Here is a 264,786-nt window from a genome sequence, read left to right on the forward strand (position 1 = left end):
TGGTGTCCGCCATGTTGGAGATGATGGAGTGGTTCTCTACCTTGATATTAGCCTGGCATATCATTGCATATGGACCACATCCTTGATCTTGATTAGGATAGGATGTATCTGATTATGGTCATTGTCATACACTTGTTTTAAAGTGAGGGTATAAGAACTCCCTCTGGAGCCAGCCTAGTGTTGGCATTTTTGTCCAGAAGACCGTGGACCTTGTCTGTTTGGAAATCTGTATGATCCATCTGGTGACTGATAATAAGGATGTTTGGGCTCAGTAATCTCCAATGTTCCCTTCCATCTCTTACTCCTCCACCAACTCATGATGTTTCCTAAAGGGCTGTGGCTTGGATTGCAGGGAATTAGTTTCCATCAACAAGAAGAATATGTGTCTGAATAGGTTCTCTGCTAGCACCCAGAATATCCTTAAAAGGATTCTCCTTGAAAGCTCTTCTCCAAGCCCACCTCCTACACTCACCACTGAGTCCCATCATAGCTACTTGCTTCTTGAAAATGAGGAGCAGAAAAAGGACAATGATATTGGACTTCATCTTGCCAGGAAAACCTTGGCTAAGAGCTGAATTGAGTTTCTCACATATGCCTTCCTTGACTGTATGTGCCAGGGGTTGGCTGAAGTCACAAAAGGCACTGCCCCTTCTTAGCCTATCAATAAATGCCAACTTCCTCAGTCCTGCTTAGTAGGGGACATAGTCCTCAGGGTCTATACAGGGACACAATATCAGAGGCCTTTGTCTTCCCCTATGAGCTTCAGCAAGTCTTTATTAATACTCATAGGTCATCATGCTAAGCCTTCTGTATTTACAGAAGAAATTCAGCCCAGAGAGAAAAGACTTACTTCAGGTTATAAAAACTAGTCCTTCCATAATGCCATCATTTAAATACTCCGTCAGCAATATAACCCTGTCCATCTCCTTGTTTCAAAATGGGCTTGAGATAACATTTTATTTTACCCGAGAAGGAATAGTCATAGAGGTAGAAAGACACTGAAGACAATGCAACTTTATGGAAGCCAAATAAAGACAATTTCAAGAAGCAAACTCTGTGCACCAATTACGAAACTGGCTATGAGGTTCCTCATGATAAAGATTGACTTGTGGGGGCACCTGGGTGACTCAGCCAGTAAAGTGTCTGCCTTTGGCTCAGGTCATGAGCCCAGAGTCCTGGGATTGAGCCCAGAGACCTGCTCCCTAATTAACGGGGAGCCTCCTTCTCTCTCTCTCCCTCTGCCTCCGCCCATCCCGCCCCCGGCCCTGCTGCTTCTCTCTCTATCCCTCACTCTCTCTTGTGCTCTCTCTCCCTCTTCCAAATAAATAAATAAAATCTAAAAAAAAAAAAGAGACTAACATGTGCCCAAATCTTTACTTTCTTCAGCTGCTGCTATTAACTTTAATTACAGAAGATTAATACATTTGCTGTGTTGAGCAGTCAGTTGGAGAATAGAGAACAGAAGTAGTGCTTTCAAGAAATCTGAATTTGTGGGGTGCCTGGGTGTCTCAGTGGGTTAGAGCCTCTGCCTTCAGCTCAGGTCATGATCCCAGGGTCCTGGGATTGAGCCCTACATCAGACTCTCTGCTCAGCAGGGAGCCTGCATCCTCATCTCTCTCTGCCTACCTCTCTGCCTACTTGTGATCTCTGTCTATCAGATAAATAAATAAAATCTTAAAAAAAAAAGAAATCTGAATTTGCAATGAAGTGGGAGTCTGGGCCATACTTGCTGGCAAGGGGAGTTTCAGAGACATTTTCAAAGGATGGGAGGAACTTAACATGTTTTAATGGTGATGGGAATGAGTGTTGGATAAAGAAGGAAGAGTGGTGATTTCCTTAGTGAGTTATTTTCAATTAATCTACCTAAACAACAAAATTAACTTTTAACAAAAAAAATTTCCTGCATAAATAGTAAAGAGCTATAGCCCAGCAGTCTGTGAAGACTGCTTGCCACCATCAATGAATTTATTAATATATTAACAGAGGACGCAAAGAGAATATTTCCAACTTATCTAGAGAAGTGCATGTTTCTCCAAATGTGAAAAGGTCCTGAATAGTCCAAAGAGCATTCCTTTACTTTGACCCATGAAAACTAGGCTTGTGGGCAGACCATAGGACCTGTGACAATAGTGACCTTGTATGCATTCAGAACACCATGGGGAGTGATTCTGGAGGAAGGGTGGCTTGAAGACTTATTTCTAATCGCTCTATACTGAAATCCTAATCTACCTGTAGGGAATGCCATGTGTAAGATAAAAAGGGAAAGAGTAACAAAGTTTTTATGTAAAGAACATAGATTAAAAATTACAAAGTTGTCAGACATAAGGCATGGGAGCTACATGGTTTCACCAAGCCATTCTGAGCGCCTACCAAGGTCATGTGTGTGCTTCAAGGGTGATAATATCAAAAGCTGAGGGGCAATATTTCCCTTGGGCAGAGACCTGAACAGATTAGGTTGAAATGTTCCTGAACTATAATTGCCTACAGTGCCTACTGTGCTCTAATTATATATGCACTCCTTCCCACCATTTCTTCAACAATACCTCAGACACCACTCTATCCCAAGCTGACTAGTAGAAGGAAAGATCTGACAGCATTAATCCTATTTATGGGTCAAAGAACAAAACCTTTGTCTATCCTGTGTGCAGAAGGTACAGATAAAACTAAGGGGCTGAAGATTTGCAAAAACAACCAGGTAATTGCAAGCCAAAAACAGCACAAGATAATAATACTCATATTAGAATATAAGTCAGTGAGGTTGGGGGGGAACATTTCAAAATTAAAAATGAATGTATTGATAAAAATGAAAGAAGCAATCAGTGCTTTCTTTTTTTTAAGATTTTATTTATTTGACAGAGATCACAAATAGGCAGAGAAGTAGGCAGAGAGAGAGGAGGAAGCAGGCTCCCCGCTGAGCAGAGAGCCCGATGTGGGGCTCGATCCCAGGACACTGGGATCATGACCTGAGCCAAAGGCAGAGGATTTAACACACTAAGCCACCCAGGCACCCCAATTAGTGCTTTCAAAAGCAAAAATTTATGATTGGTGACTAAATCTTTGGTATGATATCTTGATAGGGGAAGGAAGAACTCCTTCTGGAAAAAATCAAGAAAAGGCTTAGAAAATATTAAGATGTGTAAAATTTCATATGAGAATGAGGAAATAATATGCCCAAAGAATAAAAGAGGGGAATTTTAGTGTTTTGCCAATTCAGTGCAAAACACAGAAACATAGAAAATGTAACAGAACACATAGAAAATGTAACAGAATTAATTACCTTATTGCTTTAAGAATAGATAGAAAACACAAACTGTACAAATATCATGAAAGATGTACAGAAAATTATCTCTCTTTTTAAAAAAAATTTTTAATCATTTATTTGACAGAGAGAGAGAGAGCACAAGCGGAGGGAGGGGCAGGCAGAGGGAAAGGGAGAAGCAGGCTTCCCACTTAGCAGAGAGCCCAATGCAGGGCTCAATCCCAGGACCCTGGGATCATGACCTGAGCTGAAGGCACACACTTAACAACTAACCCAACCTGTGCCCCTAACTATCTCTTGCCTTAGCTCCACAAAAGCCTAGGCCCAGACAATTTAATATAGAGAAATAAGATGAGAAAAATCATGGTAGAAATCTCCTGCAGAAACTTCCTTAAGACCATGGAAGAAGAAATGATGGGGAGAAAGTACAAGCTCCACATTAAGTCATACAGGAGCAGGATGGAGGACAGGGATGTTCACTGGGGTACTAATTTGGATCAGCTAGTAGAACAAAGTCCACTCCTCTCTATCACTTGTATTTGGAGTACTGTTCATCTCCAAGAGTTTTATACCCAGCAAAACTACCTATCAAAAGTGAAGAAGAAATTAAGACACTCCCAGAAAAACAAAAACTGAAGGATTTCAACATTACTAGACATGACCTACAAGAAATACTAAATGGAGTCCTTGAGGAGATCTCAAAGAATACCACACAGTAATTCCAAACCATAAAAAGAAATAAAGAATAAAAGTGAAGGTAAATATTTCATCCATGTTCCTTGTTACAGCTGCATAATACTTCACCATGTTCACATATCACCATTAATCCAATCACTCTCCTTCCCATGTGTGGGCACTTAGGTCATTTCTAATATTTAGCTCTTACAAACAATGCTGCAATTGAGACATGAATTTTAATTATACACTTTCACTTATATTATTCTATTGGTCTGGAATTGCTACTGGAAAAGTAGCAATTGCTACTGGAAAGTATAACCTATACTTTCATTCAGGGTTAGGCATGCCAATGTGTCCAGTCTTGCCTTGGCCTACATGCTATGGAAAGAAAAATGATTTGGAATCAGAACAGATAGTCTTCTTTCCCAGCTCTGCTCCTAACTCCTAAACACTTTTCCTATCTGTAAGATGGAGACAGTTTTCTGATACTTTGAACAGGGAGTTCAACTCCAAAGTTGAAATGTAAGTGTAAGGTTGTGGCTCAGGGCATCTGTTACAAGCCTGGGGACAGACACACATGGATGGCTAGAACAGAATCTTCAAGATCCTGGAAAGTGGCTCAAGTGTGTCTAAGCTTATAGTGACATTCATTGCTCTACCCCTGGGGTGTGCAAAGACCCCAAAGAGATGGTATCCAGTTCCTCGTCTCAGCAACAACTGGGTGGTACTAGAGAACTCTGGGTGTCTGGTGGAGGGTGGTGTCAAACAATGACCTATTTTCTGGTTTCTTTACTCACAAGCCACACTGAACACTATCTCCAACACAGCTCCATAGAAGTAGCCCAGAGATGTTGTCCAGGGTAAGAGGCAGTCTGCATCAACAGAGACCTCTGAAGCTCTTCCCCTAAAAACGGAGTTTATTTGGAACAGAGCATGGAAAAACTCAAGCCTATAGGCACTCTTGAAAACAATGCAGATTTTGGTGGTAAACAAGTAAGTACAAGTTGGTAGCTCCATGAGAGTAAAAAGCTGAACTATAAGCCAAATAATTTGCTAATTTACAACTAGTAATTCCCAGAACGATTCATAGAAAAAGACAACTAAGGAGAATACTCCTGGGATAGGAAAAAAAAAATCTCAAAGACTACTCCGCAAAGGTGCTCAAATTATTGGAAAAAAACTGCAAAACAATTTCTGCCACAGGGAATGTTTGGAAAAAAATAGATCAACTGACAATTTCATGGGGCCTACAAGCTGGGTGTGATGCTGACAGCCACAGAGCTTAACAGACAGCCAGGAAAACTGGTGATAATCTTCCTAAAGGAACACACAGGCTGAGACATGGGAAAGGACTTAGGCTTCTTGGAAACCTACAGTATTTGAGTGTTTTTAGTATTTGGAGGGATCTAATGTTCTGTTCTCAACCAGAGAAATTTTACTCTGCTGAGGACCGTGGGCAATTCCTGGAAATGTTTAGTCTGGGAGAGGCCAGGAAGGCTGCCTAACATCCTACAGTGCACAGGGAAGTCCTGACCCCCACAAAAAAGAAGGATTTGACACAAAATGTTTTTAGTGCCAAGACTGAAGAATCCTGGGTTGGGTATGATGGACCAGCACGTGTGTTCAGCAAGGACAGTTAAGAGTTAAGGAAAGGACGTGATTGGGTATTGAGTTCTCTCTGAAAGACACTGCATCAAGCAGATTTTGGTCAACCGTCCTTCTGCATCTTGGTCTTCATGGGACATTGGTTTTTCCAGTGGCTCTCCTGATCACAACACCTCAAGGTCTCCTAACCCATAGATTATAGACTCTCAGCAGGAGAACTTCAGCCCTTGGTTTAATTTTGAAGGTCATTTTTTTTTTAAATCAAGAGTTTGTTTAGTTTTTAGAGCCCATTGAACATGTTCTGTAACGTGCTCAAAATCTTGTCATTGGACTTCCCTATTGCAATTTATTTTTTGAAAACAGATGCCCTGTTTTAAGTAGAAACCTATTTATGAAAGGACAGGACAAGTCCCAATTCAACTGTTAAGTCCATCCACAAAATTGTTTGAAAGTTTTCAGTCTATTTTTTAAAGTTCTTTATCTTTATTATACTTTTGATTCTTTGTGCAATCTACCCTTGAGAGAAGACTTCTGAAATGGCCCTACTGTGTGTTTCCTGCTTTTCTAGTGCTCTCAAGGACATTTTAAGTAATAAATTACTGTATACCATAGATCAAGTAACTTTTTAACAATGAATAACCAGTGAAAAAGCACAGTAAAAGGAAAGATTCCATTCACAAAAACAGACATGCTCTTTCTTATGCTATGAATTTGAGACATTGTGATGAAATAGCCAATAGTTGGGGGTCGATAAATGATTTAAAATTGTTATAAAGATCACCTAGTAAAGTAAGCACTTAAGACTTGCCAGGAAAAAAAACTGATAATAAATTATCATGGGAGACTGAGTTACCTTCTCCCCCACACACATTTCCCCCCACTGCCTCGAGCTAGACACTGTCAGGAATTTTTATTTTATTTTTATTGAGGTATAATTGACATGTAACATTATATTAGTTTCAGGTGCACAACTTAACAATTTGTTATAAATATACACTGTGAAATGATGACCACAGTAAACCCAGTGACACATTTTATTTATTTTTAATTTTTATAAAAACATTTTTATTTAGGGGTGTCTGGATGGCTCAGTGGGTTAATAAATAAAATCTTAAAAAATATTTTTTTTGACAGAGAGAAAGAGATCACAAGTAGGCAGAAAGGCAGGCAGAGGGAGAGGGGGAAACAGGCTCCCTGCTGAGCAGAGAGACCAATGTGGGACTCGATCCCAGGACCAGGAGATCATGACCTGAGTCAAAGGCAGAGGCTTCACCCACTGATCTACTCAGGTGCCCCTAAGTGACACATTTTAATGCAACGAAGATTATCATAAATATATCAACATAATTAGAACATACAAGAATTGGGGGGGAGTACACATACATATCAACGGAGGAAAAGAGAAACTAGTGCTTATGGGAGTTTACAGATGATAAAGGCAGAATTCCACATCACCACAGAAATGTTGGAAAACTCAGTACATGATATCAAAACAGATTGTCAGCAATTCAGGGGGAAATACTAGTTTTCTGTCTCAACCATTAACTCAAAATAAATTTTAAATGATTAAGGATTTAAGCTATGAAAATACTCAGAGAGGGGTGCCTGGGTGGCTCAGTGGGTAAAGCCTCTGCCTTTGGCTCAGGTCATGGTCTCAGGGTCCTGGGATCGAGCCCCATATTGGGCTCTCTGCTCAGCAGGGAACCTGCTTCCCCACCCCACCCCCGCCTGCCTTTCTGCCTACTTGTGATCTCTGTCAAATAAATTAATTAATATAAAAAAATTAAAATATTCAGAGAAAACATATCTTCATTCTCGTATAATACTGACATGGGGATGATCTTCTAGAAGCCACTTGATACAGCTAACCACCTACAAATGAAAAACTTTTGTAAGGCAAAAATCAATCATTCAGTAGGAAAAACAATTAGAAATTGGAAAAATATGAGTAAACACATATGATGGGAATATATATTCTGTAATACATCAAAAGGTTGTTTACAACATAATAAAGAAAACAGATGCCCAAACAGAACAATGAGCACGGACCAGGAATATATGGTCTACAGAGAAAATAATACAAGTGAATAGTTCATCTATGAAAATAAATAAAACCTCACCCATAATTAAAGAAGTAGAAATGAAAGCATAACATGATTCCTTTTTCGCTAAGGTCTGTGAGGCTGGTTTCCCAGCACTGATTTTGGGCAATTCCATCTGCCATTGGCCTCTGTCTCAGGTACTGTGTGAAACGAGTGACTTGGTCTCCTAGGACCTTTCTCGCTTGAGAAAGACTCCAAGCATCTGAGCAAAGGTGTCTGCCTGGGGAGGAGTAAATGGGCAAGAAAAGAGAGAAAGATCATTGGGAGGACACTAAAATGATACGAAATACCTCGTGATAATGGCTGACTTGGCATTTTGTGGAGCTGACTTCTCCTCTTCTACCCAAACCAACATTATCTTTGATTCTAGGCTTTGGCTTGAGTCCTCCCATCAGCATGGAATGCCTGCTCTGAACTTGATTTCTGGTCCAGGTAAAATGAATGATCCACAAGTCTTTTTTGAAAGGCTACCCGTCTTCCAGGGTTAGTGAGTATCCTATGGAAAGAGAAAAAACATAGTACCAGGATAGGTAGTTTCTGGCCCAGCTATGCCCTTGACTCCTAGTGTGAACTTTGATATCTCCCCTAGACTTCAGTTTTCCCATCTGCAGGATGAGGGTGTTTCTCTGCATTAAAGGGGACTTCCAACTCCGCATACCGTGGAAGGTTGTGGCTCAGGGCATCTGTGACAAGCTAAGAAGCATGCGGTGTCTGGGCATGACCCCTGCCATGCTGAGCTCCTCGGGGCAGACACACATGGCTGGCTGGAACAGAAGCTCCTCACAAAGTGAGCCTAGGAAGTGGTCAAAGGATGTGCAAAAATGATCAGGGACCCTGGCTGCCCAGCCCCCGAAGCTCACACAGAGCCTGCAGCTGTGACATCGGGATTTGATCTCAGCCCAAAGCTGCAGCTGGGAGAGACAAGGTAGCCCTTGAGCGGCTCCCGATTAACCACATGCCTTCTGACTGTGCCACGCATCTAGGGCGTGTCCGCCAGCCTCTCTGGGTCATTTCACTGATATCACGCAGCCTCCCACATCATGCTTGCTCCCTCTCCTTGCCACTACGTGCAGAGTGGAGGGTGTCTTTATGAGGCAGGAGGTGGTTTGGAGAATGCCAGCCAAGAGATCTCGGAGGGCCTACTGCTCCGATCCCCTTCTTTTTACATTCGGTTAAACTCCAGGCCAGAAGCCAGGGCCAGACACGGAACGGAGGGAGGGTGCTCCTAGTGGGAACAGAGGTGGCTGAGGCAATGTTCATTTCTCGAGAGCTGAGCATACAGACACCATTCCTATAAGTAGGGAGTCTCCTGTCGGGCTAGGGTTGGCAGTGGGAGGCCGAGCCCAGGTCCCCCACAGATGATGGAAACTCCAGATGCCTGCTCTCCCTGCCTTCTCTGCAGCCACCACGTGAGCACTGGAACCAGCGCAAATGATGCATACGCGGACTGTCATGGGCGCAAGGGCGAGTGATGGCTAGCAGACACAGAGACAGGAAGAATCGAGAATTTATTCCGGCAGCCAACGGAGGCAGCATCTCCCTGCCAGGGAGACGAGTGAAGGTGATGGCCAAGGCCACGGCAATGTAGGCTGACTGCAGGTGACATCAGCTTCCGGGCTATGCTTTATTGTGACTTGGCAGTAAAAGACCTTGGGTGTCTTAAAAGTAAAAGACAGGTGTTATTGAAGAATTCATGTCCCCATAGAAACACTAGACTGCAGACTAGGGAGGACCACGCCTCACGTGGTGTGGAAAAGTTGAGAATGTAAGCTGGAATTAGAACAGGGCAGGAAAGTGATCCCGGCTTATTACAAGTGACCTTGTGAAATAGCTTACTGCGGTGGGAGAAACGGGTAAAGGAGCTGTCTGCTGTTGAGCTCAGTATGAGAAGGCACTTTCCCAGGATGTTCCCCCGGGGGGACTAGGGAGGTGGTCTCGGTTGCAGAGGCTGTTTAACATTTATTCCGTTCCCTTTGCCAGTGTCGCCCTAAAGAGTTTCATGGGGAGGTCACCTGGGTGGCTCAGTGGGTTAAGCCTCTGCCTTCGGCTCAGGTCATGATCTCAGGGTCCTGGGATCGAGTCCCGCATCGGGCTCTCTGCTCAGCGGGGAGCCTGCTTCCCTCTCTCTCTCTCTCTCTGCCTACTTGTGATCTTTCTCTGTCAAATAAATAAATAAAATCTTTAAAAAAAAAAAAAGAGTTTCATGGGGAGTTTGGAACCTTATGGAAATCCACAGAGGAGAGGCTACTTAATGTTTGTTGACTGCCCACGACGTGGAATTCCCGTCTTCTATGTCTGGCACCTCTCTGTTTGAGTCTGATGAGAGACAGAGACGGTGTCCTGCCCTAGAAACTGAACAAACAGGCTCACTTTTCATTCACCCCCAACACTTCGGGCAGCTCAGCAAATCTGATACTCCCCCTGGCACTTTACATCTCCCGGAGTGACTCCATGCAGGGGTATCCGTTCCCAGAGCCACACAGGAGCCTGGTCCACAGCAGCCCCCGAGTCAGGGGTTTGGGTGCCATAGTGTGCAGTCGTCCGCCTTCGCGTCACATAGTGGCGGGGCTGTGCTTCTGGCTGTGGTCACGCTGCCTGGAGGCTCTCTTTCTTACGATACCCCCTGAGCTTGAATTTTCATAATCCCTGGAGCCACATTTTGCAGATTGGGCTCTTAGAGGAGCAGGAGCTGAGACTGTGAGGGGGCCAGTTCTACTGCAGAGGGCCACCAGTTAAAGTACGGACCAGAGAGAAGCAGGACTGGGCAGAGACAGGGAGCCATCACTGTGCTGACCTAAGCATCTCTGCCAGCCCAGCCCGGAGCTCTGGAGCAAGCACTTTCCATTAGAGGAGGCTTCCTTCTGGCAGAAAGCACCGCAGCCTTCCCCTGTCCCTGGCTGGGGGTCCCCAGCTCAGGCATGCTCCTCTGCGCATGCTCCCTGCAGCTTGTTGCCCCGGGAGGGCTCCTTGAAGGGGGTCTGAGCTGCACCTGTCCCAGTCAGATCCTAGTGCCGCCCTTGTGCTGCGGGAAGCGCGTCTCCGCACACACTGGGGAGTACAGCTTCCCTATGTATGAGCTCTCCCTGAGGAGAGGGAGGATGGATGGGAGTAAGTGGGGCAAACTTCAGCACCAGCCTGTGCAGCTGGTGTCAGGCCCGCAGCTGCTGCTCCTCCTCCCAAACGCTCCTTCTGAGAGGCCACCACACCTCACTGGGTTGTGTGTGTGGGGGCGGGTGGGCTGCACCTGTCCTTCGTGGTAGGTCGGAGGGCAGGTTGCCGAGAAACTCTACGCCTTTCCTCTGGGCATCTTCCCTGCTGTCTCCTGGCTCTGCCAGGCCTTCCTCTCTGAGATCCAGGCTAAACTTGGGAAAAATCTTCTCGGATTAGTTTTGCAGATCCCATCCTTAAGAGCCTGCACTGGAATTTTCCTGATGTTTGTCCCCAGCCTGGCTCTGTAAAGCTCAAGTATCATTCCCCACCAGCCTTGAAAATAACAGCCCTGGGGTGCATCAGGAAATGGGGGAGGGTAGTGCCTGGTCCCCTCTGTCCTCCCACTAACAACAACCAGGCACAGCACACCCAACAGCCGCCTCCCTCCCTCCGTCTGCCTCCACACCCTCTGGACAGCAGCCCCAAGGGGTAGGTAAAGAAGTTGCCCTTCCAAGTGGTCTCAGAATGACTGTGTCTCTCCCAATATTGGGTCCCACTGTGGTGCTTCATTTTACTTATTTCTGCTTCCTGTCTTTTTATCTAGGTTAAATAGGTAGAGTTTTGTCTATTCAATAAATATTTTTAAAATAAGGTTTTGATTTATTAGTTACAGCTATTGTTTTCTTAGTCTCAACCTCATAAATTTATTATTTTACCTTTACCTTATTATTTTTTTAGGTGTCCCTTGGTTTAGTCTGTCCTTTTTTTTTTTTTTCCTGGCTTTTGGATGTAAATTTTGATGTACTTATTTTCATTCCTTGGGTTTTTTTGGTGTAAGTATTTCAGGATATGCTCCCTGATCTTCTATATCCTTGTTTTTTGTTGTTCGCATGGACTATCTTTCAATGATAGTGTGTTAAATTCTACTGTTGGCGGGCTGCAATCTACGTCTCCTTGCATATCCTGTAGTTACTTCTTTATTTTTTTTAAATCGAAGTGTGGTTGACAAACAACATCATGTTAGTTTCAGGTGCACAACATAGTGAGTGGGCGGGTCTGTACATTATGTAGCGCTCCCCAGCTTAAGCATGGTCACCACCTGTCAGTGTTACTAAAATGTTACTGACGATATTCCCTATGCTATACTTTTCACCCCCCCCCCCCGTGACTTATTTATTTTATAACTGAAAGTTTGCACGTCTTCATCCCCTTTCCCTGTTTTGCCCATCCGCCACTCCCCTCCCCTCTGGCAACACCAGTTGGTTCTCTGTATTTATGAGTCGGTTTCCATTTTTTGTCCGTTTGTTTTTCTGTAGTTCCTTCTTTGTAAAGGAGAGTGGTGTGTATGTGTTATGTAGTGCTTATACACTTAATTGTAAGTGCATATCTTTACCGTGAATTGTGGTTATTAACATTAAAAGTCCTTCTGATCGAGCCTCACAATTCACTCCCTGCTCAGCAGGGAGCCTGCTTCTCTCTCTCCCACTCCCCCTGCTATGTTCCTGCTCTTGCTCAAGCTCTCTCTCTGTCAAATAAATAAATAAAACCTTAAAAAAAAAAGTGCCCTTCTGACAACTTGAACAACAAAATAAAATGCAACCCATGGTGTAAAATGTCTGTAAGTCCACAATGATATAAATAGTTAAGTGAAAAAACAGCGAGGATAGACAAATCTCCCCTAGAGATTAATTCCAAATAAGGTCTTGAGCCTCCTCCCTCTCAAGGAGTATCTTTTTTAAATTAATTTTTTTATTTTAATTCGATTAATGTATAATGTATTCTTGGTTTCAGAGGCAGAGGTCAGTGATTTATCAGTCTTCTTTTTTTTTTTAAAGATTTTATTTATTTGACAGACAGAGATCACAAGTAGGCAGAGAGGCAGGCAGAGAGAGAGGAGGAAGCAGGTTCCCCGCCAGGCAGAAAGCCTGATGTGGGGCTCAATCCCAGGACCCTGGGATCATGACCTGAGCTGAAGGCAGAGGCTTTAACTCACTGAGCCACCCAGGAGCCCCGATTTATCAGTCTTATATAACAGTCAGTCCTCATTACATCACATGCCCTCTTAATATCCATCACCTAGTTACCCCATCCCTTCACCCCTCCAGCAACCCTCCAGCAACCCTCAATTTGTTTCCTATGCTTAGAAGTCTCTTGGGACATCTGGGTGGCTGAGTTCATTAAGTGGTTGCCTTCGGCTCAGGTCGTGATTCTACGGTCCTGGGATCGAGTCCCACATCTGGCCCGTGGCTCAACAGAGAGCCTGCTTCTCCCTCCCACTCTGCCTGCGGCTCTCCCTGGTTGTACTCTTCCTCTCTGTTAAATGAATAAATAAAATCTTTTAAAAAATAGTTTCTTATGGTTTGATCCCCCCACACACACTGCCTTGTTTTATTTTTTCCTCTCTTCCCGTGTGATGCACTGTTTTGTTTCTTATATTCTGCATATCAATGTCAAGGAGCATCTTAAGCGTGGGATATGCACCATGACTTTCTCCCTGAGAGAATAGTATGGAAAGAGGGAGGAAAAAGGTACTTTTACAGCATAGAAACCTGATGAACCCAACAGCCTAATGATCAGGTTAGTATCACCAGGGATTGGTCAAGTTGCTAGTATGTACCCTTGACATGATGTGATGAGAAGGGCACTCTCCCTCGGTGGTCTTCCTCCAAAAAAACCATAACCCTAGTCTAACCTAATCCTAGCTCCCCGCCCAGCTCCCTGGGGCTTCCAGAAGCACAGACCTACCCAACTGCCTAATCAGTGGCCCTCTAAACTGTCAAGGTCATCAACATGGGGAAGGTCTGAGAAACTGTCCCAGCCAAAAGGAGCCAAAAGACTTCCAAGGGCTAAATGTAGCATGGTATCCTGGGTGGGACTCCGGAAAATAAAAAGAGCATAAGGTGAAATGAAGGAAGTCGGGACCTTAGCATCAATAGATAGATAATGCATCAATATGGCTTCATTAATCATGACACCTGTACCAGAGGATCGTAGGGTGTTTGTTAATACTGGGAGGAACGGTATGCTAAGCCACCGTTCTGGTATTTTCACACTTAATGGACACAACCTCTCTGGGAATGATTTTAGTTCAGTCCCAGCTCTCCATTCCTCTCCTCTTCTTGACAGAGGTATTTCCGGACCTCACTTTGCTCTCGGAAAAGGGCAGAGGCAAGAGTTCAAGAGACACCGCCTTGAAAATCAAGAGTCTTTTCAGTAAAGAAACTTGAAACAGTTTAAAGAAAGTTTTTAGTAAAGAAACTTAAAGTTGAAGTTTTTGCTCTTCCCTGATTTCTGACTATATTGATGTCAAGGGGTTAATGTGGTTTTCTTCTTGTTGTTGTTGAATTCTATAGTTGTGAAAGAATGTACTTGAAGATTTAAGTTGATCCGGACACCCGCTACCCTGCAAGTCTGGTGAATTTCTTCCTCCAGCTTTAGTGAGATACGAACGTCCATTGACAGATGAATGCATGAAGAAAATGTGGTGTAGACGAAGCACTATTATTCAGCCATATAGAAACAGGAGTTCCTGGGTTTTTGACAGCATGGATGGACCTCAAGGGCTTTATGCTAAATGAAACCAGTCAGACAGAGAAAGACAAATCCTATGCGATTTCACGTAAGTGGAATCTAAAAATATCAACTCACAGAAACACAGAGTGAAATAGCGGTGGCGGGGGCTGGGAGGGTGGAAGAAAGGGGCTGGTCAAAGGGCACAAACTCTTGGTCACAAGACCAACACGTTCTGGGGATCTCCCGTGGAGCGTGCTGAGTAAAGCCAACAATGCTGTATAATATCCTTGAAAGTCCCTATCAGAGAAGAGCCTTAATGTTTTCACCATAACAACAAAATGGTAATTATGTGACGTGAAGGATTTGTTAACTACCCTTATGATGATAAACATTTCGCAATATATATGTGAATTGCATGAGCACGTGTACACCGTAAATTACACCCAGTGTCAATTTTATCACAAAGCTGGGGAAAAAAGCAAATTGAAGAAGTAAACGTTGGCATCGTCACCATGTGCCATCTTCCCACTCAGGAGCACAGCATTTATTCAGTAAAGCCTTTTCTAAGCTACCTCGTGAACATTTGCATCGGTTTCTTTTTTTAAGGTTCTGCCTGCCTCTTGTTACGTTGATTAAAAGGAATGGTATGATTTTGTTGATGTTATAAGTAAGATTTTGTTCTATTTTATTTTATTTTTTATTTAACTTTGAGTTAGTTAACATACAGCACAATATTGGTTTCTGGAGTGGGATTCAGTGATTCATCTCTTACATACAACACCCAGGACTCATCACAGCAAGTGCCCTCCTTAATGCCCATCCCCCACCCAGCCCATCCCCCACCCCCCACCCTCCATCAACCCCCAGTTTTTTCTCTGTTGTTAAGAGTCTCTTAGGGTTTGTTTCCGTCTCTCCTTTCTCCCCGCTTCCCATATAGTCATCTGTTTTCTTTCTTAAATTCCACATGTGAGTGAGATCATATGGGATTTGTCTTTCTCTGACTGATAGAAGCGGGATTTAAAAACTTGTATTTGGGTTATTCCTCGTTTTAGTAGAAATTGGATTTATCATGTACTAACTGTGACTGTGGGTGGTTACGGAGCCTCTCATGGCTTCAAGCTTTTGACAAAATTAAAGACATGAGCTGGTACCCACTTGGGAGGGTTCTCATGAGAAATAAATAAGACAGTACATATAACACAGTTAGTATGGGACCTGGAACAGAGAAGTAGTCGGTACGTAAAGTAATCTTACTGCCAGTGGTACATAGTGTGCGTGTCAGGCCAGATGTTTGGGCGTGGCTCTTGCCTACTTTCCAGGATGTCCTGGTACCACGGGTCCAGCGCAGTGCAGACAGTCCCCCAGGGAACAAGAGGGAGCCCTGGCTTGCAGGCTTCTGGAAGGGGCAAAGGACACCCTGTTCTCTCCCCCCGAGGTTCCGCCCCACACATCCGCTCGCAGTGCCAACCCAGCACAAGAAGGAGAGTTGTCTCAGGGCCAGAACGTCAGGGCTAGACTGCACTTCCCGAGTAATTACCTCCAACTCCCTCAAACTGAACAGACAACGGAAGCTCAGAGAGGGCAAGATGTTTGTCTGAGGTCGTGCGACCAGTGGGGAGGCTGGGCTAGGACTAGAACTCAGGTCCCCTGACTCCTCAGCCTGTGCTCTTCAACTCCAGCCCAAATTCTCTTTCTGTGAGAGCTGTCTTGTTCAAGAGCAGTGGGGCAGGTGGGTCAAGAGCAGAGCCATGAGGTCACTCGGGATTGCCTAACACACACCCTCCGAGATCTGCACCATTCGAATCTGCCTGGCCCCACCCTGTGCGTCTCCAGAGGACACTATTCCCCACCCACATTAAAGGATCAAGGACTTGGCGTGTCCTGTCTCCTTGTTCACATCTTAAATATAAAGCCAGGGGCGGGGTATGGCTTAACCCAAAGGAATGGATTGTTAATGGAGGCATCTCAGCAGCAACAGGTGAAATGCTTCCAAAGCGGGGATTTCCCTGCTTCTTTCTATGGCCTCTTGGGAGGCTGTGGCTCCGAGGGGGACATGAAAGGAAAGGCAGGAGGGAGCGACAGACTTAGCCACTAGGGTTGGCTGATCACACCAGGAGGACTGGTGATAACCAGATCAGGACACGGGGTTGACGGGAGAGGAAGGAAACTGCCTGCAGTTGGTGCCACGTTTTTTTCTTATTTCCCTGGTCTTGGGCCAAAGACAAAATTCCCTAGGGAAATGCAGACTCTGGATCTGGGCTCAACTAGTGGATTTTTAGTATTAAGCCCTAGGAATGGACCTCTTGTAACCACCTTCTGCTCTCCTTCACCAGGGAGAGGGAGTCCTAGCTCCCCACCCACCTCTCTGGGGCTTCCAGAAGCACAGATATCATGGGCGCCAGAAGCAAATGGAGCAGAAAGTCGTCTTTTATTGCAAGGTCAACGAGGGAAGCAACCAAGCCCGGACTTGGGCATCCTGGGCAGGAGGCAGAATGCCCAGGGAGGGATAGGCCCGTGGGACAGGGGTCGGACCGGCAGCTCTGGGGACGTCACAGGTGCAGCAAGGACAGGCTCCACCTGGCTGGGAGAGAAGAGAACCGGAGAGGTGACTCGGCAGTTCAAAGCACTCGGAGGCAGTAGGGGACGGGGTCACGTCCAGGTGACAGCCCCCTCTGGACTCAGTCATGGGCTCGGAGACCCTCAGTCTCTCAGTGACCTCCCCACAACCTCTCTCTCACTCAGCTGGGGTCATTCCCTATTGCTCAGCCTTCTCTGTGCCCTCAGGATCCCCTCTTCCTCCCCTGGTTCTCACCTCACTGGGGATCCAAGCAGGCCAGCCCACAGGGGCCCTTACAGCACTTCTTGGCCCCTGGGCACTGGGTGTCTCTCAGACAGCGGTTTGGGGGGTTCAACATGGCGCACTGGATCAGAATGTGGGGGCAGGAGCCAGGCTTAGTGGACACGGGAACTTTGGCTTTGACTGGATCTTGACCTCTAACGGGATCTTGTCCTTTGACCAGAACACGACCTTGCCCTTTAGGAGGAACTGTTGAAAGAACAAATGTCATCACATGTAGACCCCACGTGCCTGCTTCACTATCTGGTCTTTCCCCCGCGGCCAGCCACTGCTCGCTGCAGTGTTTCCTAAACCTCTGCCTGAGGGCAGGGCGGGGTCATCTGGGCAAGCTCGGGTCAGGGCTCTGGGGGGAGGATCTCTAGGATCATGGTTTCCTTGAGTGTCCGTCTCTCCCCTCAACCCTCCATGATAAGCCCTCTCAGGAGGAGAGGCCAGACTGGGGTGACTTGGCAGAGGAAAAGGACACACAGTGCTTTTGAGGGAGGGGGAAGAGCCTGAGACGCCCACCAGGAGACCCAGCTAAGACAGTCTGAAGACTGGATGATCAGTGTCCTTCCTTGTAAACGGGGGGTCTTCACACATGACTTCTGAGGTCTCGTCGGTGTGGAACCTCCTTTTAGAGGCTGATTACCCAGGTGCCTTCAGGGGGCCGACAGGCAGGGGCCAGACCCCACACCCAGGCCCAGCTTCCTGGGGCTCCTCACTTCACTGCACATTCTGCGCAGGTATCCACACTTACGGCCACGACCACGTAGCAACACACCTTCTAGCAACTGTCCCGCTATCTCAGTCCTGGTGTGGAAAGCATTGCTGGTGCTACGGGACCACGTCCTGCTCTCTCCGGATAGAGCGGGAGCAGCCACAGACCACAGCGTGCGAGCTATGGGCATCTGGGTAGCTCAGTCGGTTAACTGACTGCCTTGGACTCAGGCCGTGATCCCGGGGTCCCAGGATCGAGTCCCTCATCAGGCTCCCTGCTCAGTGGGGAGTCTGCTTCTCCCTCGTCCCCTCCCCACTTTCCTGCTCACTCACTCTCTCTCACTCTCTCAAATAAATAAATAAAAAGTTTTTTTTTGTGTTTTTTTTTTAAAGTGAGATCCAGCCCTGCCTGTGGCCTTCCGAGAATGCTCCCTGGCAGGGTCCAACCCAGCCTCCCCCAGGCCACTTGCCTACTCACCTCCACTGACAGCTGCCTGTGCCACCAGGATCCCCAGGAAAAGGAACACTGCCAGGACCAAGAAGCTGTTGGGTCTCATCGGTCTCATGTTGTCTCAGGTGTGTGGCTAAGAGCTGAAGCTGACTTGTTTTATGCAGCCCAGCGTGGCCTTGTGCCAGGGGGGTGGGTCTGTGGTTTGCTATGGGACAAGACCTACAGTTCCTAATTCTACCAGGAAGGATCCACCCCTATCCTGGGAGGCAACTTGGGGCTGTCCCCAAGGATTGTTCACAGAGAAAAACGGCGGACACTGGGTTACATCATCTCTGGTAACCCCAAGAGCTGTCCCACTTTCCCATAGAGAAGCAGGACTGGCTGGTTGGTCCAGCGTTCCTGAGTTCAAAGCCGGGCGTTCTCCCTTAACTCCCTGTTCCCGCAGGCCCACCCAGGCCTGCCCTAACAGTTCACCCCTCCCAGCATCAAGCTGGGCTTCGCTTCCATGGCCCTTGGCCCTGAGGAAAACTCTCAAAGACAAATTTGTCTTGAAAATCTAATGACACATCACTACAAGGGTCATCTCAGAGATGTACCACCTAAGTAATCGGGAAGATGGGATTCTAGATCTTAGATAACAACACTAATTAAAATAATGCTGGGGAAAAGTTCAAGCCTCAAGAGAAAATATTTTGAATTACAGGCTGGTGTATAAGGTTCAAGTCTAAGGAACACTGATAGATTGTCTAGGAGTGCTTATATATGTGGTACAGCTCATTTACTCGGGTGGAGGAAAATGAAGCCATCAGCATGAAATCTAGGATAGCCGTTAACTCTGGAACGGAGGCAAGAAGCATTTTGGATGGGTGAGAAGGACTCGGGTTGGTTTAAGGTTTTGGTTCTTGGTAACTTGCTAGTACTTGGGTTGATTGGTGATTTCCCTTGGGGTGTGTGTGTGTGTGTGTGTGTCTGTGTCTGTGTCTGTGTTTGTGTGCGTATTTCCAAGGCTGCAGGGCAAGTCATTTATGAATGAACTTCACTTTCCAGAAACCCAAACTGCTGCTCTCTTGGGTGGTTTTCAGCCTTTCACTGTTACAAAGTAGCCCCATGTGGCTTTTTGCATTAACTTGTAAGCTAAAGTCCCAGAAGTAAGTTTGCTGTACAAAGATTAAACACATTTGAAATTTTTTTCCAGTTTATTATGGTATGATTGACAAACAAATTATATATATATATATTTATTTAATGTATACAATATGATGTTTTACTATAAATGCACATTATGAAAAGATGGCCACCATCAAGTTAATAAACATACCCATCAACTCATACAGTTACCATCTTTCAAATGCTTTTGAAATGTTTGTACTCTTGTCTTATGTCCCTTGATGGGGGCTATACCATTTTGTATCCACACAAGCAGTGAATGAAAGCATCTGTGTGCATCCAGGCTCTGGTACAGACAGTATCTAATTTGGGGGTTTTTATCAATCTGATAGGTGGGAAGTCATGCCTCGCTGATGTTTTTAGTTAGCATTTCTCTCATTTTTATTTTTGCATATTTTAGAAGCCACTTACATTTTTCTTTTTTCTTTTTTTTAAGATTTTATTTATTTGGCAGAGATCACAAGTAGGCAGAGAAGCAGGCAGAGAGAGAGGAGGAAGCAGGCTTCCTGCTGAGCAGAGAGCCTGATGTGGGGCTCGATCCCAGGACCCTGGGATCATGACCTGAGCCGAAGGCAGAGGCTTTAACCCACGGAGCCACCCAGGTGCCCCTACATTTCTTTTTCTGAAGGCTTCTTTTCCTTTGCCCACTTTTTAATAGATTTATCAACCTTTTTCTTCTTAATTTTTAAGAGCTTTTTATATATTATGGAGAAAGGTCCTTTGTGGTAGGTTTGCAAATAAAAATTTTACGTCATTCTAAGACCTGCTCAGAACAGCTTGGGGTAGCCTCCTTTTCTCATCTTATTGGACATTACCTCCTATTTTTTGGCTACTTTGCACATAGTGAGGGCATGGTTTTAATATGGTTATATTAAAAAATCTGGCTATATTTTATTCAGAAGGCTGCACATCCTATTAATACAGGGTCACTGGAGAGTTGATGGGAAGAGAGAGGTTAAGAAGATAGAGCGAGAAAAAGGCAAATAAGAAGAAACAAAAAAGTATTGTTTCTCCAAAAAGCTTATCATGTCTGGTGTGATCCTGTTACATTTATAAATAAATTGGGAAAATAATGAATATCACTAAATCTCTGCGTACTGAATTCTAGAAATATTCATTAAATCTTACCAACAGAAAAACATGTTAGAGGATAATATATGTGCTTGATAATACTTCAGCAGAAACACATAAAAGTGCTATAAATGCCTTTATTTATGTGGGAGAAAGGAGAAAGGTTTGAAAGAGTACACACTACGCTCTTAACATTGCTTTCATCACAGTGACGGGAATGGGAAAAAAAAAACAGATGAGTGGGTTTTCCTTTACACATACTAGTTTCTAATTTTTTCACTTGTCACAACAAAAGTCACTATTATGATCTGAAATATCAAAGAAAATTATAATCAGTAACTAGAAACCAGAACTCAAGGAATCATGTGAATGAAGAAAACAGTATAATTGACAGTTATACCTAAATAAACAATGAGATATATGTAACCAGTAGTCTCAGTGTTGAGAAGGAATGTTTAAAATAGAAGAGTCATAAACGGGGCGCCTGGTGGCTCAGGTCGTGATCCCTGGGTTCTGGGACCGAGACCTGCATCAGGCTCTGCTCAGCAGGGAGCCTGCTTCCTCCTCTTTCTCTGCCTGACTCTCTGCCTACTTGTGATCTCCGTCTGTCAAATAAATAAATAAAATCTTAAAAAAAAAAAAAGGAGTGTCATAATGTAAAAATGTAATAGTGTGTCAGGAATAACTCAGATGTTGTTGAAAGAAATCACTCTAGGTAGTTCAAGCAGAAAAAGAATCCAGCTATTGTATGAACACGTGTGATTGTAGGAACTCAAGTCCCATCTGCAGTCTGGATGTGGAAGAGTCTGGGACAGGTAGTCCCTGGGTTGCCAGTCGCTGCAGGAAGACGTGTTGGGAGCAAGTGAATCTGCGTTGATGAAGAAACTGCACAGAGCACACGGCCATCTACTCTTTTCACGCCACTGTTCATGCCCCCTGGTCCATCCTCTACGTACACTTGAAACATCAGCAAATATTCACCTCCCAGAAGGGAAGTGCCCACCTGTAGAGAGAAAATAAATAAGAAAATGCACAAGGGAGAAGGAAGAGGTGTATTTAGTAGAGAAGTTATCATCTTGAAATGCTGCAGCAATATCTCTCTGGCCATGGCTCATAGGAAGAGCCCTCTTGTTTCAGAGAAGTACCTAAGAATCAGGACAAGTCCACGTATTGGAGGAACCACCCATTATTGTAGCAACAGAGGAGGGAGCCCTTGAGCTAAGAAAACAAGAAAGCCAGTCTAACTTCCCACCCCTCCTGCTCAGGTAAGATACTCCCTTCAATAGCTGGTCCGTGAAAATCTACGGATTTTAAAATAAGGAAGAAATGCGAAAATCACATAAGCCATGCAAAAATACTATTTTTTTAAAAGCAGAAATTAGTAACGACGCTTAAAAACATCTAAGCAGGATTTTTTCAATCTTCAGTAAAATGTCACCGCAAACCTGAAAAAGAAAAATGGATATTCTAAAATAAATGTCTAAAATCACTGAAGTCAGTTGAAACCATAAGAACCACCATAAAGCAGAAATATAGAAATTCAAAGAAGAAATAGCAAGACAACAGGAAGATGTGAAGTGAAACCTGATAGAGCTCAGGGGAGAAATGGAAGACAAGGACAAAAACATTCCAGAAATAAAGACCAAGTAAGGACAAAAGGAAAGAAAATATGAAAAGCAAAGAACCACAAACTGAAAATGAAAAATAGCTTGAAAATGATTTCAGAGAAAGTCTTCAGTATAAAAAGTCAGTAGAGATGTAAGAGACACGTAAATCAAGTTGCACAAAGAAGAAAACCAAAACACACAAACAAAAGAAGAAAACCAAAGGAGTAAAATTAAAGAATTGTTTAAAACCCTAATCAAGGAAAATATTTCTGAACTAAAAGCAGGCTCCAATCTACATATTGGAAGTTGACAGCACGGTAAACACAAGACACATATGAATAAAATTGGGGGCTGTAAAGATAGACACAGAAGCTTCCAAGAAGTCAACTTCTCTCAAAAAATAAAAACAAAAACAAAATTGGAAGAAAAAATCAGATGGAATGAGAGTCAGAAAACAGCAGAGCAAAACTTAAATTCACTCAAGGAAAGAAAGTACACACTGATGATTTTTTTTTTTTTTTGACACAACTAATTTGTCCTGGAAGTAAAAAGACTACCGGAATCGGGGGTGCCTGGGTGGCTCAGTGGGTTAAGCTTCTGCCTTCAGCTCAGGTCATGATCCCAGGGTCCTAGGATTGAGCCCCGTATCGGGCTCTCTGCTCAGCAAGAAGCCTGCTTCCCCCTCTCTCTCTGCCTGCCTCTCTGCCTACTTGTAATCTCTGTCAAATAAATAAATAAAATCTTAAGAAAAAAAAAAAGACTAGAGGAATCTATTTCTGGACATGCAAGAACTCAACAGTTCTTGTTCCTAAGACCTTTCCTGAGCAGTTTCTAAGGGACAAGATATACCCAACCCAGAAGATCTATGGGAATTACTAAAATGACGACTATTGAGCACTGGGCGTTTTAACTGTGGGGAAAAAAAAGAAAGACAAAGTAGTAGCAAATGGTAGGTAAAGACACCATGCTGTAAAAAAGTAGAAATAGTAAAATTTCCATCAAATAGGAGGATGAAGGGGAAGGAAGTTGGACAAGAGAGTAAGCTCGCTGATTGCTGTGTATATATAATAGTTTCAAGTCAAAGGATATTTAAAACAATAAGCTTCAACAGAACTCAGCACTTTTGTGCATCAAAGGACACTACCAAGATAGTGAGAAGACCACCTGCAGAATGGTAGAAAAAGATTTGCAAGTCAAGTATCTGATAAGGGCCTAGAATCCAGCATATATAAAGGACACAGACAATTCAACTATAACAAGATAAACAACCCAATTTTAAAATGGGCCAAACTCTTGAATAAACTTCTCTCTAAAGAAGATACACAAAAAGGGGCGCCTGGATGGCTCAGTGGGTTAAGCCTCTGCCTTCAGCTCAGGTCATGATCTCAGGGTCCTGGGATCGAGTCCCGCATCGGGCTCTCTGCTCAGCGGGGAGCCTGCTTCCCCCTCTCTCTCTCTCTGCCTGCCTCTCCGCCTACTTGTGATCTCTCTCTCTCTCTATCAAATTAAAAAAAGAAGAAGAAGATATACAAAAAGCCAGTGAGCTTATGAAAAGATACTCAACATCATTAGCCAATGCGAAAACGCAAACCCAAATCAGAAGATACCACCTCAAACGCCTTAGTGTAATTATACAATTTTTTATCTTAATGGAAAAAGACAAGTGTTGGCGAGGAGGTGGAGAAGTTGGAGCCCTTGTACTCCAGGTGAGGATAAAATGGTGCAGCATGAACTGTCCCAGAGGTCTGAGAGGTAACCTTGGACCTGGCCGACCACTGCGGTTCATCTGCTACATGAGAGCGCTCAGTGAGGACCGGCGGAGGTGGCTGTTTCTCTAGCACAGGAACGAACACAGGGAGCTGAGGACACTGAAGTCTTCACGCTAGCCCTTGGACATCTGGAAATCCATCCTCCACATCTGCAGGCAGGTCCCCACCAGGTACACCCACTCTCACCCTGACCTCCTCTCTGCCGGTCCTGCCTCCTCACCAGACACATGCTGAGTCCCACTCTGTGGTCCCCTTCCCTCCTTTCTCTAGGGACTCCCAGTGCCCAGGGAAGCCCCAGAAATAGTAGGAAAGTCATACTGCATTTGCTACAGGGAGGCCCCTGCCCTCCCCTGTTAGAGGCTGAGATTCAATCTCCACGGGCCTCCATCCCCCTGATTACAGAGAAACCTCTTCCGGTGGTCTCTTTTGAGAAATAAATGAGGAGGTGACACCCTGTCCCTGACACCTTAGAGTCATTCAATAGAGTGAGCAGTCCCCGCAGATACCTATATCTTGGGGGCAGGACAGACTTGGGGGGTGAAGGGAGCCTAAAGCAGGGAAGAGGCTTCCTAGACAGACTTGGATATCTACCATCTATGCACCAGTCCCATGCTCTGGTCCATGGAAACTCCAAGGAAGACCAAAGCCCCAGGAGGAGCTGCTTGGAGGTCTGTGGAGAAAACACTGGCCTGGAAATTAGTTCTAGTCTCAGCTTCACCCCCAACTTGCTGGGTGACCTCAGGCAAATAGCTTTCCCTCAGCTCAGGTCATGAGCCTCAGTTTTTGTTTTTTTCTTCATCGAACTTGAGGGGTTTAGATGCAACGTGGGTCTTTATGGGGTCGGAATACATTAACTCCTCCACTAAGAATAATAAAATTAACTCCTCTTGAGAAAAAAATTAATGAGAAAGAAATTATACCTGAGTAAAGTTGACTTCCCACCCCCCCCAAGTTTTACTGAAAAATAGCTGATATACATCACTATGTAAGTTTAAGGTACACAGCATAGTAGTCTGATTCACATCTATTGTGAAATGATCACCACTGTTGGTTTAGTTAATATCCATCTTCTCTGACAGAATAAAGAGAAAAACAATTCTCCTTGTGATGGGGACTCTTAGGATCTACTCTCTTTACAACGTCCTTGTATGTCACACACAGTGTTAACTGTGGTCCTCCTGCTGTCCATTCCACTCCTGGTGCTTATTTATTTGTAACTGGAAGTTTACACCTTTGGACCCCCTTCCTCCAATTCTCCTTCTCCCCACCCCCACCTCTGGGATCCATAAGTCTGATCTCTTTTTCTCTGAGTTTGGTGCGGTTGTTCATTTTTTAGATTTTACACGGAAGTGAATATAAGTGTTCGCATTTCTCTGAAGCTAACTTTTAAAAAAATTTAACTTTGGGGGGTTGGCTTCCTGCTGTGGGTGGCGATGGGAAGCAGAGGTGGAAGGATGGGGTTGGGCAAACAAAGAACCACATGCCTCTCCCTGCCTCTCCCCCCCAACCCCCGCCCCGGGGAGGACACAAGCCTTGGTCCCACTCTTCCCCCTGTTCTCCGGGGACAGAGAAAAAAAAGGTGGGCTGGGCTGAGGAAGAACCTTGACACCAGGGAAGCTTAGAGTCCAAGCCAGGACCAGTGCCTGACCTCCAGGCCTGGCCAAAAAAAAAGTTAGCGTAAGTCGTGACCATGACTCATATTTTTAAATATTTTCTATCTCTGGCTCAGTACCAAACACTGTACATGCACTATCTCATTTTCCCGTTAGCAGCCCCTAGGGGGCGCTTCCTATTTTCCCCATCCTGCAAACACACAGCTTAGACATCAAGAGGTTAAAGGATTCTAGGACTTCTCTGGGTAAAATAAGTTGGATTAACACATATCATTAAACACTACCAAGAACTAGTTAGAAAATAGCAAAAAAAAAAAAATTCCTATCCAACATTATCAAAATCCATAAAACACCTACAAATAAACTCATCTAGAAACGTACAGAAATTTTCAGGGGGGAAAACATTTACAAAACTTTACTACATGACATTAAAAAAAAAAGATCTAGATGCATTCTTTGAAATTTTCCATAACAAAAGAAATTTTTTAAACATACGCTCTTCCCAAAACATGAAGCCTCCATGAGGTAAAGATGTCCATCTTCGCCACCATAATTTATATTATGAACCAAAATCTGGTGGGTTTCTGCAACCCGTAATGAAACAACCCGTAATGAAATCATTGATTTCATTATGGGTTGATAATCATCCATGGTTTCTGAAATCATGAGGTGAATTTTTGACCAGGACCAACCAGACATTTATAGCGTACCTAACTCACCCCACAATCTGTCTGCCGTTCTTAAATTGGGGAGCACATCTTCTCAGTGGAATCTTAGGAGACATCTCCTACAATGCGCTGCTCTATCTTCACCACACTAAAAGGGGTCAGCGAGGCCTGTGTTCCTCCTGAAGTGAAGTGACAGGAAGCATACAGCATCCACCTGAGAATTATTCTTGACAGTCAAACTTGACAGTTGAATCCCATGAAGCCTCTACAGCTAATGTCCATCTCCGGGAAATACAAAGGATAGAGAAGTATGTTGAAAGGTATCACAGGAAAGTGGTGTGGGACACACTACAGAACTCTTCATCTGTTTTGTTCACCAAATAAATAGTGTGAAGAAGGAAGAGAAGAAAGGGAAGGAAGAGGAGGGACAGGATTAGGAGAGGATGTTCTACATTAAAAGAAACAGAAGACACTATAGCCAACGCAATATGAGCACCTTGCTTGCATTCTGACTTAAACAAACAACCATACAAAGTCATTTCTGAGATGATAAGAAAAACGGGATACAAACAGAACGTTAGATGTTAAAAAATTACTGTTAATTTTGTTAGGTATGACAACAGTATCAGGGTTATGTGAGAAAATGTCTATTTCTTTGAGACATATACTGGAGTATTTAAGGGTAAAATGTGAGATGCGCTGGATTTACTTTAAAGGTTTTTTGTTTTTGTTTTTAATGAGAGAGAGAGATAGAATGCTAATATGCGCACATGCACAGAGGAAAAATCCCCGGCATATTCCCAAATGAGCGAAGAGCCCCATGAGGGGTTTGACCCCACAACCTATGAGATCATGACCTGAACTGAAATCACCAGTCAGAGGCTCAACCAACGAGCCATCCAGGCGTCCCTCGCATTGGATTTACTTTAAAATACACCAGCCAGGAAAGGTGTGTGTGGTATTCAGGAAGGAAGTGTCGGAGAATGTTGATTGTTGGGACTTCCGCTTGGGACTTCCACTTATCAGATGACTACGTTCCAGGGAGCAATGTAATGACAACAGCTCTCAATACTTTTTCTATACTTGGAAGTTGCTAAGAGAGTAGAGCTTTTCTTTTTCCTTGCTGAATTCTCCTCACTTTTCCCTCCCCCCCAGTTCTAGTGAGATACAACTGACAAGCAGCACAATAGAAGTTTAAGCTTTATGGCACAATGATTTAACTTACCTAGAACATGAAATGTTGACCACAGTAAGTTTAGTTAACAACATCATCTCATATAAATACAAAAAAAAATAAAATTTAATGTTCACATCATAAAAACCACAGAATTGTAATTGGGTGAAGTAGAGGATGTGTTAACTAATCTTTTCCTGGGAAGCCTTTTGCAACATGTACCGCACATTGTGATGTATCACATCACCCACATTGGGCACCTCAAGCTTACACAGAGCTGTGGGTCCATTACGTCTCACCGAAGCTGGGGGGAAAGTTCATTGTTGAATCTGGGTGATGGGAACACAAGGCTTCATAAAAGTACTTACTGTTCTTTTGTGTAGTTTTGAAAATTTTTATGCTAAAATGTCTAACAAAAAGCAACACATTTGTTCCTGTAACTTTAAAAAAAAGATTATTAGGTTCATCTGGAAGAATGGAATCCTTGTGTCAGGGACAACTGAAGAGGTAGATTAGCAAGGGGTAATGGACACCACCTGTCTTGAAGATGTCTTGAAGAAGCTACAGTTACAAAAGTTGTACTGGCCCAGGAATCACTAGTCGAGGGAAAAGAGCACAAAACCTAGAAATGTCCCTTGTTACATATAAGACTTCCATTTTTTATAAAGTTCTGATTTCCAACCAATGACCAAAGTTTGAATTATTCACTAAATGATACCAAGGCAGCTGCTTAGAAAAAACCGAGAAAAAGGGTATTATAACTTAGAAAAAATGTATTCCCCTATGTCACACACACACAGTGCCAACATAAATGTCAGACGGATTAAAGAATTAACATGGCTTTGGGGGACACCTGGGTGACTCTGTCAGTTAAACATCAGCCTTTGGCTCAGGTCATGATCCCAGGGTCCTGGGATAGAGTCCTGCATCGGGATCCTTGCTCAGCGGAGAGCCTGCTTCTCCCTCTGCCTGCCGCTCCCCGTGTTTGTGCTCGCTCTCTCTCCTTCTGACAAATAAATAAATAAATAAAATCATTAAAAATAATAAAGAAATAAAACTACATACATTCCCATTGGCAAAGATTTTATATACTTTTCTTTTAGCATCCTGTCTTTCTTTAGTGAGTATATCTGTTAGGGATCTTTGGTTGTAAGCAACAACAGAATTTTAGACTATTCTCTTTATAGCATTGCCTTCTCTGTTCAGGATTTGAATGGAGGAGCGGGTTGGGTAAGAGAAGAGTCCAATTACTCAAACCTGAGTCAAGTGCCCTCACCAGTGACTGGAGAAGTGCTTGGTGATTGGCAGCCAACCAGAATCACAGGACTCGGAAGCAATGACTCCACAAAAGGAAGAGATACCCGGCAGACAAAAGCAAGAGACAGCTGGAGGCTGTCATACACTCATTTACTTCCTTTCTGAAATGCAATCTGACAGGATATTCAAAACCTGAAAAGCAATCACTCCTTTTGACTTAGCATTTCTTTTTGTTTATTGGTTTGGGTTTTTATTTGGGTTTATTATTTTTTATTTTTTTATTTTAAATTTCATAAAATTAACATAGAATGTATTATTTGTTTCATTTTTTTTAAAGATTTTTTTTTAAGATTTTTATTTATTTATTTGACAGACAGAGATCATGAGTAGGCAGAGAGGCAGGCAGAGAGAGGGAGGGGGAAGCAGGCTCCTTGCTGAGCAGACAGCCTGATGCGGGGCTTGATCCCAGGACCCTGAGATCATGACCTGAGCTGAAGGCAGAGGCTTTAACCCACTGAGCCACCGAGGCACCCCTTTTTAAAGATTTTTAAAAAGATTTTATTTATTTATTTGACAGACAGAGATCACAAGTAGGCAGAGAGACGGGGAAGCAGGCTCCCTGCTGAGCAGAGAGCCAAATGCAGGGCTTGAACCCAGGACTCTGGGATCATGACCTGAGTCGAAGACAGAGGCTTTAACACACTGAGCCAGCCAGGCACCCCTAAAGATTTTATTTTTATGTAATCTCTCCACCTACATAACGTGATCTAGAGTCACATTGCTCTACAGACTGAGACAGGCATGTGCCCCCTGTTTTCGTTTTTAAACACTGGTTTTTGGTTTTGAGGTTTCTTGTTGCAATATAATTGACATATAACATTATATTGGTTTCCAGTGTACACATAGTAATTTGATATTTATATTTTCCCACCAAAGTAAGTCTGGTTAACATCCATCATCACATATAAACTTTTTTCTTGTGATGAGAAATTTGAAGATCTATTCTCTGAGCTACTTTCAAATACGCAATACACTGTTACTAACTGTAGCCACCATGCTGTCCGTTACAACCCCAGGACTTCTTTATTTTATGACTGGAATTTTGTACCTTTTGACTGACCTAGCATTTCTATTTTGGCAAATTTACCCTAAGAAAATAGAGATATGACCCAAAATGTACATATGAAGATTATTGCCACAGCTTTATTTAAGTGGGGAAAAAAAAAATGGAAACCTGTGTTTCACCATAGACAACTATGTGTTAGCATATCAGTCCTACAAAATACCAGGTAATCATTAAATATCATGATATTAGAGGACACAGGAAAATGTCTACAAAATCGTCTTAATTGAAAAAGCATTTATTCAATATACATGTGTAGTTTGTAATGGGGGGGGATAGCCCCATAAAATTCTCCTTTTATTCCAAAAGAAACATCAGATCATAGAATATAAGGTCTCTGTTTTCCTGAGAGCTTTGAAGATAGCACAAGGGGTTCTAGTTAAACCCAGTGACAAATTTCCTGGCTGTGAGGGTTGTCCTGGAATGGAATAACCTCTTCCTTTCTTAGGGTCAGATGAAGTAAGGTCTGGCTTCCAAGGCCCAGTAACTGATGGGGACCACGGGCAGGCAATGACAGAAGTCCCACCTAACAGAAGTTAGGAATCAACTGTGGGTCCTTGAGCCAGTTCCCTCCCATCTCTGACCTACTGTTCCCCCATCTTTCAAGTGGGAGGGAGGCGAGGATGATCTTGACCTCCCCAAGTCATGGGAAGGTACTATGGTTCTGTGGGGGCCTCTGCCTGGGGCCCCAGAAGACCCTGAGCCGCAGGGCTTCTTCCACCAAATGCAGAAGCCAAATGATTTGCTATCTAAGGTGCTGTCCTTGGTGGTGATGATTTCTTGCTCAGGATCTCCTAGGGCCAGGGAAGGGGTCCCAGAAGCCGCCTACATCTGCTGCGACCAGTCACCTCAGCCAAACAAACAACCGCCCTGAGCCCTGAGCCAGTCCCAGGCAGAGGGCGGTTCTACCAGATGCCGCTGGATGTGATTCACCAGTGGCAGGAAGGTCTCTTTCTCTCCTCTCCACAGAAGCCCAGGAGGAGAGACCAGAGCTGGCCTCACTCACTGCACCTGCCCCAGCCCACATTCTCCAGCAGGGAGCTCTGACCTTAACCCTAATTCCTCCTCGGCATCCAGAACACTGCCACCCCCTTGTTGCCATTCTTGCCTTCTGACTCCTGTCCCCCGCCTATTGCCACCGCTGGGGCGGCAAGACCTGGGAGAGCCAGGACAGTGATCTCCTGCCTCAACAACCTTCATTCTTTATCCAGATGAGAAACACTGAGGCCCGGAGAGGGAGCCGGCTTATTGGAGATCAGAGTCCAAGTCCAGCAGGCAGGACTGGATCCTGGACCCCAACACGCAGCCCCTGCTCCCACCCACCCATCTTCAGCTCTTGCACAAGCATCCTTGCCCTGAGGCTCGTGGACAGGGGGCGGGGCCAGGACGAGGCAAACAAGAACCACACCATCCACCTCATCTCCTTCCTCCCCTGACTCAGCTGCTCTGGCCTCCCTGGAGCTGAAGGGGTCAATTTAGGGTGCCCCGGGCCCCTGGCCTTATTAAGTGCCTGTAGCAGAAACATGAGGGCCTGGAGCCTTCTCCTCCTGGTGGGCCTCCTGGCTTTGGGGAGCCAGCTGCCTGCTGCCTCCGCCAGGAAGAAGGGAGGTGAGTGTGGGTGGCTTCCTCTGCTCCAGGGACCGGGTAGTTCTTACGTCTCTGGGAAGAGTGAAGGTTGGGGGAGGCCGTGCAGTGTGACGTCTGTGTGTGTAGCTGGGGATGCCAGCTTCTGGATGCTTCCAGCAGCTGGTGTTTGTTGGTACATCTCTGTGCTGCCGGCCTGCTCCGTCTGCAGCTGTGAAGGTCTTCCTGCCAAGGTCACGGTCTCGTCTACATATCTGAGTGTGTGTCTGTGCACACGCCTGTCTCTTTGTGTCTCTGGGGGAGCGGGGAGCAAACCTGTCCATACCTGTCCTTCCCTCCTTTTCTCTGTGGATTATTAGGATCCATGGGCCCGCCCGGCAGCGCGATGACCCTGTCTGTCATCTTCTGTTGCTACCGAGGCTCTGCCTGGCCTGGTCTTTGCCCATCTTATTTCCAACTTTCTCAGGTCCTTCCTGGGTCCCAGAGGCCAATCGGTGGCGTGAGGGACTCCCAAACTAGGTAGGGCTGTGGTTTCTGGGATCTTTGGGAGGAAGCTCTACCCTTACCTCTCTTCTCCCAAGCCTCCTCGAGAAGGCTGGGCCTGACCTGTTGACGGGTGGGGAATGTTGGGGTTGTTGGTGAGGCTGGACAGGTGCCTCCCCACCTGGGGAAGGCCTCCGCTTGCTGCTTTTCTGGGACTGGAACGCCATGACCTACATACACCCGTGCATCCCTGGCCCTCCCTTGGGGGAAGATGACAGTAATGGGGACAGCGTCCCTCCTCCACAGTGCTGGGGAGCAGCTCCTGACATCCTCTCTGCTCCCTCTAGCCCAACTTGTGCCTTCCTCCGAGGCTGGGCTCTCTCCCTGGGGCGCGAGCTGGTTGGGGAGCAGAGAGCTCAGGCCCTGGCTGAGGAGGGAAGGATGCTGGTGAGTTCCAGGGCCAGACCCCTGCTGGCTGTGATGCATGTGGCTCCTCACTGAGATGCTGAGAGATTGGGACTATTTTTATCCCCATTTTGCAGCTGAGAAAACTGAGCTACTTGAAATGCCAGTTCTGACTCTCTCTTCCTGTCTGTCTATTCCTCAAGGCTCAGCTCCCGGCCCCTCCTCCCAGGAGCTCTCCTGGCTGCATGACCAGGTCCCCTCCATTCCACCCCAGCCCACAGGGAGATCCTCTTGGACTTCAGGCCACTCCTCGAGGCCTGAGCTCTTCTGGCCAGGGCTACCCCCCTGGACCTCAGAGCCTCCTGGGGTCTCACCAACTCCCAGCCGGGGAGGAGGGGCTTTTCGGAGTAGGGGGCGCCCTCACAGACTAGCTGCCCTTTCTCCAGCAGGGGACACAATTCAGTGTAAGACAACCCGATGGAATGAGTGAAGCGGGTTTTGAGCACTTGCTGTGTGAACAAGGTGTCCCCTGTGCGCGTGGACAGGGGCTGGAAGATGCAAGGTACAGTCATGGCACCGGCTGCAGCTGCTGTTGGAGGCTTTTGAACCTTTTCTCAGATGCTAAAGTGAAGGCCTGGGACCAGCCTCCATCCTCCCCAGGACTCAGTGGTGGCCGGAGCAGAGGGGTAAGAGGCCAGAGGACTCAAAGTCCTAGCTCAGGCCCCTGTGGGTCTGGACAATCACTGCCTTTCCAACCCTTGACTTTCTCCTCTGAGTGGAAGAAGATACTGATTCAAGCCTTCTGTGTGGAATCTGGAAATGGCCCAACATCCTAATAAGAAAAGAGGCTCGATCAGCTCTGGGACACAGCATTCTAGAACTGTCAGAGAACCAAATTCAAAGACCTCAAAGACCAAGTTCGTAAGGATCCCTGACACAAGGCCACGTGCAGCAGGGCAAGCGCACAGTACAAGGTGTGCCCAACAAGAGCCGGCCGTGTGACAGTGCGGCAGCCTGATGACAGCTGACAATGCTGGGAGACCCTTGAAAATCCTTCCTTTCTAACAGTCGCTGAGCTGCTGGTGGTCTGCATCAAAGACCATACCTCCGTCTGATGGGGAGAGAAGCAGGAACGGGATCTATTCTCGTAGCCTCCGGCCCCGGGACAGAAGCAGACAGATAGATGCAGAGTCACAGACTCTGAAAGAAAGAGTGCGGCGTGCTGACCTAATCAGTCTGGGGGACGGGGGTCAGAGAAGGAGGGTCTCCCAAGGATGCCGTGTTCCCACTAGAGGAGAGGGGACCGTGCGGAGCACCCGCAAAAGAAGACCCCTCCAAGAGAAGCCGCTGGGAGAGCAGGAGTCCGGGATGGAAAAGGTGTTGAGGATGAACACAAGGAGGTGGGCAGCCCTGGGCCAGGCACGACCTTGTTGGCCCAGATGCCGGTGTCGAACTTCATTTGTCGCCTTCCTTCATGTCATCTGAGTCTCAAAGCAGCCCTGGGAGGAAGGAGTCCAGCTTCCCATTCCACGGACAGAAAACTGAGGCTTGCCGTCCAAAAAACAAAACCAAAAAATTTGCCAACCATTTGCAATGATGTGGACGGACCTTGAAGATGGAGGCGACAAATCAGGCAGACAAAGATAAATGCTGTTTGATCTCACATTGGAACCAAGAAATCAAAACAAACAAACAAACAAACAAACAAACAAAACCAAGCTTTTAGAGAACAGACTGGTCTTTGCAAAGGGGCATGGGTAGGAGGTAGGGGAGGTGGAGGAAGGGAGTTAAAGGTACAAACTTCCAGTTATAAGAGAAACAAGTCGTGGGGATCTAATGGGCGGCATGGTGACTATAGGTAATTTACTACATTGCATATTTGAAAGTTGCTAAGAGAAAATCTTAAAAGTTCTCATCATAAGAAAAAAGTTTCTAACTCTGCATGGAGACAGACGCTAGCTAGACCTGCTGTGGTGATCATTTCACAATATATATAAATATCAAATCATTTTGTTGTACACCTGAAACTCACAAGTTACATCGATTATACTTATTATACAAATAAAATTATACAACTATACAATAAAATTATACAATTATACTTATTATACAAATAAAAGCAAGTCTACTCCCCTCACCCCCGCAAAAACAAAAAACAAAACAACACAAAAGCTTGCCAAAGGACAGGCAAGAAATAAGGAATAGAGAATTTGGATCTTGTGATTCCCAGCTCAGTGCTTACTACATGATTCGGAGCTGCCTCCAGCTACAAGACTTGGGGGTTCTCTTGCAGAGAAATTTGGGGGCTGCCCACCGGACGATGGACCCTGTCCCCTCTCGGTGCCTGACCACTGCACGGATGATAGCCAGTGTCCCTCAAGGATGAAGTGTTGCTACAAAGCTTGCTTCCGCCAGTGTGTCCCCATGGTCTCCGGTGAGTGTCCTTCTCCGCCCTGCTTGGTGCCCAAGCCCCGGGGCTGGGCACAGGTCGGGGCTTACCAACCCCTGTGTTGCAGTGAAGCGGGGCAACTGCCCCGAGGACCGCCTGCGCTGCCTCAGCCCCATACAGCACCTGTGTAACAAGGACTCAGACTGCAGGGGGTCCAGTCGGTGCTGCCTCGGGGCCTGTGGTCGAGACTGTCGAAACCCCGTCCAAGGTACGTTCCTCTGCACCTGGGCTGGGTTCTCTCCCTCTCGTAGCCCCAGCATTAGATGGTCCTTCCAGGTCAATAAGTCTAATGGGACACTCACCTTCCCAGGAGCCTGGGGCTGCCTACATCAGACCTGGGAAGTGGATGTGGGGGAGGGAAGGGGTCCTGATAGGACCCTTTGGGACCTGGAGGGACTGGTGATCCTCCGTTCTCTTGCTGATCTCACAACGGCTCTGAACTTCATCTGGCCCTTGTGAAGGAGGCTGGGCCACCCTGCTACAGTGCCCCCCACCCCCAGGGCTGGGCTGATGGGGTGGAGGGAGGATCCAAGTTTCTAAAGACCCCAGAGTCCTGCAATGGGGGGCGTAACCCTTTCTTTCTCTCTCCCCAGGCTAATTCTGGTTTTGGACCCTCAGGATGGGGTCTCTAGCAGGAAGAGATGTTGATGGGGGCCTGGGACCCTGCCACCTGGATACCTCTGTCTCTGCTTGCAGCAGTTCCAACCTTCTGATGAGCCCTGATCTGCTGACCCCTCCCTTGCCACCATCCACCCGTGGTTTCTCCTCCTGGGAGTCAAGGTGCACAGATAGACTCCCGTGATGCTGCACCACCCCCCCATCTCTTTGCGTGTTTCTCCACCTAAAATGCCCAACTCAGGGAGGCCCCTCTTTGAGGGGTCCAAACCCCTCCCTGAGGCAGCCCAGCCACTTTGAATGCATGTTCTAGCAGAGTTTTCCAGACATTATCTATTTGCATACCCCTTTCCACTGTTCTTGCCACACCTGCAAAACAGCATCATGATATCCTGTGTACTGCCTACACTACTAGTTATCTAATATCTCTCTCTGAATGGACTCATTTTGGTATAAAAATATGTTTATTTCAAAAGAAAACCTTGACATCATCACTATAAATGGAATAGGCAGGATCACTTGCCACAAATAAAATGTAGTTGTAAAAGCAAATGCAGTGAAAATAGCTAAGGTCCACTAAAGTAAAAGTTGTCAGATGAAACAATATTACATAATGGTATTAAATTCTACCTAGATGCTGCCGCCTACCAACACTGTGAGCCCAAACGCTGCTCTCTGGCTCTGGTAATAAACAAAGATTAGCAAGGGTTAAAGACACGTTAAAGACACACATCTCAAAACTGGGACCTCTTCCGTGGGGTAATCAGAAGGACTGAGAAGACAACTTTCTCAAGAGTCAGCGTTGTAGAATGTCGCATCCAGGTCCGCCCTAAGATCATTTCAAATTGCTCCACATTTGGGGAATGTTGCTTGAACAGCTGGGATGTCATTAGTTATGGGAGAGTCTGTCTCGCATTGGACGATACCTCATTCACCTGGATTTCTCAAGGGTCAGTCTGAGGTCCAGGTGTAAGAAGGCAGGGGAGGGGGTCAATGAGAGAATGACACCCCAAGGGACACTCCTGGACCCAGAGGGCTGGATTCCTGGCTGTCCCAGTCACCCAGGATTCACTCTGGGGAGTGGCGGGAACCAGGCCGATTCCTCCCTGCTTTATCTGCTGGGTTTCCTCTTGTGCCCTGATGGAATCTGGGGTTGGCCCGTCCACCCCCAGGTCGAGTTGGGAATCCTGGGTTTTCTTTCCTTGTTCCTTTGACGTGGTGGTGTGGTCACAGGTGAGTCACCACTCAAGGATTCTGTCTGCCCTGTTGGAAGATGGAGAGAATCCTGTTTCTTCACTGCCATAGTCCTTCTCATGGGGTTCAAGTGGCTGAACTCAAAATCAGCAAATACTGATTATAGGGAAACATGCTGAGGCACAAGAGAGGAGGAGGAGGAGAAGGAGAAGAATAATCTGGGGGTCACTGATGCCCTGTGAGCTTGGATATTTCCTTTTCTTCTGGGCCTCAGTTTCCCCATCTATAAACTCAAGCAGTCGATACAGATAATAGGGTACATTGCACTGTTTGCCCAGAGACGCCTCTTCCCTCCCCACCGCTACCATGGCTTCCCTGGGGGAGAGCACCCATGCCCCACCCAGGGGTTTAGGGCTTCGCTCTGAGACTGATGGGATGTGGGCTCAAGTGACATGCGACAGTCCCAAGGCAAGGCACCAGCCTTCTCGGAGCTTCCGTCCTCTGCCATGAGAAGTACTTGCCCAGAAGCCGCTGGTCTTGGGATGAAGGAAAGCTGAGGCAGGCCTGAAGTTGAGCTGCCAATCCCTTCACCTGCCAGAGCGAAATAAAGGTTTGTGATAGGAAGCCAGTGAGATGGAAGGGTTGGGGAGGGAGGCATTTCTTATAGATTTATAACAGCGAGAGCTTGTTGAATTCAGATAATGATTGTGACTCTTGAGTGAATGCCCATCCCATGCCTCAAGCTCTAAAACATCATTTCATTCTTCCATCCCGTAATCCCGAGGGAGGTGGGCATGCTTATTGCCATTTGACAAGAAGAGCTTTTGAGTTAAGAGACTTGCCCAAGACACCTAGTTAAGAGGTGAAGTAGGGCGCCTGGGTGGCTCAGTGGGTTAAGCCGCTGCCTTCGGCTTAGGTCATGATCTCAGGGTCCTGGGATCGAGTCCCGCATCAGGCTCTCTGCTCAGCAGGGAGCCTGCTTCCCCCTCTCTCTCTGCCTGCCTCTCCATCTACTTGTGATTTCTCTCTGTCAAATAAATAAATAAAATCTTTAAAAAAAAAAAAAAAAAAAAGAGGTGAAGTAGCCAGGATTCAGCCATATCGTATTCCCCCTCAGCTACTAATAAAATCAGCAACAGCTGAAATGAAAGCCCTGACTCCGTGCTGGGTGTCCCTTTCATTACGTCACATACAATCTCATTATGTCCTCATAGCCTCACTGTGTAGGCTTCGTCATTTTCCCCCATTGAACATATGAGGAAACTGAGGCACAACGAGGTCGATTTGGCCAGTACAGCTGGTAAGTAGTGGAGCTGGGATTCAAAGCCCAGCAGCGGGATGCCAAAGCTGACATCCTTACTGACGACACTAATTACATCCCATCTTTGAGAATTCCTTCCAGCTCTAAAGACTCAGTTTGCACATCTGAGACATGGGGATCCCAAAGAGCCAAGAAGGTTAAGTGACCAGTCTCAGTTCCAGGCAGCTGGAACCCAGTGCACGGCCCTGGGGGTTTCTTTCCTAAAAGGAGTCAGGAGGAAAATTAGGGGGGGCCAGGAGAAGGATCCCAGGCCAGCGGGTTAGAATGCAGCTGCTTAGGTGCCCAGGGCTGAACTGAGGCCCTGAGCCCTGAGCTAGGATCCTGGAGCAGCAGGAGGTGACGAGTCACAGGCCAGGGCTTCTCTGGCTATAGGTGGCAGCATCTACATAGTCTCTCCCAGAGTCTCCTGCTCCGTTTCTTTGCCAACTAGCTACCTGCTCCCTCAGGTCTGGGCATTGGGCTTGGCAGTGCCAACTCTGTCCTCAGTCACCAAAGTCCAGTCCCTCCAGCTCCATCTCCACTGCCCTTCTGAAAAGTGTTCTGGGAGGCTGGACATCTGTGTCCAGGATGCTGGCTCTTCAGCCTCCAATCCTGTTTTCCTCCCTCACTCATTCAAAGTTTGCTGAGCACTTAGGAGGGGCTCTAGAGGGTCTCATCACAGAGCTCATGCCCTAGAGGATAAGACAAAGCCCCAGCTACAGAGGTAGACAAGGTCATCCCCCAGAGACTGTGGGATGCCGGGGAAACCTAGCTCAGCCTGGAGACCAGAGATTTCCCGAAGGAGGTGATATTTGAATATTGAATATTGGATATTGAATTTAAGTAGGACTTAGCCAAGCATGACACTGTGAGTCCTCCATTCTCCCCTTCTCCCTTACCCACAGAAATGACCCATTTGGAAACATCCAGCCATCTCCCGCCTTCCCCCAGCCTACTGGGATGCTGGTGACATTCTATATATTGACTTGGGAAGCATTCACATGGACGCACACATTTGTAAAAACGTAATTCATTTGTAACTTAAGATGTACTACAAGAACATTATACTCTAACTTGAAAAAGTAAAAATTAAGTTTAAAAAAAAAAAAGAGTGTTTCCCTTGCAGCTAGAGATGACCATGGGACCCAGGACTGGCCAGTCAGAAGTTTGGGGGAAGTACTGGGAAGGGCTTCCTAGGAAGCCCTTGTAGTCTTACCAGATGAGACAGATCTGTCTTTTGCCCATCATCCATTTGTACTTTGTCCAGAATTCTGGAACATGGATGCTGCAGCTGGAACAGCTATCTGGAGACCTTAAGGATTGTCTTAGGTGGGGTCCATGAAAGCAGATCTTTAGATGAAGATTCATAGGATGGTGATGGTTTGGAAATGTTCCAGGAAGAATGGGTCTGGGAGTAAAGAGATATACCAGAGGGTGGTAGGGGGAGGGGAGGCTAGCAGGGGTGTGACAACAAGCAGGACGGGGAGAGGGGGGGCTCTAGAGACAAAAGCAGGTGACTCTTTAGGGCTGTTCCGTGGAGCACAAGAGTTGGAGCATTAATGTCTCTGTACCCATCAGTCATCAGGTAACAACTCTGGGCAGGAAGACATCGATTCCCAGGCACTTCAGCCTCTCCTTGTGGGCAGGCCGAGTGAGCCGCAGCAGCCTCCAGGACCCTTTGACAAAGAAATATGGATACCAGCTGTCAGGAGGGAAAGCGTGCCAGGAGCCAGTGTGCACAGAGGTGACAAAGGGATCCGAGGAGATATGGACAAAACACGGGCCTTACCTGTTACAGGGATGAGAGCCACACAAGAAGAACAGGGGAGGAAAAGTCAAGGAGCCTGGATCTTCAGAGCCGTTCCTGGGCGGCTGTACCTGGACTGTGGGAAAAATCACCTCCTCTCCAAAGAGGCCACCGTGGGTCACTTTGCGCTCTTGGAACTACAGTGACTCATAACTGAGATGCTGGATAAAGAAAGGAAGAAGAGTTTGTTCCTGGAGAAGAGACAGCATGCTCCTGAAAGGTGGGCGTTGTTCCCATTTTACAGATGAGGGAGGTAAGAATCCAAGGGGAGACATCACTTGGCTCGTGATCCCACAGCCATTCAGTGGTAAAGGCAGGCTGCAAACCCAGTGTATTCATCATCTTTTCCCGGGTACCGAATTACCACTTCTGCAGCGGCTTAAAACAGCACACATTTGTTATTTCATAGATTCTGGCACCACTTAGCTGGGTCCGCAGCTTCAGGGGCTCACAAAGCTGAAATAAAGGTGTGCAGCCAGGGGCTGGAGTTTTAACGGAGTCTTGACAGCAGAAGGATCCACTTTCAAGTTCATATGGTTGTTGGCAGACCTCCAGTTCCATGAGGGCTACGGGATTGGTTTCCTCAGTTTCTAGCTCGTCGTTGGCCAGAAGCTGCCCTCTGGTCATTGCCAGAATGGCACCCTGTTCCATCAAAAACAGCAGGAAGTCAACCTTATGTTACCTAATCCTGGAAGCAACATTCCCTCACCTTTGCCATATTCTGCTCATTAGAGGCAAATAAGGAAATACTTCCCAGGCTTCAGGGGAAGGGATTACACAACGGCATGAATACCAGGAGGGAGACATCACTGGGACACATTCTAGAAGCTGCTTCTCATAGCTAGTCTACTTAATTACAAAAATTTCGGTACTTTTTGCAACATCAAGCTTACGGTTTAGGGTAAAACCTCATGGATTCAAATGGGCGTTTCCAGCCAGGGACTGAAGGAGAACTTTGGGCATAGCCCATTCATGGCACATAATGGGTATGGCTACCCCCTTTAGCCTCAGAGGTCCATAATGTCCCTCTTCCCATTCCTATCACTCATGAATTAATCTAACACTTCATGTACTTCCCACATGATCTGGGGAGGAAACCAGATCCTAGTTGTGATCAGGGGATAAAACCAGATCCCAATTTCCATGTCTTCTGCCCTTGGGAAAGAGGTCTGTTTTTTCTCTTTTTGGAAGCTACTGCTCAACTCCAGGACAGAGGTACCCCCTAAGTTTTGGGGGGCAGTGAAGGCTACTAGAGAGTACTGGACCAGGAAATGGGAGATCTGCTTCTCCGCAGATCTGCTTCAGTTTCTTTGTTGAAAAAACGAGGTAATTAGGCAAGATGATTGCAAACATCCTGCTCTAACTTCTTACTTTGAGGGAGGGACTGAAGTGGAAGAGCCTAGAGGTACGTGGTCCAATATGGCGGCCACTAGCCACATGAGGGCACTAAACATGTGAGATGTGATTAATCCAAATGAGAGTCACTGTACGTGGATATAGGAGCCAGAATTCTAAGATGATTCCCAGAGACCCTATCCTCTCCCTCTCCCCTCATATCATCTCCTCCTCCTGAGTGTAAGTGGAATATGTAAAATGTGTTCTCTGAGGAAAGGGAGACTGTCCTGGGTGGGCCTGTCCTAAGCAGGTGAGTCCTTTAAGAGCAGAGCACTTTCTCTGGCTCGTTGCAGAGGAGGAAGTCAACACTCCAGGTTGCCTGAAAGAAAGCAAACATCCATGTTGTGAACTGCCCATGGGCCACGTGGCAAGGAACTGCAGGCAGCCTGTAGAAGCTGAGAGTGATCCCCAGCAGAAAGCCAGCAGGAAAAGGTGATCTCAGTCTTGCAACAGCAAGGAAATGAATCCCACCAACGATCTGTGAGCTCAGAAGTGAAACTTCAGATGAGAACCACAGCCCTGGCTGACACCTTGACTTTAATGTGTTGAAACTCTGGGTAAAGAATTCAGTCATGGTGTGCTCAGATTTGTGACATATAGGAACTGTGAGGTAATAAATCTATATTGTTTTAAGTTGCTAAGTTTGTGGTAATTTGAATATCCTGGATTTCCCAGACTTAATATAAAATGAAAAATATAAAATACCTCCTTGGTAATGTCTTTATTGATCCCATGTTGAAACAGTATTATTTTAAATATACCAGGTTAAATAAAATATATTATCAAAAAATGAATTTCATCTGTTTCTTTTTATTTATTTTATGTTTTAATGTTATCCAAAAATTTAAAATCATGTATGTGGCTCAAACTCTGTCTAGGGGACAGTTCTGTTCTAGAGGTCTCAAAAAGTCAGCTGTATGACCTTGGGTGAGTCACCTCACCCTGGAAGCCTTGCATTTCTTGTCTTTGAGATTGGAATAATAGCACCTATCCACAAAATACTGGCAGCATAAATGAGATGAGGCTTGTAGGATACTAGCCCCAAGGCAAGGTCTCAATAAATGTCGGTTATTGTTATTATTAATAACAATATCTGTGAAGTGGGAATCCTTGCTTGTATCCAGGTCCTAGTCTCCAGCACCTCTCTCCAGCCTGACACAGAGGAGACACTCAATAAATGCTTGTGGATTATATAACCTTTTTTTAAAATTTTATTTTTAAGTAATCTCTACACCCAACATGGGGCTGGAACTCACAACCCGGAGATTACACGCTCCACCCACTGAGCCAGCCAGGCTCCAGGGATTACGTAACCTTGTCAAAGCTCTTTGGCACAGTTCTCCCTCACCATCCCAACCCACTTGGAAGGCAGAAATCGGGGGGCCCATGGCCGGGCGGGGAGACAGAACTTTGAGGGGAGCAAAATATCTGCTCCAAGCTTCACAGCCCAGGGGACTCTGGGGGAATGAGGCCACCTCCTCCAACTCCCGGATGCAGATTTCCGCCTGCAGTCCTGGGAGACACGAGTTCCAATCCCAAATCCACAAAGCCAAACTAAGTGACCTGCACAGGTGACTGAGCCCCATCTGTCCCTGTCAAGGGACAAGTGACCTGAAGCAGAGTACCTGGCACATTGTAAGGACGCAGTTTTACGGAAGGTATTATTACTGCCGTTGTCGGTTTTTTTCCGTTGTCAGCGATGCTCCGCGACTCTCCGGACAGAACTCCCTCCCTCGCGGGATCCCTTTCCTCTAAATGACCCCACCTCCCCTGGTCCCTGACTGGGGAGGATGTCCTGGCTCTTCGGCCCAGTCTCCAGACACCACCCCCACCCAATCGAGTCAGGAATAGAAATCACCGCCTCCGGCAGCCCGCGGTCTCCCTCCCTCTCTCCCCCGGCAGCGATCGATGTGGCCTCCGCTGCGGGGGACAGAGGAAGACAGGGAAGGACGGGGCGGCGGGGCCTCCGGCAGCAGCGACGCTCCGCGGGGCAGCAGGGGCAGAGACGAGCCCGGCCGCCCAGCGGCCCCCCCCCCCCGGCCTCAGCGGCTTCGCTTTCCTTACAGACGCGCCCGGCCGGTGCGCCCCGGAGGGGCCTCGCAGGTAAGGAACCTCCCTCGGGAGGGGGCGTGGCCCGGGAAGGGGCGGGGGCTGCAGAGTGGGCGGAGGGGGCCGCCGCGTTCCGGTCCCGCGCCCCCTTGGGGAGACCACCCCTCCCACACCCAGGCGGGAGCCCTGTGGGGCGGCCAAGCTCTGGGGTCTGTCCTGTTGGTTCATCGGTTAAATGGGATTAGAAAACCTCCCTGGCAGGGTTGGTCTAGGCATTAACCCTCGTAAAGTGTGTATGGAGCCCGCGAGGGGACCAGCACGTAGTAGGTGCTCCAAGGACGTGTGTGGAGAGATCCCTGAATGGGAAAGCCTAGTTTCCAGCCTAAACTGTGCCCTGGACTAGGTGGGTGACGCTGGGCAGCTCATTTACTCTTTCTCACGGATATTCAGTTTCTTGTTGGGGAAGGTTTGTTGAATTAATTACCCCAATAGAGTAGGAGGGTGAGATCCAGAAAGAGAAAGGGTCCACAGTCATGCCGCTAATGGGTGGTGCAACTGGGTCGGAAGTTTCATCTTTTGACGCCAGGTGCAGTGGAGGAGGTGGGAGCGGAGCTGCATGCCCGTCCATGTCCCAGGTACTCACTGTGCACAGATTCTGTACCAGGAGCAACTGTCCTGCCCATAAACATCTTACCCTAGTTAATCCTCATGCCCTCTCAAGGAGAGTGTGATGTCCCCCAGTTTACAGATGGGGAAACTGAAGCTCAGAATGGGTCCCCTCGGGGGTCAACAGTAAGTGGCAGACTCAGAATTTGAACCCAGCTCTGACCAGAAGAAACTGCAAAGGACTGACATTTATTGAGCACCTACTGTGTTCTAGGGGCTTCACACACACACACTCACAGTAACCTTCCACCCCAAGTGCTGTTCTCCCTGTTCTATAGATAGAAGAGCCAAAGCTCAGAGTGGGAGGAGCCTGGTCTGAGGACACAGAAGTGACAGAGCTGAGGACACGACCCTTACTTATCCTGACCAGCTTAACTCCAAGCCTAGGGTAAGTGAAGGGCACCTCACCTGACTCGCTGCCAGGCACGGGGCCAGCCGCTTGATGTACATCCAATCCCCTGTCCACCCTGGGAAGCAGGCATCACTGACGGGATGGTGCAGATGGGATTACCCAGGATCAGGAAGTGAGTCACTAGCCCTCAGCTCCGCCAGAGCTTGGAGACGTGGGCAGTGGAAGGATCTAACATTTTCTGGTATCAGAAAGGCGGAGCACTTTCCACAAGCTCCTTTAGTCCTCCAGCCTGCCTTGGGGGTAGGTGCTTTTGTCTGCAGTGTGCCTTATGTAGGAAACCAAGACCTGGAGAAAAACACCTTCCTCGAGGCCCTAGGTGCATCAGGGGGTGGAGATAAACCCCGGGTTTGGCTGACTCAGGGCAACAGTGAAACAGATGGAAAATTTACTGAACCCCTTCAGGCCCCATAAACAAAATAGTTGGTTTAATCTTTTAACCACACTTGAAGGTGGCTATATTTATCTGGACTTGACAGAAGTTCAGGGAGGTGACATGACTTGCCTTTGGTCACAGAAGAAAGTCAGTGTTCCATCTGATTGACTCCACGGATGCCTTAAATGGTCTAAGCCCATGGCTCTCAAATTTGACCATGCATCGGAGTCACCCTCCACACTTGTTAAAACACAGACTGCGGAACTCCATCCTGAGTTTCGGATTCACTAAGTCTAGAGCCAGCTGAGAATTTGCATCTTTGACAAATTCCCAGGTGGCGTGATGCTGCCAGTGGAGGGGACACACTTTAAGAATAACGGGTCTCTATTGATGCTCCCAACACCCCCTGGGTGGTCAGCATTACTACCCTCATTTTGCAGAGGAGAAAACTGAGGATCAGAGTGCTGGTGTGTTCAAGAGCCCACAGGAAACCCCTGGCATACGAAAATCCAAGTTTGGGAAAGAGAGAGAATCCTATATGAGCACCGTCCCCTAGGGGGGTGCCGGGATACCCTACCATTCAGTCATTTTCATAATCCCCTCCCCCAAGATAGATCTCAGCATTTTTTCTGTGCAAATGAAATGGGGGTGGGAAGAATCCACGATTTGGCCAAAGACCCTCGGTCGGGCAGTAAGGGGCAGTCAAACCCAAGCCTGAATTTTGAGAGCAGAGGGTACTTGACACCTCCTGTGCGCCTGCCACACACCAGAGCGGTGGAGGGGACAGGGGGTTTAGCCCTGGCCTCGGGGAAGGCAGGCCCGGGCCCCCCACCCCCCGTAGCATCCCTGTCCCGGGGTCCGCAGGCCATGGTGAGCGAGTCCCCAGGGCCCGGCGCCCGCGTGCCCTGGCGGCGGAGCGATGAGGCGCTGCGCGTGAACGTGGGCGGCTTGCGGCGGCGGCTGAGCGCACGGGCACTGGCGCGCTTCCCGGGCACGCGGCTGGGCCGCCTGCAGGCGGCAGCGTCCGAGGAGCAGGCCCGGCGCCTGTGCGACGACTACGACGCGGCGGCGCGCGAGTTCTACTTCGACCGGCACCCGGGCTTCTTCCTGGGCCTGCTGCACTTCTACCGCACCGGCCGCCTGCACGTGCTCGACGAGCTGTGCGTCTTCGCCTTCGGTCAGGAGGCCGACTACTGGGGCCTGGGCGAGAGCGCGCTGGCCGCCTGCTGTCGCGCGCGCTACCTGGAGCGGCGCGTGGCGCGGCCGCGCGACTGGGACGAGGACAGCGACACGCCGAGCAGCGTGGACCCGTGCCCCGACGAGATCTCCGACGTGCAGCGCGAGCTGGCGCGCTACGGGGCCGCGCGCTGCGGCCGCCTGCGCCGCCGCCTGTGGCTCACCATGGAGAACCCCGGCTACTCCCTGCCCAGCAAGCTCTTCAGCTGCGTCTCCATCGGCGTGGTGCTGGCCTCCATCGCCGCCATGTGCATCCACAGCCTGCCCGAGTACCAGGCCCGCGAGGCGGCGGCCGCCGTGGCCGCGGTGGCCGCGGGTCAGGGCCCGGACGGCCTGCGCGACGACCCGGTGCTGCGGCACCTCGAGTACTTCTGCATCGCCTGGTTCAGCTTCGAGGTGTCGTCGCGGCTGCTGCTGGCGCCCAGCACGCGCAACTTCTTCTGCCACCCGCTCAACCTCATTGACATCGTGTCGGTGCTGCCCTTCTATCTCACGCTGCTGGCCGGCGTGGCACTCGGCAACCAGCGCGGCGCGAGCGGCGAGGACCTCGGGGACCTGGGCAAGGTGGTGCAGGTGTTCCGCCTCATGCGCATCTTCCGCGTGCTCAAGCTGGCGCGCCACTCCACCGGGCTGCGCTCGCTGGGCGCCACGCTCAAGGTAGGGCCCTGGAGCTGGAGAGCGGGGCGCGGCTGCGGGGCAGGGGGACCCGAGGGTGACCAAAGGGCAGGTTAGCAGGTGAACTTCGAAGTGTGCGGCGTCCAGGCACACAGTGAACCCAGGCGACACCCTCTGTGCCAGGCACAGGGCTGGACGCCAGGTGTACATTTCCCATCCCTTCTGCCCTTCCCAACAGCTGTTTCCCAGGGGTGAAAACTGAAAGCCAAAGCAGAGCTTTTCTTTTCTTTTTTTAAAAAGGAAAAAAAAAAAAACCCACTAGACAGAGGTCACTTTTGGTCTGTCAAACATCAGATAATACATAGTGCAGAAATTTGCAAAGCAGGATGCTAACTGGCTTCTCTGCTGAGCCTTTCTTCTGGCCTTATCCGGGGGCACAGATATGGTAGGTCACCCTTGACAGGCCAAGTCCAGCAGCAGCCCCAGAACTAACACTGAGTGCTAATTCCGTGCCAGTTTTACATCCACTGTCGGTGACGTTCTCAGGACAACACCTAAGGAAGCTGTGGTTATTTATTTCCTTCCAGGAGCTGAAGAACCTGAAGTCAGAAAGTTGGCTTTCTAAAACCTGGTTGCAATTTACTGAGCACCCTTCTGGTGCCAGGCCCTGCCCTGGGGGGGTGCGTCACTGCTCTGGCCAGCTTAACTTTGAAGGGGTGAACTCAGCCTGGTGTGGGGACAGAGGAAATTTGAACAGTTTGGACAGAGGCCTGGAGAGCAAAAGGATGATCACCGGGAGGGGACACGGAGGAGGGGTGCCCATTGATGAGATTGAAGAGGTGCGTGGGACGGGGTACTGAGGGACCGTGGACTCTTGGTGCAAGATTTTGAACTTTGTCCCAGGGTAATAGGAGGGGGTCCAGCTGGGGCCAGGATTATTGTCACCACATAGCAGATGTGGAAACTGAGGCTCTGGGAGGTGATGGGACTTGTCAGAGATCCCTCAGTAAGTTGCAGAGCCCAGAGAAGAATCCAGCTGTGCCTGACTCCAGTGCCTCCTGCTCCTTCTCCTACAACTCTAGGCAGCCCCTCTAAGGATCTCGAGGAAACCCCTCTCCCCCCTGACTTTGTAAATCCTTTTTCATGCCCTCAGGGCAAGGCAGCCAGGATGCTGGTACAGGCAGGCTGATGTGAGGAGAATTTGGGGGGGCAGTGGGCAGGAACAAGGACTTCCATTAGCCACATCCCTGAACTCAGTATCTCTCCAGGGAAGATCCCTTGGCCCCCGAGCTCTGCCTTGCCTCCAGCCATGCAGGGAGCCAGGGCCCGGTGCCACCAGCTTTTTCTGCAAGGAGGGAGAACAGCATTGATTGAGGTTGCCAGGGTCCAAGACTCAGGTGTCAGACTCCTGGCTACTCAGAATGAGGCCCCTGACCAGCAGCTACTTTCTCAGTACCTGGAAGCTGCTAGAAGTGCAGAATTTCTGGGTCTACCCTCGACCCACTCAACTGAGTCCTGCCTTTTAGACCCCAGCATGATTCCCCCACACATTACAGTTTGGGACTAGGAGACTACAATTCTAGACCAGGGGTCTCAGCCCCAGCACAACAGACATTTGGGGAGAGAGACTCTTGGCTGTGTGTCCAGAGGTGGGGGAGACTGTCCTGTGCATTGTAGAACGTTTGTCAGCACCGCTGGCCTCCTCCCAGTGGACTCTGGCAGCCAAGCTGTCCCAGTTGTGACATTGCCATATTTTGGGGCGCCTGGGTGGCTCAGTTGTTTGAACATCTGTTTTCAGCTCAGGTCATGATCCTGGGGTCCCGGGATCGAGTCCCACATTAGGCTCCTTTCTCCCTCTCCCCTCCCCTGCAATTGTACTCTCTTTCCCGCAAATAAATAAATAAAATCTTTAAAAAAAAAAAAAAAGGTATTGCCATATGTCCCCTGGAGGGCAGATTGCCCTGTTAAAGACCGCTGTGTGGCCTCAGGGGCAGAGCACACGTCTGTGGATATACCCACAGGCAGATGTGTGCAGTGGGTGGTCCAGGGAACATATATCCTGTCCGCTTTCTTGAGAGGCAGAGTGTATTTTTGTACTTGCCAGAAAGGAGGTAGAGCAGCCAAAAGCGCATGAAACCAACCCTTTGCATCTGAGGAATACAGACTGTGGTTCTCCGTTGGTTGTGTTATGGTGTAGAAATCACAAGTTTGTTATTAACTGGCTGGTGCCACCGGTGCCCCCTGCAGTAAAAGAAACCACTGTGGCTTAGCCAGCATCCTGGACAATAGACGTTAGTTCCGTGCTCACTCCCAGGGAGCTGGCCGCCTCCTGTGGTTGAAAGAGCTTAGCTTGGAGTGGAGGGACCTGGGTCTTGGCACCAGCTCTAGTTCGCTCTTTGATTTTGGACCTGTCCCTTCTCCTCTCTGGGCCTCAGTTTCCCCCATATGCTCAATAGCAGGTCTGTGGGCCCACCCACCTCTGACTTGGCTTCCTATACTCTCTTCCAGCACAGCTACCGCGAGGTGGGCATCTTACTGCTATATCTGGCCGTGGGGGTGTCCGTGTTCTCCGGTGTGGCCTACACAGCTGAGAAGGAGGAGGACGTGGGCTTTGACACCATCCCCGCCTGCTGGTGGTGGGGCACGGTGAGCATGACCACCGTGGGCTACGGGGACGTGGTTCCCGTGACGGTGGCTGGCAAGCTGGCGGCCTCAGGCTGCATCCTGGGGGGCATCCTGGTGGTGGCGCTCCCCATCACCATCATCTTCAACAAGTTCTCTCACTTCTACCGCCGCCAGAAGGCTCTGGAGGCCGCCGTGCGCAACAGCGACCCCCGGGAGTTTGAGGACTTGCAGAGCAGTGTCGACGGGGTGTCCGAGTCCGAGGTGTCTCTGGAGACGTCCCGTGAGACCTCCCAGGAGGGAAGGTCTACAGACCTGGAGGCCCAAGCCCCCCGTGGGCCAACAGACTCTCAGGTTTGCTAAAGCCAAGGCTTAGTGTCCCCCGTCCCACACCCTACAGTCAGCTGAGCCAGCAGTGATCCCTCCCTGCTTACGGCATCGTGGCGGCCTCATGGCTCAGGGCTGCTCACCCACCTGAGGAGTGACTCCCAGAAGCCAGCTCCGTTCCTCCCGAAGGCCCGGGCCAGGATCGTGTTGCCCTGGGTTCTTGAGCCTGGAGAACAGCCCAGAGAGCCCCATGCCTGGACCTCGCAGCTCCCCGGGAAGCAGGCATGCGCCCAAGAGAAAGCTGGAAGGCCGCTGACGGTTCCTGAGCACCTACCGCCCGTTGGCTCTAGCCTGCTTGGCCCCGTGTCGGAGAATGACGACACTGACGCCCAGCCAGGTGTCAGGGCTTACCCAGGCGTCCCTGAACTAGTGGAGGAGGAGCCAAGTTCGGACTCCAGGCTCACTGCTCTGCCAAGACTGACGTTCCTCGCACACCATCTTTCCTCTGCCCTCACGGAGTTCGCATGTGCTTCTCCGGGGTCCACGGATCTCCATAGTTGATTCGCCGGGCTGAAACCCTCTGTCCGGGCTAGGGGAAGGACCAGACCGGGGATTCCGGTGGAGGAGTGCTGCCCCTCAGCTCTGGTTCTCTTCCAGGAGCTTCCAACGAGAGTCAGCTCTCAAAGATGAGCGCTGGGAGGAAGGGGGAGGAGCGGCCTCCTTAGCTGGCGGGTAAGGTTTGTCCCGCAGGGGTCCTGCAGCTTCCTCCCGGGCGGGCTTGAGATGCAGACTCTGAGGGAGGGGTCCTGGCCTGTCCCATCCTAGGACGTGATGTGTGAAGAGGACACCCCCCCTGCCCCATCCTCAGACCTTGGCCCATCTGTCCGGTGGTCACAGTCCATGCCCCAGAGGAAAGTGAAAGGCAGTGGCCAGGGAGTCACTGGCTTAAAGCCAGCTCAGCTCTGAAGTGTTGGCGGCAAGGGGCTGCTATGCAGGGACGCCTGTGACCCCCGGGGCACCCCCAGACTGACTTTGGCATCTCTCTTCTTCCAACCGCGCAGGCTCTAGCCCTGCCTTGACTTATCACCCAGGGTAACTCCTGAGACCGCCTCCCCTTTTAGCCAGCTCCAGCCCCCTCATCCCTGCCGGGGGCATCGTATGCTCACCCGTTGAATCCTTGCTACTTGCTGAGAAATTTGGGAGGGAAGGCTTCCCCTAGCCCCGTTCACATCCTGTTCCTAAAACACCCATTTCTGTCCCGTCGTCACCTGGATACGCACGTCTGTGCTGCCCTGCAGAGCTTCAACATGGAAGGCAGTATCTGGTTGAACCCAGGCTCGTGAGGGGAAGGTATTCCCTTCTCACACATCAGCTGGTTCGTATAGCACACTGTGTGCCGGGCCTGGCGAGGAAGGGGAAATGACCAGACAGAGGTCTTGCCCTTGAGAAGGTGTAGACAAGACTGAACAGAAGACTCTCCCGGTTCTTTCAACCCTTCCCTCCTTATTTTATTCATTTATTTATTCAGCAAATATCTTTTGGAAGATTCACAAGCTGGGGCTTCCCCCTGTGGCCTGAAGGAAGACATGTTTGATTTAGCTGAACAGTGTCTCTCTCTATATACTTTTGTTGTTGTTGTTTTAAGATTTTATTTTAAAATCATTTCTACACCCAACCTGGGGCTTGAACTCACAACCCTGAGATCAAGAGTCACATGTTTTACTGACAGAGCCAGGCAGGGGCCCCTTAGTATATTTTTTTAATTCGAATGCCTTTCGGTGAGGCACATTCTCTCCATTCCCCATAGTGTGCCCCCGAGATACACACACACACACACACACACACACAAACCCCACCACCACTTCTCAGATAGTCTTGACACACCTGCCTCTGGTTAACGGACTGCTCGCTAAGTTCACAAGCTGCAGTGGGGAACAAAATACAGATCTTTATATCCGTGAGGCTTACAGATGAGGAAGGGAGGCGGATTTAAATCCAGTGATCCCGGGCGCCTGGGTGGCTCAGTGGGTTAGGCCGCTGCCTTCGGCTCAGGTCATGATCTCAGGGTCCTGGGATCGAGGCCCGCATCGGGCTCTCTGCTCAGCGGGGAGCCTGCTTCCTCCTCTCTCTCTGCCTGCCTCTCTGCCTGCTTGTGATCTCGCTCTGTCAAAGAAATAAATAAAATCTTTTAAATAAATAAATAAATCCAGGGATCCCATGAATACGTAATAGTGAGCTGTACTAGGTGCAGGGAGCCAGAAGCATATCACGTAGCAGAGACCATGAACGGGGGTCAGAGAAGACTTTGTCGAGGGCAGGGCACAAAAGTCTCGAAGACTTTCTCAGAGACTTTCTCAATTTCAGCGGCCATCACACAGGTGAACAGTTAATTAGGCAATAGGGGCCCCGGGAAGCGTTTTCAGGCAGAGGGAATGGCATGTGCAGGCCCTGTGTGCAGAGGAATCTGGGTCTCTCCAGACTGAGCAGAGGCTGGAGCCGAGGGGCCGCTCGGGACTCCCCGTGTACACACCGGCCCTCCCGCACGCTCCCCGTGTAACGTCCAGGCCCTGCTCCGCCCAGGTCGGGGCACAGAGTGGGGATGGCTGCCCCCCATACCACCCTTGCCGAACGGCTGAACAATATATCAAGGAGCCAGATAGCTTCCAGACTTTCTGACCCCACAGACAAGACTCTGAAGCTAGTGGAGGGTGAGCTCAGGTGAGATTCACCTGGTCTGCATCCCTCACCAGGTCATGGGCTGTCCTGGCAGAAAAGCCACCACTCGCTCCCACTCCCAGGTGTGGAAGAAAACCGTTATGCAGCTAAAGAGGCCGGGCCCAGGGACCTGTTTCTGGCTGTTCCAGAGCTGGCTGTCGGGCGGGCTTTCCGGGTGAACGGGGAGGGTGAGGGATACGGAGAGGGACTCCGAATCCGCATTCTCTTGGTCCAGCAGTGGGTCTGGCACAGGTTGGGAGGGAGAGGAATCCAGCTGGAACTAACCGGGTCAAAAGGAGTAATTCATTAGATGACTGAAGTGACGAGCAACAGCTACCTTGAGGGTCTTTGGTTACAAGCAAGAGAAGGGGACTCTGGGACCCCTGGGGGGTGCAGCTCTTGGACGTCCTACTCTTGGTTTCAGCTCAGGTCATGATGTCAGAGTCGTGAGATGGAGCCCTGTGTCGGGCTCTGGGCTCAGTGAAGTCTCCTGAGGTTTCTGTCTCCCTATCCCTCTCCCCCTCCCCCTGCTTGTGCTCTTACTCTTTCTCTCTAAAGTGAATAAATAAATCTTAAAAAAAATTCTTTTAAAAAAGAAACTGTCTTATGGAAAAAGAAAGAATTTCCTGGAAGGTGTATGTGTTTCCCACGGCTGCCATAAGGCAGTGCCTTAAGCCTGGTGGCTTAGAACAGTAGAAATTTCTTCTCTGACTGTTCTGGAGGCCAGAAATCCAAAATCAAAGCGTCAGGAGGGCCACATTCCCTCCGGAGGTTCCAGGGGTGAATCATCTTGCCTCTTCCAGCTTCCGGTGACTGCCAGTGTTCTTGGCTTATGGCCATGTCTCTCCATTCTCTGCCTCGGTCATGATGTCCCCTTGTCTCCTGTGTGCACTGGTCTCCCAGGGCTTTTCTCTCAGAAGGACCCGAGTGATGACATGGAGGGCCCACCCAGCGGATCCAAGCTGATCTCATCTCCAGACCCTTAAAGTAATCACATCTGCAAAAAAGACCCTTTTTCCAAATAAGGTAACATTTACAGGTTCCAGAGATTAGGGTGTGGACATATCTTTGGGACCACCATTGAGCCCACCACAGAACGGTATCAGTGGAGTTCACCCAGTCGAAGAAAAAGCGGACTGAGCCGACCTCAGGACATGTAGGAAGGAGAGGAGCTCTGGTGACCTCTGTGTAGGACTAATGAATCCTTTGCTGGGGACACTGCCAGCTAAATGCTCAGCCTTCCGTCACCTTCCTCCCCTGTGTCATTCTGCTCACGGTTCCCAATCCCAGCGGAGAGCTTGATTTACGTAGCTTGGGGCACGTGCCTCTTCCTCAGTGGAGACGGAGGGCAGGGCCCCTGGATTGACACCTGCAGCAGACCACATGGGAGGGAAGACCGGTAGTGACCCTAAGAGGTCACGTGACATCACCAAAATAAAGGGGAGGGTTGTTAGGCAAACTGGAAGATGTCCCCTGCATTCCTACCCTTGGCTGCCCAACACACTTCACACTCGCTCCTTCAGACGCACAGTTGAGAAAAATGTTTCTAACATCAGGAACCTATCATGTACATGACCCAAAGCATCCTTGGTGCACTCCAGGCCCCGTTAATGTGAATGGATCAGGCCGCTATCTTGTGGAAAAGCACCATTGAAGTCTTGACAGGGCAGGTCTGACAGGCTAAGGTGTTTCTGAGTTGACTAGTAAAGGAAAACTGTTATCCCTTCCAACGAATAGCAAAATGCTTCCAGCGGTTTCTGCTTCTTGGAATGGAACATGAAGCCAATGGATGCCTCTGAACTCCAGGGACTGTACCGAGGGGCGTATTGCCATTTGGAAGTTAGAATTGCTGTTTGATTACAGCAGCCCACTGCCATCCTCCACGACCAGCCGATTTTGCTCCGGCCAAATGGGGAAGCAAACGGTGTTTTGATGGGAGTCCTCGCCCTCCAGGGTCTTTGGCTGTCTCTGCAGGCCCCCCAAAGCTGTGGTATTGCTTTGAATTTTCTGTTTCGGAACAGTCGTTCAGTTGGATCTGTTGGTCTTTTATATTGTGCGTCCGTGGGTCAGGGAGCCAATGTGGGGATCTTTTCCAACTATCACTCAGAGATAGGAATCTAGCTCCTGTGATAGGGACAAAGGCCAAAATACTGGTTTTCACAGGGTTGGTGGACGTATGGTGGGACTCTCAGACCCAAGAAATAGGTATTAGCTCAAAGTTCTTTATCCAGTGCTCCCTGAAAAGTCTGGATGTTTCCCTCTCTTCAGTACCCAGTTAGCATGGTAAATGGCCACGGGGCCTTTTGGAGAAGGCAAGAAAAATGTTTACATTACGCTCGAGTAGTAGCATAGCAGAAACCTTCCCCAAGAACAAGTCATGTATCCTTCATTGGAGGGACTTTTTAGATCAACAAATGAATTCAAGCCTAGGTGTTAGGTGATGATCGATTTTTGTTTTGCTTTGCTTTGCTTTTTTTGCTTTGTTTCTTGTGTTTTACTGGTTATACAATTAAGTCAGAATGGTGGTCAGTTTTACTTTCTCAGGGTCCTACAGCAGAGATCCTACCTCATTCAGAACCTGCCAAATATGATGATGACCATTTTCACTTCATTTCTGAGGCACCTAAATGCCAACACCTGGCCTCCCACACTCTGCGTTCTTCCTTCCCTGGGAGGTCAGGGAACCCTTCACCAAGCCCACCTGATGACTTTCCTCAAAGCAAAGGTGAAGTTTCTGGGTCCAGGGAGGTACACAGAGGGAAGGAGGCACAAAGTAAATCTGATCCAGCATTCCTATCTTCAGAAATCTCTGAATCCCTTTCTCTCTATGATGTCAAGGGATTTGGGGCCTTTAAATTTTCATTTCACACGGGCCAGCATTTGGTCCAAGTTTGCTTTAGCCAACACAGCAATGGTCAGAACCTAGCCAGCTTCCGGAGCCAGCGCTGAGAACGCAGACTTCCCGATCCACACATCAGTATCCAGATAGGTCTGGTCCAACGTTACATTTCCCCTTCCTTCATCAGGCACCGCAAAAATCCTTTCCCACAAATATTCCCCGGATTTTGGCTGGTATCAACGAACGGTTTCTGTAGCTGTGTATGGGTCCAGGATTCTTCCACTCGGTGTTGGAGATCACCCTGGGTTTCTCCCACATCCCCTGTATGGTCGTCCCCCTGCTTAGAAGCCACACAGCACCCTGAACAGTCAGTTACCAGCTTTGGTTTTTGGAGATCTCAGCCCTGCTGCAAGTCGTGAGGTTCCTTCACCGCAGTCACAGACATACTGTACGGTTCATCCTGTGTCTCCCCTGCGACACATGCACGTGCCGATGTTTGGGCTTGTTTTGTTGACTGGCCCTTTACATAACTCTATGCAGTTGAAACAAAACATTCTATCCCACAGCCTGAGCATTCCTCATCTCCTTAAAATTGAACTGTGGCAGAAGCTGCCATTTCTTTGAGAGCCTCATTCTCGGTGGTCAGATGACACCAAGCAATGCGGGGAACAGCCCTCCGCTGCTGCATCCCATGGGCTGCTCTCCAGGGCCTGGGCACAACCGCAACTTCACTGTTTCGCCCCAGGAAAGCCCAATTGTTTTTTTAATACCCCACACTTCCTGGAGGCTGTGGAGTAGAACTCCATTCTGCTTCCAATTTGTCTATGAGTTAGGAGTCTTTGGTTACAAAACAGAGTCCAACTCTGGAAAACTTGAGCAAAAAAATGGCTGCATTGGAGAGATACTAGATCAGGTCAAAGTCAAATTAAACAACCAGGTTTGAGAAAGGAATGAAGGCAACATGGGGATGGAGATGCTCAGAGCCCACAGATCACCTTGTTAGGGGCCCTGCAGCTAAAATGCCTGAGTGACAACACTTCTCTAGCTAAAAATTCCCAGAGAATGGAGTCTAGCTGGACTAGTTTGGGTCATGTGCCCACTCCATTTGGCAAAACCAACAAATATCTCTTATAATACTACCCAGTGGGAGTGGGAGGCGGGCAGCTTGGCTTCGGCAGCAGCAGAAACCAGAAAAGAGACAGACAGACACTGGCTGACTCTGTCACAGGGCAGACAGCATCTCCCAACTCCGTATCTTGTGGCGCCTCTGCCAGAGAACTTCCCAGGTCCAGGCCGAAACACGCGTCGCAGATGCTGACTGGCCCAGTTCCGGATGAGGTACTGGATCACCCCACTGTGACAGAGGGTTGGGTCTATGAGAACATGGCAGCCATCATGTGAACTGACTGATGTGGGCATCGGGAATTTTCTAGACTTCCTGGTAAGTGAGACACGTTCCTCCAATGTAAGATCTTCTCCTTCCCAGCCCCACATTGTAGATCAAAACACGGAGACCCAGGGAGGTCCAAGGTCATACGTGAGTTTCTGTTTAGAGAAGAGCTTTTTAGCTTAAATAAGGGCCAAGTAGAGTGGTGTCATAGCAGAATGGGGGTGGAAGGGAATCTGGTTGCCTCCTGAGGTACTTCTTGAGGCTCCCAAGAGTGAAGATGACCTATCAGCTAATAACCACCCTTCACACGCGTGTGGCGCTCAGTTTATAGCGTGATTTCACGCCCATTATCCCATATACTTCTCACAATAGCAACAATGAAATATAATTATCATTTCTGGACAGCTGAGGACACTGTGGCTCACAGTGGGATGACCAGAAAGTAGCGCATCAGGGATTTGAGCCTCCTGATACGGGACTATGCTCCCCGGGCACCACATCCCACTGTTCCCACTCTGTGTGACAAACTGAACTCCCCAGGCATGGCTTTGAAGTGAGGGTCCTATTATGAATTTCTCCTCATGTTCTGGACACGGCCCTCAGGTGCTGGCTCCTTGGGATGGTCCTCGGTGACTACCGGACCTCCTATTCCAGGCCAGCCAGGACCTGAGCCTGAGCGTGGGAAGAATTCTCCAGGAAGTTTAATAAGTAAGTTGAGAAGCTAACCTCGTAAGGCAGGAGCTTTTGAGATGAAAGGGGCAGTGTCTTCCAGAATCTTTTCTGTTAGAAAAGAAGAGGAGGACAAGGGCGGATGTAGACTGGTGATTAACCTGTCGAAAAGGAGTGGGTTCAGAAGCTTCAGGAAATTCACGAGTTCAAGGGCGGGAACAGCACACGCCTCAACATTGGCCCTGCTACTTACCCAGTGCCCGATCCTGGGTTGGACCTTTGATCTCCAAGAACCATGTCTCAAGGTCGACCTCCATCCTCTGCTCAGGCTGGTATCCAAAGCCCTCCCCCACCCCCATCTTGTCCTACCTTCTTGGATGGGTAAGGAATCCTTCGGTTACAATCGACAGAAACCCAACACAGTGGACCTGGAGTTCAACAGAGGTCACCAGGAGTGACTCTCGAGCCGGGAGTTACTACAATTATTTGAATCGGATGGGAGAACATGAGCAATATGGCGTGGTGTAGAAGAAAGACTATGGACCCTGAGGCAGATGGATTTGTGCTCGAATCCAGCTACTTACAAGCTGCGTGGTCTTGGTTGGGTTTCTTTGCGTCTCTGAGCCCGTTTCTTCACCTGTCTTGTCTTCACTTGTCTTGACAGAACGACACCTATACCTCACAGTGTTGATGCCAAGTTCAAGTGAGGTAATGTATGTGAAAATGCCTGGCACAATAAATGCTAGGAAGGACACTGGAAATGCACAGGAAGGAAACAGAAACCAGCAGAGCTCTGGTTCTCTTTGGGAATGGGAAAGCAACTCTGAGCGGAGGGAGGGAAGTGGTCCGCACGGGTGGAGATCACAAACCTTCACTCTCGTACTTGGGGCCACAGTTGGGGTCTCGGCATGAATGGCGGGGTCAAGAGGTCTGGGTTTGAGCTCAGACTGGACATATCAGACCTTGGTCCTCGGCTGCATTGTCTGTAAGGCCACATGCTGGCTGAGAGTGGGCGCCCCTTACAGGGCGCAGGGTGATGGGGGGTCCCTCTGATGATTCTGTCTCATCAGGAATGGCACTCGAACCCCTCCCCAGCGACCACAAGGCTCCGCAAACTCATCTTCACTTACCCCTCCCTGTCACTGCCACCTGCTGTCTCCTCTGTGCGCTGCATTCCAGGCCCGGAAGCCCTCCTTCTAACAGACCGAACGTCCGTCCTTGCCTCAGGGCCTTTGTTCTTACTGTGCCTCCAGCCTGGGCTGTACACTGTCCTCGTGTTCTGCCTGTCTGGCTCCTTCATGTCATTCAGGTCCCACCTCCAAAGCCATCCCTTCAGAGACCTGCCTGGATCACTATGGAAAGGTGCCTCTGCCTGCGCGTGTGCGCACACACGTGTGTACCTGAACACACACACGCGTTCACACACATGGCACACGTGGACATATTGCTCAGTCTCATTCCTGTTTTATTTTCTTCGTGGCCCTTCATCTGCTTCTGAAATGATCGTTTATTCATTACACGTGACAGACTGGCTATGAGTGTGACATGTGACAGACTCGCCATGTGACACGTGACACAGACTCGCCCTGAGTGTGACACGTGAGACTCGCCGTGTGACATGTGACAGAGTCGTTGTAAGTGTGACATGTGACAGACTCGCCATGTGACACGTGACACAAACTTGCCCTAAGTGTGACACAAGACACAGACTCACTGAGTGTGACACAGGACACACATTCGCTGTGTGACACATGACACAGACTGGCTGTGGGACAGCTACAAATCTAAACGGATCTCAGTGTGTCATCTTGCATCAGTGGCTTGAATGTCACCAGCGCTCCCACGCATGGCTGGCAGCTCTTGGGAAAGCCCCAAAGCGAACCCCGAGTGTCCCTCCATTCCACAGCATTCATTCTTGGAAAACTAAGAGCAAAACCTGTACATAGTACTTTGTGTTCAGATGTAAGTGAGCTCTGGTTTAGCATCGGGGGTTAATAAACAAGCTTTCACCAACGTAACCGTCCCGTGGGATTCGACTGTGGGGCTGAGCAGGGGCAGAGCTGTCCCCGAACGCACCGCAGCACACCAAGCACCCGTGTGCTCAACGCTGAGGGGACCCGGCGATCATGGTCACCAGGAAACAGCCCTGACAAGTCTCCAGAACACTCCCAGCGGGCCGTCCTGCGCACTGTTAGAATCACGATCTCTGGGATGCTTCAGGGTCTGCGCAGAAAGAGGAAACCATCGGAAAGGCTCTGGCATGTGTCCGCCACGCAGGAAGCGCTCAGGCAACGCGCACTGACTTCGTCTCTCCTCCCCTCCGTTGGGCCCCAGGTTCTCAGTCTGAGCAACGGGGAACATCTGTCATCGACGCTGGCCACCGGGGAGTACACTAGGCGACAAAAGCACCAGAGGGGCAGACAGAACCGCGTGGCAGATACGCAAATAGACTATTACATCAAGTACGGAAGAGCGATGTGACTCAAGGGACTCGCACTTAGTTTTCGGGGTCACTCTCTTCCTTGCTGCTCTGGAGCGAACTTTGGGAGAACTCAGGGTCAGGAGAGGGAAGTATTTCTGGACAAGGATCGGCCCTACGAGGGCAGCTTCCCTCGGATCGCGGGGCTGCACCGGGCCCAGGTCCAGGCCACAACGGACCCAGGTGAAGGGAGCCCAGATGGCCCTGCGCCCGGACCCTCACACCAGACCCTCAGCAGAGGCCGCTCGCTCTCACTTCCTGCCCTTTCTTGTCCTGGCCATCTCTGGCTCATTTTTAAGTTCAGGATGTATTACCTCCTCCAGAAAAGCTTTGGGGGAACACCCGGCAGAATTCATTGTCACTTCCCCTCCTGTGTCCACACTTGGTGCACTTCCGTCTACCGTGGCGTCTCCGTGGGCACCCGTGGGTGCTCATGTGCTGGACCAATGCCCGGTCTGGTCTGCAAGAACTGCGCCTGGTTCGTCTTTACATCCCTGCCAACCAGCTCAGGACCTGGCACACAGCAGGCATCCAACAAAAGTCTTCTCCCTACCCTACCCTCTGCGCCCCCAGCTTTGGATTCTGGAATGAACACACCACAGAGGTTCACAAAGGTTCACAACACCATGATCCAGGCTACAGATGGGGATCTCGTTTTTCAAAAGAAGAAAGTCTTGTGTTCCAAAGGACAGTTTATTTAAAACAAAGGTGGCAATGTGTAGGAAGTAGCAAGAACAACAAATTCTAACATAAAAGCACACAGGAAGCACCTCGAATTTAAAAAAAGGGGGGGTGCAGGGAGGAAGCCATCTCTCAGACATACACAAACTGCTGACCTTGATTGATTATTTACATCCAAACTTTATAAAATAGCATTTCAAGTCAGCACTTCAGCCAGTGTTATTAGTTTTCATTACAAAAAGTTAAAGCTACAAACTTCACATTTTTAAGTTGTACATCAGCAATAGCATTTAAGCTTTTTCCAAGTTGGTTCGAGTGCAAGCTGGTGGAAGAGATTTTTTTTTTTTTCCCCAAACACAAAAAAGAACACACAATCTAAACACAGTGAATATAACCCTGATGAAAACACACAGTGTGTAAGGAAGGACGGGGTGGGAGGCTGAGGAGCTGCGATCTTTAGAGGCAACGTGGTATCTGCTGGAGAGGGCACTAGCATCAGAATCAGACCTGCCCTGGAATCCAAGCTCTGCCGTATTTTAGCTGCACGACCTTGAGCAACAGACTTCGCCTCTCTGAGCCTGTTTCCTTCTCTGTGAAAGGAGGACCATAATACCTAGATGTCCCAGAGCTATTAAGTTTGAATAGAGGGCGGTTCAAATTATTTATGGAGTGAGCTTTGGTGTTTTGTATCTTTCAGGGAATTTGTCCATTTTGTTTAAGTTGCTCAATTTATTAGCATAGAGTTGTTCATGACATTGTTCTTAGCCTTTTAATATCTGTAGGAGCTAGAGTGATGTCACTGCTCTCATTTCTGCTATTGGTAAGAGCTACTGAGATTTAATGGTACAATAAGTCTCTGGCATCTGGCAGCTGCTACAGAATTGTTCCCTGGGTCAGAATATACAGTCTCAAGGACTCAAAGCTATAGCTCTTAAATCACTTCAGTGTACTGGTCCTATCTATCCATCTGTCTGTCTGTCCATCTGTCTGTCTAGCCAGCCAGCCAGCCAGCCAAACATCCATCCATCCATCCATCCATCCAGCTGGTGGTTGGGAGGAAGGACAAAGGAAAAAAGAAAAATAGAAATCTGCTTCGGAATTACTGATGAGGAAGCAATCAAAATATCCTTAGAGAATTTGAGATTTTTTAAAAGACACAATTAGGTGTGGGTCATTGTTTCTTAAAAGGAGAGAAGAGGTGAGGGCCACAGGGTTCCCCGGGAGCTCAAGTCGCAGATGCTGAAGCTCAAGGCTCAAGGAGAGCTCTCGGACTTCTCCGGAAGCCAGTGCTCCCGGGAAAGACAACCAGACTCGCCCCTCTGCCTGTCCGTCACCAGGACGCAAATGCACCGTGTCAGGAAATGGACCTGTGCCAAAGAAATGGACTCCTGGCCAGAGGCCCTGTCCAGTGAGACTGGGGAGCGGTGTTCTGTGCTGGGCCCACATGGGCGGGTGCACACAGGTCTGGAACAGAATCAAGTCCGGATCAAGATTCATGACCCAAGAGTATTTACGGGGAAAAAACTGAAACTTTCTTTTACTTGGCTCTAGCTTAGGAAGGAAGAAATGGGCACTTCCCATCCTGTCTGGCCAAGTGCAAAGTCCTTTCTAAAATGGAAGAGGCTGAGGCAGGCCTGCTCGCGAGCACAGCAGATGGTGTGGGGGAATACACGCTCCGTGCCGAGGTTGGTGGGACTCACTTGGCTGTCAGACTTGACAACTAACTCAGCCATTTCCCAACCTAAAACTGCCAGTTGGAGTTCTCTCTTCTGTGCAAGAAAAGGTAGTCACTTCATTTTAAAGACTTGTGATTTTCCTCTTCCCTGTAAATACTGGCCGCACATGGTGATGCCACGAATCCTGATTCTGCCACTCACTAGCCGCACAGACCCAGGGGGGACACATTGCCTTTTTCTCTCTGAACTTACTCCTTCACCTGTGGGGCGGAGATCAAGTACTTAACTTACGGAGTTGTGGTGAGGTTTGGATCGGACATCTATAAAAAGCGCACCGACCCAGCTCAGTGCCGGGCATATACTAAATGGTCAGTGAATGCTAGCTGCCGTCGATCCTTCTAGTAGGATCCTCTGTTCTCTGTAGCTGCCACATAACTGCCTAACTGGCCAAACCCTGCAGACCAACCACGGCCTCTTACATTTTTAAAAACCGGCTTTAATTGCAAAGACCAGGATCTGGCCAGCGGAGAGAGAGGAACATTCCCTGCCATTCCATTGATTCCTAGGTTTGGGAAGCAAAAGCAATTATGGAGTCAATTTACACTATCTTTAGGTGCAGCCCAGTCAGAGCTCCCCACCTGAGGCGAAGAGACATTAAAAAATAAGCAGACATATGCCTTTCTTTGCTGTCTCCTCTTTGCCGTGGGACTACACGCCACGCGGCCTCGAGCCAGTGCTGCAGAGGGATGGCTCAGCGCTGTGTTTTTGTGAAGCCCTCTGATCTGCTCGAGGCCCAGATCACCTGCGTGGTGCAGTCTGCTGTCCGGCAGAGGCTGCAGAGTCACGGACTGGTTGAGCCCGAACCGTCTGGCTTTCCCTGGGGGCCCATCCTAGCCAGTCACCCACTGCTGAGACCAAGTACGAGCAAGTCGCCCTTGGTAGGGTGCCCCGGGACAACTTAACCCAAACTGACACCGGTTTCTCCCCCCGGAAAAGGGAACGCTTGGATCAGTGGCCCAGGAGTGAGGAGCGATGGTCTCGTCCCACCTCTTACTTCAATTTGCTTTGTGATTTGGTCACCCTGTCACTTCCCCTCTCCGAGCCTCAGTCAGGCCAGACGATGCCTGGGGTCCCTTCCAGCCCCAATATTACACGGGCCTGGACAGAGCTCTCCTGGGGAACAGGTCTCAGTCTGATATTCATTATTCTTTCCAGACCCCTCAGCAATAAAATAAAAAGGAAAACAGTCACATATTGGAATGTGATCACAAAAACAATGCCCTCTACCCCTGTCTGTAAGGAATGTGGAGCAAGGTGCCCCGTGCGATCTTCGCATGAACAGTGAGGACTCTGGACACACCTTCCCCTCTGCGGACTGCACACAGCCCCGTGTGTGTGGAAAGGTCCTGGCAGGCCCGTCCCTGCACTGGGTCACGTCTCCTCTTAAGGCACTGGGCAGTATCTGTGCTGTGACTCGAGGCGGTCGGGAGAGTGCAGATGGATGAAAGGCATTGAAGCCACAAGGGGCCGTTTGCAAAGAGGATGCCAGGCTTCTCCTGGGACTCAAGATGTAAACACAGACTCTCAAGGCTGTCCCTCGGACGTGGTCCACAGCTCCAAAAGCCAGAGATGACCCACACAAGGCTGAAACAAGTTCTTTGGGAAGAACTGGCCCAAACCTAAAATTTTTAAATGCAGCCCTGCAGAAGGGTGAGCTTGGGTCCTGGGAGCGGAGTGACCCCGACAGCCTCCCGGCGTCCCCTGCCCTCCTGTCCCACAGTACCATAAGCTTACAGAAAAGAGGCCAACTGTTTAAAACTGTACCTGTACAGAGATGCCGCCACACTCGGTGGGGAATCCAGTTATAATTTATATATATGTGCATATTTATATATTTTTAAAAAGTCTTCCAGAAAGAACAATTGAAAGCTATTGGGAGAAGAAAGTCAAGACAACACGTAACACTTCCCCAGCTATCACATCCTGGAGTCTCTGTTCCTGGGGTTTAAAACTCTGCGTTTAAAAGCGCCGATACAAATCCTTTGAGATACTCTAACTGACCGATTTAAATACACGCGCGAGGCGGCGCGCTGACGGCACACGGCCCTTCCCACGGCGCCTTCCTGAGTTCACGAAGGTGCAGGTGCTGGGGAGGGACGACGGGGCAGGAGCGTTGGCGGACGAGCCAGAGCGGCGAGCGGCCCGAGGTCACCGAAGCTGGGGTGTGGGCAGGCGTGCCGGGCCTCCCTCCCTCAGAAGTTTTGTTGCCGCCGTTTCTTAGCCTCGATGGCATCCAGGATAGGCTGCCTCTTGGACTGGTACTTCTGTCGGATCTCTTCAATCTCTTGCTCCATCATGGGGTCGAGGGCCAGGAGCCTCTTCTGAAGGTCCTCCACTGTCCAACTTTTAAGCTAGAAGAAGTGGAAAGGATGGTCATGACAAAGCCCAGGTCAGCACAGAACGGCCGAGAAGCCCAAGCTGTCTGGGCACCCGGAAGGGAAGGGTCTTCCCAGAGCCTGGGCTGGCGGCGGTTGGAAAGTGACAATTCATTCGCGAATGGTACGCCCCAAGCTCTTTGGACACAATTTATCCCTGGACAAGTTCTAAGCGCTAATTTCTCTGATTTACTCTACCTTGATCAAGAACTTAACCAGTAATATTTTCATCTCTCCTACCCTTTCAGTGAATTACGTTATCAATGCATTGTTAGGGCATTAAAGTAACAGCCATGGTGGCTCAGTAGGTTTGGCCTCTGCCTTCGGCTGAGGTCGTGATCTCAGGATCCCGGGATCGAGTCCTACATTGGGCTCTCTGCTCCGCAGGGAGCCTGCTTCCTCCTCTCTCTCTCTCTCTGCCTGCCTCTCTGCCTACTTGTGATCTCTCTCTGTCAAATAAATAAACAAAATATTTTTAAAAAAAGTAACAGCCTCTTGGTGTACGCAAAATAATGCTTGCCCCTAGTTCTTGTCCTACCCGGGAGACGAGCCTCTGGATGGTGACCGTGTCTCTGTCTGGGTCCCACGCCAGGGAGAGTGGATGCTCACTGAGGATCAGATGCTATCTCCCCCCCCCCCAGTGACTTAGGTATGGCCACACTGGTCATCACTAACACTTTCCAGGTGCTAACCATATACCAGGCACCCCGGAAGTGCTTGTACGCATTACCTACACAAGCATCTCGAGAACGAGACATAAGCCTTGGGTGGGGAGTGGGACGGACAGTTGGAAACCTCTGCGATTAAGTTCCCATCATCCAGGGGGAACAGCAGGACTTGATGCATAAACTAATAATAAGAGCCAGCACTTACACAGTGCTTTCTGTGTGCCGGATACTCTATGCTCTACACACGTCCATTCATTTAATCCTGGCAACAACGCTATGATTTGCATATATTATTATCCCTGTGTTACAGAGGAACAAGGAAGAGGGCGGGGAAGTAACCTGCCCAGTGTCTCCTGGCTAGAAAGTGGCAGGATCACTGTTTAGACCCAGGCGGTGAGGCTCCAGAGTTCTTGCCCCTAACTGGAATCACAGACGAGCAGACGCGCAAAGCCCAGGTTTGAGAACCGACTCAATCTGTAATGAAAACACGGCTCTGTCTCTTGCAAGCGCTAGGAGACTCCGGCAAGTCACCCGTCTCTTCAGGCTGTCCTCCCCTATGGAAGTGCGACAACCCTGCCTCTCGGGGCTCATCATGAGAATTAAATGAGATCGTGGCCGTCGAGATGCTGGCACATGCCTGCTGCAGCGTGTGCTGAAAGACGGCTGCGCATGTCACAAGCCTCTCTCTTTACAGAGCCCAGGGGTGTGCTTGTGTTCACCCGGTGACTGCTGCTGTGGGGCGAGGGGTTTCGCCGCCGTGTATGGAGTGTCACTGAGTCCGAGCAAGGCCCGTCCTGGCTGGCAGGGGTGGGAATGAAAGCCGCCCTTGTCCACAGCAGGTGGTGATTAACTCTGTGAGCTTAAACCAGTCTAATAGGTGCAGTGTTCCAAGAACTCAAAGGCCCACTCACATCTTTGGAGAGACATTTATGGAGTCACTGTGTCCCCCGGCCCCTTCCTGAGGCCTCAGCAGGGAAGTGGTGTGGGAAGGGGGTGAAGGAGCCTCTGTCTGCCCTTCCTCTCCAGGGCGGAGTGCGACCGAGGGGGAAGGGCTACTGTGGCCTCCCCAGGAATGGTTTAGTGCCCGTCGCCGCAGGAATTTGCCTTGGCCTGCTTCGGGGAGGTGGTCTGAGAAGCAAGAAAAGCCCAACAGTTCAAGACGAAAGGCTCTTTGTGATGTGGGAATGCAGAGCCGAGGGGGTGGGATGCTGGAAAGCTGCACCCGTAAAACCACATCTCCTTTCCAGCCTGTGCTTCAGACCAGCTGGAGGGTGTTCTGGGCTGGGAACTCTCCAAAGAGCAATGCTCGCCTCATTTTTAGCATTTTCAGTTCCTCCTCCAAAAAGAAATTGCCCCAAACCTAACACCGAGTGTTACTGGGAGTTGAGGTATTAATCTTTAAGATCCCAGATGGTATGTCTCTAGTGGCTGTGCGACCCTGGATGAGTGACTTCACCTCTGAGCCTCGTGTCCTCCTCTGGAGAAGAGACCCCCGCTCCGCCATTCTCGGCTCTCACGAGGACCAGGTGGGGTAACGGGTGTGATGTTTTCAGCGCAGAACTTCATGGGGTATGCATTTCGCAGACAGTAAGCATTCCATAAGCCGGACTCACCACCACAGTTACTAATACCTGCTACTGCTGCTGTCATTACTACTGCTGTTATTATTAATATTTTGAAAAGTCTCTAATGAATTTCCCATAAACATACTGTTCTGATCCAAGCCAGAATCACACAAGTAAAAAAGAAAATATTCTACTCTATTTTGGGCTAACAATGTGTAAGGGTCGGCATTTTCCTACAACATCTGGTAACTTATTTATAGTTTAACAAAATATTTTTCATCCGCATACCCGTCAAATATGCACTGAACACCTACCATGGGCCAGGTGCTGCCTAAGGCACCCAGGATAAGAGAACCAAAAACCAAATATCACTGCCCTTGTGAAGCTTGCATTTTAGGAGGCGAGAAAGACACCGGAGAATGAACTCGGTAAATCAGAAGGTTACTCTTACAGGAGAGGGTTCCGGGGAAAGGAAAGAAAACCCCAGTGAAGGGAGGGGAGCTGGGAATTGGGAGGCCCGCTCTTCACCTTCCATCAGGATGAAGCGTCACTGCAAGATGAAGACATCAAGGTCAGGGGAGCGGCCCTGGCTCTCGGGCTTGTTCTGCAGCTTCAAACAAGCCCCCCCTGCCCGCCAGGCCTCCGCGCCCATCCCCACCCCCACCTCCGGCTGCCACCCTTAGCAGGATGCCAAGATGACCTCAGGTCTTCTGAGACTCAGTGTTTCTCTCTGTAGGAGCCATGGATCGTGAGCATCGGAATCACCAGTTAAAGGTTAGAAGTCACGAGCGACTCACTCACACTCACTCTTCGGGAGGGGAGGATTCTGCTTGCTAAAGAAGCTACTCGAGTGTTTCTTGTAATTCCTCAAGTCTGATGACCATCATTCTACAACCTCCTTAGTTTCCTCACAGCAAAACTCTCATAAAGTAACTGCTGCCTGTCTCCGGTCGGCTTCTAGGTGTCCAATTTCTCTGCAGCATTTCCGCCCTTGATCTAATCTGGAGGCAACGACCAGCACCCTTGCTGTACCTCCGCCACCTTCAAACTACTTTACTTGCTCTAAGGCTCTGGGCTTATGTTACACCTGGCCCATTAGGACACAGCCAGCCAGTCACCGCTAATGTGTCGGTCACACTCCAGATATGGATTTTTCTGTAAACAAGCTCAGAGAACTGTTCCGTGGCGCCAAAAGTAGCATCTCACCTTCCTGGTCCTTGGGAGCATAAATATATTTCAACTGGATACCTTGCAGTGGAGCACCTGGGGGGCTCCGGTTCTGCGAGCCAGCTTTCTGAAGGAGCAAATGTGCAGGGAGCTTGAGCTGCTTAGAGTGGCAGCAGGAAGTACCACCTTTCAGGACCTTATCTGCCCCCGGGCATTTACACATCCTCTCTGTACTGCGACTCCCACACAGTACGGCACCACAGCAGCATTCTCCTCTGCACGCCAGGCTCATGCATCCAGGGGCAGACCCTACTGCACACGGGGGCCCTGGATCAGCTCACGGAAATCCGGCACCTTAATCCGTTCCCTCACCCCCAAACCAGTTCTCACATCCGGTCTGCCCCATCTCAGGAGTGGTACCGCCATTCCACCAGGTGCCCAGAATCATCCCTGATTCTTCCTTCCCCTCACCACCCCTGCCCCCATCTCTAAAACATGGACATAACTCGAATCCAACCCTTCAATCCAGGCTGCCAGCATCTCACAGCAACAAGCATAATTAAAAATACAGAAACGAACCAGATCACATCCCACTATGTTTCCTGTGCACTTAGAATAAAATCCAATAATGCAGCAGGGCTACGGAGGCCCTCCATCTCTGGTCCCACTGACCCCACGAACTTCATCACCTGCCACTCTCCCCTTTGCTCAGGACCCTGTAGCCACCCTTTACTTCAAATCCTCAAACAAACCACTCTTTCTAGCTTTAGTGGCTACACAGTGACTGATCCTTGCCTGGATGGTTCGTCCCCAGTTCTTCCTTATCCTTTAGGCCTTAGCTCACAGGGCAGCTCCTCAGAGAATCTGAGCAAGCCCTCCCTGAGCATCTTCTCTAGAAAGGTCGCCTCCCCTCCATGCCTTGTTCTCTCAGCCCCTAGTCTACTTCCTTCAAAATGATCACGGCACCTTATAATCAATCATTTTGACTTTTCTTTTACTTGCTGTGTCTCTTACTAGGACGAAAGTTCTACGAGGGCAGTGACTTTGTCTTGTTCATTACACTATGTGTTAAACTGGTTGAGGGAAAGAATAAACCGCCCTTTGTTCCCAGCCAGATAATAATGGAAGCCACGGAAACCAAGAAGCAAGCTTCCCGAGCACCACCGCGTGCAACAGGGCTCCGGGTGAGATGCAGAGGGGACCCAGGAAGTGAGTCCTGCCCTCAGAGAGTTTCTATTCCTCTCAACATTCTCCTGAAATCAAAGGAAGTCTCTGCTCCCTCGATTCCCATTTCTGTGTTTGATACTGACTGGTAAGGAGCAGGTCTCCGACCCCTGCTTAGTCACCCCTCCCAGGCACGTCCCCTTTGATTTTTTGTTGCAATGAAAGAGAACTACTACTCTGGAAAGAACGAGATGATCAAAAGAAGACGACGTGATCCTTCTGGACAAGACAAAGGCCAAGTCCAGAGCTACAGCCTCCTTAAAGAAGGTGCGCTGTGCCGAAGAGAATGGACCAAGCACGGCGATTTTCTGTGCTCTTCCTAAGAGAGGTCACAGAAGGGAGGAGAAACTAAAATAAGCCTCTTAACCATGGTTATTTAGAATCCGCTGGCCACTCAGACGCTAATCAACACATCAGTCTGGAGTAAACGGACACGGACAGGCCCAGAATCTGGACGCACTCACCACTGTCTCACGAACACCTCGACTCCGCTCACCATCACCCTGCACCCCATCTGCTGTCTGAGCACGCAAAGGCAACGGTGCACGTGCAGGCGAGTGTAGGCGAGTGTCCTCTTCGAGGCTGTGCTCTCTGAACACGCGCTGCATCCTCAGGTGGGTGCTAGCTTAGTCTGAACCCCAGCCTCACCCTGTTGCGCTGGATACGACACTGTCCTACTACCGGATTCTACACTTAGACACGGGGCCAAACGTTCATTACCTGAGCGTACGCATGCACTCGGCACTGAGCTAAGCAGGTGTCTGCACAGATTAACCCACCTGATATTCCTCCTTTTACAAATGAGGTCAACGAGGATAAGAGTAGGCAAGCAATCTGCCCAAAGTTGATACAGCAAAGAACTGGAAAAACCGTAAGCACGACCCCCAAGGGTTTCTGGAAATAGGCCCATGTTAGTGAAACACACAGGAAGACCAGAAGAATTACAAATTTGGCTGACATTAAATACATCAGATGGCCCTTGATTTCAAAAGTGCCACCACTAGTGATGATGGGTGACTTCAGGCAAGTCGCCTGACTTCTCTGGGATCAGGTTTTCTCAACCATAAAATGGGAATAACACTGTCTCCCTCACTACCTTTCCTCAAGTAAAACTATGCAAGGGCCAACTAGGTGCCAGGCACCGCTGCTGAGGGGCGGTAACCCCATCCAAGGCTGCCGGACAGCATTCAGATTGAATCAGCCAACCTTCCCGGCAGCTCCACGGGGCCAGGAACGCAGCAGGGCAACACGAATGTGAAAGGCGGCATGTGCCGGGGAAGCAGTGAAGTTTCAGGGTAAGACTGCTGGCTCTGGGTCATGTGGGCCCGGGGCCCATGGGAGCTCTGCCCTTGGGAGCTACCACATTTAAGTCCCTTTTTGGAAAACGGGGAAAATGCGTAAGTAATATAGGGGCACCTGGGTGGCTCAGTCGTTAAGCGTCAGCTTTGGGCTCAGGTCTTGATCCCAGGTTCCTGGGACTGAGCCCTGCATTGGGCTCCCTGTTCAACAGGAAGTGTGCTTCTCCCTCTCCCACTCCCCCTGCTCGTGTTCCCCCCTCACTGTGTTTCTCTCTGTCAAATAAATAAAATCTTTAAAAAATAAATAAATAAACCCTTTTTGGGAAAATGTGCAAGTAATATAAACAGTAGCTCTGTTGCTCTAAGAACTGACCTGATAAGCTCACAATATGGTGCAGGACACATACAGAGGGGCCTCTAGTGAGCTTTGTGGGAGACACCCCAAATCCGATGCATCTGACTTGTTTCCTCCAGGCCAGACCACAGCAAAATCCTCAGATTCCCAGCATTATGGATTCCCAGTGTTATAAATACATGGATACATGAATAGAGAAGGTTGATGGAAACTGCTTTCTTCTCAAATAGCCTTAGCAACTCGAAACTCGGAATTACACTGTGTCAAACAGCCTAGAGAACAGCCGAGATCTGGCTTAAGCACGCGATAACTCACGGGAATCAGAGTGGCAGCCTGTCTTGCACGAGCAGAGTTAAGCTGAACTTAAACACATTAAAATGTAGAGCAGAGCTTCATCCCGCCCCAGCAACAAGGCTCATCATGAACAAATGGGTCTGGCCTGTATCTGGGTACAGGGTTCAAAGTTCTGTTCCTTTGCCGCTGGAAACTCACCTCAGAAGCCTACTATACAAACAGAGTCATGCACTATCCCCAGAAAACCACCTGAGAGACTTGTCAAAGTGTTTAAGGACAAGCTTCAATTCTGCACACACTACCCTTGCGTACTTATAATTCTGCATCCAGTATCACAACTGGATTTCTCAGACACATCATCCCTTCTGGACAGGTGAGTCAGGCTGTGCCCTGTCACAGGTGATGGTTTTACGGTGGCCCAGAACGAAGAAAGCACACACGCCTCTGGAATCTGGCAAGATGACAAGGAAGCTTGATAGTTGAAGGATGCCACCAACATGCCATCCCGTACCTTCGACGCCAGCCACTAGAGGCTCAGCAAAGGTGCAAGAGAAGACAGACCAGGGTCAGTCAGAAGCATCCAGGGCACTGATTTGGCTCCATCAGAAATACTTCTTCTTGGGGCGCCTGGGTGGCTTAGTGGGTTAAGCCTCTGCCTTTGGCTCAGGTCATGATCTCAGGGTCCTGGGATGGAGCCCCGCATCACGCTCTCCACTCAGTGGGGAGACTGCTTCCCCCCCGCCGCCCCGCCTCTCTGCCTACTTGTGGTCTCTGTCTGTCAAATAAATAAATAAAATCTTAAAAAAAGAAAGAAAGAAAGAAATACTTCTCCTTTCTTGATGTGAACCTGTCTCCACCCAGGAGTGGATCCTAGACTGTGGAGAAGTGACTCGAATCAGATTCTCAGGGGCTGCAGTCATCTCCCAGCGGATGAGTGAGAAGGTAGTCAAGCAAGCAAGCGGACAGCCACGTAAAGCTGTGTGGGCGAGGTCGGTATAAGGCCGTTCGATTTCAACACATCCTGCTGCTTAAATGAATCCTGTGAGAAGTTTAACGGGAAATTTCCTTTGATTCAAATTATGGTCATGCCGAATTACGCTTCTACCAGCCCCTCGTAAAATCTTCCTGACGCAAAACCTAGTACCAATGATTACGTCAATCCCACTTTGAGCTTATGAGGACTTCAAATCAATCCATGGACCTGTTCTCGGAATTCCAACCAAAGAAAACAGGGCTGCAGATATTAACCAAGAAGACTGGAATGAAACACAGTCCGTAAGCCGGGGTAAGACAATGAAATTTGGCTCAAGGCAGGCTCCTGATGGAATGACACAAGCTCTGACGTGGGCCACGAGACTGGCTTCCAACAGCCTGAAGGCTGCACCCAGGGAGCCCCCCGCCCAGAGGCGCAGCGCCCACCACACGTGTGTCTGCGTACGATGGATGCCATCTGATAAATGGCACACACAAAAGCCCAAAAAGCAAAGTGCTTTTTTTAATGATGGGGTTTCAGTATAATATAAAGTTTATTTCTTGCCTATTGTTAGTTTTTGGTGATTTATCAAAAATAATCCCTTGATTTACATGACAAAATTAATTTCTGAAGTAGGGCTTTTACAAAATGCCTAGAATTTACTCCAACTCTGCTCAGGCACGAACTTTCACAACTCACTCTGAAAATCATAATGCTCCTGATTTTGTTGTTTTGTTTTTGTTCTGTGAGTTTTATAACAGCCTTTGGTCAAAGGTAAAGAAGTTTTGACCAGAATCAGATTTTTTTCCCTACCATCATGCCTCTGGCTTTCCACAGCAAGAACCCATAAGGAACTTTCACACCCCAAATACTGAAGTATAATGGATCTTAAGAGGCACCACAGGGCTGCTACCTGGCATTGCATCTTTAGTGACAAAGACGTAGGGAGTACCTGCTCGCTGTCAGACACCCCTGCCAGGCCTGGCTGGGGCAGGGGGCGGGTAGGCGGAGGTGGGGGGGGGAGTACAGCTGTGGATGGCGCAGAAAGTATACAGCAGGATCCTGTACACTACACGGAGAGCTAAACGAGGCAGGTTAAGTCACGAAACAAGCTAAGCCACGGTGTCCCATGACTCACGACTGTGATCGGAGCCACCCTGAGTTGAGTGCTACCGGCTCAGCACTTCGCGTGCATTACTGCGCATCATCCGCAGAACGGTCCATGAACTGAGTGGGAGTATATCCCTCTTGAGAGAGGCGGAAACTGAGGCTTAGAGAAATACGGGAATTTGTTCCTGGTCCCAAAGCCAGTAAGTGTAAGTGCTGGGGTTAGGCTATGAGCCCCAGCATGTCCGACTGCAAAGCGTGAGCCACCCTCGTGTGGAGGAAGCGAGCGCTACAGGAACAGAGGGAAGGAAGAAACCTTGTGGTCATCTCTGGGAAGATCTTGCCCTTTTTTAATATATATTTACAGTATATTAAAAGAAGGAGCACTCACTCTAATTTAGAACAAAGTCTGAATTGTAGAATTTTTTCTGAATGACCTGCAAATCTTGTTATTCCAAATATCTAGTGCACCTGAGATACTGGAGACTAATAAAATGAGTACACGAGAGGACTTAGGGGTTCATCTGTCAGTATTACTACTGGCTACTCAAAATCCCTTCAAGCGCCGTATTTTTTCACACCTCCGGGCATCTGCTGAATATAATCCTGTCCTCAGTTTAGGGAATGCCTGTTCAACCTTCCGGTCCAGCACACACTCTAATTCTTCCCTCTCGCGAATTACCTTTTCCTTTCCCTAAAGTGGGAGCTATTTAAGAGCAAGAACTACCTCTAATATCTTTTCAGAGAGTCAGGCCAGCACAAAAGAGTTCTCAATAAATATTTAATAAAGAAACATATCCCTAATCTTTATTTGAAAATGATACTTTTTTTCCAGTTCCCTCAAGAAGCTTTGGAAATACGTAATCAATCAATAAACCTAAGAGTATTATATATGCTTGTTAAATAAGATGACGTCAATCACTCCAAACTGACCCATGCACGCCAAAACCAAAAGGAACAGCATATCCAGTGTTATGACTGCAATAAATCTACAAGGAAAAATGGACATAAAAATGAACTCTACTCTTAGTTGCCTATGATAGCTCTTTAAGAAAAATTCTTTTGGGGGCGCCTGGGTGGCTCAGTGGGTTAGGCCGCTGCCTTCGGCTCAGGTCGTGATCTCAGGGTTCTGGGATCGAGCCCCGCATCGGGCTTTCCGCTCAGCAGGGAGCCTGCTTCCTCCTCTCTCTGCCTGCCTCTCTGCCTGCTTGTCATCTCTCTCTGTCAAATAAATAAATAAAATCTTTAAAAAAAAAAATTCTTTTAAGAGCAGCTCTATGTTGGTGTATAAATTTCACACTGAAGGAAGCAAAATTGTGGGAGGAAAGCTTTCAGTAAGTTAAGTGAACACCTAATCTAGAATAATGGAAACTGTGTAAAGAAGGCGGAGTACAAGAGTAGAGCAGAGTGCGGTGCTCCTGCCACCAGAAAGCCCTGAAAGGAGACATCCAACCCATCATTACTCTTGTGATATTAATCTTTCAAAAGATATGAAAACCTAAAACACAAACTGCGCCAAGTTGCTGTTTTAATGTAGCTTAATAATTCAGGAAAAGAGCTAGCTAAGAATCCCGGCAAGCTGGGCCCCTGTATGCTTTCATGGGCTGGAAATTTCCAAGATAACAAACAGGCCAGGCCTCTTTCTCTCATCTTGCCAAATGAAAGAAGCCCAAAGAATCCCAAGCAAAATGAAAGCTAAAATACAAATTGATCTCACTTCATTTAATAAAGGCAGTCTTGAAAGGTAGCTCAGACTAAAGAAGGTCCAATTTAAATACACCTAAAGAATCAAATGTTTACAGAAAACGAGTCGAGAATGCAGCAAAGCTCTCTGAGTAAGCTATTTTGCAGGCCTGAATTTTTACAATTTGGACTTTCTGATGTGGGAAAACTTGTAAAGGAACAGTGCTTAATTTCTGGAAAGTACATAAAACCTCTGCGAGCCCTACTGCTGGGTATTCCCACGTAATGAAGTGTCAGAGATTTACAACCTAAATACCCACAAAGAAATAGTCTCTCAATATCCTTCGGGGTGGAAAAAAGAATTCTGTAAGAAAAGCAGACTAGTTCTACCTGCAAAGCATGTCCCAGTCCTTCTGTAATGACCATCGAGTCTTGGGAAACTGAGCCCCCTGCAGTGTCAGAAACATAAGGTCAGAGCTGTGGGGGTGTGTGTGGGGGGAGGGGGGTACACGTAAGACTTCCAATTATGCAAAAACACATAACTGCTAAATAGGAATTTTTATCATTTTTTCTTTTATTTTTCTGATTTAAGACTATCTACAAAAGATGGCTTTATTCCTTATGCTATAAAAGCATTAGTATGTGTATGTTCTTGGTATTCTGAGACGGCCTTTTATTCTTTTCAACAAGTGTTTAGTTGGGTATGGATAATCAAATGTGCTTTAATTTATGCCATGATAATATTTTTCACATGTGTGAAAATTCACAAACCAGAAAAAATTCTTTGTAAAGACCACGTGTCCTAGTTTTTTGTTTCAGAAAGGATGAGCACCAAATTCCTAGTATTAGCTCATCTAAACTGAGAGTTAAAAACACTTAGCTTTAAAAACAACAACAACAACAACAAAACAACACTTAGCTTTTCTGGTATGAAACTTTCTTCGAAATTTGTATCCTGAATGTTTTCTATAAGGAGCAAGCAGCATGAAGAAAGAAACTGCCTCCACCCTGAGGTCTGACAGAACAGTCAAGTCTCTCCTGACCAGGAACGGTGGGGACAGGGACGGCAGCAGGACGTGTGTGGCAATAGATCAGGATGAATGTGAGATTTGCATGTGTCTACAAACCTATTCTTCGTAAGTTCTGATTTTCATAAATCCCTGTCCCCTCATGAAGTGTCTGTGGACAGCACGAGCTCGCGGGTAGTACCGCTTTTGATCTGAGGGCATTTCTCGGAGAAAGAACAGAGAGAGGTCATCGGTCCCCAATTTACTGCCTCTCGGCTCTGAATGCACTTTCTCTATGATAAATGCTCTGAGGTGAACGATGGCACTTGAGGCACTTCTTTGAAGTATGTGTGACATTCGGTTTTCTCAGCAGAGAGGCTGGAGGGACCGTGCAGGGAGGCAGAGGCTCTCTTGAGTCTCGGGCACAGGGGCTGGTAGTATGGATGTGAGGACGGCTGGTGAAGTGTGGCCCAGTGACAGCCCAGAACCTAGTTTCTCTGAGACTTGAAGCCTTGGCTTGGCCATAACCTTTCAGCAGCCATGTTGACATGGACACCAGAGCCCCAGCTTGGCTCCCAGGCTCTAAAGGCCTCTTGCCCCCCACCAGCACCCAGACCTCATTTGCTCACCCATGTTACTGGCTCCAGATCCGCTCCTCCTCACCTGACCTGCAGAGGGAAGTCTATGGCTGGCCCAGAACTCCCGGGCCTGCTCTGGTCTAACCTCTCTGTTATGCCATGGGCTGAAGTCAGCTTTCTCTACAGAACCCGGAATCTCTGGTAGTTCATCCTCCTTTAGGCATGCTCCCTCAGCCCGAGGGAAGCACACAGTTTCCCTAGATCTTACAGTTACCCTTTTATCGTAGGCAGTAATTTCCTGTATTAAACTGCCCTTGTTTAACTCACTTTGTGGTTTCTGTCTCCCGACTGGCCCCAGACTGCTACAGGGAGGAAGGGCAGAAGTGAGTACACATGAGCACATGCTTGCCCACTAATGGAAAAACTTCCAAAATGCCAAACCCCAAATAAAAATTTAAATGTAAAAAATGCCCAGACAACCTCAAATCCAGAATAGTCTGGTGTATTTACAGCCTGAGCGCAGAATTAAAATGCTCTGACTGGCTCCCCCTGAAAACTGCATTACTGGTGCACAGAAAGACACAGTGTGGTACAGCTACACAATGACGACCCGCTGCAATCAGAGGGCACCAGTCCATATACAGCAACAACACGGACGGACCTCACAACAACATGCTCAATGGCAGGGCCGAACACAAAAGGTGATATTCTGTATGATTCCAGTCACATGGCGTCATAGGAAAGGAGACTGCTGGGACAAAAACCGAGGCTTGGGGAACTTTTCAAGGTGACAGAAATGTTCTAGATCTTCATTATGTTGATGTTTTTACAACTGTATCCATCTGTTAAAACTCATCTAACTGTACACTTGAAAAGGAGCAAATTCTATGGTATGTAAGTGAAACCTCAATAAACCTGCCTTTACTAAACAAAAAACTATACATCAAAAACTGTGGAAGGTATTTAAAGTAATACCTAAAGGGGATTTTATAGGCTTATATGCAGATATTAGAAGAGAGAGATGACGGACAATTGACAAACTTAATTGTCCAACTAAAGAAGAAAAAACACCCAGAATAAACCCACAGAAAGCAGATAAAGGTAAGAACATAAATTCATGAATTCTAAAGCCAATGCGCAACGGCAAGGATCGATAAAACCAAAAGGTGGTTATTTCAAATGACTAACAACAACAACAACAAAAAAGAAAACCTCTGATGAGTCTGATTTCTAAAAATGAAGAAGAAACAAATACTGGGAAGGAAAAGCAAGTTGGAATTACAGATACTGCAAATTTTAACTTCCAAAACTTTATGCCAAAAAATTTTAAAACTTATGAAATGAAGATTTCTAGGAGGAAAAAAACAGCAACTAGATTTATCTGGAATAAAACCATAAGGACCATCGGCTAAGAAATCTGGACTGCGGGGACAGAGTAGGAGAAGCCGGACTGCTCACCACGTACATGGAAATGGAAGAGCCACCGAAGATGAAACAGTCTTTACAAACAGACCCAACAGTGCCATTCCTGCACCAAGGTGCTTTCCTATGTGCAGGACAAACACGCTCATTCCCAGAACTTGCAGTTCTGGCCACAAGGCAACCACAGAGATACTTCCCAAGACTTCTCCTAGGAAAGAAGGGGAGCCCTCCAGGGGCCAGAGAGACTGTTTGTATGCCTACCTCCCTTCCTCAGAATGCTAACACTGCTCTTCCCAGTGAGCCAAGAGAGCATCAGGGAAGATAGGGCAGGGCGGGGCATAGGTGGGGAGCAGCAGCAGCAGCAGCAGCAGCAGCAACAGAAGCAGCAGCAGCAGCCCCAATGGCGCCACCTGGTGGACAGTGCGGGATTTAGGACCTTGTTGCATAATGACAACGGTAACAATAACGCAACAGTAATTCAAGTTAGCATTTGAAAACATATTTACTAACTGTTATTAGCTGGTCATTACATTAATCACTCTTTCCATATTACAATCTCATTTGATCGTAACTAAGTCTACAGCTATAATTATTAACCCGTTCTATAGATGGGGAATTTGACGCTTGCAGAATTCCATAATTTGACATTACAGTCAGCAAGGGGCAGAGACCGAAACTGAATCTGGTTCTGTCGGACCCTAGTCTGTACTCTTAATGGAGCATCACCCAATATCTGCTATTGGGCAGGTCCTTTTCCCATCAAAGTCTGGATTAGAGAGAGAACAAAGCACACAGCTATCATCAAAGCAACACTGAATACAGAGAACACCCAAGATTCCCTCACTGGCCTTGGAAATAATGAGTCAGCATAAGACTGGCAAGTCAAGTCACCATAATACTAAGTGGTTAAAAGCAAGAGACTTTCTTACTTTCTCTACCTGTAAGAAGGACCAGCCAAGATAATCCCAACTGTCAGTCTCTGTGAGAAACAATCAAAATAAACACACAGGTAGAGGTTCCCTGGGGACAAATCTTGGGCAAAATAAAAAAAAAAAAACCAGAGTATCTTCAGGCAGAGCTTTGGAGCAGTCATCTGGACTACATCCCAATTGTGGAACCCCCACCCCCGTCAGAAATGACCGGACCTGGTCAAGAAAAGGCCGGACAGTGCCTCTTGTTGGCAGGAGCTGTCACACGTGCCCTGGAAGGACCTGCTTGCCTCAGATAACCCATCATTCTCAACTAAGGCTGCATCAGAACAGCTTTTTGAGAGACGATGGCTTGGAGGCATAGACCGCCTGTCACCTTGCTTCTAGTGAAGCCACAGGGAAGCGAGCTCAGGGTTGAAGGTGCCAGGAGACTATGTGTGGATCTTAGGATCCATTTCTGATCTCCCGCCACCAAGCTACTTCCATCTCAAGTCTTTCTTTTCACTGTTCATACTACCACTACCAAAACTCGCAAAAAGCCGCACTCTGGCTCACCATGGGTTGAGATAAAAATTGTCCTATATTTTAACAGCTGAAAAGAAATGGTCATGAAGGACGAGCTTTAAAAGAAGCAAGCTGCCAAGAGGTCACAGATCAAGCAGCCTCAGAGCCAAACAAAGGAAATGAAAAACAGTGTCAAGGTCACACTGGCTGATAACTGTTGAAGCAGCCTCCTGGGGTCACAAAACCAATATTTAGGTCTTGTGCTCAGTGCCATTTCAATAACCGAGTTTAAAACTAAGCTCAAATCAGCCAGCGCGAGTCACTAGCAGAACCAAGCTGCTGTGACTTGAGACAAAGATGACATTCATTTGCCATGTGCTTTCTCAGAAAGCGTATCTAAACAGCAGGTTTCCCTGGCAATGCTGGATGCATACTTCTTTCTCAGACTGCTGTTCTTGGCTGGTTTTCTGAAAGTAGAAAGTACAAGATCTCATTATATTCCCAAGTACAAATGAATTCAGCCTTAACATACTTTAAACCCAGCTTTACAAGAAAAATGAGAAATTTGAAACAAAAATAGTATACCTTGTCAAGAACGATTTAGGATAGTCTTCTTACTAGAAACTGCTCAGTATGATTACCCAGTAAAGATCCATTAACATGCAACTGGTGTTTATCCTGGCTAGCTCCAGGATAGCCACACGGTAATGTAGAGACAGAGGCCACAATACTAACCATGGTCTCCATTCATCTTTTCTCCTGCACATGAGTATTGAAAGAAACTCACCAAAAAAAAAAAAAAAAAAGATTAAAAAGCAAACAAATATGGAAATACTCCAGAACAGAAAGGCAAGAGTCTGAGGGCACAAGGTCTCATGTTTCAAATGCTGCCTGAACTCACACAGCCAATAGACAAAACAACAGAAGCAAACACAAAGCCCCAACTCCTAAACCTGTCACTGACAGCAAGAACCCGAGGCTTCACAAGGTAGAATGGCCTAAATGCAACCTAATTCTAACCAAAAAAGTTGCAAATACCAAATGCCGAATAAACATAGAATGATTTACTCAACAGAATAATACACTGTAAGGGAATATCATGTAATCATCAAAAGTGATGATTTCAGGGGCACCTGGGTGGCTCAGTGGGTTAAAGCCTCTGCCTCCGGCTCAGGTCATGATCTCAGGGTCCTGGGATCGAGCCCGTTGTTGGGCTCTCTGCTCAGCAGGGAGCCTGCTTCCCCCTCTCTCTCTGCCTGCCTCTCTGCCTACTTGTGATCTCTGTCTGTCAAATTAAAAAGAAAAAATCTTTGGGGAAAAAAACGTGATGATTTCATAAATGTTTTAATGATGAGAGAAAAAATAGTTAAGAGAAAAAAAAACAAGATACCATATTACACACAGAGAATGAGCTCAGCTACGAAAAACAACATGCAAGTATAAAAGCCCGGGAGCAGTGAGGTTAAAATGTAAACTGATCCTTGCCAGGCATTGTGGAACCACAGGAGAAACTGTCTTCCCTAAGCCTTTCTTCAATTTCTAAACTCTCTGTAATAGGCATGTATTCTTTTTACACTACGAGGGGGGAGAAAAAGAGCATTGTAACATCTCAGGAGGACAGAGCAACACTCGAACAGATGACAAAAAGTAACATTTATTGAGTGCTTCCTGTGGGCCTGGTACCGTCCTAAATGCTTTGTACGCATTACCTCACATGATATTCACAACAGTCCCACAACAGAGACAGGTGTGACTTTTATCCATTTTTGAAGGTACGGAAATTGAGTTAGCCGAGGGACATAACAGGTGCAAAGATGGGATATGAAGCCTGAATGACTGACTCTGGTGGTTTCAATCACTTATGTATACCGCCTGTCAACCACAGTCACAGCCTCTGCCTCCCCGCCTGCAATCTGAACCTAAAACCAAGCATTGACGATAAAATCTTCTCTAAAAGAAATTACAGAGGCACCTGGGTGGCTCAGTCATTAAGTGTCTGCCTTCGGCACAGGTCATGATCCCAGAGTCCTGGGATCAAGCCCTGCATTGGGCTCTCTGCTCAGCGGGAAGCCTGCTTCTCCCTCTGCCACTCTCCCTGCTTGTGTTCCCTCTCTCACTATGTCTCTCTCTGTCAAATAAATAAATAAAGTACTTAAAAAATAAAAAATAATAAAAAATAAAGAAATTTTAAAAAGAGAAATTACAATAATTTAGGAGAATATGACTACAAAAGAGGAATCTGGTCAGTTACTCAGATACTCAAGTAAATTCTTAAACTACTGAAAGCACCTCTAATGAAAGCCATGAAGAAAATCTATGTGACAGAGCGACCCATCACTGTAGGGAAAAATACACCAGCACAACAAGTCCAACCTACAGCTAAAGCCCACAGTACAAGAGAGAGCTAGGGCTAACTGTCAAAGAAAGACTTCTGATATCTAGTCATCAAACTGCCAAGGAGAGGAAAAAAAAAAGCATCTGAAAGACACAATTAGTAGGACTTGAATAAACAGGATCTGAATTTGCCCTTCCCTCCAAAAACCTCCTCAGCAATAAGCAGCATTGATCAGTGGAGGCTAGAGAATAGAAACTTACGAGAAAAATAAGCATTGTATACTTGATGCCAAATTATATAACCACAACCAGCTCAGGAGGACCCCTGACTCTTTCCTCAGTCCAACACTGGAGGCCTTGTGGGTAGGAATAATCAATTTTGCTTGGCAAAAAAACAACAGGACACAGAAGTACTCTGGATCAAATTCTGTAGAATCAGCCTATTTCGGATGCATTAAAGTGAATGCCAAAACCAATATGGTGTTCTGTTCACAGCTCCTTCCTAGAGGTTTTCACAGCAGAAAAATACTGAAACTCAGAATTTTAAAGGGAAAATGTCTATCTACAAAAACAAACACTTTTAGATGGAAGCCATTAAGATTTAGTAATTCCAAATTCACCATGTATATTAAAAATGGTTGGTTGTTGGGAAAACTGGCTAGCGGATTAGAAAAATATGCAGGTGGATTGCTACCCTACGCTTGCAAACAATAAATAGGGAAAAAGAAAAAAAGTACACATTCTAAAACAAAGTAAGGGTTACCATTTTAATAAGCCAGGGATGGATGTGAGGAACTTCTAAACACGGCATAAAATTCCAGAAGCCACAAAGGAAAAGCTGCTAAATCAAAACACACCAAATTTTACATAAATGTATATATACATGTAATATACACACACACAGTGGAATATTACTTAGGCATGAAAAAACTGAAATCTCGCCATTTCCAGCCACATGGATGGAGTCAGACTATACTATGTTAAGAAAATAAGTCAGAGAAAGAAAAATACCATATGCTTTCACTCCTATGTGTAATTTAAGAAAGAAAATAAATGAACATGAAAAAAAAGAAAAGGGAGAAGCAAGCCAAGAAACAGACTCTTAACTATAGGGAACAAACTGAGGGTTACTGCAAGGAAGGTGGCAGGTGGGGGAGGGGGAAATAGGTGACAGGAATTAAAGAGGGTCCCTGTCCTGACCACTAGCTGCTGTATGGAAGTGATGAATCCCTAAATTTCTATACCTGAAACTAATACTACACTGTATATTAACTGGAATTTAAATAAAAATCTGGAGAAAGAAAAAAAAAAACAAGGAAAGTGTCTTTATATATAGGCCCATAACCTATATATAAGGCCCATAACCTCACTTTGAAATTAATAAGGAAAACAAGAAGGCCATTAGTAATCACATAAATAACACAAACTGGCACTTCAGGCACCAAAAACAACAGGGAAATCTAACAATATGTATCATAATTTCAAATTTATAGAGTTTGGCCCAAGCATTCTACTTGCAGGAATTAATTATACGGCCGTGCATATCATGGGAAGATGTTTACTAAAGCAATGTTTGATATTAATTTTAGCTGGAGGCCATCTAACTGTCCATGATTTGGAGATAAGTTAAATCGGAGGTCACAAAAGCAAATGTTTTCAAGGAATGGCAGAGGTGATACAAAGAAGCTCGGCAGGCCAGGTATGAAACAGCAAACAGGAAGTGGTATGTTCTGTGGCAAACCAGAGCGCTCCAGCCTGTGTCACTAATTCCAACGGTAAACACATCTGCGCAGGGCCACACTGGCTCTCCCTCGCCCGGGCCCCCCCACCTGGCCGGGGCTGGCTGTGGAACCATGGTCAGGGGTGAGCACGGCTGCCCAGGGCTGCTTTGAGGGCAGCCGGGGAGGCTCCCCTTCCTGGGAAGGCACCTACGGCACCAGAGCAGCTCGGAGAGGTCACGGAGACCATCGTGCCCATCAGAAACCTGACAAGGCCTCTGCTGTCACATTGAGCTTTCCTCGGGGTGACGAGCCACCCAGCCTTGTCCAACAGGCCCAGGCCCAGAGCACAGAGAAGGGAAGGGGAAGGAAATAAGGGGACGGGGAGGAGGGGGCAGCAGTCAGGGAGTAAAGACGAGGCCTTCTGTGAGGTCTTTGTCTTCCACGGGAACAAAACGGAGATGGAAGGAGAGGTGGTGAGCGCACAGGCCGGCACACGTGCAGCACGTTCCTTCTTATGTAAGGTACGTAAATCCCACCCCGGGATCTCTCACAGGAGGAACGAGCCCTGCTTCCGAAAATGCTCGCACGAAGTGTGGGGTTCAGGGGACCACTGTCAGACACTGCTTCACCAATAAGCCTCGGAGCAGCGGCTGCCTTCATCAGCCACGCTGGCACAGGGCACAGTCGCCACGGACAGAGTGACAGGCGGCATATGGGATTTTATCACCAGATCTGGACTCAGGCCAGGAACCGGTTTAAACAGATCCCAGAATGGCCGTACTTTATCATGACAGCCGCACTTCACAAGTGGAAAAGCACCTCGAGGATCTGCAATGGTACATCTCTTCACGGTGTGTGAGGATGACTTTGTGCTTGGTCCTGCCAGATCTGGGAACGAGAGCCCCCGGGAGAGGACGGCCGATTCCCTGACTTCATCTGAAACACCACTCCCTGAAGATTCTCCAAAAGAGACACATCAAATGGAGAAGAGATGAGCAGTTGCCAAAAGTCAGGAAAGGCACGGTGGACGGTGTGACTATCAAAGCCGGCGGCAATGCACCTTGTGGTGAGGGAAGTGTTCCTTATCCAGATGCGTTAATGTCAACATCCTGGCTGTGGCAGTGCACTAACTGCACAAGACATCACCGGCACGGGAACGGCAGTGTACAAAGGACCTGGACGTGCTATCTCTTGTAACTGCAGGGGAACCTGCAATTATCTCACAATGTAAAAAGTAACACAAAGAAGGAACATAAATAAGATTTTTAAAAAGGCACATCCATGCCTGAAGGCTACAAAATCCTAGAATAGTATTTAATATGTAATAGGATTTTCCTAAATAAAGAGCAAATGGAAGGGACTGGTGGATCGGTGAAGGGGAGGAGGTTGCCCCCCTCCAACAGCTGGCCACCTTCTGTGCCTGCATCTGGGCAGTGCAAACAGCAGTCCCAGCTGTGAGCTCCCCGCTGTGGCTCTCTGTGTCTCTCTGTGCGTCTCTCTTTTTCTCCGATCCTCTCTCCTTCTCTCTTACACACACACACACACACACACACACTCTCGAGCTATTTCACGTTAACAAGGGCACCATCAGGATTGAAACTGTTTTGAAAAAGACCATCAGTGTGGGAACTTTCCAGGCCTTACAGCTTCCAGGCAGGCACAGAAGGGAAGCAATCTGATGAGAGAACACACAAAAGGGTCTATCTGAATCAGTGCGTTTGATATTTAAACCCTGAGACTAGGAAAGTCACAACAGAATTAGGCTCATTTGAGGTACGAAATAAACACGACAAGGCGGACAACACTGAACCAGGAAGTGGGAGCCGCTACACCGGGGCCCTCAACAACAATCCATGAAGTAAATTGGGGGTGCGGCCCCCACCTCTCTGTTTCAGGCAGCTCACGTCATTGCCTTCAGCTCTGCCGCTGGTGGCTCATCTCTCCCACCTGAGCATTACACATGTAAGTCAGATTTACTGAATGCCTGCTGTGTGGCAGGTACTCTGCTGAGCACTTTAAAAGCATTTTTTCTTTTTTCTTTTTTCTTTTTTTTAAGATTTTATGTATTTGACAGACAGAGATCACAAGTAGGCAGAGAGGCAGTCAGAGAGAGGAGGAGGAAGCAGGCTCCCCGCTGAGCAGAGAGCCCGATGTGAGGCTCAATCCCAGGACCCTGGGATCATGACCTGAGCTGAAGGCAGAGGCTTTAACCCACTGAGCCACCCAGGCGCCCCTAAAAGCATTTTCTAATTTAATCTTCCCAATAACCCAGACATAAATATGATGAGTATCTTCCTTCTAGTTTAAGTGACTTGCCTAGAGTTACGTAGCTCACGAACAGCGCGGCCGGACCTGAATCCAGGTCTATTGGCTCTCGGTCAGTGTGTCACACTGCCGTCTCTGCCCCCTTCGGTCCCCAGGGCACCCCGGGCACCTCCCTCCCTGCATATGCTGAGCATCTTTTATATGCTTGACACAGGCTTTCTCTTTCAGGCTCAAATAACCCCCACAACAGGTGTGCATTATCTCCATTTTAAAGATTAACCAAGACTGAGAGAGTTTGAGGGCCCTTGAAGACTTTCAATCTCACCTTTATTTAGCAGACGAAGAAACAAGAGCCCCAGAAAGAGTAGGTGGCTCGCTTAAGGACACAAGGCTAGTTACTGTCAGAGCCGAGATCTGATTCTCAATGCATGGCTCCCTTTAACCACATCGAAGTTGTTGCTCTGAGAAGAACCAACATATAAATAATAGAATAGAATAGGACTGCCAGGCCCTTTGCTAAATGCCTTTCATGCTTTATCCAACTCTGATCTAGGGGATTCCCAACACTGCAGCTCCTACCAATGTTTTCTACCAACATTTAACCGAAGAAGTGGAAAAAATTGAAATTGCCCATCAATCCAATTTATAAGCTAATTAACATGTTCTCATACACATAGATGAATGGCTATTGCCAAAAAAAAAGAAAGAAAGGAAAAAAAGAAAAGATTTGGAAAGCTTTTTAAATAACACACATGGTTTCAAACAACATAATCAAAGAACACGTTGAGAGCACCTGTGTGCATGGCTAGTGCTGGGCACGTGAGAGAAAGAAAATACGGAGCCTCTGAGTTAGACAAAGCTTACCACCCGTGCATGCACAACACTGCTCACGTAAGTTGCGTTGTGCTGAGAGAAACAACGGTCTTGTCGTCAGAAAATCTGGATTTAAGAAACCTAACGCCATCACTCATTCACCTAGAGTCTCTGAGTCTCACTGTCCAATGTGAGGGACTAACATCAACTGCGCGAGGATTCTGTGGGAGACAAAGGGGGGAAACATTCACAGGGACCGACCACACACAGCACGCCTTCAGTAACTGCTACTTTCATCATCTTCTCCTCAAATTCTACAACCTTAGGAGAGCAAGTGTCCCTGCCAGTAAAATTTAAAGTATGACAAGACAAAGGCAAAACAGGAGATATTAGTCAAAGGGCACAAAGCTTCACGTAGACAAGAGGACAAGAGATCTACTGGACCACATCGTGCCGGTACCGTACACCGAAACACTTGCCAAGAAGGTAGATCTTACGTTAAGTATTCCTGACACAACAGCAATAATAATGATAAAGAGGCAGGAGGAAAAGACGAGATGATAAGCAACCAACATGAAGAGGACTAAATGTCCGAGATGTACCACTAAGGTAAGAAGAGTAAATTTACAGAAAAGCTAATATTGAATAGATGACAGAGTCTAAGAGAGAAGAAAGTGGGGACGGACAGGCACACAGGGACAGAGATATGAGCCTCGGAGAGAGGATCGAATGTTTGCCGGGGCCAGCACGACTCCTCCACAAAAGACATCTTTGTTTTCGCAAAGGTGAAAAAGAGGTTATATTTGGTCAAACTGAAAGTGTTCTGAAAATCATAATGCCTTTTTGGTTAGCATGACATTTCCTGAACAACAGCATAGTGACTGTTACAAAGTAGTTACAAAGTAAATAGTGATAGCAGAAGAAGGTAAAAATGAAATCGTTCCAATGAGGAAAAATATTTACATAAATAATGAAATGCAAAGTCTGTCAATCTATAGCATGTTCTGAATAAGCATGAAAAAAAAAAACCCATCTGAGTCGATTGTAAATAGTCCTCTAATATCACAAAATTTCCAGTAATACAAACTAAAGCTGAAACCATTCTTCCTCGTGACTACAGTCCCCAACACACTATCTGAAAGATGATTCCTTTACAGCTTTGTAACTTTAACTGAGTACCTAGTATGTACTTCGAGGTCATAGTCTGTCTTGTTTTGTTTTGTTCCCATGTAAGGAAAGCACCCAGGGATTAACAGAGACAGGAAGAAAACTGGGGATTGGGGTTCTCTGCCTCACTCTGGCATTAAGTAGGAAAGCTGCCTTTTACTATCTCTGGACTTCAGATCCTCAAAGGATAAAAAGCAGAAGAAAACTCACCTTGCCTCCTTCACAGGAACACTATAAGCATCACCAAACTAAGGAGGAAAGTATGTATGTACTACCCTTAACTATATAAATAATAACTATATAAATGCTATCCTGACCCAATGTGGTGATAACATTACTGATGTTATGATAACATTAGCAAACAAAAGCAAACCATTAGTCTGGGCTTACCTACTCCTTTGGCCTTCTCCTATGTTTGAATTATTTGTCACTGTTCAAAGATATCTATCATCTATCTATGTATCTATATTTTACTAAAGCAAACTAAAAAGTGGAATACTAATAAAATAATAATATAATGTGAATTATATTGAAACAAAACAAACATATGAACAGTCTTACAATTCTCTGCTAGAATTCTACCACAGTCCTAAAGATAAACTAGGTTCAAATGACTCCAAACTACATTTCATTTGATCCTTCCCCTAGCTCCGTGGGAAAAACAGGACAGGTGGTTTTAAGCTTTTCCAGACCACCAATCTGAAAACTCAACAGAAGAGTTTTCACGGTACCAGCGGAGGTCAGAGTCATCCACCCATCTTCTGGAATGAGTGAACATCCACTCGACTCACTTCACACAATGTCCAACTTTCAGGATGAGCTAGTTTTATCACACACAGGGCGCAGCACCTCTCGGGGCCGTGAGGAAGTGCCGCACTCAGGAAGTTGGAGGGTGACCACTAGTGGCAGCAAACGTGTGCTGCAACAGAAACTGTGAGCGGCAAGATTGGGAAGTCACCACCAGTGTGTTAACAATTTATGAAATGAGGGGTGGGTGCAAAGAAAAACTTTGGGGACTAGAGAGGTAAGGGAAAGCCAGTAAGCTCTGGGAAGCTCTGAAACCGCTAGCCCTGACCACTGTGGGCGATCCATTTCCAACAGGTCAGAGTTAGGGCAGCCTTCCAACCATCTCTTTGGGAGCCCGCTTTCTCTGGGAATGTATTTCTGATTTTAAATGGAAGTCAGTTTGATTCTTCTATATATAACTGTCCAGTTTTCCCAGAACCATTTATTGAAGAGACTGTCTTTTTTCTACTGGATATTCTTTCCTGCTTTGTCTAAGATTATTTGACCACAGAGTTAGCTATTTATAGAAGAATGAAATTCAACCATTCTCTTATACCATACACAAAGATAAACTTGGAATGGATAACAGACATCAATGTGAGGCAGGAATCTATCAAAATCCTAGAGCAGAACATAGGCAGTAACCTCTTCGACATCGGCCACAGCAGCTTCTTTAAAGACATGTCTCCAAAGGCAAAGGAAACAAAAGCGAAAATGAACTTTTGGGACTTTATCAAGATCAAAATCTTCTGCATAGCAAAGGAAACAGTCAACAAAACAAAGAGGCAACCCACGGAATGAGAGAAGATATTCGCCAATGACAGTACAGACAAAGGGCTGATATCCAAGATCTATAAAGAACTCCTCAAACTCAACACTCAAAAAACAGATAATCACGTCAAAAAATGGGCAGAAGACATGAACAGACACTTCTCCAATGAAGACATACAAATGGATAACAGACACATGAAAAAATGTTCATCATCATTCACCATCAGGGAGATTCAAATCAAAACCACATTGAGGATGCCTGGGTGGCTTAGTGGGTTAAGCCTCTGCCTTCGGCTCAGGTCATGGTCTCAGGGTCCTGGGATTGAGCCCTGGGAAAAATCTCTGCCCAGGAGGGAGCCTGCTTCTCCCTCTCCCTCTGCCTGCCTCTCTGTCTACTTGTGATCTCTCTCTGTCAAATACATAAATAAAATCTTAAAAAAAAAAAAAACACACACATTGAGATACCACCTTACACCAGTTAGAATGGCCAAAATTAAGACAGTAATTGGTGGAAATGCAAGTTGGCACAGCCACTTTGGAAAACAGTGTGGAGATTCCTTAAGAAATCAAAAATAGAGCTTCCCTATGACCCTGCAATTGCACTACTGGGTAATTACCCCAAAGACAGAGATGTAGTGAAAGTAGTGAAAAGAAGGGCCATCTGTACCCCTTTATAGCAGTAATGGCCATAGCTGCCACACTGTGGAAATAACCAAGATGCCCTTCAACGGACGAATGGATAAAGAAGATATGGTCCATATATACTATGGAGTATTATGCCTCCATCAGAAAGGATGAATACCCAACTTTTGTAGCAACATGGACGGGATTGGAAGAGATTATGCTGAGTGAAGTCAGTCAAGCAGAGAGAGTCAATTATCATATGGTTTCACTTAATTGTGGAGCATAAGGAATAACATGGAGGACATTGGGAGAAGGAAAGGAAAAGTAAGTTGGGGGATATCGGAGCGGGAGATGAACCATGAGAGACTGTGGACTCTGAGAAACAAACTGAGGGTTTTGCGGGGTGGTGAATGGGTGAGCCTGGTGGTAGCTATTGTGGAGGGCACGGACTGCATTGAACACCGGGTGTGATGCATAAACAATGAATCTCGGAATGCGGAAAAACTAAAATAAAATTTTAAAAATATAAATAAATACATGGAAGTCGGTGTCAAATCACGAGGGAAAGGGGTTTCCTACAGTTTACTCCAAGGGCAATGTTTGAGGAAAGGCGGGGGAGGGGAGGAAAGGAGGAGGAAGTTCATGTCCATCACATGCTTTATGTTGAAGGCACTTTATATGCACTCCCACACTTAATTCTCCGCACATACCAAATCCATCCAACAGGGGCTAGCAATACCTCCATGTGGCAGACAAGGAAACTGAGGCACAGAGGAAAAGAAACTAGCCCACAATGATACCCAGTAAAGTGCTGCCATCAAACTGGAACTGTAAAGGTCGACCATGGAGATGTTATGTACCAGCCATACTGCCTCAGCCAAAACAGAGGTCACTTAGGTACAGGTACAAATGGACCCAATGCAACCCTGTGAGACCTTCCGAACAAGTGTGAATTATAATATTTTCTGGTCTAAAAACTAGGATGTACAGAATGACCAAAACACCCAATGAGCTGTGTCTTTCTCAGTATCATGTCAATAAATTACCACCCGCCGTTCCTCCTGTCTGAATACTCTTCTCCACACCTATTGTTCCCACATTGTCACCTCAAAATCTCAGTCACAACAGCTCTGAATGCCAATAGTAAGACGAGAAAGGAAAAGAAACGAAACACACCTCCCATTCAGAGTTAGTGCTACTGGGGGTAAACGTCATCAAAGACAAAAGATGCTGGATTCTGTTCTGTTTCATTTGAGTGGCGGAGCATTGGGATTTTTAAGTAAATGTGCTCATGTCGGGAGAGGGACTGATATAAGGAATATATCTCAGGTAATGAAAAAATTCCACATCATGGTTTTTCCTCTAAAGGCATGAGGCTGTATGAGCAAATACTGCTTTCAGAATTCTAAAAGAGATCCTTTTTCAGATGAGGGTGAGAAAACTGGCATAAATCTCCTTGTCTCAACACTGCATGTCCCAGGAATACTGATTACTGAAGCGTCAAGAGCCCATGTCAGAACAAAATGGGAGATGAAGCTGAGAAGGAAGACTGGGAAAGTATCTCTGAAGCTCAAAGAAGAAGAGTGAACAAAGATGCATTTGGTGAATGAGATCACAATTTCAAAGTCATAGATGTGGAGTCAGCAGTAAGAAAAATAATTTACAATCCCCTTGGCTAAGAACTTCAAGCTCTTGCCTTCTAGACTCATAACTAATTTACATTAAAAATACATTATAATACATTAAAATACACTAAAAATACACTTAAAAAGTCTTTGAAACCTTCTAACTGATGAAGAATAAATAATACTAAACTTTTTCTTTTCTAACTTCAAATTTTTAGCAAAATTAAAGGAACTAAACCAAACCTAGCTTTGATTGTAAAGAGATTGATACTTAAGAAATTTCAGGTTCCGATTACAGTGATTAGGAAATCCAGTCCTCCAGGAACCTCTTCACTTGTTAATACCAACCCAGGAACATTCTGATACCTCCAGCGTCTAATAATATTTGCCAGGAGACTGATTACTCACCTTCCATTATACAGGGGTTATATATATATTAGAGCCTAATTAGTTTATATAAACAGCCCCAGACTGTGGCAGAGAGACACCTCTGAAGAAATCTGCTTGTTACTAATAAAACAGAAAAAAAACAAAAACATTAAGTACAAAAAAAGAAGCTATAAATAGGCTCAAAGTATGTGACTTGCTTCTTAAAAATTGAAAGGCTAAAGCATGACCTTACAAAAGTGACATCTATTAGAATAAGTTTAATTCTCTGCTTATGAATAGGTTTATGAAGTGATCAACTTTAAAATTCCTGCAAACAACTTAAATGTCTATTGACAGAGAGGTCTGGCTGATTGTTCACCCATACAACAGAATTATAAGCATCAGAAAAAAAGGAATGAGAACTATCTCTATACAATGCTATGGAGTAATTTCTAAGTTATATAGTTAACTGAAATCCGGTAGGTGAAAGTATGTAAACTGCTTATCTAAGAATGGGAGTAAATATACATTTATTTGTAAATATATATAATCAAAATGTAACAACAAAAAAGGGAGGAAATAGTAGAAGGTTTAGGGATGGAAGCTAAGTGCAAGTAAGTCTGTTTTGTAGATATACCGTTGGAACTGAATAGTTTATATAATTACAAACTGAAGTAATAAAAAGTAATATTTAAAAATAGAAAACAAAACAACAAATCTATCTGCCTATTGTGTCTGTAGCATAAGGCATAGACAGAAATTATTGCCAGTGACTTTAACATATAGTGATTTGACAGCATCTCAGCTGGGATATGGCCCAAGGGCAAAGAGAACTGCAATAAAAAAGTTAAATTGTTTTCAGTGATTATTGTTGGTGGAACTGTTGGTATTGTGATTCTGGGGACAGCTTGTGTATTGTGGGACATAAAGCAGATGAACAGTTATGCTCTTGCTGCTGGGAAGTGAGATGTTTAGCATGAGGGAATGAGTTACAGATGTAGGATCAGTGTGGTCATAAGTGCAAGCCCTGTGGTATGGAACTTGTACTAGAAATAGCATAAGAACTCATGAGTTTGTAATAAACATACTTTCTGGTTTTATCCACTGAAAAGGCCTAGAAAAAAATGACCTAACTGCAATGAGCACACCTTGTACCCAGACTCTGGTCTCTAAATACCATTTCCCACTAAAAGGAAACATAAAGTTCCCTCGAAAAATGGCTGCTTCCAAGAACTTAAAAAAAAAAAAAAAAAAAGAAAAAGGGTAGAATGGTGGTTGCTAGGGGCTGCGGGGGAGGGGAAAAGGAAAAATGTTGGTCAAAGGGTGCAAAGCTTCCAATAATAAGATGAGTAAGTTCTGGTGATCTGATTGATGTATGACATGGTGACTATAATTAACAATACTGTTTCACACACTTGAAAGCTGTTAAGGGAATAGATCTTAAAGCTTATCAACACACACAGAAACAAAGGTAATGACATGCAGGGATAAGAGTATTAACTAAACTGATTGTGGTAATCATTTCACAATATATACATATGTGTATCAAATCACCATGCTGTACATCTTCAATTTAACATATGTTCTCTGCTCATAATGTCTCGATAAAACTTAAAAACTGTGGCTATGAGCTTCATCATACTAGAAAGAAAGGAAGCCATGAGAAAAACTACGGGGGTACAGACATCATTAAACTGGATTTTTTTTTTTTTTTAAAAGAACAGACTCCTGGGATCACATCAAGATGGAAGAATTTAAACATAAAAAAATAATAGCTTCAAGGATTGAAACACAACAAATATTTTAAATTCATTTTCTTTTTCCTATATAAATTATAGCTGAGATTACATAATTAATGATGCACTTCACTACAGAAATATTTCAGTTGGCAAATGGCAAAGGAATGATCAAATGTCACCACTTTGCAACCACAGATGAAATAATGCATCCAGGCAATGGCCCTCCGAGGCTGATACAAGAGAAAAACAGAGATGAGCATATACCCAGGTATATTCTGAACCTCCTGATGGAAGTACACGTGCCATCCATGAACTATCCTTGCCAAAAGGAACTGAGTTTAGTCTGAGCAACGTTCTAGATCCGCAGTTCTCTGAGAGTAGACTGCAGACCCCGGGAAGCCCTGCGCACCCTCTTAAGGAACTATGAGATCCAACTATTTTCCTATGATTATTGATTGAGATATTATTTGCCTTTTCTACTGTGTTGGCATTTGCACTGACGATACAAAGGCAACATGGAGTAAAACTGCCAGTCGCTCTATAGGAATCAAGTGGGACCAAAGGGCCCTAGCAGCTGCAGCTATTACGTTCTTCAGGACCACAGGCTCCAGCTGAAAAACCAACCACCAACCAACCAATCAAAAAACAATCCCCTGAAGAATGTCCTTGGTGAAGGAGTAAAAAGTATCAATTTTATTTAAGTCCAACCTTTGAGTATATGTATGTCTTTTTAATATTATCCGTGATAAAATGGGAAGTTTGCGCTGGACTCTGATGGTCATCTTGAAGCAAAGTGCTAGTACAAATAAGTCATGGTCTAAATCAGCTGCTTTCCTCATGGAACCATGTTTACTTGAAAGAATGACAAATCGGTTTTTCGGACTTGGGTGCCTGGAAGCCATTTTCTCAACAATGAGCAAAGCGAGGACTGTTATCAGGAGAAACACCAGAGAGTGTTTGTTGCCAATGATAAAATTCAAACTTTTAGACACTGAGGTTTTATCCTGTCAATGGAGGCTGGGAAATTTAAGGATGTGCACTAGTCTTTTAAAACGCTTTTCAAAGCAAATGGACAATAAATTCAAAAAGTATTTGGGGAGTCCTTTTGTTCTATAAAATGGCAAATAAAGTTTGAAGTTCCCAGAAAACATCAAGATCCATTCATTTAAACAGGAGTAAATAAAGCATCTTTGGTACCATACTGATCACGATATTTTTTTTTCTTTTTTTTTTCTTTTTTGAAGATTTTCATTCATTTATTTGACAGACAGAGATCACAAGGCAGAGAGGCAAGCAGAGAGAGGAGGAAGCTCAGGCTCCCTGCTGAGCAGACAGTCCCACTCGGGGCTCGATCCCAGAACCCTGAGATAATGACCTGAGCCCAAGGCAGAGGCTTAACCTGCTGAGCCACCCAGGCGCCCCTGATCACGATTTTAAACCACAAATATAGGGGCGCCTGGGTGGCTCAGTGGGTTAAGCCGCTGCCTTCGGCTCAGGTCATGATCTCAGGGTCCTGGGATCGAGTCCCGCATCGGGCTCTCTGCTCAGCAGGGAGCCTGCTTCCTCCTCTCTCTCTGTCTGCCTCTCTGCCTACTTGTAATCTCTCTCTGTCAAATAAATAAATTTAAAAAAAAAAAAACCATAAATATAGTAATAGTAATTCCCACCTCCCACCAAATCTCTAATTTCTAAAGTGTATGACCAAAAGCAAAAAGTACAACTTCGTAAACAATGAGCGATCAACTACGTCCTGACAGCTTCATAAAGCTTCTTTATAAAAACCCACAGAAATCTCTATTCCACAATCATATTTGGAGCTCTGATCTAGGAAAGAAGGGTTAAGATGAAGTCTCATGAAATCATAAGCTGTTGTCACCCTCCCAGGGAAACCTCAGGGCTAAAATTCATCCTCCCCTCCCACAAAGAGCCATGCGAATGGCTTTAACTACCCGGGGAATCCAGACAATCAATCTTGTTCACATTCTGTTACTTTTATCATACTAATTTTGAATTGACAGTTCAATGGTTTTATATTCTGATGGGCCCATTATCACACAACTTCAGAGAGGTATAAAGCTTAGCTCTTTGGGCTGCATTAGGAATCTATTTTTAATTTCTCTGAAACACTCAGAAAAAATCTAAAAGAATACTAAATACTTCCCAAAAGAGAAGGGTACAGTGGGCATGATTTACTTCATTGAAGAGCTGGCCTTCAGTCCACACCTCTCTGCACACACACACACACCCTCTGGGCCTGAAATACAATCTCTTTGTACTTCCTGGTATCCCACATTCCTCAAGGCCTCCACACACACACTGCCCAGTCTAAGGCCCTCTCCCTCCTCTAGCTCAGGAATTCCTATTGTCTTTCAAAAACACACTTCAAATGAGACTTCCTGATGCTTTCCTTCCCTGGGGTTCCTGCTGGGGTTCTTGCTCCCTCTTCTGGGCTCCTACAGCAATTTTTATACGCACTTTATTAAGAGAATTGACAATAGCCTAGAGAAGGTGGTTAAGAGGATGGGCTTCGGGTGCCTGGGTGGCTCAGTGGGTTAAGCCGCTGCCTTCGGCTCAGGTCATGATCTCAGGGTCCTGGGATCGAGGCCCGCATCGGGCTCTCTGCTCAGCAGGAAGCCTGCTTCTCTCTCTCTGCCTGCCTCTCCATCTACTTGTGATTTCTCTCTGTCAAATAAATAAATAAAATCTTTAAAAAAAAAAGAGGATGGGCTTCAACAGACGAATAGATAAAGAAGATGTGGTCCATCTACACAGTGGAATATTACTCAGCCATCAGAAAGAATGATACCCAACTTTTACACCAACATGGATGGGACTGGAGGAGATGATGCTGAGTGAAATAAGTCAAGGAGAGAAAGTCAATTATCATATGGTTTCACTTATTTGTGGAACATAAGGAATAGCATGGAGGACATTAGGAGAAAGAAGGGAAAATGAAGGCAAGAGGGAATCGGAGGGGGAGATGAACCATGAGACACCGTGGACTCTGAGAAATAAACTGAGGGTTTTAGCAGGTAGGGGGATGGGGGGACGGGTGAGCCTGGTGGTGGTTATTAAGGAGGGCATGCACTGCATGGAGCACTGGGTGTTACACGCAAACAATGAATCATGGAACACTACATCAAAAACTAATGATATACTGTTCGGTGACTAACATAATTTTTTAAAAAAGGAAGACCCAATTGTGCCACTTCCTATCTGTGCAACTGTAGTCCATTATCTTCTCCCTTTGAGCCCCAGTTTGCTTATCTGTAAAATGGCAACAATATTACCTGCCTTCTGGGATGGTTGTAAGGACTGAGCTAATACATATAAAGGACTTAGTCCAATGCCTGCTATTGGTATCATAAATTCTCAATAAATGTAAACTGTTATTAGCAAAATGTATCAAAGTTAGTCAATTATCTGTCTTTTCTGCCATACTACCAACTCTCTCAGGGTAGTTACTATTTGTTGAATTAATTCAGAGACTAGGTCAGTGTTTAATTAAAAATAGTGTGCTAACTTTAAGCCAGGCAACTGCTGGGTGTTAGGAATACAAAGATGAGTTAAGTCAAGTCCTGGCTGTCAAGGATCTTGCAATCTTGCCTGTTGACACAAGGTATACATGAGGACTTCAATGAATGGACTGAGCTCCTGGGGGCCAGCTGCTGTCAATTCTGTTTACAGATGAGTCATAAGAAATCTGGAAATAACTTCATTTGAATAAACAGGAAACTTACTCTTAAAGCTAATATACTCCAAGAGCTAATAATCAATTATACTTGCAAAGTTATTAAGATTGAAAAGTACTAATCATCTAGCTCTGCAGAAGCTCTAGCTGACTCTACTTAGACGAAAACCAAGAAAATCTATGTAGAACTTTTAACACATCTCATTGTGCTTTTTAAAAATTTTTAAGCAAGTAATATATTCTCACTGTATCAAGTTAAAACTGAAGTTCTCCTCAAAGGTAATGACTCATCAAATAATTTCATATGCTGTGTTGTATCTCTGCAGTTGCATGTGTACATATATACAGAAATATGTAGTGTGTTTTGTGGTTATTAAAAAATTTACAGAAATGATATCAGAGTTTGCATTACTTTGCATTTTATTACTACACAGGTTCCAATATATACTCAAGTATGTTTCTTGACTGTTCTCTATACCACTATACCACTAATCTGTGTTCTATTCTTGTGCCAATTATCTGTGTATTAAGTGTTGTGGTATTGTACACTTTGACATCTGGTGGTGTATGTCCAACCTCACTGTTTTTGTTCAAAAACACCTTGGATACTTTGTATTTCCATATAGGAAGTAACAGTGGCACAATGTTTTGATATCTATTTGTATCTAGGTTTTCAAGCATAGAAGCATAGAGATGTCAAATCAAATAATAATATTCTCTTACGGCTCAAACATTCCTCTATCTTTAGTAATACTCCCTCCCCTTTGCTCTTCAGTTTTTTTGGAACTTCTTTTCAACTTGATCGACTCTGCCAAAAGTCAGGTTCCTTTACAAGAAGCAATGTTTAGTTTTACTCATCAACTTTGTTGTTTGTTTTCTAATTCACTGAATTGTGTTTATCTTTATCCTACTGTGTCTCATCTACAATCCTTCTTGCATTCTAAAAAGAAAATACATTTAAGGCTATAACTCTTCCTCTGAGTACCACTGTTGCTGCATCCCCTAAGTTTAATTTACAGAAATCTGAATTCTGTGGGGTACTTGTAATTCATTTCTAAATAGTTTACAATTTCTATTTTATCTTGTGAACAAATACTTGGAGATATACTCTTACACTTCCAAGTGGAACAAAGTGGTTTTAGCCACTTTATTATTAATTTCTACTTCTCTTGTGTGACAGTCAGTGAATGTGGCCGGTGTGATTTCTGTATGAGACTTCTTTCTGAGCATTCTAAAACATAGTCAGATTTTGCAAATATTCCATATATGTTTTAAAGGTGTCATGGATACTTGAAAACTGTTTCTATTTTCTGTTTTATCAATCTTGTTAATTGTGGTAACTTTCTTTTTAAATCTAACTGGAATGTCCATTTTTGAGAGAACACTAAGCCTTCATCTATGACTGCCGTTTTCTCTTTACTGCTTTTATTTCTTGCAGTTTGGGAGAAGTCCACATGCTTACAGAAGTTCATGACTTAGGTCTTCCAGTCAAGTACCCCTTCCAGCAACATAAAATGTATCTTTCCCCATGTAATAGTCCTTTGTTTTGGATTCAATTTTATTGGATATTAATATTGTTTCACCTACTTCCTTTTAGGGAGGATTTTTCCCAGTGCGCATTTCTCCCATCTTCTATTTTAAACTTTTCAGTGATATTTTATTTTAGTTATATCTCTTATAAACAAGATTTAGCTGGATTTTGACTATAATTTTGGTATCAGGGTGATTTTTTAAAAAAGATTTTTATTTATTTGAGAGAGAGAGAGCGCACACACGAGGAGAGAGAAGGAGAAGCAGGTTCCTTGCTTGAAGCCTGATGTGGGGCTCCATGCCAAGACCCCAGGATCATGACCTGAGCTGAAGGCCGACGATCAACCGACTGAACCACCCAGGCATCCCTCAAGGGGATTTTAATTTGCTCACAGCTACTGTGATCACTGAAGTGTTTACATTAGGGCTGCTGTCCTCAGGGTCACTCTGCTCCAGCCACACCCACCACATCCTGCTTGGGGGCCTTTGTACTTGCTGCCCCTCTTCATTCAAGTCTTAACTGAATGTCTCCTCATGCTGAAAGGCATACTATCTCATGTCATCTCTTTACTGTGGCTCTTTTTTTCTTTATATAGCATTATTACCTGGGCACACAGACTACCTGACCTAAAGTCTTTCCCTCACCTCTGCCCATCCCCACCCCCCACCCCACACCCCATAAGCTCATGGGCAGGGCAGCCTCATCTCTCCCATTCAACACCCCCACCCCACCCCCCACTAACTATCCCCCCAACTCTCCCCCATCCTGGCACTCTACCACCTTAGATTGAAAGGTGTATTGAAAGACTGAAACTGTATTTCTGGAGGATTCATGAGCCAAACTGGATTTAAGTTTACAGCCCTTTGTGGCTTTAAGAATGACAAAGTGGGTTTGAAGTGGCGGGGGGGTGGGAGGTTGGGGTACCAGGTGGTGGGTATTATAGAGGGCACGGCTTGCATGGAGCACTGGGTATGGTGAAAAAATAATGAATAATGTTTTTCTGAAAATAAATAAATTGGGAAAAAAAAAAAAAGAATGACAAAGTGGGAGGCTCTGAACTCTCCTAGATTCACTATGTGCCATCTGTTTATAGACTATCAGATATCAACTTTAGTGAATATTGCATTTTCACGCATTTATACTTTTATCACAATACATATTAAACGTTAAAGGAAACCTTTTGCTTTTCCAACATGGCAAATAAAGTAATTCAATTTCAGAAATGCAGAAGTACTCAATTTCAGATGAAAATATGAAGGTTTTTGTCAGTATTGAATTCTACCATTCCTGACGAAATTACTTCGTATTTGCCATTTTGGGCAAAAAGTTCATTTCAAAATAGCAACTGCCTTCACAGGAAGAAAATCTTTTTCATAATTAAAATCTGTTAAATGTATTACATTTCATAACTAAATACTGCTGAATGCCTATTGGGAAATCAGAGAGTCTCTAAGAGATTCCTGGGGGAGATGTGTTGGCCAATCTTATACACAACCTTCTACAAACTAGGTGAAATTATTTAGAATACTTTCTTCATTCAACAGTTTGGCTCTTTCTTTGCCAAATGTCACTTACTAAAGGACATTTTCCTTATTTTATTTTTCTTTGATGCCTTCAAGAGGAGTACAGAAGACGCAAAGGGAGAGTAAAAAGGAAACTAAAAAACCATTCAATGCTATTAAACATGAATACGTCCTTATCTCTGAATTTCAATAATTCCTACTAGGAAAGAAAGACGAAACTTATATAAAAATATGCTACACTCTAAAAACCACTTAGACCAGAATTTAGCAAGGTAGAATCACATATAAGGTAGGTTAGAACACACAGATTACTCAGTGCTGACCTCAGAGACTCTGATGCAGTTGAGTCTGGGGTGGGCCTGAGAGTCTGCATTTCTAACAAGTTTCCAGGTGATGCTGACACTGCTGGTCTGGGGATGACACTTTAAGAAACTGTCTGCAGGGGTGCCTGGGTGGCTCAGTGGGTTAAAGCCTCTGCCTTCAGCTCAGGTCATGACCCCAGGGTCCTGGCATGGAGTTCCACATTGGGCCTTCTGCTCGGCAGGGAGTCTGCTTCTCCCTCTCCCTCTGACCCCCCCACCCCATTTGGGCATGCTCAAGCATGCTCTCTCTCTCTCTCCCCCAGTCTCAAATAAATAAATAAAATCTTAGAATAAAATAATTTTCACTTGATCTTTGGTATTTTTTGTAATAGCAGCTCAGGTACACCCCACCTAAACTTTCTTTCACTGCTTAGTTTGCGATTCTCTTAAAAGAAAAATTATAAATTAATTCTGTTGAAATTTTGACAGTAAAAACAGAATAAAATTTTATATGGGAGGATGGGGTTGGTTCAGGCCCAATGTGGATATATACATAGCCAGAGGGTTTACAGCAAGAATCCCAGTGTCAGGGGAGGTGAACCATGAGAGACTATGGACTCTGAAAAACAATCTGAGGGGTTTGAAGTGGCGGGGGGGGGGGAGGTTGGGGTACCAGGTGGTGGGTATTATAGAGGGCACGGCTTGCATGGAGCACTGGGTGTGGTGAAAAAATAATGAATACTGTTTTTCTGAAAATAAGTAAATTGGGAAAAAAAAAAGAATGAAAAAAAAAATAATACAAGGAAACTTGGAAACTTAAAAAAAAAAAAAAAAAAGAATCCCAGTGTCAAATGCCCCTAAATGCCGGACAGGCCAGTTAATACAAAAGAAGCAGGCCAGACATCGAGAAGAACCGGCCCTAAGGAGGGCAGCTCCTGCCCGGCAACAGACAACGATCCTCTGACCACACAGGTTTATTATGGGCAGGTCTTCCAAGTTTGCAAAATGAGCCAGAGAGCCAACATTTTATTTAAAAGCTCTCAATTTTTATATACAGGAAGCTACTGAGGGATTTGGGAGCACTGTACAGAGCACACAAGAAGGCCTGTGGGCTGGATGCTGCCAGTTTGTAAGCGCTGGTGCACAGGGTGCCCTCAGGACCTCCTCCCACACCGGCCAGGTGTCACCCAGGCTGGGCAATGTGCTCACCCACTCTTGGTGCTCAGGGCCACTCCCTCCAGCAGTCACCTCCTTCCAGAATGGGAAGCATGCTGTGCTCTCGAAAGACTCACGAAAGCCCTCTGCACAAGCACCTTGCAAATAAGTTCTCTGCCAGTGATCCTAGTCAGGAAAACTACAGCAGAGAGAAGTGATTCTTCAAACATGGGACTACGGATCTGAAAGCAATGATTAGAATGGCTGGACTTTCAGGATCTCTAACTACTATAATATTAAAAGAGAGAGAGAGGGAAAGGAAACTAGGAATACAGATTTGAGGATTCTGAGGCTTTCTGTCACAATGATGGTACGATGGTATCTGCTTTCCAGAAGTTCTTTCATCTTTGCCTAGAGACTCACTAAACTGAGTAAGTAAGTCCTTACAAATATGCTGAAGACAACTATGTGGGCAACAGAGAACAGCAAAAATGATTCAGATTTCACGACTCGACTAATAACGGAATGAACAAGGAGTTGACAGTAACAGGTGATGCTGAGCAAGTAAATGAAGGCACACGTGGTAAAGCAAATGAAGCTGGGCTCTGCCGTGGCTTCCGTGACCATCAGTGTCCCAGCCTCCGGTGACTTATTCCGGTCCTCAACCGCTCTCCATCGCTAGCAGTATCAGCTGTGGCATTCCTGCTGCTGGACGACACTAGACATTATGTTGCGGAAGGAGGATGTCATGACCTTGAGGCCAGGGAGTAGGAGAACAGAAAGCCAGGCCTAGAAAGGCCTCCCAGAATCTGGTGATGATGCCCAATCTGAGTTCTTTTATAAACAACAGAACCATGACAGAACTTGAGAGTATAGAAGTTAAAAATCCCTAAAGAGAAGATTCTTTTCCAAAAATATTCAGAAAAGGAATGCAGACTCCTTAGCTTACTTTTCCCCCCCATTTCTTATTGCCTCTACTCATTAAATCTCTGTGAACACTAACAAGAGGCTGTGGTTGAGGGAGAATGTTCCATTGCAGAGAAAGGAAAAACACATCCAGTTTTTCATAAGAAACTGTGGAACAACTTAATATTCATCCTCGGGCAAAATTCAGAGTAATCCTCTCAGAGACCCTAAAATTAGGAAAATGATTACCAGAACAGCCAAGACGCTACAAACCAGCATGAACTGCCCTCCGGTCTAACTCTTGAACAGAAAGTCACAATCCCAAATAAATGATGAAAGATGGTGTGTACACACTCGGTGAGTATTTCTTTGACCAATAACAATTCCAATCTCGACAAAAAGAAAAATGGCAAGTGAATAAAGGATTTTTAAAGCAAAGAAGATGCCACCCCTCAGGAGCCCCAGAAGTGCTCAAGTGTGCGTCAAAATGTCGTCTCAAACTCATGAGGCCCTCAGGCCAGGGCTGCTGCCAGCATGGCCAGGGGCCTGCACTGCACTAGAAGATGCTCTGACCCTTTCGGTGAAGTGACAGAAGTGGGTGTGCGATGCGGCAATAACCGTCCCCAGCAGACAGCACCGTCCACTTCCAGCACTACTTACAAACTCATAGTCTCCATCCTGTGGCACCTTCCAGTCAGAGGAGTTCCTCAGGGGACCAGGTACACTCTGGCCGAAGCTGTTGATCTGATTTTCCTTTTCTTTTTGTTCGAAGTATTCAAGGAAAGATGGTCTGGCAGGCTGCATGGTCTCATCCCTTCCTGAAAACCAAGAGTAGAAGGTGAAAAATGGTATCGTTATTTCAGAGAAGTTTAATAAATATGTCTGTCTCCAGATGGGCTTTAGCCTCTGTGTCAGTGGCTTTTTGTTGGGTAAGCATGTCTATGAGAATCTAGTGAAAACCGCAGGGAAATGCACAAATGCTCACTCCAAATGCTTCTTGTGGAATTTCAGAGGATTTATGGGCCCCTAAAATGCAAATGCCCCTTTTTTTCTGGGTGGAGAGATTTGGGTGATGTAACAACTCTGAGTAAGCTGCAAATAGTACTTTGTGGGTCTCCTAGAGCAAAAAAAAAAAAAAGTTCCTATGATATTTAGACTGCAAACAGAGAAGCGAGCAAAGATATGGACTTCTCATCTAGAGACACAACATTTTCCATAGCTAACAGAGTAGGGAAGGGGAATAATACAGTAGGGTGACTTCCCTTGGATATTCTCATGATCCAATTGGACTAATATTTGCATAAAAAAGCAAATATAAGTAAATCATACTGCATCCACTCCAGAAAATATTATGTAACTTTTAAAACCCTATTTACAAATGACTTACAATAAGGCTAGAAGTTGAAGATAGGATACAGTATTATATACAGAGTATAATCTCAACTCTAAAAAATCATATATATAGGAAAAAAAAGAGTGGAGGAAAATATACCAAAATGTTAACAGGATTTGTCTCTCACAGTGGATCTCAAGATCTCACGGGGAGATCTTGTAGGCTGGGGTGGTCAGGGAAGACTGGTAAAGGGTGCTTAGGTGGGGCTCCAAACCTCCCTGAGGAAAGGATCAGCAGTTATTAGCAGCGGCTGGAAAACGGAGCAGAATACAGCAGTTACTGGTTGGTAACTGGTGGCGAAAAGAATAATTTTACCCGGGCGCCTGGGTGGCTTAGTGGATTAAGCCGCTGCCTTCGGCTCAGGTCATGATCTCAGGGTCCTGGGATCGAGTCCCGCATCGGGCTCTCTGCTCCGCAGGGAGCCTGCTTCCTCCTCTCTCTCTCTCTCTGCCTGCCTCTCTGCCTACTTGTGATCTCTCTCTGTCAAATAAATAAATAAAATTTAAAAAAAAAAAAGAAGAAGAATTTTACCTGGCACACCTTAACAGCCTAGCTAGCTGAATGTACCTACTTCACAGAAGTTCTGCTTCTGATTAGTACTCTAATATTAGAAAATATGGAAGTTTTTTCCAGGGCTTTCCATGAACATGTGGGTTTATACTGCCCTCTTCCCCAGTAACCAGGAAAAAAGACCAAAAAGGTGCAGAGCTCTAAGAAGTGGATGGGGAGGGGTCTAGGAGATAAAAGCCAGCATGTGCTTCTCTCCAGACATCCTTGCTCTGTGCACTCTTATCTCCTGACGTCTGCCCGGTCCAGCTTCAAGCCGGCATCCTGACTGCCTCTCAGACATTTGTCATCTCACTTCGACCGCTGCCAAGTTCAAGAGCAGCCAATCCCAGACTTGCCCACTTTCAAATGCTGCAAGAAGCCTACTTCACTGTTGCCTCCTCACTTATTAGTGATGAAACACCGTGTTTACTAAGACCAGTCAATGAATACGACTAAATGTGTGTTGTTTTGTTTGTTCTAGGTCCAATAATATTAAGTGCTTTTTCAGGCTCTTTAATTTTTTATTTTTTAAAAGATTTTACTTATTTATTTGACAGATCACAAGTAGGCAGAGAGGCAGGCAGAGAGAGAGGAGGAAGCAGGCTCCCTGCTGAGCAGAGAGCCCGATGTGGGACTCAATCCCAGGACCCTGGAATCATGACCTGAGCTGAAAGCAGAGGCTTTAACCCACTGAGTCACCCAGGTGCTCATGCTCATTTGTTTTTAAGTTAAATTTAAGGTATTATTTCATAATCTAATTCTGAAGGAACCACACCAAAATAAAACTTGTCCAAGTGAAGGTGTTTTGGATTTACTGTCCAGTCCTTTTGTTCAGTCCGCTCCTCTGGGCCCAGCACCAACCCTGCAGCAAGCCGACACACAGGCCTGCACATACAGCGAGAGAACCTAGCGAGCCTCCTGCATGCACACAACGGCAGTAGTGTGCCAACTTCCCCCTGCAGACAGCAAACAATGCTCTGTTGGATGGAATCTCCCACTAGACAGGCCAACCGGCCAAATGGAACAGAAAGTCCTGAAACAAAACAGAGAGCCCAAACGGCTTTCCAAAGAGCTAGTTTGTTAGAAAAAGACTGAATTAGGTCCACACCTCGCACCCTAAATCAGGAAAACTCCACATGGGTAAAGGCTCTGATTTTAAGAACAGGATCCATAAACACTGCAAGAAAACTTGTGTGGATGCACTTGAAACTGGGTGTGGTTTCTGACGATGACAGAAACCCAGATGCAATGAAAAATGGATAAATAAAAACCTTTTGTGTGAAGAAAACACCATACATTTTTAAAAATGAGTAAGTACAACACAAGCCAAGACAAAAGACAACTGGCAAACTGGATGAAAATATTTGCAACAAGTACCATATTTTTTTTTTAAAGAATCTTCTTTAAAAAAATTTGAGAGTTCTTGGTATTAGGCAGGTAAGTTCCTACACACACACACACAATTCCTAAAAATCTACCAAAAGAAGACCAAACAAGGTAGAAAAGTGGGCTTTTGAACAAAGTTGACTTTTTAACAAAGCAAGGGTTAGGGCACCAACCCCCATGCAGTTGAAAATCATGTATACCTTCTGATTCCCCCAAAACTTAACTACTATTAGTCTACTGTTGACTGAAGCCTTACTGATAACATCAACAGTCGATGAACTTACATTTTGGGTGTTTTAAGTGTTACATACTGTATTTTTATAATAAAGGAAGCTAAAGAAAAAGTTATTAAGAAAATCACAAGGAAGGAAAAGGAAGGGAAGGAAAGGAAAAGGAAAGAAGGAAAGGAAGGAAAAGAAAATACATTTACAGTACTATATTGTATTTATAAAAAAAAAACAAAACTGCATAAGTGGACCCATAGAGTTCAAACTCTGTTCAAACTCTTGTTGTTCAACTGTATATATACAAAGTAATCCAATTAGTCCTTACACATGAAACAAAATGCTTAGGGTCACACACAGTAAGAGAAACTCAAATCAAAACTATTTAGAGATGAGATTTCTTACACTTCAAAAGGACATTGAAAAGCCTGACAATAGCTGACCTGCTGGGAAGGCAGTGGGGACACAGGCACACTCATCCGCTGCAGAACTGGCATGCAAAATAGTACAGGCTCTACAAAGGGGATCTGGCAATAGCTGAACATCAAAGTATGAAACAGGGGAACATACAAAGAATCTGGGTGTACTGTATTTGAACTGCACGTATGAACACGAGTTCATAATTTAAAAAAAAATTCCAAGCATCTTTCATTAAGAAGCCTTAAAACAATAACACCCCATTATCAATGAGCACACCTGGTGCTCAGATCTTGGTTTGCAAATACCATCTCCCACTCAAAGGAACTAAGGCCTCTTATGGAAAACAGCTGACTCCTGGTCTAGGGCAGGAAAAGTACCAAGTGGGCCTGGAACATCTTTTGTGCCATAAAAAGCAAACAGTTACTCAAAAACTAACGGGTACATACCAACAGGAAACAGGAGCCACCTTGAGGGGCTCCCACTGGTAAGTTCTGGGACACTTTCAGCACCAGAAAGATCTCACTGACAAGGAATCTAAGAGCTCAGAGTAATAATCGAACAGTGAAGAGGTTTGGGAGAGAAAGGTGTTGTCTAAGAGATTATACCACTTGACAACTGTATTATCAGAATAAAATATCCTCTTTTTAAAGAAATACACACAGATTATCTCCTTTCTTAGAAAATACAGACTGTTTGAGAGTAAGCTGTCTATACCACACACTAACCCCTCATTACTTCTGTCATTTCATATCTGTTTACCCCTTCATCATTATATATGCAAAGAAATGACTGAATTGAGTTCATCAATAAAAATGGCAACTCTGGATAGAAATAATAGGTAATTTAAAATATGTTCTCCTGTGGAATTGTTACAAAACCCACAAAGGCATTATTTTCTTAAAGCAGCGTATCCAACAGTAAAAACTATATAACTGTTACTCTATATTTCTAGGATTCTTCATTTGTTCCTTTCAGTTGCAATACAGGTGATTCTTAGAAATTCAGGTCTCTAAATCAGGGATGAAACATTAAAGATAACCTTTCTGTGCTCTAATTCTAAACCGTATCATAAAAATCAAAGGAATGTTTGTTAAGTCAGAGTATTTTGTTAAGTATTGTTAAGTATTGTTAAGTACTTGTCTAATTTCTATCACTGTTTAAATGAGAAAACAAAATACTTGCTTTCTTTGTATTTCAGTTTTTTCTCTTATTTGATGAAGACAGCCCTTCCCAGGTCAGTTGAAACTTTCTAGTATTTTTGACGGTAAATCACCAACTATTATTTGTCACTTTCAACAACTAAAGGGTCAGAAATAAAAACTTATCTAAAACATCTTTGCTTTCACCTTTTGATACTGATAACCAGGGACTTGATTATACTCAATATTTACTAGAGACCAAAGTTCCAAAAACTAGACAGGATTTTGCAATAAACAAGTTCTGATCTAATCACACATTCAGACATGAGCTGGAAGTAAAATTCACATGTAAATTCACAAAATGTAATTATAGTCAAATAATTAAGCTCACATGTATCAGATTACAAAAAAGCTAAAGTTGATTTTGGAGACAGCACTAAAAAATCCCTATCCTGGGGTTCAAAGATCTAGATTTTGGTCTCACTGTAAGATCTGGGAAAACCACAGGTTCCAAGTTACAAAAAAGAGGTCACTGGACCATTACTTCTTATGTCCCTTTGCAGCTCTGAAAATGTCATAATTCTAGGAGTTGGCAAGTAGCTCATGAAAATATATTTATGCTCAGTTACCAATAACCACTGAAAAACAGTTCTTATCTCCAGAGGGATCATTACACTTGATAACCTCTATCTAAAATGTCCCCAGGAGCACCTGGGTGGCTCAGTCAGGTAAGCATCTGACTTGAGTTTCAGCTCAGGTCATGATCTTAGGGTCCTGGGTTCAAGTCCCATATCAAGCCCCACGTTAGGCTTCCATGCTCAGCACAGAGTCTGCCTGTCCCTCTTTCTCTGCTCCTCCTCTCGCTCACACATGCTCTCTCTCAGGTAAGTAAATAAAACCATTAATAAATAAAATATGCCACAACTGAGATGTGTATGGGCATAAACCAAAGACATGACCAAACCAAAAAGTTAGGACTTAACAAAATACTTGTGACAAGACTGTCTCTGACTCTGAGTTTTGTTGTTGTTGTTAATGGCTTATTCTGGAGGGAGGGAAGGAGCAGGGAAGCCTTTCTTAAAACAGATGGAAGAAGTAACCACATTTTTCTTGGCCCAAATTGTAATAAAGGTATCACCTAGAGATGCTGGTCATAAAAATGTTTTCTATAACTAAAGCCGAAGACATGAATGAATCAACCAGTAAGGGAAGCCAACTCAACTGGCAAGAATCAGCATGCATTCTTAAAAAAAAAAAAAAAAAAGGTGTATTTGTGATTCCTGTATCTAGTCATTCCAGAAATTAACTGCCTGCACCACAATATTCTTTACGTGTTAGAGAGCTTCTCAGATTAAGTTTATATGGCGCAGTCCGAGCTCCTGCTGTGACCGACATCTTCTCGCTAACACTGTAACTGAGTTACAGCACCTGTTCTCACTCTTGAGTTTATAGACTGAAAAGAATTTTCAATAACAATATCTGCATTACTGTAATAATGAATATTTTAGATAGGATGTTTGCAAAAAATGACCATGATCGTTTCTGCCCAGTATCCTCACCTGTTGCCCTTCCACATGGACTGTGGGTCTGGCCATGTGACACACTTTGGCCATTGAAACAACAGCAAAACCTTGTAAACAGGGACTTGAGAAGTGCTTCCCCATCCTACTACCACATAAAAAAAATGAGTGAGCCTGCTGGATGGCAAAATACCATGTGGTGTGAGGCCTCAGTCAACAGACGATCTTAGGTCTTCATGTGTCAGCCAGCCCCGGCCGCCATCACAGCAGCTGGCACTAAGCTCACACACAGTCACACGGGCTAAGGAAGGCAGCTGCGTTCCTCACTAGAGCACCAGTGCTGCAAAGAAAGACCACTAGGTTTGAAATGGTTTGTTACACAGTAAAAACTAACTGAGATGCTGTCTCTCTCTCTGTCCCTCACACATACACATACACATACACACAGCTCCGTATCTACAAAAGGAGTTCTAGTCTTTGAGAACACGAGTTCAAAGTCAACTAAGGTTTACTGAATACTTTCTAAGTTCCATGCTTTTGATGAGGTACTTTTGCATGATATTCCCATCCAAACTTCATGAACACCATGTAAATGAAGGAGGGAGGGAGGAGGACCTGCCCTTATTAGGCACACAAGTATTAGACAATGTACCATTTCACTTAGTCCTCAAATCTTTAGAGGTATGTATTATTACTTCCACCTTACAGATGAGAAATCTGCCTACGATTATGCAGCTAGTTACCAACAAGGACAGGACGTGAACCCTGATCATCAGATTTTAAGACTCGGGAGCTGCATCTCATACTGCAAATTCTCCAAAATCAACATGAAAACTCTCTGACATGTCAGAACTGCCACTAAATTGAGTGTAGAAAGAGTGGGGGAATGGAATTTTCCCAGGAACCTTATCTTTGAACTTTTCTTTTAGCACTGCTGAGCTAGATGATCAAGTGTGCTGGACAACAGCCTGTCCGTACTGAAAAGCCTAAGAGAATCAGTCCAAGCTGATTAAAGGCAACACTGTCCCTGGGGCTTCGACTGGCTGGTGGGCTTTTTGTTTCAAAGTGAGCTGGGGTACTTTTTCAGATGTATCCCAGGAAAAGAAGACTTTCAGCTGAAAGATAATTCCAGAAACCTGAAGCCCAGGGGAGAATGGACTGAGGAGAAAAGTCAAACTTCCCAAACAGCCATCTCTTGCTCTGATTCTTTTATCTAACGCAGGAAATGCATGAATTCCTGTACTATGAATGACCCGTTTTTCTTTGCAAGCAGCATTCGGCAAGCTCAATGGACAATCTGTCTAAGCTCACAGACCGGGGGTGAAGTCATAAGCAAATGTATGCCATATTCACTTTTCTCTGAAAAATGCTATATAAAAACAGAAGGACCCAACCACCCAATGTCCATCAGCTGAAGAATAGATAAATAAAATGCGGTATAGACACACAATGGAGTATTATTCCACAATGAAAAGGAATGAAGTACTCACACACAGTCACACGGGCTACAAAACGGATGAACCCTAAAAGTATTATGCTAAGTGCAAAGAGCCAGTCACAAAACACCGTATATTCTATGTTCAGAATAGGCAAATCTGTAAAGACAAAAAGCAGGTTAGGACAGAAAGCAGGAGATGGCAAGTCACTGCTAATGCGTATGGAGTTTCTTCTGGTGGTGACCAGAATTCTCAAAAATTAGAGTGTCAGCAAAATAGGGTATTATCCATACAGTGGAATTATTCAGCCACTACATGGACAAACCTTGAAAACATTAAGTGGAAGAAGCCAAACACAAAGGCCACATTCTGTATGATTTGAGAACAGGCAAATCCACAGAGACAGAAAGCAGATGAATGGTCGCCTGGAGAGAGGGACACGGGGGTAACAAGAAGTGACTGCTACCAGGACTATGGGTTTCCTGGGGGTGTGAAGAAAATGTCTGGAATTTGACAGTGGCTATGGCTGCACAACCTTGCTAATATACTAAAACTCCTCAGAACTGTATTACTTTAAAATGGAGAATTTTATGACAGGTGAATTACAGCTCACCTTTTTGTGAATTATATCTCAATTAAAAATACATTTATAAAAATCAGATTGCGGTGATGGTTGCACAACTCTGTAAACATACTAAAATGCATTGAATTGTATACTTTTTAAAAAATTTTTTTATTCTTTTATAAACATATAATGTATTATTAGCCCCAGGGGCGAACTATATACTTTAAATGGGTCAATTTTACACGGTATGTGAGTTATAGATCAGTAATTCAATTTTTTTAAAAAAGAGGAAGGACCCCTTTCCTCTACAATCCACTTTGGTTTCTGGATTCACATATGCTATGGCACAATGCCAGGGTAGTCATAACTGGGAAAGAGCTTGACCAAAGACTGAAGCCCGTCTTTTCCTTTGGAGTGACCATCTGCTGGATGTTCAACTTCATGCCCTTTCATGTTTACACTCATTTTTATAAGACTGTCACTAAGTAAACCATAATGGTCACTACTCTGTCCTTAATGGCCACAATGATAACCCTTTTCTACCTTAGTTTTGTTTGAAATTAGAACAGTAGGCAAAGCCTGCATTTTCTTCTGTTTCATCTATGAGCATCTGCAAGAAAAAACTCAAGTAATCCCTCAAATGTCTCCTTCTGGCCTGGAATATTGTGCCTTATCAGAGGGTTGTCTGTCTTGATTTTTAATCTAACCTTTATTAGACTTTGTTTTTTGTGTGGTTTTTGTTTTTGTTTTTGTTACTGGGCACCTAAGTGCTTTCTGCATAGTAACTCATTTCATTACACAAGTGACTATCCAAGTTTCTATGTCTGGTCATAAATATTCCTTTGAATGTTCTTTGAAACCACTAAGAACTGCTGGAATCGTAAGTTATAGGATTCCCTGGAGGCCAACTAGAATAACTCTTCCAGTTAACCAATTTTGACAATTGCCTCTATGTAAATCAACGGGATTTCTGGGCTGTGGCACTCACTTCTTTAAGTCTGGTGAGCTGCCACGTATCGATTCAAAGTGATCTAAATCCAAATTTGAAAGGGTTACTAACTAGAGCAATTGAGGCAGCCTATCTAAAAAGATACAGAAGGTTGACAAGTGAAAATGAAAAGGGAAGACCAATTAGGAAATGTACTGCAAACATTTCCTAATTGGTCTTCCCTTTTCCGGCCTTTTCGAACTCCACATCATCCCACTGACTCTCCTAAAAAACCACTTTGTTTTATCACCTTTCTGATCAAAATGTCTTTATATTACCCTATGACCAAGAGAATCAAGTTCAAACTTAGTGTGGCATTCAAGGTCCTTCCATAGCCGGTCAAAACCCACTTCAGCCAAATTGAATATTTAATATATATGTTTATGTTCCTGACTTTGCACCTGCTAAAACCTCCCCCAGCCTTTCTGCACATCTAGGTCCTTGCTTTCCTTCTCACAAAACCTTTAATACTTGTCTGTACCACTTACCCAGCATTTAGCCTACAATTATATTACCTCCATATACAAAGATCCTATATTTCCCAACTAAGTTATCATCATCAAATACTACTATGTAAAGCATCCAGAGTAATATCGCAGACATATAAGGAATTACAATGACTAGTTACAGTTTAACAGACACTCCATAAATACTAGATCATGATAATGACAAATATCATCTTCCCCTTTAAACCTATTTTAACCTATTTTAAACCCCTTTAAACCTAACGCCTGGTCAGCAGTAAATGCCTCGTTTGGTTTTTGTACACTATCCAGTAATGACGCAAGTGATTACCTAATAAATACTTTTTGTTTGGCATTAGATATTTATTGTTAACAAATACAGATTCCAACTTGCTACTTTTCACAGCATAAACACTTGAGAATCATTTTTCTATGTAGAGCCATTTAAGTTGAACAAAATGCATCTCCAGGGGCGCCTGGGTGGCTCAGTGGGTTAAAGCCTCTGTCTTCGGCTCAGGTCATAATCCCAGGGTCCTGGGATGGAGCCCCACATCGGGCTCTCTGCTCAGCAGGGAGCCCGCTTCCCCCTCTCTCTCTGCCTGCCTCTCTGCCTATTTGTGATCTCTGTCTGTCAAATAAATAAATAAAATCTTTAAAAATAAAAAATGGATCTCCATTCCTTTGCTGAACAAGAACAGGCAGGTCAGAACAGCTTAGAGCACCAGAGAAATATATTCCCTTAACCAGTCACAACTGATTTGTCTGCCTCTTAGGCATAAGAGCCAAAGCATATCTTTTAGGACTCATTTTCCCTTGTTCTTCATTACTTTCATGCTACTGCTCTCTGGCTTGGAAAATACATTTCCCCCACGGCTATTCTTGGCTCTCCTTTCACCAATTTAACTATAATGTAGCACCTTATCTTCCCAAAAATATAGGCCTTGAGCCCTTCGCCCAAGTCACACTGAGATTTGCTACTTTCATATCCTAATATGTGGTCTGGCAGGGTGTTTTGAATGAATTTTCAGGCACCACGTGTCTGTGCTTTTTTGGCTCATCCCAAAAGAATCAAGAATGTTAATGGTTTCCAAAGATAAAATTGAGCCCCAGCATCTGGACACAATTAGGAAAACTGCACAAACAATTAGGATTTAGTCTCCACTCTGGCAAGATAACCTTGAACTATTTGTGCAATTGTGAGAAAAGTCTAAGGGCCAAGACCCCACTCTTCTCCTGTAAATCCCACCCAGCAGAAAGCCGCTGATAAATGCACGGTGAACTGCAGCGATTATCTTTCAGGGAGAGAAAAAAAATCCAGGCAGTAAGAATGCCACAGTATTAAGATAACAGTTTGAAACTTAACAAAGGAAGGCTCAGGTGGATCCAAAGTCTAGCCTTCTTTAAAATCTGACATCTTGTATTTTGAGCTACTTAACAGATTCTCAAAACACCTATATCTTATTGCCAAGAAATGTGAAACACACGCACACACACAAACACCCACTTACTTGCTCTCATCGCAGCACATTTCTAAACCATTACTGAAACTGACAGGTAACCGTCCTTTAGTTCGACCATTTTCTTTTTCTTTTCTTTTTTTTTAAGATTTGATTTATTTATTTGCCAGAGAGAAAGAGGGAGAGAGAGGGTTTGTACAAGCAGGGGGAGCGGCAGGCAGAGGGAGAAGCAGGCTCCCCACTGAGCAAGTAGCCTGATGTGGGACTTGATCCCAGGGCCCCATGATCATCCCCAAGCTGAAGGCAGACACTTTAACCAACTGAGCCACCCACGCATACCAGTTCAACCACTTTCATGCAAGTTGCACAGGCAAAGAGGCAGCACTTACAAAACACAATTAGAATGAAGTATGAAAACATAAAAATACATAAGAACATAACTAGGAAGAGAAAACGAATTAGGATGAGAAACGCACCTTTGGTTGAAGGAACATGTAGGCCCAATTAAAAAGCCACTGCCATTCATTAAAATACTCATGAACTTATATTACTTACCATTTTCAAGCATTTACGGGCTCAGTATTTTATATACGTTAATTCATATCATCTTAACAGCACTACAAAGTAGGAACTTTTACGGCCCATTTTTTCAGGCAAGGAAACTGAGGCTCAAAGAAAAGGAAGTAACTTGCCAAGGCAGAACAAAGTTGTTTATAAGATTCTGAGCAAGTTTCTTTCTTTCTTTTTTTTTTTTTAAGATTTTATTTATTTATTTGACAGAGATAGAGCAAGACACAGAGAGAGAGGGAACAAAAGCAGGAGGAGTGGCAAAGGGAGAAGCAGGCTTCCCACTGAACAGGGATCCCAATACAGGGCTCAATCCCAGGAACCTGGAATCATGACTTGAGCCGAAGGCGGACGCTTAATGACTGAGCCACCCAGGAGCCCCAAGATTCTGAGCAAGTTTCAGAGCAAAGATTCTGACTCCAAAAATCAATGTTCTTCCCATGATACCTTTTACTTTTTCCTACCCTTATTAAGAGATACATTTCTAACAAAATGAACTATTTTACGTTTTAGCTTTGACATGTGTAACTATACCAATGCATGTGAAACTCTCAGACACTGCTGTGAGTGGCACAGACACTTAATTTTCTCCGGCGACAGTTTTAAACATCCTGAAGAGATCAGAAATTGGGATACTAAGGCTACTGTGGTAAAAGAAGGGTTAAAATACCTGCAGTACTTATGTCCTATTTACCATCCCTGCAAAATGCTATCACTGGAGTCAGGGAAAATGAGACCGAGAACACACAAGGGACCCAGCGTTTTAACGATCCCCTCCAAACAACTGCAGGTGTCAAGAAAATGGGCTTTGAGTCAAGAATTTCCATCTTCTGCAGCACTGAAAGTAGTATCTGATGGATGGTGTTGAAATAAAATCATTTCAACAGGAGCCTGGGCTTTGGTTTTGACATGAGGAAACTTATGGCTACAATAGGGGCCTTCATGAGACTTAGGAATTTCTGGAGAACTACAAATACACAGTGTTTTCACCACGTAATACTATCACAGGAATTTGCCCAAACTGCGCTCCTGAGTTGTCCTAACGTAAGTATGCCACTCGCTTTAATATTCTATTTCCAAGAGATTAATTTGGCCATTGCTCTAGAATAAAAATTGGAAATTTCTCAATGGTGTGCAAGTTTTAAATAGAAATCACCCACTTACTCCCTTTCACAGACTCTAAAAGGCTTAAGTCAGAACTTGGACACTGGAAGATGAAAGTTTCTTTTTTTTTAAGATTTTATTTATTTATTTTGACAAAGAGAGAGCATGTGCACATGTGCATGCACAGGCCAGGGGAGGGACGGAGGGAGAGGGAGAAGCAGGCTCCCCACTGAGCAAGGAGCCCAATGTGGGACTGGATCCCAGGACCCTGGGATCATGACCAAAGCTGAAGACAGATGCTTAACCAACTGATTCACCCAGGTGTCCCTGGAAGACGGAAAGATTGATGCCACGGATTCAACCCTTTTAAACTAGAATGCCCACTGCCACCTCTACTATTCAACACTGTACTGGAGGTCTTGGTAAGAAAGAAAAATATATAAGGATCAAAAGAAAGTAGTAAGATTGACTTCTGTAGAGTTAATATGGAACAGATTAGGTGAAAACTAAAGAGGCAACAAAACTATAAGTTGCCATTATTAATATACTTTGATACACAAGTAACGTTCCCCAAGTCAGCTCTGTACCAGAATTTTAAGTTTTATTTAAAATTTTTATTTAATTCCTTGGTTAGCTATTTTAGCTGATGATGATTGCAAAACTACATCCACGGCACTGTGGTGCAGAAAGAAAGCGTCAGTTCTGGTGAAGGTCTACTGAGAAATCCGGGAAGAGAGAGGAAAAGTTTAAACTATTTTGAGACGTTTTGGCAGACTTCAGTTTTATTTGAACTTCGCCAAGTATGAGGTATCCAATTTCCTACCTAAATAAAATAAAGACACTGTCCTAGTGTTGCTGCACTTACTTAAAATAGATTTTAAAATAAATAAACGACAGTCTTGAGGGAGAATAAAGCCTACTACAGAAAGGGGATTTGTGAAGGTAGGTGGGGGCGGGGGGCGGGGGGCAAGGGGAACACACCATTCTAACCATGACCTGTTACAGAGCTCCCTCTGCTGGTCCAGAGAAAGAACAACAATCCTTACACTGACCTACAACCTCTCCTGTGAGTTCAGATCTTTGGGGCAAAGTTCCTGTATAGCTCTTACCAAAAACAAAAACAAAAACAAAAAACCCCACACTTAAGTACACAAATAGAAGACATCTTCCCAAATCCCCAAACTAATATTTTATCCAGACACAAGTTTTCAAAGTACAGCATTCAGACTGCGTTCCACGGTTCTTAGAAGTTCCCGAGGTCTCTTGTTAAGACGGCCCGGTCTCACCCCACTCTGATCCCCTCCCTCTAGCTGCAAATGGATTCTTTCTTGTAGATTCAAATATACACAACCACAGCTTGCTCCCTGACACAGAGTCCACTGCTAAGCCTACCATCACAGGCAGGCTCCCTTGGAGAACCACCTGTCCTTCACTACTGGAACTGCTGGGGACAGTGTGGCCAGTTATCCACACAACCAGCAAAGCAGAGGTACATTCCTGCAGGCTGGAGCTCACCAACATACAATCTGTAACGTGAGCCTCAACCACTTAATAAAAAGGCTCTGCCAAAGTGGAAATTTAACATAATAAGCTTTGAAATCAAACATTATCTGGCTTGAAGCCGCCGCTCTTCTGTTACTCACTGTGTGATCACGAGCAAGTTACTTAATCTCTTCACAATTTCATTTCTGCTGCTATAAAATGGGAGCTGGCTATATTTACCGCACAGCATGATACTAATGATTAATACGGGAAACGCTGCAAAGGATTAAGCACAATGCCTGATACATATTAAGGGCTTAATCATTAATGGCTATTAATGGTTATAATGCTTATCTTCCTGAGTAGAATAGACAAAGAGTTTATATATAATACAGAATTGGTTCTAGGAAAAAGAAAAAGATTATCTCTGGAATCTCCTCAGAAGCCAGGCCCCGTCTGAATCATGAATTTTGATGAGCTTTGTATTAGCTCTAATGACCACTCATGTAAGAGTGAAGGCTTCCAAACAAACTAGAAGTTCAGCAGAAGGAAAGGAGCACAGACTCTAGATTTCAGATTACCAGCACTGGCACTTACGTGCCATGTGACCACGAGCAAATAACAATCTCTCTATCAAGTCTTCCCCGGTGGAGAAAGTAAAGACCTAGCCTCACTATAGACAGTCCAAGACGACTGAATGGGCGGAAGCACTAGAGGCCCCCTCCTTCTCTAAACACTCGAAAATTCAAGGCTTAACAAAACAAAAACATTGTAGTGCTCAAAACGAGAACAGGAAACTCTGTGAATGGCAAAAGCAACAGAGGAACCCAAAGCACTGAAGTGAATGGCCCTCTGGGAAAACCAAACCAAAGAGACTAGTTTTAAGCCTGATGTGGGAACAGGAACCGGGATAAAGACAGGAGCCAACACACGTCTATAAAAAGGAAGCTAGAACTCAATTCCTAGCACAAAGAAAGAAGCCAGGACAAACTACTCACAAGCTCAAGGACATGGCTTAGGAATGAATGGCTTCTGCCTGTGTGAGGGGTGGAAGAGTCAACTTCTAGAAATGTAATTCCCTTGGCTGTACCACAAGCACACTACAGAAACGAGAAATAATCTAAGACTCCTGGAATGAAATACCCCTTAGGGCCCCAAAGGGACACCCATGCAACTCAAGGAACATAAGAAACCTCCGAAGAAGATACTTCCCAATGAAGATAAGCCCACAAACGAAAATCACAAAGTGTAAGAAGAAATCTAAAAGCATGAGAAATAGCAGACACAATAAACAGCAGAAATTAGACCCAAGAAACTCAAGATAATAGACTGATCTAAAAAATACCTTATGAGCACCTGGGTGGCTTAGTCAGTTAAGTGTCCATCTTAACTTGATGTGGATCAAGCCCCACGTGGTGGGTGGGGGGAGTTAAAAGGGCTTGCTGAGCTGAGCACTGAGCCTGCTTGGGATTCTCTCTTATCTTTCCCTCTGCCCCCCACCCTCACCCCCGTTCTCTGTTCTCTCTCTCTCTCAAGAAATATTAATTTAAAAAAAAAAAACTTAAAATAATATTCAAAGAGATAAAGGAATAACATTTGTAACATAAGACTAGAACACTACAAAAGAAAACCAGATGTAAAAATAACTAATTAGGGGCACCTGGGTGGCTCAGTGGGTTAAAGCCTCTGCCTTCGGCTCAGGTCATGATCCCGGGGTCCTGGGATCGAGTCCCACATCGGGGTCTCTGCTCAGCGGGGAGCCTGCTTCCTCCTCTCTCTCTGCCTGCTTCTCTACCTTTTTGTGATCTCTGTCTGTCAAATAAATAAATAAAATCCTTTAAAAAAGTTAAAAAATATGGGGCACCTGGGTAGCTTAGTGGTTGAGGCCTCTGCCTTCGGCTCAGGTCATGATCTCGGGGTCCTGGGGTTCTGGGATCGAGCCCCGCATTGGGCTCTCTGCTCAGCGGGGAATCTGCTTCCCCCTCTCTCTCTGCCTGCCTCTCTACCTACTTGTGATCTCTCTCTGTGTGTCAAATAAGTAAATAAAATCTTTAAAAAAAATTAAAAATTAAAAAAAATTAAAAAATAAAAATAACTAATTAAAACTTCTAGGAAGCAGGGCACCCTGGGTCGCTCAGTCAGCTAAGCATCTGACTTTCACTTAGGTCATGATTCCAGGGTTCTGGGGTCAAACCCCGACATTGGGCTCACTGCTCAGCAGGGAGCCTGCTTCTCCCTCTGCCCCTCCCCTGCTTGTGCTTGTTCTCTCTCTCTCTCAAATAAATAAATAAAATATTAAAGAAAAAAAAAACTTCTAGGAAGCAAAAAATTTTTCTATGAAATAAACTCCATGTCTGGGTCAAACTGGTGATTTGACGCGGCTAAAAAAGGAATGATAGAATTAGAAATAAATCCAGAGAAAACACCCAGAAAGTGGCACAGAGACTTAAAACATGGGAAATAAAAGGAAGAAGTGGATACAAAGGGAGAAACCAAGTCCTCTGATAGCTATTATCCTGACAGAATGTAAAGTGGTACAAACTTCGGAGGGCAATACAGCAGCGCCACAATGTGACAATGACACATGAAACTATTCAAATACTTCTGAAAACTTTGTCAGGAAAAGCAACATTTATGTAAGAAGATCCCCCTGGTGAAAAATTATGAACAACCAAAATGTCTAGCAACAGAAAAATGATTTAAAAACCTTGTTAAGTGTGATAAATATAAAAAAAAGGGTTTTGCAGCACCTTGGAAAATGCATACACTTACTGAGTGGAAAATAATCAGAAAATAGAGTATCTAGGCAAATTATTACCGCATAGGAATCATATAGGTGCACAGTCAAAAACAGGCATTCTTTATTGGAGTGAAAGGGTAAACTACTCTAACAGTCGATTCATGCTGCTGTAATAATGTTGGTATAATAATTTTTAATATAGTAAATGAGGATAGGAGCAAATTAAATTAACCTTTCAAAGACAAGGAATAAGTTTTTAGAAAGATCTGTAAAATATAGTCAATTGTCAAAAAGTGTACCAAAAATTTCAGAAAAGTGTCTGACCTAGATGTCTTACACAAATTATGTATGAGCCTTCCAATTTTCTTATTACTGTTTCTTTAAAACTAGAAAGGAAAATGAGGTTCTCTGAAACTAATGCAAACAGCTATAGTTGAGCTTTTTTGTTGAGTTTATCAAGGGTAATAGTTACAATTTTTGAGAATTAAATATTTCACAGGTCAAAGAAGACACTAGATGAAAGCCTATTTATTTTCACAAATTTCAACTTCTAAAAACTTCAGTTCTATATTAGTCATGAGTTATACAATCCTTATAGATATGTGGACTATTTGCGCTCTAAGGGAAAAGGAAAGTACATAAATTTAATAATTCTTTAATTTTACTGATTAAAGCATGGAGGCCTGTACAAGGAAAGTGACTTCTCCAAAACAACACAGAGAGCTAGCCTCTGAGCCAACCTTAGTCAGACAGTCTTTAAATGTTTAAAACTAATTCTGAAGAAATGGTATGATCTCTGAGATTTGCTTTAAATTAATTGAGTTTATTTTCTTTGGGGGAGCCTGAGGTATGACGGGCAGTGAGTTAATCAGGTTTGAAACTGGATGATAGGTCCACTGGGGACAGTCATGGTATTATTCTGTGCAATTATGCACATTTTAATTTCTCATGATGAAAAAGTTTAAATAATATCTAAAATAGTAAGTGGTTGAGATCTCAAAAAAAGTGACAAATCTGTCAAACTTGTGGCCCAAAAACAGAATTACCAGACGTGTAGCAGATGAGTTTATTTAATGCCGTTCAGCTGTGATTGCTGAGGTTTTTAAACGGTTTTCCATCATGACTGTAATAAAAGATGCATGTTTCTCATTAGACACGCGAAACTACCCAAGCTCAGAAATTGAACAAACAACCCATTGAATGAATTAGCACTTTAAATACATTTGGAAAATTACATTTGGAACAAAATTAATTCTTTAAATTAAAAAAAGGGCAGATTTTCCATAACATGTGCATGCACAACAGATGTTAATGAACCCGCCTGGCTACACTACACGGTGATTAAAATCATCTGTATGATTAAAGCCCTTAAAACAAGTAGAAGATAAAGAACTCAGAGTCAATGAGAAGACTAGAGGTCAGCACCTCTCCTTATTGCAAAACCTTCCTAACAAATCACACTGGCTACTTAAAAACAAAACAAAAAACACTAAATTTAGTAAATAGCATTCACTTGATTATTTATGTAACAGACAACACATTTCTAGAGTGCTTCGATCTGGAGAGTAGGGAATGAAACATATCCAAGAACTCTGAATGAGGTAAGAATTTAAAGGGACTAGCAGGATGACAATGCTTTTATAAACTCTTATAAATATCCATTTTTTTAAGGTTGCCCTCATGCCCATGCCTCCTCTCTCTGTGAAGTTAATAAATAAAATCTAAAAAATAAAATAAAGGGCATCTGGGTGACTCAGTCAGTTAAGCAGCTGCTTTCGGCTCAGGGGTCCTGGGATTGAGCCCCGCATCTGGCTCCCTGCTGCTCGGTAGGGAGCCTGCTTCTCCCTCTCCCTCTGCCTACTTGCGCTCTCTCTCTGTCAAATAAATAAATAAAATTTTTTAAAATAAATAAATAGTAAAAAATAAAATATATATAATCCTACTACCGATAACTACTTTTAATAACTGATTTGTTTACCTCCAACCTTTCGGGGTTTTCTTTCAGTCTTTTTTCTATGTATACATTATATGTAATTTATCTTCTCGCTTTTATAAAACTGGTATTTTTTAAAATAATTATATTCTAACTTTTATAAAACTTTTATAAAACTGCTATAATTTTGCTTCTTTCTTTCCTCACTTAACAATATATCATAAGTACTTCCCTAACTCACTAAATACTCCCCCCCAAGGGGCACCTGGGTGGCTCAGTGGGTTAAAGTCTCTGCCTTCAGCTCAGGTCATGATCTCCGGGTCCTGGGATCGAGCCCCGCATGGGGGGGGTGGGGGGTGGGGTCTCTGCTCAGCGGGGAGCCTGCTTCCTCCTCTCTCTCTGCCTGCCCTTCTACCTGCTTATGATCTCTGTCAAATAAATAAATAAAATCTTTAAAAAAAATAATTTCCCCCCAAAACAGGATTTTTATTATTTCTGTATGGTATAAGAGTCCCTCTTAAGGATGTACCATAAATTTATTTGACCAACCATCTGCTACTAAACATTTAAATTAATCCAGATTTTTCTTTTTTTACAATTATAAGTAACATGTTTGGAAAAATTCTTGAATATAATTTGGCTCAATCTTCGATTATTTTCTTGGACCCGATTCCTAGAAGTGGAATGTACCGGGTCCAAGGTCTGAACCTTTTAAACTCTTGATGCATACCGCATTCCGGAAAAGTTATACCAATTTACACATCCATCACCACGACTACTACTCTCCCACCACCTGTATCCTTCTGACCAGAATCCAAACACAGATGATGAGCCCTGGCCCCTCAAGAGAAAAAGGAAAAAAAGAAAACCCTTTCTCTTCATAAACAAAGGGCTGATTATAAATACACAGACCTGAAAGGTGAAAAGCAGAGGGTGCTGCCTGGGGCCCAGAGCCTAGATCTGCTCACTCAGGTCACAAGAAAGCAGCCGCAGGCCCCTTGCACTGGTCCACCCTCCTCTCGCCCGCTTCGACTGTGGGTACACCACTCCCTCTGCTGGAACACCTCCGCCTGCCCTACTCACTGCCAACCCTCCTGCTTTTCCTCCAGAATTCTTCAGTAATCCCCAATGCAGACTGAATACTTTTCCACTCTGCTTTGACAAGCGCCTAGATTACCTCTATTTTAGAACTTGTTTCACACGCTAAAGTGTAATTAATTAATGGTCTGCCCACTACATGAGACAATGAGTTCCTTTGGGGAAAGGACTGTTTCTTCAGCGCCTGGCAAAGTCCCTGGGAGACAGCACTGAAGAAAAATTCATAAATGAGTTCATCCCAAAGCAGGGAGTCTAGAGCAGGAGTTAGAGAACTTTTTCTGTAAAGAACTAGAGAACAAACATTTCAGGCTTTGCGGGCCACACGGTCTCTGCAACAACCACTCACTCTGCTTCGTTGGCACAAAAGCAGTCACAGACAATATGTAAATGAATGGACACGGCTATGTTCTGATAAAAGTTTACTGCCAAAACCAGGTGGTGGTCTGGATTTGGCCTGTGAACCATAGGTTGCTGCTCCCTGGCTTAAAGGAAGGACCTTTAAACTTTAAAAAGCCAGGGAGGAAAGATAATGAAAAGATCATAAAGACTTAAGGCTATGAAAGGCTCAGGCGAAAATGTGCATCCAGAAATCAATTATTTCCATTTGTATTCCAAATTCCTTTCCTCTGTGAGTTGGTCTGTGATGCAGATTAAGGATCAGAGGAGATGACAGCAGCTGGAGATGGGAGCCAAGCCCTAGTGTCAGGCCACCGCCACAGGCCAAAAAGGATGAGCAGGATAAGAAGTGCAGCAGAGATTCAACTAGAAGGGACGCGACTGGACTTTCAAAGCTGGACAGTCATCCTAACTACTGACTATCAGAAAACAGAAAATAGACTGAAGACATCTACAGTAAATAGTTCAGAGTCTCAACACACTTTGAATTATTCATCAAAACAATAGGCGGGCTTGCCTCCGCGGAGCACAGGAGGAGAAAAGCACAACATTGCATGAGACGGGGCCATTCTGGTTCCAAAGAAGGTCCTTCCTCACTGCTGATGCGTTCTTGCCTTTTCTGTCTCAGGCCAACTCTCCTCTCCTGCACTCCGCCCTGCCCTCACCCTGCACAACCAGAATATGACTCCAGCCTGAGCCCGTGTGGACCACTAGAGCCTGTTTTCTCTGCAATGCGCAGGGGTTGTCTGAGGAGAGAGTACATTTAAGCAGAGCCTTACTTTTCATGGTCCCTTCCTCTTCCTCATCCTCTGCGTTGATCACCATGGTGCCCAGCTGCGACGGCAATGTGTCCCCATGCTCGATCATAGTGCTGGCTCCGTCACTCGTGGCGCTGGCTACCCGGACAGTACCCATCTCATCACCTGCTGCTCGAACCATTGTGCCGGAGTCCATCTCATCCTCCTCCTGTGAGAGGGTAAAACCTCAAGTCAGGCCCGATTGGATCAAAAGGCCTGAGTCTTTGGAATTACTATTATTGATCTGAGTGCAAGCATTTCAGGATTTGACGCCAACTGGAGTGCTAGACCCATACCTCTGAGAAGTAACCAAAGAAGATCATAAAGTCAGCCAGGCAAGAGTGGCATATCTAACCCGGGAGAACCCTCTCCCTCTCCCCTTCCTCTCTCCTTCATAAGAGTTTCACAACAGAGGGGTGCCTGGCTGGCTCAGTCAGAGGAGCCCACGGCTCTTGATCTCAGGGTCAGAGTGTAAGATCTCAGGGTCAGAGTGTAAGCCCCTGTGAGTACAGCCATTTTTTTTTTTAAAGATTTTACCCATTAATTTGATAGAAGGCACAAGCAGGGGGAGCAGCAGAGGGAGAGGGAGAAGCAGTCTCCCCACCAAGCAAGGAGCCCGATGCGGAACTCAATCCCAGAACCCCGGGATCACGACCCGAGTCGAAGGTAGAAGCTCAACCATCTGAGCCACCCAGGCACCCCTGGGTTTGTTTGTTTTTTTAAATAGTTTTACAGGGGCGCCTGGGTGGCTCAGTGGGTTAAAGCCTCTGCCTTCGGCTCAGGTCATAATCCCAGGGTCCTGGGATCGAGCCCCACATCGGGCTCTCTGCTCAGTGGGAAGCCTGCCTCCTCCTCTCTCTCTCTCTCTCTGCCTACTTGTGATCTCTCTCTGTCAAATAAATAAATAAAATCTTTTTTAAAAAAATAGTTTTACAACATAGAGGTGCACACCCTTGGAATCTCAGGCTTATGAGGGAGTCTGCAGGTATAAAATGTACATTTTAGTACTGATCCTTGATTCCCCCAAAGGGCATGAAAAACCAAGTTTCAGACCTGAACATTTGCTTTTCCAAATTAAAAAAAAATGAGAAAAAAAAAGGTAAATGGAAGAAATGATAAGGGGGCCAGAGAGTAAAATTTGGAAGTGTCTTAGGAAGCACTGTGAGAATGAGCACGTCCTCAGCAAGCCCTTAGCAGTGTCCCAGGCAGGCCATAATCATGCAAGGAGCATCCCCAGCCCCAGGCTGACCTGTTACCCCCACTCATCTCACCTGACCCGGCAATCAGGAAATAACATGCACGAATGCCCGAGGCCCACAGCGGAGCCTGCCACTCACAGAGTTCTCCTCGTCTTCCTGGTCCACCTCCCGCTGCTGGGCTTCCTGGCGTTTCAGCTTCACGTCCATGGCCTCGTTAATTAGGTCCCGCAGGATCGACACCCCCTTGGCGCTCTTGACAAACGGGTGCTTCAATGAGAAAGACGACGACACTGGAAATGGTATCGAGGGCTCCAGTGCCCACCCAGCGCCTGGTGCACTGGAGGGACTGGATACCATATGCTCAGTCCACAAATCTCTTCTTTCTCTTTCTGTTTTGGGTGAGCGCCATGTGCCACACTCACTTTATAACTCTGACCAGACGCGCATTCGGGCTTTGCCCATCTTTTTCAGCCTGGCTGCCAAAGTCTCCTCTGTTTCTCACTGCCGAATCTAGAGATTCTCAACAGGGTGGTATTGCCCCCTAGAGGAAGTTTGCTAAACATGCTGGGAGCTGGTAGTGGTCACAGAGTTTGAAGAACACGGAGGGCATGTCAGGGGAGCCAGGGACACCAGCAAGCCTTCAAGGTGTGGAACGGTCCCACATGACAGTGAACTGTGGCACATTCTGCGCATCTTTCAAATGTCGCAGAGTATAGATACACTTCAGTACATATTTTTTTCAAGGGATAAGCAAAAAGTCCAGTAATTTAAGAGATGATTTTAGAGGGTAAGGCTTAAATGTCATAAAGATATTTTTTAAATAACACCAAAAAATTTACTCACCCTGCTTATTCTTCCTATACAATGTGCTACCTAGCATTGCCAACTACAAATTTAGGTAAATAGAAAGGGTTTTAGTGCAAAATTGTAGTTACCGCAGAAATACTAAAACTGGTCACAAATATATAAGAGATGTAGACCCAAATATCAATCAGCGAAGACACTCGAAACACAGAGATAGTGTGGAATGATGAAATAAATAATAAATATATAAATAATAAAAATAATGGAATATAAATGAATACAAAAAATGTTTAATTTTTTAAATATTAATACCACTGTACATTTTTGTTATTTGTGTTGGTAGTACAATAAGAAATTCACACAGTTGGGAAGTTACGTCTGGAATTTCTTTTGGGGTCTTCCCAACTGATTCTGACATTTTCCCCCCAGTGTTTCTCTTTGCAACCTATTCTCTATTCCCCAGCACCCACCAGAGGAAATATGGTCTTTAAGGTCTCTGTAAGTACTCAGGAGATTAGAAGTATGCCTCGGCACATGGTGGGACTGCAAAAGAGATTTCTTTTCCATAAAACTTCATCAGTAACTCCTCCCGGCAGGAAAGGACTCTGTCAGTACACTTAGAAATAAGACCAACCCAGGCTCATTTGCAAGAATATCATATTTCCTTGTTCTCTCTTGGAAAATCTATAAGATCATTTCCCTCCTCTTATCACATACAAATAAGCCTTGTCTGCTATTATTTAACATCACTTCTATGCCAGTGTCCATCCACTTGCTGTCCTATACTGCTTGAATGGAATGGTTTCTGTTCTTACTGCTTTTAACTCTAAACTCATTTATGGTTCTAGGTAGAGGTATATAACTACCTCATCATGTCTGCAAGTTGAGTCAAGCTAGAGCCCCTCTCTCTACACTGACACACACTTTATTATAAATCTTTATGCCTTCATTATGTCATACACATTATACTCTTTTTAAATCATGGCCATAAACAGATCTTATTGTCTAAGAATTTCAATCCAGAACAGCAGTGAGAGTATTACAAATATACATACTAGTTAAAAAGGGGGGCACTGGGTCTGACATGGCTGAAAACCATTGGCCTAGCCCAGTAACAACCACAGATGCTCGTCAAATCCACAACATACTACTTTTAGTATGTGTGAAACATTATGTAAAGTTACACTATTATATCACTTAATCTTCACAACATATGAGGGTACTTGGTCTCTAATTATAGATAAGAAAACTAAAACAACAGAGAGGTTGTGATATTTGCCCAAAGTCACAAAGTTAATAAACAGGAGGCCAGGATTCAAACCTGGGCAGTATGACCCCTGAATCCAACCTCCTAACCACTGAGCAGGCTGCCTACATACCCCTCCCATCCTTCCAGGCCCACGCACCGAGGTTCCCTGCTCCAGGACAGTGGTCCCAGTACCACCTGCCCGAAGTGGCCTCCTCCCATTATGCACTACAAGAGCACCTACCACTAATCTCAATTCCTCATCAGAACTGGCTAGAGTTGTGGGCGCTCCTGCTTTGGAACCAAGAAGACCTAGGTTCTAGTCTTTGCTCTGCTGTTTCTCAGCTGATTGACTCTAAATGAGTTAACCTTTCTAAGCTTCCATTTTTCCCCCTATAAAACTGCAGTAATAGCCATCCCTCCCAGGGTGTCTGTGATGACTAAATGGCACCCAGCACACAGCAGGTGCTCACTAAATGTCAGTTCCCAATCTCTGATCCCACAGAGCCCTCCATTTTCTTGCATTATTGTCTTGTTCAGTGATTTAATATTCTTTTCTACTCAGAGTCAAAACTCCCTAGAGGCAGGAAAATGTCTTCTACTTCTTTACCATCTCCCTACAGGTGGGTTGCCAGCATCTTTTGGCCAGTATGTGAATGAAACAGGCAGCATCCTGGGGAGATTCATACCTGTAGGAGTTGAGTGGCCGTGGCTCTCTGCTCAGGGCTCTTTACAAGACACTGCTTCACAAAATCCATGAAGTTATCAGACCACAGTTCTGGCTTTCGAAACGTGGGGGGAGGGTTGGTGGGAATCATGAAGATGGCCTAATTAAAAAGAAATTTGTGGGGAGGGTAAAATAAAAGTGATGCACCAATGAAAACACGACAAGAGATACCTTTGAAGTTTAAAAAATTATTTTCCTCTTATCCACTGATCAGCCCACCCAAATGCCAACAAAAGTCTTAAGTATCTCACAGTAGAAAGTATGACAATTAGAGAAGTTGTTAGAGTTCTCTTTCTCCTTCTTTCATATGTATTTTTGTTCCCTCAACCTCACAGTATCTAGCAAGTTTATTTTGGTTTTTGCTAACCACAGTACACTGCCTTCAAAGTGAAAAGGCAAGACCTGAGAGCACTGATCGCCTGAAGATCATCTCAGCCCCACAGTGGTCAAATTTCCCTCCCCATAAGAGTCACCATCACCACTAGATGTGAGCAGTGAATGGGAGGAGATCATAAACAGGAAAGTCCCTCAAATCACAACAGATTCATTAACGTCCAGGCCGAGACAATTTAATGTATTTGAAAAAAACAAAAACAAAAACCAGAACACCACAATGCAGTTAAATTCTTCATTTCAAATAATTAAAACTATCATTTACTGTCCAATAAAAGAAGAGGTAAATTTAAAAAAAAAAAACAAAAAACTCTGTAATAAGCAGCTTAAACTATATTCTTTAAATCTACTAATAAATCCTCCCACCCCCTTCCCAATTTCTGTCCCCCAAAAAGAGGGGACTTATCTTTGAGCACATAAATACTTTTTTAAAAAGTGTTAAGCCTTTTAATGGAAGAACTAATTAATAAAAGCGGAGGAGCTGGGCTGGGAGGTATGGAGGACTATGCAGGCACCGAGGAAGGAAGGGCCGAGGCTTTTTAACAGTGCTGTGATGAGAGGTGGGTCTCTCATCATAGTTTACAAGCCCCTTAGGGTGTCGCAGTGATAGCTTCAGTGGAGACTGGACCGATGGGCCCTCACTATTCTGGAAATCCATGGAGGCTGCAAAGTACAAAGCCTCCAGACGAGGACAGTCTAGGGAATCTAGGAAGCAGAACCTACCCATGTAAATACCTCTGAGGGCAAGGCAGGAAAAAGATAACAAACAAATCGGGCTGGGTGTCAGTGACAGGAGTTCAAAAAAATAGTTTGTTTTCCTCTTAATACTAGCATGAGAAAAACAGTACAGAAAACACTGTGATAAGTGACAAGGGATATTTGGTGATTAGGGAATCTTGGAGACTGATAAAATGGAAAGCCAGTGCCCTGTATAAAGGAGGGGACCACAGCCCAGCTCCAGTTAATGTTATGTTAAAATGTGAGTATCTAAATTACTAAAAATATGTAGATTGCACAAGCCAAACCAAGCATTTCTGTGTCCTGTGTCCTGTCAGATGGCTATCAACACACAACCCCTGACATGGAGGTAGTAGATCACACCTGAATTGATCAGTGATGACAACTAGGAGTCTAGACTGACACTTACCAATCATATACAATTAATTCATTTGCTGTTTGGTACCTAAATCGAGTTAAGTCCCCAGCTTTCTAATGACCACCAGGAGCGAACCACTCTACTGGTTTCCTTACCCTCATTGGATGGATATCGGCATACGGCGGCTTTCCCTCGGCCATTTCTATGGCAGTTATTCCCAATGACCAGATATCCGCTACACAGTTGTATCCAATTTCCTGAATCACTTCTGGAGCCATCCAAAATGGTGTTCCTATCACTGTGTTTCTTTTGGCCATGGTATCCTAAAACAGAGAAAAGTAGAGATCAACCCTAAGCATTAAAACTAGTGAGGAAAAGAGACTTCTCCAACAATAAGAAGCATCTTATACTTGGGATACATATAAAAACCACACTTGGGGCACTTGGGTGGCTCAGTGGGTTAAAGCCGCTGCCTTCGGCTCAGGTCATGATCCCGGGGTCCTGGGATCAAGCCCGGCATCAGCTCTCTGCTCAGCAGGGAGCCTGCTTCCCTTCCTCTCTCTGCCTGCCTCTCTGCCTACTTGTGATCTATCTGTCAAATAAATAAATAAAATCTTTAAAAATGACTTGACTAAAGTCCTAGCAAACCAATGAGGTATTAAAAGGATAATTAAACCAATTAAGTGTTGAGAGGATAATCACCAGTCTTCCCTCTTAAAATGCTCAAAAGTGATTTCTATCATCTATTTCTTAAAAAAAAAAAAAAAAAAACCACACTCAATGCACAGCTGAGCAGGTCACAAAAGAAATTCAAATGATCTAGAAACGTAAAAGATTCTCAATTCTTAAAACACACACATTAAAAAACCTGCAAAAAATAACAAACACTAAAATGAGGTTGACAAAAACTTAAAAGGTTAATAACGAGTGCTGATAACAGCACAGAAAGTCAGGCACTGGAATAACGTTACTAGAATATAAACTGGAACAATTTTTGTGGGCAATTTGGCAATATTTATAAACTTTAAATGTGCATATCCTTTGATCCAAATCTTTTTCTAGAAATGTATCTTATGTGCAGGTGCCCGAATATATATGCACAAGTACTGGAGAAATATCTGTAGTAGAGTCAGAAAAAGAAAAAGGAAACAACTCAAATGACCATCTAAAGGGGTAAATTAAATATAATAAATATCCACTGTAATTTTTTTAAAGATTTATTTAGGGCTACCTGCATGGCTTAGTCAGTTGAGCATCCAGCTCTTGATTTTTGGCTCAGATCATGATCTCAGGCTCAGGATCAAGCCCCAAGTCCAGCTCCCCGCTAGGCAGAGAGTCTGTTTCTCTCCCTCTCCCTTTGCCCCCCATCCCCCCCGACCCCTACTCATACACGTGCTCTCTCTCAAAATTTTTTTTTAAAGATTTATTTATTTTCGAGAGAGAGGGTACATGCAAGTGGGGGGAGGGGCAGGGAGAAATGGAGAGAGAGAATCTCAAGCAGACTCCCTGCTAAGCATGAGACCTGATGTGGGGCTTGATCCCACAGCCCTGATCTCATGACCTGACCTGAAATCAGGAATCAGACCAACTGGAACACCCAAGTGCCCCACCCACCATATATTTTTTTTTAAAAAGGAGATAGATTCATTTTCCTGGCATGGAAAAATATACAAGGCATATTATAAAGAGAAAATCAGGTTGCAAAGTTATATATAATTATATTGTCATATCCACTGTAAATTTTATATATTTACATATATATGTGTATATATATATAATATATATGACAATATAATTATATATAACTTTGCAACCTGATTTTCTCTTTATAATATGCCTTGTATATTAATATTATATTAATGTATATAATATTATATACATAATATATATGACAAAACAGCAACCAATAATAACAAGTATTGTTGTTACATGGATAGCAAAAGAAAAATCTCCATACACACCGAACTATTAACAACAGTTGTATCTAGAAGATGGAATCACGAAGGACTTTCACTTTCCATCCCATATACTCCTATAACACTCTGATGAGTTACATGAATACATAGTAAATGTGCTATCCGAAAATTTAAAAAAGAAAAATCATATTTGTGTACACCTATGTACACACATAATTTTTCTTTTTATCATAGAATATATTCTATAAAATAGAATGTATACAAAGAGAAAGTCTTAGTTTGGGTCTTAGAGAAAAATGTCTGAGTCTAGCTCACATAGGCGAATAACTATTTGCCTACTTCCCCAGAACAGTATGGCCTTAATGAAAGAGAACCTTTCTAGAGCTCTTGTATTTTGGGAAGAGGATTTTAAACAGAACTAAATATGCAACAGGACTTGCCATCACTCCTGTTCCTTCTGAAATGCCTATGGCTTCAGTAAGGCGAGGCCAGTCAGGAGCAAATGATAGGTAATATTTTTAAATCAATCTTACTTAGTTGGTCCTATGTAAAAACTAGCACAGGAACTAACTTAGTGCTTAGTCATTTCCTTTGCTCTGAAACTTAAATTTGCAGTTTTCAAATGGGGCTACTCAAAGTTGTTTTCAAGAATTATAGCCTTAAAATACTCATTATTTAGAAAGGAGTATTTAGATATCTAGAAATCTTTTGAAAACATAATAATGAGTAGATACTAACCCACCTTGATCTGTATGACAAAGTTATATTGGTGCAGGAGCATAATGTGGGAAAACATTAAATCCAGAAAAAGACAGTGGCTTTGTATGTGTATTTATATGTGTGCATACACACACATAGCTTGAAGATATGATTAAAATGTCATTCCAAATTACAAGCAAAGGACAAAAAAAGTGCTGGGCATCTGGCTAGTTATTTGCAAAATTCTATACTTACTTTCCTAACTTACATTTCTACCAAAGGAAGCTCAAATAGGCTGAAAATTTAAATACAAAGAACGAAATCCACAAAGTACTAAAGGAAGTATAGATGAACAGTTATACAATGTTGGAGCAGAAAAGGACTTTTATAAGTGACAGTGAAGGCAGAAACCATAATATAAAAGGGATATATAGAATTTGGAACCTTCAGTATTTAAAGAAAAACCATAATCAAAGTATAAAGATAACTAGCAAACTACAAAAAGATGTTTCAACATACATAACAAAGGATTAATTTTTAACATAATTTTTTTAAGTTTTGGTTTATCTTTTTCAGCAAATAATTTTTTTTAAAAAGTCCAACACAATTAGCAAAATTAAGATGAATAGTTAAGTTACAAAAGAAGAATTACAAATGGTCAATAATCAAATATAAAAATATTATTTCAAAATGATTTAAAAAATACAATTTATTGCTCACTTGGTATTGGCAAATATAAGGGAAAATGGGTACATTCTTTTTTTTTTAATTAATTATTTGATTTATTCATTTTAAGGAGGCTGCACCCAGTGTGGGGCTTGAACTCACAACCCTGGGATCAAAAGTCACATTCTCTACTAAGCCAGAGAGGCACCCCAAAAATGGATTTATATACATTTATATACTATAATTGGAAGCATAAATGTTTCCCTCAAAGCACTTTATGTGTTGATAACAAAATCTTTTGAAAGACCTGATAATCAAAAAATGGAATAAATTTCAGATTTTCTTTTTTAAACATCTTTTTTAAAGCAATTTTTGTGCCATTGCAATACTTTATTAAACTCCCTAACATAATCCAGGCAGATTTAAAAATAAAAACCAAAAAAACAAAAAATTCTACCTAATACCAGCCCTAAACAAACAAAAAATATTTTTGCTACCACCCAAGAAAACTATTGTGAATTTTTTTATGTATCTGTCCAGAACTGTTTCTATGTTTCTATGTTTATGTCATATATACTTAGGTATCCTTCAAAATCAGGTAATTCTGTATTTCCTGTTTTGAAAACGTGGTTTTTGTCATTGCCATACACTGGGTGAGGTAGGAGGAGAATCAAAAGACTGTATCCGGGAACCAGACGAGGAGTGTTTTCAGTAAAATAACTGCCAACTGCTACCCAGTTGAGATGGTGTTAGGTCTTATTCAAGAAAAGCAGTTGGGACTGAATTTTTCTTCCTTTTGCAAATACGATGAATAGAATTTCAACTTCTACTCTGTCATTCTTGTTTTAGCTTTAATTTTTAACAAAGTTAAACCATGGGACCTAAACCCCAGGAAAAGGTCTGTAATAACCCAGGAGCTCTTTTGTAACTTAGTGGTACCTTCCATTACCATTTTACAAATATAATGAAATGGAGTATTTTATTGAAAAAAATGACTAAATGAAAGGAATTCCTTCTCCAGACAGAACTGAAAGTTATCAAGAAAAGTAACATTTTTACTTACTGTAAGTTGACCTGCTACCCCAAAATCTGCAAGTTTTGCATGTCCTTCTGTATTTAGCAAAATATTTCCTGCCTTGATATCTCGGTGTATTTTTCTCATAAAATGAAGGTATTCCAGTCCCTTAAGCGTTGATTGCAATATTGTAGCTATCTCATCTTCTGTTAACTAAAAAAAGAATGAAAGATTAAAATTCCATTAGCTTATAGCATTTTACATTCAATAAAGGGAAAAAAATCAGGTCCAAGCTCCCCTCCTAGAATGTAAGGTCTTCAACCTGTGGCAGCATTTGACAGCTTATACCACCACTCCATTAACCCCTTCCAGAGTTACATGTCCTGTCCCATCTCTCCCCAAACATTAGATTCACGTACCTGCCTACACAGCATCTCCAGCTGCAAACCGAACAAGCATCATAAGCAGAACACGTCAAAATCAAATTCTGTACTTCTACCTCCACCCCACCCCACCAACTCTGTTCTTCCCACCGTCTTCTTCCTCGGGGCAAGGCAGTTTCAGTTGCCCTGGCCAAACACCTTGAAGTCATCCCTGGCTCTTCCCTAACTTCAAAATATATCCAAATACGTCCTCTGTAATCATTAATCACCCTAGTCCAAGCCACCAGCATGTCCGGCCTGAACTATTCTAATAACTGGTCTTGCTGCTTTTGCCCTTGACCCTGAGCAGTGTATTTCCCACGTGGAAGCCTGTTATAATCAACCTTTGAAAATGCAAGCCAGAGCTGCTCAAAACCCTCCAGTCAACGGCTTCCTAAGCCACTCAAAGTGAAAACCAGTCCTCACCAGAGTCTTACATGATCTGCTCCCCAGCTACCTTCATCCTCTACACTTTCGACCTTGCTCATTCTGTTTCAGCCTTATAGCCTTCCTTACTGTTTCTCGAACACTCAAAGCACCCTTGCACTTCTGGGCCTTTTCACCTCACGTACCCTCTGTCTACAATGGTCTTCATCCAGAAAGTCAGAGAGGCCTTCCCCAGTTCCTTCCATTCCTAGATCATTCTCTACCCTTTATCCTATCTTATTGGTAAATGCAGTTTTATCCCCATCTGACATATTAAATGATATTTGTACACCTATTATGTGTTACCTTCCCTATTATGAACATAGCCCCATTTTAAAAATGTCTTTGGGGGCATCTGGGTGGCTAAGTTGGGTAAGGACATCCAACTCTTGGTTTCAGCTTGGGTCATGATCTCAGGATCATTAGATCAAGCTCCATGTCAGGCTCCATGGTCAGGGGTTGGTGGGGGGGTCTGCTTGAAGATTCTCTCCTTCTGCCCCTCCCCACACAGGCGCATAAGCATGTGCGCATTCTCTTTCTCTCTCGGATAAATACATAAATCTTCAAACTTATTAAAAATAAATAAAAAATAAAATGTCTTTGGCTTGTTTACTACTGTATCCCTAGCCCCCAAAAAGCCATGTGACACGTAGCAGGTCCCAAAAAAATGTTTGTTGAATGATGATGAATCAATGAAAACAAGACTGCTGATCGACCAGAATACGTGCTCAGCCCATGCTGATTTCCTGCAGACCCGACTCCAGTGAGAAAACAAATGCAATCCATCAACTAACTCTCAGCCTCCCTTCTGACAAACAATTCACATTTAGAAGAGAGCAGGCTGTAGTGCAAAAAACAAGGGATCAGGGATTAGAAAGACCTAGTTTTTACCCTTGGCTCTACGTTCTAGCTGTGGGACCTATGTCAAACTTCTCTTGGTCTCAGTTTCTCAATAAATAGGACCAATAAAACAGGACTACCAGCTTTCTTCAAGAATGTCATGAAAATCAAATGATGTAAGGAGTATAAGAATGCACATGGCTTAATAACTACCATGCTAACAATCAATAAATAGTTAATAAGCATCAATTATGAGCTAGACACTCTGCTAATAAAATTAAAGAGAGCTAATTATTAAGCATTTATTCTATGGTAGGCACTATTTTTGCAATCTCATTAAATCCTTACAAAAATCACATGAAATAAATACTATTATCATCACCATTTTACAGAAAATGAAGCTGAAGCACAAGTAATTTGTGCTTACAAATGACAGCACGCTCCTGCAGGCCAAGCAAACACTACTGGCAAGGTTGCAAGCTGGAGGGTGGGTACTTCTGTGGCCTAAGAGAACAACGTTCATGTGACTGACTTACTGACGCCTTATTCTAACCAATTTAAGCTAATCAGTTAAGGGAGCACTGCCCATAGAAATATAATGTGAGCCACAAACAGAACTTTTAATTTTCTAGGAGCCACATTTTTTTTTAAAAAAAGGAAAATTTATTTACGTTTATTTTTTTTTAGTCATCTCCATACCCAACGTGGGGCCCGAACTCATGATCCCAAGACCAAGAGTTGCACACTCCTCCAACTGAGCCAGCCAGGCACCCCAAAATTAATTCTGATAATATATTTTAACCATATTTATCCAATATATTATCATTTCAACATGTGATCAATATATAAAAAATGTAAAGTTTTTTTTTCTTCTTGTAATAATTCTTCAAAATCTGGTATTTTATACTTATAGCACAACTCAATTCAGACTAGTCACATTTAAAGTCCTCAGTAACCACACGTAGCTAGTGACTATCATGCTGGATGAGACGGAATTAAGACATTTTACAAAATAATGTGTAATAATTAAAGACCAGCACTTGATAGCTAAAAAGTAGATAAATACAATAAACTAATATTAAAACATGAAATGCACCATTAAAATTAGTTTTGGATTGCTTCAAGATACCTGAAACAAAGTAACTTAATGCTGCACATAAGAAGGCCTGGAACAGAATTTTTTTTTTTTTTTTTTTTTAAGTGGGCTCCATGCCCAACACAGAGCACAAGGCGGGCCTTGAGATCAAGTCCTGAGCTGAGATTTAAGAGCTGGCCTGATTTAAGTTGGGGCCTGAGATCAAGACCTGAGCTGAGATTTAAGAGTTGGACTCAACCAACTGAGCCACCCAGATGTCCCTGGAGCCCAATTTTTAATGCAATAAATTATTCAAGCTTTGGGACTTCTTTAAATATAACTTATGGTAAGATATAATTCCTAGCTAAAGAACTTGCTATTTGATTAGAAAAGCATACTAACTCTGAATAATGTAAATTAAGAAAAGGATATAGTCATATAGATAACCCAAAAGTTACAACTGAGTTTTCTTATTTTTAAATTATTATTATTTTAATTCCAGTATAGTTAACATACAGCATTCTATTAGTTTCAGGTGTAAAATACAGTGACTCAACAATTGGGTATATTACTCAGGGCTCACCATAAGTCTACTCTGAATCCCCAGCCCCTATTTCACCCATCCCCCAACCATCTCCCCTCTGGTAACCATCTGTTTGCTCCCTACAGTTAAGAGTCTGGTTTTTTGGTTTGTCTCTTTTTTTTCCCTTTGTTCATTTGCTTTGTTTCTTAAACTCCACATGCGAATGAAATCATCTGACATTCGTCTTTCTCTGGCTTATTTTGCTTAGCATTATACTCTTTAGATTCTTTCATTCTTTTTTATGGCTGAATAATATTTATAAACACACACACACACACACACCCCCAACATATTCTTTATCCATCCATCTACCAATAGACACTTGGGCTGCTTCCAGATCTGGCTACTGTGAATAATGCTACAATAAACACGGGCATGCATATATCCCTTAGAATCAGCTTTTGTATTCTTTGGGAAAATACCCAGTAGTGTGATTACTAGATCCTAGGGTAGTTCTATTTTTAATTTCTTTGAGGATACAACTGAGTTTTAAAATATTCTCACCTTAAATTCCTAGAGTACCTTTCCCATATTTAAATTAATTTTCACAATTCTACAAATATTTAACATAGGTATTATTCCTGTTTTTCTCATTAAAACAAACAAACAAACAAACAAAAAACTAAAGGCTAAGATGTCTCTAGCTTCTACTTTTATCCATTCACAGTCCACACAGGAGCCACAGTTTATCACAGAAACCACAGTTTATCTTCTAAACTGTACATAATCAAATGTCTCCTGACATGCTTAGAACGTGGCAGCGGCTTCCTATTATAGTCAGAATAAAAGGCAAACTCATTACCGTGGCCAACAATACCAACAGAATCCGGGCCTGCTCCCGTCTCCCCTCACCTCCTGTATAGGTCCTCTCGCGTCTCCCCTCTACTCACAGTGGCCTTCTTTGCGCCAAACCTGTTCTAGCCTCAGGACCCTTGCACTGCTTATTGCCCTACCTAGAATGTCTTTTAGAAGTCAAAGCTCCATCTTGTCACTCAACTTTTACTTTACATGTTACCCCCCTGAGTGGCCTTTCTCAGCCGTCTGCTCTCAGGTAGCTCACTGAGCACTCTCTGCCAGTCCGTTCCTTCAAAGAAATGATCACTATCTGGTATTTCTTTTCTCAGTACCAACAGCTGGCTTTGTGGTTGCCCTACTAGAAAATGTACAAGCACAAAAGCAGGGTTGTTGTCTTCTTTACTATCCCTAGGGCTTAGAACCGAATTCTAGAAATATTTCCTGCATAAGCAACTGAACCTGAATTAGAAGGCTTGACTCTTAGCTTTTATCCCAGTGATCACAGTAAGGGCAAATAATCTTACACAGAGGTTATTCTCTGATTAAAAGAAAGTAGAAGGGCACCTGGGTAGCTCAGTTGCTTAAGCGTCTGCCTTTGGCTCAAGTCATGATCCCGGAGTCCCAGGATCGAGTCCCCGCAGCAGGCTGCTAGGGAGCCTGCTTCTCCCTCTGCCCCTCACCCCACTCTCAGGCTCCCCCTCTCACTCTCTCTCTCTCTCTCAAATAAAAAAAATTAAAAATAAACATAGAATGTAGAGAAAATTAATCTGTGAACATGCTGGGTAGGGGGAGAAAACCAAATCTAAATTTAAACATTTAAAATTCATTGCTTCACCAAGAGTTGATAGTCAATGTTTTCTCTCCCAAAACATGCTAAATATCATTGACTTGGGCTGGTGTCAAAAACACCACTTTCAGGAGACATCAGAAAGCAGAGGGGGAAAGAATCATGGGAAAGGGGAAATCTGACAGTCATCTCTGGATAGGGCAGTAGAGGAGTGCTCACAAATACAAGGCCAGGGACCAGCCCAAGCCCTTTGTTCTAAAAGGTAAACTTAGGGGCGCCTGGGTGGCTCAGTGGGTTGGGCCTCTGCCTTCGGCTCGGGTCATGATCTCAGGGTCCTGGGATCGAGCCCCATATCAGCTCTCTGCTCAGCGGGGAGTCTGCTTTCCTCCCTCTCTCTCTGCCTGCCTCTCTGCCTACTTGTGATCTCTGTCTGTCAAATAAATAAGCAAAATCTTTAAAAAAAATAAATAAAAAAAAAATTAAAGGTAAACTTACCGTTTTATTTCGTAATCGAATGATATCAGACACAGAACCAGCCCCACAGTACTCCATAACGATCCACAAGTCCGTGTTCTTAAAATAACTGCCATAATATTTGACTACATGAGGGCTAAAGAGAAAGTAATAATACAGATTAGAGGAACAACCTTCAATACATGAAAACTTCTCTGCTCAAAAGACCAATTATTCATATTTAAGGTTAAAATAGACACCCTCTTGATAAAAATGTAAATAATAAATAATATTTTTCTAAATAATAAATAACCAAAGTGAGAAAATGTATGGGTCCTTTAAGTTGCATTTCTAGATATACAGTTCATCCAAGGAAAAGAACTACAGCTATTCAAAAAGAAATAGTTCAGCATCACAGTACTATTTTAACAATGAAAACTTAGATACCATCTAAGTGTCCAACATGAGGGAGTTTAATTAAGAAATAATGATACAGACATATAATGGAATAACCATGAATCCAAGAAACATATTATAGAAGAATATTTGATAACCTGAGAAGAGATCCTGCTTAAAAGAAAGAAAGAAAGAGTACAGATTACATAATTGTAAGCATAGTGAAACTCCAAAAGAGATATGGAAGGAAATGTATACCAAAGAGCATTTAACAATGATTATCTCTTCTTTTTATTTGCATTTTTCCAAGAAGTCATATGTACTTTGTAATAAGAAAAAAAATCACACCACAATCTATTATAAAAAGAAAATATTCAGGGTGCGCCTGGGTGGCTCAGTCAGACTGTCCAGCTCTTGATTTCAGCTCAGGTCATGATCTCAGAGTCCTGGATCAAGCCCTTTGTCTGGCTTCCCACTCAGCAAGAAGTCTGCTTGTCTCCCTGTCCTGCTCCTCCCCACTGCTCGTGTGCAACTGTGCTCTCTCCCTCCCTCTCTCTAAAATAATCTTTAAAAAATATTTTTAAAAGAAAAATATTCAGTATCAGACCTGGAATTTTGGGTCTCAAGCTTAAAGAGAGATACCAAATGAGATTAAAGAGAAAAGTCAAACATCCTATTAAAATGAAATAATCTGCCCATTGAGAGCTACCAGCTTTAATGGGTTAGATTGTTATCAGGGCTAAATAACGTTGCATAACAATCGGAGATGCTAAAAACCTACTCAGCTTCAGTAATGCTCAGAATTTCAAATGCCCCTTCACCCTTGGGAAACAGGCCAATGACAAGGACAGCAGGAAACACATACACACACAATTAATGAAGACATGGATGAGTAACTCTCTGCTCTCCCTTCCTTAAATTCCCGCAGTTATTTACTGCCTTTACAAGGCAAGTCATCTCAGCTACTTATTGCTGGAACATGTTCGATATAGTCCTTTATCGTTGGCTAGATTTTCTTGTACACATATATGCCTGGCCGGTCCAATTTGTCTATGAACTCCCAGAGGATAACAACTCTGCCCAGTATTTCTCTGTACTCTTCACCATGCTTAGCACAGAGGAGGCTCTTGGAAATAACTCTTCCTTAATTAGAGATATTTGCATACTCTGTTTGAAACACAGTTCTTATGTAGTATATCAGAAGTGGCAAAGTCCCTTGGGGTGCCTGGGTGGCTCAGTCAGTTAAGCATCCACTCTTGATTTCAGTAGGGTCATGATCTTGGGGTCATGAGATGGGGCCCTATGTCAGACTCCATGCTCAGTGGGGAGTCTGCTTGAGATTCTCTCTTCCTCTCTCTCTGCCCTCCCCCAGTGCTCACTGGCTGTCTCACTCTCTCTCTAAACTCAATCAATCAACCTTAAAGAAAAGCAGTGACATAGTCCCAATGTGCCTACTGGAAGAGCTTCCATACTAAAACTCATAGCAGAGGAAAAGGAATCCGTCTACCTAACTCTGGGCAATCTGGTAAAGAAATACGAGGGTTTTGTCTAACAGAGAGCAACCGCAAGAGTGTAAAGAGTAAAAGAAAGGGAGGAAGGGAGAAAAGAAATAACTACATTCACAAGCCTGTGAGATCTAAGGGCTCCTAAGCAAATTTCTCAGTAGGCAGCCCCACCTGCCCCAAAGCTAAAGCTTTACAAAGCTCTTTCTGCGGACCAGAGAGCTTCAGGAGGAAAGATGCGGCCTCAGATGCAACACGTTCTCATTCTCCTTTCAGGTTCCCAGAGCTGGCGTTGCCCCTGAACTTGTGCATCTCTCAAATTTAAACAGTAGTGGGGAAGCCTGCTCCATCAAAGCGACCAGCTCATGTTGTGACGGAATTTCAGAGCAAACCACGTGCTTTTCTGCGGTTGCCTGGTGGCCTGACTTCCTGCTTACACATTTGACGAATCTTAGTTCCTCAAAATGTAAAATTGTTAACTACTCTGAGCTTGAAGAAATCTTTTTTAAATGTAGGAAGAAGAGTAATACATTAAAAAATGTTCTCTTTTTTAGATCTAGCTGACATTCTAACGTTTCTAGAGCTAAAAGTATTTGGATTATCTCTTCTTAGCTATCTCTGCAGTAATGTTTTCACAATAGGAAGTAAAAGAGATCATTATCAGGAGGGAAAAAAAAAGTCAGCACCACCACCTTCTGCCTCTCTGCCTCCTCTTCTTCCTGGTTTTGAAATGGGCTTACTGAAAAAAAAGAAAAGAATCTATGCATAATAGAAACTATAAAAGTCTAGCTATTAAAACACACATTTTTTGCATCAGACTTTTTTCCACCTGAACGCTCTCTTCCGCAAAACCTCTAAGTAAATGCATCCATACATGTTAAACTCTAGAGTCACAGCTAATTCAGAACTATGTTTTCCCCACGTGCCTTTACCTGTCACATTGCTGCATGATAGAGATTTCTTTGATTATCTCCTGCAGGTCTGATTCCACAGGAACTTGCTTAATCGCAACAATCTGACCGGTCTCTTTGTGAATAGCTTTGTACACGCTGCCATAGGACCTGTAAGTGGGGGAAAGAGAACATTCACAAAGGCAGAACAAGTCCAGAGATTAAAAAATGGTTAAAAAAAAAAAAAAAAAAGCAACTCACAGTTCTAATTGATATCCCTAAAGGCCTAATACACTTATACTTATCTATAGCTGCAAAACTGGAAGAGCTAAATGAAGTACTTTGGAAAAAACCTGTGAATTTCACATTCAACCTTTACAGATGGATTTATACAAAATAATCACTATTATAGTAGCAACCGTGCATTGCATGCATGACGTCTGCTAGAAACTGCATCATCCCAATTCATCTTTACCAAAAAAAAAAAAAAAAAAAACCCACTCAAAAAAAAAAGAGGTCATGATCCCTATTTTATAGGAAAATGTGTGAAAGCTCAGAGGGTACAGGACTTGCCCAATGTCACAGAGATGAAAATTAAGTGGTCAGGCTGGGATATGAATCCAGGTGTGTCTGAACACAAGGCTTATGTGCTCCCCACATCTACCTGAGCTGGAATGCAAACAATGGAGGTCTATGTGTTCTTGTGTTCACTCCAGTACGAGGTCCTTCCATTCCTGCTCCTCTTACTTGCAATGATACTTAAAACATTATGGCAACTAATCAAAAATCTAAGCCCCTTTAAATGCTAGTATCAGGTGAACACAGCACATAGAAAGCCTTTTACCCTATTTTCCCATCTAAGCTTATTATCAAAATAAATTTAAAAATTTATGTGTCCATTCAATTTGGGCCTAAAAGAACATGAGATTTAGAATCAAGAGACTGATGATTTGAGTCCTACCCTCATGACATAACAGTCATCATTTACATACATATTGTGCCTCAATTTTCTCACCTGTAAAATGACAATACAAACTACAAGACAGTTGTGATGGTCAAATGAGATACCATCATCACCCTACACTGATTACCTTTTCAGTGGAAACCATGACAGCTGTCGGTGAAAACACAGTGAGTAAGCCATCTTTCTTATTTCCCAAACCCACGTATTTCTTCATACTGTCCTGGCAAAAAATACATTAACAGAACAGTGCCCCCTGATACGTCAAAGTAGATGAGTGCTCTAGCTGCCAAAATGATGCTCCAGACCATTTCAATGTGAAAGTAACATAAAACTAAAAAAATTATGCAAAACACATAAAAAAAACTTTCATCCCATTAGAATCTCTTATGTTGGCAAAACTTGTATAACAATCCTTAAAAGTTACGTAATTTTTTTTTTACCCGGAGAAAGGCAATTGCTGGCCATGTGTGGAAGGCCTGCCTGCTGCCCCTTCCACCTTATGAAGATAAGCCTCTGATTCGTTGGGGTAGCAAAGGCTTGGTTCTAGGGGATAAAACACGGCAGTCCAGGAAGTCAGCCTTCCTATTCCTTCTGCCAGTGACTCAACTAGTAGTAAGCATAGGACCTAGATCTGGCCAATGAAATTTGAGGGGAATTCTGCTGAAGGGATCCTGAGAGAGGCTTTCTTTCCTGATGAGAGAGAAACACACAAGAAGGCCCACTTTTATCTGCCATTTCCTTTCCTACTTTGGTTACTGTTGTGCTCGCTTCGGCAGCACATATACTAAAATTGGAACGATACAGAGAAGATTAGCATGGTTACTGTTACGTAAGGCATGATGCGTGAAACTAAGGCAGCCATCTTCAGAAAGAGAAATACACAAATACTAAACCATTATCAAGCCAACTAACCATTCTGGAATCTTCCACCCCAACTCTATTATTACTTAGTTATTAAATGCCCTTATTGGTTAGCCATTGCTAGTTGGGTATTCTGTTACTTCCAAAGTTATTCTTGATACACTAGGTCCCATATGTGTGAAGATGTCAGTATTTCACATTCTCGTTGGAATCGGTTGTGCTGGATATAGAGTTCTTGGACAAAAGCTTTCCCTCAGCACCTTTTCTGCAGTTTTCCAGCTTCTATCAGCTATCATCGGATTATCAACTTTAACAGATTCTTCTTTACCCTTAACGTTCCACAATTTTACTGTAATGTAATTAGGGGTTGATTCATTTGGCATTTTATAAGCTTCTTCCATCTGAAGGCATGTTTTTCTTCAAGTCCGGAAATTCTCAGCATTATCTTTTTCTTCTCTATCTCTTCTACTATCTCCTTGTAGAATTCCTACTGGACCCATATTGAGTACCTCCTCAATCCATGCCATCCTCCTGATTTCTAACACTGTACTTCTCTGTCCCGCACTTCATGATCAGTCTCATTTCTTTTAATTCAAAAATTCTTTCAGCTTGCCTAGCTCACTGTTTTTACAACTTACTGGGCTTCTAGAAGTTCAACCGTTGTCAAGATTCCCACCTTTAATTTTTCCTGGAGCCCATCTGTTCGTGTTCATAACCTGATTATTTCCTCCTTTCGCATTTTTGAAAATAATAAACAAACATGTTAAATCCCCTTTGAGATTCCTCCATTGTTTCTATGTCCTTGGATGTGATTTCTCCCATTTGCTCTGCTCATTATCCCATGGCAGTAGATTCCTTGTCTGGGTTTCCTTTTATCTTGAATGATTTCCCCCTACACAATGCTAACTGTCACAAGCATTTCATGTCATGATGGTTCCATGGTTCTCTCAGCCTGTCATCTAGACTGTACAACTTAAACTTGGTCTTGTGTTAGGAGTTAGAGGTTTCTGCCTCTCCAGATCCCATACCTGAATGTAGTCCAGGCTCACTTATTATCAAACCAGTATCTCCATTTTTTCCCCAGGCCACAGGCAAATGATACTTTCTAACAGTGATCAGGAAAATTTATTTCAGCTTTGGTTCATAGATGGGAGGGCCTCATCTTTCCCACAACCTCATGTAGAAGCTCACCTGCCATCTCCTGACAAGGACAGGGCAAGCCCTACTCTCCTCTTACTATTACATATCTTTTCCATCCCTGCTCCATAGTTGGCCACATGTCCTTTTATTTAAAAATTTCATTTCTGCAGTGCCTGGGTGGCTCAGTCAGTTAAGTGTCTGCCTTTGGCTCAGATCATGATCCCAGGATCCTGGAATCTGGGATCAGGCCCCATGTTGGGCTCTCTGCTCAGCAGGGAGCCTGCTTCTGCCTCTCCCTCCTCTTTGCCTGTCACTCCCCCTGCCTATGCGTACTCTCTCTCTGTCAAGTAAATAAAATCTTAAACAAAATAAATAAAAATTCAATTTTCACTCATTAGTTTTATCTATTAAAATGTAAAGAGAGGTCTCTGCACATACTCCCTCAGCAGTCTTAACCAGAACACTCTCCATGCTTCTCTATGCCATCTTGAGAGCAAGGAATGCTCCAACAGCTTGTATGAACAATTAAAATTCATGATTCCACATACTGCACTTACGGTAATCTGAAGAGAATTTAGAAGGCTTCAGCAACTGTGCTCACTTTTAGGCAAATCCCATTAAGACCTGATTCCCTATAACAAAAACTACAGTGACTTGAGGAATTCTCATTGGCAGAGAATAAAAATGGTGGGGAGGTAGAGGTTTCACACAAGCCAACAAGGTAAGGATCAATTTGGGAAAACAGAAATAATACAGTATCTGGAGTCATATCAACAAGATATAAAAGTCTTAACAATACCACTTACTACCTATGAAACCAGGGGCAAGATGTTTTTTATTATCCTATGATACAAACTTTAGTGAGTCAAGGTGTAAAACTTCTAAGTATAATGGAAAGAAAAAAGTGCTAGGCTCTCGGGCAAAACACTTTCCAAGCATGAGCCACTCGTCGAGGTCTGGTGTGCTGGCTCTACTCTGTCACAGATCCACAGGATTTCCTCCAGACACAGAACAATTTGGCCTCCAGAGAATCCAACATGGTCCATCGGCCAGAGCTCATGTCATAAGACACAAGTTAGGGAGTGGTCACAAGTCACTCATGTTCCAGAACAATTTAAGGATGGCATGGCAGTTTGTGTTTAGATAGCGAGGTGGAGTTAAGGTCTTCCTTCAGGATTCTGTTAGTTAAATGAAACTCATTCGGGATCAGTCAGCCATGATGACAGAAATCCAAACATCTGTGGTATCACTTAAAAGAGCACGATGGTGATAACACAAGGAGAGAGAGCGGAAGCTTTACTTCGATTTTTTGCTGGTTTTATCTTTGTAAGGAAATTTCCAACTTCCTCGATGAAGACATGCATAGATCTAAAAGAGAATTAAAAATAATCATAATTAGCTTAGTTCCCCCTCCCATATAATCAGAATATCAGGAATATATTTTGTCTGTCGTTTTCTTTTGGTGTTCCCCAAACCCAATGAATGCAAACAGCGCTCCCTTTAGGAATGCCTAAATATACTGAAGATTTAAGATCTAACTTTGATTTGACATGATAAGGTCTGAAAAATGCTTCAGTTGGTAGGCTTAAAAATAAAAGGATCATGGCTGCCACTGACTGAGCACACACTACGTGACAGGCACTGTACTCAGTACCATACCCCTGTTACCCCAGGTAATACTTGGCATAACCCAGATGAGGGAGATATGAATATCTATGCTTCATAGCGGAGGTTTATGAAGCTTCAAAATATTAAGTAATCTGCTCAAGCCCACTTGTTTATTGTGACCAATACAACAGTAGAGCAAGGGCTTTAACGCAGGTCTAACTTCAGAGTCTGTGCCCGTACTACCATAACACAGTTCTCTTAAAAATGAAAGAAACAATTAGGTACATATTCAATTATGCCCACCATGCTTTATCTTATTCAAAGGAAGACCTGTGAGCACTGTTAGATGAAGGGCGTTAGACTCACTGCCTTGAGGGAAAACAGCAAGGAGGCCAAGCTAAAGCTGAAAAGGACAGGCGAGAGATGTGGAGGGACTGCCGTTTTCCCATACCTTGAAGGATGCCAAGTCAACTTGCAGTCTTCAGAATCATCTTGTACTTGTCTTCTAACAGCACAGCTGGTGTCCTCTTTTATTTCCCTTCTCTGCTTGATGTCTTGCTTGGTTCCAGAGAGTATTTTTCCAACTTAGAAAAAGATGACTAATGTTTTTTACAAGGAGGCAATCCATGAAAACCTATGCCATGTAATCCAGGATCGGGTTTAACATTATTCCTGACCTACATTAGACATAAATAACATTAAACCCCAAAATAACTAATGACACGTAAGACTTGATTTCAGGGGCACCTGGGTGGCTCAGTCAGTTAAGCATCTGCCTTTGGCTCAGGTCATGATCCCAGTGTTATGAGATCAAGCCCCACATTGGACTCCCTGCTCAGCGGAGAGCCTGCTTCTCCCTCTCCCTCTGCCTGCTGCCCTGCCTACTTGTGATATCTCTCTCTCTGTCCAATAAATAAATAAAATCTTTTTTTTTTAAAAAAGACTTAATTTCAAGGAGCACACAGCACTTAAACAATAGAAATTTTTAAAAGTTAATATTTCAGGTCTTCTCTTGAATGAGAAGTACTTTTGAGAGACTAAACACACACACACACACACACACACACCTGCTTATTAATGCAGAAACTATCACTGAATGATACACAAAAAACCACTATTACTAAATACCATCTCAGCAGTATTTTATACACTCATTCACAAATCTGGGTTTCAAGAAGTACCCTGGTTCCCGACCTGGGATTTTCATCTCTTGGAAGTTGTAAAGGTAGTGATGTCCTTGAGGTATTCACTGTATCTCACAAAGCTGCACTAACTAAAATGCTGAATTCCATTTTATGAAAATAATAGTTACTGCATATTGATCAGTAACTATGAACAGCAAATAAAAATGTATGACTAATAAAAATTGTTAAATGAAGTATAGGCTAGTTAGTGCTGTTACATACATAAAATCATATAAGCTATGGATTCTATGAGACAGAAAACAATAGATGCCCTTGGTGTTGAAGAGACCAGGCATCACTAAATCTGTCTATAATGGTGACTGGTGGAAAGAGGGAAAGGGCATCTCAAGCTGTACATCTCCCGCCCAGCCCACTCAGAGTAGTGCTATATGCAACATTCCTCTTCCTTCTCCTTAGGTTTGTGAATTACTGACATAAGAAAGGTTCAGCTCCTTCTGGTGTTGGGGAAGAAAAAGATTGGGACCTACTGGTCTACCTGTATTTTCTGTACACTCACCCTTCTCCAAGTTTCTCTAAGACATCAAACACTTCTTCAGGTTGTTTAGTCAAACTATCTTCATCCAACTTTTTCAGCTGCCTGTGAATGAAGAAATAAAAACATAAAATACATTTTACTTGCCAGCAACTAGACCACAAAATACATTATTTATATTACAATTAGCATCTTGGGAATTGCTCTACAAAGTCTTTACTAATAAACAACAGAGGCAAGGTAAGAGACTTTTTTTTTAGTATTATGTTTACAATTATGTTATGTTAGTCCCATACTTACACTTACATACACCAAACTTACATTAGTTTTTAATGTAGTGTTCCATCATTCGTTGTTTGCATGTAACACCCAGTGCTCCATGCAGTCCGTGCCCTCCTTAATACCCATCACCGGCCTACCCCATCCCCCACCCCCTTCCCTTCTGAAATCCTCAGGTTGTTTCCCAGAGTCCATTGTCTCTCATGATTCATAATAGACATTTTTATTTATTTAAGTTTTTAATTTATATTAAGTTTTTTTAATTTAAGTATTATTTATTTATTATTAATTTATTTATTTAAGTATTTTTATTTATTTGTTTTTTATTAAGTAATCTCTACACCCATTGTAGAAGCTTGAACTCATGACCCTGATATCAAGAGTTGCACATATTTCTGACTGAACCACCCAGGCACTAACCTAAGAGACTTAAAGGCTGTCTGTGTCAGTATTACATGTGTCCTGGGTCCCTCTGGTGAGCATAACCAGGACCAGAGGATAGAGAACTACCAAGAGTCGGACTTCAGTTCAACAGATCTAAGAAATTTTCCAAGCTACCTGGGTGGCTCAGTCAGTTAAGTGTCTACCTTTGGCTCAGGTCATGATCTCCGAGTTCTGGGACTGAGCCCCTCCCTCCCCAGCACTGGGCTCCCTGCTCAGCGGGGAGTCTGCTTCTACCTCTCCCTCTGTCCCTCCCCCTGCTATGCTCTCACAGGAGCACGCGCTCTCGCTCTCTCTCTCTCTCTCTCTCTCTCAAATAAAATTTAAAAAAGAAAAAAAATTTTCTAACAACAAAAGTTGCTCTGAAATGGTTTAGACTGCCTTAAGAAGTCCCTAGTTCCCCAACACTGGAGAACTTAAACAGAAAATGAATCATCATTTGGCTGAAATGCTACAGAGTGGATTTAAGCTTTGATAGAACCTTTAAAAACCATGTAAAGCTTGAGATTTCACGAATTAAAATGGCATAACTATCTCTTCAGAGGAGATGTTTAATGTAAGGTTAACTATAAATTGAAAATGGTCTCAGACTGGAGGCCAAGGAAGACATAGAGACTTTTGTTCTCCCTTAGCAAGATTTTGGTAATTTGGCCAAAACACAGGGATTCTATAGGTATCACAGAAACAGAAAGTGGAAGGTATACACTTACACATGATCAAAAGTGAAAAATCACTATGCAGCTAGGAATTTCAAACAGACTCAGAGAGACTCTTCCACGAGCAGCTGTGTACCTCCAAAAAGTCCCCAAAATCAAAGATACATGCCTGCTTATGATTTCCTGATAATTCATATTTTTCTGACTATGCTAGAGGTAGTAAATAACAAACATGGAGGTTATAAATTAACAATATTTTTTTAAAACTGAAAAGTCTAAAAATTATTAATGGGCTTAAGAAGCTTGCCAAGGAATATTTGTGTGTGTGCGTTTGTGTGTGTGTGTGCGTGTGTATCTTCTACATAATAGTTTCCTGAAACTACAAAGAACAACAAAAAAAGCTCAGGAAATGGTGAAATTATGGAAGTAGTAACACTGAAGACTTATTTGTAGAGAAAAGGTTTAAACTAGCTGGACAATACCAATTTTTATAAGAGAAGACCAGAATTACATGGAGAAGACTTGAACTGCATACACACACACCCCTTCCTGGAGCAAATAGTCAAATCAGAAGAAAAGACAGAAAGAAACTTGAGAACACATCGAGTGTATCCACCCATGAACACGGATCTCTAAGACAATCTCACATAATTCTGTAAAGAGCGAAGACTACACACTAAAGAAATGGAAAAATGCTCCAAGTCAATAATTGTGACAACTTGAAAATTAACAAAATGACCGCAGTGACCTTTGAAACTCAAAAGGTCCTAAAAATTAAATTCCAGTGACATCATAAAACCTACCTTCAAAACAAAAAGGGGTGAAGTGAAACTCCTCTTAAACTTCAGAAGTGAAATGTCATGTCTATGAACTCAGACGTTAGAAAGAAAATCGTATGAGCTGGGGTGGGGGGGTGGGTTTTTGAGAAGCGCTGAATTCATAACTGTATAAACAATGGACAATACCTCATTTCTCAAGTATAATCAAACAGCTTATATAAAGGAAGATCAAATGTGTTCCTTTGAAGTGTTGACTTTGTGGTTTACAAAAAGCAAAACTCATATTTCAACTACCCTGAGACCACAACATAACAAAGGAAACTGCGCCTGGCATGACAGAAACAGCTGCCAGCCCCTGATAATCCTCTGACAAATTGTGTACCTGCTCAGAGACTTCTCTCCAACAATCTACTTGGCTTGTGTGTGTGTGTGTGTGTGTGTGTGTGTTTTGAGATTATTTATTTATTTATTTATTTGAGAGAGCCGAAGGCAGACATTCAACTGACTTAGCCACCTGGGTGCCCCAGTTTTTTGTTTGCTTTTGATCCAGGCTTAACAGATCTTTCTCTCTCTGCTGCCTGATAACCCAGAGGGGGTCAATAAACATTTCCTGAACGGATTAATGAATGTAATGATGGGAATCCTAAACTTCTATCAGCAATCCTTGTGAGTTTCCAAAAGAATAGAATTCCACCCTAAAAAGGATTACCAGATTCTCAACAAATAAGATTCCTACGGAAAATCCTCTGCTAAGGGACTCTCAGTGATACCTCATACCGTAAGTCTTCATGGAAGAAGCACAGAACAGCCCGACTGATGATTCAGCTCTGAGCTGGGACTTCGCCCAGGCCTTAGGTAGTTTCATTGCTTGCTCATAAAAGAGGCCTGCCCAACACAGCCTCCTTGGACCAAACACCAGCAGATGCTCCTCTCCTAAGTCAGAAGGCCACATGGACAGCCAAGCATTCCAGAAATGCCCTCTACATCCTCCAGCACACTACTATTATCTAACACCAGCTCACTTTTAAAAATCATAATCACCTACATAAGCCATCAACCTGAACCACTCAGTCACACACAAATGTCAAGCTCACGAACGCAAAGAGCATTTCCTGCATTGAGATTGCCATCCCTTGCTGGAAACACATGCCAACTGCATCTCTGAAAAGACAAGTTTATCTCTCCAAACACAAATGTGGGTATTTATGAAGCAGTTACTCATAGATTTGGCTAATTCTCAAGCCTCTTTCTCCCATCTCAGAACTCTTGTTTTATCTCATTTTATTTACGTATACTTACCCCTCTTTCCATTCAGAATTTGATATGGTTACCACAAACATATAAGATAAATTGATGAATTTTTTAATGATAATAAAATGAATATCTTGCCTCTCCCCAAATTCCTATGTTGAAGTCCTAAGCCCCAGGACCTCAGTATGTGACTTTATTTGGAGATAGTGCCTTTAAAGAGGTAATTAAGGTAAAATAGGGTCATAGAGGTGAGCCCTAAATCAATATGACTGGTGTCCTTATAGAAGATAAGGACAGACAGGTAGAGAGGGAAGACCATGTGAAGACAGAGGAAGGAGAGAGCCATGTACAAGTCAAGGAGAGAGGCCTCAAAGAAACAATCCTGCTGACACCCTGATCTTAGACTTCTAGCCTCCAGAAAACTAGAAGAAAATACATCTCTGTTGTTAAAATCACCGTTTGTGAAACTGACATGAAAGTCCTAATAAATGCAAGTAACAAAGTTAATTTGATCCAGATTAGGTACTTCACTAGTTATGATGACCAGGAAAGCACCAGTCATCCAAGAATTCAGCCCTGCAACGCTCTTCTCTTGCACCCTCAATAAAGTTCTTAAAATCCAAAAGGTGTAGGAAATGAGTGTGTCAAAAAAAACAAAAAGGTTTACGCTTTTGGCCAAGATTATAGAACACATGGCAAAGGTAGAAACAAAGCTCAGATTCCTAATCCCTTTTTCAATTAAACCAAGGCCTCAGAGAAACAACAAATACATTTCAGAAAGAAATATAACCAGTGTACATTTAAAACTGGATCATTATGGTGCTGTAGCAAATACCTGCTAACATTCACAGGCCCGGTGAAACAGGGGTGCTTCGAGAGGGCATCAGAGGAAACAGTTAAAAGCATGAACTTTGGACCAGACCGCCTGGTTTAAACTCCCAGCTCTGCCACTGACTGACTGTGGAACCTCCCGCAAATCACTTGCAACTCTTTGTGCCTCAGTTTTATCACCCGTAAAATAGAGCTATAGAGATAACCACCTCGTATCATAAGATTGTTGTGAGGATCGAAAGAGTCATAATAAGCTGAACCACACGAAATTACCATTTTTATAGGTAATTTATTTACATGTGGTTCACCAGGAGACAGGGAAAACACTGAGAACGGTTCCAGGCACCCAGAAAGTGCCATATGTATAAGAATCATTATCATTTCCTCCCAGCACACTACACTCGGGTGAATTATGAGTCCATCCCAACCAGCTATTTGCCTTCTGCCATGTTTGTGTACTTCAAACAAACCCCGAGTGTGCAGCCCAGGCTGCCGATCCCTTCCCTTCACCTCTCCTTTGCCCCACACTCCCACACACTGAACACTTCCTACTTTAGTGCTCATTCTGCTGCAGGAAGTCAGAGGTCTCTGTGAAATAGAAGCTAATTACAAGGCACCCCAGAGAAGCTGGACTCAGTTGATCTCTGCTATTTTTTCTCCAGATGTGGAGGAGCGACACAAGACCCTGGTGTCCACAGCGCAAATCAATGATCTAACTCAAACCAGCACCAGAGTTCAGACTTTCTAGGATCGGCCACCTCCCTGATCTGGACTTAATACAATTCCAGGTAGCAGCAGGATCTGGAGCTGATGCAAAACAATAGAGACTCGAAAAGGGCCCAGACTGGTCAGGTCGTGACCCAGACCTACAGCAAAGAAGGAAATACACAGGACTGTGTCTCAACTCTTCTGGGCCTCAATTTGCCCTTCTTGAAAATATCCTCTTATCTCCTTATCCACCTCCCAATGTCAGGTTTGAAAAACTGAGGAGGACGTAAGGAAAAGTAGGAAAGCAGGGGGCATCAGGAATGAAAGATGTCATCCTCATCCAAGAGTGGGGACATTACCCGGAAAATTTTCCTAAATGCTATCCTGCACGAAGCCCTCACTTGCCGGACCTTCAACCTTTCTCGGCACACCTTCACCCTCAGGCGTAAAGCTTTTGCCCTCGACAGATCTTCCCCACTGCACCCCTCAAGTGGGACCCCATCCCTTAGAAAGTCCACCCAGTCTTCCTCTGCTTGTTCCTGACCCGTATCTTAGACTCCTCTGGGTTCTCATCCTGCTCCAGCATCCCCCCTACCTCAATGAATCGATCCTAGCACGGCATCCCCCCAGGCGCCCCCGCCATCAGCAGGTGCTCTCCCTAACTTGTCCCCACGTCCCTCAGCAGCTGCTCCCTTCAGCAATGCCCCCTTCCGCCAGGATATCCCCCCACAGCAAGTGCTCTCCCCAACCAGTCCGTTTATCCCCCGGGGTGCGTGCTCCCCTCTGCCGGACGCCCTCCTGGCGGAGATTCCCCCACTCAGCAGGTGCCAGGATCGCTTGGCCCCGCAGGTCCATCCCTCCGGGGGCTCACCCGGTGCCTCTCCTCCGCCAGTTCCCGCCTTTCCCTCTCCCCACCCCCTGCCTCTCAGCCAGCGGCCCCTCACCGGCGCGGCGGGTTCCTCAGCTGCACCGTCTCCATGGCGCTGCCGGCAGCCGCCCAGACCCGCTCACTGCTCCATCCTCCCCCGGGACCTCCCCGAGCCAGCCCCGCAGACCCTCCCACACTTCCGCTTTCCGCCCCCACCGGAAGCGGCGCGCAGCGCGCGAGCAGGGCGGGACTGCGAGGATCTGGACCACGTGACGCGGAGCCTGAGTCACGTGGCGCGCGGGGCGCGGCCTCAGAAGGCGGAACGCCCTCGGTCGGGCTGTGGTCCGTCTGCAGCGCGGTTTCCGTGCGGCGCGGTACTCCTTGCGGGTCTCCGGCCGGGATCCCGTCTCCGCTGCGGCCCGGCCCTTGTTCCTCCGATCGAGATACTGAGGCTTCTTGGGAAGCGACCAGGTTCTCCGCGATTTCTGGGAAGCGTTTCCCCGGGGACTCCTGGAGGTATTCGTGGGTTCCTACCGCTCCGTGCCGGTTGGATTCTTGTTCCATAAGGAGGCCGAACCGCCCTCCGATGTCTCAGAGCATCAGGCTGTATATTGCTCACCCGCCATTCTTAAGGGCTTCTTACCTTTGAGTCGGCTGGCCGGCATAAACATAGCTAATCGTGATTAAGCGCTTGCCCTGTGCTTACTTACCTGTATTCTCGTTTAATCCTCTTAGGAAGCCTGTAACGTTATCCCCAATTTTATGTATTATTTGATGCTCTGCTTTACTAGAACTAATTCATTTAATAGTCCTAATAACCCTACGAGGTAAGCACTATTATTACTCTCCTTTTTTAAGGCCAGAGAGGTGAAGATCACATAGCTAAAAATAGAGATTTGGAGATTTAGATACAGGTCAGTCTGTCCACAGACTGCACCACCAAACCGGACAACCTCTGATTTATACCCTCTGTTTGGGCGTGGGAGTCGGGCTCCCTCTCCCCTAAGAGCTTCAGTTCCAGCTGTGGCGGTCCGTAAACCTTCAGTTTCCCCCCACTATCAGTGAGTGTTGAGAAAAGCATATTCCACCCAGTTTACCCGTGGGGTAAGTTCCATGAGAAAACTTCAGTTTTTAATTGTCCTGCTTTTCCCAAAGGTATGCCATCCATGAAGTTAACAGCTAAGCAACCGCCTTTCAGGGTCACCCAGGTGTGGCACCCCATATGGTAAAATAGGGATAACGGATCCATTCCCCTTACAGGGGTGGACCACATTTGCAGAGAATAGATGTGTCAGGCACAGTCCTATGCTGTCTCTTAATCCTCAACCCTATGAGGTAGAAGTTACTATCCACATTTTACTGGTGAGGAAGCGGAGACTCATAAACACAGCTAGCGAAAGAAAAGTTTTTAACCCAAGATGGGCTGGCCTCCACAGAATCCATGTTTTATTTGCTATTTTGTCCTACTAGAAATCTGTACAAATGGTAGTAGGAGCCCTGAGGGTGTAAAGATAAAAAGTTTGTACAAAGTTCAGGAAGCCATCACAGGTCCCTATTGCAAAAAGTCAGTCCTCTAACCTCTGAAATCCCCTGGTACTTTTCCTGTACTTCTCCTAAAGCACACTCTTTGTTTGACCTCATGTTCAGGCCCCACTGCTCACACACGTGTGCCTATAAATGAGTAGGTACTCAGAAAACCTTTTTTTAAAATAAATGTCAGTTTACCAGTACACAGTGTCAAACATGCCTCCTTTATCCCGTTTCTGGGATTTTTCCAAAAGATAGACTGACATCAGGATTGCCCTCTCTTTAAACAGAATGTCTAGTCCAGCATTGCCCCATAGAAATTTCTGGGATGGTGGAAATGTTCTATTTATGTGCTGTCCAAAACCAGTGCCAGTAGACACATGTGGCTGTTGAGCACTTTAAATGTGGGTAATATGACTGACAAACTGAATTTTAAATTGTATTTAATATAACATTTAAACAACAAACCTCAGGTGCCTGGGTGGCTCAATGGGTTCAGTGGCTGCCTTTGGCTCAGGCCATAATCCTAGGATTATGGGATGGAGTCCCAAATCCGACTCCCTGGTTAGCAGGGATTCTGCTTCTCTCTCTCCCTCTGCCTCTCCCCCCAACTGATTCTTGTCTCTCTCTCAAATAAATAAATAAAAATTTTAAAAAATAAATAAGTAGAAAACCTCAGCCTGAACCATAATATGCTAATAGCTTAAGAGAAAAACCCAGTGGGGCACCTGGGTGGCTCAGTCCGTTGAGCATCTGACTTGTGATTTTTGACTCGGGTCATGATCTCAGGTTTGTGAGATCCCGTATCAGGCTCTGTGCCCAGTGGGGAGTCTGCTTGAGGTTCTTTCTCCCTTTCCCTCTGCACCTCTCCCCACATGTGCACACATTTTCTCTTTCTCTCACACTAAAATAAAATCCTGTGGCGCCTGGGTGGCTCAGTGGGTTAGGCCTCTGCCTTCAGCTCAGGTCATGATCTCAGGGTCCTGGGATCGAGGCTTGCATCGGACTCTACTTGGTGGGGAGCCTGCTTTCCCCTCTTTTCTGCCTGCCTCTTTGCCTACTTATGATCTCTCTCTCTGTCAAATAAATAAATAAAACCTTAAAAAATAATAATAAAATAAATAAAATCTTAAAAAAATAGAGAACCAATGAACAGGTTACTCATACTTCATTCCATGCTTACTGAACTCCATATGCCTGTCACTGTAGTCAGCTCTGGCTGGGTAACAGTACTCAAGACATAGATGAGTTCTAGCTTTTTTGCAGTTTACAGTGTAGAAGATACAGTTGCTAGGCAGGTAATTAATGTGGTGATAAATTACATAAAACTATAATATGAGACCCTAACCAAGGCTGGTAGGATCAAGAGAACTCTGAGAAGGCCAGAACAGTCATTCATTCATTCATTCATTCAGCAAATACATATCTAGTATCTGCTCTGAGCCAAGCACAGCACTACCTGCAAGGCAGTGAGGAAAATAAAGTTTCTTCCCTCATGGATCTTCCATTCAAGTGGGAAAGGCAATAAAACAACAAAATCAAATAGACAAAGAAACAATATGTGACTGAAATGAGAGACTAAATCACACTAACATATATATATTTTTTAAGATTTTATTTATTTATTTGACAGGCAGAGATCACAAGTAGGCAGAGCAGCAGGCAGAGAGAGAAGAGGAAGCGGACTCCCTGCAGAGCAGAGAGCCCGATGCGGGACTCGATCCCAGAACCCTGAGACCATGACCTGAGCCGAAGGCAGAGGCTTTAACCCACTGAGCCACCCAGGTGCCCCCACACTAATATTTTTTAAAAGAGTATTTAAGGCAGAGGGAACAGCAAGGGAAAAGGCAAAGGCTTGTGTTGGAAGAGCAGCCAGAAGTTCGCATGTTTGGAGCAGAATAAAGAAGGAAAGGTAGGAGATGAGGTAGGAGCTGTGCCCAGAGTCACACTGAATATGGGCAATGTAAAGATGCAAAAAGACTGCAAGTTAGTTCAATGTACTAGTTAACTATCACTATGTAAAAAACCACCCCAAAGCCTAATGGTCTCAAAATAATCATTTTCCAGTTTTTGGTTACTACAAATAAAACTTAAAATCATTTATGTAGATGCTTGTATGGACATACATACACTTCATTTCTTTTGAGTAAACAGGTGAGAAATAGCTGGGTTAATGTATTAAGAAACTTTTTTTTCTTTTTTAAATTATTTTTTTTGTTTTTTTTTAACATATAATGTATTATTAGCCCCAGGGGTACAGGTCTGTGAATCACCAGGTTTACACACTTCACAGCACTCACCATAGCACATACCCTCCCCAATGTCCATAACCCCACCCCCCTCTCCCTATCCCCACACTCCCAGCAACCCTCAGTTTGTTTTAAGAAACTGTTTTTCAAGGTGATTATACTATTCTATATTTCCACCAACAGTATATGGGAATTTCAATATATCTATATCATCTATACTTGGTATGATTGATCTTTGCAATTTTAGCCAATCTAATAGGTGTGTAGGGGTCTCGCTGTGTTTCATTTTGTTTTAAGATTTTACTTATTTATTTGAGAGAGAGAGGGCACAAGCAGGAGTGGTGAGGGGCAGAGGGAAAGGGAGAAGCAGACTCCCTGATAAGCACGAAGTCTAGTGGGGGGCTCCATCACAACCTGAGCTGAAGACAGATGCTTAACCCGCTGAGCCACCCAGGCACCCCCTCACTGTGTTTCTAATTGGTATTTCTCTAATGACTAATGATGTTGAGCATCTTTTCAAGTACTTGTCATCTGTGTATTTTCCAAGTCTTTTGTCCTTCTTAAAATTGCCTTCTCTTATTATTGAGTTTTTAGTGGTTTCTTTTTTTTTTTTTTAATATTCTAGAGGTATGTCCTTTATCATGTGATTTACAAACATTTTCTGGAGCTTGTATTTTCATTCTCTCAACAGCCTCGTTTTTAAAGAACAGAAACTTTAAGTATAGTTTATCCACTTTCTTCTTTTATGACTCATACTTCTGATGTCATATCTAAGAAGTCCTGGGGGAAAAGACCAGTCCTGTAAGCTCACTTCTCAAGTTCCCGTGTCAGCTGACTTCTGGCTGGGTTCACTGTCAGGAGACCAAAGACAGAAAACTAAGAGAGAAGCCAGTCTGTCTCTCTCTTCTTTGCTTCTGATCAAGTATCCAACAGTAATTTTGTCTTCAGCTCCTCCTAGAGCATCCTGACTTGGCTCCAGCTCCTGCTCTGCTGCAGCTTCTGAAAGAGCAGAGGCAAACTGAGGGCAAAGCACAAGCTAACACTCCTCAACTCCCCCCCCCCACCCCTCACCCCGTGGGATATGTGTGACATTCCTCTGGCATCCCGGCTGCCCTAGAACAAAGGAAAGGAGGAAAAAATGGTTAACTGATGGAGATCACAGTCATGCAGGATACAAGACACAGTCTCCTTCAGTTTGCAACTGTCTTAATGATTTATAAGAAACAAGCAATTTCTGGGGCGCCTGGGTGGCTCAGCTGTTACGTGTTGCCTTCAGCTCTGGTCATGATCCCATTGGGCTGCCTGCCCATCGGGAAGCCGGCTTCTCCCTCTCTCTCCCCCTGCTTGTGTTCCCTCTCTCCTGTCTCTGTCAAATAAAACATAAAATCCTTTAAAAAGAGAGAGAAAAAAAATTTCCTGGAACCTATAAACTCAGTTTCCTGGAGCCCTAACATCACTCTCCCTTCCATAAGACAGAAAATCATTAATTAGGGGCACCTGGGTGGCTCAGTGGGTTAAGCCTCTGCCTTCAGCTCATGTCATGATCCCAGGGTTCTGGGATTGAGCCCCACATCGGCCTCTCTGCTCAGCAGGGAGCCTGCTTCCCTTCCTCTCTCCCTGCCTGTCTCTCTGCCTACTTGTGATCTCTCTGTCAAATAAATAAATAAAATCTTCAAAAAAAGTCTTTAATTGGTCACTCCTCATAACCCCAGTGCAGCTCTTTCTACCCCTGGGTCCTATCTCCATGCTTTAATAAAACCCATCTTTTTGCACCAAAGATGTATCAAGCATTCTTTCTTGGCCATTGGCTCCCCAACCCCAATACTCCAAGCCACATCATCACCATTTCCTTTTTATATTCAAGTCCTGGGCATAGTATTCCTGCTGCTCCTGGCCTTTGGGATCCCTCAGTGTTCCGTGTTGGCATCTTGGCTCTTCCGTCACCTCTGAAGCCAATTCCCTGAATTAACTTATTTCAGATCCCTTCCATAAGCCATCTTACTCGGAGTGTGTTTTCAGACAAGGTCATGACTGATACACCTGAACTGAAAAGCATGAGAACTGGAAATTGACAAATTATGATGCTGTCTGTATTTCTTTCCCCAAGACCAATTGGTTCATTATTTGGAATCAGCATATAAAAGTATTGGCTATGTCTGGCTCAGTTCAATGAAATATAAGATTGTCCTGATTCTAACACGACTTTACTCACCAGTGTCTCTCAATCAACTAAGGCAGAGATATTATTTAAAAGAAACTACCAATTAACCCTGAAAAGAAATGTTTAAACAAACAAAAAATGAATGTCCAATAATCATGTCTGTGCATATTACCTCATTCAGCAGACTACAGCTATAATATCTATTCCTTCCCCCATTAAAGCTGCATACATATTAAATACGTCTTTGATGAGATGGTTAACTCAGAGAGATGAAGTCTTCATAAATATCAAAAAGTTACTTCCTAAAAAAAAAGGTTACTTCCTGTCCAAAAAATAGAACTCAAATGTCCATCAGCGGACAAATGTATAAATAAATACATGTAATGTATTTATGTATAAATATACTCAAAATGTGTACAATGGACTATTACTCAGCAATAAAAAGGAATGAAGTTCTGTTACATGGTACACCATGGATGACATGGGAAAACACTGCTGTGTGTGAGAGGCCAATCACGGAGGATCATGTATCATATGATTCCATTTACATGAAAAGTCCAAAACAGGCAAATAAATCAGAAGGTAAATTAGTGATTGCTTTGGGCTTGGGCTTGGGGATGGGGGAGATGGAGTAGGAGAATTGTTATGATGACTAAAAGATGTGGGGTTTCATTTTGATAATGACATTCTAAAATTGTGGTGATGATTATATAACTCTGAACATAATAAAAAACACTGAACTGTACATAACTTTAAATGGGTGAATTATATGCTAGTGAATTATTTCTCAACACAATTGTTTTTAAAAAGTCACCTCCCAGAAGACTTTCACTATGCCCCTACTCCCCAAATATCTTCCTCCCCTAAATTCTTTCAGTTCTGCTTTTATCGGCCCTGCATTTATGGGAAGCATTGTAGGAAGGGATTACCATTTATCAGTTGCTGTGTAAGAAATCATTCCCAGAACTTAGTGGCATAAAACAACAGTATTTCTCTCTCTCCCCCCATAAATCTACAATTTGAGCATGGTTCCACAGGTAAGGTTCATCTCTTTTTCCATGGTTTCAGTCGGGATCAGTCACCATTTGGATGTATTCTTTTTTGTTTGTTTTTAAAGATATTCTTTATTTGACAGAGAAACAGCCAGAGAGGGAACATGAGCAGGGGGAATGGGAGAAGCAGTCTTTCCACTGAGCAGGGAGCCCGATGCGGGTCTCTCGATCCCAGGACTCTGGGATCATGACCCAAGCTGAAGGCAGATGCTTTAACGACTGAACCACCCAGGTGCCCCTGGATGTATTCTTACCCAAAATGCCTCATTCACATGTCTGATAAGTTGGTGCCCGCTGTTGGCTGGGAGCTCACTTAGCACTGAGGGTAGAGGGGACTTCTCATTTTGGTTTGTTTGGTTTTTTTAGTCTTGGGATAAACGCTAGGTGCTGAAGGAAATTTGTGAGGGCGAGCTGGGAGGAAGCTTTAGTGCCTTTTAATGGCGTAGTCTTGGAAGGTAGATAATGTTATTTCCACAGTTGAGGGGACCCCAAAGTCCTGTGCAATTTCAAAGAGAGCTAAAATAGACTCTATTTCTGGATGGGGGAGTGGCCAGTTTCTGGAAGAGGGCAGAGGACTGGAAATTATTGGTTTGGTCATTTTTGGAAAATACAGCTTGACACAGGTGTACTTGTCTGGTGTACCATTTAGAATATATCCGCCTCCAAGTAACTGGGAAGAAAAAAATCTAAATGGCAGCTTAAGGCACCATGGCATTTGTTGTTCATTAAGTAGTCCAGAAGTCAGTCCTTTCAGGGTTGATTCAATGGCTCACCAATGTCAATTTCATCTTTCTCCTCCTGCCCTCCTCAGCACATGGGTTTTTCATAGCTCTGCTTATTGCCTCACAATTGAAAAATGACTACCACATGTCCAGGTATATATCCTTAACCCAACAGTAACCAAAGCATAAAGAGAGAGAGAGAGAAAAGTTATTTTGCAATTCTGTATCTCTTATCTGGGAGGAAAAGCTTTGCCATAAGGACCCAGCAGACTTCCTGTAACTTGCTGAGCAAATCAGGGGTATGTCCACACCTGACCAATCATTGGCAAAAGGGAATGAGATTACTGTGATTGGGTTAACAAAATCCTGATTTATTCCCTGGAGTGGAAGAATTCAGACTTTTGGAAGCAAAGATGGAAGCTGTTGAGTGAATATCCAGCAGTGTATGTGCATGGTCGGGTTTCCCCGCCACACTAAATTCATTCTTTCCTTGTGTGGGGCCTGCGCTGGACTGCGTGGATTCAGAAGGAATAGCCACTCAACCCTCAGAAAGCTTATAGTCTGGGTGAGTTGGGTTTACACAAATAATTATAACTAAATGTCTGAGGACAGAGACCACGTGTTTTCCAATAGACCTTTGTAACTACTTGTTTGGGGCCAGATTTGATTAGGTCTTGTGGAGATAAAAATAAAAAGACCTACTTCCTGCCTTTTAAGGCTTCACAGTCTTTGAGAAAAACTGTAAACTGACAATCACAGAGTGTTAACTGAGATATAAACTCTGGGAGCAATTGGAGCAGAGGAGGGACCAGGGGCAAGATGTGAGGCGTCAAGAAAAACTTTCAGAAAGGATGATTATCGGTGGAATCAGAATCCGGTAACAGGAAGTGTTTGGAAAACAACTGCAGGATGGGGGCACATAAGCGAAGGCTAGAAAGCAAGAGAAACAGCTTCATGTGCACAAGGGTCAACAAGCAGTTAAAACCACTGGCCCATCAAGTGGGACATACAGTTACGTCAAAGGACGCTGAAGATAAGCTCAAGTTGCCCTCAGCGAAAGATCCTCACGGACCTATCAGTGCATTCATTTATTAAATCAACATCTACAGAGCACTAGGTACCAGTTAGTTTCCAGCCTCAGTGCCTTTGCACTTGCTATGTGTCTGGACCAGCACTCCCTAAGTCTTCTCAGGCTTCTTCAGCTCTCTAGTACCTCAGAGACGCCTACCCCCATCCCAGCACCCCCCTTATCTAAAATAGTCCCCACGTGGTCACTTTCCATTACACCACAGTTTTGTTTTCCTTCTAGCATTAATCACATTATGACATTATCATCTTCATTTGCTCAAGAGTTAATAGCCTGTCGGTTCCCACGAGAATGTAAGCTCCCCGCCAGCAGGGACCTGGCCTCTTTCATGGTTTTACCCAGAGTTTTGACCTCCTTAGGCTCTCATCCTCCCTACGGGGGACCATACAGAGCGTTCCGCTAGGTAAGTCCCGACTGGAGCATGCGCAGAAGGCCCCTGGCGCGCGCAGCTCTGGCCCCGCCCCGCGCGTCCCGCCCCCTCCCGGGCAGGTTGGCGGTCGCAGTCGCATCTTCGCCGGCCGGTGCTCCCGCCGGGACGCTGTTGCGCACGCCTCAGCGCGGTAACGGACGCGCCGCCCGGTGCGCCGGCCCGGCCCCGGGGATGGGCCCCAAGCTCGCAGACTCCGTGGAGGCGCTCCGCGCCGCCGGCAACCAGAGTTTCCGCAACGGCCAGTTCGCCGAAGCCACCGTGCTCTACAGCCGCGCGCTGCGGACGCTGCAGGCGCAAGGTACGACCCTGGCCCCGGTTTCCCCACCAGGCCGGCCTCTCCCCGCGGCGTCCGCCGCCGCGGCCGCCCAGACCTCGCTCCTGCCCAGGGTGCCTGCGGCTTGCTTTCCCCAGGGCCAGCAGGCTCATTAGGCCCACCGGGCACCCTTCCCGCCCATTCCCCGCTTCGGCATCCTACGAGAATCTTCCTTGGCCCTTTCTGCTATTTTTTTTTTTTAATTGTAATACGGTTTTATTACTGGTTCTTTTCACTTACTGATTCATCCCAAACATTTCCATATCAGTGGGTGTTTTATCACTATTTTTTTTATTGCAGTAAAAAACAACATTAAATTTACCTTCTTAACCGTCTTTAAGTGGAGTATTAAGTACATTCAGATTGTTGTGCAACAGATCGCTGCAGTAGTGAAAACTCTGAACCCATTAAAACACTAATCTTCCTTCCCTCCCCTCAGCCCTTTGTTTCCACCTTTCTACTTTTGGTAGCTATGATTTTGATCAGTTTAACTTCCTGTTAGTCCATTCATACTGTATTTGTGTTTTGTGACTGAATTAGTTTGCTTACCTTAATGGCCCCAAGGAGATTATAATCCATGTTGTAGCAATGTGACAGATGGTTTCCTCCTTTTTAAAGGCTGCATAATTTTCCATTGTATGGACATACCACATTTAATTTACCCAGATGTAAACTAGGCCTGTCTGATAACCATAAGGGCTGCAAAGAAGACAGACTCAGTGATTTGGTAAGAGAGGTGACTGGGGAGCTCTTTTGGAGTGGAAGGTCAAGGACAACTTTGAGGAAGTGACCTTTGAAGTGATGTCTGAATGATGAGAAGAAGCCAAGTGCATAGTTTTGGGTGATGAGTATTCCAGGTGGAGGGAACTGTTCATTCCAAAGGCCCCCCAGACAGGATAAGCGTGGTGTGTTGCAGGAACCAGAGCATAGTAGCCAGTGGAGGAATAGTAAATATTGAGGTCAGTTAGATAGAGCCGTATTGTGTAGGCATTTTATACAGTAGGCTGTGGTAAGGAGTTTGGATTTTATTCCATGATGGGAGACAACTGGGGAGTTTTGGGTTTTTTGTTTTTTGTTTTTTTAAGATTTTATTTATTTATTTGACAGAGAGAGATCGCAAGTAGGCAGAGAGGCACGCAGAGAGAGAGGGGGAAGCAGGCTCCCCACCGAGCAGAGAGCCTGATGCAGGGCTCGATCCCAGGACCCTAAGACCTGAACCAAAGGTAGAGGCTTAACCCACTGAGCTACCTAGGCACCCCAAGTTTTGTTTTAAACAGAGGAGCAGCATGTCCTTTACCAGTTCTCCCAGCCTCCAGCTCATGGGTAAGACACTTTGGAGAAGAGTTAAGCCTCATTCTAACCAACCATAGTCCATTGGCCCAAACCTCTCCTCCAAAGTGCCTTACCCATGAGCCCTCTTTCCTGTAGTACCTATTTCCTTTTGCCTTCCTTCATTTGTTGAGTGCTTTACTATGTGGTAGACACTGCAGACTTCATTCCTTTTTGGCTACATACAAACCAAGGATAAGATACCTTATAGATGAGGAGTCCAGAAGAGTTAAATCGGTCTACCCTGGGTTATACAATGAGGACATCAGAGGCAGGATTTGAAAACAAGTCTGTCTGATTTGCAAGTCCAAGTTTTGAATCATTTTTCCAGGCTTCTCCCCAAATCCTCTCCAAAGTCCAATCTGTCTTGTTTGACCTTTTGTAATTTCAAGCCCCCCTCTGGCCCCCTCTTGTTTTTCTAGAAACTCCTCTTTAGGCCCACTTCCTCATCTCAGCCTCATTTGATGAAGTCACTGATGAATCTGAGGTATTGATTTTCTACCTTTTTCTTTCATCCTACCCCAGGTGGTCTGCAAAAGCATGTGCTTTTGAGTGGATTTATTCTGGATCCTTAGAAGGGCTGCCTGGTGTAGATTTAGTTGGGGATCAGCATTTGGTTCTGATCTTGCTATTGATTTTCCCGGTAATATCTGGGCAAATCCGTTGATTTCTCGGATCAGCTTTGCTGATCTTGAAAGGACAGCAGGGAGCAAGCGAACAAAATGAACCCTTCCAGCGAGTCTGTAAAGTGGTGTGTTCATGCGATAGGGGAGCACATGCGATCAGAGGGATTGAGTGACTCATGAGGGCTCAGGGGCAGGATCATCGGCTCCTCTGCTGCTCTTCCCACCGCACCCCTGCTGCTTCTGTGCATCCGTGCTCTAGCGCCTTGAGATAACTATGAGTTTTGAGTCTTTGTGCTTATTCTTCAAGAGCAAGGACATATTCTACTTTTTCTTGTACTTTGCTGTCTCACTCAGAGCCTGACAAAATAAGGGGGGATGTTCTGATTTTATTGGTTTGTTACTGTTGATATTGAATGAAAGCTGTCGTGCCTCAGTATGGTGACATACTTAGTTTAAAAAAAGTAAGTTGTGGAAGGATAAGCAGTGGGGTGCCACTTAATTTCAAAAATCTTTGAAAGCTATAAAATGGAATATGCTCTTCCCTGTGAATTCAAAGGTAATGGAAGAAGGCAAGCATGACTACAGGAGGGTGTTACCTACCAACTTCAGAACCGTGCTGATCTCTGGGGGTCTGGGGAGGAAGCAAAGAGAAAAGGGTGAGGATGAATGGCGCTTTAGCCATCTCAAAAGTGAAAGAGGTTGGAAACAAATACAATGTATTGCCCCGTCCAGGGATGGATGTCAAGTATCTGTTTCACTGTTTTCTGGATGTTTTGTAATTTTCAGGAAAGAGTTTATTTTATTTCTTTGGGGTATAAACTCGGGAGTAGAATTACTGAGTCAACATCTAATAATTTTTGGAGTTTTTCGTTTGTTTGCTTTCCATGATGGCTTGTGCTAGTGGGTATGAAGTGGTTGAAAAATTATTTTTTTAAAGATTTTATTTATTTATTTGAGAGAGTTAGAGTAGGAAAGCACAAGAGGAGGAGGGTCAGAGGGAGAAACAGGCTCCCAGTAAGCAGGGAGCCCAATGCAGGGCATGATCCCAGGACTGTGGGATCATAACCTAAGCCCAAGGCAGACACCTAACCGACTGAGCCACCCGGGCACCCCAAAAAATTATTTTTTAAAATTGAAAGTCTTTGTGGCCACACAATAAAAGACATGGGCTTCTGAGATTCCTGAGGATAAGGATTACCTTTAGGAAAGTGTCTGATAATTCTCTTCCATACTGGGTCGCTCGAATCATTCCCTGATTAAGTTCTGCATATTCCTGCCAGAGCCAGAGGACTCTTCTTTGGCAAAGTCCTCTCTGATTTGACCAGGTATGATTTGTCTCTGTCTGACCTGTGCAGTCTCTTTATCACATTTTTCTTTTCCTTTTTCAAAAACCCTTCTCATTGGGTTTATGTGCTTTTTGTAACAAAATTCACACACACGTGTAGTTACAGCATGGATATCCTTGAGCAGAAGCCAGCTGGTTCATGTTTTGTCCTTTGCCTGGTCCTGACTTGCGTGCTGGAGTGAGCGAAAGAGAAGTTGATTGGTTCCCTGTGAGTGGCAGGAAGCTTGCTGGCAGCCCCTCAGACCAACAAGCACCATGAGGAAGCCCAGAGAGTCCCGGGTTTGAAATACACCCCAGAGTCCCAGGGCGTCCATTTCCCACTCTTGTTAATTTCATGCTTTCTCTTCCCCTTGGGCAGGCTGCTCGAACCCGGAAGAAGAAAGCATCCTCTTCTCTAACCGCGCAGCGTGCCACCTGAAGGATGGCAACTGCAGGGACTGCATCAAGGACTGCACTTCGTAAGTGGGCGGGGCAGCCCCGGGGTCTCAGGACAGGAGGCTGCGTTCATCGGGCCTGTTCTCTTCTTGAGGTCCATCCCAGCGGTTCCGACTGTGTCAGATAAGGAGGAAGTGTCCCCGAGTGTCACCAGGTCACCGAGGATAGGAGGCTCCACGTGGTGCCTGCGGCCCCTGACTCATGTCTTTGGAGTCTGCCAACAGAGTGGGAGTCTTAGAGGGTGGGCTTAGGTGGGGACTCAGAGGTGGGCCTTACGGGCCTTGTGAGATCGGGGACCTGACGACGAGGGTGAGGTGCAGGCTTGTGACGGGCTCGCCCTGGTGTTTTCTGGGGTGGATGTGTGCGGGAGGGAAAGGAAGAGGGACAGAGTTAGTTGAATCGCCTCAAAAGAAGCAAGGAGAAGGCGTCCGTCGATCGCGAGGTGTAAAGGATGTTGAGCAGTTTGTTGTACTTTCTTCTGCGGCCAGTCTGACCCTGCCTGCTCTTCTCGTCCCTGAACTGGCAACACGCGTGTGTTCTCAGACCCGCTCTCCTGCGGCATCGCCTTGGGGTCATGCCCTGGTGATAGCTGAGGGAGGAGGAGAGGCGAGCGTGCTCCCGGGGCCTGTGCTCAGGTGCTCCGTACCGGGCCCGGGCTAGGTTTCCTTCTCGGAGGGCTCATGACCGCTCAGCGGGGTAAGTTGACTGTCCCGCCCAGGATAGAAGTGGGTTGCGGCCGACTGAGGCCGTAAGGTGATCTGCCTGGCGTTCTGTGGCCGGTGGCAGAGGTGGAATTCAGACACCACTCCAGCTGATGGCGAAGCCTCTTTCTCCCCCCGGGTCAGACTCTGTAGGAACACATGGGAGAGTACAAGCTACAGGTGCTTGTTCTTGATCTGGGGGGACTGTGACTCAGAAAACTGGATTTCACAGCCTTAGTGGTTTTCTACCCTTCCTCCCTTCTTCACTTCAAGTCTAAGTTGGAAAGTCCCTCTGCTAAGGTTTGACTTTTTTAGCCACATTTCTGTGCCAGTTGTGACCTCCTGTATGCTGAATGTCGCAGATGACCCTGCGTAGAAGGAGCTGTGGGGGGAGCCCTGGTGCCTCAGCAGCTGGATGACATTTCTGCCTCCTGCTCTAGAGCGCTGGCCCTGATTCCCTTCAGCATGAAGCCCCTCCTGCGGCGGGCCTCGGCCTACGAGGCCCTGGAGAAGTACCCCCTGGCCTATGTGGACTATAAGACCGTGCTGCAGATCGATGACAGTGTGGCGTCAGCCGTGGAAGGCCTCAACAGGTGAGCCTGACACCTCAGGTGGTTTCTCCGGAACTCCCCGGCCTCCGAGATTCACTTGGGACCGTGGCTTTGGTCAGCTCCTGGGGGTCCCCTGAGACCTGCTGAGCACGTGGCGAAAGTGCTGAAGGAGAGTCCGCGGTCATGGTTAGCAGGGCCCTGAGGGGTCAGAGTGAGAGGATGGATGGCTCGATGGCCCGGCTGCTCAGCTTCATTCACGTGGGAACAGGTTCTGGAGCTCTGTGTAAGGGATTGTGCCGGGTGCCCAGGGGAAGACCCCCCTTGCTTCACAGACCTAACTAGAGTGGGGAGAGTAGGACACAGGGACAAGTTAGGCAGCCGGGACACGAGGCTTGTAGGGTGGTGTTTGCAGAGTTGGGTTGGCCTTTGCTACTGTGATGCCCCCTCGAGTCCCATTGGGCGCCATTTTGTTCTGGGCTTCTGAGTGGTGGTTGTTTTTGCCTCGTGGCTGCCTTTGTTTGTGTAACTGGTCATGTTTCCCCTCTTTGCATGGGCTGCTAGAGAGCCAACCACCACACTCACAGCAAACTGTTCACAGGACTTCGTGGCATGTGTTAAGTGTATCATTGTTAGCTTGTCTTGTTTTCTGTCTCCTTTATTCAGTCATTCAACAGAATCTGGCACTTCTGTGTCCCCAACTTTGCAGTAGGTCCTGGGCTGATGTCTGACACATAGCTTTTCCTGCCCTAATGGAACCCTTGGTCTCTTGGGGAACCTCAGTCAGTCATAGCCACACACACCACTGTGTGGTGAGTGGTGTGGTAGGAGGAGGCCCAGGGGGCTGAGGGGACAGAAAGGGGCACCTAACCTTCCCTGGAGGAAGGAGGAAGCCAGTCAGGATTTTGCAGAGGAGGTGAGCCGAGGCTGAGAAATGAAGAGATCTGGGGCCAGGGCAGTAGGAAGGGCAACTGCCAGGGTGAGCCGGGATGATGTGTTTGGGGAATTTTGAGAAGTCCCATGTCACTTGGCACTGCTGGTGAGGAGCTCAGCGCAGATGTGTGAGGTGAGCCCGGACCTAATCCAGGCACAGTGAGGTTTTGCGAAAGGGTCTTGAGCACGGGAGCAACTTGAGCAGATTTGAGAGAAAAAGCTCACTGGCTCCTGTACAGGTTGCTGGATGACGTGAAGGAGAGCAGAGTCAGAAGGGTTAGGCAGTAAGTCAGATGGTGGAGATAGCGGAAGGAGGACAGTGGGGCCAGTTTTGGGGACAGTTGGGTAGTAGTTCAATGAATTTGGAGGGGTTAGTGAGAAGGGAAGAATAGAAGAAACGTCCTGGTGGGTGACACGGTAAGTCGCAGGGGACCATGAGATGAGAGGACAGTGGTTGGTATCTACATGGCCTTTGGAGCAAAAGAGACAAATATAAGGCAGACTATGGATTCGAGGTCATCAGCATAGAGATGGGTTGAAGTTGTGGGAGAAAAAGAGACCCCCACAGCAAGTGAGCCCGGGGAAGAGGGTTGCGTTTTGAAAATTGCAACATTTGAGGGACTTCAGGGGGACAGCAACTGGAGGGGAGGAGGAAACTTGGAGCACTTAGGGAAGAAGTATTTCCAGAAGGATGAAATCCTCATTTCCATCAGGTGTTCCAATGAGCGAAGTGGACTTGTGGGTTTAAGAAGGAGAGTCACTGTGGTTATATGGAAGCATGCGGTGGGTCAGAAGCCCGGCCGTGAAGAGGCGGAGGAGTCCAGCAGCAATGGCAGGGTGGGGTCTCCAGGAGGCGGAAGTGAGCAAACAGTGAAGTGTGGCCAGGGGGAGTGGCCAGAGAGAGAGGTCGGTGCTAGAGGAGAGCTACGGGCTGTGGTTCCTGGTGGGGGCAGGGCCAGGTGAGACCCAGAGCTGAGGTGGAGTGCCTGGCCTTGTCACTTCTTCACGTGTGACAGGAGAGAACTAGGAAGGATTCAGTGTCCACGCAGGTGGGTTTGCGTTTGTGAGACTGGAACTTTGCCCTGAAAAAGGAGGGGAGGGTAAGGGAGCCGGGCTGAGGAGGGGAGAGGTTCGACATAGCTGTGCTAGTCCGGAGGACAGCTGGAGGGCCGTAGCCAGAGACCGTGAGTTGGTAGCGATTGCCATCGGGGACACCGTCCTTCTAGTCACACAGGAGCACAGTCGTGGGAGCAGAGAAAGCATACGGTTGGCTTTATTCACTGAGGGAGCACATGCTTAGGGGCCCGGGTGGGTGTTGTGTGATGTGCTACGGGCTGGAGATCTCTTAACCAAAGGGACCTGATCCCGGAGCAGCATCTGAAGGAAGTTATCTGGGCCCAGAAGGCGGGGTGGGGGGGGATGGAAAGTGAAGACATCATTCCAGGTAGAGGGAAAAGCGTGGGCAGAGGCTCGAACAGATGGATCAAGAGGGAATGCGGCACACGGTAGAAGTGGGGAGGAGCAGGGGACCAGATCTCAGGTCCTATCAGCCTAGGGAAGTGGGAAGCACTAGAGGATTTCAAAATTTGAGAATAACCTAAGATTTGTATTTTATAAAAATCTCTGAGCGTTAGTCATGCATCAGGTGCTTGCATGGCCTTGTAATAGATCCACTGACAAAATATAAGACGTGTGATCCTTTCTTGGGGGCATGTGTGGTCCTTCGGGGGTGAGGTTTGAGTACCTTTTTTTTTTTTTTAATGAGTGTACTTTTTTTTTTTTTAAGATTTTATTTATTTGACAGAGAAATCACAAGTAGGCAGAGGCAGGCAGAGGGGAAGAGGAAAACAGGCTCCCTGTGAGCAGAGAACCCGATGTGGGCTTCAAGCCCGGGACCCTGAGATCATGACCTGAGCCGAAGGCAGAAACTTAACCCACTGAGCTAGCCAGGTGCCCCAGGTTTGAGTACCCTTAACAAGCAGCCGTCACTGCCTTGAAGTTAACAGAGTGTGGCCAAGACTGGGCCAGGCAGGGTGGACGTGTCATGGTGCAGACTTGTGTCCCCTTCCTGCTGTGTGTCACAAGGCTGTAAAAGGATGGTGGCTCTCACACATCCCCTCTGGATTTCTGAGAAGACGGGTATCTTCTTGACCCAGTCAGAAACCTCCTTGTAATTTTCTCTGCCTTTCCAGAATGACCAGAGCTCTCATGGACTCGCTGGGGCCCGAGTGGCGCCTGAAGCTGCCCTCTATCCCCTTGGTGCCTGTCACAGCTCAGAAGAGGTGGGATTCCTCACCTTTGGAGTACCACAAAGAGAACACTAAGGGCAAATTCAGAGAAGCCACAACCACCAAGGGCAGAGGTAAGCTGTGACTTCCTGCCCAGAGTGTTGTAATCTCCCCTTGGCCACCACCTTCAGAGTAATCCTGTAAAAACTGACCTTGCTTAAAGCCAAGCTATAAAAGTTATCCAGGAAACAAAAAGTCTTTACCTTTTAGAGACTGTCTTCTCAGTTCAATCCTGAAGGCAGTGAGAAAGCCCGCCCACTGATGTCCCAATTCAGAGTCAGAAAAGGCACGTTAGACGCTCGGCCTGGCGGATAGGTATACAGCGTTAGTTCCCTTCTCTTTCCTCTGGCAGCACTGGGGATGGATGATCCAGGATGTTTTTGGTGGCAAGAACAGAAAATTGAACGTGGTAAAAATAACAAAGAGAACATACTGGCTCATGTAGCTAAAAGTTACGAGTTCAGATTCAGGCTAGGTTTGCTCCAGGAGCTCACGACATTAGCAGACTTGGACTCCATTCCTTGATGCTCGTCTCAGCATTCTTCTCTGGTGTGTCTGCTTTGTCCTGGGGTAGTCTTCCCTCCCAGGGGTAAAATAGCCGTAAAGTAGTTCCTGGCCTCATCCCCATATACCATGCCTTGTGGCCCAGAGGAAAAGAAAAAGGTGGTTTTTCTTCCAAGAGCTCCCTAAGAGAGGGTTTCTTTCCTTTAAATCCCTTTAAATACACTGTCTCAGTGTATTCTGGCCTATTTGGTCACAGGCCATTCTCTAGGAACTGATCACTGGGGCAAGGGAGATTTTGTGGCCTTAAGCCATCTGCCTCCACCTTCATAGTGAGAGGGTGCTGCTTCCCCAGGAACACACACACCACGTGGGGCCCTGGAGATGGAATAGGGAAGGGAGATCCAAGCCAGGGAGCCCCAAAACGGGGGCTTTTGACCTCAAGCATGTAAAAAGGAGGGGCCGTTCTTCAAGCCTTTGTTCAGCAGCGCCCGGGGAATGAGCTGGGCCCAGTGAGTCTAGGCATTGAGGAGAGCAGGTGCAGTGGGTGAGCGCTCCAGGCTCGCCCCAGGCTCACCGTGGTGGCAGTGCAGGGCGGGGTCACTCCCCTGCCCGCCCTGCAAGGGAATGGGTCTGGCCGTGGGTAGCATTCACTCTGGTTTGTGGGAACCTACTAAGTGTCCCCCACTCTTCTCCAGAATGGAAATGTGGGGTGCTAACGAACTAGATGGCTTCAGGGCATCTACTAAGTATTTCATTCTATCAGAGTCACTGGCCCATGTATTTTCCAGCTCTGTGCCATGTATTTCCAGTGTGACACAGAGAGGACAGGCAGACTTGGCCTTCAGGAAGCCCTCAGTAAAAGAAGAGATGGAGACACCTAAACAGCATTTCCAAATACAGGAGGAAGGACACATGCTTTAGAGCCTTTAGTATTTGAGGAGTTCGAGACAGGAACTGACACCTGTGCGCTTGGAGGAGTCAGAGAAAGCCTCCCGGAGGAGGTGACCAGTTGAGCTGGATGCTGAGGGGGACTGACAGGGGTGTTCTTCAGGTGGGGAAGGGAAGGGAATGTCTGACAGTCAGTAGAAAGATCTAGAGAATGCAGTGCGTGGCTCTCGCTGGGGAGCCGCGGGAGGCCCCAGGCCTGCTGTGTGGAATTGGGGAGCCTGAGGAAAGCCGAAGGGGTATGGATGCTGCAGCCCACCCAGGAGAGGGCAGGAAGGTTCACGGCAGGATGTTTGCAACCACAAACAACAGAACTGGAAATGGCGCAGATCTCCAAGCAGAAGGGATGAATGAGCAGTGAGCGCAAGCTACAGGGGTACGTGTCAGTACAGCGGAGTCTGAGGAACACAGTGCTGACGGCAAGGAGCAAAGCCAAGTCACAGAGGAATAGGAATACTTAGAATCATTTATTCTTTTATATGAAATCTAAAAAAAAAAAAAAACGAACGGCAAAGGTTTATAGGAACTATCGTATATAGTTAAGCTACCAAGGGAAAAAGGGGGAAGAAAGCACAGGGTTGGGGATCACAGTTTCCTCCAGGGGTGGGTTGATTTGGGGAGGGGGCCCCCATGGGGCTTTAAAAGTCTCAGTAAATGTTCTGTTTCTGAAGGTGAGGGTTGAGTGTGGGGGTGTTAGTTTTGTTCCTGAAACCTTACCGATGTTGTAAAGATTCAGGATTTTATAAAGATAGTTTTTAAAAATTAAAGAAACCCGGTGATCTGGGAGCTGGGGCTGGAGCGTGGTTGTGGCTGTGCAGTGAAGGGCCGAGGGCCAGGCCAGCAGTCCGGGTTTCGCCTCGTGTCTCTGTCCTTCTGCACTGGGGCCCAGCTGCGTGGGGCAGGTGAGGGAAGGTCCAGGCTCAGAACAACAGAGAGGAGGAACAGTGGGCTCCTCGGCAGTCTTCAGAGAGCTGGGGAGCGACACCCTTTCTTTCTCAGATGCTTATTTAAATACTTACTTCCTCTCCTGCTTTAAGTTGATAGGGTGCTCTGCACTTTGTGGCACACTCAGGTTTTGTCCTGACTCTGGCTCCGGGTCCGGTTGCTAGCACCCCAGTGTACAGATGAACTGAGGTCCCCAAGACATAGGCAGGTCACCCGAGGTCCCCGGCTGCTGAGGGCCACTGCCGGGACTAGACCTCAGCGTGCCCTTTACCGCGTATCTGTCTGAGGTGTGTGTCTGTGTGTGTTTCCGTCGGGAGTCCCCAGCCTCTGACTGAGAACCTAATTTCCTAGAAGCCACGTGCGGGACTCCTTCCTTGGGGATGCTGCTTTAAGCAGTGCAGGGAGTCTGGGGAGGGGGCGTGAGAGAGGGTCGCTGACAGTGAGGCTTCATGGGCCTCCGGCGCCTGCTCCATGGCTCTTTCCTCTTCTGAATTTGCATCTAGTGTCTTCTGCTGGGGATGTGGAGAGAGCCAGAATTCTGAAGGAAGAAGGCAATGAGCTTGTAAAGAAGGGGAACCATAAGAAAGCTATTGAGAAGTACAGTGAAAGCCTGTCCTTCAGTGACATAGAGTCCGCCACATACAGCAACAGGTATGTTCCGCGCAGCTGCTGCCCTGGGGGCTCGCGGGACGCTGGCTGTCGCCCCCCACCCCCCGCCCCGGTCTGCTTGCGGACTGGGGTGGCCTCTTCATTCCTCTCGTGGACTCAGTGTGTCGCACCTCAGAATAGGTGTACCTGGTTGTTTTGGTCACCGGGAGGCAGGTGTGGCCAGTGGCATTCACTCTCTTAAAGGAATAGAAACTAAGTGATGCCCCCATGGGGCCTGGGCTCTGTCCTCCTCCCTCCTCTTCAGGCTTTCGCGAACCGTCCAGCTGTGCACACTCCGTGAGTGAGAGCAGTGTGCTTGCCACACAAACATGGCCTCAGCACGTGTCTCGTAGCCCTTCCCCTGGCCTAGCCCCACGGCTTCCCCAGACCCTCCCGTCAGGAGGGTTGGCCCTGTTGCAGCACAGGGACAGAACCCAGGGTGTGGACTCCCTGTCATATGGCCTGGGAGCAAGAGAGATGGTCTCGCCTAGCCTGAAGGGTGTGACCTGTGGCCCAGTTGAACAACCCGCACCACGGGCTGTGGCCATGGCTGCTGGTTCTTTCTACCATCAGCGGGGGGCACTGTCCCTTTACTGGGTGGGAATCACGGTTTTACACACACTCAGACGTACTGATTGGTCCATGGCCTTCCCCTTTGCAAATCAAGAAATCAGAAGCTCAGAGCTGGAAGTTCTTCACCTCCACTCACCTGGCCAGTAAATGGTAGAGACAGACTTGCAACCTGGCTCAGATGAGATCTACTAGTTTTACTGTCAGAAGCTTGGAACACTCACTGAGGGACCATCTCTGAGCCAAATCTTGCTTATAAAAGATTTACTATAAAAACGTTATCAACTGTTTCTCCCGCCCTGCTAACATACACATACTATTACTCTTTAGTTAAAAAATCTTGGATTTACTATAGTCTCGCCATTTCCTATCCAAAATTCTTGGGATAAAAATGTGTTCCAGATCTGAGTAAGGTCATATGGTTCATACATGGGACCACACAATACTCCCACAGGCTCGGGCAGTGGCTGAAGTTCATTGTTAACATTTCTGCCTGAAACACAGGGACAGTCCATGTTCATGTGGGGCAGTGTTCAGACTAAGTAACCGCAGGCCTGTGCAGGTCAGGTTTTGCTGTCAAATAAGTTCAAGAGAGAACTTTTCATTTTAAAGTGTGGATTTTGGCATTTGGAACCTGTGGTTTTATTGGCTGATTAATATCCCTCAGTCTGTCAGGCTCACCGGAAGGAAGGGCTCAGGGATCCCTCAGTCTGTCAGGCTCACCGGAAGGAAGGGCTGCTGCCCATCTGTTCTAGGTTTCTGCAGCAGCATTTTAATAACCCTATTTCTGGGCCTGCTGGACTCACTTGTCTCATACTGCGAGACTCCTCTAATAGTCTAGTTTCCTGAATTTTTACTGGATTCAAGACAATGCTTTGTTTTGTTTAAATACGATTTTTCACACAAGTGTGTTTGTGTCACACTGTTTTAATTATTAGTGCTTTATACTCTCTTGTAAGGGTGGTTTTCTCCTTGTTCTTAATCAGAGCATCACTGGCTCTTTTCCCAGGTTTGTTTTTCTAGCTAAACCTAGTAGGATCTTTTTGACAGACTCCAAAAAGTATCTTGGTGGGCTTTTAGTTGTGGTTACATTGAATTTATAAATTTTTTTTTGGAAGATTTTTATTATTTATTTATTTGATAGGCAGAGAGAGGGGGAAGCAGGCTCCCTGCTGAGCAGAGAGCCCGATGCGGGGCTCGATCCCAGGACCCGGAGATCATGACCTGAGCCAAAGGCAGAGGCTTTAACCCACTGAGCTACCCAGGCGCCACTGAATTTATAAATTTAATTTCGAGGACTGATAACTTGACACAAAACTGAATTTTTCCTCCATTGTGGCTGAAATTATATATCCTGGATGCCACTGAAATGCTCTGCCTTGTGTGTCTGAAGCTCTGTGCACCGGGGCATCGCATTTGGCTTCCTCCCATTCTCTCTGTGCAGTTAATATCACTCGGGTGCCCCGCACGTACAGCTTGCCCTGAATGGACCTTCAGAAGAGTCTCATTTAAAATTAAAAATAAACCTGAATCCCTATCTCACTCCATATTTTAAAAGAAATTCTAAGTGGATCACAGTTTCAAATGTGGAAAGTAAAACCATTAAGTTCTAGAAGAATGCACAGATTAATTATCTTGTAGTGGGAAATATATTAAAATGGAATCGTTGTGGGGTGGGGATAGGAACGAGAGCGGTCATTAAAGGAAAGGTAAGTTCGACTTCATAAGGTTAAAAACCCTTATGTAAAAATACTGAGCAATTACGTTAAAACGGACCTTGTTTTCTTCCATTATTGATTGAAATTAAGATTGACACCCAGGGTTGGTACAGTTACAGGAAAATAGAAAGTTATTGATGGTGCCTCAGAGAGCAGCTCCTTTGCAGAGCATTTTGGCAACAGCAGTCAAGATTATAAGTGCCCGTATCCGCTGTCCCGCGGTCCCCTCCCAGCAGGCCTCCCTGATGGCAGCGTCTTGTGTTCACAGACTGGAAGCAGTGAAAACTGTCTCCAGATAAGGAATTGGTAAAATAAGTTATGGTTCACCCGACCAAGTGAATACTGCTCCCGCTGGAGACGCGGAGTGGGATGGATGGAGGCCCAGAGGGAGCGCCAACACACCTGTTCTTAGCGGCCGTCTTTGGAGAAAAGAACGGGGAAGGTGTACAGACCTTTTCCGCCCGTAGATGCAGAACGTTTCGTCGTATGGATGTCTGCAGCTGGTTTTTTTCCCATGATTATAAAAATTCTCACACTATAAGTTGGAAGAATTGTGCGTTGAACCACCTGCCATCTAAATTCCCCATTAACGCGTTGCTCCGTTTGCCCTATCGCTGTGGAGCCGTTGACCAACGCCTCCTAGTTTGGGCGCATTTCAGCGTGCGCCGCAGACCTCTTCCACCTTCCCGCTGACATGCCCACGTGCGCATCCTCAGGGTCCAGTGCCCTGGATGACTCTTTAATCCATCAAGGGGGAGGTTTCAGGAGCAAAAGAAAACAGGCTGGGAGCGTGAGGTGGCCTGAGGGATGGAGCCACACGGTCAGGACGCGGAGTGCCGGAGCCGGGCTCCCAAGGGGCGCCTCCCCACCCCCATCCCACCCCGCACTGCACCCGCGGGTTCCCGCTGCGGAGAGGGGCCAGCCTCCCCCCCAAGGGTGAGGAAGCTGTGCAGCCACCGGCTCAGAGCGCCGTTCGACAACTCCAAGATCACCCCTCTGACCACCTCACGGCTGGGGGTGGGGGTGCTAAGCAGGGGCTGAGACCTCCATCGGCCTTTCCCATCAGAGCGCTCTGCCATTTGGCCCTGAAGCAGTACAAGGAAGCAGTGAGGGACTGCACAGAAGCCCTCAGGCTGGATGGAAAGAACGTGAAGGCATTCTACAGACGAGCGCAAGCCTACAAGGCACTCAAGGTAAGAAAAGCCTGACTGAAAGGCACCCGCTGAGGCACCAGTGCCTGGGGTGGCCCTTCCAGAGCGTAGGCTGGGCCAGGGGGAGTGGGCCACGTCCCTCCCCATCCAGGGAAGCCCTGGTGGCTCCGGGCAGGCCCTGAGGCCTCCATCCTGGCCGCTCCGGCCTGCCTCGGCCGGGCCTCCGTCCTCGCCCCCTTCTCTCTCCTCTCAGGACTACAAATCCAGCTTTGAAGACATCAACAGTCTTCTGCAGCTTGAGCCGAGAAACGGCCCTGCCCAGAAGTTGCAGCAGGAAGTTAACCAGAGCTTAAACTAAAGACCCAGAAGGTTAGCGGGAAACTTCTGCCCGAGCTCCCTCCTCCAGGCCTGCTCCTGGCACCCAGCATACCCCCAAGTGAGCTCGGATGTGACTCAGAGGTGACGGCTTCCCACCCCTTAAGAGGCTTTGCTTGTTCAAATTAAGCTCAGAGTAGTAAAACAAAAAAACAAACCCCAGATGTTGTTGTTTCGCTGGAACGGTCCCTACTCCCCGCCTGCCTTGGACAGTTGGCAGAGCACTTGGCTCTGTCCCTGCCCCAGCCGTGCTCCCCACGGCTGCCCTTCTAGCTGCACCAGACCCATCTCACTGTGGTTCATCTGAGCAAACTGAGCTTGGGGGTTGAAGGGTGGGGGGGTGGCAGGAGGGATAAACTAGAACCCAGAGCAGCCTGTTGAGCTGGTTCTCCAGGGCTGCCGTCCCTGCTCTGTCCCGGGCAGAGTTCCCTGTGTTCTGAGCTCCAGTGCCTTTTGGCTGGGCCCTGCTTTGGTGAGGATGCGGAATCCTGACCCTCGGATGGCCTTGTCCGTAGCTCGGCGCCGCGGCCTCCTGCGGGGAGGTGCCCAAGCGCTTTTAAGAGTCCGGAAGTGTGGCCGCTCCTGAAGGAGGGATGGAGAGAAAGGCCTTCTTGAAGTCCGCGTCCTTCCACTCTGGGCAGGGACTTCTTTTGACCTCAACAGTGGCCCCCTCCAAGCTTCTAGGTTCTTTGTAACATGAAGTTAATTTGAACTTAACGACTGATTTTGTTGAACTGCGTATTCAAGCTATTGCATTAAACATCTTTCTGGTACATAGATGCCTACTGTATTCATGTTTGTGCTTTTTCAGCTTTGTGCCTGCACCTTTGCAGTAATAAAGAGCTACAGCGCGTTGAGCATTTGCACACTCGTTGAACAGACTTCCTGGAGTGTCTGCACGGGTCAGGCTCTGTGCACAGTGCTGGGGAGATTGCTGACCAGCCATGTCCCTGCTCTCAGAGGGCTGAGGCTCTGGTGGGCAGGGACAGTGGTCACCAGAGATCCCCAGAACAAACTGCAGCCAGGCAAGCGCTCTAGAGCCGTCACACAGCGCTTTCCCCGCCTGACCCTGGGGAGGGAAAGGGGTCCCGGAGGAAGTAAAGCTTGCATTGAGTTCTAACGTGGGAGTTTAACTGGTGAGGAGAGCAGTAAGGCAGGCCAAGCAGACATTTGTATAGGCCCCAGCTGGGAGGAGAGGGCGAGGACGGGCCCCAGAAAGTACTTTCCTGGTCTGTGTCCTTGTGTCCTAGTCAAATTGTTCCCCCTGGCTTTTTTTTTTTTTTTTTTTTTTTTTTTTTTAAGATTTTGAGAGAACAAGTGGGAGGAAGGGCAGAGAGAGAAGCAGATCCCAGAGAGCAGGGAGCCTGACATGACGTGAGACTCGATCTCAGGATCCTGGGTCATGACTTGAGCCGAAGGCAAACTCTTTTTTTTTTTTTTTTTTTTTTAAGATTTTTATTATTTATTTACTTGACAGAGAGAGATCACAAGTAGGCAGAGAGACAGGAAGGGAAGTAGACTCCCTGCTGAGCAGAAAGCCCATGCGGGGCTTGATCCCAGGACCCTAGGATCATGACCTGAGCTGAAGGCAGAGGCTTGAATCCACTGAGCCACCCAGGCGACCCCAAAGGCAAACTCTTAACCAACTGAGCCACCCAGGCGCCCACTGTGTTTTCCCCTTAATGGAGCAGCACGCAGTCTGAGGACCCTAAGAGCAGAGGGAAACCGTTGTCCCTTTGCTCCTGTCACAGGAGTGCCGAGAGCCATTCAGCTGGTAGCACACTGCTTCTGAGCTCTGAAGGAGGAGCTCCGTGAGCTGCCACAGCCCTCTGAGCTAAGCAGGTTCTAGGGGTCACAGACCCATATGCCAAGGGGCCAGAGCAGGGAGCTGTGCCCCTTTTATTGTCACCTCTCAGGCAAGACTCTTAACTGATGGGAGGCAGGTTTAGTGGTAACATCCCCTCACAATTGACTGACTTTTTCTTCTCAAGGTCTAGAAGGCAAGCACCTTGGTTTACTAATGGACACACAGAAGATAAAATCAGGACTTGGGAAAGTATCTAAAAGCAATTCTGTGGGGGCTTTTTCTAGAATAATGGTATGTGATAATGATAATGTGCCCAGACGTGGGCACAGGAGGCCTCCTTGGGCCTGAGTGAGGTGGGGCAGAGCAAAGGGTGGGGGCTTGACTGGGCTGGGATTGGCTGGAAGGAGCAGACACCCGAAGCGCTGGAGGAGAAGGTGTGTACACCAGAGAAGGGGCAGGGGCAGAGCAGGACCATCTGGAAGCACCTCAAAACGCACCCAACAGCGGCCCTCACACAGCACTGAGACAAGGAATTCAAGCTGCAGGTGCCCACGTCTGACGCACATGGAGGTTTCCGGATACTTGGCTGAGTGCCCAACCTGCAGTGCAGGCTCCCCCCCCACACACACACACTCCTGAAGCACCAACTGCCGCTGGCCCGCTGACTGAGGGATTGTGTAACATTATTCTAGACAAGACAGAGTTTGCAGCACTTTTAATGCACAAAGCAAAAAGTGATAGGCTGGCGGCGTGTCCAGCCTTCATTCCACGTACAGAGCTCAAGTACCCATACGGCCCCGGGGGGAAGAAAGACGTTACGGTTCACTGAGACGGAGAGCCAAGAGCAGGAAACGCCATTCTCTTGTCAGCCAGGGGAGGGAGGATTCCATTTTCTGGGGATGAAAGGGTAGGAATAAATGTTTCTCACATTTGGCAGACTCCCGGCCTTCAACTAAGAAGGTAGCGGGCCAAGCCAGGCCTTCCAGCAAGGAGCGTGAAGCCAGGCAACGCCCAGGGACAGCCGGGCCTCTTCCCAGGGAGGCCAGGCAAGGCAGCGGGCAAGAGGACATCTGTCCGTTTTGCCCAGTGGTCAACACTCATTCATATCACACCGTCTGTCCTCTTTCTTTGATCATCACAGCTTCCCCCAAACTCCTCGGTGCCTCAGAGAAAGTCAACCGCACAGCTTCTGCGAGTCAATCCCTGACTGGTTTTTCCCAGCTTCTCTTGGGCTCAGCTGCTTCTGACTCCGTCTGTCCCACCCCAGCTACCCACCTGGTCTCAGAGCACATTCACTGTTGTCAGCTCTGTGGCCTGGTGTGCCTGCAGCACTGCCAAAGCCTCTTCCACCTATGGGACGCGAGAGGGGGGATGGCGGTTAGTGCAGCTGCCCAGCGGGGTCCTGGGAGAGCCCTGGCCTCCCAGTGCCTAAGCATGCTAGATACTGGAAGTCCCCTCCTTCCTAGCACTGGGGCTTGCAAGCGGAAACCCACCGTCACCTTCTCAAAACAGGTGTGTGACCCTAGACTGTCAGAACACTGCTCTCTGTACCAAGACCTCGCAAGACCTTGCAAGACCTTGCACATGGAGCTGCAGAGAATGTGGAAGGGCTGGAATACCAAACCCTTAAGCCCTTTTCCCTGCCTGCTCAAAGATTCAGCAAGTGCAAGCTGGCAGTAGCAAAAAGGGAAACCGTCCCAGCCCCCGCCTGGTAGCTAGCTCTTCTAGGAGACGTCTTTGTCATAAGCTCTCCTCCTGCCCTCGGAGGGCACCCTGCCACCCAGGGCCCAGACCACCTTGGCATTGAGGGACTCTGGGGACTCCAGCATGAGCAGCAGCTCCGAGTTGTCGATCTCCAGTAGCATGCCCGTGATCTTGCCGGCCAGCTGGGTGTGGGTATTGTAGATAAGGGGGTACAGACGCTCACCTGTACAGAACAGCTGGCTGATATCCCAGCAGCCCAAGAGCGGGGGGTGCGGGGGAGGCGGGGATACTGTGGAACAGAGCAGTGAGGCATCTGGGGGCTCGTCCCCTCCCTTAGCCCCACTGGGAGCCTCTTTTCCAACTGTAAAGTATGCGGAGCAAACCCTGCTTCGGAGGCTAATTTGAAAAATCAAATTCGATATTCTAGGTGAAGTCATCTACACAGGGTTGGACACAGACGTGGGCTTTAAAGACTACTCTTGTTCATCTTGCAAGAAATAGTTCCCGTATACACACTGAAATCCTAGACAAGATATGCTAATGCCGGACCGGACTTTTGGGGGTGCAAGGGGAGCCACATGCACAAGATAAATTCACCTTCCACCATCAGGCACTCCTAGTGACAGGACCCAGCACTGGGGGTGAGGCACCCCTCTCAGCAATGCTTGGAGAGTCTGGCCAGTCTGGGGTGCTGCAGTGCTGGGGTGGGAGAGGTTCTCCCACCAGGAAAGTGAAGAGGTTTACAGGGAACGGGTAACAGCTTCCTGCCTCCATGAAGCCCGTGGAGGATTTCCTTTGACCAGTGGGAAGTGGCAGAACCCCAGGTGAGCTGAGCAAACAACAGGGTGGTGGCAAAGGGGGCCTTCAGAGAGGTTCTGGACATCTTGGTGGCCACGGAGGAAAGAACCTGACACCCAGTAAGTAGCAAGCTGGTCATTCGTTCGACAGCAAGTGGCATCCTTTGGTAGGGCTTGGCACAGACAGTGGGCTGGGGATGATCTGCACAGGGAACTCACAGCCCAGCAGAGAACAGGTGTTTGCCCCATGCACACTTATTTCCCGCCTCCTCGCAGTGGTCACTCAGAGCTGGACGTGTGGGGACAGCCTCTTCCCAATCAGAAGAAGTGAGGCGCTGTGACACCCACCAGCAGAAACCCAAGACCATACCCTGGGGCTCCTGGCCCCTGATCTGCCCTCAGCTGGGCTCTCTCCAGCCCATCATGGGCCTGGTGCTGAAGAAACCTAGACCAGTGTTTTGAGACAAGAGAGCAGGGAGGCCGAGAGAGCAGAAGCGACCTGAGCAAGGTCACCCAGCAGGGGGGTCTGCAGCAACACTGGACCTTGTCTACACGTCTGACCTCCACTCAGGGCTTTTCCCAACAGGCTGGCCACCCCTCGGCCGCTGCTTCCCCTCCAGGGTAGGGGGACCAGCCACTCACCAATCATCTGCTTTTGCTCGTGCAGCGGTGCTGCGGCCAGCATGGACGCCGTCAGGGGCTCCTGTCCCGGGATGCGCACAGCGGGCTCCTCCACCTGAACAAAGTGCCGGGGACACATCCCTTAACCACCGCAGAGCGCAAGACCTCATGGCACTTACCCTGTTGGAAGCACAGGTCTCCAGGAATGCTCTGGAAGGGGGGGGGCAAGTGGCAAAGTAGGGACCATTGGGTGGGATAGTGTCCCTAACAAGGGCACAGTGGGCCAGACACACCCCAATTTGGATGCCTTAGACAGTGCCAGGAACCTGTGAAGGCCAAAGGAAAGCGTGACTATTCACTTTGTGCCAAATGACACACTTACTATCACCCAGCTTTATAGCTACATCCCCAGCATATGCCTGACCCTCCCACACCATGGCAACTTTGAAAGCATTCTGCCACTTAAAGAGTACACCTGTTCGTTTTGCAAGAGAGACTTTGAAATCTACACACTGAAATTCTAGACAGGATAGGCTAATGCCAAGTCTGGGACTTGGGAGATAAATAAACACAGCTCTTTAAGTCAATGACAATAGATATATTCAGTTATACTGTAGATTAATCACATCCCATTTCTAGAAGAGCTTTCCTTGTTGCTCCACACCAAATATTAATGAAATCCAAGTTAATTTGGCTAATAACCCAGGCAGAGCAAATCATAATTCATACACCAAATGTGATCTTCGACCTTTCCCTCCTTCTGTTAGTAAGGGGAAATGTTTCTTTCTTTCTTTCTTTCTTTCTTTTTAAAGATTATTTATTTATTTATTTGACAGACAGAGATCACAAATAGGCAGAGAGGCAGGCAGAGAGAGAGAGGAGGAAGCAGCTTCCCCGCTGAGCAGAGGGCCTGATGCGGGGCTCCATCCTTAAGGTCCTGAAACCATGACCTGAGCCAAAGGCAGAGGCTTCAACTTACTGAGCCACCCAGGTGCCCCAGGGGGAGTGTTTCTTACACACAGTAGCAAATGAAACTTCACAATTCAAGAAAAGAAAAAAAAAAAACAAAAACAAAAATCAAGGCCTAGAGAGGACCAATGCCTCCAATGCCTTAGCCAAGGTTCTGAGCCAACCCCCACTGGAGCCCCGACTAAGAGAGCAAGCAGTCAGGCCAGCCTTACCCCAAAGTTGTGTGTTGCTGCAGAGTATTTGTGTGTCAGGAGAGGCCCACTTGGGGTAGAATAGCCCGCCCCGCCGGCTCCTGTGGTCTGGGTACCAATGTGGGCTGTGAGGAATAAGCAGGTGCGTTAGGCCCTCACAGCCATCTAAAGCCACAAAGCCTAAAAACACACGTTCATGTAGTAGCCCCATGTCTGCCAGGAGGCTGCCACATAGATATACACACATTTGCTGAATGAAGGAACGGAGGGGCTTGCCTTACAGCCCACATCTACAACCTTGTTCACGGCTGCTGCCTGCTTGCTAAGGTTCTGATCTGAGGCTAAGCCCTGGCCTGTGTGATCTCATTGACCCATGCGACCAACCAGAAGGGCTATTTTCATCCCTATTTTAAAGAGGTGGTGACCAGAGCGAGCCACAGAGTGAGCTGCCCCAGGATCTGGGTCTGTGGTATTCTAAGGCCCACGCGAACTCCTACGCCACACAGCCTCCAAAGTCAGCTCTACTCTCGGAGAGGGCAGTGTCACAGCCAAGGTCGCCATGGAGGCCAGTGCTGACTCCACACCTGTGCCAACCTGGCACCAGCCCCTGCCCCGCCCTCCACACACTCCCATTCCTATTGGTCCTATTGGTCCTGCCCACACTCACCCACTCTTTGGGCGTGGGGCACCAGGGGTGGCACCTGGGTAGAGGCCTGCCTGACACCGCTGATCTGGGTCGGGGGGCGCCGCAACATGGCTGGTGGCCGGACCACGGAGGCACCTGGAGGGTAGATGGCTTGTGGCACAGAAAACATGGAGAGAAAGGTTGGCGGGGCAGGACAATCCGAGTGGCCCACTGCACCCTGAAGATTCCAGGGTGAGGAAGAGAATGGGAAGGGGGAACCAGAACGTTCTCAGCAAAAGGATGAGTGAATTCACCGAGTCAGGCAGGCCCAGAACTCCGGGGAGGGGTGTGTGTGGAAATCTACAATGACAAAGCCATCTTGTTTCTACCCAGAGGCCCCAGTGGCCCCAGGAGGCATAGCCATCATGATCACACCCACAGGGCCCCAAGACACTTTCAAATCAGGGTGAGCTCCCCTCCTAGGGGAGGGGCCACCCATCAGCCACACAGCCCCAGGAGTTCACGGTGACGGCCCTAAATCAGACCGTTCTTGGGAGCTAATTGAAGACGATGGTTACACCCATAAGTCATTTACAAGTTCAGCACTGCATGGTGCTTTATATAGGCCTTGTTCAGAAGAGGAAACTAGAAGTGAATTACCCACCGAATTAACACCCGGGGGAGTAGCAGAGCCAGGCTTGCCCCCAAAGCCTGTGTTTGTAGCCCCGGGTTCCACACTGCCCTACAGGGCCCACCCCTGCGCGCCTGGCTGAGGGTACTAGGGGCTGAGTCACTCACAGGACGGTCTTGGAGGCTGGGCTGTCCACCTGGGGGAGGGCTGCATGGGGGGGCCGGAGGTGTAGTACGCAGCCTGAGCTGGAGGCTGTGAGGGAGAAGCCTGGCAGTCAGGGGTCGGCAGCAGGTGAGAAACCACATCCCCTCCCAGACACCCCTGTAGGGACTTCACTGCCCCCATCCAGGGACTGGCTCGTGAGGAGTCACGAGCTGGGATGATGTCTCTGCTGCCCAGCTCAGGCTGTCTGTGAGCCCTGAACACTCCGGGGCAAGGTGTCAGGTTCGCTCCTTGCCCCTGATCAGAGCTGGTGGCCCAAAGGATGGCATGAGATGGTCACACACACCCTCGGACCTGTGCCAGCCAAACCTACTGCTACAAGGAGCTGGAATGTCATCCTGGTAGCTGCTAACAGCCAGCACATTTCCACTTCCTCTAAGTCCCGTGAGCAAGTCCCGTGAGCTCCCTCCTTAGCACACACCTCCAGCAGAGGCTGGTGGGCGGCCCGGGAGACAGGACCGGCTAAGCTGGGGAAAGGCTAAGTGGGAGAGTAAGGTGCATAGTACAGGGTTGTACAGCATAGAAGGCTAGGTCCTTTCTATTTAATGCACTGTTTCTCAAACTTAGTTGCCCAGAGAGAGTCTCTCTGAGCAGAACCCAGATCTCTCCCTGGGTGGGAAGAACGGCTCGACAGCAGCACGCTTACCCGCCCCTCACAAATGGGGTTAGTACGGCCTGCCTGCCGAGTTTCCAGCAGAAAACACATGGACAGCCCGCATCTAGCTGGGAAGCTGCCCTCCTGCTGTACCTGGCTGTCAGGGAAGGGGTGCGGGCAGGTTGTCACCTGGGGCATGGCCGGCAGGAAGTAGCTGGCGGGCTGCTGGAAGGAGCCCAGGAGGGGGCCGCCCAGGGCCCGCACCGTGGAGAGACGCTGCATGTACTGGTTGGTGAGGATGGCTTTCCGCTCCTCTTTGCGCTGGGCCAGTGCCACGTACAGCGGCTTGGTGCCCACGATGCGCCCGTTCATCTCGGTCACGGCCTTGGTCGCCTCTTCTGGAGAGGAAAAACACACAAAGCCAAACCCCTTGCTGTGGCCACCCTCTGTCATCACCTAAAAGCAAGACAAGACAAGGTCTACTGGGGTTGGGGAAGGAAGACTCCGGAAGGCTGTGCTCCTCTCCTTCCCCCCCCACCCCAGGGGCCCAGGAGAAATCATCCCCCTGACATTGACTGAGGCCCACGACATGCCAGATACTGGAAGTGCCTTCTCAGGTCACATGTACCGCACCTGATGAGGAGGGGACCTCCACTCCCACTTCACAGGGGACCAAGTGGGGCTTGAGAGTGACTTGGCGGAGACCAGGCCACTTGCTAATGGGGGGCTGCTCGCTGTTTAACAGGACACTCCCCAGAGTCTGTGGGAACTGCTGCATTTCAGGATTTTTACATTTTCTTTCTGAAATGGTCTTCCTAAGCTGTGCAGGAAAGCTGCTTTAAACGGAATCTACCTACATTACACGGGCTACCATGAAGGAAGAGGATAGTTGAGGATTGCTTACAAATCTAAGGACAGGGCACAGGGTTCTTTAGCCAGAGCCACAATCTTAAACATGTCGTGAGATGTCCCTGTGATGAAAATCTGCCTTTCAACTACTCTTTGGTTTTTTTAAACGACCCATACAATTCTTTGGTTCATGTGGGAATCAGGGAAAGAATAAAACATTCTTAAGAGTTTCCTAGAAAGTCCAATAAAATCAGATTTGTATGGAATATAAAAGTAATATATATATATTCTTTTTATATTTATATATTTTTATATTTATATATTTATATTTATATTTATATATACATATTTTATATTTATATATTTAAATATTTTATATATATATATATATATATATTTTATGTGCAGCACCGGACCAGACGCTTAGCCAACTGAGCCACCCAGGCACCCCAAAAGTGATTTATATTTTTGGTGCCTTATTCTATTTTCTTTGTGGTAGAAACAAAAGTCCTTATTACAGTTTAAAAAAGAGAGTGACTTGTCCAGAGTCACCCAGCCTGTGGATACCCATCATCCAGGACTCAAACCCAATGCAGCGTTCTGATCATTGTTCATTGCCTCTGCAAGGCACTGAGCCAAGTTCTTTAGGAATCTGGGGAAGAGATTCTTAGTTTTGTTACTAAAATAACATTTTTTAAGTTTTGGAATAACTTCAGATGCACAGAAAAATTTACAAAAATTGGGCTCCTGGGTGGCTCAGTGGGTTAAGCCGCTGCCTTCGGCTCAGGTCATGATCCCAGGGTCCTGGGATCGAGTCCCGCATTGGGCTCTCTGCTCAGCAAGGAGCCTGCTTCCCTCTCGCTCTCTCTGCCTGCCTCTCTGTCTACTTGTAATCTCTGTCTGTCAAATAAACAAATAAAATCTTTAAAAAAAAATAGTATGGAGTGGCGATCTTTCAGCCAGCTTGCCCCGATGTGAACAGGGTACATGTGTAGATTAACGTTGGGATGGTACTATTAATTATCAACCACAATGTTATTAACTGATCTGCGGATCTCATTCATCTTTCACTAGTTTTTCTAATAAATATTATTTTTCTCTTCCAGGATCCAATCCACATTGCATGTATGGTTTGTAATGTTTTTTGGAGTCCAGCCACAGGCCTGGCTCACACATTTGGACTTGAACTGATATGCTTTTAAAATCTGCTTCTCTATTAGAGTCCATGTTCTGTATGTTCTAGATCATGGGTGTTCGAACTGCACTTGGCTACCCAACCACACGGGGGCCTGAGCCTGAGGGTTCACAGACGCTTCCCCTGCCCAGGGAGGCCAGTGGACAGAAGTGCGGGGGATCTGTGAACTCGAATGGGGGGGGGAATGGCCTCTCCTTTCTCACATTAGGGTTCCCTCCTATTGTGAATACAGACAACAAAAATAGGGGAGCCTTGGCTGTGCTTGGAATTTTGTCAGAAAGAGAAAGAAAATATTTTCATAACCTGTTAATCGCTGCTGCCCTCAAAATATCATCTATGCTAACTGTTGCCTCCCTAGATCTTATAGTTGGGTACAATAACAAAGCACCTACTACGGTCACCTTCGTGTTTTGATAATTTTGTTTCAATATAATTGGTTTTCCGCAATGCTCTGAATTTTCTTTTATGCACTAAAAGGTATTCTCGGAAGGGATCCATAGGCTTTCATCACCCAGATTTTCCTGGCACAAAAGTATCGCTTAACAAGTTAATAAGAACTTCTGTTAGATAGTAAAGAATGATAAAATACATTTATGCAGCTTACTATAAACGTGGTAGTGTCATTAGCACTTTACAGGCCTTAATTCCTTTTCATAATCGTTGCATTTTATATACAATTGAAATCATGGAAATATGTAAACGTCCATAAAATCCCCACTTTATAACCTAGTGGGTCAATGAACAAGATAGTGCTGCAACTCGGAGCAGCCCAAATTTTTACAATTCCCTTCCCTCAGCAAGTCCTCACGGAGGTCGGTGAATCTCCGGAAATTAGACACGACATGTGAATAATCAGATCGTTATTTCACAGCTTATTGGGGGCAGGTGCTCTGCACTCGGGCTCTTCAGTGCTCAGGACACCTTGAGAGGTAGGGAATGTTGCTCCCATTTGACAGATGGGTAAAAAGAGTTCAAAAGGCAGAGTCACTTCCCTCAGATTCTACAGCTAGTTAATGTAGGACTGGGATTTAGACCTAGTTCTAACTAACTTGAACATCCCAGTTTTCAAAGACCATACTACACAAAGTACATGTTTTCTGGGAAAGAGGGCAGATAGCTTTTTTATAATGTTTAAGCAAATTTACTGATGCTTAACTTACACGTTTCATAGCTCTGACATTTTTTCAAAGATCCTTAACTCAAAAATTCTTAGAACCTCTGCCCTAAACACCAGACTTCCTGAAGGACATTTAAAATTGTATTCAACGAGGATGCCTGGGTGGCTCAGTCAGTTAAACAAGCGTCTGCCTTTGGCTCAGGTCGTGATCCCAGGGTCCTGCTCGTGGGAAGCCCGCTTCTCCCTCTGCCTGCCACTACCCCTGTTTGTACTCTCTCTCTCTCTCTGGCAAATAAGTAAAATCTTTTTAAAAATAAAAAAAATTCAAAAATTGAAATTGGATTCAACAGACAAAAGACCTTCTAGACCACTTCCCAAGAACCCAACCATCATATCACATATGCGGGTCTCCAGCCCTACCACTCACACTGATGTCTTTGGAAAGTTCCTCCTTCCCCCCCTGCAGGTCCCTACCTCCTTACAGCCAAGCCAAATGCTTCTGCCACTGTCAGAAGGAGGAAGCCCTCCTTCCTGGTCCCCTGAGGTACCACAGCTCTGCCTCCAATACTCCCAGCCCACACCACAAACACCTTATAAGAGATGTGAGTTGGTGATGCATCGGACTTCCCCCTTGACTGGAAGCTACTCAAGGGCAAGAACCACATTGATCTCATTACTAGAGGCTTCCCAGAGGCCCTGGTGAGACAGGAGGAATATGGAAGGAATGAACACTGGGTTATCCAAAAATCCTCTGAGGAGCTTTAAAATAAGATGCCCAGGCCCTACTGTGAAATCTTCTTTCCATTTGTCTGACTCAGGGGTCTGTCTGTAAGAGCTCCCCAGGGGGGCTTAATAAGCCAGGGGTCAGAAACATCCAATGAACCCAACAGTCTCATGGTGTAGATGAAGTTCAGAAAACATCAGCCCATGGTCACAGAGCTACTGAGTAGAATGGCCAGTCATCACATATCAGGTGCTAAGTGGGCTAGGCTCATGGTAAGTGCTCAGTAAATGGGGAACAATGAATGACGAATGAAGTAGCCCAACCCTCTCATTTTCCAAATGGGGAAATTGAGATCCAGAAGACAACAAAAGTCAATGGAAATTCTGAAACGTGAATTTCTAGAATCTGGCATATAGCAGGCACTCAATTAATGCTTTTTGAATGAACCAAGGTTACAGGGAACCCCAATAAGCCCAGCTATGAGACTGGGACTGGACTCACATCCTCTTCCCCTCCAGAGAAGACAAGGCTGCAGAGGGCCACCAAGCTCCAATGGGGATCAGACATAGCCCCCCAGACTCTAAAAGGAATGGCTCAGCACCAACTCCTCGGAAGTCACAAGGGAGGGAGGGGTGTGCAAGCAGGAGGACAGGAGGGGAAGGCTCTCCATCCCCTGTAGGTGTCCCCAGGCCTCACCTTAGCACTGGTAATCACTCCATAGGGAGAGAACTCTTTTCTCAGCTTCTCATCATCAATGGAGTCATCCAGGTTTTTAACATATAGGTTCACGCCCTAGAAAGAAAGGTTACTGCTGGGGGTGTCCCTTCCCCTCCAAGCCTCGGGTTGCTCTGTGTCAGAGGCCAATGTAAGCCATGGGGGGCCTAGAAGCCCTGGCCACCCAGCCTCCTGTTTCCAGTCCTGCATGGCACCCATGCCCCCAATCACTAAGCACGCCAATCCCCTGGAAGCTACTGCTACCCACCCCCCGCCCAGTTACCACTAAAGCCCAGTTCCCAGACACAGGATTGCTGGAGGAAAGCTTCCCATTCAGGGCCCTCCACACACAGACACGCTCACATAGCAGCAGCTGTCACCAGGGGGCTGTCACCTGGTAACGGGTCAGCCGGTCCTGCTTCATCTGCTCAAACCTGCGCTTCAGCTCATTCTGCCGTTCCACCCGCTTCTGGGCCCGGCCCACATACAGCAGCCGCCCGCTCACCTCCTTCCCATTCATGTCCATCACCGCCTGGCCGGGGAAGGGGTGAGAGTAACTGGTAACCACCAGTTACCAGTTACCACTGGTAACCACCCCCATGAGGCCCTGCCTCCAGTCCCAGCATCTGGGCCTGAAGGGGGCCACCTGTCAGCTGGGCCAGCCTCTCTGGCTGAGAATTGTAGAACCAGGATAAAGGCCATTTAAAGTGAATCCGCTTTTTGAAAACATAGATCTTAAAAATTTGGGGGTGCCTGGGTGTCTCAGTCGGTTAAGTGTCTGCCTTCAGTTCAGGTAATGATCCCAGGGTCCTGGGATCGAGTCCCTCATCGGGCTACTTGCTCAGGGGGGAGCCTGCTTCTCCCCCTACCTGTTGCTCCCCCTGCTTGTGCTCTCACTCTCTCTGGCAAATAAAATCTTGAAAAAATATAAAATATAAAAAATGACCCTTTAGCTTGGGTCATGATCTCAGGGTCCTGGGATCAAGCCCCACATTGGGCTCTCTGCTTAGCAGGGGGTCTGCTTCTCCCTCTGCCCCTGTTCCCCATTTGTGCTCCCTCTCTCTCTTATATACACAAAGTCCTTAAAAAAATACTGTCACACAACAGTGACTTTTGCTTCTCCACCCAAATATGCAAATCCTTGTAAACATACTCTCAGGCCCCAAGAACTGCTAGTTCCACATCAGTCTCAAAGGTCAGTACCTGGGTTTTCTAATCTGTTGCATTGATCTGAGCATCTATTTTTGTGCCAATACCATACCATTTTGATGACTATAGTTTTGGAATATTATTCAGCCATAAAAAAGAATGAAAGCTTGCCATTTCCAGGACATGGATGGAGCTAGAGAGTATAATGCTAAGCAAAATAGTCAGAGAAAGACAAATATCATATTATTTCACTCATGTGGAATTTAAGAAACAAGACAAATGAGCAAGGGGGAAAAAAGAGGGAGGCAAACCAAGAAACAGACTCTTCACTGTAGAGAACTGATGGTTAGCAGAGGTGAGAGGGTGGGGGGAATGGGTGAAATAGGTCTGTTAACACAGTGTAGTATTAGTTTCAGGTCTACCATATGGTGATTCAACACTTCCATACAGACGCAATCCTCGATTCCCATCACCTATTTAACAATAGTTCATTTTTTATGGGTAATATTCCACTGTGTCTTTAAGTGTGTATAAGTTCACACACACACACACACACATCTTTTTTTATCCATGTCAGCTGATGGTCACTTGGGCTGATTCCATAATTTGGCTATTGTAGATAATGTGACTATAAACATCATGGTGTGTATGGAATTGTTGAATAACTATATTGCACACCTGAAACGAACACTGTTAAAAAAAAATAATTTATGCCTACAGAAAATGTACAAAAGTCATTGCCAAAGTCTCTAAGATTTTGGATTCTATGGATCCTTGAAGCTCCAACGTGTCATTTTTACAGTTGAGAAAATCAAAGCCTAGAGAGAGGGAGGGATTTATAGAAGGACACACAAGAAGTCACCTTTTGAAAGGGGCCATTCACTTAAGAACAAAGCTTCAGAGTCAGAGGGGCGTGTTCTAATCCCAGTGGTGCCTCTCACCAGCTACACCCTTGTGGCAACTGTTGAACCCACGCGGGTAGAGCAGAGAGGAGAGTGTATGCAGCCTTTAGCACAGTGCCCGGCCCATGGTAAGTGCTCAGGGAGAGACGGCTGCCATCAAGATGGCACTGGGCCTGATCTCTCTAGCCAGAATCCACAATGAGCTGAGATCCCCCATGTCCAATGGTCTTAATGAGGTAGCAGCCTGGGAAAGAGCATTAGGGTGGGAAGCCACATAGGAAAACATTGTCATGGTGTGACCTCATTCCATTCACTTGCTCAGCCTATAGGTATCTGGTACTTACTGGCAGGTGCAATGCCAGAGATTTCGCTGTGAAACAAGATCCAGTCTCTACCCACAGTTCTATACATGGAGATCTGGGTTATTGATGGAGAGAGGAAGAAGGGGCCCCTCACCAGAAGCATGAGGATAGAAGAGGCTTCTCAGAGGAGGCAAAGAATAAGCAGAAACCCACAGAGTAAGCACTGAGTAGTCTAAAGCCGCACTGTCTAATATGGCGGTCAGTAGCCACAGGTGGCTACTGAACACTGGAACTGTGGCTAGTCTGAGTTCACACATTCCGGGAGGACCAGATTTCAAAGAATTAATACAAAACAAGGGGAACATAAAATATCTCAATTTTTATATTGAATATATACTGGAGTGATAATTTCAATATATTAAGTTGAAGGGGACATTATTAAAATCAATTTGTTGTTCGTTTGTTTTATCCTTTTAAATGTGGCTGCTGGAAAATTTCAAATCTCACTTGTGGCCCCCATTCTATTTCTACTGGACAGCCCTAATTGAAAGAGCAAGAGAAGGGAAACATTTTGAGAAACACATTTGCAGAGACCTGGGAGCAAGGAATCACCTAGCACTTCCCCTTCCCCGCCTCAGTCCCACCATCAATTCAAGAAGAGGGCAGTGGCTATCTCAGAGGCCCCTCCACCTCCCATGTGGGCAAGAACCTATGAAAAGCAGTTGGCCTTAGGGTTTGGAAGCACCCAAAGGAGGCTACAACCTTCAGCCTTTGTCACAGGCAGGAAGAGCCCTGACTGCTGTGGGCCCAGGCTGGGGAGGGACTTCCTTCTCCTTCGCAGCAGCTGGAGCCCCCTGTACCTGATCTCCTTTTTTCCTAGTGCTGGCTTGGTGCCTCCTCCATGAAACAGAGCCACAGGGAGGCTCCTACCTTCTGGGCTTCCTCATGCTTCTCAAAGTTGACAAAACCGAAGCCTCGGGAATGGCCGCTCTCATCCTTCATCACCTTCACACTCAGCATTTTCCCTGGGAAGAGCCAACCTGGCTCAGAGGGGAGTTTGGGAAGCCCCAGGATGTTCCCCTCCCTTTCCCACCCCCTTTGTGGCTTTGGACTACTCAGTGCTGTCCGCACCCCCCACTACTCCTCAGGAAGCCTCCGGAAAGGCCCCTCCTCCCAGCCCAACCTGGGGACAGAGGACAAAGTGATCCCTGATGCCCTTGGGGAACACGCCCACCAAACTGGGAGAAGAGGTCTTGCAGGCCCTGCTCGTCCAGATCCACATGGAGGTTCTTCACATAAATGTTGGTGAACTCCATGGCCCGCGCTCCCAGCTCTGCTTCCCGCTCCCGTCGGGACTTGAAGTGGCCAACGAAGCTGTGGACACACTGATGGGGTAGGCAGCTGCCAGCCCTCAGTCACCCTCCCCCAATCCACCAACCCTAGGTCACTTGCATCAATTGCTGCCAGGTCCAAGGCCCCCTCCTCCCCCAGGAGGCTGGGCAGGGCAATACTCTTTAGACGGACTACAGCCAAGGCTGGACCACTTCCAACAGCCAAGATTAACGCTCTAGCATATGGTTAAGAAGGGTTCATTCTTGGGGCAAATGCACAGGGAACTCCTCCCATACACCAGGCAGCTGAGTGTGCAGGAGAGAAGAACAAGTGTGAACTGGAGAGTCAAACAGATGAGCACCTCAATCCTCACTCTGCAGTTGCCTAGCGGTGTGACCCTGGGCAAGTTACTCAACCTCTCTGAGCCTCAGCGTGCACTCCTATAATACTGGGCATGAAGGGCACCTGGCTGGCTCAGTCCGTGGAGCATGTGACTCTTGGTCTCAGGGCTGTAAGTTCGAGCCCCGTGTTGGGTGTAGAGATTACTTTAAAAACAAACAAACAGTTAGAGAGGAGTAGGGAATTTGGGTAAATTGGAAGGGGAGGTGAACCATGAGAGACTATGGACTCTGAAAAACAGTCTGAGGGGTTTGAAGTGGCGGGGGGGTGGGAGGTTGGGGTACCAGGTGGTGGGTATTATAGAGGACACGGCTTGCATGGAGCACTGGGTGTGGTGAAAAAATAATGAATAATGTTTTTCTGAAAATAAATAAATTGGAAAAAAAAAACAAAAAACAAAAATAAAAAAAAATAAAAACAAACAAACAAACAAACAAACAAGGGCTCCTGGGTGGCTCTGTTGGTTAAGCGTCTGCCTTTGGCTCAGGTCATGAACCCAGGGTCCTGGGACTGAGTCCTAGGTCAGGCTCCCTGCTCAGCAAGGAGTCTGCTTCTCCCTCTCCCTCTCCCCCTCCCCACTGTTTGTGTGCACTTTCACTCTCTCACTGAAATAAATAAGATATTTTTTAAAAACCACACAAAATAGAAAAAAAACTTGGCACGAAGCTCCGATCACAGGCATTTGTCTGTCACAGGCATTTGTTCATGTAACAGGTACCGGATGCACTAGGGAAGCAGTGGTGAGAGAACTAGACATGGGTCATGCCATGGTTACTATTGGGGCGGACTGAAAATATTAATTTTCTTTTTTTTTTTAAGATTTTATTCATTTGACAAAGATCACAAGTAGGTAGAGAGGCAGGCAGAGAGAGAGGGGGAAGCAGGCTCCCTGCTGAGCAGAGAGCCCAATGCGGGGCTTGATCCCAGGACCCCGGGATCATGACCTGAGCCGAAGGCAGAGGCTTTAACCCATTGAGCCACCCAGGCACCCCTGAAAATATTAACTTTCAAAATCATAATTTCCAAGTTCATGTGAACACTTCCAGAAAAGTATTCTAGGTTAAGAAGAAGATATAAGAGGGGTGCCTGGGTGGCTCAGTGGGTTAAATATCTGCCTGCGGCTCAGGTCACGATCCCAGGGTCCTGGGATCGAGCCCCGCATCGGGCTCCTTGCTCAGCGGGGAGCCTGGTTCTCGCTCTCCCCACTGCTTGTGCTCTCTCTCTGACAAATAAATAAATAAAATCTTTTAAAAAAAGAAAATGTAAGAAAATTCCATGGCATCTATAGTACACTTAGCACAAACAAATGGTAGCTGGCATTAAAACTTACAGAACAGAGAGTAGGTGAACCTGGGCAAACGGGAGCTAACAAAAATCACGTCCTTCTGAGAACCGGGGAAAGCCCGCCAGGCTCGGTTTCACTGATGGGAGCCTCCCTGAGACGCTCTGGACAAAGCCACACTCAGTGCATCTTCCAGCTCAGAGCCTGCTTCCCTCCACGGCACTGAGCGTGGGGCTGGTTGTCCTGTGGGCAGGATCCAAGCCAGGGAAGGAGATGCGCTCCAGGGTCTTCCCCTCTGCCCTGCCCACCTGGAGGCTGGGGGTCTGCCGCGGTGGCAGCGGTGCAGGGCGGGGGATGGGGGAGATGGCGAACCGACATGTAAGAAGATGGCACGCTAAGGGCCTACCTCCCTTCCTGTCCAAAAACCCCATGAAACAACACAAACGTTTTAAGAAAAAAAATTCACAGCCATGCCGAGCGGGCTGGAAACCAGACATCACTGAATCCAGTGGTGATCTGGCCATTAGCTGTTCCCGCCGTAATTTCAAAATCCCCTCACTTAGGACTCAGCGCAATCCTCTAGGAACATCTGCAGCCCTGTTCTTCCCTGGGTAGAGGGAGCTCCTGAGGGACTGGACCCTTCCGCGGTCACCCCGCCAGCAGAGTTCTGGCTGCGGCTCAGTGTCCGGTGCCCTGAGGCGGTGACGGGCAGCCTCCGGTCCCCCACATGCCAGCACTCACACTTTGCGGTCATTCAGCAGCATCCCGTTCATGGTGGCGATGGCCTGCTGCGCTGCCTCATGGGTCTCAAAGTGGACAAAGCCAAAGCCTCGGGAGCCGTGATCGTCACATACTACCTGGGCCACAGAGGAGATGGATGGGGTTGGGGGGCACCCCACGGAGAATGACAAAGGTAACGAATAACCACTACCTGTGTGCTTGCTCTGTGCCCCAGGCGGGGTCCCTCCACGTTCCACTCTAGCCCCCTGCTCTTCCCTCCAGATTTAATCATGTAGACCAGGGCCCCACTCCGGGCTAAGCACATGCTAAGGGGATCACAGGCTTCTCTTGTCCTATTTGCTCTAAGAGCCCCTCCAGGCAATTCTTAACCTCTGAGCCCCCTCTGCCTGACTGGGGAAGATGGGAATGAAGGACTAGTCCAAGGTCACCAGGCGGCCAAGTTTCTGATTTTGAGAGCTACCACTTAGATGGGGAACAGGGCGTCAGGGTCCTTTCAATGTCGTGAAGATTATCAGACTTAAAATACGTGCATGACAAGCCTATGAGGTAGGTTCTACTAAGGCCCTCTTTTAGAGGAAGTCGAGGTATGGAGAGGTCACACAGCTGGCCCAAGGTCACATTGCCAGGAAGTGGAAAAGGCTGGATTTTGAACCCCAGACAGCACCAAAGTCCAAGATCTGACTGACTATGTTGTGCTAGCTTCTCAGCAGCTGGCCGACTACACAGGTCTAGTGCTCTTCCCGCTGTGCTCCAGAAACCTTTCCTGGGCAGCCACGTAGTATGGGTTTCTAGCCTCAGCCTCTGACTGCAGGGCTTACTGGGCTTTTCCCCCACAGAGCCCAATCTCCAGCTTTTCCTAAAATTCTCAGTCTCCAACCAGCCTGCGAGCTTCTGGGGTAGGCCCCACCCTGTGTGCCTTGCATCTAACCTGGTCCATAGCCACAACGGGTCCTTGTTGGGCCTCAGACACTCGCCCAGGTCCCATCCAGCTTTCTGTCCAATCCTCTGTAGCCCAGAGGAAGCTTCAAGGCTTGACTGCCCTGATGGCCTCAGGGAACAGCCTTCCAGTATCCACGCCCTTCATCCTGTCCCGTCTACTGTCCTCACTCTCTGCATTTGAACTTGTCTCGTGACTTGCTTTGGCCCACAGAATGCAGTGGAAGGAAAGGCGGGCCAGTCCCAACCTTACATCTCAAGAGGCCTGGTGAGCTTCACGCAGTGTGCCAGGAGACACCGCCCTTGTCATAGGCATGGCCTGAGCTAGCCCGCTGGAGGAGGAAAGATGGCAGGGAGGAGGGCCGAGCCAGTCAGCCTCCAGGGGGCCTATGAGGGAGCCGGCCGAGAGCAAACTGCCCGGACCACTCGCAGAATTACGAGCTAAAGGAACAGCTGTTGCTGACAGCTCGGCAAGGTGTGAAGCGGGGGCACTGCTTGGGATCCCTCTGCCACACGGGTATTTGACAGACCCTCCCCTGGAAGGACGCACACCCACCTTGCAAGAGAGGATGTTCCCAAAGGTGGAGAACGTGTCATATAAGGCTTTGTTGTCAATGGAGTCCTCCAGGTTCTTGATGAAGATGTTGCCCACGCCCGACTTGCGGAGTCCGGGGTCTCGCTGCGACCACATGATGCGGACGGGCTGGCCTTTGATCACTTCAAAGTTCATTGTGTCCAGTGCCCGCTCCGCTGGACAGGGGGTGGGGGGAGGAGGAGGAGGAGAAAAGGGGGCAAGTAAGGGTATTTCTTTCCCTGAGCCCTAAGGTACTTCATTGGAAGCAAAAAAGGAAAAAACAAAAAAACAACAAAAAAGATCACTGTCTGGGTCTCACTTGAAAGAAGGGAGATACGCGGAAAGAATTAATGTGCGCAGCGCTCCTCCCCCTTCCTGCTGGGATCTCGTTCGGCTCCTCACGTGAGCTGGGATCCCTAGCCCCACTTCACAGAGGGGAAAACTGAGGCTCAGAAAGGGGAAGGGTCAGTGGTGGGGCACTGTGGTGTTCAAAAGCACACGGAGTAGATGAAAATGCAAAGGAAGGGCCCATAAGACAAAGACTGGCAGCAGTTACGGGAAACCAAAGCTCAGAGGTACGGAGGTGAGACTCCGAGAGCGGAGACTCTATCCTGAGACGTAGGGCTCTGGGGGAGAACACCTTCTCTGAGGTGGTTTCTTCACCTGCAAAGTGGGGATGATGAGATGATGACCCCTTTCCCACATCGAACAAAGGGAGATGGCACTAGCTACCTCCAGGGAGTCGGACAGGTTGAAAATTGAAGAAGATACGCCAGAGGCCTTACACTTTCGGCCTGGCCCAAAACAGGAGTTCCGGGAGTGGTAGTGTGTCTGCAAACAGCAGCCTCTGCCCATCATCCCACCCCTACCACAGCCCGTTCCCTGCCAGCTAAGAGGCAACATCCTTTCTCTTCCCTAGAGCTCATGTAGCTCATCAGTGAAGTCTGGCAGAAAGGCCAGAGCGCGCAGGGCTTGGAGGAAGAGGTTAGAGGCAGGGGTGGGGAAAGCAGAGCAAAGGAGAAGGCGCTCTGGAATCCAGTTTAGTCACCTGCTGGGAAACAGGCAGAACCACCCCAGCAAACCCTCGTTTAGGAACCCTTCCCACCCACCCAGGGATACTGGAAATATTCACAGACACAGTGCATTCCTTCTGTGCTGCTGGGGAACAAACCATCACCCCTTTTCACAGATGGAGAGGTGGGGAGTGTGAACTCTTGTTCAAGTTCACACCCTGAGGACCGAACTTTGGCAAAACTTGGTGCTCTCACTCTTCATCCTCTCCACCGTCAAACAGTGTGGTCGTAACCGCCCAAAAAACGAATCAGTCCTCTCAGCTCTGAGACATCAAGTCTGGGGCCTGGAGTGGAGACCAGATCTGGGCAGCTGAGAAAGGTGCGAACCCAAGACCCAGTGCTCCTGCCTTCCCCACTCATCACCTGAAAACTCACCAGGTGCTTTGATTTTCTCATCCCCCCAACCACTGCGGAAAGGCCGCTACCATCCCCATTCCTCAGACAACCGAATCTCAGAATGGCTGAGCGATTGCTCAAAGTCACACAGCTGCGGGCTTTCCAGTCCGTGGTCGGCCCAACCCCAGAGCCCTTGGCGGTTTTCATTCAGCCTTAATATTTGTCCCCTGTAAGACGGAGCACCAGTAAGACACACAGTAGGCGCACCCTGATTGCCTGTTCTTGTCTCAGGGGCAGCACCCCTGCCAACGCCCTGGATTTCTGGGCCTCAGTTTCCCTGGCTGCAAAATGAGAGCCGTGGGAGCAGCCAGATTTGCCAGCGTGGGCCCGAGCTGCTGCTGGTCGGCCCTGGCGTCTGTGCGTCTGTCTGTCCCCCCTGCCCCGGGGCTCACCGTCGGCCGGCTGCTGGAAGTTGATGTAGGCATAGCCCAGCGAGCGGCGGGTGGCCACGTCGCGGCACACGCGGATGGACAGGATGGGGCCGGCAGGCGAGAACTTCTCGTACAGCATGGCTTCCGTCACGTCGGGGTGCAGGTCGCCCACGTAGAGCGAGGCGAGTGGGTAGCCAGGGCCACTGGCGTTCATGGCGTTGGCGGAGGCGCCGCTGTGGGCCTTTCCTCCGAGCGGCCGCCCCTCCCTTTAGCCCCCCGCCCCGCCCCGCCCCGCGTCCCACCTGGGACCCCTCAGCACTCCCAACAGCCCCAGGTGAGGCCTCTGGGACCCCGCCTCTGCAGGTGGAGCGCGTCCTCCACCAGGCCTGGGGTCGGGCTGCCGGGACGCGGGTCAGAGCCCAACCCGGGCTTGTTCCAGTCCCGAAGGTCATTGCCTTCTGAGAGGGTCTCTGGGTCCATTTCCCTTCTCAGTAAAACCCGGACGGCGCTCTTCTCAGGGACTGGAAGGGACCTGATGCAATTCTGTGTGTCTCACAGACAAGAACCCCGGGCCAGACACCTACTTTCAAAGCTTGTGCACCTTGTCTCCTAAAAGTCGTCTTTTCAAGATAGCCAGAATCCAGCACCCGCTCTGGAACCGGCCTTATGACGGGACTGAAGGCTCCACTTGAGAATTTGTGACCAAGGCCTTCCTTGACACTGACTCTCGTATCACCAACATCTTCCCGGATATTCCTGGCCCACCATTTTTTTGGGTTTTTTTTTTTGAGAGTGATGCAAGGAGGGAGAGAGAATCCTAAGCAGGATCCAGTGTGTGTGGAGCCCAGTGCAGGGCTCCATCCCACAACTCTGAGATCATGACCGGAGGACATTCCCACCCCACCCCAGCTTTCTTTTGACTAAGCCCTTCCACCAGCATTCCATCGGGAAGCCTCAGTTACTCTACGGGGACAGGAGGCACCGGACAGTACAAGGCCAAGACAGTGGCCTGAAGCTGTGCTTGTGGCCTCAACCTACCCGTGGTGAGGGGGCATTTAGAAGAAAATTCTGATGCTCTGTGGGCCTTATTTCCCCTTGCCCCTCACAGGGACTGTCCTGGTTCCCACTGACCTTTGCTTGAGTGTGGTTTCGGCAGGCGGAAGAGCTCTGAACGGGTCTGGTTGTGCAGCACAGTAGCAAGCAGGCACAGGACTGAGTAATCTTGGGCTGAAAAATACCCTCATTTTTTCCCTCTCCTTATGGGAGGTGCAAGTTTTTAGAAAAGGGGCAAATGCCATGAGGAAACAGTGCTGCAGGCGCTCAGAAAGTGTTAGGGCAGAGGATAGTCTGGTAGAACCCTGGGAATGACCAAGCCTTACGCAAGCATCTCACAGGCTTTGCTATATCTCAGGGTTTAAAAAAAGGGGTATGTGTGTGTTTTTTGAATGGGATGTAAAATAACTGTTCATAGCAAATCTTAGAAGCTACAAAAGAGGACCTAACACATGGATGGTTTGTCATGGAGGGTGGAGAAGCGTCCCGTAATAGGCAGAGAGTGGCTCTTTATTAATGGTAATTTCTCCTTTACAACACCCTGACTTCTGGTTCTAAACAGGGTGAGAAATAAAGATGTTCCCTACTTTTAGAGCAGAGCTACGAGGGGGTGTGACCAGAAGAGGTAGCTAGTTCTGGTAGTGAGAGAGATGGCGCCATACATCAGTTCACAGGCAACTGATAAAATTTTTTATTTCACTTTTGAATTTTTACACTTTTCCTGATTATTCTGTGTTAAGGTGGAAACTAGAACTGTTTAAAAGACATACACAAATCTAGTACATCAATAACCGGGGATTTTTCTTTTTTCTTTTCTTTTCTTTTTTTTTTGCTATACTATTTTCACAACCACAGGAGTGCTTGCTAGGCAATATAACCGTCACAGAAGCAAACGTGAGGCAGAATACTGGTAAGGAAAAACGAAGCAAGAAAGAGCTACCAGATATACAGACAGGCTCGTTCCACATTCACTACTGCATTTTCAAGCGCCAAGTATTAACTGCACATTTTTGTTCAGCTAGAAAGGGGGGAGGGGTTTATTTGTTTTGTTTTTTTCTTTTTTTTTTAACTTTTTTGGGGTTTTAAATCAGTGCATGAATGTTTCTTTTCTCATTTCAGCAGATGGACAAACAGGGGGACACTACGGCTACATGGAATGTTCAAGGGAGAGGGGGTCCTGTGAGACTGGTAGGCCTGGCTATTCTGGACTCTCCCCACTGTGGTGTTCATGCAACTTCCCTGCATTATAGGGTCTTGTTCAAACAGGTCTGTGAACTTGGCTGGAGGAGCACACTTGGGAGAGCTGGTGACAGGTACTAACAAGCATTATCAGGGCTGGCTGCAACACAGGGAGAAATCATGGGTATTTAAAAACACTTTTTTGACTCAGATCTCAGTCTGACTGAAGAGCAACGAGCGTGCTGAGAAATCCGAGGAAGCCAGAGCTATGTGCTGGCTCTTCTCAACTCCCCTGAAGTGAGGCCTGCGGACCAAAGTGCTTGCCATCTTCAATCACCCCCTCCAGGCCCCCGCCCTGCCCCTACGGTGTTCAACAACAAACAGAAGACAGCAACAGAACTGAAGAGGAAAAAAAATGTAAAGAAGCAGGACAGACACTTCAAGAGGGAAAAGAAAAACTAAGGTCAACAGTCAAAAAGGACAGTGGGAAGAATGTCTCGATTTCAAAATTTAAAAGCCCCAAGCTAGGAAGCACCCAAAGACTTGAGTACTTCTTAAGTGAAAGGCAATCTCTATAGAACATGACTCTGAAAGGTATTACCCAGGAAACAGATAAGGCCATTCATAAGATACACGGCTTTTCTCTTCTTTAGGTCTTGGTTACAAGGAAAACAGATTCCACTACTGGAGCCCAAGTTGCAAATCAGTAAGATGGCTGTGGGAAAGGGGTGTTAGTCACGGGGTCTAGGAGCACTGGGCCTTTTCAAATTGGGTGTCAAAACCCAATTTTCTGCCACAAAGAGTTTCCATTTTAGGCTTCGAGTTTACGGAGAGGAAGACACTGTGGACATCTGCAGTCATGAACTTTTGAGTGGCAACAGCTCAAACTGGCCAAGTGTCTGTAATCCCCCGCAAAACAGGCAGAACTACTGTGAGTTGCTGTCACAGGACAGGGGTCTCACTCTGCGTCCCAGCGTCACAATATAATCTCTATAACTTTCTGTACAACTTTACAATGGAACTGTTATTTCCGTGACTAGTTTGATTATCAGTTTAAACTTCCCAAAAAGTTACACATAATTTAGGTCTAGTTTTTCTACCAGTAAGAGTTCTGCTAAGTTACAAAACCCCATAATCACAGTGTTCAGTTTAAAAAAAAATTCAGCACACAGTAATCCTGTCAATGTTAATCAAAATCAAAACTTCAGAATGCCGTGGCATTTATGTGACCAATCTGAGTTTTAGATACACACACCAGCTGTTTATCCCATGGACCATTTTGCTAGGCTGAGGCTGTGAAAAATTGAAAGTCGACGTACGACTTTTTTTTTTTTTTTTTTTTTTTTTTATCGCACAAAGGGATATATGTGGAGGGTACAGAGTGACACTGAACAGATCACGAAGCACAACAGACATTAGTTCTCTCCCTCCCCAGCATCTCCTTCATCTCCCTGGTTTTCCGACGTCCACAGCTGTAAGAGAAAAACAGAGCTCTAATCAAAACAAGGCTCCTAAAATTCACTCAGAGAAGTAGGCCCAGTCTGGACCAACTTATCTCACTTCACTGCTTCAAATTATCACTGTATTACTGCAGACTGTGAGGACTGCAGAGGCCAAAACTTGAGCAGTCATTTACAACCAATTTAACAATTTAGTACATTTCATTCTACTTACAGGGTACAAATCCCCTCGGGGAGTCTTGGGCAACAGTGAATTCTTCGGTCGGTGATAGGAACAAGACTCTAAGCCCTCCAAGAGCAGGGTCGTTAACCAGCAGTACTTACAGTGAGATTGTCCCTAAGCAGCTGCATGATCAGGGTGCTATCTTTGTAAGACTCCTCGTTCAGCGTATCCAACTCAGCAATTGCTTCATCGAATGCCTGCAACAAAGAGCCATTAGCAGAGTTGTCACAGGTTCTCTGGAGCTAGTTTAGCCCAATTTTTTTCCTGTTAACAAATATACATACTTTCTTTTCCTGTACAGTGCTCTAGGGGAGCTGAGGCTATTATTAGTGACCTTGTTTGATAGTTTCCGCAAACAGATAATGCATGGTTATAAGGCACCAACCAACAATGACAAAAAATCCCGAGAACTTCACTGCATGTGGTAACACAGCAGGTATCACTGTCAACCCAGCACAAATCCATATTATTATTATTATTTTAAAGATTTTATTTATTTGAAAAACAGAGATCACAACTGGGCAGAGAGAAGAAGGGAAGCAGGCTCCCCACTGAGCAGAGAGCCCAATGTGGGGCTCAATCCCAGGACCCTGGGATCATGACCTGAGCCAAAGGCAGAGGCTTTAACCGACTGAGCCACCCAGGTGCCCCCATATTATTTTTTAATTGCCAAACCTAATTGCCAGTAATCCCTTCCTTTCTTTACTAAAACTCAAAAGGTCTGATACAATGAATAAAGGGAGAACAGACATTCACACCACTAAATCTGATTCAATTAAGTGATGGACCTTAAATAATTCATTTCATGTACTTTTTCCAAATTAAAAAAATTTTAAGTAACAGTGTGTATGTTGAAAGACTAAAAAATACGTAGAAAAGGCGGCTGAGTTACTAACAGAAGACAAGAGGTAGCCCAGCACACAAAGAAAACCTGGTCTGCTTTCTTTCATAAACACAGCTGTAACTTCAAATCTTGGTACAAGGAATTTAATACGTAACAGAGGCTGACAGAGCCCATAGCCTGACAAGGAACAACACACTACCTTCCCCCTGAATTTTCTACAACCACCCGCCCAAGCCAGTAATTACACAACGAAAACAAAAATCAGCAGGAGGTGCTGAGAAGAAATCAAAAAGTGAAAGGTCTGTATTTATGTCACAAAAGATCTGCTCCTATTTCCAGAACATCTTCACAAGGACTAGCACAGTGAATTGTTACATTTAGGCAATAAAAAGAAGTACGTGTACACACACACACACACACACACACACAGAGGCAGTGTTATACTACAATCAAAAACCATACAAGGACTTTCTCACCGTTTTTGCCAGGCTGCAAGCCTTTTCAGGAGAGTTTAGAATCTCATAGTAGAAGACTGAGAAATTCAGTGCCAGGCCAAGTCGAATTGGGTGTGTAGGCTGCATTTCTTTCTTACTAATTTCAAACGCTTCCTGGTAAGCCTGCTGGGAGTTCGACACAGTGGCTACAAGAAAGATAAGGACATTAAAGGCGAGGTTCTCTCCGAGGTGCATCACATGCCGGACCCCCATCCAGTTATTTCACCCCACCGAGCAGGAATGAGGAGCGACCAAGGGGTCAGTGTCTCCACCATCTGATTAACAACCATTTGTTACACGTTTACTCTAAGCCAAGTACCACATTAAATGCTTTGGGGAAAAGCAGAAATAACCTTTAACGAGACAGAACACGGGAAACAATATGCTTCAGTAGAGGAATTATGGACTTTATATAGAGTCAGAAGACTCAAACCTGAACTCCCAACTCTTACTCTCTAAATGTGGGGCTTGGAGTAAGTGAAAACCTCTGTGAGCCTTGGTTTCCCCATTAGAACAACAGGCAGATTCCCACCGGAACTCCTAGAGTTGTATAAGGAATAAATGAGACTCTAAAATACTTGGCACATAGTAGGTACTAGGAAAGCAGAGCTGTAGTTCTCACCATCGCAAAACACGTATGTGATCAAAGAAACAAAACACTATTTACTATGGTGGTTTTATACCATTAGACATCTTCAAGTTTTACTTCTAAGAACAGATACCAAATAACCCTCAAAGTTATTATTTTTTTTTAGGAAAAAGATTTCTTTAAGTGGACTACTGCATCACACTTTTAATGTCCTCTGCACTTTCCCCTTACACATATTCATTTGTCAACCCCTGCTAATCACAGGTCAGCATAATGTTCGTGGTCTTTTAGATTCTCAGTACCATGATGTTCGTGTCTATGGTAAACGAAGTAAAAACTGTTTAAAATTAATGAGGAGGAGGACTGGCTCCACTATTGGTCAAATTCCTTAAGAAAAAAAAAAAAAGAAAAGTTACTTACTTTGTTTATTATCTCCAGATGCCACCTCAGAAAGATATCTAAAATAATCGCCTTTCATTTTCAAGTAGAACACCTTGCTTTCCGGTTGTGTAGCATTGGGAATAAGATATTTGTCCAACAGCTCCTAAAAAATGATTCACATTCTGTTAAGAATCTGGAAATATTATTTATAAGATGTTAAAACTATGTTTGAGATTCAAGACACACTACCACTTCTAAATAATTTTGACGATTTAAAAAAACATAATTTGCATCCAAAGCTTTTAAGTGGTTTTTAGCCCAGGTCCTAACAGCACATGCCTGTATTCTTCGGTTAAAAATCACTTTGACCATCCACAAAGGGTTGATTAAAGTACAGCCATACAATGGGATGCCACGTAAGGCCTTAAAAATGATGATGCAGAACTATACCAATAACACGGAAAGATTCTCAAAAGCAGTCTGAGTGAAACAAAAAGATCATAAGTACCACATGAATCCTATTTTAGTATTAAACTATGTACGTGTACACACAAACACATAAGGGAAAACTCTTGAGGAATATTTATCGGTATGTTAATAATGATTCTCTACACGACAGGATTAGAAATGATTTTTACTTTCTGATTTATACTCTTCTACCTGGTCACCCCCCTTAAAAAAAACAACAACAACAATGAACCTGTATTACTTCTGTAATTTAAAAAAAGAAAAAAAAAATCTTTCCCTTTTGGGAGGAAAAAGGTGCATAACAGAGCAAAACTGCCAAAAACTAAGTTGAAAATCAATCAGACCTGGGTAGAAGTCCCTCCTCTGCTGCTTACCATCTGTGCCCCTGGACAAATGATTTCTAAGCATCCTGAGCCTCAGTTTTCCCAGCTATACAATGGGGAAGCACAATAGCCATCTTCTAGGGTATGAGGACAAATGAGCTAGAGTACATAAAGTGCTTAACACGATGCCTGGCACGCAGTAAGCACTCAAAAAGTAGCTAATACTATTATTAAGAATAAATTCCTTTAAACATTTATGCTTACAACAAAAGCAGTTCTGAAGGAGTCCAAGCTTCGTATACAGAGCAATATTTTCGAAGAGTTGTTTTAGAATGTGGCATCCTGAAAAACTGGTTAAGAGGCAGTAAGTACCATGCTTTTCTTCACATTCTTTCAGATGCTCTTAAAAGCTGGTCTACATTTCAGGAATTATGGAATTTTCTTGCCCTTGGAATGCATGCCATACTTCATCTGAATACCAGATGTACCTAACATTCAGGAATTAGTGCACCATTAACAAACCCCCAAATTACCAACAGGCAACAGATTTAGCCATGACACTCTTACACCATGAGTCTAACAAGAGCAGCTCAATGCAAAAGCTTAGTTGGAAGGGGATTTAATCAATCGATGTGAGAAGATGCAAGGGGCGGTAGTCATTTTAATACTCTCTGCAGACAGCCAGGGTGTAATTCCTTATGGGTTAGGGAGGAGGAATACTGCCTGATGGCTGACAAGCTTTGTACTGGTTTTCAAAAGAAAGGTGTCATGGGTAGTAACTCGGAGAGGCAGCCAGCAGGGGAGGAGGTAGATCCACAAGTGTGAATTCCTTTTCCCTTCAAAGCAGCCCTCACCGTTCATTTTTACCTGATTTCACCTGGAAGAAAAAGAAAGTTCCCAGTGGGCTCAGGATGTGAGGGAAAAACAATATGATCATGATTTGCTCTAGGATACACACCCCTCCCGTCCAACCCCAGACTGTGGCCAGAGCGGAATAGTTATGACTCAATCATCTGACTAAGGCTTATATAAAACCCAGGAGAGGACAATCCCCAAACCATTTTTGATTTGGCTTTGGACACAGGCCCAACGGACAGATGTGGCTAACTTTCAGGACCTTACGCTGTGCGGACAGGATTGGGAGAGGGGGAATGAGAGCGGGGCTTCTGGCTCCCACCTCCCCGGCTGGAGGTGACATCACCGCTCAGACACAGAACAGCCCATCTGTGGCGGCACCTACCTGAGATCCTGCCAATGTGGACTGAATTTCTAAAGAAAAGAGGGAGGGATGCTCCTGTGTGTCACAGGTCTTTGTGAAGGGAGAGGAAAAATACCCCATTCGTGATGAGCAACCTCTGATCAAACAGGAAGTGAGGAAAATCACATCACATCACAGGCTTACAAATCAGCTCCGACTGATTGCAGCTTTCCAGCATATTCCGACACCTTTCTCTCAGGAGCCGCTTGAGAGTTTGCATTTGAGCGTTACATTAATACTGTTCGCCAAGCGCCGTTTGAAACCGAAACCCCGGCCTCTTACCAGAACGTCATTGCAGATGTCCTGCAGCTCGGCCTCGATCTTCTCCCGGTACTCTTTGCCCATCTGCTGCTTCTTCTCATTCCTCTCTGTTTTCTGCTCAATGCTGGAGATGACGCGCCAGGAGGAGCGGCGGGCGCCCACCACGTTCTTGTAGGCGACAGAGAGCAGATTTCTCTCCTCGTTGGAGAGTTCGTGCCCCTGTTCCGTGACGGCCTTCATGGCGGCGGCCATGTCGTCATAGCGCTCGGCCTGCTCGGCAAGTTTGGCCTTCTGTACCAGCTCACTTTTATCCATGGTCGTTCCCTAGGACAGGAGCGAGCGAGAGGAGAGAGAGAAAGCAAGTGTCAGGCTTCAGGGCCCCGGAAATGCACGTGTGACCCTTTCCCAATCATACGTAAAGACGAAACGTGTACTTGCAAACGCCCTCCGCGGTACTGAACACGAGCACTCAGAGGGCTCAGTCCCTTGCTAATTTTTTTGCCAATTAATTTTCCCAATAGTCCTGAAGAGCAGGTATGTTCACAACAATCCCTTCCCCCCTTTCTGGAGGTGAAGAAATGGAAGTTCAGAGAAGGCAAGTGACGTGCCCGGCAGCGCTGCTCAGAGACCGCAGACTCCAGCCTCCCTGTCCCCGCGAGTCTGATCGGCCTCCCCGTCACACGCGGGCTGCTGCAGAACTAGCTCTTTAGAAGCTTATGCTAAACACACTTCCTTAACTTCTTTCGAGAATTGTCTGGTTTTGACCAAATCTAGTTTTCCCCCTACAGTATTGGGAAAAACACCTTAAGTCTGAGGACTGCCTCAATCTTAAAGCAAAGGCAGGACTTTAAATGTTACATCTGGCAGTGCCCATCAAGCAGTAGGAACCTGAAAAACAGAAGCCATTTTTGTCCTATCTTCTGCATTTTGCTAACTTGCAGGATACACTGTAGACAAGCGCATTAACTGAAGGGAAGGAGATCTGGCTCTTTCTAGCCCCAGCTCTGCTACTGACAAGTGGTCACATCACTTAACCTCCGAGAGCTTCAATTTCCTTACTGGAAAGAAAGAAAGAACATGACCTACTCTCCGTGGGGCTGCGGTGAGAACAAATGACCTCATCTACATGAAGGTGCGTTGAGAAGTTTAGAGCATTAAGTACAAATTATCCGATGCTAATCATCTATATGGTATAGGCCACAAGAGCTGGGAGTGTGTTCAAAACGCACAACAGAACTACAAACCATAACTGAGTTCATTTACAATCTTTTCTGAAATAGTAAAAATTTCAGTAACCTCAGTTCACCAAATCCTCTATACACCTATCAGTAAACACTCCTTATTCACCTCACCTTAGTCGGTTCCCCACTATAATAATCCACATTTACAGAGAATGCAGTAATTTTTGGATAAAATGTAACTAAAAAAATTTGTTAACCAGGAAGTTCAATAGACTGTTCATTTAAATTTTGGTATGTTCATCTGTGCCACAGCGTAAAAATACAATACTATCTTAAACTGTAATTAGGTTAAATACTACTAGAAGTATCAGTATTTTTATTTTTATTATTTTTAAAGATTTTATTTATTTATTTGACAGAGAGAGATCACAAGTTGTCAGAGAGGCAGGCAGAGAGAGAGAGAGGAGGAAGCAGGCTCCCCGCTGGGCAGAAAGCCCGATGCTGGGCTCAATCCCAGGACCCTGGGATCGTGACCTGAGCCGAAGGCAGAGGCTTTAACCCACTGAGCCACCCAGGCACCCCTAGAAGTATCAGTATTTTTAGAACAAATTCTTACAGGGGCACCTGGCTGGATCAGTCAGTGCATATAACTCTTGATCTCAGGGTCATGAGTTTGAGCCCCATGTTAGGTATAGAGATTACTTAAAAATTTTAAAATAAAACAAAACAAAAAAGCCAAATTCTTTCATTATAATATACACAGCATCACAATTTAGAACTCTGAAAACAATAATTTTAAAATAAATTCTGGGGCGCCTGGGTGGCTCAGTGGGTTAAGCCGCTGCCTTCGGCTCAGGTCATGATCTCAGGGTCCTGGGATCGAGTCCTGCATCGGGCTCTCTGCTCAGCAGGGAGCCTGCTTCCCTCTCTCTCTCTCTGCCTGCCTCTCTGCCTACTTGTGATTTCTCTCTGTCAAATAAATAAATAAAATCTTAAAATAAAATAAAATAAAATAAATTCTGTTGCGCATTTTTAAATTTAAAAAAAATTTAAAACAAGTACTGTCTCCTCCTCACAAAATGGTTTTTTTTACCTCAAGTTATTTCTGTATTTTCAAGTGTGGAATCCTACAGACAGGGCCCTACCACATGAAAATGTTTTATTAAATGGAGCATAATGGTAAGATCCGCCCCCCCCAACTTAAACAATTGAGAAGGAGCTGGTTCCCTAAGTTCAGAACTACTATTTTTCTTCCCACAGTTTATTATCTAAGTCATACTCCAGCTGTGTCCTACATAAGACTCACTAATTCTAAGCTTCCACTCAGTGAAGTGAGTCTTACCTGATCTGCCCGCCTTCTTCACCATGTCATTGGAATGAGACTGTAACAGAGATAATAATCCTCACGAAACATTCCACTTGCTCTCCTACATTTCCTGGCAGCCCCCAGGCAACCAGGATGGATCCCAGGGTGAGTTCTGTCTCATGAGACAGCAGAAATGATGCCACTTCCAGGTGAAAACTGAAAAGCCTGTATGTCATTCGAGGGCTCTCTTTTCTGCCATCAGCTGTCTAGAAGGCCCTGTGCTCCTGGACGATGTGCTAGGGCCTGCAGCCCGAGTCCCGGAGTGACTGTTTACAGACTCCTACAGGCTGGCACTGGACACGGCAGTATAAAAAAGAAATCTTGTGGTGAAGTTACTGAGATGTGGGTGCTGTTAGCTGCCACACCACATCCTAGTCTACTCTGATAAAAGTATACCAAAAGGGACATCTGGGTGGCTCAGTAAGTTAACTGTCTGCTTCCAGCTCAGGCCATGATCCCAGAGTCCTGGGATCAAGTTCTGCATCGGGCTCCTTGCTCACGGGGGGAGACTGCTTCTCCCTCTGCCTGCTGTTCCCCCTGCTTGTGCTCTCTTTCTCTCTGGCAAATCAAAAAGTAAATCTTTAAAAAAAAAAAAAAAAAAAAAGGTACATCAAAAGGACACCATTCTTCAGCTTCAAATTATACCTTCTCAGTTTATGTCTAAGTTTCTTCTTCTTTTTTTTTTTTAAGATTTTATTTATTTAGGGTGCCTGGGTGGTTCAGTGGGTTAAGCCTCTGCCTTCGGCCCTTCGGCTCAGGTCATGATCTCAGGGTCCTGGGATCGAGCCTCACATGGGGCTCTCTGCTCAGCAGGGAACTGGCTTCCCGCCCCCCACTGCCTGCCTCTCTGCCTACTTGTGATCTCTCCCTCTGCCAAATAAAAAAAAAAAAAAAGAGAGAGATTTTATGTATTTATTTATTTGACAGAGACAGAGAAAGAGAGAGAGAGATCAAAAGTAGGCAGACACAGGCAGAGCTGAACAGAGAGCCCGACGCAGGGCTGGATCCCAGGACCTTGAGATCACGACCTGAGCCTAAGGCAGAGGCTTAACCCACTGAGCCACCCAGGCACCCCTATGTCTAAGTTTCTTGACTGCAAGTCTTTCAGTCAGGATACAACCTCCATCAGCAAATAATCCTATTTCACTGTTCCTCAAAGTGAGAAGTAGGCAGAAGTCAACTTTCAATTAACTTCAAAAATGTTCTGGACTGCAGACAAATCCAAAGTTACAGTCACTCAGTGGCCCACTCCAAAGTTCATCAAATAGCACCTGCACAACTATACCAGGAAAGCTTCCAATTAGTAAAATCCTGGCCAAAAATAAATTCAGAGCTAAGCCATCCCATAAAGGATTATAAAAGAGTAACAGAGAAATACAAAGGATCAACACTGCTAAAGATGCCATGAAACTCTTTGGCCTTACTAGCCCAGCCCCCGATTAAGCTCCCCCTCCCAAACACTCCAAGTTAAATCACACCTCTCTGAAGAATCCTTACTACTCCCTGGGAGCTCCCAAAGGTACATGCCCTATCTCTCTCAAAATCAAATGTGACCTGTTTGGGGAGCCAACTATTTTAAGCTTCTTCAGGATCACGGAAAGAACCCTTGGACACTGAGAGCCATCATGATATGGGAAGACCAAATGCATGCCTTAAAAAATGTATTCATCTGTTTAAAAAAATTAATTCCACACTCACACACACAAAACAACTACAACAAACAAAATCCACAGCTAAATGTCCTGATGCCTCCTGCTTACATAACTTTTGACTTATGTAACACGGATTTTGAAGCAGCTAGACCAATTTCAACAGGAAATGGGTTACACAACACCCAGCAGTTTGGAGGAAGGCAGGAGACAAGGGACATCTGGAACTGTTCCTAGTTCTACATCTGCAAGAAGTCTCCCATTCACTGTCTCCCAGACCCACTACCTGTAGTCCTCTTCATGTCTTTATGATCAGACCCATTCTTAAAACTTCGATCGAGGGGCGCCTGGATGGCTCAGTGGGTTAAGCCGCTGCCTTCGGCTCAGGTCATGATCTCAGGGTCCTGGGATCGAGTCCCGCATCGGGCTCTCTGCTCAGCAGGGAGCCTGCTTCCTCCTCTCTCTCTCTGCCTGCCTCTCTGCCTACTTGTAATCTCTCTCTGTCAAATAAATAAATAAAATCTTTAAAAAAAAAAAAAAAAAACTTCGATCGAGTCACTTCCTGCTCAAAGTTCTTTAAAGTTCTCTCCGGCTGATAGTAGTCAGATTCCCTCCAAGATTTTCCCTATCTTCCTAGACTTTCACCAAAACATGCCTTCCACACAATTTGTGCTTTTGCCAAAATGGTTTTCTTAAAGAGTCTGCTTTTCTGTCTCCTTGTCTTTGCTCACCAAGCCACTCCCCCTGCCTGGAATGTCCTCTCCCATTTACTCAGCATACAAAATTCGTCAGAGCAGGGCTCAAGAGCCATCCCCTTCATGAAGACTTTCTTAAAGCGCTAAGCTGGAGATGTCTAATATAACAGCCACCAGCCACATGTAGATAGTGACACGTGGAAACTTTAGTATTTCGGAAATATGCAGTTAAGTTTTTTAAAAAACGATTAAATAAAATAAATTTCACTTGTTTCGTTGTACTTTTTAAATGTAGAAAATTTTAAATTACACACAGTTCGTGCGGTTTCTATCGGACAGCACTGCTCCAAGCTGAGAGTACTCTCAACAAAGCATTTCATCTATACCACTCTTAATGTCCTATCACATTTCTCCAGTACTAAAATTATCTGTATATATCTTGAAGTCCCTCGCCATCCCATCAACTCTGTAGGGCAGATCTCCCACAGTGCCTTGCACATAATTAGTATGAACAAGCATCTGCTCAATGAATGAACAGATCCCCAAATGAAAGAATAAAACTGCAAATCTGGCAGCGTCTTCTCTCTGCTCAAATAATTCAAAGCACCTCTTTTTCACAAGCACATTAAATCCTCATGTTTGCACCTTATTCCTTGTACTCCTGCACCCTACATCAAAATTACTCAGTCAAAGGCACAGCACAGGGACTGCTGTTAGTGGCAATGGGAGAGTATAGTGCTGGGGATACAGCTGGGTGAGCACAAATTAACACACAGACTTGTTGAATCATGTTACCGTGATTACCGTGATAAGCATGGTAACTAATGTTACCATTGTGTATCGACTATACTTCAATTAAAAAAAAAAAAGAAGAAAAACAAAGTGGCTCTTGGTTCTGCCTTCACCCTCACTCTGTCCCTTTGAATGACTCTCTTTTGGCAGCTCCATCTAAACTCTGCCTGGCCCTCAAAGTCCTTCTACAGCATTTTGGCTCCTCCACACCTGTCACACTTTATCATCAGCCACTCTCCCAAAGGTACCTTTCTCTCGGGCTGGACATCCTTGAATACTCCGTAAGTGGCACGCTCAAACACCCCTGAAATTGCTTTTCTAGTTCCTTCATCTAGAATGCTCGCCCATTTACTTCCTGCCTAAGCAAACTCTATCCATCCAACTGGCTCAAGTCTTCCCGGGCTACCCCAGCCCCCACTGAGGTTCCCGCCGGTGAGTCCCAACCCAATTGCAGCCTGTCACACCACCCAGGGCCTACACCATGTAAGTTTTCTGGCACAGATGAAGAGTAGTGTCCCTTTACAGGCAGTTCCACGTGGATATGTCCTCAAAGGAAACCTTCACGTTTGTTTCTCATTTAAGGTCTCACCCTGGGCCAAGCATAAAACTAATGCTCAGATAAGTGGCTGTAAATTTTTTCAGCAAATCTGCCCTGAGAGGGCAGAGAGAAGCCAGGGCAGCTGTAAGCGGGGTGGCAGAAAGGCAGCAGGGCTAGGTCTAAGAGTGGGTTGTGAACTACAAAGCTACGTGAACTTGTTCAGCCTCAGCTTTCCAATCTGTACCACTGGCGATACAGCATCCTCCTCAGGAGACGTGCTGCGAAGAGGAGATGCAAGAAATTAAAGGAAATCTTTTTTAAAAACGCACAGTGCAAACCAAATGGAAGTGCTATTATTCCTCTCACAGGACCTCCACATCACTGTTTCAATCCACAATGTGAGCTTGGATTCTTATTTATTTAGCATACAACCCATGAGAAGGAAAGCCCGTCAAGATTCATCTCCTACAGGAAGTGAAAATGTTACAGTGTTAACATTCCTAGATAAGACTCCACCCTTCAACAGCCTCAAACGGACACCCATGGTAACTGTAGCACTTTTATCCATTAGTTCCTAACTGAATTTTCTTGAATTGAATATTAAGAAGTGATGGTTTATAATCAGGACCTACTTTTCTTCTAAGACTTTCAACCGATGGTCCTACCACAAAAACACCTCAGCAAGAGAGCTTTCATTTGCCTCCTCAAAAACCTTAAGAGACCAGCAGCTTCACCATCAGGCCAGGCACTAACTGCACAGAGACACCAGAGCCCACTTGTTCCCACGCTGGGCTCAGACCGGGAAGACAAGGACAGGTCTCCGCACAGCTCTCAAGCACAGCCGCAGGGCAACAACATGTGTCTGTCTGCAACATTGTCTGTCTGCTCGAGGCCACTGGATGCAGCGCTTTAGAGGAACGGGAAGCAGGTGTGGAGTAAACCAGCACTGCTGAGTGAAAAACTGGGAACGATCTAAATATCTAATAAGGGAGGGGTTAAGAAGAGGGACTGCTGGGCCAAGACTATATGGTTGTCAAAAGAAGGGATTTAATGTCATGGATCTGCTGATGAGACACATGTAACAGGAATGAGAAAAAGACGTACAAAAGTATTTCATTTTCGTAAAACACTCCAAAGAGTATTATGAAAAGTAATTCCAAGGGTGCCCATGAAATAACAGGATTTCCTGCAAATACATGAAACCTCAAATCTGACAGTGAATGCTGAAACAAGAGTAAGAGTATGTATGAATCCACCAAGGCCCTCTAGTTCAAAATTCTTTGCCCAAGAGATTTCTCTTATCCAGATTCAGGATACTGAGAGGTCATCTCATAGAGGCCAGAAGCAGACACCCAGTGTAAGAGGGAAAAAATAAAAATAGAAATGACTACCCACTGTTAAACCATATTTAAAAAAAAAAAAAAAAAAGAGCCTTGCAACGTAAGAGAATGACCTTCTGAAATGTGGCCTTTAGAAGTCCCGAACTCTCAGCTCTGTTCTGTTTTCAAGGAAAAGAAGAGGCTTAATTCTTTTTGTTTGTTTGTTTTTTAAAGTAAGCTCCACACCCAATGTGCGGTTTGAACTCACAACCCTGAGATCAAAAGTTGCATGCTCTGCTGACTGAGCCAGCCAGGCGCCCCATGCTCAGTTATGAAATACTGAGCTTTAACTGAATTTGATAATTTCCTAGAAATTTAAAATTGAGGATTCCATTGTCTATCGTGTGTGAGGATTACTAAACCTCTATTATGAAACACACAGGAGTGGAATTTGTTTCTAGGAAAGCCCTACATAATACATACCTCAGCTTCTAAAGAGAAATTAGGCCATTTTTTTTTTACAGTAACTTCTCTGAACCTCAGTTTCCTTAAATGTTAAAAGGAAACATTAGCAGCTATTGAGGATGTACAAAAAAATGGCAATGTGGTGCTGGTCAGAGTAAAGGCTCAGTAGACATATTTTTACTCTTTTTGTTTTGGTTTGGGTTTTGGGGAGGGGTGCGGGGGGGTGACAGGGAGAGAGAATCTGAAGCTGACTCCACGCTCAGTGTGTGGAGCCCGACACAGGGCAGGATCTCACGACCCTGAAACCATGACTTGAACGGAAATCAAGAGGACACCCAACTGACTGAGCCATCTAGGCGCTCCAACAGACTTACTACTTCATTAAAATGTAATGCATATAATTTAATGTGTGTTGAAATCACTGTAAATGAAAACACTACCAGTATGTCCATGGACTTTTCTTGGAATTCAAAAGAAATACAATTAGAACAGTGTGGTCCTTGTCTCTGAGAGCTCACACTCCCCCAGTTGGAACAGAAGACGGCACATACTCAAGGGTTACAAAGTTTCTTAAAGAAACCAGCCAGAATTAGATGGAAGGGGTTTAGTATAAAAGTGGCTGGGTCCTCACTGGTTTTCTGGGCTGCAGGGGTTCTGCCAGGAGAGGAAAACGATACCGCAGGTAGGGACAAGAAACACCGATGTATGAATAAAGAGCACATTATGTTTTTCTAGATGCAACTGAAGAGATCAAAGGCCAAAGTAAATAAAGAGATGAGCAGAGTTATGAATCTGGAGGGAAAACTGCCTGGAGCATCTTTACAAGCTTCCATGGGGTAAGGAACTGACAGTAAATTCTGACTAGCGTTCAGTTGTACCATTTCAGAGAGAGGACCCACAGCACCACAAGGCCAAAGTTACAGTTCCGGAGTCACTCCGCTGAAGGAAAAACAGATGCTGAGGTACAGCAGGAAGGACCTGAGAATGTCAGTGGGGCCAGGTGGTTAGGGGGTGTTACCCAGAAAAAGTGAAGTATTCCTGGCTCTTAAAGAAATCTCCTCACTGAAAAACACCCATTCTAAAAAATGTCTGTGTGCCATTCTACACACAAATTTCACAGTCCTCTCATAAACTGAACTCCATTCAAACATTTGCCTGCTCTCTGATAGAAAATGAAACACAGCATGTCCTAAATACAAAATCGTTAGTGCTGATGTCCAGCAAACACATAACTGTGGAGGGAAAGTTCACTTTCATTTCAAAATCTCTTCCCTCTTCCACGTCAGTTGCTGAGGATCACTGTTATTTAGGTTCCAAATGGCCAAAATTAAACTTTAAAAAATGGAGGTATTGAATGATATGCCCAAGGTCACGCACTGTGAATCAACAGCAGGTAAGACAATGAATTAACCTCTTCGCGTCTGATGATCAATCCCAGACAATCCATTAGTTCTGATCCATAAACGCAGCTCCACTGGTCCATTTCGGGAATAGGGTTCAAAAGCTTGGAGCCCATCAATACAATGGAGCGACCCAGCCCAATTTACCAGTACCACACACCAATGCCACAGGCTACCTGATCTCTGTGAGTCTGTTTTCTCATGCATAAAATAGGCATTCATTTAATATGGTTCTTGGAAAGAGTAACTTAGTTCATGATGCAAAATACTTCAGTGTCTACACACTGTAAGCACTCAAATGGTAGCCACACCGGAGTCTAACAAACGTCGTCAGCCAGGCTTGAAAGGACACTTCCAACACACCTCATTTCTTTTAAATCCAGATGGATTTCTTTAAAGACTTTTAGAAGAAACGCACATGTTAACTTACCTATGCCTATTTCTAAAGTAGCACTTAGCATAATTTACTGTAAATGTCTTTATTGACTCTCACATTGGATTGTGAGCTTACAGTAGGAACCCAGACTTTTATCTTCGGGCACCCAATGTGTGGCACAATGGGTGCCATGCTGAGTATGACTATTCGATCACTCAGTGCACTTTTTTTAAAAAAAGGGAACAAGGCTGTTATTTCCTATGTGGACAGAGTAAGTAGACCACACCTGACCTATAAAGTACAGACTATATTTATCCTCTGCCTTAGTCGACTTTAGAATAGAGCCACCCCAGCTCCAGTCAGGAAACAACTCTATGCTTTTTGACTAGTGTTTCTCAGCTACCCATTTTTATATTTATAGATTCAAAATGAGTTTCAACAAGCCCTTGAAGTACTGTCTGTCCATCTCCTCTTTTGTTCAAAAGATGGTATCAGCTAACTGGCTCGGAAAATGTAATAAAAATACTCATCATTTATAGTTTACCCAAACGTGTAAACCACTAGGGCTTTAATATCAACTCCTTTAATCCTAAACATCCTATGAAGTAGATACCCCTGCCCTTTTATAGATTCCAAGAGTAACTTGCCCAGGGTCCCATAGGTAAAATGAGCACACACGCTTTCCTCTATGTGGCACTAACTCCTAAAGATCAACTACGATTCTCAATGCTTACTTCTGGAAAAGGGAGAATGGACAATTTTTCAAAAAAACAAACAAAAAAAAGCCCAACCACAAAACAAAACCCATACAGAGTTATTACAGTGAGGTTTCAGGGATCAGCCTTAATTTATCTAGCTTTAAAAATCAAAATAAAATTAACTTGAAAACAGCAGATGCCAAAAAGCTCAAAAGACTGTAAAGCTTTAAGATGAGGTTTGTGGGCAAACAGTAACAATGGCCAGGACTCATATCTACTTTATTGTCACCTCTGTTCAGGTCAAGGCCATTCAGAAGTAACTTTTACTCCTGGGTCTTCTGGGGAAAACAATGAAATAAAACTAACAGGAAGAAACTTACATAAGAGAGGACTGGCCATATTTAAAAAAAAAAAAAAAAAAAAAAAAAGGCATCTCTCTAACCTACAGCCTGCTGGGAATGACTTGTTTTCTTGAGGCCATCAATCAGTCTCATCTCATTATAAGCACACATTAGAAACACGTAAGTGTGCCTATATTAGAAGATCTTTTAGCCCAAAAAGCAGTAAGCTTCCTTACTTGGCTTTTAGCACATGTATCCCAAAATAGAAAGTACTTTAGTCTTTCTCCTCCTTAAGTATTCCCCTTCGAAAAATTCCCTTAGAATCCAGCTCCAGGGACGCCTGGGTGGCTCAGTTGGTTGGACGACTGCCTTCGGCTCAGGTCATGATCCCAGAGTCCTGGGATCGAGTCCCGCATCGGACTCCCAGCTCCAGGGGGAGTCTGCTTCTCTCTCTGACCTTCTCCTCGCTCATGTTCTCTCTCACTGTCTCTCTCTCAAATAAATAAATAAAATATTAAAAAAAAAAAAAAAAAAAAAAAAGAATCCAGCTCCAACTGTTAAGTTTCTCCCTCATGACACAGAGATGATGACCAGAACCATATTTATGTAGAGCCCAAGATGGTTGTAATACTTAAAAGTTGCTTCTATCCAATGAATTTCTTGTTCCCTTGCTACGGTGAATTGTCTGTCACCTCTCTCTAGAAATATGTAGGAATCAAGGAATGGGAAGTCCCTTTACAAGTAAATCTTAGTTCATTCTGGGGTATCCTTATCCCTTAAAGGAAAATGGCCCAGTCTGATACCACTGAAAGAAGAAGTACCCTAATAGGACATTATAATTCACAATTTTAATTTACTAGTTCCTCTTCTCTTCCTCCCCAACAAAATATGGAAAATCTAAAAATCTACAGAAAAAGTAGTATGATAAACCAAAATTAGTGATGGGAGTCCTGATCAAATTCTGTTAGATGAAGAACCAAGTATCAGACAAATCAAAATGCCACAAAGTAACTGATGACCTGACATGAAGTAAATGCGAGAACACTGGGTTTTTCACCAGCTTGCTTCCTGATGTACACCAGCAGTACCATCCCCACAGGCCAGAATGAATACAGTTCCTCCAATAAATTACATATGTATCTTCAAAAACAGCTAAAATCCCTGTCGAAACACATTTACTTTGATAGGAGACACGTAAAGAAAAATTAAGGACGAAATGGGGTTCACATGAAACATGTTCCACCACCAGTAGACACTTATCACCAGAGCCAGACTGCTGGGTTTGATTCCTGGCTCCAGCACTTACTTACCTTGTGCTGTGTACGCGTGTGTGTGGGTGTGTGTACCCCTGGGAAAATTATTTAACTCTTCTGTGCCTCAGTTTCCTCATCTGTAAAACAGGGCTAACGGTACTTACCTATCACTGGCTGTTAGGAAGGCTTTAGTATGTGTAAAGGGCTGAGAATAAAGCTTCACACACAACAGGTAATGTGATAGCTATTACTATTATTACAGACTAACTGTCCTGATGCTACCTCTTCAGTTGGTGAATAAATCACAGAGACAGATTCTATGTGTCTATACTATACAGCATATACAATGTACCTAGTCTTTCTGTATATTCACGGATATGGTCAAATAACATATATTAAACACCTACTATATCCCAAATGCTTATTTTGATTTTTCAGTTTATCACAAGAACACAACAAAGACTATTACCACCTGGATTGTACAGATGAGAAAAGAGGCTCAGAAAGACTGGACATGGGGTACACAAAATAAAGTTCTACAATAACATATCAGTTTTTGAAAACATGTATACAAAGCAGGGATGGGTCTCATCAGAATGCAGCTGGAGGAAAAAAGAAAGCCATTAATAGTGAATTCTGTGATTAAAAAAACAAAGCCAAAAGCTTACATTTAACAGTTTACCCTTTGTAAAAAGGCCCCCAAAACAACTCTGGAGATAGAGAAACTAAGAACCAGAGATTAAGTAACATACTAAATACCCCACAGTTAGAAAATGCTGCAGGTAAGAACTGAATCAAATGTATCTGACTCCAGGTCCAGTGCTCTTTGTTTCTGTATCCACAGCCAAATGGGCAAAAGGCACTTTTTTTCGCAGTGGCTCAAACCTCTGGAGACTCTGCCTCCGGAACTAGCATCATGGGAATTTGCTCAGCCTGGTTTTATGGAGGCTGCCTCCCTGATCTATAGAGGTCCAATTCTAAAATGGCTTCAACGTAACACAAGCACTGCATGATGGGAAATGTACAGACGATTATAGGGTAGGAGCCATACTCCAGGGGCTGACAGTCCAGAAATATTTGCTCCTGATGAATGAGGATATTCAATCTAAAAACTAGGCGTGTGGTCTAGGCCAAATTACCTCATTTCTCATAAAGACTTCATCTGTAATGTGGGTGAATGGTTTCTTATCTCACTGAAAAGGGAGGTTAGAAAATCACTCAGCAGTTGCTACTGGATTATTACTCTTCCATTTGGAAGACCACACCTAAAATTCTAAGTTGGGTCTAGTAAAACTGATAGGTTTCACCTCCCCCTTCCTGCATGCTGCTAAGGAAACAGATCCTAGAAAAATGAGGGCTGAGGCGACTGAGATATTCCTAACTGAGAAAGAGGGTACACTGGAAATCGGGAATCAAACATTATTTATACATACACATTTCCAAAGAGAAAATGCAAAAAGCTGGGTAGCCACGTGTCCAGTTCTATAAACTGCCTGTATGTGTGGTTTCAAAGGAACAACTGAGATACAGTGAGAAATGGAGACAATTTTCATATTCTTGAGAGTGCTTCATCTTTCTTTTTGGATCCTGTGGCCGCCTGATTTTTGTATGTTCCTAACATCATCCTGCCAAATCCGGTCTCCCACTCAGGGCAAGTAAAATCCGAGTCAGATGCTATCTAGCTTTACTAACAAGAAAAGGAGTGAAGACAAGGACAAGAGACATGCATTTTTACAGAAAGGTTGGCAAATGGTCTTACCAATACTGCCACCTTCGAAAATCCAATTACATGCAGTTCTCCATTTGCAATAGACAAAGATGTACTCAATCCTCCGAAGAAAAAGGGCCCGAATCAATCCTATCCCTTCCCCACCACCAGGGAGGCCACCAGGCAAATTTCAGTCCTAAAAACGTGCTAACACACAGTATGGGGGAAGCTGGGGTGAGGACACAAAAGAAAGGCATTAAATGACGGTAAATACCGTGGGAGAACACTCCCGATTTGCAGCCTCTGATCTGTTTTTCCTGAGGATCGGGCCTGACTCCGTAACCGGGTCCAACAAATGCATTTTCTTGACTCAAACCTCAACCCTGTGCTCCTCAAGGAATCTCGGGTCCTGCTAGGCTCCCAAACCAGCGAACGATGATGAAATGGCTTTACTGCAAAGTGGGAGGGGGTTTTCCCTCTGCTCTCTCCCAAGGTTAAACCCCTTACCCATCCAGAGGGAGTCAACAGAGGCCCTGCGGTTCGAAAACTCGCCCGTATTTGGTTAAATTTTAATTTTTGGAAACCAGAAAACAAGGAGTAGGGGTGACAAAGCTTAAAGGGTCGGTTTTCGCCTCCCGAGGAGCAGGGAGGGGTCGCGCGGGCCACGAAGGTAGGTCGGGAGAGAGGGTCGTGGGTCCGCGGCTGAAGGTCCCTTCCGGCCCCCTAGGGAGCCGCACCCCGCCCGCAGGGCAGGGCCGCAGGCGGCACGGGCTGCCTGGGCCTTTCGGTGAGCTAAGGGGCCCGGCCCCGGAAACAGGGAGGGGCCGCGGCCAGGCCGGGCCCGCGCCGCAGGCGGCCGCGCGGAGCCGAGGAAGCTGCGCGCCGCCACCTCCCGGGGCCCACCCGCAGGGTCGCCCGCTTCGCCACGGCGGACGCCGCCGATGGGGGTGGGGGGAAGCTTCGCGCTTGGGCCCCCAGGGGCCCCGGTCGGACCCCGCGCCGCACTCACCGGGGGAGGGCAACAGGAGGAAAAGACGCTTGTGAGCGAAGCTCCGAGCGCGGTGACCGCTTCCTTCCCAAGCCCACTCCTCAGGCGGCAGCGGCGGCGGCTGCACTGGCGGCGACGGCAGCAGCTACCCCGGCTCCGGAATCGGCGGCGGCGGTGGCGGCAACTCCACTTCCGCTCCGGTCACCACTTCCGCTCCGGCCCGGGCCCCGCCCCGCCCCTGCGCCGACTCCTCATTGGACGAGCGGGACACGGGGTTGCCCCGGCCGCCCGAGAGGGGCGCTGACGGAGGGAGGAGGAAGAGCGGGGAGACCTGGTCGTCGCGGACCGGGAGCGAGGAGGGGGCGGGCGGAGGGGGACGGAAATGGGGGCGCGGGGGCGGAAAGAGGCTGTGGGAGAAAAGTGGGTGGAGCTGGGGGGGGAGTGTGGGAACCGGGGGTACTGGGGGAGGGGAGGGCTTGGGCCGGCCCGAGCCCCCGGTGCTGCGCGCCCAGCTTGGGCTCAGAACCCTACAGGGCCGGGCCCACAGACGCCGGGGTCATCGGTTCCTTCCCCACCCAAAAAGGAATCGCCACCGGGTCGGAGGCTGAGGTCAATCCCCTTCGGCTGTGTGCTTTGGGAATACTGGACCTAGGGAAGCACAGAAATTGCTCATCCTTCAGTTTTTCCTTAATCTTCCCTTAAGCCCTTCGAGGCATTCATCATTTTCTCCTTTTGTGGACAGGATAGGCCCCATGTAGTGCCAGGAATCGAACCAGCCAAGTCAGGTTTTTTTGTTTTGTTTTGTTTTTGCTTTTTAGCCTGTGTCTTTGTTGTCTTCTTGAGACACGCCCTTCCCAAGGCTCCTAGGGGAAGCTTAAGGAACGGAAACTGGCCTCGACAGCCCCTCACCCAGTTCTCCAGAATGTCTCTCATCTCCTCTCCCTCCCTTTCATTCATTCTTTAAGCAGATATTTATGGAGCAGGCTTTGTGCATAGTGTTGGAGACGCAGCAAGCACAAGGCACTGCTGTCCTGGACCTTGTAATCTAGTAGGAGAAAGATCAAGTAAACAGGCCTTTGTCATCTCTCCTTTACCCTTACTTAGCTGAATGATAGACTTCTAAGTCATCACCCTACCCTTAGCCCTGCCCCCCATCAACTGCCAAGGCGATCTTTAAAAAAGTCATTCTTATCTTCCCTTTCTTGCTTAAATCCTTTGGTGATTACTCAGACCTGGGAGACAAGTGATAAGCTCCCTGAGTGTGACACTCCACGTTCTCCAGAAGCTGCCCTTAACCTTCCTTCTGCCTTTCCCTGCTATTTCCCCTCCATCACAAAACCCCATTTCCATTGGATGATGCCTTACCCTCCCACTCTGCCATCTCCAGTATTTCTAAGCCATTTGTGTTCATTGCCAACATCTTTTTAAAGACCAAACGATTTCTGTGTGAACAGAAATCTGCATCAGTGCCTTGTCAGGCAACACTGTGTCCACATTTCTGTGTGGCAACAACTGGCTGAAGCCAAGGAGTGGCTGCCCACTCTAGGTCAGGCACAGATTGTTCAAAGTGCCAGGGTCCCCTCTTGACCTGAGTCTGCTTTTCAAGTTATCTGCCATATAGGCATTTGTGCCAATGACCCCTAAACTCTAAACTTAAGCAAGAGTGAAAGAGAATGTTGTGTAACGTAAACAGCATGGATTTGACATTAAAACCACAGGATTTGAACCCCAGAGGTTTCCCAGTGCAAAAACTTCTCCATGGGGATCCATTTTTGGCAAACCAAAAGATCAATACTAGAGATTGCATAGGTTGAAATAAGACATAAATGTAATCAGGGGCACCTGGGTGGCTCAGTGGGTTGAGCCTCTGTCTTCAACTCAAGTCATGATCTCAGGGTCCTGGGATCAGCTTGGGCTCTCTGCTCAGCAGGGAGCCTGCTTCCCCCTCTCTCTGCCTGCCTCTTGCCTACTTGTGATCTCTGTCTGTCAAATAAATAAATAAAATCTTAAAAAAAAAAAAAGACTGAATGTAATTGGACTGTGCCTTTTGTCCCCATCCAGAAAATGCCTTGGTGGGTCAGAGGGCTCATGATAATTACACCCAAATGATGGCATCAGTACAATGAGGGAACAGAAGTGCCCTTTGCCAGGGATCTCTGAGCGTCTGCTAACGGGGTGCATCGATAACCTGCTTTCGCCATCTCTGCATTCTAGGCCATAGGTCAGCAAACCACAGCTATGAATTGACAGACACAAACAGATATTAAAATACAATGTTACAGATACATCCATTAGAATATATGTTATACATATATATATTATATATGTATATATATATATGTATATATACTACATAAGAATATATATTATGGGAGCCTGGGGGAAGGGCCCCAACCCATCTTGGGAATGTGGTGGGAGAGCAGGAAAGACTTTCTGAAAGGGAAGATGCTTGAGCCTTAGATTCCATAAAGGGCTTGTTTTAAATTAAGAGACTGCTTTTTAAAGCAGTTTTAGATTCATAGAAAAATTAAAGAGATAGTACAGAGAGTTCCCATATACCTAATTTCTGCCCACCCACAGATTCCCTTAATATTAACATCTTAGTTTAGTGTTGTACATTAGTCAGAATTGATGCACCAATATTGATATGTTATTATAAACTAAACTCAAGTTTATATTAGGTCCTTTTTTTTTTTAAGAGAGCAGGAGCGGGGGTGACGGAGGGGCATGAAAGAGAGAGAGAGAGAGAGACTCTTAAGCAGGTTCCACTCAGTGTGGAGCCCAACCTAGGGCTTGATCTCACAACCCTGAGATCATGACCTGAGCCGAAATCATCAGAGGCTTAACTTGCCCAGCAACCCCGGTGCCCCAGGATTCATTCTTTCTGTTGTACAGTTCATTGGATTTTGACAAATGCATACTGTCTGGGATCTCCCATTACAGTATCATACAGAACAGTTTCACAGTCTTAAAGCTCCCCTGTGCCTTCCATCTCATGGGGCAAAGAGAGAAGATGCTGAACAGGAGGCAGAATTACACTGTTGTTTTCCTCCATCCTGTCCCGAGGGGGCCTGTGCTCTCTCTAAATAACATTAAGGCTAAAGGCAAAAAAAATAAAAGATTAAAACAAAAAAAACCCACAGGGGCGCCTGGGTGGCTTGGTGGATTGGAGCCTCTGCTTTCGGCTCAGGTCATGATCCCAGAGTCCTGGGATCGAGCCCCGCATCCGGCTCTCTGTTCAGCAGGGAGCCTACTTCCCTCTCTCTCTCTCTCTCTCTGCCTGCCTCTCTGCCTACTTGTGATCTCTCTCTGTCAAATAAATAGATAAAATCTTAAAAAACACACACACACACACACAAAAACTATTCAATAATTCAACCCTCACCCCCTGCCCTCACCCCAATCCTTGGCAATCATTTCTCTTTTATACTGACTTTAGTTTTGCCTTTTTCAGATGTCAAGTAATTGGAATCATACAGTCTGCAGGCTTTACTGACTGGATTCTTTCACTAAGCAGCATGATTCAAGGTTCCTTTGGGTCTTTTTATAGCTTGATAACTCATTTCTTTTAATCACTGAATAATATTCCATTGTACGAACACACCACCGTTTGTCTGTTCATCTGCTGTTACGGATTGACTCACGTCTTCCAAGAAGATATGTTGAAGTCCTAGTCCCTGGTACCTGTGAGCGTGGCCTTATTTGGAAAAGCCTTTGCAGATGTAATCTAGGTAAGATGAAGTCATTAGGGTGGATTCTAATCCAATGTGATTGATGGCCTCATAAAAAAAAAAAAAAAAAAAAGGAAACGGCCGCTGCATGTGATGACAGAGGCAGCCGCAAGTCAAGGAGTACCCAGGACCCATAACCACCACCTGAAACTAGGAAGAGGCAGGAAAGGACTCTACCTGGAGTCTTGGGGTAGAGGGATCTCTTGACACCCAGATTTCAGACTTTGAGCTTGTAGAACTGTGAGAATAAATTCCATTGTTTTAATGTTGATTCCATTTCTGACAATTATGAATAAAACTGCTATAAACCTCCGTGTGCAGGTTTTTCTAGGGACAGAAGTTTTCAGCTCATTTGGTTGAATACCTAGGAGCATGACTGCTAAATCACATGTTAAAACTATGTTGAGCTTTGTAAAATATTGTCAACTGTCTTCCAAAGCAGCTGGACCATTTTGAATTTCCACCAGCAGCAAAAGATAGTGCCCGATGCGTCCTATCATGTCAGCATGTGGTGCGATCAGGTTTTGTTGTTTTCGTTTTGTTTTTTATTTCAACCATTCTTACATAGATGTGTAAGGTGAGAACCTAGTTTGTTTCTCTAAAAGTTTTTTTTTTTTGTTCCTGTTATTCTGAAATTTCATGGTTAATAGCCTTGAGACACTCAGTGGTCTTCCTTTCTTCCTTGTTTCCTTCATTCCTTCCCCTTCACTTCCCCTCCCTTCCTTTTCTTTCCTTATTTCCTCCATCCCTCCTTTCTTCCTTCCTTCCTTTCTTTTTTTTAAAAAAGATTTTATTTATTTATTTGACAGACAGAGATCATAAGTAGGCAGAGAGGGAGGCAGAGAGAGAGAGAGAGAGAGAGGAGGAAGCAGGCTCCCTGTTGAGCAGAGAGCTGGATATGGGGCTTGATCCCAGGACCCTGAGATCATGACCTGAGCCGAAGGCAGAGGCTTAACCTACTGAGCCACCCAGTGCCCCTCTTCCTTTCTTTCTTTCACTTTTTTTTATGACAACAATTTTCAAACACAAAAGTAGAATAGTAAAGTTCACATATCCATCACCCGGCTTTATTTTAATTTTAGATGTATCCTCATTCCTTTTTTTTTTTTTTTGAAAGAGAGAGATAGAGAAAGAGAGAGAGAGCACATGCACAGGGAGGAGCAGAGGGAGAGGGAGAGAGGGAGAAAATTTAAAGCAGGCTCCATACCCAGTGTAGGACTTGATCTCATGACCCTGAGATCATCAGATTCTTAACTAACTGAGCCACCTAGGCGCCCCTATCCTTCATCCATTCTTTTTTTTTTTTTAAGATTTTATTTATTTATTTGACAGACAGAGATCACAAGTAGGTGGAGAGGCAGGCAAGGAGAGGCAGAGAGGTGGAAGCAGGCTCCATGCTGAGCAGAGAGCCCGATGTGGGGCTTGATCCCAGGACCCTGGGATCATGACCTGACCCAAAGGCAGAGACTTTAAACCACTGAGCCACCCAGCTGCCCTTTCATCCATTCTTTTTAAAAGATTTTATTTATTTATTTGACAGTGAGAAAGATACAGTGAGAGAGGGAATGCAAGCAGGGGGAGTGGGAGAGGAAGAAGCAGGCACCCTGCTGAGCAGGAAGCCCAATGCGGCATGGGATCATGACCTGAGCCAAAGGCAGACACTTAACTAACAGTGCCCTGCTTCATCCATTTTTGCAAGAGGATTTTACAGCAAATCCCAGATATTTTATCACTGTATTTGTAAATACCTTAGTATATAGCTCTAACCAAGGAGAATTTAAAAACTAATAATGAGGGCGCCTGGGTGGCTCAGTGGGTTAAGCCGCTGCCTTCGGCTCAGGTCATGATCTCAGAGTCCTGGGATCGAGTCCCGCATCGGGCTCTCTGCTCAGCAGGGAGCCTGCTTTCCCCCTCTCTCTCTGCCTGCCTCTCTGCCTACTTGTGATTTCTCTCTGTCAAATAAATAAATAAAATCTTTAAAAAAAAACTAATAATGATATAACCGCAATTTTGTGATCACACTTAAGGAAATTAAAACACAGTCCATGTTTGATTTTCCCTAATTTTCTCAAAAATGACTTTTTTTTTGTATTGGCCCACTTGAGTCAGGATTCGAGTTCTACCAATTGTATTTAATTCCTAATTCTCATTAAATCTATAACAATTACTCCTCCTCTTTTTAATATGATTGATTTGTTGAAAAAACTGGGTAAGTTACCCTACAGAATTTCTCACAGTTTGAATTGGGCTGATTGGACCCTTGTAATGTTTTAAAATGTGACACCATGACTTGAATATCCTGTATTAGATTCCAGTTCAGTTTTTGGCAAGAATATGTTAAAGGTGAGATTGTGTATTTCCTATGACATCATACCAGGAGGCATATAATGTCTAATTGTTTCTCAACGATCTTTTTCCATTTGAAAACCCATTTCCTTCAGCTCTGAGGTATTTTTGTGAATTCTTTCTTTGAAGATGTCTTTCCTACTTCTCCCAATTTTTATGTCTTCACTTTCTAGAACTCCCAATTATTCACATATCTGAGCTTTTAGAATGATTGTCTAATATTACTGTTTTTTTCCCCTCCTTCTTTTATGTTTCGTGTGTGTGTGTGTGTGTGTGTGTGTGTGTGTTTGGGTCTCTTTTCTGAATCTCATCTTCCCACCTGTATTTAGTCAGAGTTCTGTGTAGGAGACAGAAGCAGAAATCACTCTAGATATTTTAAGTAGAAAGGAATTTAATATAGGAAATTAGGTGCTTGTAGACTGGTTGAGAGAGTTAGCATTGCCAACTTGGGGAGGAAAGGAAGGGACAACTCTTGTTTCAAAGTCACCATGGAAAGGTCTGAATTGTGAGGGTCATTCCTGCTGCTGCCACCATAGCTTCCTGACCCCGTGAAGCTGGGGACTGGGCACTGGATCGGAGAGTGTGGCCACTGATATTTGGTACAAAAGTAGAGTTCAGGGGAGCCTGGGGGGCTCAGTGGGTTAAAGCCTCTGCCTTCAGCTCAGGTCATGATCCCAGGGTCCTGGGATTGAGCCCCGCATCGGGCTCTCTGCTCCACCAGGAGCCTGCTTGCCCCCCTCTCTCTGCCTGCCTCTCTGCCTACTTGTGATCTCTGTCAAGTGAATAAATAAAATCTTAAAAAAAAAAAGTAGAGTTCAAAGATGTGAGAGTTGTTTTCTGGCTCGAATAAGAAGTCGAAATTGTGGGGTAGACTACAACAGGTCAACTCAGTGAGGTCTTTGCTATCCATTCAACCATTTTGGCTTTTTGTTTCAATGGAACAAAGGCTGGAATCCTGACTTACATCAATCAGTATGATCAGAAACCAGAATTCTCCAAGCTCGCTGAATTGAATTTTGGTCACATACTCATTTTTGCTCTCATATAAATGAGGTCATTGGGAAGGCAGGCAACATTAACCTAAAAAAAAATTATTAGTCTATATTTCAGTTTCATGATAACTGAACTGGAAAGAAGTTTCACAGTGTGTCGAGGTTTTGCCGATTTCTACCTGCAGAGAAAGTGGCAACGCATTGTCATGCTCCAGTACTTCCTCTAGCCCTGGAAAGTTCGCAGAGCTCTCCGCCTCCAGTCTGTTTCTTCAGAGTACCAGCTGGGCAAAAAGAACCATTAATTTGTTGGGTGTTTGTGTGTGTATTTTAAGAATGACATTTTTTACCATTTAATTTTAAGGAAGAAAACACCTGCTGTATTCATTTTAAATAATGTATTTTTGTTACATGGGGATGCACGGATATATTTTCATTGTAAGAAAACTAAAATATTAAAGATTAAAAATAAGAGTCCCCTGTGATCCCTGCTCCCCAACACCATTCCCTCTCCCCAGAAAGTAACCAAGTAGCAATTATAGGGCAGAGCTCATTAGTCATGGTAGGTCAGGGTTATGCCGCAATAACAAAAGTTGTCAAAATCTCAGTGCCTCACAAGAACAGATTTATTTCTTGATCCTTACATGTTTGTCTTGGGTTGGCTGCAGCTGTTTCTCTGGACATAGGTTGCAGGAGCGGCCAAGATGTGCTAATCTCATGGCAGAGGGAAAAGAAAGAATGGTAGAAACCTGGAGTGCCTGGGTGGCTCAGTGGGTTAAAGCCTCTGCCTTAGCTCAGGTCATGATCCCAGGGTCCTGGGATCCAGCCCCACATCAGGCTTTCTGCTCAGCAGGGAGCCTGCTTCCTCCTCTCTCTCTGCCTGCCTCTCTGCCTACTTGTGATCTCTGTCTGTCAAATAAATAAATAAAATCTTATTTAAAAAAAAAAGAAAGAAAGAATGGTGGAAGCTTTTTAAAGCTTCCGCTTAGAATGTCTCACGTCAGTTTCACTCACATTTCCTTGGTCAAAGCAAATCATATGGCCAAGCCCCACTTCAGTAGGGGTGGAGATTTATAATCCTTCCACAGGAAAAGGCAGTGAACATTTCCCCGTAGTTTTATAGAATTCATAAAGCTATAGAAATAGGTATAATTTTTTAAAGATTTTATTTATTTATTTGACAGAGAGAGGTCACAAGTAGGCAGAAAGTCAGGCAGAGAGAGGGGGAGAAGCAGGCTCCCCACTGAGCAGAGACCCCGCCCCCCATGTGGGGCTCAATCCCAGGACCCTGAGACCATGACCTGAGCTGAAGGCAGAGGCTTAACCCACTGAGCCACCCAGGCGCCCCAGAAATAGGTTTCATTTTAATATAACTTATGATGGTACTGAATCTTACTTTCTGCATGCAAAAATGTATCTTAGAAGTCTTTCCATGTTATGCAAATAGATCCGTCTCCTTTTTGAACAGCTGCATAATATGCCATAATATGAATGTACCACCGTTTATTTAGCTATTTCCCTATTTGAAGATGTTCAAATTGTTTCTAATTTTTTATTATTACAAACAAGGGTGTAGCAAATATTCTCGCACTTGCCCCTTAGGCATATGTGCAAGTGTTTCTCTAGGGTGGGTAGAGAGAAGTGGAATGGCTGATGAACATTCTGTGCCAATTTTCTCTCTGAATCTTAATATGGCACACTCACACGAGAATTCCAAAGAGAGTTTAATAAAGACTGTTTACAAAGAATAGTGCAGTGCCCCAGGGCTGGTAACAGTGGAGTTATCACCAGCTCTGGGCCAGAAGGAGCAAGGTGAGAGAGCAGGGAGTAGATCAAGGAGGAGAGTCATGTGGAATGGGATGGTGAAGCCAGCCCAGTACGGCCCTGCAGGGAAGGAGCCTAGGGAGTAAATGGCTCAAATCACTCTTTTCCCCTCTGGTCTCCTGCTGGCTTGACCTGAACCAGAGGACTGAGGGCCAAGGAGTCTGTTGCTGTAGTCCACACAGGCCTGCCCCCTACCCTAGGACACGGAGGAGGAGGGGAGAATAGACAGCCAAACTAGAGAACCAAATAGAAGATATCCACCCCACTCTCCAACCCACAGGACAGGAAATGACATAATTGCCAAATCATAAAGCAAAACACAATACTTAAGAGTCTATTTTGGGGGTACCTGGCTGGCTCCGTTGGTAGAGCATGAGACTCTTGATCTCAGGTTTGTGAGTTCAAGCCCCATCCTGGGCATACAGCCTACTTAATTTTTTAGAAAGTGGGTTTTTAATTTGCATTGCTCTAATTATTAGCAAGGACTTCTGCTGATAATTCAGGGACACAGATTGTCTTGTCTTCCCTGGATAGTGCTTCAGGAATTGTGTAATCATATCTGGGCCAGTGGACAGGAAGATCTGACAAATGGATCTGGTGGCATCTTTCGAGTCCTGGATCAAGCCTCACCTGAGGCTGCCCATGACTATTTGGTAACATGAGCCAGTGAATTACCTTTGTTTCAGACAGTTTTGTTGTTGGTGTGATATGTGTGTGTGTATTGGTCACTCATAACTGAAAGACCTCCAACTGATCTGAGATTTGGACCCCATTCTTTATATACTATACCTTGCTTTTTGTATGTTTTGTGCATATAAATTACAGGTTGAATGAGACCTTAGACGTCATTCTATTCCAATTCTTTTATTTTCATTTATATATTCAAATGTTTAAACGTACAAAATCATAAGGCAGTAATGAGACAAATCTCTTGTCAGTTTTGCTTCTAATTTTAAATAGTAAAGAAACAGAACATCATAAATAAAGTTTAAATCATTTTCGTATCCTTCCTCAGTTCATTTCCCCTAGGAAACCACTATCAGGAATTGATAATATATTTTTTTCCTACCATATTTTAATAGTTTTACCACATACATATATATCTGTCAACAATATGTAGAATTGCTTTCTGGGTTTAAAATTTTTCATATGAATGCCATCTTGTTATATGTAACATTCTGTACTTTGCTTTTACCATTCTGCATTAGGGTTTCAAGACCTAAACATACTCATACTCACAGATATGGTTAATATCACTGCTAATATTCACTGTTGTGGGGGCACCTGAGTGACTCAGTCAGTTAAGTGTCTGGCTTCAGCTCCGGTCATGATCTCAGGGTCCTGGGGTCAAGTCCTGCATTGGGCTCCTTGCTCAGTGGGGGGGCTGCTTCTACCTCCCCCTCTTGCTGTGCCTGCTGCTTTGCCTGCTTGTGCTCTCTCTGTCAAATAAATAAAAGTTAAAAAAAATTTTCACTGTTGTGATAGTACTCCATTGCCTGAATATACTACAATGTACTTACCTAATTTATTTCCATAACACACATTGAAATTATAGGTTGTTTCCTCAATACTGCAATGAACATACTAGAGGATCTCATGGGACAACACAAAAGTGTCTCTAGGGTATATATTTAAAAGTTGAGCTGCTACATCATCATAATATATGCACATTTTTCAGCTTTACCACAAATCATTGATTTACATTGATGGTACCAAGTTACAGTTCCACCGGCACTGTATGAAAATCTCTGTTTTCTCCATATCTACAGCAACACCTGGAATTATTAGACTTTTTGATTTTGCCAATTTGATTGGTGTGAAATTGTATCTGCTTGTCTTAATTTGCATTTCTCTTATTACTAGTGAAGGTGAGCATCTTTTCCTATGTTTATGGATGATTCTGCTTCTTCTTCAACTTTTCTCACTGTAGCAATGGAAAAAAATATGACAAAGATCACACAGTTCAGGCCTCCTGGGTGGCTCAGTTAATTAAGTGTCTGACTTAGGCTTAGGTAATGATCCCAGGGTTCTGGGATCAAGCCTTGCTTTGGGCTTCCTGCTCAATGGGAGACCTGCTTCTTCCTCTCCTTCTACTCTCCCACTCACGGCTCATGTTCTCTCATAAATAAATAAATAAATAAATAAAATCTTTAAAAAAAAAAAAAAATTAGGGTGCCTGGGTGGCTCAGTGGGTTAAGCCGCTGCCTTTGGCTCGGGTCATGATCTCAGGGTCCTGGGATCGAGCCCCGCATCAGGCTCTGCTCAGCAGGGGGCCTGCTTCCCTTCCTCTCTCTGCCTGCCTCTCTGCCTGCTTGTGATCTCTGTCTGTCAAATAAATAAATAAAATCTTAAAAAAAAAAAAAGATTACACAGTTCATCAACAACAATGCTGGGTTTAAAACTTGGATCTTCTCCAATCAAGTCTTTTTTCCAGCACATTGAACCACTTCCAGATATAAATTTTTAGAATGCTATTGTTTCTACTAACAGTTATAACAAAGAAAATATCTTTTTTCTTCTAGTTAAATGTTAGGACTATGAACTGCCAATAGTTGGATGTTGTATCAGTAAGGGTTAGGTTTGTCTGTAAATAAAAGAGAGGACAAATACCAGTGACTTTAACAAGTTAGAAGTTTTTATTTCCCCTCTCTTGTAAAATTAGGAGACAAGAAATTTGGCATTGATTTGTGCCATGAAGTCTTCTGGGACTTAGGCACCTTTAATATTGTTGCTTCATTCTACATAGCTGCTATTTCCAGGTATGCCTCATGTTCTAAAGTAGCTTCTCCAACTCCTGCCATTACATCTGCGTCCAAACCAGAGAGCAAAGAGGAAGAGACCAGGGGGAATGGTGGAGGTATTGGAAGCAACACAGCTGTCTCTTAATGAAGATTCTAGAACCTGCCTTGTGATTATCTGATTTATATCCTATTGGGCAATGCTCAACTACATGGCCATACTTGACAATAAGGGAAGTTGGGAAGGTGAGCGTTCATTTGGGGGACCATGTACCTAGGCACAAGGGAGATGATCTCTAAATACTATTCAGATTCCAGGAATTGGACACTCATCTTCCTGTGGCAGGTGAGTTGGTCCCACTTTCTAGGAAGAGGATCTCTGTCCTCTGACCTCCATGACCTCTGGCTTTTCCCTCAGGGAAACTCTGCCTTATCCAGAATCCTCAAGGCCATATCTAATAGACACTAGTGTCACCTTCCAGGGGGCCTGGCCAGATTTTCATAGTCCTGTTTCCCAGTGGTTTGAGAGCGCTGGAACTTCTCACTGCCTTGTAGAAGAGAGGGAGGCATGTATCAGGAGACATTAATGGTCTCTGCCACAGATGTTAAGAAAAATGTCTGGCCCCAGTTTTTCCATGTTTGAGTGCATGAGTCTCAACCTGCATGGAGATCAAGGTCTAATGACTGTTCTTAAGGAAAGATCGTATAGAGTTGAAATTATTCTTGATGCATCCATGTGTGTTATCTTCTACAACTCTGTGGATGTATACCAATCAGCCGTTGCTGCATCATGAGCTACCCCCAAACTCAGTGACAGAAACACAACCATCATTTATTTTCACATATTCTTTTGCAGGTTGACTAATCTAGGCTGTGCTCAGCGGGGCCGGCCTGGGCTTGGCTCCAAGCTGTAGACGAGGTCAAGTTCCACTCTAGGTGTCTCTCATCTTCTTTAGATTAGCAGGCTAGTCAGGCCATGTTCTCTGGGATTGCAGAAGCACAAAAAGGCAAGGTCAACCATGCAAACACATTTCGAGTGTCTGCCTGTGTCAAAACTGCTAACACCCCATTGGGAAAAGCAAGTCACAAGGCCATGCTCAGTGTCAGTGGGCAGGGGAGCAAATAGTGCAGGGCTCTGCACCAAGCTAAAGCAGGAGCACAGCCGAGCCCACCAGCCCCCAGCATCAAAAACTCTCTCCCTCTATGGAGGTGGTATAGGGGGAAGACTGAAACATTTTTTACAATTTGATTTACCACAAATTGATTATTTATTTATTTATTTAAAAGATTTTATGGATTTGAGAGAGACCAAAAGAGAGAAGGCAGAAAAAACAGACTCTCTGCTGAGCAGGGAGCTGGATCCCAGGACCCTGGGATCATGACCTGAACTGAAAGCAGATGCTTAACCAACTGAGCCACCCAGGCACCCCGACACAAGGAGATTTTTTTTTTTAAAAATCAGGTACTCTGGGGCGCCTGGGTGACTCAGTCAGTTAAGCGTCTGCCTTTCGCTCAGGTCATGATCCCAGGATCCTGGGGTTGAGCCCCGCATCAGACTCCCTGCTCAGCGGGAAGTCAATCTGTTTCTCCCTCTCCTTCTGCTGTTCCCCCTGCTTCTGCTTTGTCATATAAATAAAATCTTTAAAAAATAAAAAAAAGAGGGACGCCTGGGTGGCGCAGTTGGTTGGACGACTGCCTCCGGCTCAGGGCGTGATCCTGGAGTCCCGGGATGGAGTCCCACATCGGGCTCCCAGCTCTATGGGGAGTCTGCTTCGCTCTCTGACCTTCTCCTCGCTCATGCTCTCTCTCACTGTCTCTCTCTCTCAAATAAATAAATAAAATCTAAAAAAAAAATAAATTAAAAAAAAAATAAATAAAAAAAAGATAAATCAGGTACTCTAATGCATTACTCAGTTTGTGGCCCTGGATCCTTCTGTTCCTTATATGAGGATGTCAAGAAATGTTTCGCCGATCACTTGCCCAGCTAGCCAAACATTGCATTTTACTTCTTTGTTCATGGCTTGGAACCCATGAAATAATTTATATATTATTTCTGTATGAATATACAAAATATATGTACGAATATCAAAATATACCGGTTTTTGCAGCTGGATGGCAGGCATGGCCTGAGCCACAGGTTCACTGAATGGATGGTGGGCAGAACTTCTTCTGTGCTTTCAATCCCCTTCCTGCTCTGCATATCAATGACGTTGTCTGTCTACCAGCTGTTCCCCTTATTTGAGCAGCACTGCAGATAAGAAAGGTGCCGGCTCTGTAGTAGAGATTGTGGCATGCTGCCCAGAACCCCCATCCGGTCCAAGGCACTTAATCCCCTGGCTGCTGGGAGCTTTGGCGGCTGACAGTGCTCAACTGAGTCCCTCTTGGGGACTTGCCGTTGGCTGAAGAGTGCAACCTAGCTCGAGTACTCCAATGACTGAACGAAGTGGGAGTCCCGAGGTCCAGCCTCCTGGCCGTCCCACTCCATGCTCCTCCCCCTGCCCCGAGGGTGGGCATCAGTTGAGGCCTCCGATAAAGCTGCATTGCAGTTTGACTTGTCCCTCCCACCTGTGCTCCCTTGTCCCTCCCCCCTCCCACCTGTGCTCCGGGTAGCACTCCGCAGGAAGCTTTCTACCTGCACACCACCGCATTAGAGTCTGATTCCCAGGGAACCTCACCCTCAATGGGCTCTGAAGTCCCACAGAGCCGGGCTTGAGTCTCATCTCAAATTACCCACTAGCAATATGGCTTCAGACATTATGAATCCATTGTAAGCCTCTGTAAATCTCAGATTTTTAATCTCCAAAGACGCAATAATAGTAGTATCCGCCTCTTCCAGTGACAGCAGAGGATCAGGAGAAATAATGCATATAAAGCACTTAGCACGGTATCTGGAGCATGTTAGAGTTTGCTAAAATGTATCCCCCCACCTGTTTACTCAGCTCCTTGCCCGCATTTCCAGAAGCCCCTGTCCCCGCGTCCCACTAAAACAGAAACGGACCTGTTGTGCTACCTCGTTTCCAGAAGATGGCGCCAGCGGACAAGCCTTCAGTGCTGTCCTGCTCCGTTACAGTTTCCGCTACTCCCAGATTATGCATGAGTTTCCCAAGCATTAGCTCATTTGATTCTCTTTTATCAGCCATTTACCAAGTGCTGACTGTTCTGTCGTTTATTCTTTCATCCCTTCCCAACAAATGCTTACTGAGCACTTACTCCAGCCAAAGGGCAGCTTTAAATCTCTTCTAAAACATCGTAATGACTAAGAAACAACAACAAAAAGAAATAAAATTCCCAGCCCCTGCTGGAAAGCTGGATTGTGAGACGAAAAGAGAAGTTTTAGGCACTGGTATTGGGCTGGTGCCAGCTTTCATAAAGCAGAAGAAGAATAGCGCTGAAACAGAGTCAGGAGGCGGTGGTCCCTCTTCAGGCCCCCCGGGGGGGATTCTGCATACCCACCACAGGCCTTTCCAAGGGCTATTGATCTGAAAGCAGAACAATTGGTCCCAGGCCTGGTTAAAAGTGCCAGCTGGGAAGAAAGAATCCATAAAGGGGGCGTCTATGTGCTTGGGAGGTGAGGGTTAGCAGGCCTGGGTTCAGGAGTTGCAGACTGGAGTAATTTTGTGGGTCCGTCAGCCAGGCAGACAGGCCAACAGACACTCCTGGAAACCACGAGGTCTGTTTCTATGGTTGGGAAAGAGAGGCTGCCCAGCTCAGCCTTCTCCCACCCACTCCAGAACTGTGGGGGAATGAGCTTTCCTGAAGGTCATCACGTAGGGTTGTTGGAAATCTTGATTGAGGAAATGTATCAAGTGGGCTGGTTACACGGGGAGCCCTCACTAAATGATAACTATTTATTACTAACAATAATTCTACCACTACCAATCAACAGTTCTTATGATATTCTCGGATGTAATCATTAAGAACAAAGTTTTATTAGAGGTACCCCGAACAGCAATCTACAGAGAGGTTTGATTATTTGGGGGTTATAAGAGGATCCAGGACTCTGAAGGTGAAGGGAATACCAAGTCAGGGAAAGGGACACACAGATGAACTCAGTAAAATCTGTTGAATGGATAACTAAGGGGGATTCTCTTCTAACAGCAAGAGTTACATTCATGATTCCAACAAGCGTTTATGGAGATCAACTCTGACTCCAGGACTGTGCTTACTGTTGGAGCCACAGGGCTGAACAAGCATCTCGTGTGTTTTTAAGGAGCTCCTAGTGCAAGGGTAGAAAGCCAGGGTACCTACAGGGTCTAGCCTGGTGATGGAAATGAGGGAAGTGTATGAGGTGTGAAGAAGGAGCATGGGTAAAATAAATATTTTACTTTCTTCTTTAATCCACTATAAAAAAAAAGTATTGCAAGAGTTGTGTGACAAATGGCTCTGATATGAGGCTTTAATGCAGAGACAGTAGGGCATGGTGGGGACTGTGGAGAAATACAGAAACCATGCTGTATCCAAATGGGCCTGCCGCTGCAAGGGTGGAGAGCTGTAACCGTCTTATTGGATTTCCAATTTGTCAAGAGAAGACAGAAATTGGAATTTTTGTGTGATTCTCTTAATTTTTAATTTTTGGCAATGAATGCAAAAAAAAAAATATGTAAAAACACCATATGAGCCAAATAGTGCAAGCCAAGTAAAACGTAATTGTCAGAATGCCAGATCTGACCCTGAGGGCCCAGTGTGTGATCTCCAATCCAACTGGAAAGACGGTTGGGTGTATTGGCAATTTTGACGCAGTTTGTTAAGTTTAAAGATGGCAAGATGGGGTGTGGTGGGTGCAGAAGAACAGCTGGAGGGGGCTGTGGTCTTTGAGGAGGAGAAGATGCCTGATCTGAGTCTTAGAGGAAGAGCCCAACTGGCCAGGAAACTGGGGCTGGCGATCCAGTCGGAGGGAATGGCACAGGGGAGTTCAGGAGCCCCTGGACCAGGCAAAGCTCGGGTGTCCGATGGGGTGGGGAGCAGGGGTTGAGAAGCTGGGGAGGTGGGCAGGACCAGATGCAGGATAGCCTTAACCACATCATCTGTTTTCAACGATTTCTTAGTTTTTCCCTCCTTGTATTTTCTGCTGTTTTTGATAGAAAACCATAAGTTGCGTCTGTGCCCCCCCAAAAAGCCATTTCCTGTGATAAGAAGATACTCTTTCAGTTCTCAAAGTTGGCAATACCCCTCTTTTCTCCCTTTCCGGCTTTGGCTTACCCCATCGGTGCCTCACTCTGATCCCCACAGTATTAAAGAAAATAAATACTTTTGACCTTTGCCAGAACACCTTGGACTTGCCAACATAAAAAGAAACAATTAGCCAGGAGGAAATGATTCCATTCCTCCCAAATGCTTCTCTATGTCCAGAGCCAAACGCAGTTCTGATTCAGAGACCATAGGAGAGGCCAGCAGGGCTCTGGGCTGGAAAACAGGAGCCCATGCTAGTCCTGGTCCTGTGGACCGACTTCTCGTATAGCTGTGGGTACGAGCAGGCCACTCGTGCCCAACCTGCCGAAGCAGGTGGGTTGGACAGTCTCCCAGAACCTTCTCCATCAGGACCAGGACCCAGATCTCTTGTGCACAGGGCCAGCCTGGACCTGAGGTCTATGATGTGTCTCCCGTCTAACCTGTGTGTGCTGCATGCCAGGCGCTGTGCCGGAATCTGGCCACACATGATTTCTTGTAATTCACACAAAAGCGTCACCCCACTTTATAAAGTTGGAAGCTGAAGTCTAGGAAGGTGGCCCAACGTGGTGAAGTTTGTATGCGCGACCTCAAAGACTATGTTCTTTGAAACAAAATGGAATTCATGGTGGTGGTGAGTTCTCTGTGTCAACCTGACTGGCTGAGGGATGGCCAGAGAGCTGGGAAAAGGTTCTTTCCGGGTGTGTCTGTGAGGGCGGCTCTGGAGGTGATTAGCATTTGAATCCAGAGACTAAGCAAAGAAAATCAACCCTGCCAGTGGGGAGATGGGGGGGGCGGGAGGAACCACTCAATCTGTTGAGGGCCTGAACAGAATAAAAAGGCAGAGGGGGAGGGTGCATTTGTTCTCTTTGCCTGAGCTGGGCCATCCATCTTCTCCTGCCCTTGGACACTGGCATTCCTGTTCTCAGCTCTCCGGACTTAGGCTGGGATGTCCACCATCTGCTCTCTGGGTTCCCAAGCCTTTGGACTCTTACACCGCTGGCTTTCCTGGTTCCCAGCCTGCAGACGTCAGATCGTGTGTGTGGGAGCCTGCAATAAATCTCTCTCTCTCTCTTATACACCCACAGGTACAGACACACATATCGCATTGGTTTTCTAGAGAGCCCTGCGAATACTTTTGTACATATGATAACATGTCAAACACCACAGGACCCTTTCCCATGAAAAGTGAACTCTGGTGCCCATCTCCCACCTCCCTTGGGGCAACCTCTTTTACTCATTTTGATTCTCTAGTGATGATCTCCCTAAATATGAATAATAATTAGACAATATTTGTTGTCTGGAAAGTTTTCTTATCCTCCCTGCTTTCTCCTACTGTTCATATTTATATACTTATGGTAGCTCTCATTTCTTCCCATAAATTTAATAAACATAACCTCTATTTTGTTCTTCCATCATGTGGGCAATCCTTTTTGACACCCCTTCCTAAGGGGAAGCGTGAGCAATATTTTTTCTCCATCTTTCCTCCTTCCTTCTATTTTCTACCTTTTGTCAGCCTTGCCAGCTTCAAAAGATCCCCAACACCTTTTAGTTGTGTGTAACCATGATACTTGTGCTGGCCCATGGGTTGTGGGAGGGGGTGATATTTGTCCCCATAGGCTGGAGCGTCTAATGGCCGTGGGGGTTCCATCCCTCCATGAAGACATGCATGCTTTCTTGCCTACCACTATGCTTAGCAACATTCTACACGGAAGAGCCTCCGTTCCTCTGGGTCCCAGGAGACCAGAGCACCCCCACCAAGGGATGAAGTGTAGTATGAGGGAGTTGTAAATCTTTGTCTCCTAAGCCTCAGAGAGTTTGGGGGTTAGTTGTTACCGCAGCATAACCAAGCATGTCCTAACTGATGCAGTGAACATTATTATATTCTGTCCTGTAAACACAACCAAGACTTCCAAGTTTTGTCCATACCTTAAACAAACAGATTACAGAAAAAGACAAACTTCCTCTGTCCTGGCAAGTCTGAAAATGTCATAATTTACACTCCTACTTGATTATCTTTGGTCAGGAATAGAATTCCAGGTTAAAAATCTCAGAGCTTTTAAGATATTGCATTATGGACATTTGGCTTTTCATTTCTGATGAGAAATCCTTCTTCTTCTTCTTCTTCTTTTTTTTTTTTTCTTTTTAAGTAGGCTCCATGCCCAGTGTGGAGCCCAACATGGGGCTCCAACTCATGACCCTGAGATCAAGACCTGAGCTGAGATCAAGAGTCAGTCACTTACTGACTGAGCCACCCAGGTGCCCCATTCCAATGGGAAATCTAATACTCTATGAGTTCTTTTTTCTTCATAGATGAATATATTTTTAATCCATGAAAAACTTTTAGAGTCTTTAAAATGTATTGTATATGACACAGTCTCTTAACTTTTCCCTCATGTTTTCTGTCTTTTTTTTTTTTTAGAGAAAAAAAGAGTGCATGAGCAGTGCAACTATGGGCAGAGGCAGAGGGAGAGACAGAGAGAGAATCGTAATTAGGCTCATGCTTAGTGCAGAGCTGGATGTGGGGCTCAACGTCATGGCCCTGAGATCACAACCTGAGCTGAAACCAAGAGTAAGACGCTTAGCTGACTGAGCCACCCAGGTGCCACTCTCTCTGTCTCTTCCATCTCTGTCTTTTTTTTTTTTTTTAAGATTTTATTTATTTGACACAGAGAGAGAGAGATCACAAGTAGGTGGAAAGGCAGGCAGAGAGAGAGGGGGAAGCAGGCTCCCTGCTGAGGAAAGAGCCCAATGTGGGGCTCGATCCCAGGACCCTGAGATCATGACCTGAGCTGAAGGCAGAGGCTTTAACCCACTGAGCCACCCAGGCGCCCCTCCATCTCCATCTTTTTGTTCTATGTCTAGAGGACTTTCTTCAATTTTGATTTTCAACCATCTATCGGTTTTCATTTTAGCAATCATGTATGAGAAATTTAATACATGTTTATGTAATTGTATCAAACAAAAAAAGCATGAATCAAAAGAGTACAAATGGATGAATTATCACAGCCAGAGAGCAAGATTGAGTCAAGAAATAGATTCTTACCAGCAGTCGTTCCCTCGTGCTCTTCCCAATTACTACCTACCCCTATCCCCAGAGATTATCCATACTTCTAACACTGTCAATTAGCTCCTTTTGTTTTTGAAACTTTATATAAATGGAGCCAGTCATTCATGCTTGTGAGGGATACATGTTTCCTCAGCTATAAACTGAGAGCAAAGATGCAGCTGAAAGATTGTGCTAGATTACAGATGCCTAGTATGTGTTGGTTAAATCTATAAGACCCATTGTGCCCCAAATCATTCTCACATATTCTTCTTACCTCTCTTGGACTTAGGGCATAAAAACAAGTAAAATATAGTCAATTAACCAGACAGCTTATGGTTCTGGGATCTGATGTCGGGCAGACTGGGAGTTGGAAGGCCACTAAGTAGGAAGGGAGGCTTTGTCTCCAGACACTGAATCAGAATTCCTGTCGTTCCACATCCTCACCAACACCTGGTGTCATCGCTACTCTGTGGAGTTTGTCCCTTGTCATGGTTGCGTAGTGGCATCTCCTTGCATTTATTTTGCATTTTCCTAATGAGGTACCATGTGGAACATATTTGCATATGCTTATTTGCCATGTATATGTCACCTTTAGTGAGGTGTCTGGTAGGGTCTTTGACATTTTTAATCAGATTGTTTGTTTTATTGTTCAGTTTTAAGGATTCTTTGCATATTTTGGATCCTAGTCCTTCGTCGGTCGTGTCTTTTGCAAATATTTTCTCCCAACCTGTTGCTTGTCTTCTCATTCTTTTTAGATTATCTGTGTTCAATTTTAATGAAGTCCAGTTAACCAAGGATCTCTTTGTGGATCGTGGCTTTGCTGTTACATCTAAAAAGGCATCACCAGACCTAAGTTTTTCTCTGGTTATCTTCTAGGAGTCTGGGATACATATAATTTTAATCTAACCTATGGCTTTTGCCCCATCCAGTTGGTTTCCGACAACGCCCTTGGCATATTGTTCTCTAACGGCCTTGGCGGTGTTAACATTCTGCAACCTCCTCTCCCTTATCTTGCTGAGAAGGCAATTTCAGCCCCGCATTTAAAACCTCCCAGTACTTATGTCTGCCAGATTACTTCCCCTCTCTTTACAAGTCTTCTTATCAAATTCAGTTAAGACTTACACTCCTGGAACCAAGATTTGTTTGATTCTACATGGGCTTAGAAGCTGATGTCTCCTCTCCGAGGTAGAATTACATTTACCCAGCTCACGGGACCGATGTGGAAAATCAGAACGTCAGTGTACTCGGTGATAACGGGAAATATAATTGTCAGGCAGACTAGAATAGTCTCATCAGCACGACCAGCACATTCTTCCATGAAGGCAGATCAAAGTGAAAATCCCAGTTATACAAAGAAGACGGCTTGGTGAGCATTTGATCATTCCATTCGACTGATGAGGAGCCCACTGCATGTCCAACACTGTGCCAGACACTAGGTGGAGAATAGCGAACGAGATGGCCCCAAACAGACAGATGGACAAGAGAATGAGGGAGCTAGGGCTCTGTGCTCACAGAGCCTAAGGTGCTGGGAAAAGACAGCCCCTGAACGGTACTGGGACTTCTAGGTAAAAAAGACTGAACACCTTAGCTTCTGCTTTCTCCTTAAACCGACTAAAATAACAGTTATAGGGATTTTTTTTTTTTAATTTTCAAAGGCAATACACAAAGACAGAGTTCAATACACAAAGACAGAGTTCAACGACTAGGGCCCATCAACTAAATCTAGCTGGCTTGCCTGTCTAGGTACAGCCCGTACTAAGAATAGTTTTATCTTTGCAAATGGTTACAAAAATTCAAAACAAGAATAACATTTGGTGACACGTGAAAATGCTATGAAAGTCAGATTTCAGTGTTCATAAATAAAGTTTGGTGGGAACACGGCCATGTGTTCCAATGTATGTTCCGTGTATTGTCTACGGCGGCTCTCGGGCTACAATGACATCGTTACGGAGGTGCGAAGGAGACCATATGGTGTGCAAAGCCAAAAATATTTACTATCTGGCCCTTTACAGGAAAAAAAAAATGCCCACCCCAGCTCCAGGGCAACACTGTTTGATGGAACTTTCTGCAAGGACAGAGATGTCATGCACTGTCTAAGACAGTGAGTAGCAGCTGGCCACTTGCTCTGTGGGGTTACTGAGCCCTTGAAAGGTGGCTGGTACAACTGAAGAACAGAACGTTTTTTTTTTTTCATTTATTTTAATGCATTTAAATTTAACTTGTGGCCCGTGGCAGGAGTGGTTGTATTGGACCTCAGGGTCCTGGGCTGTGACCGGAGGGTATCTGGGGTGGGGAACACCACGTGTGCTGGACGGTGGGGCCTCATCCTGAAAGCAGAGAGATGAAGCGAAAGTTCACATATGGAAGGTTGACGTGCCCTCCCCAGTCTTCTCCTTACAGGCTTCTTTCCTGACCTAGATTCCAGAATGCTGGCAGGGAGAATTATGCGCTCCTAAAAAGAAACTAGAAGAACTGTCTCTGGGGAATTTGACCAGCTCGGGAGGAAGCACTGAAAGATAACGCGGGGGCCTTCCTAATAGTGGATTGCACAGCGTCCAATCGACCGTAGTCTGGGTCCCATGCCTCCATATGGGCTGACCACCAAGGACCCTTGTCCATTTGAGGAAAAATGTAAATGAGAAAGAGATCAGACAGACAGATGAATGGATCTAAGCAAAGATCTCTGGGAACACATTATTCTATTAAATTTGAAGGTCTGTGATGCTGGAGGAGAAACGCGATCTTGACTTTCCCAAAGCTCAATTTCAATGCAGCCTTTTCTTCCCTTACCTACATGAGCAACAGACCGTGGTCGTCTCAACACTTCCGGTGACTTCCTCGCCCATAGAAACAGATCTTTTTCTCTCCTAATGCTATTGTTGAAGTCATCTCAAAATACCAGTTATGCTCGTCACAGCTTTGAGATGATGGTAGTTATTAGACACACTGTTAAATCTAATATAGAAGCACATATGTTACTATATGACAGATTTGTTTTTTAAATATTTTGATCACTGCCTTTTGATAGAGATGATTTCCTTTGTATTCCCAGGCATGGAAGTTTATTCATTTAAGCATATGACACTGAGGAAAGATCCATGGGCTTCACTAGACTGGGGGGCGGGGCCAGGACACAAGAAGGGTTAAGAAGGTCTGCATTAATCTTCTCTTTAGGGCTGTAAGGGGGTGGGGGATGGAGGCAGTAATCGCCAGGCACTCTTTGCCAGATTTTTAACCTCATAATTCTAAGAGTAATTATTATTATTATTATTTTGATAGCTTTCATTAGTACTGTAACATGCTTATTTTGTCATTTCAGTGGGATATTTGGAGAGAGGAGAGATGAAGAGAGGAACTCAATCTGCTCTCTTGAACCAAAGCTCTGTTTTCTTTTGTAAGAACAGGTATATGCACATTATAAGCAAGTTAGAAAAGTACAAAGAGGGCAACAAAAATGACCTCCTATCCCACTCTCTATTCCGTGAACATTGTTCTAGACAGCACCATATGCATTCACATGTGAATATACATACACACCCACACAAACATATAGAGATCAAAATATGTATAAAGAGACGTATGTGGGGGGCCTGGGTGGCTCAGTGGGTTAAGCCTCTGCCTTCTGCTCGGGTCATGATCTCGGGGTTCGGGGATCGAGCCCTGCATCAGGCTCTCTGCTTGGCGGGGAGCCTGCCACTTCCCCCGCCCTCGCCTGCCTCTCTGCCTACTTGTGATCTCTGTATGTCGAATAAATAAATAAAGTTTAAAAAAAAAAAAAAAGAGAGAGACGTATGTAAATTTTAACAAAAATAGGGTCAAAGTTCACATTTATCATTATTTCATTCTTTGCTACACATTTACTATGATTGTGTTTCTTCCCCTGCCTTTATCTTCTACAGCAGTAGCAAGAACTGAGAGAGGTCGTTCTTTTCACCATCCACACAAGGAAACGGAGACTCAGATGGTGGAAGCCTGGTCCGTGATCACACATGGTGAAAAGAGGGGGGAGTTTCTTGATCATCCCAGAATGACTTACTACTCTTCAAGGACCTCATGTCTGTGAGTCTGTGAGGAGGCAAACCCTGGAGTTCAGCTGGTCTGAGAGACCTTCGTCTTCTCGGCTGCATTGACCTGAAAGCTTGTGACCTGAAATCTTAGTGATTTCCGGGGGATTCTCGCTTGGGTAGAGGTGACCCACATGCTAAGTCCCAACAGAGATCTGCTGACAAGCTTCAGTTGAACTGTCATACTTGGAGGCAGGAATCTGGCACATCCTGGGTTCCTTTCTTTATTTCCCTTCTGAGTCCTTTGGGAAGCAAATGGGAACAATTCTTCACACTAACCCCAAATGCAACAACTCACTCCGGGATGTCTCCATGGGCACCAAGTGCTACAGTGGGCGGATGGAAGGGCGTGCACACAAAAGCTGACCTCTTCATCCTGTCTTGCTCCCAGGAACTGGAGGAAGGGGAGAGAAAGTAGACTTCCTGAGGTCAATCCAGAGTGTATTTAATCTTAGGATCCCGAAGCTCTGATGGGTTACACCAGAATCATCTGAGGAGCTTGTTGAAAGTAGTGATACCAAGGATCCCAGAGTAATAGATGTCAACCTTGGCTACGCATTAGCATCAGCAGGGAATCCTTTAAAAAACAAAATGGTGGGGCACCTGGGCGGCTCAGTTGGCTGAGCATCAGCTTTCGGCTCAGGTCATGGCCTCAGGGTCCTGGAATCAAGACCAGAGTTGGGCTCCCTGCTCTGTGAAGAGTCTGCTTGTCCCCCCCTCTCCCCGCCCCCCACTTGTACTCTTTCTCTCTCATGCTGTCTCTCAAATAAGGAAATCAAATCTTTAAAAAAGAAATGCAGGGTAAGCATATTATGAACTGAATGTTCCTGTCTTCCCAAAACTTGTGTGTTGAAATTTTACCCATCCCTTACCTGTGATGGTATTGGGGGTGGAGCCTTTGGGAGGATGAGATGAAGTCACGGGGGTGGAGCCCTTTAAGAACAGGAAGGTGGCAGTCTGCAGCCTAGAAGGGGGTCCTCACCAGAACCTGACTGTGCTGGTGAACCTGACCTTGGACTTCCAGCCCGCAGGACTATAAGAAATAAAGCCCTATTGTTTGTAAGTCCCCCATTCTATGGTGTTTCTGTGACAGCAGTCCAAGCCACTGCTAAGACAATGTGCTCCGAGCTCCTCCAGAAAAACACTGAAAAAACAAGCAGAAAACCAACTTTGTTAGAACTCTGGAAAATGGTCAAGGTTTAGAGCAACCAAGTGAATGCTGACTGAAGAAAAAGGCAACTTAAAAACAGCTCCATGCAAATAGGGGAATCATTGGAGGGAGAGTTGTGAACAGCCCAGCCAAGTGTCTGAGGAGAATCCCAGCACAGAGCCAGTCTGTGCATACTGAGCGGTGTGTGTGTATGTGTGTGTGTGTGTGTGTGTAATTGAAGAGTAGTTGACACACAATGTGATATTTGCTTCAGGTGTATAACACAGTGATTCAACCTGTGCTCGCAAGGGTAGCCACCATCGGTCCCCACCCACTATTACACTACCCTCGGCTATATTCCTTCTTCTGTGCCTTTCATCCCTGTGACGGACTCATCCCGTAACTGGAATGCTGTACCTCCTACCCCCGTTGCCCATTGTGCCCATCACCCAAGCCCTCTCCTCTCTGGCCATCACCAGTTCTGAGAGGTGTGCTTTGTTTTGTTTTGTTTTGTTTTCAGTTCCTGGTGTCCAAGAAAATCTCTGTCAAAACACAGTGGGACAGGAGCTGAAGGAACAGAGACTTCAGTGATGAACTACACGTGGGTATGTGGTCATTTGTTACAGCAGCGATAGAAAGGCTAACCTGGGGCTCGGTCAGTGTTAGCTCTGGCCATTAGGGATGGACTTAGGCTTTAGGTCACATGCAGTTAGTGTGCTCAGTGAATGCGCATCACGATAAAAATAATGAAGACTAGAATTCACCAGAGGCAGTATATCAGGATGTCTGTTCCTTTTCCGCTTCTCTTTTGGCATCTGAAGTATCTGAAAGCACTTTGTTCGGTTAAAAAAGAAGAAGAAGAAGAATTCTGAACCAGCTACTTTGTTCCCCTATTCAGGCCTAATTCCACACTTTGGTGAAAATTCATAGTTTGTTTGTTTTTTTTTTTTTTTAACTGGGAAAGCAGTGGTGAAATGGAACATAGCCCAGGTCAGAAGTTGGAAAGCTGGGCCCTGGTCTCAGCTCTACCTCTGGCTGGCTGTGTGACTTAGGTCATCTTGCTTCCCCTCTCTGGGTTTCATTTTCACCATCTAGAAAATGAGGGAGTTAGACCAACAATAACTCCCATTTGTCAGATGCCTACAATGTACAATTATACATGTGGGGAGCTGCACAAAAACTGTGCAAGGTATCCCCCCCCATTTTATAGTTGAGAAAACTGAGAGGTCCAGAGATAAAATGACCTGCCCAAGGTCACAGAGTTGGTATCCAGGAGAACTGAGATTTAAAACCAGGAGCTGGGCTCTTTCAGATAAGCCCCTCTACCTTTCACATGTTTCAGAGTCAAGACTGTCTTTACATAACATATTTATGCAGTGCCTGGTTTTCTCTATGTCACAGTGAGGATGATGGCTCTCTCTGTCCTCCCACTCGAAGGTTCTGGAACCTGGTCCATCTCCTGTGTTTCTGAGAACCTCTGGCTCGGTCCCTCAGAGACATTCTTCACAAACAGCCATTCCGTATCTCCCCTTCTGTGACAGACACTCCTAGCTGCTGAACCTATGTCTGGTCTCCTCTTTTTACTTAGGAACAAAATTGTAATTTTGTTGAATAAAATACACTCGGTTAAAAAAAAATACCTGACCGCACTCCCTTGCAGCTAAGGGTGGTCCCCTGACCCAGTTCTGACCAATAAGATGTATGTGGACATTTGGATGGGGCTTTTGGGAATTTATTGTTTTCTTCATACTAAAGGGTAGGGAAAGTCAGCAGGCACAAGCCTTTGTTTTCATTCCTGCCTGGAATGTAGGTGAGGTTTCTGGAAGTGGAGCAGCCATCTTGTGACTATGAGGGTGAGAGGCACATGCCGAGGACAACAGAGAAGGAAGACAGAAGAAGCTTCAATGCTTACCGATTTCTTTGTAATCAGTCCTCCATACTGGCCTGGATTGCCTACCTCCAGGTCCCTTGTTACATGAGGAAAAATAAAGCTTTATTTGATCAGATTCCTGTTCTGTCAACTTCATGTAATCCTAATTGACAGGTTCTCTAAGAAAAGTCTCCCCTCTGCCCTGTAGTCCTGACATGTGGCCTTCATAAGCACCTAGGGTGACTCAAAAATAGGCCTGGGGGAGAAGAAATTGGCCATGACTGTGATTCTGAAATTGCTGAACCATCACCTGTTCAGTCCATGCTTGAAGAAGAGTCTGTTAATTACACTCTCCTTGGCCAGCCAGAGCACAGGAGGCTGTGTCTGTGTATTCTCAGGGAAGTTCAAATATAGCTCAGGCTCTGCTTCTGCTGAGTATGCAGCATCTGCATGTCTGGCAGCCCCAGTGAAGAATGGGGAAGCTTTCCCCAGCAGGTTAGAGTCTGAAGAAGGTGCTAGAAAACAGGGATGTTGGCAAGAACTTCCCTCCTGCCTCCTGCAAGGTGGGTATTAGACCTCCTAGTTAGCAGATGACAAAACTTGCCTGAGGTCCAAACTGAGGCTCAGAGGGTGAAGTGACCATGTGTCAGTATGATTATTGGATTGCATGCAACAGAAAAGGATCCTGCCGAGCTGGAGAAGAAAAAATAGTTTGGGGGATGAGTATGGGATGGCTCACAGAATTTCAGGCGAATCTAGAAAAGCAACTTAAACACAAAAGGAACCAGAGTTTTGGAAGGTCTAGATAGCAGAAACCAGCACTGGGATGACATAGCTTGAGTCACGAGCCCACTCCGCAGTTAAGGAGGGCAGGGTGCCCTGACCGACCTTCTTTCTAGATGGTGTTGGAAAAAGTGGTTTTCCGGAAACAACCAGAGGGTTCATGTACTAGAAGAAAGACAAGAGGATGTTGGGTGCAAAACCAGGAAAAAAAAAAAAAAGATCACTGCAGGTAATATAGAAGTAAAGAATGGTTCAAGAGGGATCACATTTGGGAGCTGGCTGACCTTAGCTCAAATCTTAGCTCTGACCTTTGGTCAAACCAATTCAACTCTTAACCCTCAATTTCCTCATCTGTGTGTGTGATGAGAATGAGATGTATATAATCTACTGGAATACAAACTCTTGTGGGTAAGGACTTTTGTTCACCACCCCCTTCAAAATGCTCTATCCCCAGCACCTCCCTGAGTGCCTGGCTTGTAGCTGATGCTAAAAACATATTTATTGAATGAATGAGTGAATGAACTCTACCTTTGTCCCAGAATACCTCTTATGTAGGGAGCTACTTTGTTGAAACTATAACATGATAGGTGCTTGGAGTGGAAAGTGAGCACCTCCTCCTGCCTCACTGCCTCCCTCCAGGGAGGGAGGAGAAGGAAGAGAAATCCAGGCAGCCACTGAGGTAGATGAAAGGACCTCCACTTTGCAGACTCTTCCCCTGACACACTCCCCACCAGCACGCTGACCTGCTTACTCACATCAGTCACTCTGCCCTCGTCCTCGCAGGTGAGGCTCTTTGGCTGAAAACCACCATCCCATGTTGAGTGCAGGATGGATTCATTCTAGCGATCTCCAGGACGTCCTGGTATAACGTTGGCGTGGTAAACTCTGCTGATAGGTTTGATGGGTTGGGAAGTCTGCAGTCACCACGCCCCTGCATTTCACAGTGAACCACGACACAGAGTGGCAAACGGAATAAATCACAGCCCTGGAGAATGCGTGCGCTGTCAAAAAACAAAACAAGACAAAACACACACACAGCAGGACATCACGGATGAAATGAATGCATTTCGACTTTCTCAGTCTTGTTTTCATTCAGCAGTCTCGACAAGACGAAATTCTGAGTAGTTGTGTTCCCCAGGGCCACTGTAGAAATACAAAGCATGAAAGAAAGAGACAAGCTTTGAAGAAATAGGGATTTGAGTATACTTGGTCCCTCCCAATAACCAGCACCTCTGCCTTATTCATTGTCACCCGCAGGAGCTTGGCCATCAGGATGCTCGCAATTACCGTCATGGCCGCCGCCACCACCATCCCCACCAAGCCACCAATCCCCATAACACCACTATTTACCATTACTCTTTTTATTTTAAGATTTATTTATAAATTTGAGAGAGAAAGAAAGAATGACAGCAAGCAGGGGGAGGGGCAGAGAGAGAGAGAGAGAAGCTGGGCTTGATCTCATGACCCTGAGATCATGATCTGAGACGAAACCAAAAGTCAGATGTCCAACCGACTAAGCAACCAGGCACCGCTGCTATTACTGTGATACCAACATCATTACTGCCACCACCACCATGCCACCAACTGCCATCCGTACCATCACCCCCATCCCAACCAAGCTTAGTGTTGCCAGCAGTGGCAGAGCCCACCCCCAGCCACAGTATCACTTCTAGTATTTCCATCTCCATCATCATCACTGTAAAAATGATCAGCATGCTTATCGCTACATAGTAGGTGATACCAGGACCCCGCCCAGATGCCCTTTTCCAGGCTGGTACACTCATCTCTCAGCTGCTATGAGAGTTGGTTGCTCACAGGTCATGGTTACTCCCTTCTGAGAATACCCCCCAGCCAGTGGAACTGCTTGACCAGGAAATGCCTGGGGAGTTGCGTTCCTGAAGGTAGCCTGCACCCCATGACTTGACTCACTGGATCACTGGATGTGTAAGTCCCCGCCCCCTTGCTGCAGGCTGGGATAACCCACTGCCGGTGTTCATGCTCCTTGAGCTCTCTTTGAAATGAGACAGAGGCAAGACTTTAGCGGAAACCACTTTTTTAAAAATTTGGCCAATCTTTCTTCCTGTCCTATTCTGTCCTATTCTGCTTTCCTTAGCCCCTCAAAGGCTTCACCTAGGTGTTCCCTCTAAATCACTTGAACAAGAATCCCGTGTCAGACCTTGCTTCCAGAGAACCCAGACTAAGACACACTACCTCCACTTGAACCATTATTCTAGGAGACATCTTTTGGCATGCTTTCCCTGTCCATATCCCCTTCTTGGAAAAATTCCACCAGGCATAGACTGGCCAGCTCTAGCTCGTGAGGGTCAGTTGCACTCATTCTTCCCATCTCTGTGTCAAACAACATCACATTGATAGCTTGGAATCAGACATGGCAGGAGGATTCACGCAATGGAAATTGGCCAAAACATTTTTTGTTATTGTTTATTTTGAAGTGCTAGTTGTGAAATATTTACCGGCATGGCACTGGACATAGGTTGATCAAACAATTCCAAAACTTTGCTGGAAATGCCAGCTCTGAGGTGTAATGTAAGGGGCGGAGGTAGACTCCTACCCCTGGGGGACTTATCCATAGGCTTCTAGTGGCATCTGAATTATGTGGTGAGAAAAAATGGCTTAGGTCTGCAGGTATCTCATGGAATTGGGAAATCAATAAGTCGGGGCCAGTTGGCAAGGAAAATTGAATAATACTAATAAGCATAGTTGCCATTTATTGAATGCTAAGCTAAGTATGTGTTGTGCTAAGCCCTTTGCATGTATTATCTTGTGTAAGTCTTATGATACCCCTTGTAGGAATGCTATCACCCCATTTTATCAGATTGAACAAGCTCAGGGATGTAAAGTCCTTGCCTAAGGCCACATAGCTTTTTGGTGCAAGAACTGACCCCCCAGTCTTTCTGACTCCAGAGTCTGTAGCCACAGCCACTCCTGAAACAGATCTGGAGGCCCAGATTGGCAAAAACCACAGGCACAATGATACTAGGAGTGAACAGAAACCAGAGTAAGGCAAATGTGTTTGTCAGGACACTTTGGTTTCAAGTTGCAGAAACTAAACTTGAATCAGTTTCAATAAAACAGGATTCTTCCTTAGCTCAAATCTATCCTTAGGAGGGACAAAGCTAGGGCTGGTTTTAAGGCAGACAGGAAGAAGAGTCTGGAATACCAAACCAAGCAATCAATTTATTCTCTTTCTCTCTCTCTCTCTCCACCCCCCTGCCCCTTTCTTTTCCTTTTCCCCTTCTCCCCTTTGTTTCTCTTTGCGGCTGGATGCATCACAGGGAAAGGCTCTCCCAGCTACCCTGCGCTGTTGGTTCCATCTGACTTCAGAGAGTATCTATCCAAAGCATTCAAAGGGTAATGGGGTCCTGAACCCAGAATTCATGCCAGGTGACTCTGATCAGTGAGGAGACAGAGGGATTATGAAGAAGATGAAAAAAATCTCATGGATAGTGGATAGTCTCCATAGCTCATCATCTTTCCCCATGATTGGAATTCCTGGACTTGATCACAAGTCTTGCCCACCAGCAGGCTGTGTGAAATGGAAGAGAGATAGTGCAGTCTAAGAATGAGAAAACATGAGGCTCACAGGAGATCGCGACTCAAACAGCAGATTTCCCATCCCCACTCTGTAAATTACCTGGGAGACATTTGATGGTTAACTGGCAGTGCGGCTTTGGGCAAGTTGCTTCACTTCTCTTAATCTGAAAATTCAGATGTCCATCTATGATGTGGAGATGACCATCATGCTTAGCTAGCAGCATTGTGAGGATGAAATGAATAAGGTGAAGCCCCTGGACCAGAGATGGTGCTTAGTCAGCGTGAGTTCCCACATCTACTTGCTTTCCAGCAGAATCAGCTCTCCTCTCTTAGGTTATCTCCAACTGGGCTAGTGGGGTGGCCTCCACTCTTACCCAGGGATACAGGGGAAAAGGAAATATATTATATTATAAATATCTGGATGGGGCCCTAATTCTCTGTTCTGCTAGCAGTTACATAAATCCTAAAGTCATTTCTATCTTTCCCTGCAACCCTGGCTAGCCTCCAGACCAATTAAACATTGATGATGTAGCTATACTTATCTGCAGTTCCTTCTTTCCACCAAGGCTTGGACATCAATTCTCTCTTTCAAATAAAAAATTTAACCCTCACATTTTTGGAGTTCTTTGGCTTATGAAGTACTTTCAGATTCACTGGTTTCATGTACTTATTATAGCAGGTAAAGCAATATGGAAAAGTACAAAGAAAAAAGTGAGAAAGTCAAGTGATGAAGGTCAACATCACGAAGGGTAAGTCATGTTGATATTATGGGCCCCTGTTGTGATGTAGTCAGAAGAGTACATCGCTCTCCCCCCAAACCTACGACCTCAGTCTAAGAATGAGAAAACATGAGGCTCACCGAAATGGAGGATATTCTACAAAATATTTGACCACTCCTCTTTGAAAGTGTCAAGACTATGAAAGACAAGGAAAGACGGAGAAACTGTCACAGGCCAGAGGAGCCTGAGGAAACATGACATCTGAATGCAATATGGTATCTGATTTGGAAACTGGAACAGAAAAAGGACATCAGTGGAAAAATTGGACAATCCTAATGAAGTCTGTAGTGAGTTAATCACATCTTACCTCTCACCAAGTTAATTTCATTTTGATAAATGCACCATGCTTATGTAAGGATGTTAATGTTAGAGCAAGTTGAATGAAGAATAAATGAGTTGGGACTTTCTGCACTGTCTTTGCAACTCTTTCGCAAATCTACAGTCATTTCAAATTTAAAAGTCTAAAAACAAAAACAACTAAAAAGCCTGAAATTTGCATAATTCAAATGAACTGAAAGTCATGCAAGCATCTTTCAAGGCATGTACACAGATAATCAGGAATAATTTTATCAGAATTGTTTCATATTACAATACTCTTCCTCAATTTTGAAAGACATTTCAAATATCTTTCATCATTTGCATCATTTATTTGACTGGGATTTAACAGAATTTTTGTAAATGAAAGTAAAAATGAAAGACTGAACTTTAGATAGCTCTTTCTCCACCAAAAGCAGTATTAGCTCATCAAAGATCCCTCCAGAAAATATCAGGAGGTTGCAGTCATCATTGTTTTTAGATAAATGTTTCAATTTCAGTTGGTGACTACCTGCAGTGAAACATTAGCACTGTTAACCCTTTTCCCGATCTCTTCTCCCCAAACTTCCCATTTTGTATAGCTTTATTATTATATTTACATTGTTGGGTGAAACAGTTAAAGAATGCTTTTAGCCATGGGTTACACTAAACCAAACAGTAGCTTAAAAAAACCAGTACTGATGAGTTAGACGGTTGTTGTTGCCGCTGGTTCAGGGCCTCAGGGATGTCAGGATTGCAGTCTCTATAATAAGTCTCTTGGGGTTTTCCTCATGATTACAAAAGAGCTGCTACAGCTCCAGCCACCATGTCCTTATTCCACTAAAAGAAGAAGAAAATGATTCTATCACGAAAACTTTCCACAAATCCCTAGCCTGTATCTCATTGGCCACAAGTGCATTATATATCCTGACCTTGGCTGCAGAAGAGGCTAGGAAATGTGTTTTTTTTTTTTTTAACTAAACACATTTCACAGACCTAATAAAATTGATATTTCTTAGCAGGGAAGGAAGAGCTGCTAATTCTCAGTTATTTTTTCTTGTTCTATATTTAAGCAGATTTAATATTTACAGGTAATCGTATATACCAAATCTTCTTTATACCTAAATTCTTTATTTTTATCCACTTCTTGGTTGGCAGGATTTCATTGTCAGGGATGAGCTGAGGCTTAGGAAGCAGCCACAAAAACCTGCCTTGCACCCCCTCTCATTTCTCCACTGCCCTGGAATCAGACTCTAAATGGAAAGAGAGAGTCACGGGAGCCCAAACCCGGCTCCCTTACCCAGGCAGAAGCTGTCCCTTTAAAAGAGAGAGGAGGCAGAGATGGTTTACTGCTGCCAGGAAAGGCTTCTGATTGACAGCCAGCGTGCTCCCTGGAGGTCTGATCTCATCGCCAGTGAGCAACAGGGCCTCTGACTGGCAGCAGAATGAGGAGCCCAGGAGCTAGGAGCCATTGCAGTGACTGGGATGGTTCTGTGCAGCACCTACCCCAGCAGCCTTAGAAAGCTGCAGTGATTTGTCTTCAGGGCATTCCTTTGAGTCCATCCCAGGCTCTTCAGAGCCTCTCTCTCAGCGTCACCTACCAAGCAGGGCTCGCACTAAGCTTCCTTCCTCCATTCTCTCTGTCCTTGGAACTGTGGTGTCCTGCCTGCAAGACTGGACTCCAGATCACGCCCAGAGTGCCAGGTCTAGGCACAACTGGATATCAAGTGCACGCTCTCCTGATGAACTTGACATTATTTTTTTCTAACGTAAAACTAATATAGACATTGTTGAAAAAGAAAGAAAGAAAGAAGAAAAGAAAGGAAAGGAGGGAGGAAGGAAAGGGGGTGCCTGGGTGGTTCAGTCAGTTGGGTGTCCAACTCTTGATTTTGGCTCAGGTCATGACCTCAGGGTCATGAGATCTAGCCCCCGACCTTGAGCTCTGTGCTCAGCGTGGCATCTGCTTGAATTCTTTCTCTCCCTCTATCTTTGCCTCCTCTCCTGCTCATTTGCTCTCTCAAAATAATTAAATAAAATAGAATAGAATAAAATAAAATAAAATAAAATAAAAAGAAAGGGAAGAAAGTACCCATTGACTCTTGGACATTGGTGACCCCCAAGCAATTGAAAATCACGTATAACTTTGGACTCCCCAAAACTTATGAACAGCCTACTGTTGACCAGAAGCCTTTTGATAACATAAATAGTTAATTAACACATATTTTGCATGTTATATGTATTGTACGCTGTATTCTTACAATAAAGTGAGTTAGAGACAAGAAAGTGTTAAGAAAACCATAAAAAAAGAAAAAATACATTTACAATACTAGACTATGTTTATTGAAAAAAAAAGTGTATAAGTGGATCCATGCACTTCAAACCTGTGTTGTTCAAGGGTCAACTGTAGAGAGCATTATAAAGAATAAAATGAAAATTATATTTAGCAACAACCACCACTATTCCTTTCCTTCAGGACTTTTTCTATGCCTTTACTTATTTTTTTTTTTCTTTTTTAGAGGAACAAAGCTTATATAAACTTATATAAAGCACACAGATTTTAATTATACAACTGGGTTAATTTTTATGTATGAACAGACAAATGTGACCCCAACCCAAATCAATCCAGAACATTTCCAGCACCCTAGCAGACTTCCTAATTGGTAAACCCCTCCCCCCCCCACAATCTTGATCACCACACTCTAGTCCTTCCTACTTTTGAACTTCATAAAAATGGCATGGAGGCATTTTAAAAGTTAAATTGGGACATAGCTGTTCTACATATTTTTTGGTTAGTATATCTTGAGTATTTCCCTGTCATAATTTTTTCAGAACTTCTTTTTAATGGCTATTATTTCATCATATAATTCTACATGATTTACTTAATTATCCTTCTGTTCTTGCACAATTAAGTTTATTTCCAAATTTTTGCCATTCGAAACAGTGCTATGTGGCACACCATTTTTGTACACCTTTCTGGAGGGCAGGATAGTGTGGTGGCTCAGAGCATGGGTTTCAGAATTAAAGAGATTGGGGTTTGAGCCCCAGCTTATCACTTGCTTGGCAGGCTCGAATTTGTGCAAATTATAAGCCCTTGTTGAGCCTCAGTTTCCCCACCTGAAAATGGACATGGACATGGCAATATCCATCTCATTGGATGCAACTGCAAGGTCTAATTGAGGTAAATGTAAAGACCTTAACATATTGCCTGGCACCAAGTGAACACCCAGTAAATGTTAAGCTGCTATTATTCATCTTTGTGTTCACTTCCAATTATTTCCTTAGGAGAAATTCCTAGAAGTAGAATTGCTGGATCAAAGAGTGCTTGTCTTTAGGGTTTTTCACACAGTCTGCCAAATTGCCCTCCAGAGAAGCTGTGCCAATTCACAGAACCATCAGCTGCGCAGGACGGCGCCCTTCCATCACAGTCTCTCAACAATCAGTATCACCATAAAGAAGAGAGGGAGTGAGCAAGCAAAAACAAAGGGAAGGAAAAAGCAAAAAAGAAACCTCGCCAATCAGATAGGGGTGTGTATGGGGGGGAAATCCCTTATTGTTGTTTTGTTTTCTAGTGAGATTGACCATTTTCTTTTCTTATATTGGCCTTTGTTTTTCTTCATTTGAGATTTGCCTGCTCAGGTCTTTGGCTATTTTTTTCTTGGGATATGTGCTGGTGTTTCAATAATTGGACTGTTACCTGGTTTAAGAAATCCTATTCTTCCTTGTATGGGCTGCAGTTACTGTGCTGGGTCTTTGGCCCTGCTCCTCATTCCCAAGTTCCTACCTTGGTTGTCTACCTGATGTCCTGGTCCCTTTAGGTTTGGGCTTCTGCTTCATTCTTGCCAGGACCCATTTCTCTCTCACTATCCCATAACTTGCCAGCCTGAGATGGATAGTGCCCAGAGAAGCTAATAATCCAGTGTCTCTTTTTCCCTTTAAATGCATGTTTGCTCAACATTTGCTTAGAAGGGAGGCTGGTTGAAGCATAAGAAAAGAGTTGGGAAGGAAGAATCCTTGTGGCAACAAGCAATTCAGCTCTGCCCCGAACTTGCATGACTGGCTTGATGAGATTAGCGGCCTGTAGTTGAGCAGACCCATCTTCCTTAGAAGGCAGTTTAACAGTGCAAATCACCTTTTCCCTCCCCCAATACCCAAGCAGTTTAAGTATCCCTTTCAAATGAGCATACTGGTATCCTTGAAAGGAATCCAGGTCAGTACAATTCTTTCCATCTCATTTTGTAGGCAAGGTTGTTTCAGAGCCTCAGAGATGCACAGCACTTTTGACAGATTCGAACTCTTGTCAACCGACCATCTGATGATTGCTTTCCTGGTTCCACCAGGTCCTGGTAGGGGACATTTTTGTCCTGGTAGGGGACATCTTTGGGGTCATTTCTTGCCAAAGAGGTGATCCAGGATACAGGGTCATGAAGGGAAGTGTCTCAAAAACTTGGCTGTCCTTGAAAGAAGATACTATTCCCATCTATTAAAATGAAGAATATTAAAAAAGAGAGTGAGAGGAGAGAAAATGAATTATCTAGAAATTAACTTAGCCAAGCATGTCAGAGAAAGCTCACTAAAGGAGAGGTTTATTTCTTGGATAAATAGAGATATGTTTGTGAAAGGAAAGGCACAGCATTGTCATGGTGTCAACACATATAATTCTAACAAATATTTGGAGAGAGAATTAGATAAACCAATTCTAAAATTTGCATGGAAGAATAAGTTTCCATGAGTAGCTAAGATAAAGTAGTCTCAAAAAAAGAGCAAAGATGGGGATCTTACCCTACCAGATATTAAGATATAGCATAAAGTCTAATTTTTTGTAATGTAAGCAGTACAAACCGATGGAACAGAAAAGAAGAATCCAGAAAGAGACCCATGCATGTTGATATTTGGTATGTGATAGAGGGGGCAACATAGATCAGTGGGGAAAGGATGGATTATTTTAGTGGTGTTAGGAAAGTAACTTGAGTGTATGGGAAAAAAAATAACATCATATCTCATACTATGTAAAGACAAATTTCAGATAGCTTAAGAAGCTATAAAAAATTGAAAGGCAAATCTTTATGATATTGAGTTAGGAAAGCATTTCTTAAATAAGATGCAAAGCCATAAAGGAAATAACTGATGGATTTCTGTTCAATAAATGACATCATGAAGTTAATGAATGATTAACAGTCTGGGAAAAGGCACTTGCAGCATATGTACAACAACAGAGGATAAAAAATTAAAATCTCAATTATATGAGAAACTTAGTAGCAAACTCATTTTCTGAGGAACTCAAGTTTTCTTACAGGCAAACTCACTTTCTGAGGAACACAAGTAGTGAATAAACATATGCAGAAAAACAACTTACTAGAAATCAGAGAAAGAAAAATCAAAACAGTGACATTCTATTTTAGATTCATCAGACTGGCAAGAAAAAATAAATTAAGTGCTGGCCAGGATGGAGGGCGATGAGAGCCTAATGCATTGTAAATTAGCATAGCCACTCTAAAGTGTCATTTCCAAGTATTTCATGAAACTGAATACATTTTACTCCATTATTTTTCAAACTGTGAATCATGGGCCATTAACAGGTTACAAAATTAGATTAGTAAGTTGTGATCAATGTTTAAAAAAGGAAATTGAGTTAAGTAGAATAAAACACACAATAATGTTTTTCTTATGATAAGGATAAGCAGTATTTCACTAAACTTTTGTTTCAGTTGTGTTCATGGAGAGACCCTTACCAGATTCTGATGTAAAAAATGTATTTCTTACAATGTGTCATCGTCAAAAGAGTTGGAAAGACACAGCTAGCCCTGTGTCTTTGGGACCCAACAATCCCACTTGTGCTTAGAAACTCTAGCAGAGATAGAGAGACAGGTATGGAGATGTTCATCACAGCGTTGTTTATAACAGAAACATGATGGCAACAAGTTCCATCAGTCTGCAGGTGAATCTCAAAAATAGAGACAACAATTAAACAGTTGTTAAAAGAAATGACCTTGAGTTACATAAGTTAGCACAGATCTCAGTAAAAAACAAAAACAAAAACAAAACACTTGTATTGATTGAACAAAAAGGGGCAGTAGAATATAATACGTAGCACAGTAGCCTTTACATGAGATTTTATAAATGTCCTCTCAAAGCAATATTGTATATTGTTTGGGGATACACACACATATATATAAACAAAGGTTTTGAGGGTGGATTGTCCATGCTTACACGTCTGACATGTGAAGGTGCCCGGTGGTGGTGGGGAGTGGGAGCTATGCAGTCATGGGACTGTGAAAACAAACACCAAAAAAAAAAAAAAAAAATCACAAAGAGAATAGCTCATTTGAGAGAATGAGGATGTATGTCATATGCTTCTGGAGAGTGAAGAGTGGGCCAATATTGTTCAGGGATATTTGTCAATACTTATTACAAGTTTCCAAAACATGCATCATTTCATCCTGTGCGTCCACGTCTAGAGAACCTATTAAGTGTATGTCCAACAGCTGAACTGCAAAGAGCATTTCTTTGAATTTCAACATGAGAGCGAAAACATTAAATCATATGAAATGTTATTCAGTAATTTAAAAGAGTGGCATAGAGGTATATTTATGGTTGTGGGAAAATGTTCATGATAGGAAACTAAGTGGAAAAAAACAGATCACGGGCCATGAAACTACTTACTGTACTAGACCATTAAAAAAGCACTTTATATGAAACATGGTCAAGGTGGGGGGAAAGGAGAAAACACATCAGGTTAAAAAGTAGCTGTCCCTGGGTAGCATGATGAAAATGATTTTCAATTTTGCCTTTGTTCTTGTTTTCTTCCCACAATTTCCTGAAAGGTGCAAAAATTATTTTTGTAATAAAATTCATGTATTTTGATTTGAAAATTGAGCAGACTACCCAGATGATTTGTCAAATGGAAGGAACTAGGTTGAGAAGAGAGAACAAGGCATAAAGCTATAGGATGGGAAACTAGGAGACAGGCAAGAAGCTCAGAAGCAGGGAGGTCAAGGGGAAAGTCTAGAGAATAGAGGGTCTGGCAGTGTCTTATAGGGACCTTGCAGCCTAGGGACTTGGCCCGGAGGGAGTGGTCAAGGGGCAGAGTCTCAACTCTGACCCAGACCTACCTCTTGCAGCCAGCTTGCCAGTCTTCAGATGCCCAGTGGCCAGGACTCCATCATCTTCCAGCCTTGATCCTTCATCACTGTCCTGTTTGTCAGGCTGGGAGTGAAGATCCCCCAAGTATGGAGCTCTGTTTACCATGGAGAAGTTCAAGCTACTATCAGCCTCAGCTAGGTGCAGCCAGCTGGGTCGCATGTCATAGCCTCAAGTCTAAAGGGTACATAAATGAGCCATCCAAACGGGCAGGAGCTAGGGAAGCAACGGGACAGAAAGAATGTCTTAGTTATGAATTGCTAAGTATCAAATTACCATGTACATAAGGATTTACACACACACACACACACACACACACACGTTTATTAGTTTCTGTGGGTCAGGAGTCTGGGCAAGGGTCTGCTGGATTTTCTGCTTCAGAGTCTCTTGGGAGGCTGCAGTCTAGGTGTTGGCCTGGACTGTGGTCTCATCTGCAGACTCAAGGAAAGAAGCATCTGCCCCAAGCTCACATGGTTGCTGGCAGCATTTGGTTCCTCTGGGCTTTTGGATTGAGGGCCTTTGTTCTTAGTGGGCTGTTGGCTAGAGGTTGCCCTTGGACCTGCCTGATATGACCCCTTGCCTCATCAAGCATGCAAATGGAGAAGGGCAAGAGAGAGAATGTCAGCACTGTGGATGTCATACTGAACGTGATCTAATCATGGGCATGACATCTCATCGCTTTGGTCTCCTGTTACAGGTCGGAAGCAATTCACAGGTTGCATCCACACTCAAGGGTATTTGTGGGTACTCGGTGCATGGGCATGGATCCAGGGTGCGAGGATCATCTTGGAGTCGACCCATGAAAAGGGTAACCCAGAGAACAGCAAGCTGAAACAAGAGGGTGTGAGATTAAGGAATAGGATGGGAGTCCCTGGGGACAGGATATCCAGAGCCATCTCAATTATAGCCCTGAAAAAACATCCTGGGCAACCCCTCTATCCCAGGGAAACCAGAACAGCTGATTATCCCACCTAGCAGGACACAAATGATGTTAGGCAGTGTCACACTACCTAACGTAGAGAGTCTCTGTTTCATGGACAAAGTCTTTACTCGGCGATGCTGTGTCTTAACCACTTCTCTAAGACCATCAACCTATCTTTTATCAAAGACATCTCTGGCTTCGGACCCAACCCTTCTGCAGCTAGAGTATCTCCCTATAACTAAATGTCGCTTCAGTTTTGTCCTATTTACTTATCTGGTTACTTTCTATTTATGGCAAGTGATACTGGGCTCTTCATTTATATAGTGTTATGAAATTTTCAA

The 264,786-nt window shown here is 45.4% G+C and overlaps 7 protein-coding genes and 1 non-coding gene across 10 annotated transcripts; 4 read left to right on the top strand and 4 right to left on the bottom strand.

The window, feature by feature from the left end:
* Positions 1–16,731: 16,731 nt before the first annotated feature.
* PI3 (peptidase inhibitor 3) lies at positions 16,732–18,547 on the bottom strand. 2 transcript variants are annotated; one of them, XM_044262310.1, is made up of 3 exons: positions 18,342–18,547; positions 17,120–17,353; positions 16,732–16,884 (listed from the first exon to the last, which is right to left on the bottom strand). In XM_044262310.1, exons 1-2 carry the CDS (start codon positions 18,427–18,429, stop codon positions 17,121–17,123), a joined length of 321 nt encoding a protein of 106 aa, XP_044118245.1. In that variant the 5' UTR covers positions 18,430–18,547; the 3' UTR covers positions 16,732–16,884; position 17,120. The 2 variants fall into 2 exon arrangements, with proteins under 2 accessions (XP_044118245.1, XP_044118244.1); XM_044262309.1 differs by having other exon boundaries at positions 16,732–16,888.
* A 12,672-nt stretch (positions 18,548–31,219) lies between these two features.
* On the top strand, positions 31,220–36,121 carry WFDC5 (WAP four-disulfide core domain 5). Its single transcript, XM_044262969.1, has 4 exons — positions 31,220–31,371; positions 34,529–34,669; positions 34,752–34,892; positions 35,278–36,121. The coding sequence occupies exons 1-4, from the start codon at positions 31,287–31,289 to the stop codon at positions 35,280–35,282; spliced, it is 372 nt and encodes a 123-aa protein (XP_044118904.1). The 5' UTR covers positions 31,220–31,286; the 3' UTR covers positions 35,283–36,121.
* A 7,877-nt stretch (positions 36,122–43,998) lies between these two features.
* KCNS1 (potassium voltage-gated channel modifier subfamily S member 1) lies at positions 43,999–50,918 on the top strand. Its single transcript, XM_044262970.1, has 3 exons — positions 43,999–44,098; positions 45,360–46,388; positions 48,855–50,918. Exons 2-3 carry the CDS (start codon positions 45,363–45,365, stop codon positions 49,329–49,331), a joined length of 1,503 nt encoding a protein of 500 aa, XP_044118905.1. The 5' UTR covers positions 43,999–44,098; positions 45,360–45,362; the 3' UTR covers positions 49,332–50,918.
* Positions 50,919–60,061: 9,143 nt separating this feature from the next.
* On the bottom strand, positions 60,062–154,108 carry STK4 (serine/threonine kinase 4). Its single transcript, XM_044262972.1, has 11 exons — positions 154,003–154,108; positions 148,138–148,218; positions 141,906–142,034; positions 139,118–139,232; positions 133,743–133,907; positions 129,554–129,721; positions 127,872–128,009; positions 125,271–125,399; positions 123,916–124,102; positions 102,936–103,093; positions 60,062–64,155 (listed from the first exon to the last, which is right to left on the bottom strand). Exons 1-11 carry the CDS (start codon positions 154,035–154,037, stop codon positions 63,997–63,999), a joined length of 1,464 nt encoding a protein of 487 aa, XP_044118907.1. The 5' UTR covers positions 154,038–154,108; the 3' UTR covers positions 60,062–63,996.
* On the top strand, positions 143,588–143,694 carry LOC122916653. The gene has a single exon (XR_006386275.1). It is a non-coding gene; the product is annotated as a U6 spliceosomal RNA (small nuclear RNA).
* A 9,104-nt stretch (positions 154,109–163,212) lies between the features above and the next one.
* Positions 163,213–179,303, top strand: TOMM34 (translocase of outer mitochondrial membrane 34). 2 transcript variants are annotated; one of them, XM_044262974.1, is made up of 8 exons: positions 163,213–163,452; positions 167,126–167,225; positions 168,344–168,496; positions 171,577–171,746; positions 174,570–174,717; positions 178,069–178,195; positions 178,407–178,522; positions 179,044–179,303. In XM_044262974.1, exons 1-7 carry the CDS (start codon positions 163,326–163,328, stop codon positions 178,509–178,511), a joined length of 930 nt encoding a protein of 309 aa, XP_044118909.1. In that variant the 5' UTR covers positions 163,213–163,325; the 3' UTR covers positions 178,512–178,522; positions 179,044–179,303. The 2 variants fall into 2 exon arrangements, with proteins under 2 accessions (XP_044118909.1, XP_044118908.1); XM_044262973.1 differs by lacking the exon at positions 179,044–179,303 and having other exon boundaries at positions 178,407–178,685.
* A 1,730-nt stretch (positions 179,304–181,033) lies between these two features.
* On the bottom strand, positions 181,034–200,960 carry PABPC1L (poly(A) binding protein cytoplasmic 1 like). Its single transcript, XM_044262975.1, has 15 exons — positions 200,768–200,960; positions 198,889–199,082; positions 197,397–197,512; positions 194,877–195,016; positions 194,573–194,667; positions 191,684–191,821; positions 191,272–191,367; positions 186,880–187,146; positions 186,041–186,125; positions 185,285–185,413; positions 184,639–184,742; positions 183,479–183,572; positions 182,132–182,262; positions 181,611–181,685; positions 181,034–181,228 (listed from the first exon to the last, which is right to left on the bottom strand). Exons 1-14 carry the CDS (start codon positions 200,958–200,960, stop codon positions 181,617–181,619), a joined length of 1,851 nt encoding a protein of 616 aa, XP_044118910.1. The 3' UTR covers positions 181,034–181,228; positions 181,611–181,616.
* A 1,515-nt stretch (positions 200,961–202,475) lies between these two features.
* YWHAB (tyrosine 3-monooxygenase/tryptophan 5-monooxygenase activation protein beta) lies at positions 202,476–224,241 on the bottom strand. Its single transcript, XM_044262976.1, has 6 exons — positions 224,070–224,241; positions 209,301–209,603; positions 207,009–207,132; positions 205,982–206,145; positions 204,763–204,858; positions 202,476–204,450 (listed from the first exon to the last, which is right to left on the bottom strand). Exons 2-6 carry the CDS (start codon positions 209,592–209,594, stop codon positions 204,394–204,396), a joined length of 735 nt encoding a protein of 244 aa, XP_044118911.1. The 5' UTR covers positions 209,595–209,603; positions 224,070–224,241; the 3' UTR covers positions 202,476–204,393.
* Positions 224,242–264,786: the final 40,545 nt, after the last annotated feature.

This window comes from Neovison vison, chromosome 8, assembly GCF_020171115.1.
Source record: "Neovison vison isolate M4711 chromosome 8, ASM_NN_V1, whole genome shotgun sequence".
NCBI lineage: Eukaryota > Metazoa > Chordata > Mammalia > Carnivora > Mustelidae > Neogale > Neogale vison.

Excerpts from the sequence above, each read along its gene's own strand:
- YWHAB (XM_044262976.1), bottom strand. The coding sequence starts at position 209,594 with ATGGATAAAAGTGAGCTGGTACAGAAGGCCAAACTTGCCGAGCAGGCC. Across the intron at positions 206,146-207,008 it reads ATCTGGAGATAATAAACAAA|CCACTGTGTCGAACTCCCAG; the intron begins GTAAGTAACTTT and ends TCTTTCTTGTAG. Across the intron at positions 204,451-204,762 it reads TGCTTAGGGACAATCTCACT|CTGTGGACGTCGGAAAACCA; the intron begins GTAAGTACTGCT and ends TTTCTCTTACAG.
- KCNS1 (XM_044262970.1), top strand. The coding sequence starts at position 45,363 with ATGGTGAGCGAGTCCCCAGGGCCCGGCGCCCGCGTGCCCTGGCGGCGG. Across the intron at positions 46,389-48,854 it reads CGCTGGGCGCCACGCTCAAG|CACAGCTACCGCGAGGTGGG; the intron begins GTAGGGCCCTGG and ends ACTCTCTTCCAG.
- PABPC1L (XM_044262975.1), bottom strand. The coding sequence starts at position 200,960 with ATGAACGCCAGTGGCCCTGGCTACCCACTCGCCTCGCTCTACGTGGGC. Across the intron at positions 186,126-186,879 it reads TCCTGCCGGCCATGCCCCAG|CCTCCAGCTCAGGCTGCGTA; the intron begins GTGACAACCTGC and ends TCTCCCTCACAG. Across the intron at positions 182,263-183,478 it reads CGAGCAAAAGCAGATGATTG|GTGAGCGTCTGTACCCCCTT; the intron begins GTGAGTGGCTGG and ends TGTTCTGTACAG.
- STK4 (XM_044262972.1), bottom strand. The coding sequence starts at position 154,037 with ATGGAGACGGTGCAGCTGAGGAACCCGCCGCGCCG. Across the intron at positions 133,908-139,117 it reads TTCGATTACGAAATAAAACG|TTAACAGAAGATGAGATAGC; the intron begins GTAAGTTTACCT and ends TTCTTTTTTTAG. Across the intron at positions 64,156-102,935 it reads AGGATGGAGACTATGAGTTT|CTTAAAAGTTGGACAGTGGA; the intron begins GTAAGTAGTGCT and ends CACTTCTTCTAG.
- PI3 (XM_044262310.1), bottom strand. The coding sequence starts at position 18,429 with ATGAGACCGATGAGACCCAACAGCTTCTTGGTCCTGGCAGTGTTCCTT. Across the intron at positions 17,354-18,341 it reads ACAGGCAGCTGTCAGTGGAG|TTCCTCCTAAAGGGCAAGGT; the intron begins GTGAGTAGGCAA and ends TTCTTTCAACAG.
- TOMM34 (XM_044262974.1), top strand. The coding sequence starts at position 163,326 with ATGGGCCCCAAGCTCGCAGACTCCGTGGAGGCGCTCCGCGCCGCCGGC. Across the intron at positions 171,747-174,569 it reads CACAACCACCAAGGGCAGAG|TGTCTTCTGCTGGGGATGTG; the intron begins GTAAGCTGTGAC and ends ATTTGCATCTAG. Across the intron at positions 178,196-178,406 it reads AAGCCTACAAGGCACTCAAG|GACTACAAATCCAGCTTTGA; the intron begins GTAAGAAAAGCC and ends CTCTCCTCTCAG.
- WFDC5 (XM_044262969.1), top strand. The coding sequence starts at position 31,287 with ATGAGGGCCTGGAGCCTTCTCCTCCTGGTGGGCCTCCTGGCTTTGGGG. Across the intron at positions 31,372-34,528 it reads CTCCGCCAGGAAGAAGGGAG|AGAAATTTGGGGGCTGCCCA; the intron begins GTGAGTGTGGGT and ends GTTCTCTTGCAG. Across the intron at positions 34,670-34,751 it reads GTGTGTCCCCATGGTCTCCG|TGAAGCGGGGCAACTGCCCC; the intron begins GTGAGTGTCCTT and ends CCTGTGTTGCAG.